Source organism: Myotis daubentonii, chromosome 3 (assembly GCF_963259705.1).
Source record: "Myotis daubentonii chromosome 3, mMyoDau2.1, whole genome shotgun sequence".
Lineage (NCBI taxonomy): Eukaryota > Metazoa > Chordata > Mammalia > Chiroptera > Vespertilionidae > Myotis > Myotis daubentonii.
Window position 1 is genome coordinate 48,487,872 of NC_081842.1, and position 288,358 is coordinate 48,776,229.

Sequence of the window (288,358 nt, forward strand, 5' to 3'; positions counted from 1 at the left end):
TTTAGTTTTTCATAATAATTCAGAAGTTTTCATCTTTTCCTGATAATGGAAAAGAGATTAACATTGACAGTGGAAGATTTTCCAAAATTGTTAAATCCAAAGATAAATATAAAGAGACAGTACTACTTTGGACTCTAATGATGATGGTGAAATGGATTGTCTAAGTTAAATCTCAGACTGAGTCTTCATGTGATGATATTCTAGATTAATCTTCTCAAAAAAAACCCAAAAACTCAATGAGCAATATAGCTCTCAAAATGAAAAGGATATATTGTTCTGTTTAATAGTTAATTATTCAACAAGTAGAATTCTGCCATATAAATTTTTGGGACCAGAATCTGACCACCCTATTTTTATAAAAGAACATGTTACAGTATTATTTAACGAATTTAGGCACATTGAAAGGAAATTAATTAGAAGGTAGCCGGTGGGGCAGGACTGGGTGAGACGGGCCGGACACACCCTAGAGCCAACCTCCGGCAGTCCCTCTCTAGCCAGCCATACCTGGGATAGTGCTTGGGCTCAAAGGGCATCTGCAGAGTGAGCAGGGTCCCTCCAGCAGGTGGAGTCCCTCAGCCTGGCCTGCAGGGATGGGGCCAAAACTGGCAGCCCAACATCCCCCAAGGGGTCCTGGAGTGCGAGTGTGCACTCTGAAAAGTTGCTGCTGCTCGGTAGCTCCTGCGTTGAGCGTCTGCCCCCTGGTAGTCAGTGCACATAATAGCTACTGGTCGGACAGTCGAACCGTCAGGCAGTCGCTTCAGCTTTTATATAGGGTGTCCCAAAATTCATGCAAGATTTGAATTTTGCATGACCATTAACAACAACAAAAAACAAAAGCCTAATTTTACTTGGTTTATTGAATCAGATTCTAATATCTGTTGCCCTTTGATTTCAATCCCTTCAATTTGATAAGCATTACCAAGTACCAATTATGGCCCAGGAGCAGGGACAATGAAGACCAATGAAGACCACGGCTTTGCATATGTGCCAGCAAAGCCCTGGAGGCCATTTACCCGATGTGCTATTTCATACATAACCCTATACTATATACTTTATATACTTTATGAATCAATAAAAAGTTTATAATTTTTAATTATAAACCTGTGTTTTCTATCAAAATTACTTCTTGCGTGAATTTTGGGACTATATATATATATAATTAGAGGCCTGGTGCACAACATTAATGCACTCTGGGGGGATGTTTCCTGAGCCCTACCTGTGTCCTTTAGCAGTCCGAAAGCCCTCAGGGAATGTCCGACTGACAGGTTAGGCCCATTCCTTGCAGGGAGCGTATCTAAGCCACAGTGGGACATCTTTAGCACTGCTGTGGAGGCAGAAGAGACTCCCGCCACCACCACTACACTCGCCAGCCAGCCGTCAGCCCAACTTGTGACTGAGCAACACTCCCCCATTGTGGGAGCACACTGACCACCAGGGGGCAGACAGTTGACTGCTTGACCAGTCGCTATGACATGCACTAACCACCAGAGGGCAGACACTCTGACCAGTAGGTTTGCTTGCTGCTGGGGTCAGGCTGATTAGGACTGAGCAAGACAGACCCGACATGCTCTGGAGCCCTCCTGAGGTCCCTCCCCAGCTGGCCAACCTCCTGAATTCCTCCCTAGTTCCGATCATGCACCCGTAGGGTCCCTAGGCCTGGCCCGCATCCTCTCACAATCCGGGACCACTCAGGGGATGTCAGAGAGCCAGTCTCGACCCGATCCCTCAGGCCAGGTTGAGGGACCCCATTGGTGCACTATTTTGTGCACTGGGTCTCTAGTGCATATATAAATACAAGTACTTTGGTTGATCTCTTCCCACCCATCCTCGCCTTCCCTCTGAGATTCCACAGTCTGTTCCATACTTCTATGTCTCTGGGTCTATTTTGTACATCCATTTATTTTGTTCATTAGAGTCCACATATGAGTGAGATCATGTGATACTTGTCTTTCTCTGACTGGCTTGTTTCACTTAGCATAATACTTTCTAAGTCCCTCCATGCTGTCTCAAAGGGTAAGAGATCCTTCTTTTTTACTGCTATATAGTATTCCATGGTGTAAATATAGCACAGCATTTTTGAATCTTGTGCACCAAAATATGTTTTTCAAGTGAAAAAATGCTGGAGGTAGGTGTGTATCAGAGATACTAGAAAGAAAATTGATTATGTAGAAATTTAACTCATTGAATTGGTCATTGTAATTGGTGCTTAATAAATGTAAAAATATTTTTTTTTGAAGAAAAGAATATGGTAATATTTTCAACAAAATTATGAGCCATTAAATGTTCCAAAATGTTTTCAAGTATTGCATTTTGATAATGCAAATGCAAGAGAAATATTGAAATCAATATTTACAAGATGGTTGTATCTCAGATTGCATGACAACCCATGAGCAGTTAATTGCATTCAGAGGCTAGTTCCCATTGTGTGTGTGTGTGTGTATATATATATATATATATGAAAACAAAAAGCAAAATTTTAGATTTATTATACTTAAGTTCTTATAAAAATTTCTGAAGCTGTTTTTCACTATCTTTGTATTACTTGTTTATTTCATTCACAAAATTAACACAATTTTTCAAAGATTAATTACATGCTGATTATAATGGGTAATGACTTATTCCTGTTCACTGTTAGTTATTAGAATAATTTACCCAATATTAATAGTTACAGAACACTAAAGACAATGTCAATTATATGTGCCTGGATTATCTAAAATCTGCATAGGACTTCTGAGATCTAGGAATCATATTTCTATACCTTCTTGATTATTTAGGAAGGCAATCAAAGAATTCTAATGGTTTACAAGCCATTCCTTTAGCAAAATAAAATAATGGAATAAAGGGCTGTGCATGAGTGGTGGGTACACATTGGAGCCTTCCTGACCCAGAGAAGATGCATGTGATCTTGAGTCAGGGCACCCACAGACCACAGGAGATGGCGGTCATTCTCCCTTCAATGATTCTTTTTATATATACTTTTTTTTAAAAATTGATTTCAGAGAGGAAGGGAGAGGGAGAGAGAGATAGAAACATCAATGATGAGAGAGAATCATTGACTGGCTGCCTCCCGCACACCCAATGCCCACACAGGGGATCAAGCCATAACCCAGGCACATGCCCCAAATGGAATCCAACCTTAACCTCCTGGTTCATTGGTCAACACTCAACCACATAGCCACGCCAGTCTGGCTAATGATTCTTTCTCTTTCTTATTTATAGTTATCTTACTATATTTATAATTATCTTATTTATAGTTATCTTATTTATAGTTTTCTTACTATAAGTAAACTAGAGCAAAGGACACTTCCAGCCTGCAGTATAGATTTTTCCAGCATCCTCTTTGCACCCACAAAAGCCTTGCTGTGTCCATTATTTTTTTTTTAACTTCATCAAACTGTGTTTTGCGTGGTGCTTCAAACTCATTCCAAAACTTGTTATGCGGTTTTATAAATGTTCATGGAAATATCAAGAGGCAGAGTGAAAAAAACACTGGCTTGAACAAAGTGTGCTGACTAGGGCCAGGTTAATTCCCTGCACCTCTGAAAATGAGTGTGTGAACTCTTAACTTGTTACTATTACAGTAGTGTTTTAAGAGAGACCTGACCTGAAGGATGGCATAAAACAGCACTGCCAAAATGTATATGGGGTTATAGCTTTAAGACAAATTATAGTCCCAAAGCTCAAGTATACATATTTTTTTTTCAGATAATTATAGTTCAAACTGGTAGTTTAAACTGGTGCTTTTAGAGTCAATGTTGGGTGTGTGCTTAAAATTTATGAGATTTGTAACTCCTCACACTAATCCTGAATCTATGTGCCAAGTGGGTGGCAAGTACTGGCAGGTAAATTTCTCTTTTGTGATTCTGATCAGAATGTTAGGCCTAGGATCTTGAAGGTACAGCATTTTGTAATTTGAGTAAAAGTTAGGTACACAGGGCCAAGAAAGGGAAAATCATTTCTAGCTAAGAGAGTTTAGCTTAGGGAACAATAGTTAGTAAATTTTGAATTTTATGGCACTTTCACTCATCTGACAGTTGCACTATAATTTGGAGAATGCCACAATTTATCTGTAAAAAAAAATTATGATGACTTGGCATACTAGTTTATATTCTTAAACTCTAGGTACTACCATCTCTAAGTGGATCATTCTGCCCTACCGTTTTGTAGCTAACCTCACATCAGCCTGTCCAATTTTTTCTCCAACTTACCAATACCTCCCTAACACTACTCAGCTCCATTAATGAGTAAAAGTTGGAGAAAGCACTTGAAAGCATTTATAACACCTAGGGTACAGAAAAGTTGAAATTTTAAATGAGAGTGAAAGGAGAAAGAATAAGAAGATCAACCCCTTGTCAGATTCTGGGCTGTAAAATGAAATTTTGTTGTGTCATTCCACTGGGCCTCCTGCCAACTGTATGTTGGCTATGTTCTCAAGAATTCTGGAAAAATGGTGGCATCAAGGTGCCAACATGTTTAATATATTAGAACAAATCCTGATACCTAAATATCCAACATAGAGATTGTAAATGAATGTTCTAGGAAATTACTTTATGGAACATCACATGGGAAGGAGAAGCCCTAGAGAAAGCATCAAACATGCAGTGTTCAAAGTGATTTTTAGGCCACTGAGACATGTGTATGTATACGCATTGATATTTTTTCTTCTATTACTACTTTTGGGAAAGGGACATCTCAACATCCTTTTCTTTTTCAGGAAACCTAAGGTGTTTCGTCCTAACTGATTCACTCATAAGCAGCACAGGCTCTCAGCAAAATGACGTAATAATTTTCTTTAGACACTTCCCTGCTTATTTCCCTCCCTTCCTCTCTATGAAAGACATCCACATCCTATTCCATTCTCCACCCAAACCTGATATTTCTGAGCAAGTGGTAATTCCCTCTATAGTGAATAGGGTATTGGGCTTATTTCTACTTTACCAGGAGTTTCAGGCCATTTCTTGGAGGTAGTTGCCTGCCTCCTCATTCTTATTGACCCCCACTCTCAAACCCGTGATACCTTCCATTGTCACATGCAGCACAGGAACTCATGTCTAAGTGCTGTCTCACCAAGGCTCAGCAGTAGGCATGGTATTGTCCCATGGCTGGCTCGTGTTCAACCAGCATTTGGCACTCACTGGAAGTTCTGTCTTCTCAGATGCTGCCTTTCTCCTTCCCTCATATAATATCTTACACATGAGACATTGCTTGGCTGCCTCTCCCCTCCATCTTTCATCTCCATAGCCTCATTACTTCTTGTCCTGGGGTACAATACCACAGTCTTTGCTCATCACCACAGCCTCTATAACACTTTGACCTCCCTTGGTGAAGAAGGCAGCAGTGGGGAATGTCTGCCTCTCCCATGTCTGTAATGCATTCTTTCCTTCCCTGAGGAAGGGCTCTCCTGTCTCTTGGCTGACAGGCTATGTTCTTATGAACTCCACTCCAATTATTTCTGTGATACTCTTGTGTAATACCAGGCTCTCCTCCTCATGTTGAATGAGGTGGGTGCATTCATGGTGAGGAAACCAGAGGTGGTAGACTTTGGCAAGGTGTGAGAATCTGATGGGGCAGGCTGAGCTCAACAGAGGTCTGCACAGACATGGCCTGTGGGCTTTGGTGCTATTAGGGTTTCCTGTATGCCTCCTGTCCAAAGGGTTCCTCAGTTTCCCTTGATACTCTCTGGTATGTATAAGACACTGTGGGAAATTCCAGGTTGAGAAAGACACTGCACTACAATCTTAGAAGCACAGACAAAAAGGAACTAATGCAGAAATCATCTAGCTAAGTTTCTCATTTTAATGAGTAGAAAACAAGGTCCAGGCAGGAAATAAGACTGGCCAGCATCTCACAGCAGAGCTGCATCCAACCAACCAATAGCAAGGAAGAACCAGCTGGTCTTGACCTTCCTTTGCCACTTTTAGTTAAACCAAACCAAACCTCCACTTAGAAGAAGCTTCTTTTTTGTGCCACTGCAAGGCCCTATTCTGTTGCTTGTTCTTGTTACTCTATCTCAGTGGAACTTGACAATAAATATCATTGGGTGCTACTTACAAGTGGGTCCTTCTCTTACTTTCTATTTGCTTTACTCTTTACTACTCCCTTGCTTTTTTCAGCCACAAATACTCTCGGCCGGAAACATTCTCTGTAATCCACACAATAGGGGTATTGGAACCAATTATGGCTTTTAGGCTTTTAGTGCTATACAGATCATCTCCTGATGCCTCTGCCACTTTATATTTATATATTAATGCCAAAAAAAAGTTCATTGTGGTGCCTGGATTAAGGATTAACAACATTTTTGCCTAAACAGATTTTTTTTTAATGAAGAAAAAAAAAGGCTAGATAGACAGTTCCATTGCCTAGCAAAAATTCCTTTTGGAAAACCTATTGCTCCTTGACCCAAGAAAGACAAAATTCTTGCTCTAAGCCTAGCACCCCTCAGAGGAACAGGTCAAGTGTCCTTCTCAGTTGGACAATCTCCTGTAAGAAAAATGTTTAGGTCTAATTATTTCATATCACATCTCCCACACTACAGTGTTTTGCTTTGAAGAGTTTGTAGAGGAAATGCATGCTGAATAAAAGAGTGAGCAAGAGCTTAACTTCTACAGCTGACCCCCTATGTTCTCATCTAGGCTTCAGCTGGTGACTATGGAAAAGTTACTTAATTTCTCTTTGCCTAGTTTGCCACATGTATAAATGGGGATAGTTGTGGTACCTCATTACTCTTCATTATGAGAACTTGATAAGTTAATACCTGCAAAACATTTTTTTAAAGCCTAAATCATACTCAGTCTCTAAGTGTCGATTTTATTTTATTTTTTCAATGAGAAGACTTCTATACCTCTATCATAGGTGAATCCTGGGAGCTTATCACGTTAAAGCTCCAAGTCCAAGTCTCAAAGTTTTGCAGAAGAACTTTCTCTAAGAAAAACGGGTCCACACTTTGGAAGGAAGACATTAGGCTTACTTTTTCTACTTCATGTTCAGAAGCATGTGGGAATTCAAATCCAGAATAATGGGAAGATAACAGGGAGAGAAATGAAAGGGTCTATACTATAAGGCATGGGAACAACCCAGACGGGAGAGTCCAGAGCCTGGATCCTAATATTCCCTCTGCTATGAATTTATTAATGCTTGGACAAGACATGTCGGTCTCAATCTTTCTCATCTCTAAGAGAACAGAAGTTTTTCTCCACCATTAATATTCTAGAAACATATAGTTCTATATGAGGTAGCCCACCACTTGAGAAAAACAACAAGGACTTGACTACATACTGACATTACATAGTTAAAATTAAGAGGCCATAAGAATTAATAGCATTTAGAGGAAAGCTGTGGGAGGTGCTAATGGAAATCCCTGGGATAAAAGCAAAGATTTGTGCAACAGCTATAGGTATTTTCCATGACATTATTCCTTCATACCACACCTTTCCCAGCTGAGGCATCCTCTCCTAATCTCTTGGTAAATAGAAGAGACAATGTCAACACAAGGGAAAATTAAGTGGCCATTTTCTAGATCATTCATATTAAATAAATAAATAACCTACCAAGAAAAATAAAGTTATAGAAAATCTGGTAAAAGGACTTATGACTTAGATTGATTGCATAAGTATTAAATATGTCTATTCTTTATATATACTGATTTATAATTTAATAAGAACTTGTATGTAAATTATCTTCTTTGATTTCCACAACCCTATAAAATAGGCAGAGCAAATATTATCAGCTATACTTTACAGTTGAGACAGATGATTCTCTGAAGGGTTACATATAGGTCCCAGTTAAAAAAGCTAGTTAGTGGAAGAATCAGGGATCACATCAAGTCTTTGCATTCTCCTTCAGAGCTCTTTTCCATGGTACCACTAACTCCAAATTATCAAGTACATTTTTAGTGGATCACTCCCCTTGAACCACACAATACACATTTAGGAAGTAGAAGTCTGTAGTCTTGTACTGGACAGTTCCAGAATCTGTCAGCCTCAGATTACATCCATTGCTCCCTGCACCTCATTGGGGGAATATTCTTTCAAAGGCCACTGGCAACAGGCTAAATCCCATCTACAGCCTGCCATTGGTTTACTCTTTAAGTTTAATGTCATCCAACCAATTTTGACTACTCAACATTCTGTGCTAGAGTGTAATCTTCACTAGGCAAGGTTCTTTAGGTTGTGCACTGATGAATCCCAAAGTAGTAGTCACACAAGAACTACTTGTGGAATGAACAAACAGTTCTTGAATTGCCATACTTCTGTGCATTTTTCATGCTGTTCTCTCCAATACAGTGCCTTGACACTACCTTCACTCACCTCAGTAAACATCTTTCAGGGCTACCATCTTTTAAGAATTAACTCGAACATCACCTCTACAACATTTCATTGGTTATCCACCTTGAGAATGATTTTATAGAACTTATTTGTATTCCTATTTCCATGATACAGTAAAAATGATCTACACAACTGTTTGATTTTTTTAATTTTTTTTTTGTTTCTGAATGAAAAAAAAATTTTTAATTGTGCTGTAGAATATAAAAAACATTTTCTTTACCCTCTGGGAGAAAAAATAAATTTTATATATATATATATATATATATATATATATATATATATATATATAGCCAGATTATTATGACCACCTGACATTTGTAGGCAAATTAGCTATAATTTTGCACTGAAGTTGCTCGAGGGCCAGACCATTATAAATAGGGAAGCAGGTTGTTTATCACGACAGTAAAAGTGATTTTTTTCTGAAGATATGGGTAAACAATGCAATTTAACAGCTTTTGAATGTGGGATATATTTGAACTTGAGTGGCCAGATCATTAGGACCACCCACCCCATCAGTACTTCGTTGGGCCACCTTTTGCCTTCAATACTGAGGTGATTCTTCTTGGTATTGACTCCACAAGATGTTGAAAGGTGATGTGAGGAATCTGACACCATGCCTGATGAATAGCATTGTCCAGTTCTGTGAGATTTGATGGTTGTGGAACCAGCTGCCTGATGGCTTCTTTTAACTTCATCCCACAAATGCTCAATTGCATTGAGATCTGGTGATTGTGGGGGCCACCTAAGCAAGGTAAAGTCTTCCTCATGTTCTTGAAACCACTCCTGCACAATATGAGCACCGTGGCATGGCGCATTGTCTTGTTGGAAGAAGCCATCTCCATTGGGATATGCCATCAACATGATAGGATGAACTTGATCAGCAACGATACTTAGGTATGTTGTGCTATTCAGACGTTGTTCCACATGAACTAAAGGGCCCAAATCATGCCAGGAAAACATGCCCCAAACCATAACACTGCCCCCACCAGCTTGAAGGGTTGTACTCATGCATGTGGGGTGCCTGCTTTCATGCCATTTCTGCCAAATTCTCACTCTGCCATCTGCATGATGCAACTGGAAACGTGATTCATCGGACCACATGACTTTTTTCCAATGCTAGACTATCCAATCCTTGTGTTCATGTGCGAATTGGAGACATTTTATCTTGGTAACTGCAGACAGCAAAGGTGTTCAAACAGGCCTTTGGTTTCCATATCCCATATGATGCAGTGTACAGCTAATTTGGCTACAAAGTCAGGTGGTCATAATAACCTGGCCATTAATAATAATATATATCCCACTTTCAAAGGCTGTTAAATCACATTGTTTACTCATATCTTCACTTCTACTGTCATGGTAAACAACCTGCTTCCCTATTTATAATGGTCTGGCCCTCTAGCAACTTCAGCGTGGAATTATAGCTAATTTGCCTACAAACATCAGGTGGTCATAATAATCTGGCCACTTAGTGTGTATTTATATATATATAAATATAAATATATATATATATATATTTATATATATATATATATATATATATATATAATTTTTTGACCATCATCTTACCAGAGACATGCTTCCTCTTGCATAGAAAAGATAGAAAAGATTCAATGTCAACAAAGAATATCTTAAGCTCTATGATGTGATATGAAGGTAGTAGAAGATACAGAAGTATAAGCAAATACTTATAAGGCCTTTTGGTGAGATTGTGATATAAACTACTTAGAAAAGACTAGAGAAAGAAAAGGTGCTGTTGTTTGCAGCGGTTCTCAACCTGTGGGTCGCGACCCCTTTGGGGGTCCAATGACCCTTTCACAGGGGTTGCCTAAGACCATCGGAAAACACATATATAATTACATATTTTTTTGTGATTAATCACTATGCTTTAATTATGTTCAATTTGTAACAATGAAACTGGGGGTCACCACAGCATGAGGAACTATATTAAAGGGTCATAGCATTAGGAAGGTTGAGAACCACTGGCTTAGAGATCTGAGGCAATGTCAGAGAAGCAGCAGCATTTGGACATTTTGTGTAATAAACATCACATGCAAAGCCAAAATTTGTGTGACAATGTAGGGAGCTAGTCAATATGTGGCTTAATTAAACGAGGGAGATGAGTGGGAACCAGCAGTATCACATTTGTATATAACTAAAGGCCAGGAAGGAGAGACCACTGCATCACCTTTAGGGATTTTGCCTTTGAAAGAATTACAGAATTTTGGGAACATCTGTTTTCCTAATGCTCTACAACTCAGTTGAGCATTCAAAAATTGCTAGTGGGACCAGCCACCTTCCAGAATATTCAGGCAATTGTTCTGTTACCCCTGGAGTAACTTGCAGTTTCTATACTTCCCAAGATATGGAGGGAAGATCTGTAAAGGTCTTAGGCCTTGGGGTAAATTCCATATTAGGAGTTGTCCAGTTTTCTCTGCTGAGACTAGCTCATAGAAGAACCATTCAATGATCAGAGAAACACTGGATACTACTGAGAGAATGACTAAATCATAGAATACTTGCAGTGGTGACTTCAAAGGTACCACTTCATTCAATAGATAGGGACATTATTGCCCAGGTAATTTGAGTCAAGTCAACTAGAGTCACACAGCAAGTCAGTGATTGTTCTGGAATGACTTCCAGGTATCTTCTTTGCATACACTGCAATATTCTTTCTATCACTCCATGGGAACAATATCCCTAAATGTTTATCTGATTTTATTGGGCAAAGCATAACCTTGTTTAGCTTGAGCCAAACAACAGTATGCTAATAAGATCCTGACAGTGAAAATTACTCCCTAGAATATTAAGTGAGGCCTGCAACCTGCCTTCACTGTTGGTCATACGCGGTAAAGAAACAATTCTGTGCTTCCCTAAATCTCCTGAGTGTTTGGAAGCCCACTTGGGCGTCAGGGGAGAGGACCTGTTCCAGTCATCTGATGCATAACTTGTGCCATGGCATCCATACACTGCTGTTCTTAGATTTCTACTGCAGGCTCAGTAGATGACACAGGGGAAGGTGGCATCTGTGGGCCTAGTTTGAGAGACAGTCCCATCAAAACCACATGCATATCTTTATTCTTTAAAGGCCTTAAGTATTAATACTGTTCCAATACAGCCAAGGGCCTACTTTGAAAAGAGATCTAGCATGCTTTTTTTTTACAGCAAAGCTAATCCCACTGAAAGCTTCTACAATTAAAGCAAGCTCTAGGGGCCAAGAAACAGACAAATGAATTAAGCCCTAGTGACTCAGCCTCTCCTTCCTCCCTGCCCTTGTCTACCAGCCAGGTATGTGGGGAGGAAATGAGTTAGGTCAAATCTATGCTTGAGCCACCTGAAGCAAAGAACTAGAATCTATACAAGCCCAAGGTGTTCTTGCTGCAAAAATGCTATTCCTTTGAAGTAAGTCTTCTCTGGCACTTAGCTCCAGTGAATAAGAATTTCATATTTACAAGTCTGGGAAGAATGTAAATGGAGAGAAAGGCATAGATGACTATCAACAAGTAAATAAAGTGTGACCAATGTATTCACATTTGCACAAACAGAAAACTAGGTGATTCACTATCTTATGTTAGATTTGCCACTATCAAACTCAGAAACAAAAATTCATAAGGCACAACTGATTTATTGACTAAGTACTCCAAGGAGAAATAGTAAAAGAGTGGGTAAAATGGGAAGGGATAGGAGAGAATGCCAAGGAAGCAAGGGTAGACAAAGGCTGAAGGAAGCAGCAGCAGCTTGAACTTGAAGGTGCACTCTGGAATGTCAAGCTGCCTCAAAAGGTCTCAACCTGAGGCCAAAGTGTTCATTATCCTGTACCTATCAGTCATTAGTAAAAGGCTCTCTAAGAGTATATAAACTCCCAGGCGCTTCTAAGCTACCCATGTTTTCCAATAAAGGGCTGCCGTAACCCAGGAGCAGTCCTCCAAACATAGCCACAATTACAGGCTATTGGAAGTAAAATATACCAAAGCTAGGGATACATATTTAAGAAAAAATATTACTTAATCTGCAAACAAACAATAAACCAAAATACATTGTTCTGAGGCATCTATAACCTACTAGCTTTCCTTCTGACTTGGAGATTTGTGTTCCCTGGGAAGAACAATTAAGCAGAGACCTGAATGAGGGGTGAGCCACAAAAACATCTGAATAGTGTTCTTGGGAGAGTTCAGAATAAGAGCTAAGGTCCTGGATGAGAATATACTTGACATATTACAGAAACGTGAAGAAACCAGTGGGGCTACAATGGAGTGAAGCAAGCCACGAGTACTAGGGATAAATTCAGACAGTGGCCAGGACTAGACCAAAATCACATAGAGACAAGTAATCCATGGTAAGCAGTGTGACTTTTATTTAATCCGAGTATAATAAGAAATCAGTGGAAAGTTTTGAACAGACAGCGACAAACCTGAGTTACATTTTGAAAACACTAGTCTTTTTTTCCCTGTGCCCCAAAGGACACAAGAACATCTATGAGAATCACTTTCAAGAAACAACTCTGGATCTCACACAACCCCCAAGCTCAATGAGCAAACTGCATGTTAATGGTAAACATCGATTACTCATTCATTCACGTTGTTATGTTGTCCTTCAGACAGTCACAGTAATGATCCCTAACATTTGCAAAGCTAATCTACATATGCAATCTCTAATGTAAAGATAAGGTTGCAGATGCACCAGCAGAGTATCTTTAATCTACAGTTCCTCTACTTTGCTGGTTTTCGGTTTGTCTTAAGTTTTTCTGCCATTTTGGCATATAGTCTCCCTCACCAAACTAACTAACTGCTCTAGTATGATCTTATGTAACAAGCCTGCCTTGTTTGCTAGAAGCAAAATTACACACTGTTGGAAATTAATATTTTCTCTTTTTTAAAAAAAATATGTTTTATTGATTTTTTACAGAGAGAAAGGGAGAGGGATAGAGAGTTAGAAACATCGATGAGAGAGAAACATCAACCAGCCACCTCCTGCACACTCCCCACTGGGGATGTGCCCGCAACCAAGGATGTGCCCTTGACCGGAATCGAACCTGGGACCCTTCAGTCCGCAGGCCGATGCTCTATTCACTGAGCCAAACCGGTTTGGCTGGAAATTAATATTTTCGATGTATCCCATTTCACAGAAAGTTCCTCCATTCATACACCTCTGATGACTCCTCACTGACTATGAAGTTCAATCCTTAGCTGAGTGTTCATACCTCCTCTTCCTTGGACCAGGCAGACCTCTTCAATGTGTCTTACCTATGCTCTAACACAATGGAATTATCTGCTATAATGCAGCTAGTCTTCACTGACTCTCAAACACCAGGCACTATTTTACTGCCAAGTCATTACTTATTTATTTTATTTGCCTAAGTGTTATGCACCCTCAAGGCCAAGTTCAAGCCCCACCTCTGTTGTGGGACCTTCCCTGACAACAAAGCCTTCACTGATCTTTTCTTCATCTGAATTTCTTCTGCAGTTGTTACACTTAGCATATGATCCTTTGAATTATCACTGAACTTTTAAAGAATACTAGTACATTTATCAATCTAGGCCACCTGTGATTCTCTTGAAGGTCAGGATCACATCATACATGTCTTTGTATTCTAGGCACTCTGCATATATCACTTAACTTTCCCACCAAACTCCTCAATGATCAGTCATGCTGAGTTAACACTTCTGTTCATTCCCAGCAAACGTACATTATGTTCTCCTCCTTTTGTAGCATATATGCATCTCAGTCCACAAACTTAAATATGAAAGAAAGTTATCTCTTATTTTTATTAAACCTTGACCATTTCTATTTAAAACTCTCCTTTTGTCAATATGGAAACAATCCCAATCAATTCAGGCTTTCTCCTTCCTTTTCCTGAGGTTTATTCTAAGTTCTGTTGGAGGGTTTAGGTTCATTTGGTCCCTTGTCCATTTAGATATTTGCTAAGAATTCCATGATCCAAACTGGTCCTTACTCAGTAATCTATTTCTTAGAGATTTATTTCTCTAGTGTAAATGTCTATCCCAGCTCTCTCCATGGCAAACTTAGAAACTTGAAAATCTCTCTGACACTGTTTAGACTCCACCTGCCTAGATTCACGCAAAACTATGTCCACGTTGAAGCCTTACAACTTTCCCAGGATTCTGTCCTTAGAACAGGAAGCCTGGCTCTTCTCTTTAGTGTCTATCAATGCCTATGTTCTCATCACTTTCCCATCATGGCTCTTTCTCTCCAATTGAAAACAAAACTTCTATGGACTAACAGTGGTTCTCAACCTTCTGGCCCTTTAAATACAGTTCCTCATGTTGTGACCCAACCATAAAATTATTTTCGTTGCTATTTCATAACTGTAATGTTGCTACTGTTATGAATCGTAATGTAAATATCTGACATGCAGGATAGTCTTAGGCGACCCCTGTGAAAGGGTCGTTCGACCCTCAAAGTGGTTGCGACCCACAGGTTGAGAACTATTGGACTAGAGGAAGCCAAATCCATCTTCTTTCAAATATTTTTGGCTCTGTCTAAATTCTGTAATTTCCCTTTAGAAATTTATAACCCAAATCCAGGAAAACACCAGCAAATCATTTTCTCATTCTATCATGAATTATCTCTCTCCTAAGACAATAAAGGTAGAACAACTACTGATTTGAATAGGCAGATAAAAGATAATGGTGATGGGCATAAAATGTTATTCTATCATAATTATTTTAGTAAATAGCATGAATTTCTCCTTCTCTTCTGCCTAATTCATTAACTTGGGAGTTAATTTAGGCTCTTCTACTTACCTACCTCCATGGGTTCGTTTTGCATGAAACCAATACCAAAAATAAACCCTTGGTCTAAAATTGGGCCCAGTCATAACACTGAGCCCCAGAAGATTCTGCTTAAAAAAATAGAATAAATAAACTAATTTGAAAATTCAAAGTAGGTGGGAAGAAAGAAGAGGTAATGTGTTCTAAACATTCAGATGCAGAGAAACCAATTCCACCTTAGGGTCTCTTATCTTCTCCAAGGCTCACACAACTGCCTACATATTCTAGATATTTAGTAGGCATTTGTCGTTGATGGTAATAATGTTCATGGTGTCTATTTGAAGATCAACTTGTATTTTTTTGTTATAGGGAGTAGATTATCTTTCCAAAAACTCACTTAATATAGTAAATGCAGGTTGATCACTACATCCAAACTGTGACCTTTACTATAGATATTATATATTTTTATATTTGTGACAAGAACTATGGATAGCTTAAAAAAAAGTGTTCTGTTCTAACAAAATCAGCCTATAATGTTAATTTTCCAATAAATAGAAGTAAAGGTCTTGAGAATATAGCACTATTTTATCATTTATGCAGTTACCATATAGGTTTAGGATTTTTGGCCCTAAGTATCAAAGAACACCCTAATTTGGCTCTAAAGGTTTTGCTTTTAATAACCATCAAGCTTTAGAAATATATGAAAGGTCATCATTTAATTTCAAATAAATAAGACACACATCAGAGACCCTGAGGCCTCTTCTTTCCTTCCACAGCTGTGCATTAATGTGTGCAAAGCATGGTATTAAGTATCCACCTGGAAGGAGCTAAAGTAAGATTATAGAAGACCTAGTCTTCACCCTCAGAGAAGTTCATAATCTAATTTATGAAATAAAACAAAATTAAATAGTTACAGTACAATGTGATGAGAGGTGTAACTATTACAAAGTGTTAAGGAATCACCAAGAAAACAAAACAAAACAAAACAAAAAAAACTAACTCACTCTTATGGAGTAAGAGAAAGCTTTGGTGAGAAAGTCACAGTTGATCTTGTGATTTTTGAATGAGTGGGGAGTTTCCAGCTAAAGAAGGTGGGGAATGCTTCCCAGAAAAAAAATGAAATAGCACATACCTGTTTTAGGGAAGCGAATGATTCTGCTATAAAATATTACCTGAGCCTAGAACTTAGGCTGCTTGGGTGTGGAGAAGTATGATGAAAGGCAAATCTGGTAAGGCTGGTTTAAGCCTGGGAAGATCACGGAGGTCCAGTCTGCCACGGAGCAAAGAAACCCAACCCCATAAAGGAGAAATTTCAGAAGTTGTTGGGGAAGAGTGAGGCACTGTAGGAAGTGAGTTTTAGAATTGTCTTTCTGGCAGCACCATGGGTATGGATTGGAGGAAAGCAAAGAACTAGTGAAGGTGCTAGTTGAGGTAAGAGAAGAGTAAACCTAACTTGAGGAACCTCTTAGGAACCTTTGGCTTTGCAGGACATGATGCAAAAGCCCTACCTGTCTTATCAACAACAACCTATCTCTAATACTCCTTTTCTGTCCACAGAAGAGCAGCTCAAAGTGCCAATTTCCTGAGTGCCAACCACTCTTGAGGCCCACAAAGAATAGAGATATTTGCAATGTCTTTATTATTGGCTCTCATATAATTGCACTTCATTTTTTCAGAGTATTTTGCTCATATTTGGAATGATCTTTTTTCATATGTGTGATTATTTAACACCTGTTTGATGTTCCTCACTAGACACTAGTCTCTGAAAGATCAGGGATTTTGCATATACTTTTGTGTTCATTACTATCTCTGGAAGCTTGCAGAGAACCTGGCACATAGTAGATGCTTGGTAAATGTTTTGTGTTTTTTTTTTCTTTTTGAAAATGCTGACTGAAATGTTGAAAAACAGTTGAAGTGATGACATTCTGCTCTAGAAAAGGTTTGATCTTTAAAATGATAAACAAAATATTCAATATTTGATTTAAGTATTGTTTAGTAGATATTTTTTGCTGTTTATATCCAAATTTCCTAACACTGCATGTGACACACTAGCTCTGTACATTAAATTCTGTATCTAAAGTTCACTTAAAATAGAAAGTAAAGCCCTAACCAGTTTGACTCAGTGGATAGAGTGTCGACCTGTGGACCGAAGGGTCACAGGTTCGATTTTGGTCAAGGGCACATGCCTGGATTGTGGGCTCGGTCCAACGTGCAGAGGAGGCAGCCAATCAATGATTCCCTCTCATCACTGATGTTTCTGTCTCTCTCTTCCTCTCCCTTCCCTCTGAAATCAATAAAAAAAAAATTAAAAATTAAATAAATAAAAAAAGTAAATTTGACCAAATTATTTTATTTTATGTACTTTAAATTCCCAAAATAAAATAATATCAACTGCTTAACCAGGCTTTAATTATTGCTCTTTCCTTTTCTTTCTTTTTTTTATTTTCTTCTATAACTAAATAGGACTTTTTAACCTAAGGCAAACAATTTTTTAATCATGACTTTAAATTTGATGAGGTTCCATTAAGAAACTCCATGCAAGTCCTACTTCTAACAGGCATACACATAGAGAGTCAAAGCACTTCATTAAAGGCAGAAAGATTAAGGCAAAAGATTACACAACAAAACCACCCACATTCAGTTTTGCAAGTTTAACAGCCAGCCTGAATCACCACCCTAGAGCGGCCTACATTCCATTCCAACCTGAAGCTTCAGCTTATTATTCAAAACCAAAGAAAGTAAAATATTAGTATTGGTGACCAAAAAGGCAGGTGCGTTTCTCTTTCCTTGGTTCCTCTTAGCCCTGGAGGCATCAATTGTTTCTTGATTTTTACTTAGTAAACATATCTCTTGGGAGGTAATTACAGAACCGACACACATCTTAAGATCACCGAAGAATAACAATTAGTCCTATTTCTTGCAACAGAATCACTGGCTTAAGGATTTCAGAAACGAGTTTTTAAATCAGCCTTTCCCATGCCCAGCTCACTCCTACAACAATATCCTCCACATTATTTATCCCATTTTTTACCACACTGTCCTATTGAATGTTCTATTTTTCTCCTTATTCATGTTCTTTGTTTAGCCTGAAATAATGGCCCTCTTCTGGTAATCCTGCTCGTTCTTCAAATGTCCACTCAAATGCCACCCTCAGGTTCTCCTTCATCATTCTTGGCAAACAATTATATTCCTTTGTCTGCATCCCTACAGCCTGTGGTTTATGCAGTTACATAGTTTACTATTCCAATCATTAATTTTTTGTCTCTTATTCTCCTGATATTTGATTCCAGTACCCTTTAAACCAAGAATGTGGAGTTTGTATCCATAGGTCTCCTTAGAGCCTAATTTGTGCCTCAAAGAGTATAGGCAGGTGATAAGTGATGAGTAAACAAATTCTAAAGAACAGATAAGAATCTGTACAATAATAAATATAGCTACAAGACAAATTACAAGTAAATGAATATTTGTTATAAGAACAAATTAAAAAGACTCTATATATCTCAGGTAGATTAAATACAAAGTAACCATCCTTAGACAAATCAGTGGAAAACTACCAAAAAAAGGGGGGGGCAGGGGACAGGAAGAAAATTTTTAAAGCACTCAGAAAGTCAGACATATTCCTTGACATATCCTTTCAAAGAAGTAAAAGACTGATAAGATAGCTCTTCAAAGGAAATGAGGAAATCCAGAAGATAAGAAAAGGACATCCTATATAATGAAAGGCTAATATGCAAATTGTCCCCTCAGGAGTTCCACCGACTGGGAGCTCGACTACTGGCTATGATGTGTGCTGACCACCAGGGGATGGCGTGGAATGAAGGAAGGTCTTGATCAGCCCTGATTGCTGGCCAGGCCTAGAGATCCTACCTATGCATGAATTTTATGCACCGGGCCTCTAGTTGAGAAATAAAACTCACAATCTAAAATTATATGTCAAGTGAAAATAGCTTTTAAAAATAAATATGAAATTAAAAATTTTCAAATAAATAGTGAGAAAATTCATTAGCAGTAAAGGCACACTAAAAGATATACAGAAGTTGTCCTTTGGGAAGAAGGAAATTGTAAACAAAAATGCAAGAAAATTATTTTAGGCAAATGTAAATAGGAAAAAAATTACTGGTAAGGGTAACTTTGTAGGAATAGAAATACTGTACCAATAGTATAAAATAGCAACAGTACAAAATACAAAAAGTGATAATTCAAAAGAATAATGGTAATATAATGTGAGGTTATATAATATATATATATGTACATATATATATATATATAAATAAAATAGGTAATATGCAAATTGACCATCACACCCTCACACAGGTGGTCGCCCCCATGTGGTCATAAGATGGTTGCCCCCATCAGGTCACAAGATGGCTGCCACAAGATGGCCAGCAGGGAAGGGCAGCTGTGGGTGATCAGGCCAGCAGGGGAGGGCAGTTAGGGGTGACCAGGCCTGCAGGGGAGGGCAGTTGTGGGGGGAACCAGGCCTGCAGGGAAGGGCAGTTGGGGGTAACCAGGCTGCCAAGGGAGAGCAGTTAGAGGTGACCAGGCCAGCAGCGGAGGGCAGTTAGGGGTGACCGGACCAGCAGAGGAGGGAAGTTGGGGGCAACAAGGCCTATAGGGGAGGGCAGTTAGGGGTGACCAGGCCTGCAGGGGAGGGCAGTTGTGGGGGGAACCAGGCCTGCAGGGAAGGGCAGTTGTGGGTGACCAGGCTGCCAAGGGCGAGCAGTTAGAGGTGATCAGGCCAGCAGCAGAGGGCAGTTAGGGGTGACCGGACCAGCAGAGGAGGGAAGTTGGGGGCAACCAGGCCTATAGGGGAGGGCAGTTAGGGGTGACCAAGCCTACAGGGGAGGGCAGTTACGGGCGACCAGGCCTGCAGGGGAGGGCAGTTGGGAGCGACCAGGCCTGCAGGGGAGGGCAGTTGGGGGCAATCGGGCTGGCAGGGAAGCTGTTAGGTGTCAATCAGGCTGGCAGGGGAGTGGTTAGGGGGTGATCAGGATGGTAGGCAGAAGTGGTTAGGGGCAATCAGGCAGGCAGGCAGGTGAGCGGTTGGGAGCCAGCAGTCTCGGATTATGAGAAAGATGTCTGACTGTCAGTTTAGACCCCCCGCAAGGAGTCCCAGATTGGAGAGGGTGCAGGCTGGGCTTAGGGACACCTCTCTCCAGTGCACAAATTTTATGCACCACGCCTCTAGTGTATATATATAAATATATATATAATTAAAATATCTGATAATACCAAAAAAGGCTGACCTCAGAGAAATATGGAATTTAAGTGTCCTCAAGTACTCACATTATCTGAGAAATGGTCAAAATGCTGATTAAAAGTCAACACTAATTTAAAAAAAAAATTAGCACTAATAATTTAAGGATTCATGCTGAGATCCCTACGGTAAGTACTAAAAGAAAAGAAAAGTAATTTATAACTAATAACCTAATAGGTGAGGAGAAATTATCAATTAAAAAGAAAACAACAGCTCAGCCTGTGTGGCTCAGTTGTTGAGCATCAACCTATCAACCAGGATGTCACAATTCCTGGTCAGGGCCCATGCCCGGGTTGAGGGCTTGATCCCCAACTGATCAAGAATTCTCTCTCATCATTGATGTTTCTATCTCACTCTCACTCTCCCTTCCTCTCTGAAATCAATAAAAATATATTTTTTTAAAAGAAGACAACAAAAGAAGAAACAGAATGGGGCAAACATAAAACAATATGGCAGATTTAAACTTAAAAATATGTGATAATTATCCATAAATTGACTACATATTTCATATTTGATAAAAATAATGAGTCACTCCTTAAGCATAAGTATATAGAGATGTTAAAAACTTTTCAAAAATTGGGAAATAATATAATAACCAAATAGTCACCAAAATTTACCTAATATTACTTTATTAATATTAGGCAAAGTAGGCCCTAAGACAAAAAGCATTATTAGAAATAATGAGATTAAAAATTACAAATCTGTACCTAATAACACAATCTTGATATATAGAGTAAGATGTGACACAACTATAGTCAAGGTGAGAGATTTAAAACTTTCTTTAAATAACTGCTAGAATGAGCAGACAAAAGTCAGTGCAATTAGAGTTTTAAGCTACATAATTAACAAACTTGATCTTAATGTTTCACAATATTAAAAATAATACAGAATAAGTTTACTAAAAGGATATATTACATAGTATACTTATAAAAATAATGAAAGAATTCCAAATGTTTGCACATTAACCAAAAATAACTCATGGGTAAATTAATAAATTACAGTGTAATTTACAAAGTAATTTGAATGGCATACAAAAAATGTGGCATATTAAACTTGTAGTACACAGTTTTTACTGACATAAAAGAAAAACTTTTGGCTTTACAGGCCTGTACCAGAAAGAATATATATCATGATTCAAGTTTTCATCTTAGAACAATAGGAAAATGACATTAAACACAAAGAAAACATGAGGAAGAAAGTTAAGAATGTAAATTAATGAACTAAAAAACAAAAGTATAATAGAGAATATTAAAAAGCCAAGAGTTGGTTACTGAAAAAATAATTAATGAAATGGACAAAACTTTTTTAAAAATTGATCAGAGAAATAAAAAAGTACAATGTACCAATATTAGGAAGAAAAGGGGGATATCATTCTTGATAAAGGAATATTAAGAAAAAATGTTTGACTAATAATTTTATAAATTAAATGAACAAATTTACAAGATCATAATTTACGAAAATAAACACAGGAAAGAAGAGAAAATCTAAATAGTGTAATATTTGATTTTTAAAATTAGTTTGTCATTTTAAAACAGCTCACAAAACACTTTCTGGGCACAGATGGCTTCAAAAATAAATTTCCCCAAACATTCCTGAAAGGAAGAACAGCACAGAAGAAGCAAATAAAGGTAAAATAAAAAATTTTGTTTTTACCTTTCTTAATTGATCTAAAAGATAACTATTTTTAATATGATAAGAACATATTGGATAATCATAGCATATAGCTAAGTGAAATGGATAACAAAAATGTCATCAGAAACAGAAGGGAGGAATTGAGAATCCTTTGTTATAAGTTACCTGCATTACATGTGAACTGCTCTAGTGTTATTTAGAAGGTGGACTTTGATTAACTTGAAATGAATATTATAAAAACCAGGGCAACAACCATTGAATAATTCAAAATAAGTGGAACAGATTTGCTAATAGAAGAGATAAATGCAATAATATAAAATAATAAATTAACCAGAGAGTGGAAAAAAGAGGGGGGAAAGAAACAATTGCAACCAATAGGAAACAATTAAAAATATGTTAGATTTCAATCCAACTATACCAATCCACTAATCACTTTAAATGGGAGAGATCTATATAGACTTAAGAAGGTAGAATGTCAAAATGAATAAAAATAAAGACCATACAACATGTTGTCTACAAAAAAATTTTTAAATATAAAGACTCTGATTAAAATAATGATATAGTCTGCTAACTCTAATCAAAAGAAACATTACAAAAAAAAAAAAAAGACCAATATTCTTCAGGAACACAGATGCAAAAATTCTTACTAGCAATTTGAACTAAACAATACCTAAAAATGATAACAAACCATGCTATATGTTTTTTCCCAGGAATGCAAGATTGGTTGGTGATCAGACATATAATCAGTTTTTTTTTATAACATAAACAGAATAAATGAGAAAATATTATCATTTAAGTAGATACACAAAATTCAGCACCCATTTATGATAAAAATTCTCCTCAAATGAGGAATTGAAGACAATTTATTTAATTTGATGAAGGGTATCCAATGGAAGTAGAATGTAACTTTATACTTAATGGTAAAAGATAAAGTGATACAAACGTATTGGTAATGAAAGGTTTGAAAAAACTCCATTTTTGATTCCTGCTTATGAATTTTCAATAATTAACTTCAAGTAAGGTCAAGTGAGTACTTTACTCACTTCAGTAGGAATATAAACAGGCCTAATCTTTCAGAAAATCAACTAGGCAACATGTTCAAGGAGCTTTAAAATGACTATACCCTTCGACCTAGAATTTCACTTTCCAGAATCCACTAGAGAATCTTATCAAAGATATAGGTAAATATTTATGTATAAGAAAGTTCACTGAGTGATTTGTTTGTATTCATAGAACTATATATTGAACTTGAACTTTACAACTGTGGTAATTAAGATTACTTAACTTTCCTTTTAGACCTAGCAATTTAGCTCCAAAACTACTTAGGGACTCAGTTGTTCCTTCCTTCCACAAAGAGAAAGAAAGGTCATTCATTCAACATTCTGCTACCAGTCTCTAAACTGACAATGAAAGAAACTCCTGATGACTGGCAAGGCTCATCTAGGGAGGCTCACAGCTCATAGTCAGAAAAAACAAAAGACACACACACACAAAAAAAAATTATGCTCCTCAAAGAGTTTCAAGGAGGACAATCTTTCATGAAACTGCCCCATCTTGGAGTAGCTTGACAAAAGTTTTTAGTTTAGGTCAGTAGAGCATTGATGTGACAAGTGCTAACCAGAAGGTAATCAGACTTTTCTCTTAAAATTTGGGTCATTTCTTCTCTATAAGCTGTTGGGATCATTCTACCCCCACTCTTTAGATTCTAGGCACTATCTCAACAGAGTGTCTTACATGCTTACCCATTGCTATTATTCACCCACCATCTTAGGTTGTTTACAGAGCTACATAGTCTATTAACTAAAAATAATTATAATTTATAATACCAACCAATATACACTAAGTGTCCAGATTATTATGACCACCTGACTTTTGTAGGCAAATTAGCTATAATTTCACACTGAAGTTGCTAGAGGGCCAGACCATTATAAATAGGGAAGCAGGTTGTTTACCACGACAGTAAAAGTGATTTTTTTCTGAAGATATGGGTAAACAATGCAATTTAACAGCTTTTGAATGTGGGATATATTTGAACGTGAGTGGCCAGATTATTATGACCACCCCATCAGTACTTCGTTGGGCCACCTTTTGCCTTCAATACTGCGGTGATTCTTCTTGGCATTGACTCCACAAGATGTTGAAAGGTGATGTGAGGAATCTGACACCATGCCTGATGAATAGCACTGTCCAGTTCTGTGAGATTTGATCGTTGTGGAACCAGCTGGCTGATGGCTCTTTTAACTTCGTCCCACAAGTGCTCAATTACATTGAGATCTGGTGATTGTGGGGGCCACCTAAGCAAGGTAAAGTCTTCCTCATGTTCTTGAAACCACTCCTGCACAATATGAGCACCATGGCATGGCGCATTGTCTTGTTGGAAGAAGCCCTCTCCATTGGGATACTCCATCAACATGACAGGATGAACTTCATCAGCAACGATACTTAGGTATGTTGTGCTATTCAGACATTGATCCACATGAATTAAAGGGCCCAAATTATGCCAGGAAACATGCCCCAAACCATAACACTGCCCCCACCAGCTTGAAGGGTTGTACTCATGCATGTGGGGTGCCTGCTTTCATGCCGTTTCTGCCAAATTCTCACTCTGCCATCTGCATGATGCAACTGGAAACATTATTCATTGGACCACATGATTTTTTTCCAATGCTCAACTGTCCAATCCTTGTGTTCATGTGCAAATTGGAGACATTTTATCTTGGTAACTGCAGACAGCAAAGGTGTTCGAACAGGCCTTTGGCTTCCATATCCCATATGATGCAGTGTACGGCTAATTTGCCTACAAACGTCAGGTGGTCATAATAATCTGGTCACTCATTATATATATATATATATATATATATATATATATATATATATATATATATCACACACACACACACACACACACATTTTATAGCATTGCTTATTACCTAATGTGAGGTACAGGCTCAAATGGTCTTCCAATAAGTTAAGATTTTTGTTGTGATCTCACCCTACAATAACAACAACAAATGCTAGCAATCAAAATTTCCATCAAGGAGAGATTAGTCAAACAAATTGTGGTATGATCACACAATGGAATATTTTTTTTCCAACAGTTGTCTTTATGACCAGACTGTGAGAAAATTTCGCCATTATGTATAGCAGGTGCTCAAAAATTTGTTGAATTAATTTGTACTTTATACATGTTATAATATCAGCATAATACTATATATACAATGTATATGCTGTTTTTCCCCAATTATCACAATTAAAATGTCTATAAACATTCTTTGAAAACGTGACTCTTAAGCACCTACATAAAATTGTATTATGTGTCAGAAAACAAATTAGGACTTGCTGTAACAAACTAGATCACGTTGGTCCCAAGAAATAAATGTAGATAGTATTTTACAACTATTTTTTTATTGTACTATATTTATAAATATTATCAAGAAATTTTCTCTTAAGATTTATATATCTGTATCAAAAAAAAAAAAAAAACAACCACAACAAACAAACAAAAAACAGAGTACTCTTCTAAGAAGCAAATTTCTAATTGTCCCAGGCTACCAAAAAAGACTCCACTGTCTTCCATGGAATGATTATATTTGTATAGGATTTATTAGTTTTTAATTGGTATGTTTAATTATATATCCTATCTAATAAAGAGGGACTATGCTAATTGATCCTCATGCTGTCGCAAAGATGGCACTGCCCACAGCCAATAAAGAGAGAATATGCTAATTGACTATTCCACCCTCAAAGATGGTGGTGCCTACAGCCAATAAGGAGGGAATATGCTAATTGACTGCCATGCCCTCAAAGATGGCGGTGCCCACAGCCACAAGATGGTGGCGCCCAGTCCCCTCAGCCCCCCAGCTTCCCAAGGCTGGCCCGAGGCACAGGCAAGCCTCAAATGGCAGCTCCCCAGACACCCAGGGCCGCCTGAGGCTCAGGTAACCAGGGCCGGCTGAGGTTTGCCCTGCTGGCAGTGGCAGCAGCAGAGGTGTGATGGGGCATTGCCTTCTCCTGATCACCAGATTGCCTCCCGCCCCTGAGGGCTCTTGGACTGTGAGAGGCAGTTGGCTGGGCTAAAAGAACCCCCCTCTCCAGTGCATGAATTTTCATGCATCAGGCCTCTAATATTAATATAATTTAATTGATTAATTTTAATTACTTAGATTATAATTATATTTAGACTTATAATAAGCTTATTACACTTGTATGTCAGGCATTAATCCATTTTTTAAAATGAAATATGGAGATCGGAGAAGTGAAGTAACTTATCTAAAAACACATGAATAATTAGTAATAGAACCATGGCTCAATTTCTCTGACAATATATTCAATTAATGAATTTATTACATCTTGTGGCCTCCCATGAACTGTTCTGCAATAAATAAGAAACATCAATAATGATTTTAAATAAAAATCATGGGACATTTCTTGACTACAAAACCAGAACCTTTATACCAATCTAAAGACTTACTATGATATTGCTACTGTTGTGGTTTTTACTAGGTTTGTCTGTCTGACACTCAGAAATACTGAAATTCTAGGAGGAATACCTGTAATGTCTCAACTACCAGATTTTGAGGATTGTTCTAGGTTCTTGTTTTGCAGAACTGGAGGAAGGTTGATAAATCTTATTCTAAATCCCAGAATAAGGATTCACTAAATTGACAGTTGAAAATGGGCAACACTCTGAAAACAGCATTGCAAAAACCTATATCTAGCTTCAGGGACTTAAGAACCACCTTAGAGCCCTGCCATGATGGTTCAGTTGGTTGGAGTGTCGACCCATACACCAAAAGGTGGCAGGTTCTATTCCCAGTCATATACCCAGGTTGTGGGTTTCGATCCCTGGTCAGGGAGCATATGGGAGGCAACCAATAGATGTTTCTCTCTCATATCAATGTTTCTCTCTCTCTCTCTCTCTCTCTCTCTCTCTCTCTCTCTCTCTCTCTCTCTCTCTTCTCAATCCCCCTTTCTCTCTCTAAAATCAATTTAAAAATGTATCCTTGGGTGAGGATTAAAAAAACAAACAAGAACCACCTTAGAGAGGGCTAAAATGCAGATTAGTATCTCTGATTGACCCTAACAGATCCACTTAATTTTGGGTTTAGAATCTACATATTAACAAGATTCTTCAGGTGGATTTAATGCAAATACTAATTGGAAACAATTATCTACAGTGATGTAATTTTTTTTAACATAAGCTGTTTGACAAAACAGTGAAAAGAATTCCGAGTCTAAGTATCCCTCCACCAAGATTAGCTTTTGTACAATTCTGTTCTTTTAAGCATGAATACCTCTGCCTAACAGTTGTGTATCATTCACTTTAAGGAGAACCTTAGTTATTAAATAGAAGAAGTTGTGAACTTAGAATTTGGACATCGGCTGCTGACTAGCTGTGTGGCCATGATACCTTCAGTAAAATGGAAAGAAAAATTCACCTGGACCAATGCACACAATGGTTACTACAATGAAATGGGATAATAGAAGTGAGACATCATTGAAAACCAATTTCCATAATAAAAGTGTATTAGATTTGTTCTCAAACCCTGCTTTATATTAGAATATGAGCAATCTTTAAAAATTTCTGAAGCCCAAGCATGAATAACTTATAAAACTCCCCAGGTGATTTCAATGTGCAGCCAAAGTTCAAGAACAGCAGAGTAGACCAATCCTTGCATTTTTACCATCTTGCATGGTTTAATCTCATTAGAAACTACCAGGTATTTATAAATCCCTGCTGTAAAGTCAGTTCATTCAATGCTCTGGGATCAACTCCACTTTCACCATAAGTCAGCACTGTTTTATGATGGGCATGAGCAGAGCTTGTCAAATGGCTGTTTTCTTACTGTCTTTCAACATAGCTTCCCTTAAGTACTAACTGGCTTGGATCAAGGAAATTGGCAGCCAAGTCAGGGGATCTCAGGAAAACAGCTGCCATACTGTACCTTGCCACAGGGGAAAGGATCAACCCTTCATTTCTGGGAACACTTAGTCACCAACCACATGTCATCAGCCTTACAACTACTTAGTTCCATTTCCCTTCGGGTGAGACTGAGTCACATATCTAGAGCGATGACGGCAAGAGAAGATGGTGGAAAGAAGAAATGTGTTACCAACATGGGGATAAGGATGGCTTATCTCAATTTATTCAATGTACATGCCTCTGGGTACAATTAGTTCAAAAAAACATTAAATTATTCAGGCTCCAGTCTAGATAAGGTCCTTTACCTCATAAAATATTTATTTAGGTTTAAAGGAGGCAATGGTTTGCATCTGATAGAGATCAGCACCTAATCCCCAACCCTATCTTGAAATTAAGAAGCATAGTGTGATTGAGGAGCGTGTTGAACCAAAATGACCTGGCAGAGACTTTATTTATCATGTTCAGCCTTCCGATAGTTTCAAAGACATTTGGACATGCAACATTGCTCCAGTTTCCCTCACATTTACCTGCACCAGAGCATCAACCTTGCAATTCACTCCTTTCACTACCTGGCAGTTTGAAGTCATCTCCAACCCCAACCCACCAGTACCACCACCATTAATTCTCATTGCAACATCACAAAATGGCAGCTTTCTTTTTCATAGTTTCTTAACATTTAATTCTATATCAGGAATCAGAGTAGCTTCAACCTAACTATATAACTGTTAGCAGTTTACATATTGTTTCTGAGTCTCATTTTCCTCATCTGTAAAATAGAGCTAGTAATTCTGATTCACTAATGTGCTGGGAGTTTTCAATGTCATGTTAAAGTGGAGAAGACACTTTCTAAATTATAGAACTGTTAGAATTAAGATGATGACGATGATTCAGAAAACCTGAATAGGTCACAGTATGTCAGTGTCTGGAACAAAATGCCCCCTTGAATTTGGAACTCTATAGCCCCCTTTTGTGCAAGGAGAGGGTAGTGTAATGTAGTACACTACTGTGGACTAAAAGAGGTTCTATGAAAAGTAGCCTCCACACAGGTGATCTGGTCATAAATTCCTAACTGGGCAGGTCAAGGTGAGTGGTCACACCCCAAGAATATAACTTCTTTACTAAAAGGTTTATCGTTGCTTTAAGCAAGCCTTGTCCATTGTTCTTGTGCATCAAGGTTAACACACCTTTGAAATAAGTGTAACCACCCTCAAAAAAACACATAATCTTGTCATCTATCTTCACTTCCTTTTTTTTTTATGGGAACTTTTTATTTCAAGAAAAATGATTTGAAATATAATAATGTTAAATGCAATAAACTAATATTTTAAGAAAAACAATCTTAAATATAATAATGCATGCAATAAACATTAATATCTCAGGAAAAATGATTTTAAATATAATAATGTTACATGCAGTAAACACCAATTATTCAAGAAAAACAATCTCCAATATAATAATATTATATGCAATAAACATTAATATTTCAAGAAAAGAATTTTAAGCCTAATGATATTACCAAAACTGTACTAATATGGTATGATATCACAAAAGTTGTAGGAAATATTAAAAATCTACAAATAATAGGATTACTTCTATCCTATCTAATAAAAGAGAAACATGGTAATTGGCATATGACCGCTACCCTTCCCATTGGCTAATCAGGGTGATATGCAAATTAACTGCCAGCCAAGATGGCGGCCGGCAGCCAGGCAGCTTGAAACTAACATGAGGCTTGCTTGCTTCAGTGACGGAGGACTCCAACGTTCCCCACCTGCCGCTGCAGGCCTCTGAGCTGGCAGTTTGAAACATAGTTACAAAAATAGAAGCTAAACAAAACCCCAGAAACCAGCTTTCAGCTAGCTGGGATCTCAGACCTGGAGTTGATACAGAGTTTCGATTGTAGAACCTAAACAAACCAGATACCTGCTTTCAGGAGTGGAGGCCTAAGAGCTGGAGCCTCAGAGCTAAAGCTGGCTCAGAATAAAAAAAAAAAAAAAGAAAAAAGAAAAAAAGGAGCAGTTGGGAGCTTCAGTCCCAGCCTGAAAACAGCCCTCAGCCCCTCACCCAGACTGGCCAGGCACCCCAGAGGGGACCCCCCTGCCGATCCAGGACACCCTTCAGGGCAAACCAGCCAGCCCCCACCCATGCGCCAGGCCTCTATTCTATATAGTAAAAAGGTAATATGCCTCCCAGCACCGGAATCAGCAGAGCCATGAGGTCTCCTGGCACCGGGATCAGCATGACAGGGGGCAGCGCCCAAATCCCCTGATCGCCCTGTGGCTCTGTGTGTGACAGGGGGCGGGGCCACAATCTCCCTATCAGCCCTGCTCTGTTCCTGACAGGGGAAGGTGCCCAAACCCCCTGATCAGCCCTGCTCTGTGCCTGATAGGGAGGAGCTCCCCAACCTCCTGATCCGCCCTGCTCTGTGTGTGACAGGGGGGAGCTCCCCAAACCCCTGATCAGCCCTGCTCTGTGCGTGACAGGGGGTGGCGCCACAACCTCCCCATTGACCCTGCCTTGAGTGTGACAGGTGGCAGTGCCCCAACCCCCCAATTGGCCCTACCCTGAGCATGACTGAGGGTGGCATCGCAACCTCCCAATCCGCCCTGCTCTGTGCATGACAGGGGGCGGCGCCCCAATTCCCCAATCGGCCCTGCTCTGAGCCCGACCAGGGGCTGCACCTAGGATATTAGGCCTGCCCTCTGCCACCCGGGAGCAGGCCTACGCCAGCAGGTCGTTATATCCCGAGGGGTCCCAGACTGCAAGAGGGCACAGGCCGGGCTGAGGGACCTCGCCCCCCCCCCCGAGTGCACAAATTTTTGTGCACCAGGCCTCTAGTTATATTATAAAATACTAGGGGCTGCTACTAAAACTGAGAATAAAAGTAAGAATAAATATTTCTTGCAAAAAAAAAAACATACTAGGGGCCCCGTGCACAAAATTCGTGCATGGGGGGAGGGGGAGGGTGTCCCTCTCACATACGTCCTACTGACGGCTTAGGCCCATTCCCTGCTCCCCTTGGGGATAAGGCCTAAGCCGAAGTCTGGCCTCCCTTTGTGGGAGGTGACCCAGCTGATCAGGGGAAGGCACCAGCCCCATCACCCTGCTGCTGCAGCCACTGCCAGTCACCACAGCCAACAAGGTGTTTTCATCAACACAGACTCCCGTCCCTTCACCATGAAAATATGACAACACTCTTTAGGCATTTTCAAGATGTGTCTTTCATATAATAATAATTTCTTTATTGGTTTTTTTTTTTTATCCTCACCTGAGGATATGTTTCCATTGATTTTTAGAGAATGTGGAAGAGAATGGGAAAGACAGAGAGAAACATCAAAGTGAGAGGAACACTTTTATTTGTTGCCTCCTGCGTGAGCCCTGACTTGGGCCCTGGCCAGGGAGGAGCCTGCAACCTAGGTACATGCCCTTGGTCAGAATTGAACTCACACCCTGCCATCGGCAGGCAAAAGGCATTATCCACTGAGCCAAACTGGCTAGGGCAGAACATGACATTTCTTAGCCCTCCAGCAGTGGACCTTATTTTTTTTCGCCAGGAGTGTGGTGAAAAACCCCAGATCACCTTTTTACATTCTTATTACCCAAGTTACTAAGAATATTACCAGTGGCATACAGGGAGCATAACCAATGAGCGGTCAGAAAAGGTGTTTCCTCTGTAGTTCACACCAATAGAGGGCTTGTCCTCCCCTACTGCCCCCTCCGCCCCAGGCCTGACACCTATGGCCCAGGCTTCAGGCCTGGGCAGGGGACCCCCATATCTCTCCCATCTCTGGCTCTGCCCTCGCCCAGGCTTGAGACCTCAGCCAGAGGCGTCGACCCCCATCACACTTCGATCTCCGGATCGGCCCTTTGCCTAGGCCTGATGCCTCAGCCAGAGGTGTCAGGCCTGGGCAGGGGACCCCCATCTCCCCATGATCACCGGCTTCTGGGCATCTTCTGGGGCTTCTGTGGCCGGCCTGTGGCCTGGGATGGTGGCTTGTGTTGGCGACTGTGCTGTCCTGCCCTGCCTGCAGTATGCAAATTATCCGCCATCTTTGTTGGCAGTTAATTTGCATATTGTGCTGATTAGCCAATGGGAGGCATAACGAAGGTAGGGTCAATTACCACGTTTGTCTATTATTGGATAGTTTATATTTTTCCCTCTGGCTCTATTTTTGTTCATCAGTTTTATGTTGTTCATTATATTCCACAAAAGAGTGATATCATGTGATATTTATCTTTCTATGACTGGCTTATTTCACTTATCCTGATGCTCTCCAGATCCACCCATGCTGTTTCAAATGCTGAGTTCCTTCTTTTTTACAGCAGCATAGTATTCCATTAAATAGATGTATCACTGTTTTCTAATCTACTCATCTACTGGTGGGCACTTAGGCTGTTTCCAAATCTTAGCTATTGTAAATTGTCCTGCTATGAACATAGGGGTGCATATATCCTTTCTGATTGGTGTTTCTGATTTCTTTGGATGTATTCCTAGAAGTGGTATTATTGAGTCAAATGGCAGTTCCATTTTTAATTTTTTGAGGAAACTCCATACTGTTTTCCACAATGGTTGCACCAGTCTGCATTCTCCACCAGCAGTGCAAGAGGGTTCCTTTTTCTCCACATCTTCACCAGCACTTGTCATTTGTTGATTTGTTGATGATAACCTTTCTGACAGGTGTGAAATGGTACCTCATTGTCATTTGTATTTCCATCTCTCAGATGATTAGTGACTTTGAGCATGTTTTCATATATATCTTGGACTTCTTTATGTCCTCTTTCGAAAGTGTCTATTTAGGTCCTTTGCCCATTTTTTTTATTGGATTGTTTAACTTCCTTTTGTTAAGTTGTATGAGTTCCCTATACATTTTGGAGATTGAACCCTTATCAGATGTAACATTTGCAAATATATTCTCCCATGCAGTGGGCTTTCTTGTTTTGTTGATGGTTTCTTTTGCTGTGCAGAAGCTTTTAATTTTGATGTAGTCCATTTGTTTATTTTCTCTTTAGTTTCCATTGCCCTAGGAACTGTATAGGTGAAGATGTTGCTTTGGCATATGTCTGAGATTTTGCTGCCTATATATTCTTCTAAGATTTTTACAGTTTCCCATCTTACGTTTAAGTTCTTTGTCCATTTTGAGTTTATTTTTGTGTATGGTGTAAGTTGGTGATCTAATTTCATTTTTTTTGCATGTATCTGTCCAATTTTCCCAACACCATTTATTGAAGAGACTATCTTGACTCCATTATATGCTCTTGCCTCATTTGTCAAATATTAATTGAGCATAACAGCTTGGGTCCATTTCTGGGTTCTCTGTTTGGTTCCATTGGTCTATATGTCTGTTCTTGTGCCAATGGCAGGCAGTTTTGAGAGCAGTGGCTTTATAATATAGCTTGATATCTGGTAATGTGATCCCTCCAACTTTGTTCTTCTTCCTTAGGATTGCTGCAGCAATTTGGGGTCTTTTTTATTCCAGATGAATTTTTGGAGAGTTTGTTCTAGGTCTGTGAAATATTCTGTTGGTCTCTTAATTGGGATTGCATTGAATCTGCAGATTGCTTTGGGTAGCATGGACATTTAGTGATGTTGATTCTACCAATCCATGAACATAGTATATTCTTCCATTTGTTTATGTCTTCCTCTATCTCTTTTTTCAACGTCTGGTAGTTTTCTGAGTATAGGTCTTCTACGTCCTTACTTAAGCTTATTCCTAGGTATCTTAATTTTTTGTTGCAATGGTAAAGGAGACTGTTTAGTTTCTCTTTCTGTGAGTTCATTATTGGTGTATAAAAAAGCCATACATTTCTGGGTGTTAATTTTGTATCCTGCTACATTGCAAAATTCCTTTATTAAGTCTAGTAGTTTTTTGATGGAGTCTTTGAGGTTTTGTATATACAATATCATGTCATCTGCAAATAAGGACCGTTTTACTTTTTCTTTTCCAATTTGGATGCCTCTTATTTCTTCTTCTTGTCTTATCACTATGTCTAGCACTTCCAGTACTATGTTGAATAGGAGTGGTGAAACTGGGCATCCCTGTTTTATTCCTTTTCTTAGGGTTTTAGTTTTTGCCCATTGAGTATGATGTTGGCTGTAGGTTTGTTTATATGGCCTTTATCATGTTGAGATATGCTCCCTTTATTCCAACTTTGCTGAGAGTTTTTATCAAAAATAAGTGTTGGATTTTGTTGAATACTTTTTCTGTGTCTATTGATATGATCATGTGATTTTTGTCTTTCAATTTGTTTATGTGATGTATCACATTTATTGATTTGCAAATATTGTACCAGCCTTGCATCCCTGGAATAAATCCCACTTGATCATGGTGTATGATCTTTTTAATATATTGCTGGATCTGATTTGCTAATATTTTGTTTAGGATTTTATCATCTATGTTCATCAGGAATATTGGCCTGTAATTCTCTTTCTTTGTAGTGTCTTTATCTGATTTTGGAATTAGGATAATGCTAGCCTCATAAAAAGAGTTTGGAAGTGCTCCTTCCTCTTGGATTTTCTGAAATAGTTTGAGGAGTATAGTGTTAGTTCTTTGAATGTTTGGAAAAACTCCCCTGTGAAGCAGTACGAACCTGGGTTTTTGGTTGGGGGAGAGTTTTTTGATTACTGCTTTTTATTTCACCAATTGTTATTGGCCTATTCCGGTTTTTTGATTCTTCCTGATTCAGTTTTGGGAGATTGTATTTTTCTAGGAATTTGTCTGTTTCATCCACATTGTCCAGCTTGTTGGCATATACAGTGGGGCCTTGTCTTACGAGTGTCCCGATTAATGAGTTTTTCCTGATACGAGCCATCTCTCTGCCAATATTTTGCTTTGAGTTGCGAACTAAAATTCGGGTTACGAGCCAGCTTCAGATACCCCACCGCTAGTTGGCGCAGCGAACGTCACAGTGAACACCACAACATCAGCCCAGCATCACGTGTCTCACTCATTCACTGTTGATTTGACATATGAGTAATTTGAGTTATGAGCTCGGTCACAGAACGAATTAAACTCGTAAGTCAAGGCCCCACTGTAGTTGTTCATATTATTTTCTTACAATTCTTTGTATTTCTGTGGTGTCTGTGGTTACTTCTCCATTTTCATTTCTGATTTTATTTATTTGGATCCTCTCTCATTTTGTCTTGATGAGTCTGGCTAATGGTTTATCAATTTTGTTTATCCTTTCAAAGAACCAGCTCTTGGTTTCATTGATTTTGTTTTGTTTTGTTTTGTTTTTTAGTGTCTATGTTATTTATTTCTGCTCTAATCTTTATTATTTCCATCCTTCTGCTTACTCTGGGCTTTTCTTGTAATTCTCTTTCTAGGTCTTTAAGTTGTAGGGTTAAATAGTTTATTGCTGATTTTTCTTGTTTTTTGAGGTATGCCTGTAATGCTATGAACTTCTCTTCAGGATTGTTTTTGCTGTGTCCCAGAGATTTTGGGTTGTTGTGTATTCATTTTCATTTGTTTCCAGGAAGTTTTTATTTCTTTCTTGATCTCATTGGTAACCCATTCATTAATAACATGCTATTTAACCTCCATGTGTTTGAATGTTTTGGGGTGTTTTTACTGTAATTGATTTCTAATTTCATTCCACTGTGATCTGAGAAGATTCTTGATATGATTTCAATCTTCTTGGACTTGTAGTGACTTGTTTTGTGTCCTAACATGTGGTCTATCTTTGTGAATAATCTATGTGCATTTGATAAGAATGTATATTCTGCTGCCTTTGAGTGAACTATTCTATAAATGTATATTAAATCCATCTGATCCAATATGTCCTTTAGAGTCTCTGTTTCCTTGTTAAGTTTTTGTCTGGAAGATCTGTCCAGTGAAGTCAGAGGGGTGTTAAAGTCCCCTATTATGACTGTATTGTTTTCAATCTCTCCGATAAAGTTTTCTAGAAAATTTTTATATATTTAGTTGTACCTTTATTGGGTGCATAAATGTTTATCAGGGTTATATCTCTTGTTGGATCAATCCCTTTAGTATTATGTAGTGACCTTTGTTGTCTCTTGTGATGGCCTTCATTTTAAAGTCTATTGTGTTGGATATGAGTATTGCTATTTCAGTTTTTTTTTTCTTTTCCATTTGCATGGAACATTTTTTTCCCATCTCTTCATTTTCATCCTGTGTGTGTCTTTTGTTTTGAAGTGAGTCTCTTTTAGACAACATATAGCAGGGTCATGTTTTTGTATCCATTTAGCTATCCTACGCCTTTTGATTGGAGCATTTAATCCATTTACATTCAGAGTTATTATTTTTTTAAATATATTTATTGATTTTTTACAGAGAGGAAGGGAGAGAGACAGAGAGTTAGAAACATCAATGAGAGAGAAACATCGATCAGCTGCCTCCTGCATACCCTCTGCTGGGGATGTGCCTGCAACCAAGGTACATGCCCTTGACCAGAATCGAACCCGGGACCCTTCAGTCCGCAGGCTGATGCTCTATCCACTGAGCCAAACCGGCTAGGGCCAGAGTTATTATTGAGAGGTACTTATTTATAGCCATTTAAATTCCGTATGGCTAGGTTTCTCTCTCTGTTTCTTCTTCTCAACAATCCTTTACAGCAATCACTTTAGCATTTCTCTTAATGCTGGCTTGGTGGTGACGAACTTCTTTAGCCTTTTTTTTCTGTCTCTTTATTTGACCATCTATTTTGAATGATAGCCTTGCTGGATATAATAATCTTGGTCTCAGATCCTTGTTTTCCATTACCTTGAGTACTTCATGCCATTCTCTTCTGGCCTGTAGAGTTTCTGCTGAGAAATCAAGTGTCAGCCTTATGGGAACTCCTTTGTAGGTAACAGCTTTTGTGGGTTTTGTGGGTTTTTTTCCTCTTGCCGCCTTTAAGATTCTCTCCTTGTCTTTAATTTTTGGTATTTTAATTATGATGTGTCTGGTCATGGGTCTGTTTTGGTTCTTCTTGTTTTGGGTTCTCTGTGCCTCCTAAACTTGTGTGACTTCTTCCTTTACCAGGTTAGGGAAGTTTCCTGCCATCATTTCTTCAAACACGTTCTCTATTTCTTTCTGCCTCTTCTGGCACACCTGCCATTCTAATATTGTTACATTTCACATTGACCCACAGCTCCCTTAAGCTGTCCTCCTGTTATTTAATTGTTTTTTTTTTCTTTTTGATTCTCTGAGTGATATTTTCAACTCTGTCTTCTAATTCACTGATTCAATCCTCAGCTTCCCCTAATCTGTTATGTATTCCTTCCAATGTGTTCTTTATTTGTGTTATGTCATTCTTTATCTTAGACTGTTCTTTTTTCATAGTTACTATATATTTTTTATACTGTTGTGCATTTTTACCATCATTACTCTGAATTCTGTTTCAGATAAATTCCTTATCTCTGCTTCATTTACTGGTATCTCATCTTCTGAAGAATTCTCTAGTTCTTTCATTTGGGGATTGTTTCTTTGTCTCCTCATTTTGGTTGTCTTTTTGGGTTTGTGACTATGTTTTAGGTAGATCCTCTACACCTCTCAATCTCTAGTGCAGGACAGTATTAAAGGCTGTTTCTGACAAATTGGATCAGGCAAAGACTCAAAGCCTCCAGAGACCGCCTCTGTCTACAGACTAATAGGATTGTGACTTGAATTGCCCCCAGGTAATCATCCTCAGGTGTAGAGAGTTTTTTTCAACAGGGAGGGGTGTTTGCTTCTGCCTGGAGGCTAATTGTTACTTTTAATCTCTTAAGTGGCCTCAGGGCAAGGTGTTTTCCAATTGGGTATGTCAACTGTTTTCCTCCCAGGCAAGGCAGATATCTATGTGAGAAAGATGTCCTCCACTGTGTGAGGGAATGACTCACCCCAGGAAACTTGGGGTGTCTGCCTTCTGAGCTTTATCCCCCAAGTCCCAAGTCCTGCATTCTGCTCTCACAGCTCCAGTCCTTTTCACCCTCCTTCTGTCAGAGCACAAGGTGGGTGGTTCCACAGGTAATTTTTGTGCATTAGCCCTTCAAGAGGGTGCCCGAACTTTCAGCTGTCACTCCCTGGAAAACAGCACCCTGGTGCTTTTCACAGCTAGATGTTATGTGGGTACCCTCCTCAGATTTGATGCTCTTTGCTGGGGAGCCCAGCTTGGGGATTACATTCCAGAGCTCTAAATGGCACCTCCCCCAACTTACCCCTCCCACCCCCCGCCACAGCTGAGATATCTTTCTGGGACTTCAGTTGCTGTCTATGGGTGTCCAGCCAGCCCTTTTGCACCTCTGTCCCTTCTATGATTCTCAATGTGGTCTCCACCTTTGGTCCTCAGGTACCAAGATTCTCTCCTGTGAGTTTCCCATTGATTATTCAGGAAGCCTTTCCATATTTCAGTTGTAATTCTATCATGTTCCTGGGAGCATGTCCGCACAGCCACCATTTTTAATTGCCTCTTCCTTAATTTTAAATTCATAAAATAAATTGCAAAACTGTCATTCTCCAGAGCATTTGAGATCTTACATCTCAGAAACTGTCATTAGTTTTAGCTCAGATAAATTTATAAAAATTCTTTACAGGTTTGGACATTTCTTACAAATAAGTCAACATTTCTTTGGTCGAGCTGGCATAATTACAAAGAAACCCACCCCAAACCACCCTAACAACCTGGACCTGGGAGGTGCCAACAAAGGCCCATTGTGCTTCACCTTGCATTGGATGAACTTAAGCAAGTTTTCTCTTAGAACCCCAGACCTCCTTAATTTAAGTAGCAGATTCTGACTTAATTTGAGCTGTTCTTACAAAATCTTTAAGGTGGGTAAGGTCTGAGATAGTCCAGGAAGAGGAGAAGAAAAATGAATGGTTGCTTTTAATTGGGTTTCTTACTAAGAGTCTGAAAAAAACTTTGCTGGTTAAATGAGAAATTGAGCTCTTTTTAGTTCCAAAGGAGAAAGGACATTTGCTTCCCCAACCCAAATAGCCAACAGACAATAGTTGTTGCAGATCCTGGAATCTGGAAGTGGCAAATATGGATGCAGCAAGGTTTCCAAGGAGGCAATGCAACCAATCCTGGAGAAGCATGAGGGAGCCCCAGGGACTAGGTGCTCCAAAATGGGTTCATCCCAAAAGAGGAGCCTATGACTTGGAAAGTGTCGTGGTTCTTGCGGCAGCTGGGAAGCTTTTGTGGCCCCTTGCTCAGGTGCTCTTATATGACTAAGAATCTCTGTGAGGTTGCCTGAGGAAAATTCTCCTCTAGGGTATGAAATGGTCCTACGGGAATAACCACTGCATTTAAGTCCTCTGGTGAAGTGCACCAAAGGTTTTTCTTACAAGTTTGTTCAGACTCTACAGACCTCAAAGGAAATGCTTAAAGAACATGGGAAATCATGCCTCTGAGCTTGACAAGCCCCAGGACAGTCATCCTCTCATTAATACTAAGGTGGTGGAGATGAAGGTCCTTTGATACTTCTAAATAACATTTTTGCATGTGCAATTAGAAAAAGCCAGCAATAAAAGTATGCGGAATGAATGGAAAGAATATTTAATTGGCCTCTTGGAGCTTCAAAAAGAGGATTTAGATAAATGGATTAATCTATGATGTCATTCAGATGTCAAGCCAATTCACTGTGGTATTGAAAATGGCTGTCCTTGTTTTAAAAGGAGGAAGGTTATTTAGAACTTGACTTGTCACAGTCAGATATAAATTGTAAATGCTTCCAAAACAAAATTTAGGTCCAACTGTTTTTTTATATCACTAATTACTGAACATAGATTTGCTTACTTTTGGCTTATGAAGAGTACTTGTCAATAAAAGAGCCTATGTTTATAGAGGTTATAAAATGTCTTCATAAATCTTTCAAGTTAAAGAATGCTAATAGCTTACTTCTTAAGCTTCATTGACAATTGAAGTTTTAAGGGTTAAAATTTCAGTATAACTAAGAATAACTTGTGGTGTCCCACAAGAGCCCTTGTAACACCTCAAAAAGATTTATCTTTTATGTTAATTTGCTTGGGAAGCATTGTAAAATAAGGGATAAAAAACAAATAGGGTATATAACATGGGTAAACAAATAGCCAAGGCTATGGGAAACACAAAACAGCCACTAGGTTTTATCAGGTTCCGTGGCAAAACCCATATTTTTCCATTTTCACATTTCTTCATGTGTCATAGTGTATTTAAGCTGGATTTAGGTTAGATAAAGACATTTATGAGCTGACATTATTGGAAAAAGACATCTTATGCTTTTGCGAAGGTTTGATAAAGTCACCTCAAGAAAATGCCAAATTGGTAATACTTTCTTTCACATCGAGCTCCCAAGAGACAAAGACTTTAAAGATTATTACTGCAATCTGGAGATTTTGTTTATTGGAAATGACATCAAATAAAAGACAATTTCTAACCTTGTTGGAAGTGACCTTATCTGGCACCCAACTATGAATGCACATCTCCCTGTCCTTGACACTTGCCTCCACCTAAAACAGACATCAAAGTCTTCTCTAGGATGAGAAGCCACTGCATCAGAGGCAGCCAGCTATCCCAGGACATCCATGAGGCCTGGGTACCTACAAATTGATGTTGAACTCAGAAACCGTTTGTTTGATTGCCTCTACCTGTCTGCTAATGACATTAGTCATAATAATAGTTATGCTTTTTTTCTATATAGTCCCGCTAGCAGCTGAAAAATGGCTCCAGGTGCTAGCAGTGAGTTGGGCTGGACCTCAGTTCAGCAACCTAGGTACTTGAAAGAATTCAGAGCCAAGGAACTCAAACTGTAAGGAAAAGTTTATGTAGAAAGTTACAAGGGTCCTAGTAGAAGGACCCTTGAGGTTTAGGAGAAAGCAGGAGAAAGATATGCACCTTGAGGGACGAAACGGGATAAGGCTCGGGTGTGTTACAGAAAACAGAGAGAGAGAAAGCGCTGGGTCCTCAGTCCTGAGAGCTTTTATGTGGAGTCTCAGGGAAGGATCTCAGTAAAATATTCCTGTTTTTCAGGTGTGCACCTCATGGTCTGTCTCCACTGATTGGTTCCTGGGGGTCATTAGTCAATACAGCTGGTCCTGATGTCAACCATGGCATCACCTTCTGATTTTGCTGCCTCTCTGGGCCTGGGGCTGAAACAAAGCTGACACCTAGATGTCATCTTTCAGGAGTTAATTCTTAAGGGAGTGGTTGTGCAAGGGCTTATAGTTTTCCTGTTGCTAGGTACCCAGGGCCCCCTGCTCTGGTAACCCTCTGTACCCAGCCAATTGTTCTTACTACAATCCAACTACTTTTAATTACTAAGCATATATAAGATAACTTTTAGTATTCTTTTAATAACATATAAATGTTATATTACATGAAAAATATAGAAAAATGATGATAAAATGAATCATGATAGTTCACAGAATAGAAATGATCCAGAGGATGTTTGCAATAAAAGTCTGAGATGTGATTGCCTTCCATTTACCTTCCCTTCCTTATTTGGGAAAATAGGGTCTCAACTCATATCCATGGTTATGGTATGGCCCCATCCCCAGTAGCCCACCATTTCAACAAGATGGAGTTGATACTGAGCCTTCCTGGAAATGAGCCTTCTTAGCACAGTGAGACCATACTATCTGACCAAAAGGTTCATCATCAGTGCATCCCTCTCATTGATTTATGGCCAAAAGTGGGAATTGTGGATGAAAAGGGGGTTCTACAGAAACTAACCTTAGGGTTATCTGATCATAAATTCCTAACTGGCTAGGTAATGTTGGATATGCATGCCCCAGACATAAAACCTTTTTAGTAAACGGTTTTATCTTTAGCTTAAGCAAGTTCTATCCATTGTTTTTATGCATCTATGTTAGCATATCTTTGAAATAAAGTATAACCACTCTCAAGAGAACACATAATCTTAACTACCCTGTAATCCAGGGGTCCTCAAACTACAGCTTGCGGGCCACATGCGGCCCGCCGGGTGTTTTTGCCGCAGCTGCCTGTCCTGCTTAGCAGCCGACTTGTCCGGGGCCCGCAGTGCGCATGTGTGGAATGTCTGAGGGACAGTGAACTGGCCCCCTGTTTAAAAAGTTTGAGGACCTCTGCGTGTAATCCAATTCCTGCCTTGTTTTCTCTCACCTTAATGTAACTTTCCTTATGTTCCCTCCTTAATTTTAAATGTATAAAAGAAACTGCAAAAGTGTCATTCTCCAGAGCATTTGAGATCTTGCTTCCTGGCCATTGTCATCAGTTTTTACTCAAATCTATAATGATAAAAGTATAATATGCTAATTAGACCAGACAGTCAAACGACCTTCCAGATGTCCTCCCGGACATCCTTCTGGACCAAGCTGGGGCTGCAAGGGCCGAACCCGTTGCATGAATTTTGTGCATTGGGCCTCTAGTAAGTTTATAAAAATTCTATATAGGTTTGAACATTTCTTACATTGACACAACAATCATAGAAGGGCATTGATTATTTGCAGAAGATCTGTAATTTATTCTCATCATTGTTATTAATAATTTAAGTTCCCTGAAGTCCTATTTTCTCACCTGTGAAAATGGTTGTTGAAAGCTCTATCTCATGGCTTGAGAAGAATATGACTTTAATGTCCCCAGAATCTGCTGAATAATAAGTGGCAATGGTCCATGCTCATTGAGTCACACTCTACCTCTCTGCTGATACCTGCCTACAAGAAAAGAAAATGCATTTTGGTCTCCCAGGTATCTACCTCTTTTAATCTCAGCTGTTATCCATGCACCTTATTTCCTTATTTTTTTTAACCTAAAAGTAAATGCATGAATAAATAAATAAATAAGAGGGAAGCAAGAAAAATGATCAAAAAATATCACAGCTTTGCTCATGATGGCTGTTCGCAGAAGAAGAGAAAGAGAAACGGTAAACATCAATGGACTGGAGGCAGTACAGACAAGGTACATAACTGTCTCCTAAAGATGCCAAACAGGAAAATTTCCAGCTCCTTCCACACCCACAGCCAGGGTAAGTTGGGAAATAAGAAAAATAAAAACAAAACAAAAGATAAAACACAAGGGATAACAACATTAAAAAAACACATATACACACAGATGGCTGTTGGGTGGTTCCCAGTCATCCTGCTGTAAAACTATATCAAGTAATTAAGATGACAGATGGAGTGGAAGAATCACCCAGAGCCAGCTAAGGCGGGGCTTCTGACTGACTCTAAGATAAAGCATCCTGGAGCCTTGAGTGAAAGGATGTGAGTTGTTTTTGGTGGGGTTTTTTTTGATGCCTTAAATTGATCAACTCCTACATTACCCCCCCACCACCCACCCCCTATTGATTTCCTGGACTACTTTGGGAAAACAAATCTTCCTATTAGGTTTTTTTAAATATATTTTTATTGATTTCAGAGAGGAAAGCAAAGGGAGAGAGAATCATTGATTGGCTGCCTCCTGCATGCCCCCTACAGGGGATTGAGCTCGCAATCCAGGCACATGCCCTTGACTGGAATTGAACCCGGGACTCTTCAGTCTGCAGGCCTATGCTCTCTATCCATTGAGCCAAACCGGCTAGGGCTATTCCTGTAGGTTTTAAGTAGCGGTGAAACTTTCTTTATAATTTTAGAGAATGACATGGCTGGGGGGAGCTATGGAATAATGTTTAAAAAATAAAATAAAATTTTAAAAAAGCTGAATCATCTACTTTGCCTTAGTTGCCCCTATTTACTTACACACATTTGTCCCTCTAACTGGTATACTTTGTACTGTGTGGCAAACTCCTAGTCATTTTTCCAGACCCAACTCAGGTCTAACTTCCATGTGAAGCTTTTACTTTTTCTCTCAGCCTGAAGTTACTCCTGGCTTTGTGTTTCCATGGCTTTTTGTATATATTTTCATTTGTAGAAATTATAAGGCATTTAATATTTTATGGTTTATCTTTCCCTCTAACTAGAACTGTTTGAGTATCTTTATTTTCCCCATAGCAAGTCGCACAACTCTTAATTCATTAGGGGCAGACAATGTACACTAATAGAATAAACAAAGGAGCCCTAACCAGTTTGACTCAGTGGATAGAGCGTCAGCCTGTGGACTCAAGGGTCCCAGGTTCGATTCCGGTCAAGGACATGTACCTTGGTTGCAGGTACATCCCCAGTAGGGAGTGTGCAGGAGGCAGCTGATTGATGTTTCTCTCTCACCAATGTTTCTAACTCTCTATCCCTCTCCCTTTCTCTCTGTAAAAAATCAATAAAATATACTTAAAAAAACACAAAAAACAAAAGAGTAGATGAGTTGGTTGGCCTTTTCCCTTCTCTTCCTGACAATACAGGCATAACTAGTGCTTTCTGGAGCACTTTGAGGACCTGCCACTGCCATGTGCTATTCTTGTGGCTTTCCTCATGTGAATTTCCCTGGCCTCTGTCATGTAGGTCATCCCTTTTGTAAGCTGGCGGGTGATCAAACATGGGTGTTGGAAGTCAGCCCCACCACTGAGTCACAGTGCCTCTGGGTGCTGTGGTTTCACTCCCTATGATAGGTCTCCCTGCAGCATTCTTGTAAGGTGAGTTTTCTTTCTCATTATCTTTCCCTTATAAGGTGCCAGAGGGAATGATTGATCAGCACTGAGGGCCACAGATGGAGAAACAGTACCTAGGAGACTTTGCCTAAGGCTATGGAGTGGTCTGAAATCTTATAGTTAACATTTGGTGAGAATGTCATGACTCAGTGCCCTATTTATTCTCCACCCCAGGTTTCTTTACCCATCAGCTCTTTTCATTCTGCCAGGCCTGGACTTCAAGACCATGAGATAGAGTGATATGATTCTATGACTGAGCCATTGGCTACATTCTGGGTTGGTTCAGGAATGCACAGTCTTAAGTGAATTTGCCTTTAAATGACTAGAAGAGGACATGATCCTTCACTGAGTACCCTTTGAAACTAGGGCACTTTTGGGGGGCTAGTTGTCAGGTAAAGTGTGACATAGAATGGTCCAGGGACTACATAATAACCAAATGTCAATAACACTCACATGGGATGTCTTTTTGACTAATTAAAAGACTTGTATTCCACTGTAAACTGCCTTCTATAATATGTAATTTAAAATATCTACTTAGGATAAAATTAATAAATTGTTCTGTGTTTAACATTAGAAAATATGGAAAGAAAAACACACACACGCACACACACACATTTATCCCACCATTTAAAAATCACTACTGTTGGTTTTAGATATTTCTCCATTTTTTTAACATAGTTTCTCATTCTATATAATAAAAGGGTAATATGCAAATTGACCAAATGGTGGCATGACTGGTTGCTATGACACACACCAACCACCAGGGGGCAGGCGCTCAATGCAGGAGCTGCCCCCTGGTGGTCAGTGTGCTCCCACAGGGGGAGTGATGCTCAGCCAGAAGCTGGGGATCAAGGCTGATGAGCACAGCTGCAGTGGTGGGAGCTCCCTGTGGGAAGTGGCCTAAGCCATCAGTGGGACATCCCCTGAGGGCCCCCAGACTGCAAGAGAGTGCAGGCCGGACTAAGGGACTTTCCGCCACCCCCCCCCCCCCAAGTGCAAAAATTTCATGCACCAGGCCTCTAGTACTTTAATAAGGGAATAATTATTATCTTATTTAATGAACAAAGGATTATAAGGTGCTGAGATCATAAGACGCCTGGAAGAATAGTTTAGGAACTGGAAGATTCAGGCATCTGATCATTTCCTACATGATCTTGGCTACATCTTATTATTTTTTTGATGCATAATTCCCCTCTCCCCCCAAAGCAGGTGAGAAAATTCAGAGCCAATGTCAATGCTAGCTCAAAGCCCTGAGAAAAAGGTTGATCTTTAAATTCTAAGTATTAGTGTGATTAAAAGTTCATGTACATTTAATTGGTAAAGATACCAAGTAAATTAACCTTTAACTTTAGGCACACTGCTGGGATTTGTATAAATTAAGGGACTGTCTTATGAGTTAATTATTTACCTGAACTATAACCTTTTTCACTTGCCCCAAAATTTTGAAATATAAGAAGGGAAGGGAATAAGGTAGCTCAAAAGACAGTGATATGAGAGATTGGCTACCATTCTGATTCAAGAAATAGCCAAAGGGTGAATCATGCCATCAATCAGTCCTACACTAGTAGTGAACTATAGTGTGAAAGGTAGTTTTCTGCATCCAAATGACCACATATCTTATGATTTTAGCATACATATTCTGTGGGCCTCATACCCCCTCCTCTGATGCCCAGACACCATCACAAAGGAATTCCTATGAAATAGGCAAAGACTGAGGGAGATGGGAAAATTCCCAGTCTTGGTCAGAGGAATGGCACCCATCTTCAGTACCTACACCATTAGACTGTAGGAGCTATTGGGCAAGAAAACAAAAAGGTTTAGGTTTTTCATTATTGCATTGCTGGTCTGTGATCTCTTGAGACTTTTTTCCACCATATTTTTATTTTAGTGAAAAATTGCTTTCTGTGTAGGAAGAAACTTTGATTCTGGGGACCAAAGGGACCAAGGTAGGATGTAGAAGAAAAGGTCAGAGCTGGAGTTTTGGCTTAGCCCTGGGCTCTGGGCTCTAGGCTCTGGGTTGTATAACCAAGTTTAAGGTGGAAGACAAGAGGCTTTCAGGGCAGAAGTTCCATTCAGGAATAAAGACGGGGTATTAGCAGGAGCATTCCATGTGTCCTATTGTGGATTGGCAGCAAAAGGCAGAGAACTCTTTAGGCATATAATTTACAAAAATACCCAAACATCGTTTAAACTAAACTGTGTTGAGTAATGGTGATAACAGTGATGGGGATGATCATAATTACTGCTCTTGAGTGTGTTCTGTATGCCACTTGGCATGCATTATTCTCTTGACAATCCCATAAGATAGGTATTATTTATTTCATTGCACAGATGAGAAGATAATGTTTATATAGAAGGTAAACAACTCTTTCAAGATCACCCAGCTAGTTAATAACTGTACCAGAAAGTGGGGGTTTTCACAGCCTGTGAACTTTTTATCACTACTTGCTATCCCCATTTTGGGGTAAAAGCTTTGGATTTGGCCCATGATCACGGCTACAGCCCCTGAGCAGAGAATGCAGGATGCAAAGGCTGGGTTCTCTGAAGACTCCAAAATGTCAGCACTACTGATCCAAAAAGCCCTCACAAGCAGATCCAACTTCACTGGGTGGTAGAGCTGGATGGCATTTTGCAGCAAAGGCTGCCACCAGAAGGGTAAGATTAGTCTTCATGAATTGCAAATTATTTCCTAAGGTGTTCTCTAATGGAAGAAAGACTGATGGGTGGGGTCCCAGACAGATGGGAGAAGGTGCAGTGGTGCCTGGAATAGATGCAGGCAGGACACTGATAGCTATTTCCTGCATCTGTCAGGGCAGATCACAGCTCACTTATCTTCCTTCAGCTCCAAATAACTACTTTTTTTTAGAAAAAAATTATCTTTAAACAAATGTGGCACCCGTATCCTGCCACCTTGATTAAAAGGAGGATGAAGCTAAAATGATTCCTGGCCTTGGAAGCCAGCGTCTCCCAGGGAAGTGGCCCTCTCCCAGTGGCAGCCTAGCTCTCCACTTTTGAATCTACCTCTAAACCTGTTTGCTCTCAGAACCCCATTAAGATCTGTGCTCGCTGCCACAGGCTGGCCCAGCGAGGCCGCTCATGCTGAGACCATGGCTGGCTTCCCAGGTGAACAACAATGACATCAACCCAATTAGCAGCAGCACCCACCTTGTGCAAGCAAGGCTTCCCTGCTGTCTTACCCATGTCTGGCAAAGGGCTCCCGGGCCTTGGTGGGGAAGCTGATGCATTGAGAGGCTAAATGTTTAGCAGTGACCTTCTCTCAGAACCCTCTTGTCTTAGAGATAAGTGAAAGAACTGGAAAAAGACCAATCTCTTACACCATAGTTTGCCAAGCAGCCAGCAGATCATAGTAGTTTTCAGATAGTTCCATTGGGAAGGAACACAGTCTTCCCTCAGCACCTAGTGAATGATCAGAGGTGCAGCTTTATCAGATTTTGCCTTCAGTAATGAGGCTATGTTTGCCTGCCTCTCACAGAACACTGACTAAGGACAGGGCCCTCTGCAGAAGGTGGGAGGTGGGTAAGGAAATGAAGCAACTGTTTTCTTTGGACTCACACGCCTGCTTTCCAACTTTACCGAGAAGCAGAAGTCTGGGTTCAAAGGCAAAATCTAACCATGCGTTGGTTGCTGACCTTGAGCAAGTTGCTTAAACTTTCTGAGCTCTGGGTTTTATTTGTTAAAAATGTGATTATACAAACCATAGGGATGAAGAACAAACCAGTGATTGCCCAAAAGTCGGGTTGGGAATGAATGATGGCCAAAGGCAGCATACGGGTGATGGAACAGTGATTGTAATTGTGACCACAGGACTCTGCACTTGTCAAAACTAATATAACTGTACACTAAAAGGGGTGTGTGCATTTTAAAAATAAATTTAAAAAATAGAATTAAAATAATTTTTAAAGGTCAGTTATAAGGATCTATAATAATAAAAGCATAATATGCTAATTAGACCGGAGAGCAGAGCGACCTTCTGGATGTCATTCCAGACGTCCTTCCCAATGAAGTCACGGCAGCAGAGGCAAGGCAGAGTGGTTAGGGGTGATCAGGCAGGCAGGCAGGCAGGCAAGCAATTAGGAGCCAGCAGTCCTGGATTGTGAGAGGGATGTCTGACTGCCAATTTAGGTCCTATCCTGCAGGGATCCCTGTGGGAATGAGCCTAACCTGGCAGTCAGACATCCCCCAAGGGGTTCCGGGTTCCGGATTGCAAGAGGGTGCAGGCCAGGCTGAGGAAGCCCCCTACCCCCCATGCATGAATTTCATGCACCAGGCTTCTAGTAAATATGATCAAAGGTTTGAATGTACCTGGCAAAATGAATGGTCCATCTGTGTCCTAAGTATATGTCAAGATTTTGTCGTTGTCGCTTTGTTTTTCCTTTCTTTCCACATTTGTTTTTCTCACCCATAAAATGGGAAATGAAATATTACTCCTCAAAAGCATAAAAAGTTTTACTGTCTTCATAAACGTGGTGCAATGATAATATGAGATTATGAACATAAAAACTTTATTAGTAGTCAAGATGTAGCAATTCATTCACTCATTCATTCATCTGCATTTTTGAATTGTTGTGTTAGATCCTGTGGTAGGCCCTCTATGAGGCCTGCTGGATAAGCATAACAGAGCCAGTTTCTCCACTAGTGCACCTCATAGCCCAGGGAGGAAAGCAGCTGAAAACCTGTTATCTGTGTAAAGTTGTGGTGGCTATAGAAATGTTCTAAGAGACAGCTAATGCAGCCCTTCAAATAGTTTCTGAAATCAGACTTGGCAAGCAAGTAGGACATGAGCCCGAAGGGCAGTAGGGAAAGTGGAAGGGTACTGCAAGCTGAAGAACTATATGTGGAAAGATCTGAAATTGAGGGAAACCAAGGCTCAGTCCAGAACAGAGCACTTTTTATTTCCAGTTGGGGTTAGAGATGGCTCATTTTGAAGATGCTAGCCTTCAACTGGATACTGGACCAAGTGACCATTAGGGAGTCTTCTAATCTCATGGGCATATAATCCTATGACCAACCTTGTCTCCCTCTTTGTACCCACTCAGCTATGGCCTTGGTTTTTTTCTCCTCCTTCAGTACCTGGATCAGAACCTAGAAGAAAGTTTCCGCCCTTGGGAGAGACTTTTAGTTTGCTTGCATTTGCTTTTACATAATCACCCAGCTTCTAACCTCGGGTTTTCACTAACAGACAGGAGGTGACAGGAGTCATGGAAGGGGTTCAAATCCTCTGAGGCTGCTAGATGATGTCAACCGCATTACCAGAGTCAGCACTGTCTTCCTGGCAATGCCCCTCAGGTATCTGCCCCTGTGTGGAATTCTTTCATGTGACATTTGGCTGGCAGAAATTTTTCTTCTTCTTGCCTCTTTTATCCCCTGCTGAAAAAGGAAGCAGAATCAACAGTGGGGCAAAGTCCCAGTTCTGCTGAATAAACACTTAAAGGCTAGGACTGATCATCTACTATTGTGCACCAGGATGGTCATTAAATAATCCCAGACTATTTATACATAGCCATTTCCCTCACCTCAGCTCCTGGACCATCCCAACTCTTGCTGCCATAGCCACCTCAATCCCTCCTCTAGGACCTCTGGGACATTCTCACAGTCTAGCTACTGATAGGGTAAAGCTTGCCATGAAGGGCCTCCCCTGGACACTGGACACCAAGTGCTTTATTTGTCCTGTTTGGTTAGAATAAACCAGTTGTTGTATATTGTAAATATCACCTCTCTAGTAGAAGGAGGACAATTTATGAACTTACTTTTCCTGAGCAAATCATTTCTTTATGGGCTTCTATTAGTCAACAAAAATTAAAATTATTATCATTGGTACATGGAGTTTTGGGACTTGTTGACTTCTCAGGTCTCTTTCACCTTTAACAGTCTATGACTCTGTACACTATGATAATATTCAGATTCCTGTATCTGAGGCCAGACTAGTTCCAGTGCTCATCCAGAGGGAAGAGTTGATAGTCTGTATCTAATATGAGTAGGAACTTCTCAGAATCATAGATCCATAGCATTTTAGAGCTGAGAGCAACTTAGAGTTCACCCAGCAGGCTTTTAGAAATGTTTCACAGAGTTCCTGGGAATCCACAGAGGTAGATGAAGAGGGCCAAGTGGACAGGGCTTCAAAATCCTGACTCTGCTTCTATCCAAACATCCCTGATATTTCCTGTTTTAGACAGTGCTATTATTCCTAAGAATTTATTCAAGACTAGTTCTGTGTTTGGGGAACAAATCTTAAAATCCTGTCTTGGCAATCTGCTCTTACTAGGTCCCTAATGAGATTACTTAACCTCTTTGAGCCACCGTGTCCATATCTGTAAAATGGAACCAATGAAACCAGCTCCCAAGGTGTTAGAGCACAACAAAAGCTTTCACCTGCCATGAACTAGGGGTGTGGTATCTACTGGCTGGCTCTAAATCCAATGCTTGGTTACTTCCTTGAGGTGGAACATAAGTTCCCAGAACCTTTCTGTAAAGACTGAGGGGGATGAAATACACACACACACACACACACACACACACACACACACCTGGAACTGCCAAAAGGATATTTCAACAGCAACAATTGCACTTGCAACACTTGCTATTGCTGTGTTACCAAACAAGGTGACAATAGCAAATTCCATTCAACCACAACAGCAGGGGAAGATCACCCTGATAATCACTGCAACACCAGGGATTTGGTTACTGCAAGTAACTCGCTGACCTTATTGGGCTCAAGTCTGTATCTACACAGTAGCTACACAGAAGTTGAATAACCGGTCTTGTTCCTGGCACTTAGGGTGTGGCAGCTATAGCGCTTCTAACGTCTTCTTTAAATTGACTAATTCAGCTTCTCCACCATCTCCCCACGTACCCTCTCCAAGATGGTGTCTTCTATCCCAGATAGCATGAAATGAACAAAAAGAGGTGTACATCTTGAATTACTTTCCTTTTCTAAAGGGATGATACTTTTCTGATGGAACAGCCTAGAACTTCCTAGAATCTCTGCTCCAGGAAACCTCTGTTTTCATATGACTAATTAGAGAATCCACCTACTCTGGAGGCCATTAAGCGGGTGTGAGGAAAGATTCCAAGCAGTGTTCTAATCACAAATTGTATCAGTCACGGCTCTGTAATCAGATGGGGGTTGGCCCGCCCTTGGTGTCATTTTCCAGGCTGTTGGGGCAACGGATCCTTGGTTTGCGTTCAATCCCAGCCCTAAAATGAACTGTCGAGTCAGCTGGGCCAGTCATCTGCTTTCTTTGCATTTCCTCATAAATGGAAATTTTATGTTTCTTAAACATATTTTTTTCCTCAATTGGAACTTAAGCTATGTTTCTCTTTCCCTTATTAATGTTTTCTTGCTTCTGAGCCCTGTTTAATGACAAATTTAGATTCTGGTTCTTATCTGTCATTGACTGGCAAACTTTGAAAACACCACTGTCTGTGACTCCTAAAAGGTCACTGAGCCCAACGCTTCAATTTACAGTTGGAGAAAATAAGAAATAGAGGGGGAAAATCGTTTTATCAAAATCACCCAAATCCTGAGTGGCTGAGCTAAAACTTGTGACTCAGTCAACTGTCTCTTCTACTGTGTTTGTTCACTCATTTATTTAATCACTTAGACATGCATTCAATCTATCTATCTATATATATATATTTTCTTTCATTGATTTCAGAGAGAAAGGGAAAGGGAGAGAGAGATAGAAACATCAATGATGAGAGAATCATTGATCAGCTGCCTCCTGCATGCCCCCTACTGGGTAGTGAGCCTGCAACCCAGGCTTGTGCCCTGATCAGAATCCAACAGTGACCTCCAGATTCATAGGTCAATGCTCAACCACTGAGCCATACCAGCTGGGCAATAACTATTTTTAATTTCTATTCCATACCATGTACTATTCTAAACTCCAGAAATAAAGTGATGAATAAAATTCCTACCCTAGAAACTGTATTCTGAGTAGAAGGGGACAGACAATAGACTAAGTAAATTAGATGAACTGTACATAGGAAGTTAGATGGTGATAAGTGTTATGAAAATAAATAAAGCAGAAATGGAGAGTGGGAATGTCAGGTAGAAGAGCTCAAGTATAAAGCAAGGTCTTAGAAGACCTCCCTAAGAAGGTAAGCTTGGATCTCGACTTGATGGACTTGATAGATGAGCCATGTGGACACCTGAGGGAAGAATAGTTCAGGCATAAACAACAGTAAATGGAAAGGCCCTGAGGCAGAAGCATGGTGGGTGTGTTGTAGGAACAATGAGGAGGCCAGTGCCACTGGAGCTGACAGGAGCTTATAGGAGGTAAGAACTGAGAGGTAACTGGCTAGATCTGTGGGCCACTGGAATGACTTAGCTAGTGAGATGGAAAACCAGGGGAGGATTTTGAGCAGAGGAGTCACATGATCTGGAGGTGGCACAAAGACAGTTACTGTGAATCACAGGGAAGATGGACATAAAAACTCAGTAATGAGGAGAGTGAGAAGGGTCATGGAAGGGAATGAAGGGCGGAGCTGACTGCTCAGCAGAGACATGGAACTTAGCCTGGAGCTTTATCGCTGTATCAGGTCTGGAAGGCTTCCTAGAGGAAGAAGTTTGCAAGAAAAAAACAGCCACCAGATGTAGGGTGACCACCTCTCCAGATCTGCTGGAGATAATCCTGGTTTGAACACTCCTCAGTCCCCGGAAAACCAAGACAGTTGGCCACTGTACTATGAGAGTTTCCTGGTAAAGTTGGAGAGGTGGTGGGAGGTATGAAGGGGTTCTAGAGCAGAGAGAACAGGTTGTAAACATCTGAGAGGCAGGAGAGGGTGATGTTGGGTGATCTCTCCTTAGTACTTAACTCATGTCCCATCACTGCGAACCTGGTCAGGCTGTCCTCACCTGTGCCTGGCAGTGGTGGGCTGGCTAAGGGTCTGTGTGTCGGGGCAGAGGGAGGGAGGAGTGGGATTAGATCTCCCTGGGTGCAGGCGATAAGGGGGCGTGTTGTCTGAAGATAATTTAAAAACAACCAATTTAAAGTCAGTTTGCTTTGTATTATTTCTTTTTAAAAAATATATTTTTATTGATTTCAAAGAGTAAAGGAGAGGGAGAGAGGAAGAGAAATAGCAATGATGAGAGAGAATCATTGACCGGCTGCCTCTTGCACGTGTCCCCACACTGGGGATCAAGCCCGAAACCCAAGCATGTGCCCTGACCAGGAATTGAACCGTGACCTCCTGGTTCATAGGTCATAGCTCAACCACTGAGCCACGCCAGCGGGGCTGCTTTGCATTATTTCTATGAACCAGCCGTTAATGGCCAGGATAAAATCTCCCACCTCAACCTCTAATCCTGTTGTTTCCTTCATTGGTCTTCCTGAATCCTGTTCTTTTTCTCCCAATCCTCATATGCCAACTTTGCTATGCAACTATAGTGAATAACCACACATCCCTAGCTGCCTGAAACCTCAGAAGTCTTCCTGAGGTTTACAAGATCAAGCCCCAATACCACAGTTTAGCTCTCAGTCAAGCCCTCAGAAACCCAAAGCCAGCCCAACAGCTGAAGCTTATCCTGTTACTCTGCATCCCAGACCCTGTTTGCTAGGAGATTCTGTGCCACAAAAGCCGTGGTTTCCTGCTGCATTTGCTGGGAGGAAACTAGTTTTCAACCCCAGCACACCAGATACCACTTCTGTGCCCTTAAGCAAGTCACTTTCCCTCTAAGAAACTCGATATTCTCATTAGCCAAATTAGGTGAATACATCTCTAGACTGAAGCCACAGGATTGCAGGAAGGGCCAAATGAGACCGTGGTTAGGAAATCATCTTCTCACGTGAGCCAGGATGATGATTGTAAGTGGTGGAGATAATTATTGTCAGAGTAGCGGCTGTCACCGTTCTCGTGTTGTTCATGGCAATACATGACTGTTTTTGCTGTCCATTTTTCCTTTACTCCTCCCATCTTTGCCATTCCATACCCCACTCATCATCTAGAGTAGACCAACTTCCTCAAAAATCCTTCCCTTGCTATTCAATATTTAAGCCTACCCTGAACTCTGCTCTTTTGAAAACCTTGCTTGCTCCCTGTGCTTGCTAGTTCTCTCTCCGTAGCCATGTGGCCCTAGCAGCCTTGTGGTGGATAGCCACAGGAACTCTAAAGGCAGGCTCCACGTGGGAGCCTGGATACCACAGCACAGCAAGGGATTGCAGCCTGGAACACAAGCTAATCTAGCCAGGGATGGTGAAAAGGCTGAACTGGACTAAGCTTTACTATGGCACAGGACCTCTGGACATTGGCCCTATTTCTGGCCCTGATTTTCCATGGGGGGGACAGGACAGACAGAGATGGGACACTGGAAATCCAGGAGCTGCCTTCTATTTTCACCCAAATAAATCTTACCTCCTGACCTCATCCTCCCTTGTGGGCCCTCGAAAATGCTTTTTCTCACAACACCAAGGACCCTACTTCCACCGGCAACAGAGGCACCTATTTTTTACCCCTGAAAGCAAAATACGCTGACAGTGCCCTCTGCTGCTTAGTAATGATGCTCTTTTCTACACAGTAGAAAAGCAAGTGAGAGAATGCTTAGTAAAATAAATAGATAGGAATTGTGTCTTTCCCCTAGCCAGCGTGGCTCAGTGGTTGAAGAGGTCACGGTTCAATTCTTGGTCAGGGCACATGCCTGGGTTGTGGGCTTGATCCCCAGTGTGGGGAATGCAGAAGGCAGCTGATCAATGATACTCTCTCATCACTGATGTTTCTCTCTTCCTCTCGGAAATCAATAAAAAGATTTTTCTTTTTTTAATTGTGTCTTTCAGGGTGCTGGGATAAAGAGGACTGGGAATAGCTGCTGAAAGGCCCCAGTACAGGCGAGGCCAAAGAGTCAGATGGCCAGAGACGGTGGGTGCAGGGAAGCCAGACATCTCTTTACACTGGTGATTGACAACCTGTTTGGAATCAAAACATCCTCTTGATTTTGTATAACAAGTTTCTCTTCTTCTGTGCCCTTACCCCAGAAAAACATGTTACTTATGACCAGAGATGCTTTTTAAATCCAATTGTATGAAAGTTAACTTTGAAGGTTTCAAGATGCTTCGTGGGAGAACGCATTTTTTAAAAAAATGTCATGAGAGCTGGAAAAGGATTGCTAGAGAAATCTCAGCCTTGTTTATTTTCCTTCTTGTTAGATGCGCTGATATGTAGTAAAAATAACAATAGACTTTTAATAATTGCCTGTTGTGTGTTGGCATTTTTGTTCCATTATCTCAGTTAAATCTCATGATAACTCATCAGATAGGTATTCCTAGCCCTTTACAGATGAAGACATTGAAAATAAGGGCAAGAAATATGTCCATTATTCCTGAGTTAATAAGAGGCAGCAAGGGGGCCTAAGTGTAGGTGCCACAATCCTGCCTTCTTCCCTATTCTACCCTGACTCCTCTCATGATGGAGCTCTGGAATAGCAGCCAAGCTGCCTGGGTATAAATCCAGATTCTACCAGTAACTTGTAGTAAAGCCCAGTAAATAAATTTCCTTTCTGGGCCTCAGTTTCCCCAACTCTAAATGAGAGGTGTTGGACCAAATCCTCTCTAAGGCCCCTTTCACCTTGCAGTCTGTTACTGGTAGTGGCAGTCATTTACTGAAGTCTAAATACAAAGCCTTGTGAAGATGATTGGTTCTTGAGGGTCCACCCCAGGCTTGATCTTCCCAGTTTAATCAGCTCTGAACAGTTCAATGTTGGTTTCAGATAAGCAATGACCAAAAGCACTCTATGCTGAGCTTTGCAGGCCATTTGAATAGTTTTCTATTTAATTTGTACATCATTTTGCATGTAAATGATGCACCCCCCCAACACACACACACACACACACAGGGTCCAAACCATGATGCTGATTCTGAGGACAGGGCAGGGTGAAATTTTCAGCATGCCAGCTTGTCCCATGTGACAATAACTAGGCGTTAGTTGGTGAGTGCCCTGGTGGGCAGTGTGCCCCAGGTTGATGGGCCCATCTTGATAGGGCAGTGTCCCCAGGAAAAGCCTCTCTGAGTGCTGCTGAGCCTTTGAAGTGGCTCACCGGTGCTTCAACGCCAAGTTCATGGTACAAGGAGCAACATCTGATGTACTTTTATTACTTTTAGGGACAAAAACATTACTCAGAAGCCAAACGTCTGGAAGGAAAAGCTGTGCCCTGTGCTCAGCCCTATGGCCTGGAAGTTCAGAGAAGGCTCCCTCCGAGTGCTCCCGCGAGGAAGCCCGAGCTGCCTGAGCAGAGCTGCAATCAGACCTGGCACATCTGAGCAGGCGCAGCAACCATCTTGCTGAAGACTGTAGCCTCCTTCTGAATCTCCATGGGGTGTGGAGGAGTGTTGAGGCTTGGGGTCATATAAGTCTATGATAATTCCTCCTGCCTCCTAGCTCTACATAAAAAGTGGTCAGTATTGCAAAGTATCTTTAGAGAGTACAATCACTTGGGTTTTTTTGTTTTGTTTTGTTTGTTTGTTTTACTTAGGAAACACATCTACTGTGACTTTGACTTTGGTCAAATTATTCATCTAGTCTGGGTTTCGTTTTCCCTATGCGTGGCTAATGGTCCAGTCTACCCGGCTGCTGTCAAATGCTTAGTGACCACAGTGGTGGCCAGTGAAGGGAAGGGGGACATTCCTCCAGGAATCTTGACTGTCTCTAGTCAATGCCTTCATGCCTGTTCTTCACTGGGGGCTAAGGAGCTAACAGTGTAATGAATTGAAAATGAAGACTACTCAGTGCAATTCTGCTAAAAACACACTTCTACCTTAGATCTGGAGGGGAGAAAACGACTGAACAATTTTTATTTAGTTATCAATATTAACTTCAAGGAAGCATAATTCGAATTCATATTATTTGTGAGAAAAGCATGTCCTGAAACTCTGAACTTCAAGTGCAATAGAAATACTGGGGTCTGTTCAGTAAACATTGCTACACACTGGAAATATCATGAGAGCCCAGAATATTACTCTGGTGACCAAAGCCTTGAAGTTGGCTTCTAAGCCTCGGGAACTCTATAATTTATTCTAAATGTAAGCAGTATGATTGCCTAAGTCTTAGGCCCTAAGACCTTCAAAGGCTTTTGCAAAGTTTAGCAAACCAAAAGCAGGTACAGAGAACACACATGGTAAGTGTGTTGGACACTTATTGCATGGTGTCTCATCCAGTTCTCTGGTGTTAAATGAGGCAAATGGACCCCATTAATGCCTGTGGGGGATGATTTGCATCTAAACATTCCCAAAGCTTCTGACACCTGTTCCATTTGACACTGGAAGCGATGTCCTTACTAAAGTATTACAGTTTTCTGGTTTTACTAAAAGCTTGACTAATTTTACCAGATGCTTTAGCTTTTCAGACAACACACCTGAGCATTGTCAGCTGGCAGGAATCTCTTAATTATTTCCATTTCTGGGATGAATGCGTAAGGATTTGAGTGAGCAGACTGGGCCCAGGGCACGTGAAGCTTCTCTGACTCGCAGGCAGAAGAAAATGCCGCTGGGAGAGCTTGCAGACTTCAGTCTGAGTGATGGGGTTCCCTTCAGCTCATTTGCTCTCCGTAAGAAGCACGGTCCAGGTGGCTACACCCCAGCCACTTACATATACTTGCTCACAAGGGAACACAATAAAACTGTATTTTAAACTGGTATTTATTTGGGTTTTCACAGGATTCACGAGAGGGCTCTTCCCAGGACAATCTATAGAAAAGATCCCAATCCACCCACCTCCGAAGAACAGTTTAATATGAACTTTCCCAACTTTCTGAAATCTTAATATTTTTGAACCCAAGAAATCATCCAGTTCAAATTCCACACTCTTTCAGTTGAGGACACTGTGGTGAAAGGAGAGGTCATCTGGCTCATCTGCTTTTGGGTGGTGGAACAGGCACTCGACACCCAGCTTAACTGTCACCTTCTCTGTAAGCCTTCCCTGTCCCCAGCTGCTCCCCTCTCTGAACTAACATGACCTTTTGTGTACTTGCCTCTGCCCCAACTTTTCTATCACAGCACGTGCCTCACTTTATAGTTTTCATTTGTTTACATCTATGTTTTTCCACTTTACTTTGAATTCCATAAAAAAGGGTTAAGGTCTTACTCATGTTTTGACTACCTCCCTAAAACCACTACTGAGTAGCCATTCAAAACTGCCTGAAGAATTAATTCATGAATGACCAGACCTTTGCTTTACCACCTTCCCTGCAACGGTTCCTTTTCTCTGTGTACAAAATGAAGATTGCACTGATGTGTCTCGAGATAATTGTCCACTTACGTATGGCAAGTGTTTCAAGGCCCTAAAAGAGCTCTATAAATGCCAACCATGATTACAACCCTTTGAAACAATGGGATATATGATTTACAAGTGGAAAAAGATGAGACACAGCAGGTAATGTTTCTTGCCTGGTTCACATTTCTATCCCCACCCATCATCAGATAGTGATTCAGAGGTAAAAACATCAACTTGGGAAGAGTGAGGAGGGTGTAAGTAGGGTCTAGGTAGAATTTCCAGGACCCATGCCATCACATCTGATGGGGCCAAGGGCAATGGCTCTCTGGTGGAACGATAATATTCAATTCCCTTCTGAAGTGGAGACTCAGATGATCAGCCCTACCACAGCAGAAGACAACTTGGGACAAGGACCAGAAATTTGTCCAACCCTATGGTACCCTCGACCTTCTCTGTGGTGACCTACCAAGAACAGGGAGGGCAAGGCTTGTCTTGCTCACCTTTTCTTCCCTCTCCCCAAAGGCATATCACATCAAGTGGCCAGAAAAGGTGACTGTCTATTGACTGAAGGGAGCATTCAGATTTCCTCCCTAATAATGTGTCAGGAAAAGAGGGGGCAGAAACGTTTTGTTTGGTTATTTTTCTGTCGGCCCTTAACAAGATCGCTGAAGGAAGAGGTGACTCACTGAGCCAACTTCTCATACGGCTGAGGTCATCATCCATTGTAGAGCGGAGCCAGAATCAATGATCAGATTGTTCCAGATGACATCGTCTGGCCTCAGAGGTCAGCAGCGGGCACAGAGAACACTGTGATTTCCCAGGGGGAGGAGGACTAGGGGAGGCTCTGACAGTGTGAATCCGCAGCTCAGCCCAGCAGTGAGCTCAGAAGTGGTTGATGTTACTTGTCTCTCTGCATTTGAGGAAATCAACCAGGTCCAAAACAAAATGAGCCCTGATGTCTCCTGTTGGAAACATCGAGTTACCTGGGACTAGAGGATTTGTGGGTGGGCTGTGGGATTCTGTGGGAGGTCACTTCACAACACAGGCTTCTTGGCAGGAGCTGGAGGGGGAATCATAAACATGGGCCCAGTCTAACTGACGCATTAGGGTTTTCTGCCACATGGCTCCTGTTTCCCCCGAATTCTGGATGTGGCAACAGTTCAAATTGTTTTCCCACTTCTCAGCCGAACCATTGTCAGTCACCTCAGAATGGTAATCCTTCGGCATAGGGAACTGGTGAGGTGGCCCCCATTACCTCCTTTCTTGACGTCAGTGAGGGGTTGTTTGCTGTGGCTCTTCTGTGAAATATTCAGCATTTGGACTGCAATTAAAATTCATAGCTATGTATTATTAAATGGTACTGACTCATTCCATGACTTCTCCTCCACTGAATAAGTGCCAAAAAGTGCCGTATCCACCGGCTGCATGAAACTAAAAGTTCCTTGTCAAACAATTTACATTCAGGGCTCCGAAGACAGCACGTTACACATCCAAGAATATCACTCAGTGTTTTCTCAAGGGGAAATTGAAGTTCTGGATTCTTTCTGCTAGAGGGAGAGGAAGATGGCTCCTGAGAAGAACCTTCTTCCCTTTTGGGAGTTACACGAAAGCAGTGCCTGGCTCACAGAATTTACTCAAAAATGGGCTGGTCTGATTGAATTGTGTACCCCATATGCACTATATCTCAGAGGAGAAGGGCAAATGTGCCTTTACACATAATTCAGCAGGAAAATAAAGGAGAAAAAGTTTAGATTCTATAAAACCAACCAATTTTTCTTTCCTGTCATGTATTATTTAGTATTGGATATGTTTGGAAGCATGGCCGAGAGAGAAAACCACCCTAGTCCTTTTCTCCCCTCCTGTTAAAAACAACAACAACTGTGCTTCTGCCTCAGACAAGGACACTCCAAGCTCACCAATCACAGGCTCGCATCTCACTGTCCCCCACCTCCTCCTCTGCAAAATGGTCACGTGAACAAGCTGTGTGTTACAAGCAATGAAATCACGTAGGTGAAAATAAAGCTTTGTAAAACTTCAGGCTTTTTATACACATGGTAATTCCCCAAGAGATAGAGACTAAGAGTCCTTGACATGAAGTGATAAGTTGGGTTTTATAGCCTGGCCTGCCTCAAGCACATAGAATACTGTTGAGTGAAACTAGAGAAAGGCACCCCTTCTAGACAGGCCCAGGTCTGCGGGTCCACAGAGTGGGGAGCGAGCATAATTTTTGACAACTACAAAAGGCAGCCCTTCTTCTTGTGGATGTTGCCCTTTGCCAGGATTCCTGTGCCCACAAGCCTCCTGGGCCAGGCATTCTCCCATCACTCCAATTCTGTCACCAGATCTTTCCGATCTCTGAGCCTCGGTTTCCTCCCAGGCATGGAATTGAACTGTGACTTCTAAGACCTCCTTCACACCTCCACTTTGCAGTTCTAAAAGCTACTAAAACTCAAACGGGCTCTTCTAGCACATGGACTGTCATTTTTGAGTTCAATTTTTAAAAGTCATCCGATGACACTCCCTAACTATTTGAATGAAATCATGTATGGTTTGATGTGGAGCAGATTAAAAATATAAATGCTTTCCAGTATATATGATGTCCCAGGTGTAAAACAATATCGGTAACCTACAAAACAAGAAAAACTCCTCCGTTGTCAGCAAAGGGTGGGAGATATGGATCTACCACAAAGTAGATTTATGGAGGCCTTCACCTACTTTCTGTGGGGCTGAATGTCAGAATCCCTGCTGAAGCCCCTTGCTTGCTCAGAGCACCCAGAGCACCCAGGAAATGGGACTGCAAGGAGCCAAGGGCTGTTTTCTTTGTTGATGCCTTGTTGCCAAAAAACAGAAATCAGATCCTTGCCCGGATCTTCCTATCAGCAGATCTGAGTGCCAGCAAATACTTCCCAGAGATAGCAAACAAATAGCAATCTACCTTTCCAGAGCTCAGAAACTTTTATGGCCTTAAAATTGGGTTTAAAGTTTTAAAATCACATTCTATATAATAAAGAGCTATTATGCTAATTAGTCTGAACAGCAGAACGATGATCCAGGCAACTTTCTGGACGAAGCCAGGGCTGTGAGGGCCAAGCCCCTTGCATGAATTTCATGCATGGGGCCTCTAGTATATATATAATGAACCTAGTCACACAAGTCTCAAAATGTTAGTAGAAATAAATGCGGGTGAATTTGTGAATATTTCCAAAACCAGTTCTTGTTGTTGTTTGTTTGCTTGTTTGTTTAGAGCCAGGCTTTTGGAAACAAGTACAGCCAATTATATCACTTATAGAGAAGAAAACTGGAGCCCAGAAAGGGAAAGAGAGTAGCTCCAAGTCACACAGCAGGGCATGTGTGATCGCGCTGCGATTATAATCTAATGTTCTTTCCACTCTCCCATGATGGAAATGCAACTAGAAGGTTGGGTGGAAAACAGCACGTAAATCACAATGACTCATTTGTTCAGTCTCAAGGATGAATGTTCTTATCACTCACTCAGATCATAAATGGCGGAAAGTCAATGTGAGTTTTAGGGGAAAAAAATTATTTGCTGCTTTTCTAAAAGGCTACAGCCTCTAGCACTGTCCATCAAAGAGGCAGATGACCTCCCACTGTCTAGGGCAGCAGGTTCCCCTTGGCTAGAACCACCCCAGCCCCATCCTAAATAATGTCTCAAAATTGGCACCAAGGACCAGACGTTGTCTGGATGAACACCCATTTCTATTTCTTCAAAAGCAGTGCTCCCAGCTCTTGCAGCCACAGAGCATCTGCCAGCAAAACTAATCATTGCCCAACGTTGCCTCTGGGTCATCTCCAAAGTTCCTGTGGGGCCACAAAACCATTACCTGAAGATAAACCAAATATTTGGGAGAAGAAAAACAAATGCCAGATATTAAAATAAGGCTCCCTTTATTAAACCGACCAGTCCCAAGAACAAGCCCACATGCTGGACAAGAGCAAAGAGGAGGAACCACCAAGCTATGCAGATGAAGACTAGAATCAATTAGAAATCCATTTTTCTCAAGATCAACATGCTCCTTCTCACCCGTGGACTCCACTCTCAGGCGACATGCTCAGAATCAGATGGGATTCAAGATTTTCTTCTAAAAGTCACTGGGGTGAAGATCCATTCTATTTCAAACCCCTAAGCAACCTCCAGAAGAACACGACTCCCAGGGTGTCCTTTCAGGAGCACTGTGGAGGACGGATCGAAGCTTCCAGTGTAAGTTTGTCTTCGGTGGAAATACCACCAAGGCCTTGGAACGGTTGGGCCCCTCCATCTCATGCAGTACTTATCAGAGTGGTTCTTTCTCAGAGCCTGGGGACCCTCGGCCAGTGATAGGTGAGGCAGTGCAGATGCCACCACCACCGGGCACCTCAGGCTCAAACTCATGGCCATCAGCACCATGAGAGGAGGTGGCTGAGAGGCTCAGAGCCAGAAAGGCCTTCTGAAATGACAACACATGCTAGCTTTAGAACTACATCACACATAGTGTACCCCAAAAGGACTTACTCTTTCTGCTTTAGCTCTTGTATCTGCAGCCAATGAAGTGCACGTGTGTGTGTGTGTGGGGGGGGGGGGGGGCGGGGTGGAGATGACTGGGCTTTGAGAGATGAACTGATGAAAAAACCAAGACAGACAGACAGACTGAGTGAGGCTAAGCAAACATCCTTAGGAACAGAAGGGAGATCTGATGACTCGTATTAACCTGTTAATTTATACCATGGCTTTGTACAAAAATAAAAAGGTTCTCATAAGATTATTAACAATTTAAATAAATATCTGATAGAACACTCTTTCTCATTTTTATAGCTCATCTTTTGGGTTGATGTTCAGTTCGTGTTTCCCTTGTTGTTCTTGATCCAGGATTGCGATCACTTCGTCGGCTTTTATCCGCTCCTGCAAAAAAGACAATTTGCACATTTTTGTTAGAAGCATCATAGTCAGTCCTGGTGGCAGATGCTTTCCCAACACTTCCAGGCATCCATCTGTCCATGGAATAGAAGCTAAATCCAGTTAAGGATTGAGCCTCATCTCATCCCTGCAATGGTGCCTTCTCCTGATCTCCCTGTGTCCTAGTCAATCTACTTTCCAAAATTTCTCTCTTGCCAAGAAGTCTTCTATATTCAACTGCTGACTCCCTTTTCTATGTTGTGGTCCTATAGACATCTCCAGGTCAGCTTTACAGTTCAGTATTTCAAGCTGAATTCACTGTTTTCTTCTGCACAGACCTACTCTATTCCTCCTCACAAATCCCCTCTCTCAGTGAGCCTGCTCCTGCTCACCCATGTGCCCTAAAAGCCTGACCATGGATCCTTGGATCTCATCTACCTCCTGTGCCCACCCCTTTCTTTTCAGTGCACATTACTGTTGCCTTAGCTTAGGCCAGGTTTCTCAACCTCAGCTCTACTGACATTTTGGAACAGATCATTTTTTCCTGTGAGGCTGTCCCCTGTGTTGTGGGGTGTTTAGCAGCATCCCTGGCCAGTAGCAGCTCTCCTCAAGTCATGACAACCAAAATTGCTTCTGGACATTGTCAAATGTGCCTTAGGAGGCAAATCAGCTCCCGTTTATGCTTTCATGATCTCTCAACTCAATTGCTATAGCAGCCTCCAAATTATCTGTTCCACACCCCACACCTGCATGCTTCTAACAGAACCCATGCACTTGACTCATGACCATGTCATCTTCCTGTTCACTGCGCGCAGCCCTGGCATGGCCTCTCAGTGCCTAAAGTTCCAGGTCCAATCTCCCTGCTGTGCTTATAAGGAGTTGTTTGATTTACATCATTCTTTCTTTTCCAGCTCACCTGTCCTCTCTCACTTCACCTTACACTCCAACCTCCTAACTCACCTCAAGGTCTCTGAACCATCACTCTCAGAAGAATTCCCCAGTTCAAGTGTCAGCTAAATGCCCCACTCCGCCCCCACCCCCCCCCACCCCGGCTCCCAGATGCTTCCATCATATCCTGTGCTTTTTCTTACCGTCCACATCAATCAAGTAGCCCACCCAGTTGGTCTATCTTCAAATGGCATCTCAAGCCTTCCACATTTTTTCACCTTCTCTCTAACTACCTTCGTCTACAACATGCTGGCTGGACACGCGGAGCAGCAAATGGATGTTTCTCTCAAATCAATAAATAAAAATTAAAAAAAAATAAAGCTATTCTGTAACCCTTTCATACCCTTTAATTCACCAGGACTAGGGGAGGCAGGGTAGGTAGGGCACATTGCTTCTCTCCCACACCCCCAGTTAGAATACAATTCATCTTCCTTAACCAGTTGTTGAGTCTGACCCCTGCCTCCTCTGTGGCCTCTTTTCACACCACTCTCCATCTTGCTCAGCACATTCCAGTCACTGGGTTTCTTGTTTCTTGACCACTTTAAGCTCCTTCTTGTCCCTGGGCCTTTGTAACCTGTTCTCTGCATAGAATTCTCTTCCCAAGGCCATTATCAGAGTTGACTTCCTGTCATGCAGGTGGCAACTCACCTCTCATCAGTCCCAGTGGCCCTCAGGGTGCCACCCCTTCCCCATCACTCTCAAATCAGTGACCTTGTTCTCTTTTCCACACATTTCTCACTATTTGAAAATCTCTCAAATATTTATTCTTTTACAGATCTGTTGTCTTTTTCCACTAGAACGGAAGCTCCATGAAAGCAGGGAATCCTGTCATTTTGCTCACCGCTGCATTTCCAGTGACCAAAAAAGCTACTGTCACTTTGCAAGGCCTCCATTCTATCTGGTACATTGATGTAAAAGTCCTATAAAAATATCTCTTCCTAAAGAAACTGTGCTCATCCTCTGAGACTCATGTCAAATGTCATCTCCTCAATAAAGCCATCCCTGGTTTTCTGTTTATATCCCTTAATAACTATGATCGAACTGCTTCTTGTGTTTTAATTACTCAGGCACCTGTATTCACTGTCCACTTTGACTTGAAGCTCCTTGAAAAAAGGAGTTTTGTCTGTCTTACCTATTCCGTATCCCCTGTAGATAGTCCCTAGCACAATGCCTTATACTGTATGTCATGAAAGTAACTATTTTGCAACTTGAAAACAAAGCCCCATTCATTCAAGAACTTGTAATTGAAAATGACGTCGGATATAAAACTAAAAGGCCCAACTATGCTAAATAACATAAATCTAAATTGTTGTCATGATGCCTAAGTAAAATGCCTGGATGCCACTTTGTGAACATGGGAAGAACAACCTGCTTCTTAACAACAGATGTACACACCAAACTCTCTCCCAGACTGCCCGGGAGACTGCTGCATCCTCTCTCTCCTGAAAGGAAAGACGTTCCACAGCGGGGACGCTACACACAGGAACTGAAGCCTCTGATACTGGGCGTCTTTAAGAGTTTATGATGTGAGATACTCCGTAAGAACTAAGTACCTTTAAAATAACCTGTAACGAGCATGGGAGTTGCCAGCTCCGGTCATTTATTCACAGGCAGACTTCGTCTGCTCAGGGATTCAATCTGAGAAGAGGCGCCTAATTCAGGGACTTTCAAACTTTGCTGCACATTAGAATTACCTGAGCAGCTTTGAAAACTTCCGATACCCAGGTCACACCCCATGTCAATTAAATCAGAATGTCTGAGGAGGGCAGCCTGATGTCAGGAGTTCGTAAAGTTCCCCAGTTGATTCCAATGTAGAACATTGCTTGAGGCTCTGGTCATTTTTTTCTGTGGCCACTAGATGTCGCTATTGTCCAGCGACTGGAAATATTTCCCAGTACTTGCCCTCCAGAGGAGCACCCGTGTTACTGGTTAGGAAGGAGCAAAGGGAACTATTTTCTGTTAAAACTTTTATTTTGATAGAAAATACCTTGGAAGAGAGAGTTGAGATACTTAATAATAAAACAGATGAACTGTTTGCTGAATTGAACACTAAGGAGAGGAAACAGTAAGGCAATTTTTCAACAAGCTATCTTCACTGTCGGCTCACTTATCTAGGCTCCCTAGTACAGAGTGCTGTGGCGGCGTGCTGGCATTTGGAGGTGGAGAAGCACAGGAAAGAAAGGAATTAATCACAGATGAAGGAGATTGCTCAGTGTCCCTTGAAGTTTTCAGAACTCTCTGTGCTCCTTTCCCTCAGTTGGGACCATTTCTTTTTCTCTTTCTGAACTTTTAACATGCTTTTCTTTTTCTTTAAAAAATATTTTAAAAAATGTTTTATTGAATTTTAGAGAGAGAGAAGGGAGAAGGAGAGAGAGAAACATTGATATGAGAGCGGAACATCAATAGGCGGCCTCCTGTACTTCCCCCTCTCCCCCACCAAGGGGCATTGAGCCTACAACCTACCCAGGCATGTGCACTGACAGGAAATCAAATCAGCAACCTCTAGGTGCATGGGACAACACCCAACCAACTGAGCCACACCAGCTAAGGCTATATATGCCTTTCTTGATTCCCATACAACTCATACTGCTGTCTTCTCACTTTCTACTTCCTTGTCGACCTCCCCAAGCTCCTCCTGGTCAGGTACTATGTTTTGTTCCCCTTTGTCCCCACACCTCCACCCCTCCCCAGGGCCTACCTAGCAGAGTTTCTCAGGCACAGTAGTAGCTCTTCTGTAAACATTTGTTAAATATATGAATGAATGCTTAAAATATGGGTGAGTTAGGTTTGATGGCAAAAAAGTATATGAGAAACCCTGTTAATTTTAAACAGTTTCTGATTAAATTGGATTCAATTTAGGGATCTAAAGAGGAAAATTGGATGGAATGTCATTTTATTTATTTTTTAATTAATTTTTAAATATAGTTTTGATTTCAGAGAGGAAGGGAGAGGGAAAGAGAGAAACATCAATGACAAGAAAGAACCATTGATCGGCCATCTCCTGCATGCCCCCTACTGGGGGTTGAGCCGGAATCAAACCTGGGACCTTTCAGTCCACAGGCCAATGCTCTATCCACTGAGCCAAACCAGCTAGGACAGGTGGAATGTCATTTTAAAGAATAGAATTCATCTACAGTTGGGGCCAGAGAAGACTTGGAAGCTGTCCAGTTGAAATTTCCATTTCAATTTCAGCATTCCATGCCAAGCAGCTGCTAAGGCTTTGATTGGAGCCATCCTGTGATGAGGAACTCACTACTTCCAAAGCAGACAATTTCAACAAACAGTGGTGATGATTTATAAGTTATTTCTAATATGTTAAATCCAACTTTTTTTCTAGGGAATTCGACCCATTGGTCTTCATTTATTCCTCTGCAACTTCACAGATAGACCCTATCTCCTCTGCCTAAGGGCTTCCACAGGATAAGATCCTGGTCTCTTAACCAGGCTAAGTGTCCTCAGCTGCTTCCCATATAATAAGAACAATATTTTAATATTTATTTACATCATGGAATATTAAGCAGCTGTAAAGAAAGGATCTCTTACCCTTTCAGACAGCATGGAGGGACCTGGAGAGTATTATGCTAAGTGAAAAAAGCTAGTCAGAGGAAGAAAAGTATCACATATCTCACTCACATGTAGAATGCAGTAAACAAAATAAACTGATGAACAAAATAGATCCAGAGACATCGAAACATAGAACAATCTGATGAATCTCAGAGGGAAGGCAGGGGTGGGTGGGTAGGTAGGAAGAGATTAACCAAATAATATATATGCATATATGCATAACCCATGGACACAGACAATAGTGTGGTGAAAGCCTGGGGCAGGGGAGGGCTAGAAGGGGCCAATGGGGAGGAAGATGGGCATCTGTAATACTTTCAACAATAACGATAATTTAAAAAAAAAAACCAAAAAGAATTGCCTTCATCCTCTCTCTCCTTTCCCCCTCACCCACACCACAAATATTAGATGATCAGAAAAATTTGCTCTTGCATAAAAGACGGTCTGTGTTAGAAACACAGAGAAAGGATTCTATAACAGCTATAAAAGGATTTTTGTTTGTTTCCCATGTTCTCTAAGGTTTTTGAGGGGTTATTCAAGAACTTAAAGGACTTTTCAGATAAATCAGTTTATGAAGCAGGTCTATGAGGCATCTAACTGGCTTTCTGGGTGGGACACTCACCAATTCTCTATAAATTGGGTCCAAGGTAAACCACAGAGCCACAGCACACCTCTGGCCCTTGGTGACTGCCTTCACCCCATGCGGGTTCTCCCCTCCAGATGAGAAGCTGATCATCCGTCCACACTTCGGTTTGATAGAAGCCTGGGGGGAAAAAAGTAAAACTCAGACTCTCAATTCCTTTGTCACAAACATCTCTACAACCCCTGTTCTTTATCCTTCTATGAGAGTATTTGGGTCAAGTGTTAAGTCAAAGAATAATGGAACCCTGAAGTTGAAGAAGACACAGATTATTTCAATTGCCTCATCTGTAAAACAAAGGTAGGTCAAAATAATACTAACTCAGAAAATAAAAGTATTCAGGTGAAGGCCTCAGGTGGGGGGCAGGGGTTGGGTAGAGGAGGACAAAGGGGGACACCCGTAATACTGTCAAAAATTCTTAAAAATGTCTGAGACCGAGGGGAGTGTGTGTGTGTGTGTGTGTGTGTGTGTGTGTGTGTTAAAGGAAAGAGCAGAGAAAAGGAGTCAGTTTCCAGTCTTCTTTTTTAAAAAGTTTTAAATATATTTTTATTGATTTCAGAGAGGAAGGGAGAGGGAGAGAGAGATAGAAACATCAATGATGAGACTCATTGATCAACTGCCTCCTGCACACAGGTACTGCCCACAACCTAGGTACTGGCCCTTGACCCCAATCAAACCCAGCACCCTTTGGTCCACAGGCTGATGCTCTATCCCAGTGATGGCGAACCTATGACATGCATGTCAGAGGTCACACGCGAACTCATTTTTTTGGTTGATTTTTCTTTCTTAAATGGCATTTAAATATATAAAATAAATATCAAAAATACAAATCTTTGTTTTACTATGGTTGCAAATATCAAAACATTTCTCTATGTGACACGGCACCAGAGTTAAGTTAGGGTTTTTCAAAATGCTGCCACGCCGAGCTCAAAAGGTTCGCATCACTGCTCTATCCACTGAGGCAAATCAGGTAGGGCCCAGTTATTCTTCTTAATAATGAGGGGTGATTTGTCTTTGCTAGGGGAAGTTGCTTATGTTAAATAGCTTTACCAAGATAACTTTTCTGATGGCAATCTAGAGAGTTTAGCAGTTACTGGTACCCTCAGTATCTATCTGATTTCATTTTTCTGAAGAAGAAATTTATTGTACATCTCCACATAAAACCAGAAAAATAAATACTACCCAATGCACATTGCATAGGATGGTGTTAAGACCTGGTTTCAAGTTTTCTGGCTGCTCATTCCCTGGCACTGGTCAGGACTCACTCAACACACAAAGTTGCCGTCACTTCTGTGTGATTCCTGAATCTCAGCATCAACTTCTTAAAATACTTCTTACAAGAAAGGGCATGAGGACAATGGTGTGCTTTCACTCTGATGTAAGAGGGAGGATGGAAAGCATTTTCACACATGAAGAACTTTGGGAAAGTTTTACAGTGGTTCTCAACCTTGGCTGCATATTAGAATCACCGGGGAATCTTTTTAAAATCCTGATTTGTGGGCCTCATCCTCCGGAAATTCTGTTGCTTTGTTACTAATGTTGTGGCCCCACCCCATAACAAAGAAACAGAATTTCAGGAGCATGAGGCCCAGAAATCAGGATTTTAAAAAGATTCCCAGGTGATTCTAATGTGCAGCCAAGGTTGAGAACCACTGGTTTAGGAAAAGAAGCTATCAACTGCCTGAAGCAGTTGGAATTGACTACAGGTGTGTGGACTCACAGAGTCTCTGGGACTAACGTTACCATACAGACAGCCTCACATGTTACATATCAGGTTCTTGGAGGAATGGACAAGCCCGATTGATGACTCTGCTTCTGTAGGAAAATATGTTCTGAAGCACAGATAAGTGATTGTAAACATACTATAGAACACAGCTCCAGAGTGATTTTAATTTTTTATGAAGCAAATGAAACTCATTAAATTTTATCTTTTGGAAACTTGCACAGAGAAACCCAAATCCCTAAATACCCATGTTTCACAGATAAATGCTGCTTTTGAAATAATCCATGTATCTTCCCAGTATAATAAAAGCAAGCGTCTTTTGCTTTTCATCTAACGGCTGATGACATGTCAGAGAAGCCTTTGACTGGAGTAAACATAAACCTTAGCCATCATTCAGTTAATTATATTATTTTCAAATTTTTCAAAAATAAAGACATTAACCCCTTGGTGTAGTCCCAAACTGGGTTATTTCCCTAGTTTGTCTGTCCCTCCAGGGGCAAAGAAGGGGAAGCTGAAAAGGAAAACTACCCATTTCTCTTTGTTATTGGGACCAGTTACCTAGGAATTTTGATTACCTACAAAATGAGAACTCTACCATATAAATTCATCTGAAGTAGAAATAATTTGGGAAATAAATCTCCCAACTTGGAGATTTTGAATAAAAACTTTCTTTAAATCAGGTTTGTCTTTTACTTTTGAGGGGAAAGAATGGTTATAGTCAGTAATTTTAAAAATAGCTAAGTTCTTAAAGGGATAGAACCATTAAAGTGGAGTGTTATCTACTTTCACATAATTAAAAAACAGGATAACGATTAATTCACTTACCAAAATGAATTAACAAACAAAGCAGACTCATAGATACAAAGAACAGACTGACAGCTATCAGAGGGAAGAAGGTTGGGGGGTTGGGTGTAAAAGGTAAAGGGATTAAAAAAAAACACCCAGCACCCTCCCCCATAGGCTCAGACAACAGTATGGTGATTACTAGAGGGAAAAGGGGATGGGGGAGGTAGAAGAGGGTAAAGGAGGGATAAATGGTGATGGAAGGAGATTTAACTTTGGGTGGTGAACACACAATACAATATACAGATGATGTATGGTATACCTGAAACCTATATAATTTTATTAACCAATGTCATCCCAATAAATTAAATGAAAATTAAAAGTATATATAAAATAAAAAATAAAATAAAAGCTCTGAATACAAAAAAAAAATAAAAATATCCAGTTAATTTGCATTCAACAATGAATGAATTACTGATTTGGACACTTTCAAACACTGAGCATTTCCAAATCTGGCCACAAGGTGGAGTAGAAGCAAAGAAATCTTTTCAACCACCAGTCTGATTTTCTTTCCACCTGGGCAAGATGCATTTTTCAACCTCAGTTTCAGTGTTAGCAGAGCTCAACAATCAAATCCTTCTGCACAGAGGCTCTTCAAAATATGAGAATTTTGTATAGTAACTTTAAAATCCAACCCAGACCACCCATCTTGATTTAATTTCCCAGATAATGAAGCATCACACTACTCCCATGTTAGTATTTAGCCTTTTTACCAAAAAGTATAGGAACGATAGCCTTTTAAATATACATTATTATATTAAATTGTATTAAATATTATTTCTTAATAATAACAATGATCCTGGACAATTTTAACCAGATCCTTATATTTCCTCTTTTACAGTAACATACAGTTTTTGAATACCATCGAGTCTAGCAGTATTTCATTAATGATAAATGACTGTTTCACTATTTTTAAAAAATATGTTGTTATTGATTTTAGGGAGAGAGGAAGAGAGAAAGAGAGAGAGAGGAACATCAATGTGAGAGAGAAACATCAATTGGTTGCCTCCCGCATACCCCCTGACCAGGGACTGTACCCTCCTGCACACACCCTGACCAGAGCATGTGCCCTGACTAGGAATCAACCAGCAAGTTTTCAGTGGTGCTTGAGATGACACTCAACCTAATGAGTCACATTGGCCAATGCATGGCTGTTTCACTATTAAGAAAAATATGTAAAATTTGAGGAGAAAATCATAAAACTAAGAAAATGTTGCAGAAATAGCATATATAATGCAAAATCCTTGAAGTTTGTCACATGCATGCCTCAACTATTTATATTTTGTATAGAGAAAAGAGATCTCTCATGGTCTATTTATAATTCAAGGCCCAGTGCACGAAATTTGTGTATGGGTAGGGTCCCTGGGTCTGGCCGGCGATCAAGGCCGACTGGGGCCTTCCAATTGCCAGCCAGGACCTCCCTTCCCTGACTGCCAGCTGCCAGACAGGACATCCCTTCATTCTGTGCTGCCTGCTGGTGGTCAGCGCATGTTATAGCAAGTGATTGATCTCCCAGTCTAACTCCCATGGGGACAATTCGCATATTACGTTTTTATATATATAGATTATCTCCTCAATTGGAAAACCTGTTTTTCTACATAAGTATCCTCTTTGCTGAAAGACCAGAGCATACTTCCCAAGTGGTCTGTAAGTGCTCTGCAGTCTGCTTTTCCAAAGGCATCAGTTGGCTTAGAAAGATGACAGTTAAATTTAACTTTTGATTTTCACCTATGAAGGTATGTTTGGAATCTCATCCAAAACATGTCATGTGACCACACACACAAATGTGTGCATATGTGAATGTATATATCAATGTTCAGGTATAGGTTTATTTGCAATCATAATCATACATACACATTCACACATTCACACCAATATATATACATACACACACATAAATGTGCACATGCATAATAGCTCTGATAACTCGGGTCTGATGGCCAATAATCAATCCAAGTATGTACAACACCAGATTACTTGAAAGTCACTCTGTGGAATCCTTGGACTTGCCCTAAACTTGGGTGACTTAGGAATTAGTATATTTATGCTTCCACCAGATTATAATCGGAAGACTGAGGTTCTACTTCCAAGTCTAACTTAACTTATATGAGGATCAGGAAATCCTTAATATTTCTATTCTTTAACTTACTTATCTTTAAAATGGACAGGAAGATTTCTATTTTGAAGGTTACATTTCTAACATTTTATGATGCATAAATCGACTGGGATTCTTTGCACCTCTTGAATTCTTGATCTCAGATATATTTAAAACCCAACTGTCTCAGTCCTTGTAAAATGGCAAAACTGACATAAAAATACTGAATAAATATACTGAAAAAACTAGAGAATAAGTTTACTTACCATGGACACAGATAATAGTATGGGGAAGGTTTGGGGAGGGGCAGGGGTTGGGTGGAGGGGGGGAGGCAGAAAAATGGGAGACATCTGTAATATTTAAACAACAACAAAAAATAAAGAATAGGTTTACTTACAGTCACAGTCTTGGCATCCATTTCAGTGAATATGAATTCTCCTCCTTCAAAGTCGTCATTCATGTATAGCAGAGCACTATACGAAGAAAGGGGAATCATTTGTACTATTAATATGCTTACAACATCATTACCACAGAATACTGAAGATTGCTGATGAATTGACCATTCTGATTGGTAAGTTTCCTTTGAACTAGACATTGAAATAATTGACCCTCCTAACCTCAAGAGTAAAATCAAATGTAGTTTGGATCATACCCTTGAAGTATTTATTCCACTTAGTTAATTTTTAATTATAGTTTAAAGCTCATCTCACATTTCACTTCCTTCAGAGAAAACCTAACTGGATTTAATCTAGCTCTTTGAACCTGCTCATACTACTTACAACTCTCTTCTTCCCTGTCATACTAGTAACTCTACAGAATGTATTTTTTCCCTAACTGGAGAGCTCCAAGAGGTGTAGCTTAGCTTTGCAGATAGAGGGCGCTCAATAAATGTTTCTGTATAGAGCACAGAGTAATAATAATTAACACACTATTACCTATATGGTGACTACAAATCCTGACTCTTCTCTTTACACATGAAAATATCTTTCAATAAGAGAAAACATTTTTCCCTCTTGAGTGTCCAGTTTCGTATTGATAAAATGCAGACATAGATAAGTGATGTGATAAGATCCCTCTGCATAAAGAATATGTTTCAGTGAATGCTAAGGGAATCATATATACTTTATTTTTATATTAAAACAAAATGGACATTTTGTGGAATAGAATAAGAAAAATATGCATGCATTTTTAAGATTAAAATATGAGATGAAGTCACTTCTCAATTGTGACAGCTGCTTCAAAAGATTATTTGAGGCACTCTGCTTCCTAGCGATGAATGTGATGACAAGCAAAAAAGATCAGCTTTCTAGTTTCCATGGGCTTTTGATAACTGTTGGACAAAAGCTTGGCTTTGCAGCAGGTGATGGCTCTACCTATAATCCCGGAATGTGTAAGCAGGAGGCTCCTTCCAACATTCATTGGCCTCTGGATCCAACAAGCAGTTGTCAGCATGGATGGGATGACTGAGGTCATTTCTTCTATCCTGTTGACCTGCCAGAAGAGGGAACAGGGAAGAATGAAAGGAGGGTGTTAACCTCCTACAGCAAAAGTGACCATCAGACTGCCTTCTCCCATTGCTGGTGCCCTTGTAAATCTGAAGATACAGAAAGCTGAACACGACAGATGAAGGAACACTGCGCGAGCAGTCAAGAGACTCTACTTTGGCCCTGCTTTGATATGAGCCTGATGTAAAACTGTGAGCAAGTCACACCTGCTGCTACAGCTATAGAAGCTATCTGCTATAAATAGACATTCCATGCATTTCACAGGTTGTACTTAATAGGGAGCAGTAATAGGAGGAGGATGAAATGAAAAAAAAAAAAAAAAAGATTTGATTCAATTGAACTGTCCCAAGTGTAAAAGTCTTGCCCTGTGACATTATCCATTCCCTCCTACTCTGAAGGGGTGTAAGGGAAAGTCTAGAGAAGAAATAATGACAGCAGGTTGTGAGGGGGTCTCTGACTTTTTAAGAATATTTATTTCAACAATCCCTTCATCTTCTACACTACCACTCAATGCTTATGGATGTAATAGGAGACTAATTTCTAGGTTCCTAGTTCCCTGAAAAGTAAAACCGAGAACAGAAATGCATTTTTTCTGTGCAACAAGAAACTAGGAGAAGTTGATTTAAATGGGGGGAAAGGTACAGTTATAGTCTGCTGGTACTTTAGGGGATTAAAAAGGAGAAAAAGAGGGAAGAGAAAATAAGAGGTATCAAGTTTCTTTTGTTTTTGGAAATTTAGAACTCTGCTAAACCATTTGTAATGGATTTTTTTTTTTTTTTTTTTGAGCATTGCTTTCTTTCTCAGCTCTCTGTGGGTAGAAGGAACAAATTCAGACTCTGAAATCTCACCAGACAGGGCTGTTCGGCAGACCATGTGCGTATAAGAAAAATACAGGGTTGAGTTCAGCATGAAATAGGATTCTACAATCTTTCGAGCCTTCTCGCTGATGTCATAAAACAGGCGTGCACTCTTCAGTGGGACTCGGCCTTCATAACCAAACTGAGGAAAAAGGAGAACATTAGATACCATGGAGTTGATTGGAGAGCTGGAGAAAAACAGATGCTCGGTTTCAGTCAGCCAAGGTACAATGGTCATCTCTGCATTGGTTAGTGGGAATACTACTACACGCTTGTGGATTTGGGTTAGGAAAATGAACCATTGAAATGAGCCTTCCTAATCACAGAGAGAACATGAAGAGCTAATCACTCTCTTTTCTCTCCTAACACTCTCCTCATTCCTCTCTAACAACATTTCTTGAAATATGGAACGATTACTTATTTGGGTATGTTTTCACCATTAGACCATGAGCTCCTTGAGAAAGGGGTGGCAAGGGGGGATGGGAGCTGTATGTTATTAGTCAGATACAAATTTAGAAAAGATTAAGTTTGACAAATAGATGATAAATAGATAAATGAAGAAGGATTTAATGCGATGCAGGTGCCATTTCATACTTGCTCCCTTCAAATGTCCTGATAAAACTGTATTCTAAGCTCTTTTCTTTCCTGTGTCTGCCATTCACAGAAGGTCCTGGATTAACACTTAGGAACCCACACCCCAAACAAGTTAAGACTTTACTTTGAGTGCTTTCAGGACAGTTGCGCCTTCAAACTTTTCATTGGGTGTATGAGGTGAAGTTTTCCCTCTGTATCCATCGCCAACAATCATGATTCCCTAGAAGTACAATACAAGAAGATGTTTTCTTAATGATAACTCTGAATGCATCAGGTCTTCCTTTCTGCCTTGATTTCCAGGAAGCTAAGAACCAAAGTCATCCCCATTTTGTTCCAGGATCCTGGTATCATTCATTTTTCCAAGCAAAAGGGATATGCTAGTATTTATTTTACTTTTACACTCAATTTTTATTATAAAACACCACTTTTTGTAAAGATATGTAGACTAGAAATAATTAAATGTTGGTTATTATTGATTAAAATAAAGGGATTTCTCGGTGACTTTATATGGTAGACAGAGCCCATGCTGGATGATGTCTGTCCTGGGAATTTAGCGGCTAACTATTCCAGATCCACTAGCCATATTCAGATCTGGACAAAACTAACGTCATCTCAATCCAAAGGCTATGAAAGTGCCTCTACAACCAATGTCCTTCTCCCAGAGAAAGTGACATTGCAGGCCTGGTTCTCTGGCTCCAGGTGAGACCAGACCCAAAGGACTTGCAGGCTCACAGCAGGCCAGCATAGTCAGGTCCCGCCCTCCCAGGGGTCCTCACACTGGCCACGCTGTGCAGCTCCCGGCACTGATCTTCCGACAGGACGTTATCCAGGAGGACCCGCTGAGTCCCGTTCAGCTGCTCTGAGTTGTAGACGAAGGTGATGTTCTCGTAGATCAGAGGGCCACCTGAAGGGACAGAGCACATTGTCTTCTCTGTTACCTCCGTCACCAAGGGGAAGCACAGAACACCCACCAGCTAGCAATGTGCAGCTGAGGAGAGCCAGTATCCTCATGAATATTTAGGACTGCTATGACAAATGACAAATTCAGAATCTGATAAACACAATGTGGATTCAAGAAAAGGGCAGCTGTGTGACTACCAGGCCTTTCCAAAATGACAGGATGATATATTATATTTGCATAGTATCTTGTATTTGATAAAATATCTTTTTATTTGTTTCCAGTGACAATCCAGCAAAGCAGACTGGGCATCTCACAGGATTCTCCTCTAGGAAGACTTTCCAGGATTCTCTCCACAACTGGAACCACCCTGCTCCACAGCCTTTGGTTCCTACCATTGTTATAACATCATATGCAATTACTCCATGACATGCCTCGTCCCCAGGCATGACATAAACATCAGTTTCATGGGTATGTAGAGCAATGCCTTCACCAGGAAATCCAGGTAAGGATCCAGTAAATACACCACCAGTAAGTACAGTCACACCCAAGTCACCCGACTCCTTCCAAGTCTTCTTTCCACCACTACCTGACTCTATATCAGTGGTTCTCAACCTTCCTAATGCTGCAACACTTTAATGCAGTTCCTCATGTTGTGACCCCCAATTTCATTGTTACAAATTGAACATAATTAAAGCATAGTGATTAATCACAAAAATAATATGTAGTTATATATGTGTTTTTCGATGGTCTTAGGTGACCCCTGTGAAAGGGTGGTTCAACCCCAAAGGGGTCACGATCCACAGGTTGAGAACCGCTGCTCTATATGGTCTTGCTTTTGGAATATTTATTGTACTCTGCTCTATGGACATATCATTATATCACTGCCTTTGCATCGGATGGTTTCCTGCAGGCACCTCTCTCTCCCTGGATGGGGTCCACAACTTTATGAAATTAGCCCCACACAAGCTCTTCAGAGAATGATGCATTTGGGCCATGTTTAGGTGGTGAAATGATAAAATCTAGATCTGACAAGATCTTTTCCTCACAGAAAGTAGGATTAAAGGACAAAACCTCTGACAGTGAGGAAATCTTCAAATGTAACCACGTGTAACCATCTGGATTTGAACCAGAAAAGTGAACAGAAAAGAAAAACACTGTTTTTCTACTCTTTACAGTACTCCTAAGGGACCTGACATGTACCTGTCAATAACGCTAACTCGCCCCAGAGGGAGTGGGGCGGGGGGGCACAACTCCTCCCTTCCTCCCGAGGTGACCAAGCAATGGTCTTGAGCATGCAGGTCTAAAACGTGTCAGTTGAGGGGAGAAGAGACAATTGATGTCCACTGTATCACTTTAAAATAGAGTAGTCAAATTAGGGAGCAGCACTAAGTGTTCATTAATCTACTTAGGATAAAATAATCACTATAGCCTACAATTAAAGGAATTGTCTGCCATTCACAGAAGATCCTGGATTGACACTTAGGAAACCAACTAAACCCAAAACAAATCAAGACTTTACTTTAAAATAATGAGGTAGTATTTCTTAATCTTGAGTAATATATGGTTATCTGCTAAAACAAAAAGTTCCCTAAGTAATATGGTGCTGACAAATTATTTATACTATAATTTCATTTCCATATTTGCAATTATAAAATGATGAAAACAGTATTTATTTCCATGGTTTTATAATACAGAAAACCAATTTACAAGATTAAGTAAAAGCAAGACCATAAACCAAATATATTAAAATGAGCTATATTACTGAAATGATCAATGTTATTTTACAGAAACAAAAAAAGCTACATTCCTCATGAATATACTACTAACTGATCTGGTCAAGGTTCTTTGAGGCAACGTTCTTCTAGTACTTTTGGTGTGTAATAACTCATTTATTCTACCACAACTTTTCTCTATTGAAATTACGACAAAATCTTAGTGTACCATGATAAATTTTGGTCTTCAACTGGTCCTCATACATTATTTATAAATTTTTACTATTTTATTGCTTGTTAGTCTTCAATCATTGAATATTATTAACTGCTGCCAATGTGATGGTAACTGCACCCAGACCATGGAGGTGTGAAATCTCATGGGAGTACTTGGCTATAAGGTGGTTATTCAGATGTCCCACTAGTTGTCCCTCTTAATATTTTTAAATTGTCATCCAACTTTATTATTATAGAATTTCTTGGATTTCAGGAATATATGCACAAGCTCCCAGTTTCAGTACAAATCTTTTGGGTGAATAGAAAAAAATAAAAATATATTTTTTTCTACAGTTCAATGTTTCTCAAACTTTTTTCTACAGAAAAGCTTTTGATGAAAAAATAGTTTCTTTTTGTTTGTTTGTTTTTAATATGAAACGCTTCACAAATTTGTGTGTCATCCTTGTGCAGGGACCACACTAATCTTCTCTGTATCATTTCAATTTTAATATATGTGTGCCGAAGCGAGCACGAAAAGTAGTTTCTTGATCAAATGTGTTTGGGAAGTACTGAGCTAAACCAAATTTAAGAGGACTTTTTAGAGCATGCATTATGAATATCCTAAGTATTAATACAATATGTAGTAGTGCTCACCCTTAATTGAGCACAATATCCTTCCTTCCTTCCTTCCTTCCTTCCTTCCTTCCTTCCTTCCTTCCTTCCTTCCTTCCTTCCTTCCTTCCTTCCTATTGCAGAGAGACTGCAAGATGAACCCTAATGATCACTGCCTCCTGGTGTTCATAGGCCTGTGTAATTTGTTTCCCTCAAGTGTGGGCAGGGCTTGGATCTTGCTTGTAACCAATAGAATATGGAAAAAAGTGATGAGATGTCATTTCTGTGATTGCATAACATAAGATTACAGCTTCTATCTTGCTAGCTGACTCAGTTTATTACCTTCTCAGCTTGCAATCTGATGCAGCAAGTGACTGTATTGGACAGGCTCATATGGTAAAAAAATTGATGGGTCCTCTAGCCAAAAATCAACTAGGGCCCTAACTGGTTTGGCTGAGTGGATAGAGCGTTGGCCTGCAGACTGAAGAGTCCCAGGTTCGATTTTGGTCAAGGGCATATGCCCGGGTTGTGGGCTCAATCCCCAGTGGGGAGGGGGGGGGGGGCGTGCAGGAGACAGCCAATCAATGATTCTTTCTTATCATTGATGTTTCTATCTCCCCCTCCCTTCCTCTCTGAAATCAATAAAAATATATTTAAACAAAACAAACAAACAACTAAAAAATACAACTAGGAACTGAGAACCACAGTCAAATAAACTTTTAAGTTCCAAATTCTGTCATCTGAACTTGGGAGAAAATAGTTCCTCAGTCAAGCCTTAGAAAAGATGCCAGCTTATAAAGGACTTCAAGCAATAGACCCTAGCTAAGTTATCCCCAGACTCCTGACCCCAAGAAACTGAGGAATAGTAAATGTATGTTATTGGAAGCTGCTATATTTGAGCTAATATTTTTCATAGTAATAAAAATCAACAACAGTAGACTTTGTCTCTCATCATGGAACTTCTTAAAATAAAACACAGTTTGCTTGGGGAAGGTTACTCTAGTCTATACAGTTGAGTGAGATTCATAGCCAAATTGAGGCTATCCCTCAAATATTTGGAAAAGTCAACTGCATATTCCACTCCCATTTAGAAATATAAAAACATTTTCTTGCAACAAGAAAGACAAGATACTCAAAGGTTCACTAAAAGCATTTTCTAATTAGGAATGGGAGACAGACCAAGAGTTGAGTGAATTAGGTTGGTCTGTACTTTGCCATGTTTATCTTGTTTTCTATATTGAGAGTGTATTACTTTAAATATAATTTGACTTATTTTAAAAGTATAACTTTAAAAGTTACTAAAACTAAATAAAACATTAAGAAAAATGCCTACTATTTTTAAACTCCATATAAGTATTTACTATTACTATGATGATTATTACTGAATTAGTAATATATGACTAGCATATTGTATTAATTCTGACTGAGTCATCTTAATAAGCATAATGGAGTATATTTAGAATAGAGCTACTGAGCCCTGGCTGGGTGGCTCAGTTGCTCAGTGTATTGTCCCATGCACCAAAAGGTTGTGGGTTCGATTCCTGGTCAGGACTCATACAGGAGGCAACTGATAGATGTTTCTCTCTCACATAGATGTTTTTCTCTTTCTTCTTCTCTCTCTAAAAACCAATAAAAATGTGTAAGGATTAATAAATAGATAGATAAAAGAAAGCTACTGAGATCTTGACAATTCCCCCAACAATGCTATAAGTAACAACATAGATCAAGTGAAGGAGCAGAATGCAAATGGAGTCTTAAATGTCTAAAGTCCAGTGATGGCGAATCTTTTGAGCTCGGCGTGTCAGCATTTTGAAAAACCAACTTAACTCTGGTGCCATGTCACATACAGAAATGTTTTGATATTTGCAACCATAGTGAAACAAAGATTTATATTTTTGATATTTATTTTATATATTTAAATGCCATTTAACAAAGAAAAATCAACCCAAAAAATGAGTTCGCGTGTGACCTCTGACACGCGTGTCATAGGTTCGCCATCACTGGTAAACCCTACAGGTTCAGACAGAATCTGTACTAGAAAACTGCCTTATATGCAGCTGACACTGTCACCACAATGCAGTTTTATTCAGATGTTTCTCACACATACATTTAACCAAAAAACAACTAACTACCACTCACTAACCAAAAGGGAAAAAAATAAAATAAAAAAAAGAAATCCTGCCATTCAAAAATGCAAGCCGACCAGCCTACAAATGACTAGTAGCACATCAGACAGAGGAAAACATTAAAATAAAATAAAAATGTAGTCCAGTAAGTTGTGGTTCCTGGGGCCTGATTTGATAGCTTCAGCCAACTCTTAACCACAGCCCAAAGGGATTTCAACAACTGAATTCTTCTCTCATTCATAAAGTATGTGCCTGGCTCCAACTCTCCATTTGCAATAAGGAGGTATCATCCAGGAAAACACCCCTCATGCTCAATGTCTGTGGCTCATAGCAAGAAGACTCATTTTGCCGTAAATATCTCAATGGCATAAAGGCATGACAGGGATATGCTGACTAACAAGCCCTTATATGAGCACAACCCTTTAAATTTTACAAAAACTCTTCACATTCATCCTCTCCAACAGTGGCTATCCTTGTTGTACAGATGGGGAGCATAGGGCCCTGGGAGATTGAGTCTCTAGTTATCCATCATTTCAGAGCACATAAGACTGAGGCAATCCAGGAAACCTGGTCTCCTGATTCCAAGTCCAAAATTAGTCCTACTATACCCCACTGGCTCTGGGATTATTATCAAGCAGGACCTTTGGAAAACTGATGGCTGAAAGGAGAATAGATAAGTGACAGATGTTTTTTAGAAGTTGACATGTATGTTCCATGGACTAGAGTCACCCTGGGTCACTCCCATCTTAATACTTGGGATCTGTCCAATATGAATATGACTAACTACTGTTAGGTAACCAGAGTAGATGACAATGTCTTTGTGGAAAACGAGATAAGCTGAAATACATTCTACTCTGTAAAGCACGCATCCTTTCTTTTCTCCCTGACACCTGCTTTCAGCCAGGCTACGATAGGAAAGTATTTTCTGGTTGGGAACTTTGCCTCTGTCTACCACTGTTCTTAATTTAGACACTATTTAGGTCTCTAGTGACTGCACCCAAAGCTTTCAGTGGATTCCCAGAGAACATTGTAAGGTCCGTTGGCCTAATTCAACTAAGAAAATTAAGCAGAAATGATAGAATTTGGTAACCCAGCCAATCATGATCTTTCTCCATCCTGTGTTGTCTTCTATTCAACTCTTCCCATTAATCCTCCTCATCAGTTGCTGGACATCAGATTCCTGGGTAGGCAGAAAAATAATGCTTTGAAATCTGGCAACTCTTCTGGAGTTTCCCAAACCTTTACAGCAAAGTTCTGCCTTATTGTCATGTACTTCCTGGGCGACTTCTTGGCTTAAATAGCAGCATGAACTCTGGCTGACCATGAAGCACTTATGAAACAGCTTGGGCTTTGTGGCTACAAATTAAGGTCCAGGTCAGATTAGATGATCATATTATCCTGTTTACTACCTCAAACTGACTTGGAAACTAAGGAAGGAAAGGGCTGGGAAATATGAGCTGTAGAGAGCCAGTAGTTTTCAAATCAGCTAGAACCGTGGTCAGCAAACTGCGGCTCGCGAGCCACATGTGGCTCTTTGGCCCCTTGAGTGTGGCTCTTCCTAAGCCTTAGGAGTACCCTAATTAATAACAATGTACCTACCAATATAGTTTAAGTTTAAAAAATTTGGCTCTCAAAAGAAATTTCAATCATTGTACTGTTGATATTTGGCTCTGTTGACTAATGAGTTTGCCAACCACTGACTGCTAGAAGAATGTGCTGACAAGCTTCTTTCTGGGAAAGTAGTACTGTACTTCCTCTCCATGAGAGTTTCTGCAAAATTATTTAATTTGGATTATTTTTGATATCTAGACACTTCTATGTTCCATCCTCAGGTGAAGAAGAGAGAATGGGGTTTTGATTCAAAAGCCTGGGCTTAAATGCCTGGAACCTATTCTGAGCCGTGAGACTTTGGAGAAATCACCAAATGTCTATGAGTCTGGTTTTTCTTGTCTATGAAGTAGGGATACTTTTCTCACATGAGATTCTGCCATTATTAAAAGGAATTGTGGCCCTAACCGGTTTGGCTCACTGGATAGAGCGTCGGCCTCCGGACTGAAGGGTCCCAGGTTCGATTCCGGTCAAGGGCATGTACCTTGGTTGTGGGCACATCCCCAGTAGGGGGTGTGCAGGAGGCAGCTGATCGATGTTTCTAACTATCCCTCTCCTTCCCTCTTTGTAAAAAAATCAATAAAATTTATTAAAAAAATAAAAATAAAAAAATAAAAATAAATAAAAGGAATTGTGGGTATTATAGGGTGTGTGATCGTCTAACCTCTATGCTGTACACCTGAAACTAATACAAAATAATATCGCTTATAAACATTTTTAAATAAATACAATAAAATGCTTTGTGCATGAATTTGCTTGAGAAATTGCTTTCTTCTTCTCTGTGCCTTTGTTCCATTTGTTTTATCCACTAGAATGGCTCTCTCAACATCTCTGTCAATTCAACCTAAATTCTACTTCTCTCACATGGCCTTGATCTCAGATATATGTGCCTCAAACATCTTAGATGAACTAATCTAACATCCCACGAAGCTGTCTCTTCAAGTTCTTCTGATACATAGTCTATTCTATATTATCCAGCACTACTCACACTGTATGACAAAAGTGAGCCGTGTGACCTCTCTAAGCCTCAGGTACCGAACTGAGAATGGCAATGATCACACAGCCCCTACCTGTCTCACAAGATTCTTGTAGGAAACAGAAGTCCTTTTGCTGGAAACTAAAGGTAATGATATACAAATCTGAAACATTCTTGTTTTTAAGCCTTGCTTTCAGAATTTCATGAATTGTAGTAGCTTAGTCCTTTTCTTCATGTTCCAGAGAAAGCACGTTTTGCCTTGATCTGAATAACAACTGGTCAAGTCCCATTCTACCTCTACCCTCCTTCTAAGACTAAAAGTGCACAGATACTTACCCTCTCTTAGGTCTCGGTCTATCTTGGGTGATGGTTTTTTCCCTGCTGACAATCCATGAACTTCTGCTCCTTCCACGTTCACTCCTGAAGGGACCCTGCTTATTTAAAAGTGGAAATGGCAATTTCTCATTGAATAAAGATATTCAAAAGCAAAGATACTTTACCCAGGTACTCTATGACTCCATATTTTATATGCTCATTGTACAGAAGTCTACCTATCTTTCAAGAGAAAATAAAATGTCACTACCTTCATGCAGTTCTTTTTTTTTAATATATTGATTGTAGGGAGAGAGAGAGAGAGAGAGAGAGAGAGAGAGAGAGAGAGAGAGAGACCACCCTGTGTATCTGGACAACACTCCAAACAACTGAGCTACTGGAAGTTCATTTCTATTCCTTCATGAGTGTGTTCTATTTCACGTCTCTAAATTTTCTTAGCAATCTTTACTACAGTTAATTGTATCCATAACTTAGCCCTCCTAATTTAAGACTGAATCACAACCAATCTGGAAAAAATTATCATATGCATCTATATAATGCTCAGAGTGTCACATTATATGTCTTGAACGTAGAGTGTTCATCACTGAACAATAATTGAACTAAAATAAATCACGTCCTAATGTAGTGCTTCTAAACTATTTCAAGAAGGAAGACACAAATTTGTGTCAAACTTTGCAAACACACAAATAATAGCATGATGGTCTTTCAATATGTGCACACATATTGAACACAACCAAATGTGCATATGCATTCTTGGATCTCTTGCAATAATTCCAGGGTAGCCTGAGGCTGAGTCTTTGAAGTCTAGGAAAAGACCACAAGATTTTGAATAAGAAGATCTGGATGTGCAGTCCCTGGTGGTGTACGACTCTAAAGGAGTCCTTTGCCTTGTCAGGCCCTCAGCTTTAAAATTTGAAAATGAATAGGCTTGTCCATGTGATCTCAGACATGTAACACCAACATTCTTTTGACTTTTGACTTCTATCATTTCAAAAAATGAGTTACATAAATTGACTTTTGACTTCTATCATTTCAAAAAATGAGTTATCTTCCAATTGAGTTAGCAACACCTAGTATTTTAGCTTGCAGTAAAGCTTTCAAGCTTTATTATACTAATAAATTTTTAAAAATCCAATTTGCTCTGCTATAGAATTACAGAATGTTTAACCCTCAGAGATCACCTGTTTCAATTCCTTAATTTGAATAAAAACATGAGACCCAGAGAGGAAAATAAATTACTCCAGGTTACACAGAAGTGACAGGAACAGTTGAGACCAGTTCCCAGTTTGGAATTCTTTTAATTACATCTTTTTGCCTATTCATAGAACTCAATTTCTTATAATAGGTCTGACTCTATGTATTTCTTTTAATTAAAAATAAACAGTTAATAAACAATAGTATATTGGTTTTAGGTGTACAACATAGTGATTAGACATTTATATAACTTACGATGTTATCCTTCCGGATAAGTCCAATCTGATACCATAAATAGTTACTACGATATTATTGACTATATCCCTATGCTGTACTTTACATCCCTGTGACTGTTTTCATAACTAGCAATTTTATACATCTTAATCCCTTCCCCCTTTCACCCATTCCCCCAAGCCTCATCCCATCTGGCAACCATAATTGAATTTTTTTTTAAAGGAAAAGGAATTCTATACCTTTGAAAAATATTTTAAAATTAAACAGTTGGTGTTCTGAATAGAGAACTCACCGATTCTCATCCTGTCGTCCTCCATATCGAATCCAATAGTTCTGTTTTAAATTAAACATGGTTTTTAATTAGCTTTGTCACTAAAACATGACTTACAGAAATAGAATACCTATAAAACACTCCAAAGGCCTAAAATGTTATGAAACATTCATGTTATATATGATACTTTATATTTTTATTTAAAAGTAATAGAAAGAAGGGCTAAGGTTAATACAATTTTGACAAAGACAAAATAGTGCACAGATTTTTAAAAAATATCATGGAATTGCCCTAGCTGGCTTGGCTCAGTTGAGAGAGCGTCAGCCTGCAGACTGAATGGTCCCAGGTTCGATTCCAGTCAAGGGCACATGCCTGGGTTGTGGGCTCAATCCCCAGTGTGGGGCATGTAGGAGGCAGCCGATCAATGATTCTCTCTCAGCATTGATGTTTTTATCTCTCTCTCCCTCTCCCTTCCTCTCTGTAAAAAATTAATAAAATATATTTTTTTTAAAAAATCATCCAGTCTAATTCTCTTATGTTTTATGAATAAAACAAACACAAAGTCCAGCTCAATCATCTCTACAGGACTATAAAAGTGACCAAGTGGCTTTTTCTGGGGTCTCAGAATTATGCAGTTTGAAAAAAAAAAAAAATCCTTTGTAGGACTAGATAAAACTATTGGAAATGTTAAATTAGAATTGGTAAATTAAAATTAACCTAATTTTTTAAATGTGCCAATAAAACATGATATAACTAAGACAGAAATGAAAAGAATATGTTACAAATAGCATATTTTCAAATAGTGTTTTTTATAAACATACTAGAGGCCGGGTGCACAAAAATTTGTGCACTGGGGGGAGGGAGGGGGGATCCCTCAGCCCGGCCTGTGCCCTCTCGCAGTCTGGGACCCCTCGGGAGATAACGACCTGCTGGCTTAGGCCTGCTCCCGGGTGGCAGAGGGCAGGCCCAATCCCTAGGTGCAGCCCCTGGTCAGGATCAGAGCAGGGCTGATTGGGGAGTTGGGGCACCGCCCCCTGTCATGCACAGAGCTGCAGGGCGATCAGGGGTTTGGTGGCTGCCCCCTGCCAGGCTGATCCCGGGGTCGGGAGGCCTCTAGGTTCTGCTGATCCCGGGGTCCTGATGCCTCGCGGCTCCGCTGATCCCGGGCCGGGATGCCTCTCGGCTCCGCTGATCCCCAGGCCAGGACGCCTCTCGGCTCTGCTGATCCCGGGGTCCTGAGGCCTCTCAGCTCCGCTGATCCCCGGGCCAGGACGCCTCTCGGCTCTGCTGATCCCGGGGTCCTGAGGACTCCCGGCTCCGCTGATCCCGGGGCCGGGAGGCCTCTCGGCTCCGCTGATAACCGGGGCCAGGACGCCTCTAGGCTCTGCTGATCCCCGGGTCCTGAGGCCTCGCGGCTTCGCTGATCCCGGGCCAGGAGGCCTGTCTGCTCCACTGTTCCCGAGGCCCTGAGGCCTCTCTGCCCTGCCGCTTCAGGGCTGTTTGGCTTCGCTCAGCTTGGAGCCTGAGTATGCAAATTAACCACCATCTTTTAGCTTCTATAACTGAAACATTGTATCTTTTGGAGTTGTTGCTTCAGGAGCTCAGAGCCCCACAGCTGCAGACGGGGAACCTTGGCTTCCTCATGCTGGGGCAACCAAGCCTCCCTGTTCGCATCAGCTGCCTGGCTGCCGGCCGCCATCTTGGCTGCCAGTTAATTTGCATATCTCGCTGATTAGCCAATGGGAAGGGTAGCGGTCGTTTGCCAATTACCATGTTTCTCTTTTATTAGTGTAGATAACATGCAAACTGTATAAAGAACACATATAACAGCTAACAGGTAAATGAACAAAAAGTATGTCCAGACAATTCAAATTAGAGGAAAAATAATAATTAATAATAATATGTGAAAAGTTTGTTTTTACTGGCCATCAAAGGAATACAAATTAATGCAACAATGATGTACCATTTTGTATATAATATATGATTAATACACATTATTTTAAAATGTTATTCCTCATTGCTGAGATGTTTGCAGTAAACTGGTATTTTTATACATTGCTAGGAGCATTAAAGGTCAGAAAACACTCTTAGAAAAGCAATTTCAAGAACTTTAAAACTTTGCATATCCCCGAATGGCAGAGTAATCCCACTCCAGGGAATTGATTCAAATGGTCTAGTTCAACAGAAAAATGCTTAATGCATTAAGTATAAGAGAAAACAAATCAAATGTTCAGTATCATGAGAAGAGTTTATTTATTGGATGTCAACTGTATATATGTAGCTAAAATGATTTTAGAAACTGTAAAAATATAGAAATTGCTTATTGTTCCTGAAATAAAAATCAAAACAGAAACATATCTATATGCCACAGTACTAGTTCTGCCAAAGATATGTCTTCATATGAAGAACGATTAAACAAGTGAAGAAAAGTCAGCATGTTGGGTATTATAATCATGAGTGATTTGTCCTTTTTGAAGTTTTTAAAATGTTTAAAACATTTAAGAGAAAATACAAATACATTCATAATTCAGGAAATAAAACAAACCTGAGGCAAATGTATCATGTACAAAGTACTTCACTTCCATTCTAATACATTTGCTTTTGACTTGGGATCTCAGTGGTATGGAAATCTATAAAAATCTTTTAAAGTTTGTTTATTACTTATCCTATATAATAAAAGCATAGTATGCAAATTGTCCCCTCAACCAGGAGTTCGTCCGGGAATTTGACCAGGAGTCGAGGCTGGCCAAGGGAAGGGAGGGAGGCCCTGGCCAGTGGTGGCAGGAAGCCAGGGGAAGTGAGGGAGTATCCAGCTGGCAGCTGGCAGCTGCTAGGGACCCTACCGTTACATGAATTTTGTGCACTGAGCCTCTAGTCTATCTTCTATATATAAAAAAGGCTAATATGCTAAGTGTCCATCCAATTGGTAGCTATGACACACACTGACCACCAGGGGGCAGACACTCAATGCAGGAGCTGCCGAGCTGCAGTGACTGGGCAGCTGCGGTTCTTGGGTGACGCATCCCGAAAGCAAAGAGGAGGGAGCCCGATTCCTCTTGGGGCCACATGATTCTACCGTCGGGCATGGGTTATGTTGTTGCTGGGGCACTGTCGGTCCTGAATCTGGTTTAGTGCACACTTGTGTTTGTGTTCCACACCCTGTAAGACAGTAACTTTGCAGAGTGCCCTCTCACACTCCGGGACCCCTCAAGAGATGTTGGACTGCTGGTTTCAGCCCAATCTAAGGCCAGGCCAAGGGACCCCACCTGCTGGAGGGACCCCACTCACTCCAAGACGCCCATCGAGCCATGGCGCCACCCCAGTTGTGGCTGGCCAGGGAGGGACCAGAGGGACTGAGGGAGGCTGGCTCCAGGGTGTGTCCAGCCTGTCTTGCCCAGTCCCACCCCGCCAGCCACCTTCTAATTAATTTCCTTTCAATGTGCATGAATCCATGCACTGGGTCACTAGTATATAATAAAAGAAAAACATGCAAATGAATGTCCCTCCTCTACTCTCAAGCCACACCCACAAGCCACACCTACCAGTCAATCAGGAGCAAGTATGCAAATTAACCCAACTAAGGTGGTGGTGGCAGCCACAGAGCTAGAGTGAGGAGGAGGCTTGGGTTGCCCCTGGAGATGGAGGAAGCCAAGCTTCCCGCCTGCCCTGGCTCAAGGTTACAAAGTTTCAATTATAGAAGATAAATAAATCCCAGGAAAAAAAAGAAAAGAAAAGAAAAAAAGGAGAGGCTGGGAGCTTGGGTTGCCAGGGGGTGTGGCCAGCCTGAAAACAGCCCTCAGCCCCTCACCCAGGCTGGCTAAACCCTCATGGGGTGAGGGTCCCCGCTGGGGGGGTTGGCCAGCCTGTAAAGAGCCATGAGCCCCTCACCCAGGCTGGCCAGGCACCCCAGTGGGGACCCCCACCCTGAAGGAGGTGTGGCCAACCTGAAAACAGACCCTCACCCAGGCTGGCCAGGCATCCCAGCGGGACCCCCACCCCGATCTGGGACACCCTTCAGGGCAAACCAGCCCCCAACCCATGCAGCAGGTCTCTATCCTATATAATAAAGGGTAATATGCAAATTGACCCTAACAGCAGAACGACTGGGAATGACTGGTTACTATTACACACATTGGCCACCAGGGGGCAGATATTCAATGCAGGAGCTGTCCCCTGGAGGTCAGTGTGCTCCCACAGGGGGAGCTCTGCTCAGCCACAAGCCATGCTGATGGCTGCCAGCACAGTGGTGGTGGCAGAAGTCTCTCCCGCCTTCTCAGCAGCACTAAGGATGTCCGACCGCAGCTTAGGCCTGCTCCCCACTGGCAAGTGGACATCCCTCAAGGGTTCCTGGGCTGCCAGAGGGATGTCTGACTTCCTGCTTAGGCCCAATTCCCCAGGGAGCAGGCCTAAGCCAGCAGGTGGACATCCCCCAAGGGGTTTCAGACTGGAAGAGGGCACAGGCCGGGCTGAGGGATTCCCCCTGAGTGCACAAATTTTTGTGCACCAGGCCTCTAGTATATATATACATACATATATATATATATATATATATATATATATATATATATATATGCCTAATATGCTAAGTGTCCAATCATTTGATCATTCAACCAGTTGCTATGATGTGCACTGACCACCAGGGGCCAGACACTCTGGTTGGGTAGCTTGCTGCTGGAGTCCGGCCAATTGGGACTAGGTGAGACAGCCAGACACACCCTGGAACCCTCCAGCAGGCCCTCCCCAGCCCTGATCATGCACCAGTGGGGTCCCTCAGACTGACCTGTGCCTTCTCACAATCCAGGACCTCTTGGGGGATGTCGGAGAGCCAGTTTTGGCCTGATCCCCACAGGCCAGGCCAAGGGACACCACTGGTGTACGAATCCGTGCACCGGGCCTCTAGTATTGAATCATTCACACATATCCTCTTTTTGTTCAGGCAGGGGATTAGAATCTTTGACAAACAAGACTGGGTAATAAAAGTATAAAGAAAATGCCCACTGAACAGTTCTTTTAAAAAACACTCCCCTTTTCCTTTTTGCTCTTACCGGTTCAGTGTATGAAAACCCCAGGCCCTCTGCAGCCGATTTTATTAGTTCTGATTCCAGTTTATGACGCTTCACAAACACAGCTAAATCCTAGAGGAGAAAAATATGAAAGAAAAATTTAAATTTAAATAACAGTTAAGAGATATAATAAGCATTTAAGTGGAAATAGGTTTTATTAGACAGTGACAGTAGGCAAAAAAAAAAAAAAAAAAAAGAAGAAACAAAAACAGCTGCAAAAATGTCACCATCTCAACAGGTTTTTTCAAGCTAGTACATATGAAAAAACATGCTTCTGGAATTAACAAAGTTCAAAAGAACCAAGTTCTAGAACCGTTACTAAATTTTCAGGTATATTTAAGTGCAGTATTATATTTTTTACTAACTCTCCCTGGAGCACCTAGTAGAATGCAGAATTCCTTCTGATAACATTGATCTCACCTCTCGGGCCTCGATGGATGCCAGGTCCATGCTGTCATCCAGCAGGCTCTCATAGTAATCCACATTGTCTAGGACATCCTGGTCATCCGGATGGAGAAGAAGGTAGGCCTTGGCACACTCTAGGGCTTTCACATATTCACCAACTGAAAGATCAAGGAGTTGAAGCATTAGAGTCAGCTGAGAACTGTCTAAAGGAGGTTGAAGGATACTTCAACATGTATGTGAAAAGTCAGTATTATATGTCAATAAGGGAAGATAACAATCAGAAATAGTTACAGGTAGAAGAAACACGATTTCAGGTATTCCAAATGTACTACTTTGGTTATCTTTGGTGCTAGTTGTTTTACATAAATTATCAGAAGTTTCCATCTGAAGATGTATGCTGACAACTTATATTATTTAATATAGATACACAGAATGGAATTTTAGTTGTTAATTCTGATTTTTGTACTGAGTTTGACAACATGGTACCTAAGACTAATTTCAGCAATCAAAATTATATTCAGTGCTCTTAAATATAAGAAAAGATGCTCAGTCTCTTTCTTAGATAAATGGAAATTAAACTATATTGAGATATTATTTTTCACCTAATAGATTGGGACAATTTGATATCTGACAATTTGATAATATATTCTGTTGATGAGCAATAAAAAATGTACTCAATGGAGAAAAAATTGGCAACATCTATTAAAATTACAAACAAATAAACCATTTAATCATAGAATTCCATCTTATAGGTATTATGTGCAAATGTAAAATAAGATATGTAAAATGTTATTCATTTTATCATTGATTATCATAAAAATTATAAACAATACAATACCCATCAGTAAAGAATCACATGAAATAAATTATATGATATGCAGATGTAAAAAAAAAATTAATGTATGTATTGATACAATTAGGTTGAATCATATAAAATTACCCAAATTTGACCTAAGCAAATGGTAATTTCATAGGCCAAACCTACTAAAAAAGTCTGATATGTATTTTTAGGTAAAAAAATCAATGTAGAGAACAGTGTAAATAATATGCTATCTTCATTGTGTAAGATGCAGAAATAAGTCAGGGTGTGTGTGTGTGTGTGTGGTGTTGTATATGTGTGTATTGTTTCCATATAAACTTTTTAGAGGGATAAATAAGAAACTATGTTGCAGGACATAACATCTGGCTGTGAGGAAAAGGAAGTGAGGGGGGCTCTTATGATAGTTGGTCTCTGAACCTGTGACTATATTACCTTTTATAATTAAATCGAAAAAAAAAATTTTGAAAATCACATAAAATGTCAGTCTAGTATCATTTCCGGGACATTATCACAGCATTCCCCATTTACAGTTTCACCTCCTGCTCCTCTTGCCCTGAGCTATGGTGATGTGAGAGGAGAGAGCAATTCTGTAATAAGGAGTACCACCCCTGGCCTGCAAAGGTCTTCACGGATAACCCACGCTTTACCTCGATAGTAGGCAAACTGTAGGTAGTCATAATGCAGGGGAAGAAAGTTCTCAATCGGGGAGAGGCGGCCAGGGCGGGTGGCAAGTTCCCTCACGCACTCATGCTGACAAACAAGCACCTGCACGTAGTGATCTGGAAGACAAGAGCCCACAGTGGGTCCCCCGAGTCAGCTCAATGTCCAGACCTCAGTTAGAGCCACAGTAACAACAGGGCATTCCTCACCTCACCACACCTGGGAACCGTATCATTATTATCCTCACTCCATGACCAGAAATCCTTTTCACCAAGGGAGTTAAGTGATTTGCCAAGGCCTCCTAGCCAATGATCACTATAGTAATTAACAGTAGAGTCAAGCTCTAGCCAGTTTGCTCAGTGGATAGAGCGTCAGCCTGTGGACTGAAGAGTCCTGTGTTCGATTCCAGTCAAGAGCATAGGGCCTACAGGAAGGGGTGTGCAAGAGGCAGCCAATCAATGATTCTCTCTCATCATTGATGTTTCCCTCCTTTTCTCTCTTAAATCAATAAAAATATATATTTTTTAAAAATAGTAGATTCCAAATCTTCTGTCTGCTGGTCTTGTGTCTATACTGCCCTCTTCCCTTCCCTGTACCCTGAACATCTCCTAAAAGTGACATAGGCCATCTCACCCCACTCACACCCAGCTGAATAGCTGACTCTCCTATTATAACAACTTCAGAGCCTCTTTTTGGATATGTTAATAGGCTGAAATAGGCCAGAGTCAAAATATGAAGTTTGGGTCCCGGTTTTATTAAGGACTAGTTGAGAGAAAGGAACTGTCCTGTAGGTGAGGCGTTCCCTGCAGAGAAGTAAAGGAGAATGCTCTTTCTGTATATTAACATCTTCAGGCAACTTCTCCTAAAGGGGAAATAAAAACAATATTCCTTTACAGCTATAGCGTAGGAACCCATTTGGCCCAACTACAAATTAGTCCAACAACTGGACAAAATTTAGCTATACCAAATCCTAATACTGTAGGGAATAGTAAAATAAGAGAAGGATGAAAGCTAAATAACTTAAATAAGCACTTTGCCTCTATGTGTTCCCATTTTTTTGTTCCCATTCTCCTTGCCTGCAAACAGACCAAGATCCTGAAGTATAAGGGTTTTCATGCTTCCTTTAGATGTGGGCTCTGGCTTATCTAAACATGAGCTGAGGAAACACAAGTGGCTAATGAACCAGAGGATAAAAAAACAACACACTTGCTATATTTTGCCCCAATTTTTATTTTTACAATGAAGATGAAGGTAGTCTTTGCCAGCAAGAGAATAAATAGTTCATTCATGCTCGTGCTGAGTGAGTGGGTTCTCTTGAGAATGATGACTGTACGATTTAATTTACCACAACTGCCTTCTTTCAAAAGCTACTCAGTTAGGCAGAGTTCAAATTATATCTCTATGACGTTGAAGAAGAACCCCAAACCACAACAGGAAGGAAAGGTACATTTTCTGGTACATTAAAAAAAAGAGTGTGCCATCCGGCCATGGTGGCTCAGTGGTTGAGTGTCGACCCATGAACCAGGAGGTTATGGTTCGATTCCTGGTCAGAGCACATGCCTGGGCATGCAGAAGGCAGTCTATCGATGATTCTCTCTCATCATTGATGTTTCTATCTCTCTCTCTCCCTCTCCCTTCCTCTCTGAGATCAATAAAAAATAAAAAAAAATTTTAAAAAAAGTGTGCTATTTTTTACATAAGTTGGCCAACTCAAGCCAATGTAGCATAGCTAACAGAATCGGTGCTGTCCATTGATTCTTATCTCCAGGTGGGGGAATGTGAGGGAAAGAATGAGTTCTGTTTATTTGATTAGAATAGTAGAAACAAATAGCTAGCTATTTTATTTCTTAATAAAATAACAACAAACAACCCTCAACTGTTTTCTCTTAGTTAGCTGGTCATTTACCTTAGCTGGTCACACTCCTCCTAATTCCAAATGACAAGCAAAAGGAAAAGGTGGGAAACACATCCACCAAGAACTCAAAATTTGAATAAAAGTATTTTTCAAAGCAAGAAGTAAATAGCAGCAAAGTAAGAGTGACACAATAATATCCTTTAGGGCTTCAACAAGCATCACTAGTAATAAATAACTGTATTCAGAAACCATTTGTATATTTCTCCAATTTTTAATGGTCTTCTAACTCTAAAAATCCAAATATTCTGGCTTTCTAAATACATTTATGTTTTAAAAGCCAGTTTTACTCCACATTTAGGACAGTTTTGAACCAAACAAGAATTTACATAGAGTTATAATGTCACTTTTTATTAGTTGTATTCCTTGCTTCTTTTACCAAACATTATTGTGCAATTAATATGTTTCTAATAAGTTTAGATCCAAGACACTGTGTGGTAATACTTTTTAAAATTTCTTTCTCATAAAAAAATTGAATGGGGGGAGGTTGGGGGTTAATGTGGGGGATGAGGACACATTTGTAATACCTTAACTAATTAAAAAACAAGAAAAAAAATTGAATATGTTTCAAATTCCCAAGACTTACCATATTACTATAATATATAATATTTGGCTTGAACTTAAAGGACTATGACCTTTTCTTAAATCAATTTTCTTTACTGGAAGTGGGCGTCATGGTGTTGGAAGTCATGTTAAGTGTTAAGAGCCTGAGTTAGGAGATCTCTCTTCTTTTCCAGATAACAACATGCTGTGGTGACCTTGAGGAAATTACTAAATGTTAAGCTGTGGGGAATTGTTAGTCAATTTTCCTAAACCAGATCTAGGACATTTGCCAAGGCTGTTTAGTCACCATTGGTAGAGGCAGGCACGTGTAGAGGCAAATGTGGAAGTGGAGGGAGGACACACATCCCCACAAAGCCACAAGATAGTAAACTATAATAAAGGAAAAGTATTTCTCTGTAGAGAAACACACAGCACTTAAAATGTAAAACACATGCAACTAGCATTCAAATGAGCAGTGCTCACAAAAATGCAGGCAAATGGTTCTGGCAGAAGCCCCTATGAAACACAACTCTGGGGGGAAATTCCTCAATAATTCAAATATTGGTATTGATTTTAAGTGAATTTAGTTGATTTAGGGTAACTGAGTGTGTGGCAAATTGGTCATTTGACAAATCGATTTTCAGTCTAACTTCCTTGTCTAATGTAAAAGATATTTCCCCAAGTGCCCCACTAAAGGACCTCAACAATGTATGACCTACATTTTCACAAATACAGGGCATTATTAACACTTTTAATCTTTGTAGTATAACTGATGGATATGTCCTCTCCTTTGGTTATTCAACCCATTCATGTAACACATATTTACTAGGAACCTACTATTTGCCAGACTCTGTACTTAGGTACTGAGGACTTGGCACTGAACAAGATCGGACATTAGCCAGTGATAGAGGAAAAGGATATTTGGAAGGTCTCTAAGTGGAAATGAGCTTGGCATATGCAAAGAATTAAAAGAACTACAGTAGGAATGTGTCACTAAGAGGGGAGGGGGACAAGAGGATGAAAATGTAGACAAGTATGTCCTCCTTGAGAAACCAAGATGGCAGCATAGGTTAACGCTGGAGATTGCTGCCTCGAACAACCAATCAAAAATACAACTAAAAGACGGAACGGACATCATCCAGAACCACAGGAAGGCTGGCTGAGTGGAAATTCTACAACTAGGAGGAAAGAGAATATCATACCCAGACTCAGAGGAGGCGTAGTGCTGAAGTGAAATACTAAGGTGCGGAGTGCACATGGAGCAGGCTGGTGGCGGAGGGCGCAGTTGTTGTTTTCAATCGGGAGGGAGTTTCAGACTCTGAGCTCCAGACCCGGGCGAGTCTCTAGGGACCCAGACTCAAACGGGAGAAGCAGGACTGTCTGGCTTTGGTAGGAAATCGAAGGCAGCTTTCTCTCCGAGGTTTGCAGTGGTTGCTGGGACTCTGAGGAACTGAGAGCAGCCATAACTACTCACTCCGGCCACCCTGTAGATCCCCGGGCACCCGCCTCGCCCAAGCCCTGCACAGAGCCATTTGCCGGATAGCCTCAGGCAAACGCTAGATTAGCACCGCCCTAGAGATCCAGCACAGAAGTTCTCCCACTGCAGACACAGCTGACTCTCATAGCCAGTTGGCCTGGAGGTCAAATCACCCCCAGTATTGCCGACTACAATCAAGGCTTAACTACAACAAGACTGCGCACAAAGACCACAAGGGGGTGCACCAAGAAAGCATAAAAAATGCGGAGACAAAGAAACATGACAGAAATGGAGGATATAGAGCTAAAAACCGCACTTTTAAGGTCTTTCAATAATTTTCTAGAAACTGCCGATAAATGTAGTGAGATCCTCAAGAAATCTAATGAGACCCTCGATATTGTGATAAAGAACCAACTAGAAATTAAGCATACACTGACTGAAATAAAGAATATTATACAGACACCCAACAGTAGACCAGAGGAGCGCAAGAATCAAGTCAAAGATTCGAAATGCGAAGAAGCAAAAAACACCCAACCAGAAAAGCAAAATGAAAAAAGAATACGAAAATATGAAGATAGTGTAAGGAGCCTCTGGGACAGCTTCAAGCGTACCAACATCAGAATTATAGGGGTGCCAGAAGATGAGAGAGAGCAAGATATTGAAAACCTATTTGAAGAAATAATGACAGAAAACTTCCCCCACCTGGTGAAAGAAATAGACTTACAGGTCCAGGAATTGCAGAGAACCCCATACAAAAGGAATCCAAAGAGGACCACACCAAGACACATCATAATTAAAATGCCAAGAGCAAAAGACAAAGAGAGAATCTTAAAAGCAGCAAGAGAAAGAAACTGAGTTACCTACAAGGAAATACCCATACGACTGTCAGCTGATTTCTCAACAGAAACTTTGCAGGCCAGAAGGGAATGGCAAGAAATATTCAAAGTGATGAATGCCAAGAATCTACAACCAAGATTACTTTATCCAGCAAAGCTATCATTCAGAACGGAAGGTCAGATAAAGAGCTTCACAGATAAGGAAAAGCTAAAGGAGTTCATCACCACCAAACCAGTATTATATGACATACTGAAAGGTATCCTTTAAGAAGAGGAAGAAGAAGAAAAAGGTAAAGATACAAATTATGAACAACAAACATGCATCTATCAACAAGTGAATCTAAGAATCAAGTGAACAAATAATCTGGTGATCATAATAGAATCAGGGACATAGAAAGGGAATGGACTGACTATTCTTGGGGGGGAAAGGGGTGTGGGAGATGCGGGAAGAGACTGGACAAAAATCGTGCACCTATGGATGAGGACAGTGGGTGGGGAGTGAGGGCGGAGGGTGGGGCGGGAACTGGGAGGAGGGGAGTTATGGGGGGGGGAGAGGAACAAATGTAATAATCTGAACAATAAAGCTTTAATTAAAAAAAAAAAAAAAGTATGTCCTCCTTGTTAAAGGTTTTGGGTTTTATTCCAAGTGCAATGGAAGCCACAAGGGTTTTCAGCATGTCTGTGAGTACACTTTCCCTTTTTTTAGAAGACTGCTCTGTCGGCCTACACGCAGTGGTTCTCAACTTTCCTAATGCCGCGACCCTTTAATACAGTTCCTCATGTTGTGGTGACCCCCCAACCATAAAATTATTTTCGTTGCTACTTCATAACTATAATTTTGCTACTGTTATGAATCGTAATGTAAATATCTGATATGCAGGATGTATTTAAAGGGGTCGCGACCCACAGGTTGAGAACCGCTGGGCCCTACAGAGTAAAACCCGAAGAGGACGTAAGGACCAGCAAAGAGGCTATCACAGTGGCTTAGTGAAAATATACTGTTGATTTAAAGCAGGGTGGTAGTGAAAGAGGTGAAGAGAACCAGGGAATCTTAAGTACTATTAGAAAGGGACATCTATCAAAGTTTGGTAACAAATTAGAGGGGTACAGGAATTGAGGGAAATTTTGGATTGAAAGATAACTTCTTGAGGTTTGGTTTAAGCTACTAGGTGAGTGGCATTTTCTATGGAGAGAGAAAACACTGGAAGTTTGGGAGAGCATACTGACTTCATGAATTTATGTTTCTATGGGTATATGTGAAGTTGAACACTATTTTTCATCTATAATAATAAAAGCGTAATATGCAATGCCGGGAGCCGGTCCATCCTTGCTGTTTCAAGGGACCTGGCATATATGGCATACTGTTCTTAATATGTTTGCTCACCTTCTTGGCACTATGTGTTTTAACCAAGGTCACATCTCTGAGAAAGGTTGTTTCCCCAGGTAGGGATTTCCCCCTGAAGTTAGGGAGGGAATAAAACCCCTTAACTAAGTGCCAGGCGGGTAATTAATCACTTTAACTACGAACAATCATGCTTAAGCTACATAATCTTTACTCCCTGGAATGGAGATAAGAAACGCCCTAACCTTTGGAATAGAGATTGATAGGATTGGAATCAACTGGTATAAATACAGATGTAACAAGACAACAGGACACAGAACCTAGACACAGAACCTACACAGAACTTAGAGACAGAAGAACTTCACTGGAGAGAACATGGCAAAACATCCTGGACAGAACCTGGTTACAGAACTTGGCTAGAGAACCTAGACAGAACATGGCAAAAGAACCTGGACAGAAACTGGACACAGAACCTAGAGACAGAACCTAGCGAGAGAACCTGGCTGAAGAACCTAGAGACAGAACCTGGCTACAGAACCTGGATAGAACATGGCAAGAGAACCTGACTAGAACCTGGTGACTGAACCTGGCAGGAGAAGCTGGACAGAACCTGGCTGGAGAACCTAGCGAGGGAACATGGCTACAGAACCTGGCTGGAGAACATAGCAAGAGAACGTGGACACAGAACCTGGCTGGAGATCCTAACCAGAACTTCACTGGAGATCCTGACCAGAACTTGGCTAGAGATGCTGGCTAGGCTGCTGATCAACTGAACGCTGTCTCCGTGTCATTCCTTCTTCGACGACTCCGTCCACACCTTTGGGGACTCCTGGACCTGCTGGGGTTGGACCCCAGCAATGCAAATCGACCAAACGACTGAACAGCAGAACTACCATCCAGACGACCTTCTAGAGGACCACACTATGACACACACTGGCATGGGGCAGCCAAGGAAGGTGCAATGTGATTGATCAGGGGGCCCGAATATCACTCCACAATCGCCTCACAGAGGGAGGCTCAGGCCACCAGGCTGGCTGTGCTGCGGAATGTGGGCAGGGCCTCCCTCTGCAGAGTGATTGATCTGGGGGCCCCAGGACCAATCGCCCCGCAGAGGGAGGCCAGGCCAGTCAAGCAATCCCACCTCATGCCTGTGCCTGTGGCCTGCAGAGGGAGACAACTGGTGGTGGAGGACAGGGGAGCTGCACTGCACAGATGGCAAGCAGTGGCAGCAGCAGGGGAGAGGTCGGCTGCTGGCAGTAGGGGAAAGGAAAGCCCCAATAGGCCTGATCGCCAGCCAGGCCTATGGACCCTATTGGAGGGATCCCGGATTGCAAAATGGCACAGGCCGGGCTGAGGGACACTCCACTCCCTGTGCATGAATTTCGTGCACCAGGCCTCTACCATTTTTATAACTTGGAACATACTACACACTCAACAATTATTTGTAAAACATCTGTTATTGAATAAATCACCCTTTGCTCATTTTTCAATTGTGTAAACTTTTAAAAAATTGGGCCCCAGAGTGAGAAATGTCTAGTCTGGATTCCAAGTTTTACTTTAATCACATTACTTAGTCTTTCTGAGGTACAAATTCCTCATTTTTTAAAAAAGAAGAGAGTGAATAACAATAGTATCTACACAAGAAGTTGTTTAGAGAATTAAAAGAGAGATAAAGAAGTGCTTTGTATATTGTAACTGCAAAGTGACTATTTGTTATTATTATTACTACTAGTAAATAACAAATAAATTACTACTCATAATAATTTACATGCTCCATTTAAATATTAAGGATACTAACACTTTGCCTGTAATATTTTTTTTTCAATTTTTCCCACTTGTCCTTTGTAAATCAGCTTGACTTACTGTATCTTTTGTGTTTGCCTTACTAAGGTCTACCTTTTTCTTCATATTTCTTGTTTTTGCCATACAAAGAAGAGCTTTTCCTTCCTACTATTACACAAATGTTCTTCTGCATTTTCTTCTAACAGTTTTATTTTTACACCTAAATTATTAATATAAATAGAATGCATTTTTGTGTATATTTTTATATACACCAAAAAACTCACTTCCCACCACAAATGGTTAACTAGCTAATCTCCTCAATTAATGTAGAATGTATATTACCTACTATTTTAAATACTACTTTGTAACACATTAAATTCTCACATATAATAGAATAACCTTTTAAATAACTAAAGAATACTATATAAAAGTATTCACTACTACATTGTTTATAGGAATAATAAATTGCAACTTCCTTAATATTCATCAGTAAAAAACTGGTCGAATAAATTGTGCTGTCACCATATGATGGAACATTGTGTAACCATTAAATACAATAAGGTAGATCTCCATGTACTTACACGAGAAGAAGTCCACAGTACATTGTTAAGCATAAAATAAAACAAAAAATATGCTGGTAATTAGTATTTGTAGTATTGTCCTATTTTTATAAAAAATAGAATTATCTTACATAAATATTTAGATATGCATCTGAAAATGTTTGGGAGCACAGTCACCAAAATTTAAACTACATAAATGTATCTATAGCAGATAGGAGTGTTTAGATATATGAGAATCTTTCACTTCTTACTATATATATATATATATATATATATATATATATATATACACTTCTATGTTGTTGAAATATTTTTAGAGATTGCATGCAGTATTTCTATAATCATAAAATAAATTAAAAAATTATAAATTTATAAATTTAAAATCATAAAAGAAAAAAAGTAAGTTTTACCTGCAATAGCTTCATAGAGACCAGCTTTATACCTTAAATAATCATACTCTTCAAATCTCTGAGGCCCCTCACACAGGGCTCGACACTCTGTATCTTCATTGAAATATTCTCTCAAAGCTTGTTCAAAGTACTTGATAGCTTGGTCAAAGTCATCGGCCTCGTAATGTTTGACTCCTGCACTGTAACTCTCCTGCAAAGACACAGAAAAACTTTTTTTCAAATAGCACCCACCCACAGGGCACTTGGATGGCAGGGTTCATGCAGACTCGGGACCACTCAGGCAGGTGGGATATTGGACTCCTGCGCTGTAACGGGGTAAAAAAGGATGGCACTGGGAGGTGAAGTATAACTTCCCCAGTTTCAACTAATTGTAGATAAGAAAGGACTTAACTGGGCAACTAGTGTGGTGTCGGTCAATTTCATTTTCTTCCTGAACACACTCAAGACTATACTGTCTGCACCTGAAACCTCTATAATTCTTACAAGGAGAAGCCCACAGTAGGATTGGCAGGAGGAGCACTGCAGGCTTACGAGAGGCAAAAGAGCAGTTAAATAGGTGCAGGTGCTTGGTATCTATGATCTAGCCCAGTGATGGCGAACCTTTTGAGCTCAGCGTGTCAGCAATTTGAAAAACCCTAACTTAACTCTGGTGCCGTGCCACATATAGACATTTTTTGATATTTGCAACCATAGTAAAACAAAGATTCATATTTTTGATATTTATTTTATATATTTAAATGCCATTTAACAAAGAAAAATCAACCAAAAAAAAATGAGTTCGAGTGTCACCTCTGACACGCATGTCATAGGTTCGCCATCACTGATCTAGCCCTACCTGGGCAATTAAACATACATGTAACCCAGGAGGGGATGTCATGGGGGTCTCTGGCAACCACAGGGGAGACTCCAAATCCCAAAAGGGTTTTGGTCCCAGATATGGAAAGGGGCTGAAAATAGGACCTTGTTGGGGAGTGGAGAATAACCTGTTGTTGCCAGCACCCCGGGTTAATACCCTAGAGCTAGTGTATTAACCTGGCCCTGGGAAACTCAAACTGGTACCTGCTGGTGCGCTCCCCCAGCCCCATCGGGGGAGGAGGGTCTTGCCCCGGGCTTGCTCTTATAACCTACCATAACTGTTAAGTGCCAACTACTATTCCATCTGGAACAGGGGTCCTCAAACTATGGCCCGCGGGCCACATGCGGCCCGCCGAAAACATTTTTCCGGCCCGCCGGGTGTTTTAGCCGCCGCTGCCTGTCCTGCTTAGCAGCCGACTCATCCCGGGCCCACAGTGCACATATGTGGGATGTCTGAGGGACAGTGAACTGGCCCCCTGTTTTAAAAGTTTGAGGACCTCTGATCTGGAAGATTTGTATTCCTCCTCTCACAACTAGTATTCTGCGCTGGAGGGGATGTCACTTGTCAAAAGGTATGGTATAGAAGACCAGAAAGACCACATGAACAAGCCATTATTTTTACACAGGATAGAGCAATGGCCTGTATACTACCCACTGGTGCTCATTTGCCTCTCTTGGTACCTACTAAACATTTGTCTTATTCTCCTTAGTTCAGTGCAGGCTCACAGCTCTGCAAGATGGGCTAATGAAGTGGCTCTCAGGTCCAATGTTTCAGACTGTTAGGTTTGTTAATAAAATGTCCCTCTCTGCGACTGCTGGGCTGCTTTGGAGAACAAATCCGGTCAACCTGACAGAATGGTCCAATCTTAACATAATTTAAAAATGTTCTTGGGACTGACAATCAACTTTATGTACTTTGATACTAATATGTATAAATCTATATCTTTATTATTCCTTTACTATATGCTATACGACTGCTGTAAAAAAAAAACAAATGTAATGTCTCACCCATCCTCCTCCCTCTCCAGGATATATGTGGAAAATATATGGGCATATTGTATGGGAATGGAAAGGAAAGCATCCATGTTGGGGTGGAATGTGTGGTAAATGGGAACATGGGCCCTATCGCATGCTTCAACTCCCCCTGGAAAATATAGTGACAGCCTGTGTAGATGGACTGTTATACATTGGGATAGGCAGGACTCCACCCTCCCCTCTCCTTCAGCAGTAAGATGCTTTCCATAAAAAACTAATCTCATAGATATAAGACTTAAAATAATGGGGAATGACAGGGAAGGGGCACTAAATAGAAATAGAATCACAGTTGTTTGATAGCTACTCACTATAAAGAAGAGATTTTCTTACAAATCCTGGGGAACTAAAGGACATGTTATAACAAGGAGAACAGCTATAGCCGGTTTGCCAGTGGATATCGGCCTGCGGACTGAAGAGTCCCAGGTTCGATTCCAGTCAAGGGCACATGCCCAGGTTGTGGGCTCAATCCCCAGTGTGAGGCGTGCAGGAGGCAGCCAATCAATGATTATCTCTCATCATTGATGTTTCCATCTCTCTCTCCCTCTCCCTTCCTCTCTGAAATCAATAAAGCAATATTTTAAAAAGGGGAAAAAAAAAAATAAGGAAGGAGAACAGGCCCTGGAGATAACGCAGTCCAGAGCCCAGATCAAGGACAGAACCTATCTGAAGGGAGATAGCGTTTGGGGCTAATCTTTGAAGCACTTGTGGCTAATCTTTACAAATACAATGAAAGAGACACACCCTGGGAACTCACTAACTTTAAAATTTTTCCCAACCACTAACCCTATATAAGAGCTTGTTTAAAATGAACTGTTAGAACCATCTTTTCAGCGTGTTACACTTCTGCTCCTCCCTCAGATTGCTGGCTTTCTGATTAATAAATAAATGCACCACAAAGATTCAACCTCGTCTCTACTTATTTGTAGGTAGCAGCAGACAGCTCAGACCCTTTCATGTCCTCTTTCATATTGACTGATGGAATTGTGACATACGGGGCTGAAAGATAGATAGAGGAACTGCACAATTATGAGAAAATTATGAGATCTTGAAGTTATTAGCTAGACCTTAGTATGCCAGGTCATATATTGGCAGAGAAGGTTACCAAGCTCCTTTAGTTTTATATTATCACAAATGTGCTGTAGTTATAATGTGTATTGACATATTTCTCTTCATCTTACTTAAAGAGCAGTGTGATTTTGTGCTGGCTACAGTACTAAATCCTGGGCTTTTTCTGGCTGCATGGGACCTAGTCCTTCCCCCCACCCCCAAAAAAGAGGATACTTTCTAATCCTTTTGAATGTAGGTAGGGCCATGCAACAAAAGGCAGGAAGATTGATGGGGGTGGACATGACAACCATTTCCTGGCCTGGCCCAGTTGAAAAAATAAGGGGGGAGGGGAGGCTTCCATTTAAAATCTTCCTCTCTTATCATTTTATTTAATCATCATGGAGTCCACATGTTGAGAATAGAAATGTCTCTAATTGTAAAAGAAGCCCTTTCAACATATTATCATCTTAAGTAAACAAATAATTATATAGCTTGAAACCAAAACCCCAGAATTTGAAAGTACAGGTACAACAGAAAAACCACGGGGACTTGGAGCTAGGAAACTATAGTGTGACCTGAGAAGTTCACATTGGCTCAAGTCCCAGGTGGAAAATAATGCTGGCGGGGGAGCTGAAGCTCAGAAAGGGTTACAGATATTTATATAATATTCTACTTTTCACCATGTCAAACTGATTTTCTAAAATAATTTTCATTGTCTCTCAATTTTTTAACCATGATAATTATAACATTTTATGTAATAACTCTAGAAGCATAAAAATGTCACTGTTTTGGAAATCAGGAACCATTTTGAGATATCCATTCACAGGAATCTGCTTTGAGGCAAATGAAACTTAGGAGCATTTAGCTCCACATGGTTGGCAGGGGTCCCCAGAGCTCACCAGGTGTGGTCTGGCTTCTCGATCTACCAATTGGGATTCTTCGACACCGGCCATTGTTCTGTAATTCTCAATGTTCTGCTGCATTTCCATGTGTTCAGGATTGGCCATGAAAAATGTGTGCCCTGCTTCCACTGCTTTTTCCAACTGGTTAAGCTGTGGAGAAGAAGAAGGAAAAAAAGGATCAAATAAAGGTAAATATTTCTAAACCAGGCTCAGTACTAGGCTTGAAAGTGACAGTTCACATTCACGATATTAAACCTCCATCCCAAAGGGCAGGAGGTTAATAAATAGTACTACTAAAATGACATGTGGATGATTTGGGTTTAGTGAGAATGGATACATGTACTTTGTTACAAGTTCATTCTCTTCCCCTCTTTTCTAAGTCATCTGTGTTTTCTGGAAATTGAATTTTCAATTTGTTTTATAATTAATCAAAATAAAAAGCTGCCAGTGCTGTGCCACTTCTAATTCATATTTTCAAATCTTTGTCTTATATTTTTCTCTTCATTTCTTTTTGTCCCTTTTGCATTAGTCCTAACAATGGGAGTATAAACACACCTCTGATTTTCCAAAGCATGGGATTGGGTATATCATCTACTACACCAAATGTGTTACCAGGTTGTAGAATATGAAGAATACAAAGTTGTAAGATTAAATTATTCTAATAAGAGATGTGAAATACAGCACATACAATGTTCTACCACGCTCCTTTTATTGAGGTATTTGATTTCAAATTTACAAGTTTGATTCTCATTAATTCGAAAGGAAGAACTTTTAATAACTGCTATATAGACACTATAAATCTTCTCCTAACCCACTTAATATACTGCTTTCCATGTAACATACAGTGATAAATTTTTAACAAAATGCAATTAAATTTACTCAATTTAAGACATGTTTCCTTATGCTTTAGTCATGAAGAATATCTGTAGATAGATCTATTTGCCCCATATCAGAAAACTGAATATTAGTAGCCTTTTCCATGGTAAATCCAAATAATGTTTGATCTATTTTAAAGTATAAAGAATTAAAAACTAATTGTTCCTGAACAAGTAAATGTAAAATCATGGAATAGCATAGAAGATTCAACTTAGTATACTTTTAACAGTTTGGCCACTTAACTATGAGTAACATAAAGTCCCCAGTAATTGGATCTCATGATATATAAAGAATCTTAACCCTTACCTCAGAAAAGATAAACTGGCTTATTTCAAGACCTGACATCCTTAAAGTTGTCTAATAATAGTAAAATGTTCCCCATTCCCCTTTAATTTTCATATTACTACCTACTGGCATTCCTTCTATTAAATCTTATCTGAAATCAACTTTCCCTACCACTTTGATTTTGTTCTCAATTGTATGCTCCCAGAATTACTTTGACTGTCAAAATCACTAATTTTGGACCTCGTTTCTTTCTCAATATCTCACACGCTAACTCAATATCTCACACGCTAAATTTCCTCAATATCTCACACACTAACACAAATAAATATGAATTTTGTGGACATCTACATAGAAGCAAGTATATAGATATAGAGGAAAAAGACTAGGTTATAAATTGGGTGATGGTGTGAACCTGGAAAATGTCATCTAAGCATTTGTGCCTCAGTTCTCCTTTAAGAAAAATGCCCATAAAACACACATACCATCTACTACATAGGATTTTGGAAGAAATTAATTGTGCAATATATATGAATGTGCTTCAGAAATCATTAAAACTCAAATAAAATAAACAACATAATACAACTTATACATGATCTATCAGTTGCAGGGATGTAAATATGCTCTCCTTAATGATGGATATCCTATATAATAAAGAGCTAATATGCTAATTAGACAAGATGGCAGAATGACCTTCAAGAATGACCTTCCAGGATTACCTTCTAGAACAACCAGTGGGTGGGAGGTGGGGCCACAAGGCAGCTGGGGCTGCTGGGAGGGCGGAATCCCTTAGACAAATTTTGTGCATGGGGCCTCTAGTCCTATCTAATAAAAGACAAACATGGTAATTGGCGTACGATCGCTACACTTCCCATTGGCTAATCAGGGCGATATGCAAATTAACTGCCAGCCAAGATGGTGGCCGGCAGCCAGGCAGCTTAAACTGAACATGAGGCTTGCTTGCTTCAGTGATGGAGGACTGCAACGTTCCCCGCCTGCCTTGCCGGCCTCTGAGCTTGCAGTTTAAAAAACATTGTAACAAATATAGAAGCTAAACAAAACCCCAGAAACCAGCTTTCAGCCGGCCAGGACTCAGAGCTGGAGTTGATACAGAGTTTTGATTATAGAACCGAAACAAACCAGATACCTGTTTTCAGCAGCTGAGGCCTCAGAGCTGGAGCCAAGCCTCAGAGCTAAAGCTGGCCCAGAATAAAAAAAGAAAAGAAAAAAAGGAGCAGTTGGGAGCTTCAGTCCCAGTCTGAAAACAGCCCTCAGCCCCTCACCCAGACTGGCCAGGCACCCTAGTGGGGACCCCACCCTGAAAGGTGTGTGACCAGCTGCAAACAGCCATCATCCCCTCATCCAGGCTGGCCAGGCACCCCAGTGGGGACCCCCACCCTGATCCAGGACACCCTTCAGGGCAAACCAGCTGGCCCCCACCCATGCACCAGGCCTTTATTCTATATAGTAAAAGGGTAATATGCCTCCCAGCACCCGGATCAGCGGAGCTGAGAGGCCTCACGGCACCGGGATTGGCATGACAGGGGGCAGTGCCCAAACCCCATGATCTGCCTGAGGCTCTGTGTGTGACAGGGGGCGGGGCCACAACCTCCCTATCGGCTCTGCTCTGTTTGTGATAGGGGAAGGCACCCCAACCCCCTGATCTGCCCTGCTCTGTGCCTGATAGGGGGGAGCTCCCCAACCCCCTGATCACCCTGCTGCTCTGTGTGTGACATGGTGCGGCACCCCAACCCCCCCACCCCACGGGCCCTGCTCTGTGTGTGACGGGGTAGAGCCATAACCTCCCCATCGGCCCTGCCCTGAGTGTGAGAGTGGCGGCGCCCCAACCCCCTGATCCGCCCTGCTCTGTGTGTGACAGGGGGCAGTGCGCCAACTCCCCTATCGGCCCTGCTCTGTGCGTGACGGGGGGAGCTCCCCAACCCCCTGATGGGCCCTGTTCTGTGCGTGATAGGGGTGAGCTCCCCAACCCCCTGACTGACCCTGCTCTGTGCGTGACAGGGTTGAGCTCCCCAACCCCCTGATCGGCCCTGCTCTGTGCATGACAGGGGGGAGCTCCCCAACCCCCTGATTGGCCCTGCTCTGTGCGTGACAGGGGGTGGTGCCACAACCTCCCCATCAACCCTGCCTTGAGTGTGACAGGGGGCGGTGCCCCAACCCCCCAATCAGCCCTACCCTGAGCGTGGCTGAGGGTGGCATCGCAACTTCCCAATCCGCCCTGCTCTGTGCCCGACCAGGGGCTGCACCTAGGGATTGGGCCTGCCCTCTGCCACTGGAGAGCAGGCCTAAGCCAGCAGGTCGTTATCTCCCGAGGGATTCCAGACTGCGAGAGGGCACAGGCCGGGCTGAGGTACCCCTCCTCCCCCCCGAGTGCACAAATTTTTGTGCACCGGGCCTCTAGTAGTATATAATGCTCATGGATACATAATTTGTAAGTATTGTTAAGGTTCTTGTGGTTGTGAAAACTGCCTCCAGTTAAGAGTCAAACTATAAGTCATGAACCAAACATACTTGCACTGGCATACTCAAGTTCTATAGCACCATTATAAGTGATAGAACATAAATCAATATTTGTTTTACATTTTCCTACCTTCATGTTTTGCTCAATTTGTTCCATTGACCTAGAGACCCTTTGTCCCTTGGTCTTTTCTGGATGAAATCTAACATCTCCTATGAAGCCTAACTTCAACTCTGCTTTCTCTAATAGATTCTTTCCCCATTCTGTAGCTGTAGCCAAGCATTGCAATGTGATCCCTTTTCCTCTACTGTCACTTATATGCTGCCATACATTGTGTCTACCTAAGTATGTTTGTTTCTCTGACTAGAACTCTGAGGAAAGGGACCATATGACTTATTTATCTTTTTGTTTCCCACCTACTTCACATACAGATGTCTATGAAATGTCTACGAAAAGAGAAAAGAAACTTCTGGCAGGTAAATATTTTACACACAAATCAGAAGGTATATTAGTATACTATATGGGAGTGTGCTTCATTAGCTACCATGTACTGAAACGATATAAGTTTAATAACATCTCAGAAGTCATTATTCCCACTGAGAGCTCCCAATACTGTTGACCACTGATGACTGTGATCCAGTAGCTCCTAAAAACTGTCAGACAATGTTGATACACTGGTTCCTTTTCTTAAATTTGACCACATTGGTTTTTTGCTTATTTGGTGCTTTCTCCATTTATAACCCAGTATTGAACATAATACCATCATCCTTAAGTATAAAAAGATTCTATGACTTAAACCATAAAACTTACTCATGAACTGGCCAAGGCTTTTAAATCATTGTGAACCAGTTCAGGAAACTAGAATTAGCTGCCAGAGTCTATAAAACAGGCCATTATTTTAACTGGAAGCTTAATATTTTTGTACTTTATTTTAGAAATTAGATACACATATCTGAAGTGGTAGGGAAAGTCCAGGTGAACTTTTTTAGGTTGTAAATTGGGTGTATACTTTATATAATGCCATATTATTGGCTGGGGATTATTACAATGCCTTGTAGGTACAAGGTTTCAGCTAAGGAAAGATCTACCCACTATTCTATTAAAACAAACAGAAAGCCAACTACATTAAAGGCTCCAAACTGGGTTTCCTTTAAGACTAAAATAAAACAAACCACAGGAGAGGATAGTTCTAATGTGAGGGTAACTCTATGCATCAGAAAAATAAATTGCAAATAAAGAACAACTGAGGAAAGGGAAATGATTTGACAGCAAGATGGTATCACTTTTAAGGAAGCCCACTGTTGCACTGAGATATGAGAGACAGGGGTCAGGCATGCCTTCAAGAAGCACTGGCTCATTTCCCCTAGGACTCTGAAGAACTAAGCAACATTTTTTTCCTGCCAGCCCAGAAGCACACTGTACGTGGTTGTCATGCTACGTGGAAAAGAAATGAACACTGATTAAGTCAACACCCTGTTTGCATTCAGAAGTCCCTCTGTCCACTGCTGAGGGAATGAGGCTCTTCTGAGACACACCTGATTTTCCAGGGCTAATCATAAAGGAGCATTTCATACACACTGACTACTTCAAAATCTTCAGCACCTATCCAATGACCACAAAGAGATTCCAGAAACTATGTGCCATGACATTCAAGAACCCCCATGATTTGGCCCTCACCCTATCTTTCTAGCATAACTTCTTCCTATCTGTCATTATGCAAACTTTCCCCAAAAATGTTCTAGAAGAACTTCTAGAAGTTTTCTAATTTACCACCCTCCTGTTCAAGAAAACACACACGGGCCCAATACTCCAGTCATACCAAAATTATTTATTTAATGCATTCACTTATTTAGCTAAAATTTATTTTGCACAGAGCCTGTGCTAGACATTGTGGTAGTCAATGAGAATAGAATACCCACATGACCCAAGTGGATAAAGAACCTGCTCTTTCCAGGTGTTCACAGTCTCATCCAGGGGGACAAGTCTCAGGTAAACAAATCATTAATGAAAATTATTTCAGTTTGTGCTAAGTGCTACAAAGAAACCATTGAACAAATAATACTATAAGAGGCTGCTGTTGGAATGAAAACAGGACTTATTTAGGTAAATTAGTGAAGGAAGGTCTCTCTGCAAAGGAATTTTGAGGTGAGACCTAAATTTTTGGGAAGTCAGTCATGATCAAAATGGGAGGAAGAGTGTTCCAGGCAAAAGAATGTCAAGTGAAATAGATGGACCTGAAGTGGAAAAGTCTGGACATTTTTAAAAAGCAGAGCAGAGACTAGGGTAAGAGATTTGAGGAGTTGGAGGACAGATCACTTGTAGGCTACAATAAAGAGTTTGAATGTCATTCTAAGTGTAGGAGAAAACTATTAAAGAATTTGGAACATTATCTGACATGCATTTTAAAAGAATTCAGTCTGCTATGTGGAGAGTAGGTCTTTGGTAGCAGGCAGGAGAAGACCAGTAATCCAGGTCAGAGATAATATGTTTACTTTGCAGAATAAGAATATCACAGGATAGCTCAGTCCCCCTCCTTTTTTCCCTTCTAACTTCCATTCCTTTCTCTTTCTTTCCATGTTGTCCATCCTTGCTATAGCAGTGTTTCTCAATTCAGAAGACAAACACATAGCACAAAAGAGAAGAATTCTAAAATTTCCAAGCATATTTTAGGGAAAACATACAAGTTCCCTCTTTCTGAATTAGAAGAAATATGAAGCTCACATATTTTGAATAGGAAATTTAAAACAGCTTGTAAGACACGCGCAAGGAAGGAAAAAGACATTCTGAAGCACATAAAAACATGTAAAGAACAGTGTGTACTTGTGAAATAGAATATTTAGGATCACTTTCTATCTCCTGGAGCCTTTTTTATACAATCAGGGTAAAAGGTCAAGTGTGAGGTAATTTCCATTCTTCTACTCAAACATCAACATTTTCAGTAAAAAAGGGAGTTCTTTCTCTACTTGTACTTCCATCACCTTAACTTTTGGAATTCACCCAGCATCATGCATTACATTTTGATAAAGTGCCATCATTTTTGCCTTGGCTCTTTACTTAAATTTCACATATTAGCAATTTTAGAGAATTTTTAACCCTATTTGAGGTTTCTTACCAACTGACACGACATTCTGTTTCTAAGTCACAGCAGAATCTTTAAGTTCTACTTAGCAGCGGAAACACACTGGCTGAAGAGAAAAAAAGTCACCAGATTACAGGATGTACATTATGCTAAACACTAAAAATTTATGGGCTAACAACTTTAGTCTTCCTTTTATGGATCAGTAAGAATTTTTTCTTAGTAAGGATAACACCAGGCATTTTTGTAGATATTTTAACACATGCTAGTATCTCCAAATTTACTTTAAATTCTTGCCAGCCCAAAGTTAATTTCCTTCACAAAACCAAGTTAATTAATTAATTTAAATTAAATTAATATATCAAAAGAATACTCTAACAATGAAGACCCAGCAAATTTTAAAACAAAAATTTGAAGTAATTTGAACTACTAGATTAAACTAAGTTCTGTAAGTCAGAGTGTTTCAAATGTAAACTTTGGGGCTGGTTAATCATATTGAATGACACCTGTAATTGAAAAAGAAAAAATTGGCCATATGGAAAACAACGTTGCATTCTTATTTCACAGTTTCTGGTGATGGTACTATTCTTTGTGCTGTTAATGTAACTTGCAAAAACACCTATGTATTGGATTATTTTTAATAATTCAGTTATGCAAAATAACTGTTTCTTTTGACAATTTGTAAAATAACATGAGGCCTGCATAATATGTTGTGTTGTCCTTTTTGCCTTGACCACTAGAAAGCTCAGAACTCAGTTGTATTTTTTTGAAGCTCATATATTTCCCCTTTTTAAATTTGTTGTTGTTTTTGTTTCCATTTCAAAAATCTAATTATACAAATAATTGTTTTAGAAGGGTAACTCAAAGTCCTTTGGGACAAGAAAAGATACAACTTATTCAAAAAATAAACCCCTATAGTAAGGGACACTTCTAGTAATTAAATTCTTTCCTATATTTTAACGTTGAAAATTTAGAAATTTCTAGCTTTAAAGATTACACGTTAATTACATGTGATCTTTAGTTTTTCATGCTAAATGCAGAAAGTAATCTTATCTTTGCATTTATTGAATGTTAGTCTGAAATGTAGTCATGGTTATAAGTAAATATTTACAGTTTTCAAAGTATTATTTGGTAAGAATTAGATGGGAAGTGACATTTCTAAAGAGTAACATTTTCTCTGTGGAATAAGTTGGAAAGGAAGAGTGTCTTTTAAAAGACACTTTCTTTTGCCAAACTGCTCATAGTCTTTCCTTCAATTCCTTATAGTCCTAAGCCTGATTAATATCTTCCTGCTCTTTCTAAATACTCTAGTGAAGCTTTAATCTGATGTTTACAACTTAATGTTAAACACTGATGGTGAATAGCCACTGTCAAATGAGGTTACCCTTATAAGCACAGTAGAACAACAGGTTCTATCAGCTTTGTTAGAAGGTTTCTTATCAATGAAAACCATCTTTCAGGGTAAGGTAAAACTAAAGTGAAGAGGCAGAACTTTTAGTCATTAAAGTCTAATTTGTGATTAATATGTGATCTCAGGTTAGAGACTATTTAAAACAAAAAGTCCCTGAAGTTATTTAAAGAAAAAATACCCTCAATGTATCTGCCAAAAAATAACTGCGTGCTTAATTGGACAAAATCCCTCAAGCCATCTGTGTATTGTCTAATTTCCTAACAAGAGAATAGCCAAGACTTGAATGCCTGCTGGATAAGGAGGAGAGAATACTATCTTTGGGATGGAATGTGGGCAAGTCATCTCTGCCAGGGAGCAAATTAAATTAGTGTGTATGTTGTGTTGATATATTTCTATTGCTTTTGGTTCTAAACATTGGGACAGAGTAATATGGAAGAACTGGGCTGGCATCTTAACCTCTGTGGTGTTGTCCAGAAGTCTCCCTTGAGGTGTCGAAGGATGACTAATGGTTACTGAAAAGTAGGTTTGCGCCAAGACCTGTCTGACATTTGCTTCCTGCTACTGTTTTTGGAACCACAGCTTTAATCCTCTTTAAAATTTCTTTGGAAGGTAGATGCCACTCAATTCATACTCTAGTTTTGCCAACGTCCCATGACTACTGCAGTAGTCATCACTTTAACGTGTAAAAAATCTTATTCGTGTCTGAGTTTAGTAAATAAATAAATAGAATTCCAGTGTCCCTCTTTGTGAGCTCAGAACTGTAGTCCCCTCCTTTGGGACCCTCATATTGGTGACAATGATCCCGTACATGAGGTTAATAAGAACTTACCCTTGTATGTTGTTGTATAGTTTTCAAAGAACTTTACAATACTGATAACCCAAAAATTGTCATTTATTGTCTACTCAACTCTATTGGAAAATTTTTCAAAAAGCTGAAAAATGAACTTCTACATCACATTGGGCCCAGGTGATCATTATGTACAAGGGCATATGATGATACAAACAATAAGCAATAGCACCATGTAGAAGCTAGTGCTGGGACAGACTGAGCTGCCCCTAATGAACTCCATGGTTCAAAACCAAGTTTGTTGTTCTAACCATTCACTCATGCTTTGCTGCTTCCGCCTGGTTTTCATTATGATAAATGGGGATGAATGTTGTCTTTCCCTAGTGACCCATTTAAAAACATCTATCTGGACATCACATCTCTAGAGCCAACAGCCAGCTTCCTAATTGCTCGCTACTGGAATTATGTCTCTGTAGCCATCAGCAGCCAGACCACATCCTCCCTCCCTCACCACCCCCCACACTCTACAAACCTGCAAATACTTGGATTGAATTGTCAAATATGATTGCAAAATGGCAATTAACTGTGGATTTGGGTTTTCTGCTTCTAAGGTAGTCTTTAAAAATTGATAGCAAAATAGCTTAATATACATCTAGCACTGATTTTTATGCTCTTGAGAAGATGAAAATTTCAAAACTTTTTTGTGTGCCTCTAGCTTTGTTTTGTGAAATAAAGCTACAGGCCCAAAATGCTTATCATATACAAGAAGGAATAGGCAGCCAGACAATCGAGAATCAAAGCTTAGGTTTCTTTCCTGTTAATCTCACGGGCACCCATCTTTCCTGCATGGTTCGCAGGTGGAGGCATGTGGACCAAGGAAAATAAAAAAATAAATTGGGCCTTGCCTTGTTAAAAATGGTAAAGCTAACACTGGAGACAGTCTGGCCAAACTGATGATTGGGGGTGGGGGTGGGGGGGCTTCAGGGTCTAGTGAGCATATAGAAAAATGTCATTACTACTTCTAACATCTCCCATTTTGTGCTTATAAAGCAAATTTAACATTCCACCAAATCACTCCTCTGTGAGAAATATAAGAAAAGCAAACAAGCAAATCTAAAGCCTTTCCACTTGTACCTTTTTGGTATAAATATGCCACATTCCCCTGTGAAATACAAACTCTCTCTTGCTCTTGTAAGGGTGGGGAGATTACGTCATAAAGTATTTCCAAACATTTGCTGGAGCTCATGTAAAGGAAGGCACCATGGCTAGAAGCCAAGGGGAGTTTCACTCTAAAGACCCCTCATGCAGGGGCTTCAAGAAGGACTAAGGTCCCTTTAGGTATAACCCATCACACTGACTAATGGGTGCTCTTAACCTGACAGGTCACATGGTCTTATTAAAGAGGTAGTTTTGATGGCAACATTCTTTCAGTTTCATAAGTTCCTCTCCATCACATCTGCTCTTTATAAGCATTCATCCACAGCAATAACCTTCAGGCTGTACTATAAATTAAATATCCCTGCCTATACACAGGTTAAATATAAATCCAAACATTCTCCTGTACCTTAGCCAACAGACTGTATTGGAAAGAAGTTCCAGGCTAGGTGAATTTGTGAAGAGTTAAAGCTTGGACAAAATCCATTTATTGAACATATCAGGTAGCATTAATGCTTATGTTATTTTTGTAGTACTTGCATTGGTCTTATGAATACTAACTTTCATTAACCATAAGTGACCAGGGCTAGAAATTCTATTTAAATCATCTAGTATCACTGCTTCATTTACAGGTGGAAGAAGGATTTGCTCAGAAAATTAGTGGCAAGACAATGGTTACAATCTGCATCTTTTATTAAAACATTCACAAACATACATTTGGGACTTTAATTTACTATTTCTAAGTAGAGGTGAGTCTGTGCATATCTGGTCCATAAAAGAATGGTTTGCCATCTGAATATAAAAACTATTTTCAACATGGTTCTTGACCTTTTATTAAATATAGTCCAGTAGGGCAAGTACATATTCACAAACTACTAATATCAAGGACTAAGGTTCTGTCTCTTCCTCTGCGCTGCCTACAGAGGTGGCAGCCATTTCCTACTCGGCACCATGGCTGCCCTGAGACCCCTTGTGAAACCCAAGATTGTCAAAAAGAGGACCAAGAAGTTCATCTGGCACCAGTCAGACCAATATGTCAAAATTAAGCAGAACTGGCGGAAGCCCAGAGGCATTGACAATAGGGTGCACAGAAGACTCAAGGGCCAGATCTTGATGCCCAACATTGGTTATCAGAACAACAAGAAAACAAAGCACATGATGCCCAGTGGCTTTCGGAAGTTCCTGGCCCATAAGGACAAGGAGCTTGAAGTGCTGCTGATGTGCAATAAATCTTACTGTGCTGAGATTGCTCACAACGTCTCCTCAAAGAACCGCAAAGCTATTGTGGAAAGAGCAGCCCAGCCATCAGAGTCACCAATCCCAATGCCAGGCTGCGCAGTGAAGAAAATGAATAGACAGATTGTGTACACATTGTATTTGTGTTAATAAAATCATAAAATTCTGCCATCTGGCAAAAAAAAATAACTAAAGTTCTGCAGAATTAGAGGGCAGCATGAGTGGTTAACAGGCAACACAGTGCTATAAAAATTGAGATAAATTTAAAATCACAGTAACCTGTGTAGAAAAAAGACATCTACTAAGAAGGTATCCTGGTGGCTAACTGGGCTCAAATTTAAATAGCAACAAAAGAAAGAAAACAAACCAAAAAAAAAAAAAAAAACCAGAGCCTAGCAGCCATTTCTACACAAGGGCCTCTCACTCTCATGCTCACTCCAACCACACTTCATGGAGAAGTATGCACTGAACACTGGCCTCTGTACTGAACTGCCTGCCTGCATTGTTTCTGCCATCTGAGCCAGCTCTTTTATTTATTTACTTTTATTTATTTTTTATTGATTTCAGAGAGGAAGACAGAGAGAGAGAGAAATCTCAATGATGAGAGAGAAACATTGATTGGCTGCCTCCTGCATGGCCCCACACTGGGGGTCAAGCCCTCAATCCAGGCATGTGCCCTGACTGGAAATTGAACCATGATCTTCTGTTTCATAGGTTGATGCTCAACCACTGAGCCATGCCAGCTGGGCTGAGTCAGCCCTTTTAAAGGAGTTCTTGGAATCCAATTTTAACCAATAGGATTGTGCCATATCCCCATGAACAACTTCACTAATCAGAGCAGTTCCATTCTAACCAATCAGGTGAGTGCATTTTAGAACAACCAATCTGCAAGGATTTGGAATCCTCATTTGCATGAGGACAGACCAATCAGAGACCAGGGCAGGGACTTGTCTATATGAGCCAGCTCCCTCTGGGAGCTCACTTTCCCTTTCCACTGAAGACCAAAAACTGTGTTTTCCTGGTTGAGTTGAAACACCAACTATGTCTCATTGGAGCAGAGTGGAGCAGACCAGTGCAGAGCGGACCAGCAAGGAGCAGAGCAGAGCTGAGCTGTCTAGTTGGAGAGGGGCCTGGCCCCAGGGCTGCCTCACAGCCGTGCTATATCACAATAGAGCTGTTCCACAGCTGTGTTGTTTTCACAGATGTGCCTTGTCACAACTGAGCTGTTTCTGCACTGAATAAAGGTTTCTTCTTCACCACACGCCAAATTAAGGATTCCTGTTGGCATTGAATTGGCACCAACAAACATTGGTTGACACCGGGAAGGTTCAGAGAAAGTGGGACTGAGGCTGGGTCTTAATAACAGAAAACATGTGGATATCTCTGATGCAGAATAGCGGGGAGAAGGGGAAAATAGGAATGACTCAGATGTTTTCACAGCATAGTAATTTGACTAACCTGGCTTCAGTTGGAAGGTCTTGATTGCAGAGTAATGGAAAACAAGGTTGAACAGGGCTGGATCATGGAGATCTATGAACACTAAACTGAGGTGTTTTGATTTTTGTTCTTGGGAAAAGAGAAACAGATGTATCTACGTGTTCATGTAAGAGAGTGTGGTCATGAAAATCTCCACTGTCTCACTCCAAAAAGTATTCAAAAAATAAAACTAAAATATTTGGTGTAGCTATGAAAAACCTTTTAAGACTTTTTTTTTTTTTTTTTTTTTTTGTTAGCAACTTTAGGTTCCCAGCAAAATTGAAAGGAAAGAACGGAGATTCCCAATATGCCCACTATCCACAGGCATAAGATTCTCCCATTCTCAACATTCCCAACCAGAATGGTACATTTGTTACAATTAAGGAACTACACTGCACATCATAATCACCCAAAGTCCATAGATTTCACTCTTGCTATTGTACATTCTTGGGTGTGTAGAAATTTATAATGACAGGTATATATCATTGTAGTGTCATATAGAGCTTTTTCATGCTCTAAAAATCCTGTTCTCCAATCATTTCATTCCTTCATACCTCAACCCCTGATCTTTTTACTCTCTCCATAAATTTGCCTTTCTCAGAATACCATATATTTGAAATTGAACAATATTGTGCCTTTTCGGGTTGTCTTCTTTCACTTTGTATATGCACTTAAGGTTCTTCCATGTCTTTTCATGGTTTGATAGCTCATTAATTTTTAACATTAAGTGATATTCCATTGTCTGGAATATACCACAATTTATCCATTCAACTACTGAAGGACGTCTTCATTGCTTCCAAGTTTGGCATTGCAAATAAAGCTTTTATAAACATTCATGTGCAGGTTATTGTGTGAACATAAGTTTTCAACTCTTTTGGGTAAATACCAAGGAGTGAGATTCCTAAATAGTAAGGTAAGAGCAGTTTAATTTGTAAGGAACTACCACACTATTTTCTGGAGAAGCTTCATCATTTTGTATTCCCACCAGCAATGAATGAGAATTCTTGTTGCTCCATGTCCTTGTCAGCATTTGATGCTGTCAGTATTCTGGATTTTGGCCATCCTAACAGTGTGTAGTGGTATCTCATTGCTTTAATTTGCATTCCTTGATGATATGTGATATGGAGAATTTTTATATGCTTATTTACCAACTGTATATCTTCTTTGGTGAGGTATTTGTTAAGGTCTTTGATAAACTTTTTAGTTGGGTTGTTACCTTATTTTTGAGGTTTAAAAACTCTTTGTATGTTTTGGATAACAATTCCTTATCTCAAATGTGTCTTTTGCAAATACTTTTTCCTAGTCTGTTGTTTGTCATCTAATTCTCTTGACATTGTTGTCTACAGAAGGTTTTTTTTTTCTTTTGTTTTAAATACAGTGTCCTCACTTTTAGTACACACTAGAAAAGTTATTGGTTTTTCAGTCTGTTCAGCTTTTTACTGGTACCTGTTGTTAGGATGGAATGGCAACACCAAGCTTCTTATATGCAGAACCAGGAATCAGGAGTCTGAAATACTTCTCATTTCTCAGCAGGCAAAATGGTATGAGAATGAAGATGTATTATCGACTTGATAATCCTCTCTCATGGAAAGGTTAGCCTGGTTATTGTAGGATAAACTGGAAGCAAGATCTTGGGTGTCTCTTCTTATGAGGCATTGGTCCTATCACGAGGCCCCACCCTCATGTACTCCTCTAAACCTAATTACCTCCTAAAGGCCCATGTGCAAATACCATCACACTGAGAGTTAAGAATTCAACATATAAACTTGAGGGGGGAGAGGGACAATTCAGCCCATAGCATTAGCCAAAAGACATGTAAAAGTTAAAGATATCCTTAAAATTCCAAAAACAATCAATTAGGAACATGATAGAAACAGCAATGTAAATCAGTACTTTTTTTAGGTGACTCCAAAATTTGATTGTGGATTGGAGAAAATAATTATTTCATTTGACCCAGTTTATATTTGATATAATAAAAAGGCATACAAAGGAATACATCTTCTTACTAGTAAAGAATATTGATTTGAGAATTGACTGGTTAAGTGTTGGGCAAGGTTTTCACTTGATGTACATCTGGGATCTTTGGCTCAGAAAAAGTAAGGGAAGACTGTCCAGAATGAGGGCATGATCATTTATATAGTAACCCTACCAGACCGCTGTATCGATTTTTCTGTAATTTCAACACAAAGGTGGAATACTGGTGCTAGATGAAAGGTAGATGAAAGGTAGACCTATTTTCTACAATGTCTCCAAGTTCCATCTGATTCTAACCACTTGTTTGCATGTAACTAACATTTTTCTATATCATGTTGGTTTTTTCTCTTTAATGCTCAGGAGCCCAGGTATAGGGGACAGTTAGGTTCAGGGCCTCAGGTCTGGTAGGATTAATACAAACGACTCAGCGCAATCTAGAAGGACAGGAAAAAATGTCTTTGGGTTTGTAATTAGCTGTTATCTTGCTAAAATGTTTATTTCTCTGGGTGGTCATAAGACATATAAAAAAAGTTTTTATAGTTAAGTGTAACATAAAGCATATTAAATGTTAAGCATATTTACAATAATATTTTAGAATCTTTAATATGTTACTCTGATAGCTAACTTCCATGAATGGGTTACTGTGTTCTACATTTTTCAATTTATTTATTTATTTTTACCAAAGAATTATCCTTTCTGCTTCAGAGTGATTCAAAGACTAATTAGCTTTCTGAGACTCTACATTATTGGTATATATGTGGCAACCTGCACTTTGGGTAAACTTCATTAATTTTGATAAAAGAATGGTTTTACTTGTTAATTCATCATCTAAGTGATCCAAAAGTGCAAAGACTGATATGTGCTGGGGTCCAACCCCAGCAGGTCCATGGGTCCCCAAAGGTGTGGACAGAGTTGGAGAAGAAGGAATGACACGGAGACAGCGTTCAGTTGATCAGCAGCCTAGCTAGGATCTCCAGCCATGTTCTGGTGTTCATTGTCTTGTTAATCTGTATTTATACCAATTGATTTTAATCCTGTCAATTTCTATTACAAAGGTTAGGGCGTTTCTTATTTCCATTCCAGGGAGTAAAGATTATGTAGCTTAAGTGTGATTGTTTGTAGTTAAAGTGATTAACTACCCATCTGGCACTTAGTTAAGGGGTTTTATCCCCTCCCTAACTTCAGGGAAAAATCCTTACCTGGGGAAACAATCTTTCTCGGAGAGGTGACCTTGGTTAAAACACATAGCGCTAAGGGGAGCAAACATATTAAGAACAGTATGCTATATACGCCAGGTCCCTTGAAACATATGCTGTGCAGATGTTTCTTTCCTGCAGCAACTGTGTCAAGCACCAAGGATGGACCGGCTTCTGGCAGATATGGTCCTTAGACATCATTTGGTGTAAGATACCTCCTCTTACTATACTTAGATGGACAAGTAAGAAATTGTTCTCAGGGCCACATGGGTCCTAATAGAAAAGCTGAATCCTACATCCTGGTCTTCTAATTCCAAAGTTAATTATTTTTCTGGTAAAATGCAATGTGTCTAAGACTAAGTAACCAATCTTCTGTATTCAGCAGGAAAATGAAGACTAGACCATTTTGGACAAGTGTCTATCAAACAGTTACACCCAAATATATCTCTCCAAAAGTCATAAAGGAATACTTTTCTCCATGCCACCCAGAATAAGCCAAATTAAAGTTGCAAAGTGGCTGCTAATGAGTACAGAAGAGAATTAGGATTGTGTTCGATTGAAGAGCCTTGTTTGAACTGAACCACAGCCTAGAAAAATCATATCAAATAGACTATAAAATTATATTTAGTGGTTATAAAACTCTGGGTTTCTGATTTTGACTTTGCACATACTGTGGTTTACATTGGCTTCCTTCTCCTTGAAATGTTATATTGTGGCAGAGTTTAGTAGCTGCATGTTTGGGTGGTTTGTACTAAGAAAAGATTGCCACTATGATCCTCCATGGAATCCAATATTCCCACCTTGTCTGCATATGTACTATAAGCTTTGTCTTTCTAGGGTCCCTGAGGCTCAGGTTACTCTACTTTGTCTTTCAATTCAACATTTAATGAAGGTCGTGTGCTAAGTATTGGATGAGTGAGATAAGTCCTGTTTTTCAGTAGCTACTCTGGGAACGGGATGAGAAATCAGACAAATAACTATAATTCAGGATTAAGTAAGGGACTATAAGAAAAGAAAAAAAAAGATTACTATAAGATTCAAAGTAGCAAAAATCACTTCTAACGAGGTGGATTTGGATCCCGAGAGTCGTCCTGGAGATCTTATTTGAATATGGCATTTGTAATGAACACTGAAGGATGGATGGGATTTCAATAGGCAGAGGTGCCAGGGAGAGCATTTCATCATGGGTAAGACACTGGGGACATACTATGCATGAGAATTAGTTTGTTGGGAGTACAAATATTGAGAGTGGGGTTTAGAGTAGCTGAAAATACTTAAGAAGTAGACTGGTGCCAAAGTATTGTGGATTTGAAGCTAAGCAAATATGGTGTCATATTTGGAAGGGCACTTGAAAATTTCAGAGTAATGGAGTGACTTGAATCTTTTGAAGCTCTCTTCCAGAAACATCTCCATCTCATTGGAAAGGAGTAAGTCTAAATTACTAGGTTATACTAGCAATGTAGAATGATCTATAGTGACACAGGCAGATTAGATGAATCCCACTGAGCTCCAGGTGCCAGTACACCCTAAACCTCCAATCAGTTCTCCACCTGGCCTTGAAGCCTGAGCACTATGGAACCAGGCCACACACTTACACTCCAAAAGTACAGTATGTCATGCAGGCCAATAAAGTGCTAAAATGCCACAGTTCCCATTTCTGGAAGACTCACCTTCTGTCAATCTAAAACCTTGTATATTTTAAAGACTCCATAGCAAGTCCAATTTCAACCAGAGAGAAATCCCAGCCAAGTCATTAAAATGAACATAGCCTTCCATCTGGAAGTCGCCACCTCTACTCTTTCTACCCAGATGAACATGTGGTCTTATTACAAAATAATATAAGCAGTGCTCATGCTTTTCATTTGAAAACACTCCCATGGGGCACTGGAGGAATTCTCACCTGCCTCTACTTGGAGAGATTCTGTTACACTTTCATTAATTATTGCCTCATGTCCCATATGAGCAGAGTCTCTATGGGAAAGGCTTTATGAATTGGTAATTATTAACATTTGCTTTCCTATGCAGGAAGTGAGAATTCTGAGACCTATAAGAATAAAAGGGAGATAAATGAGAGCCTAGATCCTACTCTTGGAAATCCCAGCTCTAATGGAAAAGAGGCTAAGAGCAAATGCCTGGGTAAAATGTGCATATTCTCAAAGGGAAGGGAATAAATATGTATGTACACATCTAAAATTAACAACAAACTCCTACTACTTATTTTATAAATAAATTTAACAAATTATCTCAAATCATCATCATATGCAGGCTGGGTGGATATTAATTAATTAGTTAATTAATATCTAATTTTACACTGAGAAAAATGAAGCTCAGAGAGGCTAAATAATAATAGTTGCTACTATTATTGAGTGCATACTATGTCAGAAAACTGAAATAAATATTTTAGTTATATTACCAAATGTTATGGGCTAAACTTTATCCCCTAAAATGCATATGCTGAGGCCCTAACTCCCAGTGCCTCAGAATGTGACTGTATTTGGAGATAGGGACTTTTAGAGGTAATTAAGTTAAAATGAGGCCTTGAAGGTAGGCCCTAATCCCATCTGACTGGTGTCTTTATAAGAAAAGATTAGGACACAGGAAGGCCAGGGACTCTTGGCACACAGAGGAAAAGACCAGATGAGGACACAGTGAGAAGGTGACCATCTGCAAGCCAAGAAGTTGACCTCAGAATATTATAGACACTGTGATCTTGAACCTCAGGCCTCAAGAACTGTGAGAAAATAAAGGTCTGTTGTTTAAGCCACCTGTCTGAAATACTATGTTATGGAAGCCGTAGCAAGCTAACATACTACATTTTTAAAAATAATAGTGAAGTAGGAATCAATAACTTCATTTACAATTAAGAGAATTAAAAACCATGAGTAATTGAATCTGACTTTGAACCCAATGATGTCTTACACCAGATCTCAGACCCTTAATCTCTCAGCGATATTCTCAAGTAATAAACTGATCAATGACAATGCTAGCAACCAAATGAGAAAATTCTAACTTTTATTCAATATTCTTTGTACAAAAAGTATCATGCAATTACCTTGGTAGACCCATTTAACATTAAAACAGGATGGAAAACATGTATATGAAAAAAGAGAGTTCCTAATGAAAATTTAAATACCTGGTTTCACTGAAGAGCATTATGCTAAGTGAAATAAGCCAGTCAATGAAAGAAAAATACCACATGATCTCACTCATTTATAGATAATTAAGACCATTATAAACTGATGAGCAAAAATAGATACAGACACAGAGCAACATTGAACAGACTGTCAAACTACAGCGGGAAGGCCTGGGAGAGTTGGGGGTTGGGTAAGAGATCAACCAAAGGACTTGTATGCATGCATATGAGCATAACCAATGGACACAAGACACTGGGGGGTATGGGAGGCTAGGGAAGGGTCAAGGGGAGAAAAAAAAAGGAGACATATATAATACTCTTTGTAATACTTTAAGCAATAAAACAATTAAAAAATAAATAAATAAATAAATAAATAAATAAATAAATAAAATACCTGGTTTCCTTTATAATATCTTAGGATAAGGCTAAAAAATTCAAGGCAAATGATTCTTCACCTATAGGCATTTTGGAGTGGTAAGTCTGTTTTTACTTATGGTACATAAACCTCCCACTTTGATTTATTCTAAAAAGGAGTTTGATCAAGAATATTCCGCTGAGCATCTCCTTTCATTTTATTGTAAGTAAAAGGTTTTCCTAATGTAGAAAACTCCCAATGGGATGATACTTTCCAGGTATTATTTTAATTAGTGGTAAAGTTCCCCCCAAATGCTAAAAACCATAATACCACATAATCAGACAGAAACGTCTGCCTGGGAAATGTCATCTTAATTTTGTGGAAGAAGAATTTCTGAAACTCACATGGACTCCGGTCTGATCAAATGAAAAGTCAAGTTTCTAACAACAGGGATGGACTAAATTACAGTACAATCATATGGTAGAATATTTTGTGTCCACTGAGACTAATGAGGCATGCAGAGATGCTTATGATATGCTCTTGAGAACAAAACAGACTGTATATGTATAGTATGAATCCAGTTATGTAATATAAACTCATAAGAAAAGTTTTATATGCCAAATAATAGTAGCTGTGGTCAAGTGGAATCAGGGGACTTAATTTAGGACTTAATAATTACTATTTTTATCTTATCCCCTCATTTTCATAAGTAAACATATGGCATATGTGTGTCATGAAGAAACACATGGAAGTAGAGTGAGAAGTTTAGTGTGGTAGGCTATAAGTAAATATCTGGTTCAATCCTATTTTTTTTAAATGGAAAAAATTGTGTGCTATCTAACCTTGATTCCCAGAGGAAAAATTAAGGTTTATCATGATTTCCTGAAAAAAATTATTTTTCAGGTAAGGAAGAGCTTAATCTTTGAAAATGGTCTATTAATGCCACCAGTGAATTTGATTTATGTAATTTAAATAAGACAAGTGAAATTCTGAAAAGCTGTGCGTATGTGTTCATGTGTACATGTATGCACACACATGTGTATGAAGGGCATCATATTCAAGCACACATTCTTGTGAACTCGTGCTCCCCTTAATCTATTTACCACACAGAAGCCAGAATAATCTTTCTAAAATGTATATCTGATCTTATCCCTCCCTGATTTAAACTTTCAAAGGCTCTCCCCTAATCTGAGGCTAAAGTTCAAATTCCTTAAGTGACTCAGAAGCTCCTACCTGGCTGGTCTGGGTGTACCTGCCAGACTCAACTGCTCTTTATTGCTTTCTAAACTGTGGTCCTGTAGAATTCTGTCTCAGTTCCATTCTCCCTCCCCGCTGAGAGTCCTTTCCCTGGAAAATTCTCCTTCCCACTCTTTGCCTCATTAGTTCTTATTCATCGTTAGTAGTTTGCTTAGACATCATTTCCTCTGCTGTGTCTGCCATGAACCACCAAATCCCACATGCCTGGTTAAACTCCTGAGCTACCCCGCATAGTGCCTCCTTCAGAGTATCACAACCATCCACAGACAGGTCCTCTGGGGGCAGAGTTCTAAAGATATCGTTTACTAGTATACAGAAGAAGATTGAGATTTTGCAAGCTAAAAATAAATAACTCATTTGTAGAAAAACAAAACAGGACTATCTTATCTTTTTAAATTTGAAATTATACTCAATTCACAAAAAGCTGTGTTTCTACGTCTCTCTGATTGGCTGTTGTATTACCCTCTTTGGTATAATTTGGGTCTCAATATGAACTTGATGAAAGCCTGTTCATGTACTTGTCCACTCATCAAACACTTATTGAGAATCCTTGATGTTTCTGTGGGTTAGTCACTGATCATACATGATAGGCAGCCAGGGCATGAGTGTGTCTCTCAATACATATGGTTATCCATATAATAAGAGATTATAGCATTGTGAGGGATACTGCAAGTAAACAGATAATAAATAGTGAGTTAAGTGCAAAAGGGAGTGGTGTGGGAACATGCAGAAAGAACACTTAACTCAAGATAGATGCCATTTATCACCTCATCAAGTTTAAAAATTATGGTAGCTAATTAACAATTATAGCACTCTCCTGATAGCTACTTCTCAAAAGGAGTTTGGTTAAACTGGAACTATTAAGTCATTCTTAAGCATTTTAAAAAATTAAAATAAACTAATGATAATTTTAGCCAACTTTGATGAACTGAAACACATTTCACTTAAACAGGCAGAGACTTCACCAACTACTGGATGGTGGATCCATCCATGGAAAGACAACTGGATCTCTCTTCTTGCCACGTGGGATGACGCAAGGGTGAGGCATGTAAGAAGAGAAAAATAGACAAATAAAATCTGTAAATTCCAAAGAGAAAACAGATTTTCCTTGTAAATATTTCCCCTTAGGATTTCTGACATCCTTTAGGAAAATGATGATTTTAACAACCCTAGCTTTGAATGTTGCAAGGTTTTCAAATATCTTTTCCAGAACTAGAGGGTAAATGGAATAGTCCTGGCTGCCAAATACTGATGACTTGAAAATCCCCTATGAGAGAGAAAAAGGGGGAAAAAAAGTCAATTAAATCATCACCTCATCATTTTTGCATATTGCACGGAAACCAAAAATTTAGTGTGCTGGCTATCAGTAAATATCTGATTCAATCCTATTTAAAAAATAAAATTGGAAAAAAAATTGTGCATTATCTTTCGTTGGTATTTTCCCCCCAAGAAAAATAGCACTGATCTAGGAGTCTGATATGCACTCCTTTTTTGTGTCGTGCTCATCCCTTTTGGACCAACCTTGAAATACTCCTCAAGATGAGAATGGGTCCAACATTTCTGAGCTTTCCCAAGCTGCTATCATTAGGGTCTGGTTTACTTCAGAATCATTGTACTCGCCTCTGAGAATTTATTGTCTACTAGAGGAAAAAAAATGTTTGGTTGAAAAATACAGACAATAAATAACTGATTTATGGGAAGCATTTATTACTTACAGGTGAGGAATTAGGAAGAGATTTATGAAGAACATATTTATGCTGGCCTTTGAGGAAAAGATGTGACTTGGATATGAGAAGTAGGTGCTCAGCAAAAGTTTGTTAAACTAAAAGATTAAATGAATGAATGATTGATTGAATGAATGAATGTGTACCTACATAAGGTCTTCATGAAGTCAGAGAATTTCTTGTATTTTCTTGTCACTGAAATTATTTTCTCCAAATATTTTTTATTCTTTCTGAGAGAAAAGTAGACAGATGACCAACAGGTATGGCTATGTGAGAACGCATATTATTGGGAGAGAGAAGTAAGACTCCATAAAGGAGTGACACTTGGGATCAACCATGATACATGAACAGGGTTGAACAGCTGAAGATAGATAGAGAAAGGTATTCTGGGTGAAATAAGTGTAACTGACAAAAGTACAGTGCCTGGAAAGTATAGGTTATGTACTGAGAAAGACATTCCAATTGTCTGAGGCTGATTGGCAAGAGTGGGAAATTAGGCTGGATGAGTAATTTACATTGTGAATGTATTCTACTCAAATGAACGTGGACACCAACCCTAAGCCCACACCTGTGGCTTGAGTCGAAATGAGGAGTTCAGTCTTGTCTGCCATTCCTGGGCCTGATGTCTTTTCCACTTGGGTAATGAGGAAATGTGAGACCAGGATGCAGAAGACATAGATTCTAGTTCTGGCTCTGCTGGCAACTTGGTGAGTAACTTAAGCAAGCCAATCAATATCTCTGAATCTACTACTTCATTTTTAAAGTGAAAGGATTAGGCCAGAGGATCTTTAAGATGACTTCAAACTTGTTATTTTTATGTATTTATATCACATACATTCCAAGAATGAAAGTCTTAAGTAGTATATTCAGCTTAATCCATATAAAAACCTACAGTGTGAAAAGTTTGAAAGGGTGCTTCATAAATAACAAGCCTTACTCAGAGACCCTTTGGCTCTCCCTACCTGGCTCACTCACTGAAGAATAAATCATTCCCATCCCAGGACCTTCATTTCTTGCCAATATGAGACTATTCTACAGAAGAAACAGCACTGATCTAGGAGTCTGACATGCAACTTGCTCATCTTCTTTTGGCCAACCCTGAACTACTCCTCAAGAAGAAATATCTACTTGAGAATGGGTTCAGCATATCTGATCTTTCCCAAGCGGCTATCATTAGTATCTGATTTAGTTCAGCATCATTGCACTCGCCCAGGGCTCATGTTACAGAATGCAGATGGGGCCCCTTAACACTTTAACCTTTTGGGTATTCCTGGAATGAACTAGGGTTCAGCCAGTACCTTTGGAGAACTGCTTTTAACAAGATCCTAAGTGTTACATTCTTGCCTGGCCTGAAACTTTTCCCAAAGGAAAGGGCTGGAGATAAATAGAGGTTGAAGAAGTTTGTGTGCAAGCATGTGTAGTGTCTGCATCTTGCTTCTTGACTGATATTTTCCCCTAGAACTAAGGAATGATGTTATGTCTCTCAATTCTCTGCCTCAATCATCAGCAATGTATCTATGGTTTGCTTATCCTGAAGGGAGAAGAAATCCACAATATAAATCATTGAGAGAATTTTCTATTCTTTTGTTGCTAAGAATATGTGATAAGTCCTAATTTATCTTATTTCATGTATATAATGAGAATAATAATAATACTTAATTCTTATTTTATTTTTCACTTATAGCTTACATTCAATATTATCTTGTATTAGTTTTACTTGATTTTTCAATCTGGATGTGATTTGTGGGAAGAATGACAAATTTTTAAATTAAAAATTGAACAGAAGTTTACCATATTCCCACTACTTTATCCATTGAATCTCGGAGATAAAAAAAGACCTTGAGAATACAAGCTTGGCCAAACCTCCATCCTCTCTTTTGGTACTTGAATCTTCTGAAAAGTTCTATCAATGGTCATGTTACTTCTTGAAGTAACCCCCAGTGACAGGAAATTCACCATCTTCCAAAGCAGCCCATTATAGTTTTATACAGCTTTGGCCATTCTAACATCCTATTTTATGATAACTAGAACCTGTGTTACATTTTCACCAGATGATTTCCAATCCACTCATCACATAGGTCTAAAGTAGCCCTTCAAATATAGGTACACTAAACTAATGAGTCCTTTCAGTAGAAAATGTTGTTCCTTTAAAAATATTTTTATCATGGGCTATCAATATCTTAGATCTCAACTCTCTGTCATGAAACCTACCCCATCTTCTTTCTCTGTGTTCCCTTACATTTGTTCTTTAGTCCCTTTCCAGCTGTTCTGTCAGTCACATACCCTAAAGAATTTTGTTCAAGGAAGCAGTGTATCATATGGCAATGTCATTTCTTTTTCCTTCATAAATCAGGCAGCCATAACTCAAGCAGTGAAATTCTACTTAGTAGTTTAAATTTAAGCCACCTCAGCTGCTCTCTCAGGAAAAAAAAAAAAAAAAAAAAAAAAGCACACAACCAAAAAAAAAAAAAACTATTTTACTGTTGGTTCTCCAGTTACAGAAGTTTGGGAATCATCCCAAAAAATATTTCAAAAAGAGGTATTATTTCCAGAGGCTAAATAGCACACACATGGGGTACAAAAGATTTGTTAACTGCATGGAGCCAGCAACAGCATGGTAAATATATCTGATTCCTGACAATAACCAAAACAAGTCCAAAGACAGCTTGGATAATGGGAAATGGATTTAAAAAGAAGTTCTCTTCTGGATTTCTCCTTACCACAGTCACTGCCAGCAGTACACAGTTATGTGTTTGCCATTGAGCCACACCTCTAAGCCACAATGCATTATGCATATGGTAAGAGATGCTGTATGCTGCTGATGCTATGGCCCTTGGATCAGGAGGCAAGCTTTGTGTGTGGATCTGCAAGCAAACAGATGAACATTATATCTCTCTACAATCTATTTCCTGAAAAATTTCTCTAATTTCAATGATCTTGTCTTTGTAATTAAAGCCAAATTCCTTTGAACATTGGAATGGTAACCATTGGTCCCAAGAGAGTAGAAAAATGCTTTAATGCCAGAGAATACTTGCTAATGCCATAGACACATACATCCTGGATATACATATTAACCTTAAGTATAACAGATTTGAACAAGTCGGTGAAAATAAATGTGCTTAACTTTTCTTTCTCACAAATTGTCATGTGAGTGGACAATTCTATAGTCCTTTAGGAACCCATCCTCTCATAATGAAAGCTTTTACATGCTGCCACTCATGAAGTACATTAACCTTTATGAAGAAGTGCTGTACTACTCAGTAAGAATAATTTCTAAGAAGAGGATGCCTACTTTAAGTTATTTTCTCAGTCATTATGGTCTATTTGGTAAACTCATTATTCATATTTCCTCACCAATTAATCATCTTGCATACAGATGCACATTTATACAAATTAATAATAATAATAATAATAATAATAATAATGGTTAACACATATTCTACTATTGTGCAAAGCACTTTAAATTAATTACCATTAATTTAATCTTCTTAGTAACACTATAAGGTGGGTGCTAATAGTCCTATTTTACTGGTGAGAAAACGGCAGCTTAACTAAGTTAAATATTTCAGGTCTTTCTAACTCCACTACTTCATGCTGTTAGTTTATTTTTATATGGGCATAAGGAGGGAATGAACTAAAAGTGGTTGTAGATATATTTCTGCATGTACTACTTGAGAATGCTGTTTACTATTTTAAGACAGGATAACTATTTCTATATTTCCCTCTAATACAGATGTCTGCAAACTCCTTACATGGTAATGTACTAACTATTATGGAAATACACGCAGAGACCTTAGTGCCACTGTGACTGATGTAAGGAAAAAACTATTGGATTGTATACCATTCAGTCTTGTCCAAAACACACATGGAAGACTTGAAACACAGTCTGACCAAGGCCTCCCTTGAGAAAGCCAAGAAAATTGCTATTCATTTCAATAAATGAAGAGAAAAACCCAAAGAGGACTGGTCCGCCTAGTGTCTGTGAACACAGACTCCTCTCAGATAATTTTCATTAATGATACTGATGTTACATTTAAGTGTGTATTCTCTTAGAATAAATGCCTATCTTACATCCAAATACAAGATATTTCTTTCTAATCCAGAAGCACAATGCGAGAGCTCCATATTCAGAATATGGTACTGGACAGGGTGAGCTCAGTTTCCAGAGCTGAGAAATGCTATTGACTCAGTGACTTATTTATTTATTCTTACATGAAAATGTCCCTCTATTCCTACATCAGTCCTAAATCCGTACCTGTCAGAATGCTCATGGTTATTTCCACTACCGTTAACTGTACTTTGTAATAGTAAGCAGACAGGTGACCCTGGGTCTGTCTTCCATTTGTGGAACCTCAGTCAAGTCACTGCACTGCCCTCCTAGTTTTAATAACCTCATGAATAAAATAGTAATGACAATCTTGTTTGGTTTGCCTCAAGTGGTTGCTGCTAGAAGCAAATGGAAAAATCTATGTGACATTGCTTAAAACATACACACACAAATACATACACCCACAAACCCACAGTTAATGTTGGTGTGATTATTTCTGTTTAAGTATGTCTTCTTTTCATTGTGACAAGAACGTGTCATGTTTCTTGCTGTCTTGAGACTTTAGGAAGGGTAGACTTTCAGTGGATGTTAATGATATTGATGAGAATGAATCTTAGCAAGCCTTGCCCAGTAGACACAATTCAGTCAGTAGCCATGATCAGTGTCAGCAGGAGGTGGCACAAGCCCAACGGCTGTGATTAGAAAGGATCACAGTTGGTTTACTTCTGTAATAAAGTAAGAAGCTATCAAATTAGCTTCAAAGTCTCTTCCATTAGCTGTGGTGGCTGCCACCTCCAGAAAGTCTAAGGCATTCAACACCAGGTGTCCGGTAAAAACAAAGGTAGTGATTCAAGAAATGAGCATCAGATATCATGAAATCAGGGATAACTTTTAGCACACATATATTTTTCCTTAATAATGTAAAAGTCCAAGAGACTTAGGAAAAAGTAAAATCAATTAAAAGATGCTTTTGGGGGAAGAGTGGGAAAACTTTCCTAATAGCCAGGTTTGCCTCTTCTTTTCCATCTCAATCCAACATTTTTTCCTTCCTTTCTACTTAAGCAGTTTACTGGATCCCCAAATATAGCATCAGCAGTAACTTCAAAGAAGCCACGATGAGTCCTTCAAGGACTTTCCCTCATAAGCATCCTTTTTATGGCTGAACAGGCCTGACCTCCAGGTCTCATTTTAAAAGTCAGAACTTTCCCAGTTCATGAAAGCCTCCTATGTCTGATCAGTTCCAGATACATAGCAAAATTAAATAGGGTCACAGTTAAGTGTGGGCATTTAGTGTGAAGTCCATCCAGGGGTTGGGGGATTTCTCCTGTGCGTGGTCTGGCTGGGTGGCTGCCACAGACACATGTTGATTATTTTAATTCTGCTGAAGTGCCTGGAGCCTAATTTGACCTAAAGCTTCGTATGGCGTCATTCTCCAAGGTGGAGAGGACTCTGTCAAAAATGTGAAACAAAAGGAAGCAATGTCTACAAAATCCCACTTAAAATGATGCTGGAGTAAAGGCTGGCAGTTATGGAGCTGCAGTGAGTTTTAGGCATACTTTAGTCCCATCTCTCAATTTTATGAAAGAGAGACTGAGATCCAGAATGGGTAAATGATGTTCCCAAATTCACTTGGGAAACCTCAGTCCCCAGGACCCAAGCTAACCATCTTTGCCTTACACCAGGCTAGAGTCTTCCAGATGTAAAGAATGCCAAATTACAAACATCTGGAAACACCCAGCATGGGATGTTTCCAAATAATCAGAAATTTGGATTGAAAAGAAATACAAAAGTGATTCCCTTTCTTATGCATCATTGTAGCTCATTAAAATCATGATGCTTTGCCTCTGTGTTTATTTTTTTGGCATTCCTTAAGCCTGGAAAAGTAAAATTCAATTGGCTTGTTTCACTTTGTTTTTAAAGTCTTCCTTTTTTGATTTTTTGGTTTTATAGCGATTAGATTTTCAACACTGTTAGAATGCATCAATCCAAACCAAACACATTTTTCTTTCATAATTTCCTTTTTCCAAAGAGTAACTTTTTCTTCTCTGAAAATATTTTATTCCTAGATTATGTAAAGTCTTTCTCATCCAGTTTTTTGAAAATTAAGTCCAGACTTAAAACTTACTTACATTAACCAAATCCGTAATATTCATACCACCAGATGCTTATCCACCAGGCCGCCCATTTGCCAATTCATCCACCCATCCATCCACCCATTGACTTCCTTTCTCCTAGCCTATTTACTTAAAAATGACTTTCTTGAGAATTCATACATGCCTTTCTCATAGTATTGTAACAATTAAACTGAAATGAGGAGAGCTTTGTAAACTGAACATATCAAACAAATGATATTTGTTCCAATGTCTGGGTCTGATTTTTCAATGGAAATTTTCTGGGGTATAAAGCCAAAACATTTAAAAGTTTAGGCTAGGAGAGAATATCTAAATTTTATTTCCAACATCAGTATTTTTAACAAGCCAAAAACTGATATTAGATGAGCTACAAACTTTAACTCATTAAATCTACATAACAATCTTATAAAGTAGGTATTATTGTCATGCTCATTTACATATGGGGAAACTGAGGCACTAAGAAGTACCTGTAGAAGGAACTTGCCCAAGCCAAAGGGGTTAGAAATAACAAAGAACATAATTCAAACCAGGCAGTTGGTTCTGAGGCATATGATTATAAGCTATGATGCCTAAGTCCTTACCACTTAGCTCTGGAGAGAGAAACTCCCAAACACATAACTTACTATGAAGTAGAAGTGATATAAACTTACCTCAGTGTTCTATCCATAAGGGCAATCAAACTAGGATATTACAGCAAGCTAATTCCCCACTATTTAAAATACAGTAAATCCATCCTTAACTGAGAAGAGAGAGAATGGTGGGGTACATGAGAAGACTTAGAATAAAAGAATTCACTCTGAGGAATTATGACCTCATACGGAAACATCAGATTATAGGGAAGGAGGTTATTAGTTAATCTATAAATCATTGTAAATATTAGTGATATCATCACTAATATAAAATTAATATCTCAATAAAGTAGATATAAAATGCTGTTAATATTTAGTGAATTTTAAATGCATAATAGACTTATATACTCTTAATTTCCATTCATCATTCCCTGCTCAGGATTTTACTTTGCTATTCTCCCCTCTCACCTCCATGTTGGTACCTGAGGTTTGCACTCAGGAGGTCCTCTATGTTGGTTCTGAGCATCCTCCCTCCTCTCTACCTTTACAGAATAGAGTTCAACTAGGCTCATATTGTTCCCTGAGGCCTCTGAAGTCTACACTTTGCTCTTTCATTTGAGTGGCTTTTTCTATTCCTCACAAAAAATCTTCCTCTATTTTCTAATATTCCCCAAAGTAAAAACATGATTAGTATTCCCTTTGATTCTTATTCTGGTAGAGTGCAAAGTCAGGGTGAAAGGCCTAAAAAGCCAAGTAAGGATTTGTGAGAACAGGAAAACTCATTTTTGAGAGCTATTCCAGCCAAGCTCTGGAGTCTAGAACTCCTCTATTCCTCTTTCCAGTTGACACACTTGAAGGGAGATATTTCTGGGCTTAACCTTTACAGTAGCCCTTCATAGAGATTGATACTCAGTAAATGCTACTGGAATTAATTGAAACTCTTCATTCTAAATTCTTCTTCTATTTGATTTTATTGTTATTTTAATTTTGTCTGGTTTCTTAGTTTGTTTACAAGGTCTATTCTTTAAAAGTCCAAACAGATCTCTGCTAAATATAAGAGAAGAAAATGATGATAGGTCTGGACCTAGGCTAAACAAGTCTAAAGAGAGGAGAGTGAGAAAAGCCAAGAGAGAAATTCCCAGAAGCCAAGATAAAGGTAGAAAGCCTGAATTACAACCAACTCACAAAATCATTCACAGGCCTTTTTTATTTCTTAGGCTCTTGCCTACATTTCTTGAGTAAATATTATATTATCTCTTAAAAGCTGGAGTGGGAATGGTTAATGTTCACTGAGTATCTATTGTGAATTTGATAGCTTGCTGGCAGCTCATGGACATTATCTGATTTAATGGAACTTCCAGTATCTGCATAGAAGCTGGTAATCTCAGCAACTAAAACCATTAATTCTGCTTACCATGAAATTCCTTATATCAGAGGTAGACCTCTCATTTAATCTCTTGTGGATAATTACAAAGAAGATTTAGGAGGTCACAGGCAACCAGAAAATATTAAAAACTTCATACTGTTAACCGTATTAAATCTTAAATAGCCTCAACTTAATAATTTCATTTGGTGAAAACTACATATTTACATGTCAAGCTGTGGTCAGACTCTCACAACTGGTAACTCTCTAGAAATGCCCATAAGCAAAAGAAAATCAGTGACTTTCCATATTTTTTTTCTCTTTTCATTAAAGCATCTGATCTGTGCCCTACATTCAACATAATTTCTGACTCAAAATCATACTTAATGACAAAATATTAGAGAAATCCTTATACACAGTGTTTTTTAACCCTGTTTTAGAAAGTCAATCAATCTAACTATGACAAAAAGTATAAGAAAAGGAAGAGATAAATTTATCATTTTTTAAGAACTCAAGAAAACATTGAATTATTATACTTATTTAGAGCTCAATTAAGTAGCTTTACAAAAAGATAATTATATAAGAATATTTAGCTTTCTTGTATTTCTTTATTAAGCAATCTTATATAATAAAGAGGTAATATGCAAATTAACCCTCATGCCCTCACAAGATGGCTGCCCATGACAAGGCTGGCAGGGTGGTTAGTGAGGGACGACCAAATGACTGAACAGCAGGCTGTGTGGGGCAACCAGGCCAGTGGGGGGGCCATGAGGGGTGACCAGGCCAGCAGAGAGGGCAGTTGGGGGTGACCAGGCCAATAAGGGGGGCAGTTGGGGGCAACCAGGCCAGCAGTGGGACAGTTGGGGGTGACCAGGCCAGCGGGGGTGCGGGCAGTTGGGAGTGACCAGACCGGCAGGGGGGTCAGTTAGGGGCAACCAGGCCAGTTGGGGGTGACCTGGCTGACAGCAGGGGGCAGTTAGGGGCGACCAGGTTGGCGGTGGGGGGGCAGTTAAGGGTAATCAGGCCGGCATGCAGAGGCAGTGAGGTGTGATCAGGCAAGCAGGCAGGGAGCAGTTAGGGGTGACCAGACAGGCAGGCAGGTGAGCAATTAGGAGCCAGCAGTCTAGGATTGTGAGAGGGATGTCCAACTGCTGGTTTAGGCCCTATCCCCCGGATTATGCCTAAACCAGCAGTCAGACATCCCCTGAGGGGTCCCAGATTGGAGAGGGTGGAGGCTGGGCTGAGGGAACCTACCCCCCCCATGCACTAATTTTGTGCACTGGGCCTCTAGTTTAAGTATATAATTTTAAAAGATACATCTACAGATTAAATAGACAAAACTTTAAAACAATGACTTTTATAAGTTATGTGTTATAGCTACATGAAGGAAACTATAAAATTTCACTAAAAGATCTAAATATTAGAAAAATAATGAGAATCTCTTAGAACTATACCAAATGATTCTGATATTCACATGGAAAAATGAGAAGGCAAAAGAGATAACATTTTGAAAAATCAAAAGTAATGGGTTAAAATTTGTTAGAATAAAACAACAGTAATTAACATAGTCAATTCGTGAGAGAAAATTGGACATAAAATCAATTGGACAAACCAAATAAACCATAAACAGATCGTAGGATACAAAGAGACAATACCACTATATATGAAATCAATAAATGTTAGAGAATATTGGTTAATTATTTAGAAAACATCACATAGATCTTAGCCTGATATCATAAATAATAAAGTACGGGTAGATTAAAACATTATATGCACTAATATGTTTCTTTAAATTATATACATTTTAAAAAGTAGAATAAAATACATGTGAATATTTCTGATACTACCTGCCTAAGGATAATTTCTTATGCTTAGAAGTAATAAAAGTAAATTATAAATCAATTAAATTGCCCTAAGATGATCAAACTATAAAACAACTGGAATAAAATATATGTGAATATTTCTGATTACTAGGTAAGAGAGAAGCTCTTATGTTTAAAATTATAGAAGACTTCACAAGGAAAAAGTTTATCAATGTAAACACACATAAACTAAGAAAAACGAAACAAAATAAACCACCACATACTTCAAATGGTGTACTCATGATGGAAAAATATTTTAAGCAAATGTAATTTATGTCAATAGTTTAATATATAAGAAACTCTTGTAACTTTTAAGCAAAATCACTAAAACTCTAATAAACACAACACAATCCAATAAGCCACAAAGGAACAAATACATACTGGTAATAAGCATTTAAAATTTCAGCTAAGATTTGTGTCAAACATATTTCAATTACCAGTACTCACTAAAGTGCCAAGGTCATGAAAGACAAGTTTTGACCAAGAAACTATCACAGACTTGAGGAGACTAAGGGGACACAACAACTAAATGCAGTGTGAGATCCTGGACTGGATCTTGGAACAGAAAATGGTCAAGAATGGAAATATTGGTGCAATTAAAATAAGTCCTGCAGTTTTGACCATTGTACCATGGATATATAAGTTGATATAAGGGAAACTGGGTAAAGGACATCTTATTTTTGTTATATTTGGGAAATTCTAATATTTTTTCAAAATAAAATTTAATTGTCTTGTGACTAAAGGGAGGAGGAAAGTATAACAAAGTTGTTGCATATTATCAAAATATTTCTTAGAAAAAAGCTAGTTCAGTTATATAAGAATCAAAGAATCACAAACTATGCATGAATGCCTCAGAAGTAAAATAAAAGTAAATCTACCGCAAAAGTGATAAACAAGGGTTATCTGTCTTCTCACTTTTTTAAAACAGAAAGCCAATATTATTTCCACAGTTAAGGAAGAAAGTTAAATATATATTTTAAGAGGAGGAGGGAGAAATTGCAAAATATTGGGAGAAACATTTTGTAATTTTTCAAGGTATAAAGGACAGATGCTAATTTTCAAAGCCCAAGAAGTGCTAATGCAAGCTTATACGTTTCTAATACAATGTAGGAAACTTCTGTCAATAGTGTGCCTCATTGTTGTGGTCAAGAAGAGGACACTACTTAATTGAACAGAGGAAATGCATTTAATTGAAAGATCAAATATTTAAATGAAAGGTGACTGGTTATAAGAAAAATTTAACAAAATATAAAAAATCTCTTTTTTTTAAGACTCTACTTTTTCAGATAAGAAAGCTCAGGAATTCAGTGACTATATATTCAATCTCATGGAGTTAGTGTGATCCTATAGGAACTTAAGTATCTTATGTTGGCAGACTGTTATACATCATCATAAGTTCCCCTTTCCATCTCCTGTACTTTTTCTTTGCTGTCTTTTTCCACACTTATGCTTTTTCTTTGCCGTCTTTCTTCAGTTTGTTCAAAACACTTACTGGGTGCCTATTAAATGCCAAGCCTACTTCTACACCTGGGGATATAAGAATGGTTAGGACAAATCCCCTGTCCTTGAAGAAATAACAGTGTTTAATTGACGTTAGCTGATGTCCCAGAAACCTGTCTAATGATGGAGGATGTACTTCTTTCCCACATTTTATTCTGAAGCAGATATTTATACATTACTTATCTCTTCAATTCCAGAAATGTTTATGGTAGAACTCCCTGGTCCACATTACTCATTCTCAAAGATAAAATAATTCTTTCAAGTCACTATACTCCTGTAGTGTGGTATCAAAATGCTGGTTCATCTGCTCATGCACTTAATTTAACACATGGATTGCCCTGGGATTCTGGTGAGATTCTAAATTCTTTGTCCTAAAGAAACATTTGGAGACTTCAGTTCCATAATTTCTGTGATTTGGCCTCAAGAAATTTAGAACAAAAAATCAATGTTAAGGTTTTAATAACAACAAGGAGAGGAGGAAGAGAATGGAGGAGGCAGGAAAGAAGGAAGGAGAGGAAGGATCAAACATACAAAAGTAAATGTTGGCCACTGACTCAGAAACCATGAGAAAAGAGTAGCATAACATTAGCGTTTACATGGTACATTTGGAGCTTTGGCTTTGCCAGATCAAAATTTGAGGCTTATTTCCTTCTAGAAACATTGCCTACAATAAGAAGAATTGTCATTAGATTACAGAGGGCACCTAATCACCAAGGTGGGGTATTAAATTTTGGCTTTCTTAGTACCTTTGCCTTAATTTACACTAAAAGACAGCAGGGTGAGGGTATTGCACTATTGATAACACAAAATTATTCCCATTTAAAGAAAAGGCAAATTGCCAAGCACCATCTGTTGAACTTTAGGGGACTTGGGACTTGAAACAAACCCAGATTGCATGTTAGAATGTTTCACTGGATTTTCCTAAACATATGCTGTTAATTAGCAGTGAGGTTTGGAGTGGGAGCAAGAACCACGAGGTACATCAGAAATGTGCCCAGTTGGTAAGTAGTTTAGTTTAAAGCATACACAGTAAACTGTAGTGAAGAGTTCATGGGAAGTATCTATCAGCTGAATGAGTATTTCCTACTAATCATTTATTGTATTGCAATTACTATCGGTACTGTTCTAGTTCTGAATCATTTGGCTTCCCATTTTCCACACTCAGAATAAAATTTACTTCTGAAAATCCTAGTTTCCACTACCAGTTCCTTCCTACCTCTCTTGTTCTCTAATATTAAGTGGTAGTTTCTGCCTTGTGTATCAGTGACTAATAACATTTAAAGTGGCATATCACTTTACAGTTGACAAACTGCATCCCACAGATATGATTATTTCAGGCTTAACAGAACCTTATGATATCGTTCTTTTTTATCTCCATTTTAAAAACAGTAACACAGCATCTCAGAAAGAATATGACTTAATGATTGCATGAAAATAAGGCAGGGAGTTCAACTCAGAATTGTCAAATCACATTCATTTCTCTTTGATTTCTTCCTCAGTCTCACTCACTCAACCTATCTTTGATCTTTATTGAAAGAAAAGAAAATTCGTTTTCCCCAGTTCCTTTGTAGAATCTGACTCAGGCCAGGAACAACATGGGATCTACTACAGCTTGTTGGGCACCCTGCCCTGCCTCCACTGTGATGTTGACCAGGCACTGGCCATGGTATATTAAATACTTACACTGACTCGTTTAAAAATAAAGGCCTCAGAGGGAGGACAGCGGAGAGTAAGAGGGTGGGAAGAGATCAACCACTGACCTTATATTCATATAAGCATAACCCATGGACACAGACAATAGGATGGTGAAGGTCTGGGGTGGGGGGTGGAGGTGGGCTAGAAGGGGTCAATGGGGGGAAAGGAGGGAACATATGCAATACTTTAACAATAAGGATTTTTTTTTAATAAATAAAAGAATGAAGGCCTCCAAAGACATGGAAAGTCTATGAACTGAATTATCAATCTTTGAAAAACTTAACTGACAGCATTGGCAGGATAGAAAGGACATAGTTACTTGGTAATGGGATAAAATTTTCAACTAGCAAAGGAAAATATCTTGGATTGGCAGTTGCAGAAGCCCAAACAATTTAAGACAATAGTAATAATCCCTACATGTGCATATCTTTTATTGTTTATGTTGACCAGTCACATAGATCATGTCATTTGACTCTCAAGAGGAAAGGGAGTATGGATCATTGTAAAGTGAAAGATATTATAGTTGAATAACTTCTCTGAGGGTGCACAGGTAAAAGGAAAAAATTAAAGACTATAATTTATGCCTTGCCATCTCAATTTTAAGATATTAGCACCAAGCAGAGTGTCTTCCCTAAAAGTAGAAGCAAATTATAAGTCAAAATCTGCATTAGTAATACTTAATATTACTGGATTATTATTTTAGAATAATAACCCAGTCTTAGATTTCTCCCCAGAAAGATACTCCTATATACACAATTTTATATGCAATTTTATAGACTTCACAGATCCCCAAGCCCCAACAAAAATATGGACTTCAAGGGAGAATTAGTACTCTGGATAGAGTATGCAGAAATGATAAGATACAGTGATCTCAGATTTTATTTTTATTTTATTTTTTATTTTCTTCATTGATTAAGGTATTACATATGTGCCCTTATCCCCTCCCCCAGACCCCCACTCATGCTCTCATCCCCCTGGTGCCTGTGTCCATTGGTTGGGCTTATATGCATGCATACAAGTCCTTGGGTTGATCTCTCTCCCTTACCCCAACCTTCCCTTACCTTCCCTCTGAGGTTTGACGGTCTGATCGATGCTTCTCTGTCTCTGAATCTGTTTTTGTTCATCAATTTATGTTGTTCATTATATTCCACAAATGAGTGAGATCATGTGATATTTATCTTTCTCCAACTGACTTATTTCGCTTAGCATAATGCTCTCCAGTTCCATCCATGCTGTTGTAAATGGTAGGAGTTCCTTCCTTTTTATAGCAGTGTAATATTCCATTGTGTAGATGTACCACAGTTTTTTAATCCACTCATCTGCTGATGGGCACTTAGGCTATTTCCAAATCTTAGCTATGGTAAATTGTGCTGCTATGAATATAGGAGTGCATATATCCTTTCTGATTGGTGTTTCTAGTTTCTTGGGATATATTCCTAAAAGTGGGATCACTGGGTCAAATGGGAGTTCCATTTTTAGTTTTTTGAGGAAACTCCATACTGTTCTCCACAGTGGCTGCACCAGTCTGCATTCCCACCAGCAGTGCACGAGGGTTCCTTTTTCCCCCATCCTCTCCAGCACTTGTTTGTTGATTTGTTGATGATAGCCATTCTGACAGGTGTGAGATGGTACCTCATTATAGTTTTGATTTGCATCTCTCGGATGGTGATCTCAGATTTTAACAAAAAGGCTTTTTTACTCTCTATCAATCCTCTTCCCTAGGTCTCAATACCTTGGTCTCCTAGGCCTATCTTTCCTATTTGTATGGTACTGCTTTCTTCATGTAATTCTAAATCAGCATGCTTTTAATGGTTATTTAAAATTACTAATGTACATTTATCATTGGAAATGCACGTTCTATGGTATGGCATTTTGATAAAATCAAATTATAAGCAATTTAATTATAGATACTGTTTCTAAATTTTTTGCATCTTCTTCAGTGTCATATATTGCAGACATTAAATATTTGGTCAATGAAATCATGATTTTTCATAATTAAAACAATAGATTATTTCCACAGCAAGGTAAACCTCAAAATCTGGGTTCAGATAATATTATCTATGTTATAATCAACATTTATTTTCAAAACAAAGTCATTTTCCAGGCTCTGCTAAAGTTATATTTCTTCACTGATCTCAAAGACTCCTAAAATGTAAGAACACACCTGACAATAGCTCACACTGATGATAGAAACTATCCTCTCAGGAAATAACAAGAAGAAAATTGAATTAGGGTTGGTACTGAGATATATTTAAATCTGGAAACAAATTAAAGCAAACCTTTGTTGACACCAACTCTGTATTATGAATTTTAAAACTTCATATTTTTTGCTGTTTCAACATCCCCACAAAGAGGCTACGAAACCCCTGCCAGGTGGCCAGGTGCAGTTGCATGACACAGTTCACCTTCTTGCCCTCCTCTGATTGTAATCTAGATAGTCAAACACACCAATGAAATCCTCTCATGGCTTTTGCTTACGTACTCTACCCTGACCCCCAATAAATTTACTTGCTCATGGGTCCTCACACTTTCTTGACTCCCCGATGCTTCTCCTTGGTTGAGCAGGTTCCCTTGGTACTCCCCTCACATGGCTCTCTCATTGCCTGTGTGATGGGTCTGAGTTTTTCTGCCAGGGACTGGACCTCCTTGGATGCCAGGCATTAGAAGATGGAGAAGACATGAGAAGTCATCTATACTAATAAAAGCCTAGGTGGCCCTCGCGCCTCACATCATCACAAGATGGCCGCCCCCATGTCATCACAAGATGGCCACCCCCATGTTGTCACAAGATGGCTGGCAGGGGAGGGCAGTTGGGAGTGACCAGGTCTGTAAGGAAGGGCAGTTAGGGGCAACCAGGCCGGCAGGGGGGGGCAGTTGGGGGTGACCCAACCTGCAGGGGAGGGCAGTTGGGGGTGATCAGGCCAGCAGGGGAGTAGTTAGATGTCAATTAGGCCAGCAGGGGAGTGGTTAGGGGGCATCAGGCTGGCAGGTAGAAGCAATTAGGGGCAACCAGGCAGACAGGCAGGCAAGTGGTTAGGAGCTAGCAGTCCCACAGGGATCAGGCCTAAACTGGCAGTCAGACATCCCCAAAGGGTCCCAGATTTGAGAGAGTGTAGGCCGTGCTGAGGGACACCCCTGCAGTGCACAAATTCCATGCACTGGGCCTCTAGTGGGTATATAAAAAAGTCTTTATTGTAGTCCAAGTAGCCATTGCTACCAAGTAGCTATAAGACAAAGCAGCCTAGCAAAGCAGTCCTTGCTAATACAGGAGCCGTCCTAGTAAAAATAGCCAGCACCAGGTGATTAGTACTACATCTTCCCTACAATGCAGCCCCCAACATAGGAGCCATATAGGGGCCAGACACACTGGCTGGTCAGTAACATACTTTATACTAACTTAGACAAAAGAGGCTTCTTGCCAAATAGTGACATCAATCTTTTGGGTTATAGAAGGGCATATTTATACAGTGAAACTGCTGTGTCTTTGCACTTGCCTATGGCAACCTGGCCTTGAACATCCTAAATAGGATTCCCGCGCTCAGAGTGGCCTTGAACATCCGGCACACTCTAGACAGGGCCCCCACAGTGTGTGTTGTAACTCTCTCTCTCTCTAGGACCTGTGAATATAACAAATTTTGTTTTTCGGTGTCTCCCCTTGTGGCTGCACCTGGCTAACCATATCATGAAAAAAATACAAAACATACTCAATGGTTTCACAAGACACTCATATCCTGCACTTAAGAACCCAACAGATCAAGATCTGGAATGAACAGGGAATCCTGATTGGTCCTGAGCCTCCTGCAGGCTGTGAGTGAGTGTATGGTAAGAGGCACATAACCTGCTAACACTAGAGCCCTGGGCACAGCCCTGCATTATCTCAATCATATTGGATCTCCTTCTAGATAAAAGCCCACATATAAACAAAAGGAAGAGTTCATTCCAGAATGAAAAAAGAAAACTGGGAAAGACATCAGCAGGAGTAGAAAAAAAAAAGTCCCCCGAAATAAAAGCTAATTTTTTTTTCCAGTTCACATTCCATCTAAAACTCCAAGGATGAAATAAGGATAGAAACTGGCATTGTATCTTAAAGGAAATTGTTCCTCTAGGATGTGTTAATCACTGAAACCAAAAATAGAAATGACTGAACAGGCCATTTATTTCTTCCTCATGACAAGCCAGAAACATACCTTATAGTTTCCTTCCCAAAGTACATACAGCATTTATCGTACCCTGAATAGAACCATATGCTATGATAATTCACATTTTATGAACAAGACAGAGGTTAACAGTTTTTAAGAATAAACTAGACCTAGTATGCTTCATTAGAACATACTTCTGAATTTTTTTAACAGTTGCGCATTGTAAGAAAGAAAAGTTTTATGGGACATATGATTGAGTTCTCCTCCAACAGTAAGGTCTCTCCGATACCTTCACACATCATCACCGGATGTGGTTAAATGGCAACTCATGGTTCAATGACAGCACATATTCAGTTTTAACAGGTCTGCTTCACAGTTTGCAAAATTTAATGAATCTAATTCTGAGGTCATGACTTTATAAGATGTAACATCCCTACTTCCTCACTTACAGATGAAGAAAAAGGACCCCGAGGTACTAGATTACTAGCTAAATGTCTCATAGATTGCTAGTGGCAAAACCGTCAGATCATGCATTCATTTGAAAAACATGTTAAGCTCATAGCATGTCTTAAGAGCTATATTGGGATCTCTTTTCATTTTGTTGATTTTTTTTTTCCTGTGCAGAAGCTTTTTATTTTGATGTAGTCCCAATTGTTTCTTTTTTTCCTTTGTTGTCCTTGCTCTGGGAGATGTATCCGCAAACAAATTGTTATGAGAGATGTCTGAGATTTTGCTGTCGATGGTTTCTTCGGGGATTTTTATGGTTTCACAGCTTACATTTAAGTCTTTTATCCATTTTGAGTTTATTCTTGTGTATCACATTATCTCACTAATATATGGGATCTAATGAACAAAATACTGACAAAATAAATCCAAAGCCATGGAAGCATGGAACAGACTGATGAATCTCAGAGGGAAGGTAGGAGGGGGGCAGGAAGAGATTAATTAAATAACTTAAAGGCATATATGCATAATCCATGGACACAGACAACAGTGCGGTAGACCTGGAGGGTGCAGTGCAGGGTGGAGGGGATTAACAGGGGAAAAAGGGAACATCTATAATACTTTCAACACTAAAGATAATTTTTTTTTAAAAGAACTATATTGGGAACCAGGGATACAAAGATGTGAAATACTTAACCTTTGCCTTATAGGGCTTCCAAGTCTACCAAGGAGCATTTAAAAAGTCTCTAAAGTAAGAGAGGCTATGGTAAATCTCTCTAAATGCTTCCAGAATGGCATGGGGCTCACAGGAGGGAGAAATCAATATAAGAAATTACTTGAGTTTATTTTCTACTGATAGTGAACTTGTCAAGGGTGAAAAATAGGCCTTATTCATTGTTTCCTCATAGAGCCTAAAACATTCTATAGGTTGGTTGGAAGGAATAAACAAAGTGAATGCATTAAGTTGTCCAGCCCCTGTATTCCCTTTACATGATATAGCTAAAACAAGCACTATTTACTCTAGAAATAAGGAACAGAACAAAAACCTACTGCACTACAAAGAAATGAGAACATTGACTACAGCTATATTAGATATTTCTTAAAGGGATATTCAGCCTTTTAATCCTTTTCCATGTGATGATTCAGCATGTAGAGGGGTGGGCGAAAGTAGGTTTACAGTTGTGAGTACATGAATTGTAATTATTATTTATTACTTGTGGCCTGGTGCACGAAATTTGTGCACAGGGGGAGGGTGGTTCCCTCAGCCTGGCCTGCACCCTTTCCAATCTTGGACCCCTCAGGGGATGTCTGACTTCTGGTTTAGGCCGGATCCCACAGGGCACTCAGAGATCCCTCTCACAATCCGGGACAGCTGGCTCCTAACCACTCACCTGCCTGCCTGCCTGATCACCCTCAACCACTCTGCCTGCTGGCCTGATTGCCCCCAACTACCCCCCTGCTGGCCAGCTCGCCCCAACTGCCCCCCCTGCTGGCCTGATCACCCCCAACTGCCCCCCTGCCGCCGGTCTAATTGCCCCTAACCACCTCTGCCTTGGCCCCACCACCATGGCTCTGTCCAGAAGGTCTCCCAGTCTAATTAGCATGTTACCCTTTTATTAGTATAGATTGTGTTATTCATCTGTATTATAACTGTAAACCTACTTTTGCTCACCTTATACTTTATCAGAGGGCATGCAGGAGACCAGCAACTATAAGACAACTACATATTTAGCAGCATAGATTCCAGGGAAGATTTGAAATGTCTGGGATGGGAATGTTTGCAGAGCACTGTCAGAACACCGAAACACTTTTTATTGGGCCTATAAATGATTGTGTTGCTCATGTAGACCACAAACCTGTGTGCAAAAACAGGTTACTTTAGGCTCATAAAAGAGAATGCCAACTAATGGTTACTGAACCTGCCACTTACAGATTAACTTTGGAACATCATTCTATTCTGCTGAGACCCAGAGAAATGAGCTGAATTGTCTAAGGTTTACAGTGAGTTAGTGATGACACCAGTTTTCTGACTTCTAAACAGGATTCTTTTTGCTCTTTCACTATATATATATATGTAAGCTAGTTATGTGTTGGTGCAATGTTTAACAACAGGCTCTCTAGAGGGGAAAATGTCTTGATTTGTAGCATTTATTGGTTTCTACAGTATAAATACTTTTACCTCGGTGAATTTCAAGACATCTATATGAAGTCACTGAACCAAGTCATGAAGAGTTGGTTCAAACAGGCCCCAAATTCCATGCTTGCTACTACCTTAAAGGTTCGTAGTGCTTGGAAGTCAGTCATTCAAAAAGTGGTTGTTGTCAGAACATGCTAATTTCTGGCTATGAAATCATGCAAAGAGCTATAAATAAAAATAATAGCTCCAAAAGAATAACCTGTTGAAAATATGACCAGACGACCATGTAAATAGCAAGTGCAGTTCATTGTCATGTGTTGGAACCAAAAGCCACTGATAACTTCTGCAAAGATATGTTGATGTATCAGAAATACAAGTCCCCAAAGCGGGGCCACCTCATCTCTGTAGTTTTTTGATTTATCTCAGGGAGAAATAATTCCTCTTTTTTAGTAGTTCCCATATATTTATATTCAGCTACTTTTTTAATTTTTAGAATTGCCTACAGAACATATCCAAACTTCCTAGCTTGGCAGAGAGGTCTTCTACCAAATGAGTTTCCAAAGAAGGTGGGTGGAGACATTGGGAATTCAGGCTTTGGAGCTTGATCAGCTCTGGGTGCAACTCCTGCCCTGCTGCTTAATGCTATGAAGTCTCAGGCTGGTGTCCTGACCACTTGACTTCAGTTTTTTCATTCTTAGATTCCTGCCTTGTGAGATTAACACAAGGATGTAACAACATAAGACATCTCAGGTGCCTAACATGTCACCTGGCACATGCTAAGGATCTAAGAAATACCTATTCCCCCCTTATACAGAAAAACATACCCTGCCTGTTTAAATCACCTTTTAAAGACCTTGTTTGCCAATGAATGACCTTGTTTGCCAATGAATTCATTTACTCAGTCTCCTAACAAATATTTAGAGACAGGATAATGCCTCTGTGGAGTGAATCTCTGATTCCAATTTCTTTATTTTTTATTTTAATCTTTATTGTTGAAAGTATTGCATAAGTCCTCTCTTTTCCCCCATTCACCTCTTCTAGCCCACTTCGCCCCTCACTCCAGGCCAACCTATTGTCTGTCTCTATGGGTTATGCATATATGCATACAAGTTTACTGTTTGATCTCTTCTCACCCACCCTCCCCTGCTTTCCCTCTGAGTTTCAACAGTCTGTTCCTTGCTTCTATGTCTCTGGATCTATTTTTGTTCATCAGTTTACTTTGTTCATTAGATTCCACATATAGTGAGGTCATGTGATACTTATCTTTCTCTGTCTTATTTTGCTCCATGTCCATCCATGCTGTTACAAATGATAATTCTTACTTTTTTATAGCTGTGCAGTATTCCATTGTGTAAATGTACCACAGTTTATTGTCTTTAATATCTTTAATGTCTTTCAGAACTAGTACATGGGTAAGTTCTTGGGCTCAGGGGTTAGGTAGGCAAGGTAAGATCCCATGAAGGTTGTTCTTAAATGTGGACCAAAGTGCTAAAAGGAGGTAATGAGGGGCCTATTCATGATTAAGCCTCACCAAATGAAGGCTATAATAGTGAGTGACACTAGTACCCCCATTAAAGGCTGGGCATTTAACCCACAGTCTTAAACTTACTCCTTTAATTCTCACATTAACTTTATGAGAATAATATTATCCCCTTTTGCTGATGAAAAATAGATATTCAGAGAAGTCTATGCTCTATAGTGTTCCCTGTACACTTACCATGTGACAGGCACTGTTCTAGGCATTAGAGATTGAGCATGGACAGCTGCCCTCATGGAGCTGACATTTGAGGAAAGAGTACAGGGGAAAAAAATGGACACTATAGTGAAGCTGAGAAAAAATCAGAGTAGACTAAAACATAAGGAAAATGATTTTATTTTACTTTAGCTTGGAAACTTAGTCTTCTGAACTTTTCAGTTGTGTGTCAATGCCTGGAGATCTATAAATTCTGTAGATAACTTTCTGAAACACTTAGGAAAGAATGTTCATGTGTCTAGACCATGGGACATTTGGAAGATCACCATCTCAGACCAAAACAGAAGCTAAGAATGCAGGACTGATTCTTATGAAAAATGTGCTTTTTACTATAAAAACTTCCAACTCTTTTCTTCAGAACACTCTGGGTATTATCTAATAGTGTTTCCTGAGTTGCAAGTCACTTGTTTAAGAACCTTGCCCTAACAGGTTTGGCTCAGTGGATAGAGCATCGGCCTGCGGACACAAGGGTCCCAGGTTCGATTCCAGTCAAGGGCATGTACCTTGGTTGCGGGCACATCCCCAGTGGGGAGTGTGCAGGAGGCAGCTGATCGGTGTTTCTCTCTCATCAATGTTTCTAACTCTCTATCCCTCTCCCTTCCTCTCTGTAAAAAATCAATAATATATATATATATATATATATATATATATATATATATATATATATATATATATATATATTAAAAAAAACCTTGAAAAAAACCTGTCATTTAATTCTAAAAGGAAAAAGAAAAATCAGCCTGTTCCACTAGAGCCAGACACAATGGGGACTATCTTTTCATAAGACATGGCAATAATTCTAATTTCAATTCCAATGAGTGTTTGGTGGGGAAGGTGGGGGCCAACAAGTAATGCCCGACATCAGCTGGGTGTCCTATGATTCAACTTAATTCTGACACTACCTCCCTGGAGATCCAATCAGATCCCACAGGTTAAGTCTTCAGTCCCACCAAACTCCCTTCCTGATCTCCCCTCCCTCACTGCCCACTTCCAGACACTGATCAAAATTCCAGATTGTTACCTGTGTTTCTGATCTACTGGCTAAGGATCAGGGGTTCCAATAGCCCCCTCCTCAAGTTTGATTAATGTACTAGAGCAGTTCGCAGAACTCAGAAAAAAAACATTTTATTTATTAGATCACCAGCCTATTTTAAAAGAATGTAACTCAGGAACCAGCAGATGGAAGAGATGTGTAGGGTAAGGAATGGAGAAGGGGCATGAAGCATTCATGCTCTCTCTGAGCTCACCAAAACTTTTAGGGTGTCTAAAAGTTCCAATATTCTATTCATTTTTGGTTTCCCTGGAAACCAGCCCTCATCTTTAGGTGCTTTCCAGAAATCATCTTCAGCAACATAAACCCAGTTTTAGTGGAAAGGGGCTTGTTATGAAAAACAAGACAGGACATTCATTTCAGCTTTATGGCTCTGAAGCGATTTCAGGAACTAAGACCAAATCTATATATATAAAAGCCTAATATGCAAAGTGTCCCCTCGGGAGTTTGACCAACTGAGAGTGTGATCACTCGCCAAGACCTGCGCTGACCACCAAGGGGTGGCGCAGAATAAAGGAAGGCCCCGGCCAGCAGCCAGCAGCCAGCAGCCACTAGAGACCCTACCTGGGCAAGAATTTAATGTACTGCACCTCTAGTTTTATAATAAAAGATGCTCCCATTGCTCTTATTAATCAGGAAATTCCAAAAGTTTGGGGGACTATGAGCCAGGAACCCTCAATGAAGACAAAATATATGAGAAATATATATTTGAATAATCTGAATGACCAAATACATATTTCTTATAAATCAAAATCTCGCACATGAAATCTAATCTATATGGTCATCTAAGGACACCATGTAAATGGGCTAAAAAAAAAAATTCATAGCCATAGCCAAAAAAGGCAATGTTTTCATCTTTATGATCATGAACATGCAAAGTAGCACTTTTTTAGGAGTGGTGATGCTTTTGACTTAAGTCATTGACATTATTTCACTTTGTTGACCTCATATAAGTGGCCCTCACTTAGGACAAACTAAATTAATATCTGTGGGAAACTACTTGCCTTGCAGATAAGATTGTATACATTCTTATTACTCACAAAAACTGAGCTAACCAACATGATCCATGCAACAACTATTTATTGAGCATCTACTACTAAGCTAGTATGTAATAGTCATAAATTAAGTTCCATATGGTGAGTTGTATGACCTTTAGGTTAGCACTAAAATCTGTGTTCAACACAAGTTCTTCATTTATTTTTTTTTTATATCCTATTTCCTTTAATTTATTAAGAGTGTGTTTTCACAAAGAGGGTGGGAGTGAAGAGAAAACAACTTTACTGCCTAATCAGCAAAATGTTTAAAATCCTCAGTTCAATAAGAGGGTCTTGGGAGGCTCACAGCTGGCTTCTACTTAGTGCAATTATGAATGAAATCCAGCACTTTTGTCGGAGCTTGCTTAAAAGTTTCCATGCCTGACTTGCAAACGCTTAGAGAGAATAATAGCTATTCTGCAGCCTGAAAGGCCCCATAGACCTCGGTCAATAAGTTGAACATCTGGTCTGGTCATTGTTTGCCCTCTATTAAAATTTTAAAACTTAAATTAAATAATTTCTCCAAATTGTTTTTTTATGGTTTTATATGTCCCCAAGTACAGAGAAAGAGACAATCTGCCTTTATTGGCCACACTGATGATATTTAATTGTTAATAGGAAATACTGTAAACAGAACTTTAAAATTCATGGTCACAAGAAGTCCAACTTCTTTGAAATTTCTCAACATACAAGAAAGCAATTACTTCATTTTTCATACTAGTTTTTCACAGTTTAGAATCACATGTAGTCCCCAAAGGAAAATATCTTAATGATTAAAGTCTGTAATTGGCTCACTGTCAACTGGCAATTAGCTGCTTTAAATTTCCTAAACTGGCCCCCATTGTCTGAATGCAATGGTAGAGGATGGGATAGGGAGGAAGAAAGTGATTTACTCTGTTGACCACCTTTCTGCAGTAGGATCCTAACAGACATGAATAGGAATCTCAGATTCTGAACTGTGTTGGAGTTTAGGGTGACTGGAATATTTGGCGCTTTTTTTTTTTTTTAAACTCACCCAGCCCATAAAGTTAGTTGCAAATGTCCATGAAACTGCACTGTAAACAGCAGGAAGAATCCAGTGTTAGGAATTAGATGGCATAATTACAAAATGTTTTACTTGTTTACTCTGTGTGTCTTTAGTCAGAAAATACTACAAATTTCATATAGAGGTAGGTAGATATAGATATAGATATGGATACACCCTGGCCAAATTTCATATAGTGATAGAGAAGATATGGATACACTCATAGGAGTATTGTGGGATATATCAAAGTAGACTCTAAGCTTTAAGCACTCTTAGCAATGTCAGAGTATATTACATTTGTGAGAAAAGATTTTAAAAAATTAATGTAGCATTGCCCTAGCCGGTTTGGCTCAGTGGATAGGGCACTGGCCTGCAGAACAAAGGGTCCTGGGTTGGATTCTGGTCAAGGGCATGTACCTTGGTTGCAGGCTCCTTCCTGACCAAGGCCCTGGTCAGGGTTCATGCAGGAGGCAACCAATCGATGTGGTTCTCTCACATTGATGTTTCTCTCTGTCTTTCCCTCTCTCTTCCACTCTCCCTAAAAATCCATGGAAAATATCCTCGGTTCAGGGTTAACAAAAAATTTAATGTAGCATCTTCTTCAGAAAAACAGTGTGAATAAAACTGTTGTATTTTCTATTTTATGTTATTTCTAGTCCTTATATTAAACTTTTTGGCCTGAAATCAGAGGAATGGTTCCTATTTTATATTGGCATAGTTACTGTTCTTTGTTAAGGATAAGTGGGATTCCAGCATGCTGACTATTCTTAGTAACAAGAAGCAGTGAAAATTTGTCCCTAGAGCTCCACATTCCGGAGAAATCTGGTGAACCCTGATGTTTATTTTTCATTCAAATAAAAGAATACTTTGGGAGGAAGCCAGAATAGGAAAGAAGGCCAACTGCATGTAATGCGAAAATAAAGGCAGACAGGTATTTTCATTAGAAATGTAACCATTAGAGATGGTCTTTATATATATTTTTCCAAAAATACTCTCCAATAGAACAGAGCCAGATACTTGTGTGTGTGTGTGTGTGTATCTGTGTGTGTGTGTTTTAATGAAGCACTGCATTTATCACATTTTTAGTCAATTATAGTAAGATCTCATATGAGGCTTATTATACACGTTCATAAAAATGCAGGCAGTTTTCATCCTCTAGGAACCAAAGCAACAGATCAAAATTAGGGAATCAGTGCCTATAACATCCCTGGGTCACCCTGATGAATGGAGATGATGAGGCCACAGAGCAATGAGTGGAAAGAGTTCTGATTTGCTGAGGCTGATTCACAGCTCTCAGCATTTTCTTATTTTTCTTGAACTGGTACTTTATGCTGGTGAAAGGGAGTATGGCAGAATGCAAGTAGACTTGAAGAGCTTGGTACAATTTCATTATATAGAAATGTATCGTTATTAGGAAAATATTATACCTCTATCAAGCTCTAATATCACTTTTGATATCAAGCAAGAGTTTATATATCATGATTGAAACACTGATTAGAATAATGGTAACCAACCTTGAGAGCCAACATGTTCCACAAGTCCTGACTCATCTCCCAGCATTAAATGGAGATGCCTGGGGTTGCAGAGTGATACTGTCTGGGCTGAAAGGAAGCACAGAGGCCATCCAGTTTGACCTTCTGGGGAGACACTCTGGGGTAGAGGTGAGACGGGTGGGAGGTGTGTTCAAGGTTCTTGAGGGTCAGTAGCAGAATCAGAGCCAGAACTCAGCTTTTCTGACCCATTCTTTCCATGGTACTCATACTGTCTCTCTTAGTTCTCCAACAACTACAGGAAGAGGAAGTCATAGATAAGGAAATCCAATTAACTGGACTACTAAGTCAGCAAGTTCATTCTGACAGAAGAGGAAAAAACAAAAATTGAAACCAACAAAATATGCTTTCAAGCCAACAAGGCCTCCCTGTGAGTCCCAGTTTTATCAACTACTGGCAGAATACTAAGCCTCTGTGATCCTTACTTGCTTATCTGAAATTTAACTAGGAGATAGTGCATGCATACATTCTGCTCCTCGTTGCTAGGACAATATTTCGCATTTAGTAAACATTCAGTAAATGGCAGTGCTAAGGGAGGTGTGAAACCTTTAAACAAATCTGGGGCCTTATAAATACTCAAGTCATTTTTCTCACTTCTGTTTGCATCTGCCACTGAACAATCCAAGCTCTCTGTGAACTCCTTCAGAAGGAGGAGCTCATTTTAGATTTGACTGTGTTGGGCTCTAACCCTGTAAAATCCTCCCATTTGTACTGGTTCGCACTTTTCTAGCCATTTCTAAGAAATCTCATCTAACTCACTCCAGAACTTGAAGACAGCACTCAAATCCCCATGTCATCTTTCCTCCAAGATAAACTTCCCCGTTTCTTAGAGCTAAATGAATTCCTTGACTTTATTTTTCATTGGCAACTCTGATGACTATGTTTGGTTCTCGGTGCAGGACTAGGACATGCCATTGCTGACACAAAGCCAATTCAAAATTCCATGTAACCACTGAGCCAGGACACTTGAAGGGAAGGCAGATGACAAATTTGTATCATGTCCAAAAATGATCCAAAAATTTGTGTAAGTAACAACAGCAATTTGAATCTCCATTTGCAGTATTCCTCTTATTTACCATTTTAGTTTTATAACTACTAAACCAACTTCAGCTAGATAAGACATTCCTTTTACAATTTATAAACATTGACAAAGCTACTGACTATGGGTCAAGGTCAATTACATAAACAGTAAGCGGATGTAAATAAATGAATACTTTTTTTTCCCAACATATTTATCTGTCTTTATCTGTCTTTATGCTGGTAAAATTTTCCAGAAAGAAACCAAATCCAGTCAATGGAATCATTTCATAATTCAAATAATCCCCACAGTATAGCCGGGCTTGACAGACAGAAAATTATATTCTTGCAAGAGCGTCTTCATAAAAGCAAATGGCATTTGAGGAAACTTCTTTGAAACTAGAACACTCACACCTGCAGAACAACAATCATAAATCACATCATTATCTCTTCAGAATTCTATTACACTTGGTATCCATTGCTTTTCCAGTACACACTTTTTATGACCATCAGAGTAGGAGGTGGTGAAGTTCTAGGCAGCACATGTCCAATTCAGAAATGCTTACAGAGAACATAATCACTAATTCATTACCAAAAGGGCCCTAATGACACCCTAATAATCAACATACGTTCATGTCGCTTCAACAGGAGGACAGTATAGGTGATAGAGAAAATAGAGTGCAACTCTTTTCTTTTTTTTTAAAATATATTTTATTGATTTTTCACAGAGAGGAAGGGAGAGAGAGAGAGAGAGAGTTAGAAACATCGATGAGAGAGAAACATCGATCAGCTGCCTCCTGCACATCTCCCACTGGGGATGTGCCCGCAACCCAGGTACATGCCCTTGACCTGAATCGAACCTGGGACCCCTCAGTCCGCAGGCCGACGCTCTATCCACTGAGCCAAACTGGTTTCGGCGTAACTCTTTTCATTGAACATCTGCTAGACATAAGATTCAAACTTTGAAATTATAATCTGCCCATAAAATGGTTCCATTATTTGAAAAAACACATCTTTTTAAAACAAACAAATAGATTTTTCTAACAATCTGCCTTAAAAGCAGATCTTTGTTATTAAAATAAGAGTTTGGAATGTTATCTGTATGAATTCTGGGAGAAAATCAAATCAAAACAAACAACAAAATATATTGCTTTTCTGGACTTCCCAGATAATAATAAACACTTTGCAAATAAGTGTAAAAGTAAAAATGACAATTGTTTATATTTTATTTCTACTTAGCATATTACACATCTGTTAAAATACATGCAGGGTCAAACAAGTGTGTTTAAATAAAAACAAAACAAAAGCACAAACAAGGGAGTGACCAAGTGCCCAACGCCACTCCTGAGATATTTTGAAAGCCATCAGCTAATGCTTATTCAGAACTAGTTAGAAGTGGAAGTCATTCCCCAGATACTCACTGCTTTCTCACCACACTTCATAATTCTAACACATTAGTTTTGGCTGAACCAGATGCCAAATGGTTGCACAGTACAGAGCAGTCAGCGTGGTGGAATGATACAAAATATTTTAGCCAAGGCACATCCCCTGGGCTCTCAGTTCCCTCTCAGCTGTCACACCTCTTCCTAGGACGAATCACACACCAAATACTGACTTTTGCCTCCCTTGTGGTCCAAATAAGAATCCTAAGACATAGATATATTATATTCCATTCAGGACTTGAGCATGACACACCACACCAGGGACACTTGATGAATTCTGCATAAGCATAAAGTATATACAGTACATACAACTTCCAAAAATAATATTGTAAGGTCAATTATAATAAAAATGTATATAACAGGAATACAGTGTTAGAAGGAAGGACAAGATATAATATAAAGTCATATATAAAGCTATATATATAAAAGCCGAGCAACCAAAGAGCAGAATGACCAGTAGCTATGATGTGCACTGTGGCAGCCAACTGGCCAGATCCAGGCACCAATCACCTCCCCAACCACCCGTGGCCCCTCCCCACAGCCAACCATGCCCCTGATCAAGCCCCCCACCCCAATCAGGGGCAGGGCCAGCCAGCCAACCACCCACGGCCCCTCCCCCTGGCTGGCCAACCTCCCAGGATCCTTCCCCCTGGGCCAGCCCCTCAATAGGCCTCGATCACCAGCTAGACCAAGGGACCCTACAAGTGCACAAATTCAGGCACCAGGCCTCTAGTACATATGTGTGTGTGTGTGTGTGTGTGTGTGTGTGTGTGTATATATATATATATATATATATATATATATATATATATATATATATATAAATTAATTGTACCCAGAAAGTAAATTGTGATCTATCCTTTCATTCCACAAATAGGGAGTAAAGCCTTACTAGATGTCAGGTAAGCAACTTGTCACTGTGATTTAGTGGAGAACAAAAGGAGATTAACCGAAGAACTTATATGCATATATGCATAGCCCATGAACACAGACAACAGTGTAGGGAAAGCCTGGTGTAGAGGATGATTGCTGGCTAAAAGGGACCACTGGGGGAAAAGGAGACATCTGTAATGCTTTCAACAATAAAGATAAATTTTTAAAAAGAGAGAGAATCTTCATCTCAAAGGTGCAGATAAATTGGGGATGTATGATAACTACAAAAACTGTTAAATCACTAAGGCTATTATAGATATTTATTTTCACTACAAAAATTAAAATTGGAGCATGGATATAATAATTTGGGAGGAGGGAACTCTTAAATAGAGTAGCCAGGAAGGCCTCTCTAAGGAGGTAGTATTTGAACTGAGACCTCAGTAATAAGGCCAGGAGAGAGAAGACTTGGAGGAAGGTATTCAAGGCAAAGAAAAAAGTGCAAAGTTTTTTGGCATCTTTGAGAAAAAGAAAAATATGCTAGATTATCTGGAACCTAATAATATAAGGTAAGACTGAATAAGCAAGCAAGGCCTAGATCATCTAAGGCATTTTAGGCCAAGGTAAGAAACTTAGATTTATTTCTAAATGATGAAAACATTAATGCAATTGAGCTTTACACTTATATCTGAACCTTCTAGCAGCTAAGATCTCTAAATTTGCTTCTCCTTCAACAAGGAAAAATTGGGCAGTCATTGTTATAAAGGCATCTAAAAAAAATCAACTCGAATTTTCTTCCCATTAACTTGCTTTCCTGTTTACTGAATTTTATTCTTGCCTCCCACCCCCAAATTCCTTCATAAATACTAGTTCCAATTATGGCAGAGAGAAAGAGAGAGAGATAGAAAGATAGAGAGGCAGAGAGAGAGAACTAACTACAGAATGCGATGGTCATTTTATGTGTCAGCTTAGGTACACTACAGCGCCTAAGCAAGCATTAACCTAGACATGGCTGTGAAGATATTTTGTAGATATGATTATAATCAGTTTAAGTAAAGGAGATTATTCTAGATAATCTGAGTGGGTCTGATTCAATCAGCTGAAAGATCTTAAAACAAGAATTTCTTCTTCTCAAAGAAAAAATAAATTCCTTCTACAGACAACAACTTCAGCTTATGACCAAGAGTTTAATTATGCCCTTCCTTAATGGCCTGCCCTATGGATTTCAGGCTTGCTTAGTCAGCCCCCACCCCCCCACACACACACCCTAAATGTAAGCCATTTCCTTGTAATAAATCTCTTAAAATGTATCTGGTTCTATTTTTTCTGCTTGACCTGACTGATACAAGATGTTACACTTTATAGTCATGCTTTAAAGATAACCTGTGCCAAACACTTCAGGGGTAAATATAAACAGAATTCCTTCACTTCTGCAATAGCACAATATTGATTTAATTATATGGAAGAAGAGTTAACTCAGATATCATGTGACCAAATTCCATTACTCAGGCCAAATGCACTCATGGTAGATGTAGACAAAGACAGTGTCAAAGCTCCAGAACCCTCAGCAGGCTGAATGTGTGGGCTACTCCAGTCCTGGATGCTGCTGCTGGAGTAGCTCATCATAGTGACCAATAATAACAAATAATTAAAATCAAACTTTCCAACATGATAACCTTACACAAGAGAATTTTCTTTACAAAAATAATTAAAATACGGATGCAAAAATTGATATAAAGGGATTTCCTCAATCTTAAACAAATTTGGGTTAATTTATTTCATAAAATCCTAGGAAGTCATTCTAATCAGTGCTGCAGAAGAACACTTAAGAATATTGGAAGAATTTATGATATACTTCAGGTAGAAAATATAGGTTACAAACAGTATTAGTAAAGTGATAACCAGTTTTGAACCAAATATTCATAAGCATGGGGGGGGGGAAGACTGGAAATATACTTCATCATGTTATCAATGATTATTCTTGGGCATTGAGATTATCTAATGATTTTTATTTTCCTCTTTTTACTTATCACTATCCTCTAATTTTTATCCTTGACAAAGAATGCATATTATTCCTTAGAAGAGTAAAAGCCATTCAAATTATTTTAAGAATATAATAGTCAAAAAATATCTTAAAACAAACACTAAGCATTGTTTGAAGTTAAAAATCATTGTGGGAAAGAGTAAGTATTTATGTCCCTATTCTATCACCCAGTCATGTTCTGACACATCAGAACCATCAGACTAAGCCTGTGCCTAGCATACACTGTTACACCCACCATGTCTTCAGTATTCCTAACCTGCCACAGTTTCACCAGCTCAGTGTCAATTAAGGATCCTCATCCCAAATGCATCTATTCTTCATATTATCAGACTCTTTAAACATGAATACACATCTTCCTCCCATGATGTCTACCATGGCCACATCCCATTTATGCTCCTTATTTATCAGTATACTCTGATTTCCAAGTGCACATTTCCTCCATAATGGAATTTCTGCCTGAGAACTTCAAGAATAACCCAAACCTGACTGAGGTCATCCATAAAAAAAGTCTTTTCTGATTCTTCTCTGACAAGGAGCTCCATCTTCCTACTCATCGGCCCCCTAACATGAATTTCCATATGTCATACTCCTTAGGTTTCCTCTATACCTATCCCCTTTGCCATGGCACAGAAATCTATTCATATTCCAAGGAAGAACTCAATGATCACATATTCCAGGTCCCTTTAATCATGGTCATCCCCATCAAGCTCTCAGAGAATTGTGTTTTCACCCTACTATGGTACTTAAGACAGCATGTTTTAATTCTAGATCAAGTATGTCAAACTCAAAGGCTAACACGGGCCAAATAAATAAGGTATGCAGCCCACAGGCGGTGAGTTTGACATGCTTGTTCTAGATGGTTGAATTCATCTTCTTATTTAGAGCTAGATTTCCCCATACTTGTTTTTTAATCCCATACGTATTTTTCTTGTAGTAGACACTCAATATATTGACTTGAACTGAAATAATCAAGAATGTGAAAGAAAAAAATCATAGACATTAAGAATAAAATAAGAGACTAGGCCTTCCATCTTCATTATCAGCATCACGCTGGCAATCGAAAGTATTGACTGTATTGGAAATAAAGATCCAGTGCCTGTAAGATTCTATTTCTTTGTGGGGTGGAAAACAAGTAACCTAGAGCAGTAATTCCTAAACCTACAGGCAAAAAAGACTTTTGTGAAGTATTATTAATTATTTTAATTTTTTGGATTTAAATGCTGGAGCACAACAGAAGACCTACCAACTCTGAGCCTCCAGGCTTGTGAAGCAGAACTCTGTATTTTCAAAAGCTCTAGGTGATCTTGATGTCCAGTACTGCTTGGAAAATCTGACCTAAGAATATGTTTGTATTTTTCACTGGTTTGAGATGCAATGATGTAAGAAAAACAAAATATGTACTAGGTCATATTATTCAAAACAAGATAATTTGTGTGGTTCTTGATCTAGATTTGCCTTCTATTTTATCACAGAAAATTCATTTCATCCTTTCTAATGCATACAAGTCTCTTGACTGCCAGTGTTCCAGAGCAGTGGTTGTCACACTGAATTCTTGGAAGGACCTCAGAGGTGCCTCAAAGACGGAAGAACACAGAAAAGGCACAGGCTCACCAACACAACTCTCTTCATTTATTGCTATCTTTTTCTTTTTAAAAAAAAAAAATCACAATTATTCTAGGCTTTAATTTGAAAAAATGGCTTCTGCTAACTTAAGAAAACTGGTTTGAAAATAATGACATTAGATTTTGCTTCACTTTATTAGATATCCTTTTTCCTAGTAGGTTATTGATACTTATGGACTCTGACATTAATAAGGGGAGCCCTCGCTGGTTTGGCTCAGTGGATAGAGCGTTGGCCTACAGACTGAAGGGTCCTGGGTTCGATTCCAGTCAAGGGCACATGCCCGGGTTGCAGTCTCAATCCCCAGTAGGGGGCGTGCAGGAGGCAGCCGAGCAATGATTCCCTCTTATCATTGATGTTTCTATCTCTCTCTCCCTCTCCCTGCCTCTCTGAAATCAATAAAAATATAAATAAATAAATAAATAAATAAATAAATAAATAAATAAATAAATAAAAGGGGAGCCCTACCAGTGTGGCTTAGTGGTTGAGCATTGACCTATGAACCAGGAGATCACGGTTCAATTCCAGATCAGGGCACATGCCCTGGTTGCTGTCTTGATCCCAAGTTGGGGCTATGCAGGAGTCAGCCAATCAATGATTCTCTTTCATGTTTCTATCTCTCTCTCCCTTCCTCTCTGAAATCAATATAAATATTTCTTTTAAAAAAAATAAGTAAGTGTGTGTGGGGGAGAGATTGATGTAAGCTTAATGTCATGTCTTTGGCTTATTTCAAAGCTATTATTTTCCATCTCTTTGGTTAACTGTACTGAGGTATGTAATATATATATAAAGCATTCCCACAAACATTTTCTTGGAGTAGCTTATCAGATTTGAAGACTTTTTGTGTCTGATTGGACTATAGGAACAACAGCTGGAGATCAGCTGCAACATATTCTGGAAGCAGTGTTTCTTCTCATCAGTATTATATCATTCACAAGTTTAAAAAAGTCCTGTAAGAGACAGGAAGGGGATTTTCCCTGCTGTCTCCTATCTACATATCCTCTCAGCCCCAGATCCTTCCAAAGGAACAAGAAAAATAGCTTTGCAGGTGTGTGCATATGTGTGTGGATAGCATTTCAAGAGCTAAACAGCTGCCTGTCACTTATTGCAATCTGCCTCAGATTCTGGCTTCCGGTTTCAGAAGATGTGAGTGAGGGCACGTCCATGACTCAGTCCTCAACTCTTGCTAAAGTAGTAGTTTTCTAGGAAAAAAAAAAAAAAAAAAAAAACTAGAGAAAAAGAAAACAAAGTCAGAAAGAGAAGAGGAAAAGAAACTGCTATACACATTCATAATTCCTGCTCATGACTAAGTCCTGACAATGTGATAAGGAGCACAGGGTCAGTGTGTTTAGCAAAGAGAAATACACATAATAAGGCCTACCTAACATTTCAATAGACACACGGTTATTTTCAGCCACATTAATTAAGCTCTGTGCACGGTGCTTGCACATAAATAAAACCAGATGTTTAAGATGTGGTTCAGACCTGTATTCTCTCATATCTTCCTGCCCTCCCTCACCGCTTTCAAGAAATTGGCTTTTGGCCTAAATGGCAGGGGAGGAAAGGGGAGAATAAAAAATAGTTGTGGGGTTACAGTCTTACTGCTGTGTTGATGAGCAGTTGATGATGTGTGATGACTGCATTTGGCTTTCACGACCTCTCTGAGGGAAAGCTAAGAATTGTCATTTTCTTGAGGCAGTTGATATGCTGAAAGGTTTGTTTAATCGTTAAAACTAAGTTACACACAAACACACAAAATAACATGTGAATATGTTAATAAATGCGGAGAGAGTGGTCTCATGGAACCAAAATCATCAGGTCTCCCTCCCTGAATTGCATTTCTTTTTCTTTTTTTAAAAAACTGATTTCAGAGAGGAAGGGAGAGGGAAAGATAGAAACATCAATGATGAGAGAGAATCTGATCATCGGCCTCCTGCATGCCCCCCACTGGGGGTCAAGCCTGCAACCCAGTTCATAGGTCGACACTCAAACACTGAGCCACACAGACGGGGCTGAATTGCATTTCTAAGCACACTTGCTCCACCAATACGTGGAAAATTTTTAGAATTTAAATGAATCTGAGAAATGCTGGGTCACACCAAGTTAAACATGTTTCCTTATTGTGGGATTGTCAGAGCCAATAATGTGCTGGTGCACATTGTGAATATTCATGTGAGCAGTGTACTACTCAAAGCTGGCTCACTCAGACATTTGGGGATATTTTCTGAGGGTAGTGATCTGCAAGACATGCTGTGAGAAATGCTACTCTAAATCAACCCATGGTGTTTGTCTAGTCTCTGGCTGAATTTTCCCTGTGTGAGGAAAAGAGCCACTTTCCAAAAAAAGTCCATTCTGTCCTATACAAAATCTAAGTTGAATATAATTTTCCTAATATAAACCATAACCAACTTCCTTCTAACTTCCACTTATATTTAGAAAAACAAAAACAAGAATAATGTAGTCCCTTTTTCCTATGATAACTCTTCAGATATTTGAAGACAACAATTATATTCCCACACAGTCTTCTATTTTGCAGAAAAACTCCAGTTCTTAAATAAATGTGTCAAATTACAAGGTCTAATCCTCTATATCTGAATGTCTTTTTTAAGCGAAGGCACCCCAAAGTGAACACAGAAATGCAGATATCCTTGTGTAAATGTAGTCCTAGATCTCACTAGCTTCTGTCTGGCACATGTTTCTTATTATTGATTCCCATTAATTTACTAAAACTTTTGAGTGCTTCTCACAAGTTTTGTGGCGAAGCGTGTGTGTGTATACAGGAGTGTTTTGGGGGATGTTAGGAGCACATACGTCCATTAGATTCCATTTTTCTCCATCATAGAGCGTGTTCTGGTTCTCTTTTCTCAGTTATCTTATAAAGTCATCTCAGTTTCATGCAAATTTTATTACTTTAAGAGCATGGGCTGATCGACCCTGAAGCTTATTACAGGCACTAGAGTCCTCCTTCCATCTTAAAACTGACTCATTATGTGATACCATATAAATCCTTTCAAGCAGTTACAAATGCACATAATACTAACTGGAAATTTCTCTAGCTGGTCATGAATTCAGAATATAATGAAAGATACCGTAAAATGCCTTCTGATATTAAACTGTAGTGATTTCCTGATCTGCAAGTCTAAGTGGCTAGTCTCATTGGTGTAGATAATGCAGTTCTTATTAATTCACCATCTATGGCATCAGTAATTGGACCATCATGTAGTGTGACACAAGTGCTGTGGGAATAGGATGGTGTTAATCACAACTGATGTAGACGCAGGTTGGAATCTGAAGGAAGTAGGCTGTCAATAGCTGAGATCACTTCAAATTACAGGAGAGGAAGCAGCTAAAGAAAAAAAATCACCATAGTCATGTTAATAGGCCACCAGTACACAGCAAGCCTTTTGTTTTTATTTTTTCTCTATTAAAAAAATGGAAATGGGAAAAGAGGTGGCATCAAGTTTTATGGCATTAAAATAAACAATGTCATTTCAGTCTTTGTTCAAAGAATGATTTAATTTGAAAAAGGTTAATTTGCTCAACCTTCTGTACCACTGGACTCCTCAGTTTAAAAAAACAAAAACAAAAAACAAACACAAATCCTGAGTATTTAATAGCTGCAATAATAAGATTTTACTAAAAGAAGAGCTGATTTTGAAAAGTTAGAGCTTAGTCTGCTTTCTTTAAAAATAAAAAAATAAGAGAAGCAAAAGAAATCTTCCATTTGACAAATGCAAGTGTCTTATTGTCACTGATCTGGAAAATCCCCAAGAATTTAATTGAAACACAGATAATAATGAAAATCTGTAATACTTGTTTGTCATTTTAATGACAGATATTACTTTCAAATCACTTTCCCTTCCCAAGATTTAATCTGCCAGGTTTCTGCCCACGGTGAATTCTTGCAGCTAAGAAAGGGCATTCAAGAGAGAAACGCTGAGGGAGGCACTTCAGCTGTGGAGGAGGATGGAAATTTTCTGAGCACTAGGTTTTCCTCTATCAAGCCTGGGAATGCCATTTGAAAGCCTTCTTCACCCATGTGTTCAATGCATGCTGCCACAACAGTCAGATCTTGCAACCAAAAAAGAAAAAGTTATGGAGGGAATGCAATATTGTTCCTGGTAACAGACACTCTCAAAAATAAAGAAAAAACAGAGAGGCAAAGTAAACAAACCGATAAGGTATAACATGATTAGCACAGGGTAAAAATTGTAGCTAACAGTTTGAAGATCTTGCTCTGTGCTCAGCATGTTGTTCTGAGGGAATATTATATCAACATTTTACAAAAATATAAAGTGAGGCAGAGAGGTCATTAACTTGACTAAGAACATTTGGCTGTGTGTGTGTAAGTGTATGTAAAGCATACATATTTGTATGTATATATGTGTATATGTGTGTGTGTGTGTGTGTGTGTGCGCGCGCGCGCACGCGCGTGCGCGCGCGTATACATGCATATAGATGGCCTTTACTAAAGTCTAAGTGAAGACCAATAAACTTCACAGATTAAAGAATACAATTTGAGTTGTTCTGACATGTATTTGCCCACAAAATAATACCATGATCAAGATCATGAATACTCCCATCACCCCTAGAAGTTTCCTTGTACCCCTTTGCAATCCATCTCTTTGCCTTTGTTCATGCTGAAGCAACCATGCATCAGTTTCTTTTAAAAAATATATTGTATTGATTTTTTAAAGAGAGGAAAGGAAACACTGATGAGAGAGAAACATCGATCGGCTGCCTCCTACACACCTCCTACTGGGGAAGTGCCCGCAACCAAGGTACATGCCCTTGACCGGAATCGAACCTGGGACCCTTCAGTCCACAGGCCGACGCTCTATCCACTGAGCCAAACCAGGTAGGGCAATCAGTTTTCTTTCTATAGATTACTGTGCATTTTTTAAAGAATTTTATATAAAAGGAATTTATACAGCATATACTTTTTTATCTGGCTTTTTGCACTCAGCCCCCATTTCTCTAAGGACACTCCTAACAGCTTTAAAGCTCTTCTTCACGTTGTGCAAGTCTATGATCCTGAAACATTCACCTATTAATCCAAGTTAATCAGGCATATGAAGACACTCTCAAGTATTCCCCTAATCTTCCTTCCCGCCCAGAATTATGGGTGGGAACTAAAGGATAATATTCCGCCTTCTTCACATTATACAGTTCCATGTTCCTTCCATCTCATTCTTCATCTTGAGTAGCTCTACTTTTTCAATATTCTTTTTAAATGGTTAGCCCAAAACGAAACACAACTCTCCAAGAAGGGTATCACAAGAAGTACAGTGGGGCCCCGTTGGTGTGGCTCAGTGGTTGAGCATTGACCCATAAACCAGGAAATGACGATTCGATTCCCAGTCAGAGCACATGCCTGGGTTGTGGGCTCGATCCCCAATAGGGAGCGTGCAGGAGGCAGTTGATCAGTGATTCTCTCTCATCATTGATGTTTCTATATCTCTCTCCCTCTCCTTCCTCTCAGAAATCAATAAAAAAATATATATATATTTTTTTAGAAAAGAAGTACAGTGGGAAAGTCATCTGTCGCATTCTTCAGGCCTCTCTAAGCCCTTTGCATTCTGCAGCAGTCAGAGAAGGATATCTTTCTTGCTCTGTGAAGGAGAGGCCTCAGTCAATCAGAGGACTTCTGCATGTTCCCCGCATGTGTAACAAGGGCATCACATGGTAAGCCTGGAACACTGACCCCTGTGCTCATAAACAAGCTTTAATAGTGCTTTTTAGAGTTAGGAATAATAACCAGGAGCACATAATATATTGCCTCATGATCAGTAGTCTCCTTATTTATCCAAGTTTGTTTTGGTTTGGATAAAAATGAAAAAATTTTCAAGTTGATTTTTCCTCTGCCAAAGAGTGACGTTATATTTGATTTTTGTAAAACTAAGTTTAAAAGTTGGAATTCACATCAATGTGTTTTTTATTACATCCCTTTTACTTGAATACTAATCACAATAACAAAAAGGTTTTCGATTCATGTAACAAGGACCTTTAAATGCTAAACAAAATGTAAGCAAATTCTGGGACAGGAACTTCTGCCAGATACAAAATGTTATGTTTCCCTTTCTTGGGTTTCACTAAATACCAAAAGGCCCACTGCTTAGATATGAAAGGCATCTACTAATTACATTTCAAGAGTCAGGCAACGGTCATAGTTATATTTCACAAAACGATCATATTCTCTTGAAGGAAGTCAAAGATTACTATGTAGGCATTGAAGCAAGTATGAATAAAATAGACTCTGGTTTTCACAAAGGGAATACAGAATACAATATCATTCTCAATTTTATCCTCCTGGCTTTACTGATTTGTATTTTTGGTGGATAATAAAACTAATTTTAAAAAGCAATTCCATTAAATAGAGCTCTAAAAAGAGCCTCCAGCCTTTTTTTTTTCATTTTAGCATGTACTATACTTTGAAATTAGGTATCATTTGTGTGTTTGTTTTGTAGATTGAATGTTTGTGCCCTTCCCCCAAAATTCATATGTTGAAGCCCAAGCTGTATTTGGAGACAGGGTCTCTGAGAAAGGTTAAATTACATGCTAAGTGGGGGGCCCTGATCCATATGATTAGTGTCCTTATAAGAGAAGACATCAGAGAGTTCTCTCTCTCTCTCTCTCTCTCTCTCTCTCTCTCTCTCTCTCTCTTTCTCTCTCTCTCTCTCTATGCACTAAGGAAAGACCATATGAGAGCAGTTAGAAGGCAGCTGTTCTCACCAGAAAATCAATCAGAAGGAAACTTGATCTTGGACTTCTAGCCTCCAGAACTGTGAGAAAACAAATGTCTGTTATTAAAGCCAACCAGTCTGTGGCAGCCCCTCCTGTCCCCCCAGTGGACTAAAACACTTTGTTAAGTGTCTGTTTTCTCCAGCTAGACTATAGGCATTCCCATGTGGGCAGCTACCACCTCCATTTGGTTCACAACTGTATTCCCAAGTACTCAACACAGAGACTCCATATAGTGTTATTGGTGGGGTATCCTCTGTGTCCCCACTGGTTGCTGGTGGAAGTGGGCTTGAGAATAAGAATGCTCAGAGGCCTCCATGGGAGGGTGCAATATCATGAAAACTTTTATTTCTGTGGAATTAAACCCCTTCTGGGCCACCAAGAAAAGGGTCCTATTTTGTCTTTAGCAGGAGTAGGATTAAAGCCATTGTTCAGTTTCTACTCCATATATGCACAGTCCATTCCAGCATCAGACTAGCTTAGCTTGTGTTCCCAGCAGCAGTCCACTGTGTCTAGGGCCACATGGCTATGAAAGGGACATGGGTGAGTGCAAGGAAGCAGGAGCAAATCCAGAGAAACAGAGAGAGAATCCCTTTGCGGATTTTAACCTTCTAATATTTTGCATGCATGCAGTGGCTTCACCCCCTCTAAACAATTAATCTTCTTCCCATGTTAGACTAACAGGCAAGTATTTTCCCTACATCACCCCAACTTCACTGTATATGAATCAATCTTCCCCTTTGTTGGTCTCCTTCCCCCAGTGATTGGCAGGGAATGGACCTGTGGTTCTCTGGGGAGTGTGAAATTGCAGCTTCCTGGTGAAGCTGCCCAGATGACCATGCTTATAATGTCTGGCCTTCCCTTTGCTCCTTTCCTATTATTAATATTAGTAACTGGCTAATTACAATGGTAACAATAGCAGGCACTCAATAAATGTCTAGAAAAAATATGTAATTTTAACTAGAATTTTTTCAAATGAACTATGGGAAACCTTTATATATTCTCTTTTTATTCAGATTAGTTGATATCGGGACTCTATAATTGATTCTGAGACAAATTCTGATGTGTGTGTAGTGGGCTGGTGGTGGTTTCCTCACATCAACAAGCAATTTGTTGGACATCAAATTGGGTCCTACAATTTTTTTTTTAATATATTTTTTATTGATGTTTTACAGAGAGGAAGGGAGAGAGATAGAGAGTTAGAAACATCGATGAGAGAGAAACATCGATCAGCTGCCTCCTGCACATCTCCTATTGGGGATGTGCCCGCAACCCAGGTACATGCCCTTGATCGGAATCGAACCTGGGACCTTTCAGTCCGCAGGCCGACGCTCTATCCACTGAGCCAAACCGGTTTCGGCGGGTCCTACAATTTAAACCAGTTCTGACACTATCTACCTGAATATGGCATCAGATCCCACAGGTTAAGGGCTCAGTCTTACCAATGCTAGTCAGAGGCCCAGGTTGTTACCTGTACTTCTTCTGACTGACCAACTATAAATCAAAGGTTCTCAAGACATCCTCCTTGGGTTTGATTAATTTGCTAGAGCAGCTCAAACAAACTGGGAAAACCTGTTCACTCACTATAGTGCCGAGCAGCCCAATAGAAGAGAGGCAGAGGGCGAGGTATCTGGAAGGGCACAGAGCGTCCTTGCCTTCTTCAGGTGTGCCTCTCTTCGCATCTCCACAAGTTGACCCACCGAAAAGCTTTCAAAAAATGTTTGGGTTTAGTGGAGGCTTCATTACATAAGCATGATTGATTAAATAACCGAACACTGACAACTGAGTTCCATATCCAGCCACTTTCCCCTCCCCAGGGGAGAATGGGGGCTGGGACTGAAAGTTCTAACCTTTTAATCATAAGGTGGTTCCCAGGGCAACCAGCCCCCATCTTTAGGTTACCCAAGGGCTTTCCAAGAGTCACCTCATTATAAAGACACCTTTATCACTCTATCATAGGAAATTCTGAGGGTTTTTAGCAGCTGTAAGCCAGGAACCATGGACAAAAATAAAATATAGGGTGTACTCCCAAAAATGTATATACACACTTGAAATAATTATAAAGGCAGTGTTATTAAAATACATTTCATTTTCAAAAATGAGCTATCAGCTCTTAAAGTGTGTATACATTTTTGAGACACCCTATTTTTTTTTTTAATAAAGCACAGTATCGCACTTGAAAATCCATATTGATAGGGAACATAATTTCAAGGTGTGGATGATAATCTGAGTTAATGTATTCCTCTTAAGAGTTGTCCACTCTAATGAAGCTTCTATGTATGAAGAGAAATAACAGAGACTTTTTCTGAGGTGCAGGTCACTGAGATGTCTTAAACATGCCAGGCCAGAATCTACTTCCATAAATCCATGAGACTGGATTAGAAACGCAGAGGCAGCTTCTCAGACCTCCCCACATCCTCTGCCTGGGGAATGTCCTCCAATCCACGCTCTGCCCACACTCTGCTCTGTCTTACACAGGCTACATACTCTTCCAGGCTTAACTCTCAGACGGACCCTCCCCCTTCACCACAGACTAGAAACATGTCTTTTGGAAAATGTGACCTCATCCCAGGATAACTTGGGTTCATTTATAGCAGAGAGGACTGATGAAGCTGCTGCCAACCTTCAGCCAACGAGGGGTGGGAGGAGGGGAACTGGAGCAGAAAGAGGTGGAACTTGCAGTACCTATAAATCAATTTTGAAAAGTTTGGAAGGTTTGACTTTAAATCTTTAAATAGCTTCTTATCCTTTTACATAGTGATGGGTAGTTAAGAGTTTTGCTATTCAACCCTAACTGGTTTGGCTCAGCGAATAGAGTGTCAGCCTACGGACTCAAGGGTCCCAGGTTCGATTCCGGTCAAGGGCATGTACCTTGGTTGCGGGCACATACCCACTGGGTGTGTTCAGGAGGCAGCTGATCAATGTTTCCAACTCTCTATCCCTCTCCCTTCCTCTCTGTAAAAACTCAATAAAATATATATATATATTTTAAAAAGAGTCTTGCTATATAGAGTGTGATCCTCAGACTAGAAGCAGAGGCATCAGCTGGGAACTTGTCAGAAATGCTCATCTCTGGCTCCATCCCAGACCTACTGAATAGAAGCCACATTTTAACTAAAGCACAAGGGGATTTATATGCACAGGAAAGTTTGAGGAGCAGTGCTTTTAAGGGGTAAGAGTAAGATCTGGAGAAAGCTAAGTCCTGGGGGATATAGCTGAAATCTCCAGTTCTGATCCCTACTCAGGCCCTGGATGAACTCTTGGATCCCTCTCACAGCTCTCTCCTAAGGCCCCTCTTTCTCCAGGGCTATTCCCTTCTCTTGTCCCCTGGGAACAGAATCCGCATCTCTCTTCTACATGAAGCAAGCATTTGGTCCCTCTGGGGGTTTCCTAGAGGTTAATGATGTGGATGCTCAGAAGGAAGAAAGAGGCTGCCACACTTGACCTCACAGGATCTTCCTGTAGGAAAGAAATTTCAATAGTTGCTAAAGGGTGGGGCAAAAAGGGATGGTGTGGTGTGAGGTCTCTGTTTGGGGATAATTTTAAATTCATCTCTCTTTCAGTAAAAAGACAAACTTTGCCTACGAAGAGCATCTTTCCATAGAAACATGGGAGTGAAGAGAAAGATGAAGGAATAAGAAAATATCCAGTGCTAGAAACCTACTTTCAACTCTGAAGGTAAGGAAGAGGGGTAGCAGAGATGGAGGAGCTGGGGCAGATCAAAAGTAGGATGAATGGCTCTCATTAATTCCCCATCCCACCTGCAAAAAATAAAAAGAATACAAGGGAGAACATGGAAATTCCCAAGATCACCTTAGCAGTTCCAGATTTAATATACTTTAGTAACGTGCATACTCTTCTACACATAGCCTTAAGGTGTCAGCACAGTGCCTTGTATGTAGAAGACTTCAATCCAGGTCTGGTAATCGCCTTGTTGAAGGCCTACTCTTTTTCCATTAAGATGGTGATAAGTTATACTCTCCTGTGTAAAGGAAGGAGCATTTATCAAATTCATAGGGGTTCATTTTTTTTTAACTTTGTGGTGAAGTTAATGGGGGTACTGGTGACTTCCCAGGAGGTAAAAGCTTTTCTTAAACAGAGGCAAAGATTGCTGGGACCCAAGGGAACTGTAAGAGACACACTCTTGGAGTTTGAGTCAAGGGTTCTGACATTGAATGGGAAGTAATGATCTCAGGAATGTGAGAAACAACTTAGTAACAGAGTGGGAGTGAGAGGAAGAGGGGAGTGGACCTGGAATGGAAACAATGACATGTTTATATCAACTTAAAAGAGCAAGGGAGATTCAATTGCTTTGACTTGTTCAACAATGTGGGAGAAGCTGCGGGGAGAAGGGCCCCGTGCTGTTCTGATGCAGAGAGCAAGTTATAGAGGAAATGCAAAAAGGTCAGCAAAATTCAACCTTCACTTGAGCAACAGCTGTTATTTTAACCCTGTGCAAAGGGTCACAGTGTCCTGTCCCTGATAACAAAAGGATGTTGGGAAAAGAGAGAATGTACCACACTTCCGATTTCCCCAAAGGCCAGATTTCATTTCAGGGAAGCAAACTGGCTTTTGCAGAGGGTCTCTAGGGGCATACTGTGTGGTTTCCTTCTTCTCCTGCTGTCCTGTTAGCTTAATGGATTGGGGAAGGAGGCCATTCTTACAGAAGTTCTGCTTTCATAGCCACCTGTGGACAAAAAGGGGCCACTTACTAAACCTGACAAGCTCAGGGGAGGCCTGCATGGCCAGCCTTATAAACTCAGAGGCCAAAAGTAACCACATAAAAAGCAAGTCAGGGGTCATGGCCAATAGTCGCATCCTAGGCCTTCGCTTCTTTGACAAAGGTCAATCTTTACCTTAACTGAGCCTGTCTATTTATTATTATTATTATTATTATTATTATTATTATTATTATTATTGCATCTAAGATAACATCCCTTTAAAATGTCAGAGAAGTAAAAAATAAATGTCAGAGTAACCTCCTTTTCCAGACCCCTCAGGGTACAACTTGCCACCAGAACATGAAACTCCAGAACCCCTTGCTGTTATCTTGCTCCCCCAAATACCGTCTCTATGTGCTGTAAATGTTCATTACTAGCTATCCTGTACCCACCAATGTAAAAGAAGCATGTGTCTCACTCTTTTACTTTTTTTATCCAATACCAGAGATTTCCCCACTTTTCTTTCTCCCACCCCCTTAATCAACCACAAATGGATTTCATGTAACCCTCTTACATCTTTTGATTCTCATGTATAAAATAAGCTGCAAGCCAAAACCGGTTTGGCTCAGTGGATAGAGCGTCGGCCTGTAGACTAAAAGGTCCCAGGTTCGATTCCGGTCAAGGGCATGTACCTGGGCTGCGGGCATATCCCCAGTAGGAGATGTGCAGGAGGCAGCTGATCGATGTTTCTCTCTCATCGATGTTTCTAACTCTCTATCTCTCTCCCTTCCTCTCTGTAAAAAATCAATAAAATATATTTTAAAAAAATATATTTAAAAAAATAAATAAATAAGCTGCAAAACTGCCATTCTTTGGGGAATGTTGTCAATCTGTTGAGATTTTGTTTCCAGACAACTGTCATCAGTTTGGCTCAAATAAACTCTTATAAGGCTCTTACGCTGGACATTCTTTCATTGACACATCTTTCTGGATTGCCTCCTGATACCCAAACCTTCTCTCAAACAAAGGCTGGGCCAGAGAGGAAGCTGGGCCAGACAGGCAGTGCCTGCTTCTTGGCAGCTGGTGAGTGCCCTGTGCTTCTGCAGCCCTGCGGGCATGCCTCTGTTATCCATCCCCCCACCTGTGCCACATAGCATCATTATCTGCCTCATGCCTGTCTTCCCCCATTGACTGTGTGTCCCTTGAACAGCAGGTCTGTGTACTCCATACTTTCAAAAAGCTGGCGTACATAGTGCATGATTGGAAAATGTATCACAGAAAGACAGTCTCTGTGAGTAAGGGACTCCCAGCACAGCCGTGCTGGGCAGGGATACTCCCAGTGCTTGTTGCATCAGGCAACATCAAAAGCACATCCTTGTTAACCCACACTGGAGAATGGAAAATTGGAAAGGTCACTGGTTTCAGTCATGAAGGCCCTTTCCCTCCCTTGCATCTCCAGCCATAGTGTCATCTTAAAAGAAGCAAATACCAAGGGAACGAGAAAGCATGAACTGCCAGAATTGGAAAAAGTGACATTTTCCTGTGCATCATTACATCCTCACTTTGTTGCTCTACTCCATCTCCAGGGTCACTCACCGCCACTGTATCTGCCACCCACACCCTTCAGAAGCTCTTGCCACTTATTTCCAATAATACTGGCCTCTTCATTCTGGTAGTAGCTTTCTAGGCTGGGAAAGAAAACCTGAATGCCAAATAACGACCCAGGACAAATACGTTCTCGAACTTTCTTTAGGAAACTTGCAAGAACCCTAACCATGCTCTTTTCATAGCGGACTCTTGTTCACTGACTCCTTTTTCATACTGTGGAAGTGAGATCTCTGCTGATAACCTGAGGTTGTGTGAAGTCAAGGAGTGCCATCATGAGTCTATATAAATTGCACTGGCAAATCCTAACAGGTATGGTTTCATTTTTAAGAGAAAAGATAAGAAATTTTTATCACGTATGACAGGCTAATACCAGTAAATGGAAAAATTCAAAGGACTTTTGGACTGCTGAGATATTGTAAGGCTTTGGCCAAAATCAACAATATTCTTGTAAAATCTGGCTTTATCTATGTCACTTATTAGTAAATTTAAGAATTTCGAGCATTTTGCTTAAAGGCTAATCTACTGCCTGATAAATACCTGGGTTTTGTAACAAATAGCTGGGATTGTTTGCCCTGAAGCAGCTTTTGGAAGAAACAACTTTACTGAAATTCCCTAAAATGTCCTAAAGTTAATGGAAAGACGTAGCCATTAGAAAAATACAGTATGGACTACTATTAATGATGCACAAGGCTAAATCCTAATCTAGGACATCTATTTTTAAATCAGGTTTATGATTTATAAGGAAGTTCATTATCTAACTTGTAACTCAGTCAGCAGCCATAGCTTCCAAGTTTCTGAAAGTTACAAGTGACCACAAAATCTTTTCAAGTTCACATATTAATTTTGTGGGAATTAGAGAGACTATGAATGCCAAATCAGACTTAGAATAATTTCTGGATATTTTTAACAGTCAGTGACTCATGGTAGTAGTTCCCTCTCACTTGCTCTAATTCCTACTGACATTTTTTTTTAATAGTTGTTCATGCATTTGGTCTAGTCATCCCTTCTCTCTCTCTCTCTCTCTCTCTCTCTCTCTCTCTCTCTCTCTCTCTCGTAACTGAATATGAATGATATACTGTATCTTAGTCATAATGGCCTAATTTAAACTATGATCTCTACTTCTTGAGATGAAGTGTATCCCAAGGAACAAAGCAGAGAATTCACATCAAACTCTACTTTGGTGCTATTTTGTTCCACTGTCTCATAAATGGGTGAATCTAATTATGAAGACGTCACAGAAATAAGAGTGATGGTACACCATGACTCATCGATTAACATGCTAGAAAGGTAGGGACGAGGAGTACAGTAATGGCAGGGATGCTCACCCTAATGGAGCACGAGGAGCCTGCTTCATCCTGAACTCAGGGCTCTCAGTACCGCCAATGACGCTGTTTCTGACCAAGGGGCATTTATGAAGTGAGACTGAGCTGGAATCCAAAACAAAACTAAAACATCTTTCCTGCTCTCTTTTCTCCTTACTTCCCCCACAATTTCTTAAGAATCCCTGCTCCAGTTTCTTTCCCCTGGGCCTCAGAACAGCAGTCACACAGTGTGATGTATGGGAATTTACTGTGTACTCATCACAACTAAGGGAGAACTGATGTCCCTTAAGAACATACATCCCATTGCAAGGTTGATGCCAGGAGCTTATGGTTGGATTTTATTTAGTGCAATTGGGTCTATGTTTTTACTTTGATAAAATTCTGGTGCTCAGGTGAAAATGAGGACAACGGCGCAAGGAAAAATCAGGAATTACAAAGACCAGCAGCAAGATGATGGGAATGAATATACGTATAACCACAAAATTCAAAGACAGAGTTAGGGACAGAAATCGAATAGTGGGGACCAGCTATAATTGTAAGGAATAGTCATCATGTTCTGTTAACCATGATGGTTTTGTTCTGATTAAAGAAAGCACATTCTAACCTGGCTGGGAGTTGCACACGGACCTGGGCGCTCACCTGGAAATGTGGACCATCCTCCCCATCTGGGAGCTGCCTATTATCAAGGAAAGATTAACAACCTGTTGTAGAAACCAGAGCCAAGCCCAGCCCTTTGCATACTCACAGGCCTTTGCAAATCTCCAGCCCCCATTACCTGTAAACTGCCCATTTGGCATTCCCTTTTGCCTGCTTCCCCATGTAATCTCTGTTCTTCTACCCAATATAAGCAGCTGGCTTATGGTGGGGGCAGAACAGATTTTTGTGGACGACCTGCTGCTCTCTAATACTGTTGGTAGTATTGGAATAAACATCCATATAGGATTCAACCTTGTCTCTGCTGAACTGGCTCAAGTAGTGCCAGGCAGCCTGGACCCTTTGATTGTCTGGTTACAACATAACTAGGTCATCGAGTTTGTGTAACTCCTCCTTCTATACTGCTGCACAGTCTAAACAATACTAAGCCTTACAGAGTTTAATTCTGTAATGTCCTGTCAACCATTTCTTATTTTCCATTCCCCTGCCAATGCCATGTTTAAGACTACCAGTATCTTTTAGTCTTACTTTCTCTCTACTCATTAAGCAAACTAGTGCCAGTTACCATGTATTCTTCCCCCCCAAAAAATGTAAGGGTTCTTCATTAACTTCAGAAGAAACATAATATGATGGAAAGGAAAGAACACATGTTAGGATCCATGCAAGCCTGGATTAGGATCCTAGTACATTGCCAATAGGCCTCAGGCAAGTTCCTTAGTCTGTCTAGGCTTCAGTTTTTCCTTTAGTGAAATAGAGAAAACAACAACTATTTGTGAGAATCACATGAGAAAAAACATATCAAACGCCTGGCATATGATGAGGTACTCAATAAATAATGACAGATGGGCTTTCTTTCTCCTTAAGGTCTGTCATGATATGCCAGTTTACCTTTCCAATCTCAGCATTCCTCTACTCTTCAATGTGCACCAATATCACCCCAATGCATTTAATAAAAAAAGGAGGAAAAAAGAGAGGGTGGAGCTGACAGGTTCAAACAGGGAGATGCTTCGTAACTTGATATAAATGCAAGTAATGCCAGCCTTTGTGCATCCACATATGTATTTATTTATTTAACCTATTGTTATTAAGACACAGGTTGTGCCAGGCACTCTGACAGGCAGACGGTGCAGAGCAAAACCTGACACAGCCTCAAGCTTCATTGAGGTGACCATTTGAATGTGTATAGTATTTACAAAAAAAAGATGCCCACATTTTATTTTTTTTAATATTTTTATTGATTTTTAGAAAGTGAGAAAGGGGAAGAGAAAATAAAACAAAACATATATACGAGACAAAAATGTCAATTTGCTGCCTCCTGCATGCCCCCTGGTGGGGATCAAGCCCACAACCAGGCATGTGCCCTGACCTGGAATCAAACCAGCAACCTCTTGGTGCACGGGACAATGACCAACCAACAGAGCCACACCAGCTAGGGCATGTGCCCACGTTTTAAAAAGATAAAATTTGACTCATTCTGTATAGTTTTGTGAATACCCCACCACCACCACCCCAAATTAACACAGTATCTTGAGCATGTTCCTGGCTGGGGAAAGTAACAGGATGACCTGTCAGAGGACCTAAGATAAGCCTTCCCGATCTATGCTGGCCAGGCTTCAGATACAGAGCAAATTCCAATGTAATGAAGGCTCATTAGGCACAAACAGAAGACTGAGCTGTTCAGCAAATTCCATCTTCATCTGTGCTCTTGGTTTCTGGTAGACTGGCTCCCTGGGATTGTAGGAGTACATGCCTGAAAACCCCTTATGATAGAATGCAGAATGCCCATGGACCCCACTAAGAAATCAAGTATCTCCCAGAATCAGTGCAGGCAATGTCAGTATTTCAGAGACTGCCTGGTTGTCCACTAAATCTGCTTTCACCCTGGGAACAACGCTAGAGCATATTTTCCAGCCCCTTTGCATTAACTCAGGCTGCAAGACTGAGTTAAATAATACAATATGAGTGCAGGTGATATGCCATTTCTAGGCCTGGCCCATAACAACCTCTCCTGTAATCCTGCTCTCTCTCTTTCAATCTCTCCCCTCTCCCCGTCCTCTCTCTCTCTCTCTCTCTCTCTCTCTCTCTCTCTCTCTCTCTCTCTCTCTCTCCTTGTCTACCAATCACACTGTCAATGCCAAGGATGACTTTGGAAGCCATTTATTAAAGATGCCAGAGGAGCAGTACTCCCCACCACCACTTAGGCTTTATACAAAAAATAAAATTTTATTGTTTCAAGCCACTGAGATTTAGGAATTTCTCTTTTATAACAGCCAGAGTTATATTAGTTAGTAGAGAACAAATATGTTTATTTTATTTTATTTTTATCTGTTCCTATGGAATTCTAACTGAAGGCTCGCTCTCACCAGCCAAATCCTTGGTCAACATAGGATTCAAAAAGAAACATTACATTTTGTTTATTTTGCCATTTCCTTAATCTATCTATCTATCTATCTATCTATCTATCTATCTATCTATCCCTAATATGCAAATAGACCAAATGGTGGAACAACTGAACAACTGAACAACCAGTCATTATGATGTGCACTGACCACCAGGGGGTGCACACAGAACATGGCAGGCGTCAGCAGCAGGTGCCAGAACGTGGAACATGGTGGGTGCCGGTCGGCGGGATGGCAGAGCAGGTGAGTGGGCGTGCCAGACCAAGGCTGGGCACCAGTCACTGTCATCGGGGCGAACCTCTGGTTTTACTGAAAATTCTTTGCTCCTGCACACCACCGTCCCGCCTGGCACTCACACCCACTGGCCCCGATTGCCCCTCAGGGCTTCTCCACCTCCCCCTGCCCCTGAGGGGTGATCAGGGCAGAAGCCACTGCTCACACCGGCTGATGGCACCAGCCCCACTTGCACCCGCTGCTGGCACCAGCCCCAATTGCCCTGTGCCATCAGTGGGTGCAAGTTGGGCCAGTACTGTCAGCGTGTAGTAGTGGTGGCGGTGGAAGCGGGGCTTCTGCCAGAGAGGGGACTGTAGGCAGCAGTGGGAGGGGCCAGGCGGGGGTGTAGAGACCCTGTGCCCACCTCAGCCTTGTGGCCCACAGTTCCTTTCAAGGTGCACAAATTCTTGCACTAGACCCCTTATCTACACTAATAAAAGAGAAAAATGGTAATTGGCGTATGACGATACCCTTTTCATTGGCTAATCAGGGCTATATGCAAATTAACTGCCAACTATGATTGGCAGTTAAGTGCCAACTAAGATTGGCAGTTAACTGCCAACTAAGATTGGCAGTTAACTGCCAACAAGATGGCGGTTAATTTGCATATGTAGGCACAATGCAGGGAGGCGAAAGGGAAAGCAGGAAGAAGCCCCCTGCCACTGACAATGATCGGAAACCCAGGGGGGAGCTAAGAGCTGGGGGGCAGGGCAAAGGCGGCCCTGGGGCCGCCTTTGCCCTGCCCCCCAGCCATGATCAGAGAATCAGGCGCCTTTGCCGCCCTGGCCAGTGATAGCAAGAAGTAGGGGTGGAGCCAGCGATGGGAGCTGGACACGGTCGAAGCTGGCAGTCCCGGGAGCTAGGGGTCCCTTGCCTGGGCCTAAAGTGGAGCCCACGATCGCGGGGCCGCTGCAGCTGCGGGTCCCCGCTGCCTGAGCCGGACGCCTCAGCCAGAGGCATTAGGCCTGGGCAGGGGCGGAGCCTGCAACCACAGGGAGCTGGGGGTCCCCTGCCCAGGCCTGACACCTCTGCCAGAGGCCTCAGGCCTGGTCAAGGGGCCGATCCGGTGATTGGTGATCGGAGGGTGATGAGGGTCAACTCCTCTGGCCGAGGCATCAGGCCTGGGCGGGGGGCGGAGGCGGGGATTGGGGGGATATGATGGTCCCCTTGCCCAGGCCTGAAGCCTGGGTCAGAGGCGTCAGGCTTGGGCGGGGGGGTGGAACAAGCGATCAGAGGGAGATGGGGGTCCCCTGCCCAGGCATGATTCCTGGGCCAGAGGCCTCAGGCCTGGGCGGTGGCCAGAGCCAGTGATCGGGGGGAGATGGGGGTCCCCTGTCCAAGCCTGACACCTCTGGCAGAGGCGTCAGGCCTGGGCAAGGGGCCGATCAGGTGATCGGAGGGTGATGGGAATCTATGCCTCTGGCTGAGGCATCAGGCCTGGGCAAGGGGCCGATCAGGTGATCAGAGGGTGATGGGGGTCTACACCTCTGGCTGAGGCATCAGGCCTGGGCAAGGGGCCGATCAGGTGATCAGAGGGTGATGGGGGTCTACGCCTCTGGCCGAGGCATCAGGCCTGGGCTGGGGGCAGAACCAGTGATGGGAGGAAATGAGGGTCCCCTGCCCACCCCTGACACCTCTGTCAGAGGCATCAGGCCTGGGCAAGGGGCCGATCCTGCTATTGGAGGGTGATGGGGGTCAACGCCTGAGGGCTCCCAGTATGTGAGAGGGGGCAGGCTGGGCTGAGGGACACTCCCCCCCACACACACCCAGTGCACGAATTTCGTGCACCAGGCCCTAGTTTTATATAAAATGCCCCAATAATATTTGGTCATCATATCTGCCTTTGTCACCAAGATCTGAGAAAGCCTTTCTGGGCTACTGCATAGCATCCTATGTGGTATTCCATCAATATGTTCTACAATCTATAATCTATACAACTATATGAAACAAATCTAGTAGTGAAATTCCGCTGCTCAAAATCATTCAAGACATCGTCTACAGCACAAATTTCTATTGTTCCATTTGAGCTCATGCTGGATCAGACTCCAACCTACATCTCTAGCCTTGTCTATTCAGAACCCTTCCCTGTGGTTTGTTTTGCTTACGCTGTTCCTCCTATCTAAACGTCTTCTGACTGCCTTCCCCTCCTACCATTCAAGATCCAGTTCAAAGATCACTGGCTAAACAGTAATTCTCTCCACGTGTAGTTTACCTTTCCATTTAACTATCATTTGTATATTTTTGTAGATGTCTCCACTACCAGATTCTTAGCTTTTTGTAGACATGATTTGAATTGAATCTATCTTCTTATCCAGAGGAATTCTTGACATATGGCATTTAAGAATTACTTATTGAATAAAAAAAAATGAGGTGGTTGGGGGAGGAGGAGGAGGAATGTAAATTACTGTGAAATCCCCTTCTAGGATCTACACTGTAGGACCTTGAGATCGATATTTCTTGTATAGAAGCAAAGAGACAAATCCTTAGTGTTCTTCTCTAGAGGCTTTCTTTTGGATAAGTTATAATTTTGTGTTATTCTCTAATATTTAATATGATTTTACATAGGATGCTGACACGTTTACTTTCTAAACATCTTGCCTATGATTCTTCCCGCCCATAAGGACCTGGTAAAAAGTTTTTTTAATTATTTACAAAAGCTGTCTAAGATAAATTTTATGAATCACTTATAAAATATTTTCTTAGTATTTTAAAGAGAATATATTGTCACCAAATATTTTGAAAGGACCTTAAGATGAATATTAACCTGACTGGATTTCAACAAACAAAACTAAAAGTAACAGCTAAATAAAAAGAACTGGAATGAAAGTTGGAATGCTAAGCTTGCCCCATCCTCTGAAATATTACAAGACTCCACATAGCTTCACCTCAATGGTCTCTCGGTAGGTTCCTAGTGATCTGGCCATGCAGGAGTGTGCTCAGATCCCAGGACACACATAGATAATGGTGAAAAGTTATTCCCTCTCTTTTTCTCTCAAAAAAATGCTGTTGGGTCTTAAAATGCCAGATTTGGTAAACTGGGCTCACTCCAAGTCCTAACTGATGTCAAAACTGAACAGTTTCCTATTTTTAACATTTCTAAGGTCCTGGCAAAACATATAGAATTATTCCATGTAGGAAACTAGTTTTCTTTGTAAAATCACTGCTTGTTCAATTTACCAATGCAGTAATCCTGGATGAAGATGCAGACAGACAAGGCAGTTTTATAAAAATCAGTTGCAATTTCTTGAGTGAGAAGGCTTATCAATTTAAAGGATCACCTATTTTTCTCAATGGAAAGATTGGTATATGTTGATCTACATGATACATATTTTCTTCTTTGGCAATAATTTTAAGTTCTCCTACATATTGAGGCTTTTGTATCCAAAAAGTTGAAAATAAAGTATAATTTCTAAGACTATTTTTAAAGTTGCAAACTTTTTTTTAAAAGACCAGATTTAAACCTCTATTATGACTCTATAAACTATTGCTATGTAGACCATCCCATGCCCAGTGGTGTCCTCAGAAACCATGAAAAAATGTTTCATATTAATGAGGTCAGTATTTTCATAGGTGGCACTTTAAATAGTTCCAACAGAAAATCCATTCTCTCGTATATTTATCCAAGACAGCCTCACCCATCAGTGCCTTCCACATAGTAGCAGCTCAACAAATATTTGGGGAATTAAGGAATGAATGTCAGCTTCCATGTGGTTTGGCCCCAGAACCTAGAGTACCTTTTGGAGAAAGTATACCAAGAAGAACAAGAAAGTCTATGATGACACACTTCTGGGACATTCCTAAGACTTTGGTTCCCAATAAAAGGTCATTGTTACCTTCAACATAGGGCCTAATTAGCTCACCAACCTCACTGAGTTGGCATCCTTTGACTTTTCACCGATTTCGGGACTAGAAAAAATTGTGAAATCACAATCCCTGGAAAACTTTCCTAGTTTCAAGGTAGATATTATGTTTTATGAGGCATCTCAAGCTCCTTCTATAAGTAAATTTCCTCTTCAACTAAACACCAACCACACAGTACTTTTCTGTAAAATTTATGTGTTCACCTTCCTCCTTTTCCAGTCCCTCTCTCTTCAGCCACTGAAGTATTCCAACATTCCAGGGTCTAGTAGAAGTACAGCCAATAAAGGAGGTAGTTAAAAACGGCCAGCTAAATAAAAGGAAATCTAGCAAGAGTGAGGGAAAAGAAAACTAGAGAAGGAAAGACTCCAAGGTATAATGTCATGAGAGGGAAATACTGCTGGGAGCTCAAGAAAGCTGAAGGCAGATAACTAACCATTGGCCCTAGCAGAAAGTAGACCACTGGGACATTTATGAGCAGCTGTTCAGTGAGTGATATAGGTGGAAATCCAATTAACATGAGTTGTGGAGAAAATGTGGGAGAAAATGGGTAGAGACAGCAAGTACAGATAAGTTTTTAAAGTTGTGATAATGGAGGAAAGTGAAGTCAAAGGTGGTTTATTTGTTTTAAAATGGATGCATTAAGGTAGGTTTGTGAGCTACTGGCAATCATCCAGTAGCTACAGAGAAATGGATGATTTAGGAGAAATAAATAAGATAATTGCAAACATGAAATCTTTTGGAAGACTAGGAGAGATAGGCTACATCCAGGGTATGAGTCAAAAATCTTGACATCATATTGATTTCACATAGATTTTTTAATTTCATATTATCATTATTATTATCATTGAGATAGGAGGAAGAACAGCAGTATCTATCTACCTACAGAAGCTAATGAGTTGGTGGAATTGATGACCAGATGAGATTTTTCTCATTTGATGACAATCTCATTTTTGTAAGTCATGCATGGGTCATTAAAAGATACTGGAGGGGTCCAGCCAGTGTGGCTCAGTGGTTGAGCATCGACCTATGAACCAGGAGGTCGGGGTTCAATTCCCGACCAGGGCATAAGCCTGAGTTGCGGGATCCATTCCCAGTGTGGGGTGTGCAGGAGGCAGCCAACCAATGATTCTCTCATCATTGATGTTTCTATCTCTCCCTCTCCCTGCCTCTCTGAAATCAACTATATATATATATATATATATATATATATATATATATATATATATATTTTAATTTTGTTTTATTTCTTAAAAAGTATTACATAGAGTATTACATGTTTCCTGTTTTTCCCCCCTTGACCTTTCCCCGGCATCCCCTAACCGCCAGTGTCTTGTGTCCATTGGTTATGCTTATATACATGCATATAAGTCCTTCAGTTGATCTCTTACCCCACCCCCAATCCTCCTTGACCTTCCCGCTGTAGTTTGACAGTCTGTTCAATCCTGCTCTGCCTCTGTATCTATTTTTGTCCATCAGTTTATAATGGTCTTTATTATCCATAAATGAGTGAGATCATACAGTATTTTTCTTTCATTGACTGGCTTATTTCACTTAGCATAATGCTCTCCAGTTCCATCCATGCTGTTGCAAATGGTAAGAATTTTTTAAAAAGATACAGAAGGGGTTCCAGAAAGTCTTTGTTTGACTTTCTTGTCTTGCATTCAGGGTGACAGTTCTAGGAATGTGTTTCTGCAGTTAAAAAAATCCAGTGTGTCCTCTGAAAGACTATCCTGCGACTTCTCTTATCCAGGCTGCCTCTCCTTTTCTTCTCCTGCAAAATCAAGAGCTGTAATCAGGAGTACCCCATCCAAGGAGGGAGTGCCCCACAGTTACAGCAAAGAAAGCTTATAAGACAATAAATCTGGACTGTCTATATAACTATTTCCACTTCCAACATGAAACACTCGTGTTTCTCACAAGCCATGTTAACAGCTAGTCTTCTCAAAAAGTTATCTTTAGTAAAAACACATTGTGTGCCTGAAGCAGAAATTTCCATTACCTCAAACTTGCCTCAAATTCCCACCTCCTGCTGCAGCCTCATGTTTCACGCTTACGTGAGGCCCTCACTTCATTAACTGCTGCTAATTGAGTCCAAAATGTCCTTTTCTAAGCTGACCAGAGCAGAGCAACATAATCCTATAACACATAGACTGCTCGAGGTCTTTTTAAATGATTTAAAGGCACAATAAATTAAATCAAGGAAAATAATTATTAGAGAAATTTCAGAAAGCAAGACAGTCTTGGCTCTAATTCTGGACTCTAGCACATTTTCACTAGCTTCCAAGAGATCCATCACATCTGAAGTACCTAATTTCCCCAATAAATACCAACATATTCCATGATGATGTTCGTACGAAAACTGATGAACTAAAGCAAAGTCTTATGAGATTGGCTTTAGCTATCATGGTTTGTTTTAGACATTCAGATAGTATCCAAAAGTTTACTAGGTAAATGCTGAAATAAAGCTCCTTCAAAAGGCTTACATCATCTTTGTAATCTTCTATTGCAAACCACAATAAATAGTTTTTTTTCATGCCAGTCCCTAAAAGGAATATAACACCTAAAATAAACATTAAATTAAAGTTAAAATACTCAGTATGTCTTTTCCTGGAAAATTAGTTAATTAAGTCTGTTTGCCATTTTAGGAACACAGATATTTAGTCTACTTCTGTAATTAATAACTAACCCCTCATGACATTAATCAGTGAGCAAATATTGGTTGATACCTACTATAAATTTTTAATATAAAATTTAAAAAAATAATTTTATTTATTCCAAATAATTTCAGTGAGAATTTTAAAAACACTATTGGGCTCATGCACTACTTTCCATTCCAGGAAAGATCATAGTCACTGTCTTGTATTATTCATGGGTTTTTATAGGCATATATAAAAAGAAATCATATATAGCAATAAAAAATAACACCTCATTAAAATGGACAAAATACATGAACAATTAATAACACTTTAAAAGGTTTTCATATTGATAACCAAAAATGCATATTAAGATGTGTTTTTTGATCCATCAAATTGTCATAGCTTCCTTTTTTTAAAATATATTTTTACTGGAGGCCCAGTGCATGAAAATCCATGCACTTAGGTTGGGGTGGGCAGGTCCCTCAGCCCAGGCTGTGCCCTCTCACAGACTAGGAGCCTTCAGGGGATGTTTTACAGACGGCCTTTGCAAGAGACGACCCTCAGGCCAATCTGGGGACGGTGCCGGCCAGTGAGCAGCCGGCCCCAACTCCCAATTGCCCCTCTGCCACCACTGGTTGCTGCCATCCCCCACCCCCAGATCACCAGCCCCTCCCTTTGCCAGCTGTCACTTGTCTTGGCTGGCTTGGCGCTACCCACTTGCTGGCCCCGCCCCCCACTGACAGGTCATTCAGCCGTTTGGTCAATTTGCATATTAGACTTTTATTATATAGGACTGATTTCAGACAGAAAGGGGGGGGAGAGAGAGAGAGAGAGAGAGAGAGAGAGAGAGAGAGAGAAACATCAATGATGAGAGAGAATCATTGACTGACTGCCTTCTGCAAGCCCCACAACCAGGGCATGTGCCCTGACCAGGAATCGAACTGTGACCTCCAGGTTCATAGGTCAATGCTCAACTACTGAGCCATGACAACTGGGCTGTCATAGCTTCCTTGATTTAAGTAAAATCTAGAATCTGGCCATGCTTCTAGGAAACAGATTCTCAGCTACTGCTATTTAGTGGAGTAAGTGGTACTGACTTTCTAAAGGACAATTTGGCAATATATACCAAATATCTTAAAGTGCACATACCATTTGATCCAACAATTCTCTGCTAGGAATGTACTTTACAGAAATGATAAGCAATGATTATTTAAATATAATAATGAGCCCCAAGCAATATTTATGAGACTGTAAGACTTTACAAAGGTCAAATAACTAGAGCAGGTATTTATTAAATAGATTATATATATTCATATACAGGCATACCTCAGAGATACTGCAAGTTTCATTCCAGACCACGACAATAAAAGTGATGATCACATTAAAGTAGCCACAGGAATTTTTTGGATTCCCAGTGATTATTAAAGTTATGTTACACTATAATGTAGTCTATTATGTGTGTAATAGTATTATGTCTGAAAAAAAATGTACATGTCTTAATTTAAAAATACCTTATTGCTAAAAATACTAACCATCATCTGAGCCTTCAGCAAGTTGTAAACTTTTTGCTAGTGGACGGTCTTACCTTTAATTTTTTGTTTTGTTTTGTTTTGTTAATCCTCACCCAAGGATATTTTTTCCATTGATTTTTAGAGAGAGTGGAAGGGAGGGGCACACACAGAGGGAAAGAAACATTGATGTGAAAGAGACACATATTGGTTGCCTCCCACAAGTGCCCCGACCTAGGCGGGGGATGGAGCCTGCAACCCAGGTATGTGCTCTTGACCAAGAATTGAACCTGTGACCCTTTAGTCTGTGGGCAGACACTCCAAACATTGAACCAAACCAGCTAGGGCCTTACCTTTAATTTGTAAAAAATGTAATATCTGTGAAGCAAAAGGGATGCCTTTAATAATTACACTATAGCCATTTAAAAATAAAGGTGTCATTTTATATTTCTTAATTAATAAAAGCCATAAGAAAATGTGTATAATATGATTCAAATATTGCATATATATATATATATATATATATATATATATACACACACATATGAGATATATGAGTATTTGAAATGGTTTATATTAAAGTGTTTTGAATGGTTAGGTCAGGGTGATGATGTTGAGTATTAATTACTTATTTGTCTCCTTTGTACTCTGTATTTTGTAAATTATCTACATTGAACATATATTAGTCCATAAAAAGTAAATATTATCCTTAAATCATTATTGTAACATCACATATCAGAGTTACTATCTTTTTGTATTATTTTCAAACTTCATTTATGTCACTGTGAAAATAGCAAAAACAAAATTATTTGACATACACAGAGACACTGCAAATAGTAACACTGTGAAAACACTATCAGGATTTGGCACTAATGAACAGACTGATCTAAGTTGGAGCTGTGAAAAGATTGCAGTTGATGGTAAACAGTTTTTGTCAAATGAGTGCAAACTGTTACTTATAAACTTGCACTATTTTTTGTGTATATTATACTTCAATCAAGATTAAAAATAGCTTTGGCCATTTACCCCTGACTTGCTTTTTACAGACTGAAGGCAGAGCTAGAAGGAAACCCAATAGGTCATTAACTCCAGTGGCTCATCTCACTCCTTCAGTGCTACCGATAAGAAATTCCACAGTGGCTGGAATGTCCTTCCTGCTGGACAGCCCTGATAAAACCCTATTTCTCACAGTGAACCACAGTCTGCCTCTTTTCAACTTCTGGGCAAGTCTGAGCTAATCAGCTACAGGCACACATGAGCATCAATGGTAAGAAGGTCATCAATCAGTAAGGCCTAGAATGCATTCTGTCATTTGACCTGGAAACAGTGGTTGCCCCAACAGCCCTGGTGAGCATGACTGAAGGATGATGACAGCAGTGTGTCCAGAAACTGCAGTGCGGTCTACGAAAGTAGGACAAATGCAAAAAGTAGGGCCAGGATTTCTAAGGCTCAGATGATGGCAAACTGAATTTCTTTTTCAGAGCTGGTGGTAAAGTGGTGTATGGATGTCCAATACATGTGGGCTGAAAGAAGAGATGCTGGCAATAATGGAAGCAGACAGTTCAAGGGTAGCCAGAGTTTGGCTCTTTTTGACCTAAGGCCATACCGCAAATGAACTACAAGTAAGACTGGTGAAATCATGTCTGCAGCTGTATGACTTTGCCTGAATTTTTAAAATTATAAACAAGACTTACAAACAATACTTTTAAGGGCAGTTCACTTTATGCAGGTCAACTATTGAAGCAGCTCATACAGTGAATGATTTATTATTAAATTAAGAAATATTACTGCACAAACAAAAGACAAGACACTTAACCTATAAGTTAGGACACTTGGAATTTAAACTTCAGTCTTCATAACTAAATCATTCAATCTTACACTGTTGCAATTTATTCATTAGTAATGTGTAATTGGATCACTTATTTTTTTCACATTATAATTTTTTTGTTTTTTTAACTAGTTTACATTGAATATTACTTTGCGTTAGTTTCAGGTGTACGGTATAGTGGTTAGAGACAATCATATACTTTATATAAAGTATTCCCCATGCTATTTCCAATACCCAATAGGACCACTTAATCTTTTTTTTTAAAATCCTCACCCAAGGATATGTTTTTATTTTATTTTTTTTTTAGAGAAAGCAAGAGAGAAAACTCTAGATGTAAAAGAGAAACATTAACCAGTTGCCTCCCATATGAGCCCAACTAGGGATTAAACACGCAACCTAGGTATGTGCCCTGACCAGGGATCGAACCTGCAACTTTTTTGTGTACCGGATGGTGCTCAAAGCAATTGAGCCACCCAGCCATGGCTGGACCACTTAATCTTAAACTCGCATTAATTCCAATGAGTCTGAATCCAAATCCAAAACATTGTGATTCTAAATTTATAGTCTCACCTGAAAAACTACTTTGTAATGAAAAATATGTCTCCTAACTTTTTAAAGCAGCGTGTAATTCCAATATTTACAAAAGCTGTATTTGCATGAAATTATAGAACCAATCCTACCTCATTACAGCCACAAGAGGAAAGTAAAAAGGGTATGTGCACAATGAACATAGCTTGTTGTCTCCAAAACCAAATAGATTTTTTGATTTTTAACCATTGATTTCATGTCTCTGTATCTCACTTCCTTATGCATCCTCTTAGACCCCTCTCATGCATTATAAAAATAAAATTAACAATGGAAAGATTTGAAGGCATTCTTCCAAGCTGCAGGGCTCAGGGAAAGCTTCCTGAAAGATACAGCACTGGAAAAGGCATTGAAAAGGGGGTAGGATTGGACATGAGGAGATGAGGGGAAAGGTACACAGGGTATCTGAAAAGGATGATTGGAAGACCTTGCTGAAAGATAGGATGGGTCACAGAGTCGGAACCTGAAAGCCTTGAATTCCAGGCTAAAGCAGTCAGAATCTTTATACTACACAAAAATCATTACAGATTTTATAGTAGAGGAACAGCATGACTGGATCTGTACTTTAGAATGACATAAATTTCCTAAAACTTAAGTATTTCTTCTGAAGATGTATCAACTACCTTTCAGAGAAAATCCTCCAGGGAAATACAACATAGCTTTGTCCTGTACTGCTCATGGTAACATAAACTGTGACTCCACAAGGCATTAGATACAAATTGAGAAGATTTTATTTCATCTATTCAGTTAATATTGCTTGGACAACTTCAGGTTTGTTTACTCTTGGCTCAATCAACTTTCTCTGTCAACAGTATTGGCTTCCAGCCATTTTAAGTTTTAAGATGATAAAAAGGGATATATATGTTAAAACTGAAGCAGTTAAGAACAAATGTCCTTAATTTTGAGATATTTATGTGCTTTGGCAGGAGTACACTGGATCTCAAGAGCCAAGTGCTCCCTGCTTCCTGGAATCTTGACAAGAAAGAGAAAGTGTTCGACCATAAGCTCTGAAAAGCCAAAACACTCCCTGAAGTAGCTTTCTGGCTCTAGGAAATGGAATGCTGGGAAATTCTTAAAGAGAGTCAATTGGTACCCTAATCACACGAAGCCCCAGCAAAAGGGAGAGCACCTATCTATGGTCCTAGAATCATATAAAGCCAAATATTCTATAAGGCCTGATAATCCACATTTCTGGTCTTATTTATATGAGAAAAAGGCAATTCATGGAGGAAGCATGACCTGTGCAAGGCTGCACTGGCTATTGGGTGCAAGCACAGATGTCAGTCAGGAAGGAGGTCTGTTGAGTGGAGGTAAGAATAAACCTTTGTTATTAACAGTGCAAAGAGTTTTGACATTAACTCAGTAATGCTTCATTTGATAAACAATTTAGACTACCTCAAAGGAACGTGGAAGACAAGCAAGTTAAACTCTCCTTGGGCTTACTTACTTATTTTTGGAGAAAGGATTTCTCATTCTGGATAGTGGCTTAAAATACATCACCATGTGCCTCAGAGTGGCACTAAAAATTTCTATGCATCCCATGTCTACTGTTGGATCATTAATTAAGAATTTATATCTGAAATAAATAATAAAAAGAGGAGAAACAAATAAGGGGTAGGAAAACTTTCTTGACTGTTTTTAGCTCTGGTTGATTCTGACTCAACCCACTGGCATGCATGATTCAACAATTTTTGTCAGACATGAATTCCAGCCCAGTGCCCTCCATTGGGCATGTTCTCATTCCTCAGCCTGACAGCAGAACTGGTCTCCTAGCAACAGTGAGAATTTTCTCTGCCTACTCATCTGTAGCAACTGGCTCTTTTTCAGGGTTGTCTTTCTCTTATCTTCTGTCCACACAAACCCATGTTGTCTATCACAGAAAACATTGACTGTCACTCACCTAGTGTGTGGATCAGTAAGTAGGCACTCTCCCATTGCAGGTCACCTCTTATGACCTCATCATGTGAAAGGGGGATGATACATATTCTGCTCACAGTGTTCTTGTAAGGCACAAAAGAAATAGGCTGACCAGCGTGGTTCAGTGGTTGAGCATCAACCTATGAACCAAGGGGTCACAGTTCGATTCCTGGTCAGGTCACATGCCCTGATTTAGGGCTCAATCCCCAATGTGCATTTGCATGCACAGTGGTTGGAGGTGTGGGCCTTGGTGCCCAAATGCCCACCATGATCCTGTTGTACCTTAGTCATGCACTAGCTACGTGACCATGAACATGAACTGAACCTCTCTGTGTCTCAATAATCCACATTTGTAAAGTAAGGACATAATAGTGCCTACAACAAAAAAGTATTGTGAGAACTGAGTTAATGCATATAAGCACAAATGAACAACAAATAAATTTAATTTTTATTTTTAAAATAATATAATTTGGCAGCATCCCTTTGGATATATATCCACAGCATATAACACCTTATTTCCTTAATAACTGATCTTCTTGAGATTGAGAGCCCACTGCGTCCCCAAAACACAAAAAGACTGCCCAGTTTGCATCATGATTTCCACCTTCTTAACTGAGCCTCCACCAACACCATACATGGGGCTAGGAACTGGTCTACAAAAATGAATAACATTGAACCTCCTCTTTCTTAATTCACTCACTTCAGGTAGCATGTTCTAATGTTAAAAAGCCTTGGCTTTAAAGCAGATAAATCTGAATTGAAAATACTTTCTATCACTTACTAGCAACATGGCCTAGTGCCCAGTTTTCTCATCTACAGTGGGGAAGGAGGATAGTAATAGCAATTTCAGGGATTTACGGCAGACCATTCATTTAAATTATATATGAAAAGTACTTAGGATAGTGCTTAAACTATAAAAGTATTAAATAAATAACTTTACTGTTATTATAATGCAGTCAAGAAAGGCAGATTATACATTACATTTATATTTAAGGCAGAAAAAACGAATAGTAAGATAATTCACTGGCAATGATAAGTTTGGAAAGTGGCTGTGCAATCTGTCAGTTAAGAGGGTGGTGTTGAAGCCTACTGGACAAAAAGAAGAGTATGGATAAAACCACAGATCCATAAGTGAGCATGGAAAATTCAAGTGAGACCAATCCTATTTTGATTAGAGCTACAGAATAAGACTTGGGCATAAGCAGCAAGCAATGAAGCTGCAATGTAAACAAGGCTACATTTGTGTGAAGGACCTGGGTGTCATGGTTAAGAGTTTTAATTTTTACCTCATTGTCCTCAGATGATCTTTTTGACAAACCTGGAAAATAATAAGTGAAATTTGATCAATTTTCTACCCCCACTATAAATGGTCTCTACAAAACTTGAAGGGAAAATGATTAAAAAAAAAACAAAAAAAAAAAAACACTTATCCAGACCGTGTCTGTGATGAGAAAATAAGGGAGCATGAAATGAAAATAATGGCCTTCCCCTCTGTTGGATTTACATACATTTTCTAGAACCTCTTAATTAAATAAAAAGCAACATGCTGATGTTTCATTCCTACAAAGATAATAATTTACTTCAAAAGAAGTTCAGGGTTTAAATTACAGTGACATTTACACACAATTACACAAATGCTTACAAGTCAATCCAAGCAAACAACGGGATGTCTGTGCCTCAGTTTCTTGAGTTTCCTCCATAACAGGAAAAGCATATACGTTCCTGTCTTTTTCATAGAGCTATGGAAATTATCAAATAGTCTAATAAATATAAATCAAACTGTAAACTATAAAGCATTTATATGTGTGTGACATCTCTTATTATTAAGTTCATGAATGTAAATCACTTTGACACATGAAAGACTAGAAATAGAGATTACTGTAAGTATTGTACATTCAAATAAAAGTCTAAGATTTTATTATCTGATTTTTCTTACTTTGGATTATAACAATATATAAAAACATAGCTTCATATTACCACTGGCTCCACAATAAATGGCTTCCTACATTTAGTTGTATGTTACATGTTTAAAAACCTGACATTGAATATAAATGGAAAGAAAAAGAATTATTTGAAAAAGAAAAAAGGGCCTTCAAATTTTTTCAGGGGAATGACTCTGATTCCTAAAGTGAACTACCATCCAGTTTAACTTTTCTCTTCAGTCCTGAGAGAACCAGGGACTTTGGAATCCCATCATTCTAGTCTAGAGGAGAGGCACTCAGGTACACCCACTAACACTGTTTCTATGCCTGCCCTGGGTACTACCACACTGCATTGCATTATGTTTACTCTAAACCAACTCTACATTAGAATTTAAACAAATTATAATATGAACTGCAAAAAAATCAAAGTGATTCAGAGTTAATGATAGGACCAGAATTATAGGAAAGACAATATTGCAATACCTGGCTACTCATTCCAATAAAATGTTAATTCATGGGGTACAATATGTTCTGAATTGCTAAAGGGTTTGAGACATGAGACTCAAAGCATTCAGCTTGAAGAGGCTATACAACATAGATGGTGTTTTGGGACAAACCTGGATGCAAGTCCTGAAATTACCTTCTCCTGATCATATGAATATGTGAAAGGTAGTCTTGGTTTCCTCCTCTATAAAGAAAGAATAGCCCTAGCCAGTGTGGCACCCTTGCTGGTTTGCTCAGTGAATAGAGAGTTGGCCGCAGACTGAAGGATCCCAGATTTGATTCCAGTCAAAGAGCACTTACCTAGGTTGCAGGCTTGATCCCCCACCCAGAACCTCTTGTGGGAAGCAACCAATCAATATGTCTTTCACATCAATCTTTCTCTCTGTGTGTCTATCCCCCTCCCTTCCACTTTCTCTAAAAATCAATGGAAAAAGATCCTCAGAATTCTTATGAGGAATAAATGAGTGTATGAAGCATATGGCCTTAGCAGGGTGTTTTGCATAGAATAAATGCTCAAGAAGGAGTAATTACCACTACTAATATAAATAATAAGTGGAAAGGGAGAATCCCTCTCAGGAAGAGATTACCCATACACATTTTTTAAAACAAAAATTGTAATTTTATTGTTTGTGTGTGTATGGGATTCATGCATTATATCTCATAATGCATGAATCCCATAATGCAGAGAATCATGGAACATACATGTATTCACCTAAAATCATCAAAACCAAGAAACTAACCAAGGTGTCTGGGTCTTTCCCGTATTATAAAATTGATTTTCTTAAAATCTTGAAAACCCAATTATAAAAAGAATTCACAATCTTCCTTCTTTAAGCTAATTGATCCAAGATCACATTTGGCCTGAGAAATGAAAAACATCTTATGTATTTTAAGGTACAGACAGGGAATGGGATGCTCACAGGAAGGGGCAAACAAACAGCAGGAAACACTAAAGTCCTGAGAAGTGCTGGGGAGGAGGTGTGCCTCCCCCACATCAAAGGAGCAAAACCCACCCCTTTCTATTTGGGGTGAGGAAAGGCCCCGACCCGTGAGGTGTTCTTTTCCACTAAAAACTACAGTCTGCATAAATCCCCCGGAGACTGAAAAAAAAAAAAATCTGCATGTGCAAAAAGGATCAAACCATTTTCAAAGGATTTTTAAATGGTAATCTTTTAAAGAGAAAATGAGGGGGTAGAAATTACATCTGTCATCAAAGAATCCTCCCTCCTAAAAATGTGTAATTGCAGCATGGCCTGCCCCATCCAGGCATAAAAGCAGCTCTAAATAAAAGTCCTCTCTAAAATTAACTGAGTATAAAAATTCCCCAGGGACCCATAGAAGTCCACTCCATTTTCAAATCATGTACTGTTTCGCCTTCCAGAAACACTTCAGATTAACATCAAACCTTTTTACCCCTTTGCCAATTGCACCCAAGAGCAATGTTGGGCTCCATATAAGAGAATCTTGTTTTGTGACTCCCACTGGGCCTGTAATATGTTCAGACAAAGTAACTAACTAGCTTGTTTAAAAAGTGAACAAATAACCACAAACTTGGCCAGATTTTTAAAATGAGAATTTGAATGTTTTCATTAGAGTAACAAGTAATAGGTTAAGAGCCTATGCCATATGCTCTGTGCTCACTATGGGGTGGGGTGGGGAGGGGGGAATTGTCACAAATCCAAAAGGTGTTTGTCTAAACAACTTGTATGATCCATGAGAGGGCAATTTGAAAAGCAGTGACTTCCCTCAGTGATTTAACCCAAGTCAAACAGCGAGTAAAGGGCAGAGTCAGGATTTGTTTGAATCAACCTATGAGGTAAGGACTCCAACAAGTGGACTGGGTACACTGTATGTATTGTGGATACTGTGGCTACAGCAACCGTTCATGAATAATTCCTCACAACTTGCTTTCTTTATCTTACACCAAAACCTCTTCAATGTGTTTACAACTAACAAATTTCATCTTCAAACTAACTTCATCAGAATAGGAAGATGACAAAAATAAGAGGTCTCTGCTACGAGGAAAATGAATGGCAATTAACCTAATGATTTTTTAAACCAACTTTTGCCATCATTTCAAACAGCAGTTAAATAGCATTTAACATCATTTAAAACATAAATAGCCTTGTCTAACTTATTCCGAAAATCTGTCTTCATTTTTTTCCATCTCTTGGACAGAAGACTTACCTTTTTTTTAGTCTTAGTCCTAAAGACGTATCGAAAAGGGAGGGGAACCCAAAGGTAAAACCTCTATAAAAGCCAAATGTCAACTGAGTAAATGAATAATTATTATTCTGACCAATGGTCTTGAGGTTTTAAAAGCTCAATAAATGTTTTAAAATTAATATATAATAATATGCCAAATTTATGAAATGCCATTACTCGATTTCTTTTTCCATTAACGATCCTATATAATAAAAGGGTCATATGCAAATTGAGCAAACAGCAGAATGACCGGTTGCTATGACACGCACTGACTACCAGGGGCAGACGCTCAATGCAGGAGCTGCCCCCAGCCTTCAGACCCTGATGGATAGTGAACAGGGAACTGGCAGCAGGGGGAATGGGGTGGCTGCTGGCAGCCGGGGAAGATGGCCCTGATCACAGGTCAGGCCTAGGGGCCATACTGTGCACAAATTTTGTGCTCCGGGACTCTAGAACAATATAAAATAATGCAAAATATATAAGCTGTGGGGACAAGCCTCAGTACTAATCTTTTGAATTTTTTGAGCTGCAGTCTCCTCAGTCTTGAATGGGTTTAATCTCTCTCACAACTTTTATTGAGATTAAAAAAAAATAAAGCACTATGCAGTTTTTGAAGAAAAAATTAGGATTATGTTAATCCCAAATGTTAGCGAGCATATGCAGGCTCTTTTTTTTGAGGTTGTTCTTTTAAATATATTTTATTGATTTTTTAGAGAGGAAGGGAGAGGGATAGAGAGTTAGAAGCATCAATGAGAGAGAAACATCGATCAGCTGCCTCCTGCACACCCCCTACCCCCCATTGGGGATGTGCCCGCAACCAAGGTGCATGCCTTTGACCGGAATGGAGCCCGGGACCCTTGAGTCTGCAGGCCGATGCTCTATCCACTGAGCAAAACCGGCCAGGGCATGCAGGCTTTGTTTAAGGACCTTTGGAAGATAGACTTTAGATTATTCTCTCTTTTTTTTTTTAATCTTTATTGTTCAAAGGATTATATATGCCCTCCTCTCCTTTATTTTAAATGCTTGTGGTGAAACTCTCTTTTCACAGCTATAACAACTGAGGCCCCGGGAAGAACCATGACTTTTCTGGGGTCACAGAATGTCCCAGGGAGGAGAGGAAGCTAGAACCCAGAGCTCTTTCTGCTGCACAGGAATTACTCAGGAATCACAGCTGTGTTATCTAATGATGCAATCATTTGTGATGTCTGCTCTTTTCATTGAGAGTTTTTAGTGTAAGCATGATGTTAACCATGAAGGCCAAAATGATGACATGCAATGTTTGTTAATAAAGGCATACTTAAGGATAGCTAACCCCTGAGATTCTATAAATCTCTGGCTATATTATGGTTAAACATGCAAGCTTTTAAGTGAGGAACAGTGTTGTCAGCAGAAAAATTACTGATTTCCCAATTGCTTGACAAGTTCAGGCACAAGTTATCTAACCATTTACAGCTCCACACAGTCTAATAGATTAAGCACACTCCTTGTAAACAAATGGCTCTTTAGAATTATTACTCTTAGGGGAACTGGCTACATTTTCCCCTGTGGTAGCACATTTTTCACTGTTCAATAACAATTACTTTTAACCCTTTGTTTGAAACAGATCAGAAAACCTAAAGGGAGAAAATACTAATGTTTACGACCAAAATTGACTTTTGAATTATTGTTATATTTAATGTTTGCAAAAGCCCCCTTCCATTCATTAACACAGATCATAAGAATCTGATGTACCTTTATTTTGTTAATAAGTTCCTCCTTAATTTAGGTCTCAAATCTAAAAATCCACAGTTTTATATACTACCAGTAATTTTACAAGATTAATATTATGTGTAGTTTGGTTTGTAAATTTTCAGGGTAATACTTTTTAATGGACAAGCAAAGAGAGATAGGAATGTTCTATTGAGTAAAGTATACTAGAAAGATTTAGATACAATTCATTCTTCATTACTGTGAAAGACTGAATATTTGTGTCCCCTCAAAATTCCTATGTTGAAACCTAATCTCCAATGTGGCAGTATTTGGAGGAGTGACCTTTAGAAGGTGATTAGGTCATGTGGGTGGACCCTCCTGGAATGGAATTAATCCTCTTATAAAAGAGACCCCAGAGAGCTCTCTTCACCTTCTACTAGGTGCGTACACGGCAAAAGACGGGCATCCAAGATCCAGGACATGGGTTCTCACCAGGCTCAGTTTCTGTCAGTGCCTTGTTTGACCTTGGACTTCCAGTTTCCAGAACTATGAGAAATAAGTTTGTTTTTGTTTATAGGCCAGTCTATGGTATTCTGTTATAGCAGCCTGAACAGACAAAGACAATTACCAAAGCTGGCCTCACTAAATTCAACCCCAAACCTGTTACTCTATAACTGTATATTTTTATCAATGGCATCACCCAAGTAACAAATGTTGAGGTCATCTTCAACTAGTCATTCCCCAATTTCAAACTAAATCTGTTTGACTCTTAACTTTTCTAACGTGTCTTGGACCCAACTGCCTCCTATTACTCCTCAAACCCAATGTCCTATTTTAGTACCGTATTATCTCTCCATACCCAACTTCTGACCCCACTATCCAGTAGCATGGCCGCTTGTGGGAAAGGTTGGATAAGTTAAGGAGCATAAGTTTTAACTTGAGTAGCTGTTAGAAATTAGTAGTAGTAAGTAAACTGCCATCCCAAATGATAATCTGTGCACTTACTCCATCCTGCAAATTCTCACTCATCTATCCAGACCCAGTTAGGTTCACCTCCTCTTATCAAGTCACATCCTTACAAGGGCCAGCAGGTAGAGTAAATTCCTTCCTACACATATTTTTCAGCCCTCTAATTTACCTCTATAAAAATACTTTTTAAAATTCTATCCCTGCTTTTTACACATTTGCATCATTGGTTTTAATATAAAATTATTCAGGAAAAGGTCAATGCCACCAATCTACATTACTCTTCATTTGATGAGGAATTGATTTATAATTCCAAATTCAGTTCTATAAAATTTCATAATGATGCCAGTTTTTGTTGGTTTTTGTTAGTTTTGATGTTGATGATCCTTGGGTAGGAAATGAGTTCAGGAAAATAGTGCAAGGGAGTAAAGAAAGAAGACAAAGACAAAAATTATCTTAATTACTATAAATTAAAGGCAGAGGTGACCACCCCACAGTTTCACAGATACCTAATCTGTAAGATGCCTTATGATATTTCACATATTAACAAATATTAGAAATAAAAGCACCTGTCCGAGTTTTTAAAAAGCTTGTAAAAGTAATTGCCTTCTGACTCCTCAACACATGGATTGCACTGTGAAAATTTTTCTTTTCCAAAACGTATGTACTAGATTTTCAATTTGACTTAGTTCAAGGTAAATGTAACAGCGATCAAATATAAAATTCCATATGGAACACATGGAAATAATCTTTATTTCAATAGATCTAAAGTCTCGCCTGATGATAAGCATAAAAGTTAAAGCCATTTTAGAAAAGGTCTTTAAAATGAATATCCCCTTTACTTTTTTTTGAATCACAAAAAATGTTATTTCCTCAGAAAATTAATACCTCTAATATTACATCTGGATAATCCTGTTGTTGGGTAAAATCTCTTGGCAACACTGAGTGAAATATCTGTACAGGACCACATGAGAAACTTCTGAGATGTCTTGGGAAAAAGGGAAAGAAAGCCAATTATTCATTAAGTTCTCAAAATTTCCATATTTCTTTGCTGACCTGAAAAGTGATACGTGCGAACTAAGTGTGTGCTTCTTTCTACACGACTGATGTGTAAGAAAAACATGTGGGTCTCCCTTGTGACTGGACTGATTATAAACAAAATGAGTCAGAGTCGGAGACGGAAAGATAAGAACTGTGTCTACTTGAGAACTGAAGTACTGGGGTGAAAATTAAGACAACATATGAAGCCAATCAGAAGACTGAAAAGAAAGATCCCTGTGCTTGGAGATTTTCTTACTTTTTAAAAAATAAGAAACTGGGGGGGAAAAAGAAAGTTTATTAATGAAATTCATTTTTATTAATATGAAAAATTATAGGTAGCATTTTTGCATATATACTGCCAGGAAAACAGTCTCTGGAGTAGGTTTATTCAGGAATGAACCTGGAACATGCAGGGCTTGATCCTCACCTGTATAATCCTTCAATTTGCTACAGTTACACCATCCTGAATACTCAGAGGGTATGAGTGGTGGGGTGGGAGGTAAAGAATGAGACCTGGATTTGTTAAAAGTCTTCCCCAGGGTCCCCGGGGCTCCACAAACCATGTGCTCTAATCTAACTCTTTGTCTCCTAGGATTTCTGCCACCATCATTCAGACAAAACTACCAAAGAAGGTTCCAACCGAGTGAATCAGATGTTGAAGCTAATGAAAATTACCAAAGGAGTCTTTTGAAACAAGAGCAACACAGGATGAACCCCAAGCTCCCAGGCCAATCTTTTTCCATGGGATCTTGTGCTTCTGCTTTCCAAATCAGAGACAGGACCAGTGGATGGTCTGTCCTGACTCTAAAAGGTGCTTACATTATGCTACATCAGTAGTTCTCAACCTTCCTAATGCCGCGACCCTTTAATACAGTTCCTCATGTTGTGGTGACGCCCAACCATAAGATTATTTTTGTTGCTATTTCATAACTGTAATTTTGCTACTGTTATGAATCGTAATGTAAATATCTGATATGCAGGCTGTATTTTCATTGTTACGAATTGAACATAAATAAAGCATAGTGATTAATCACAAAAAACAATATGTAATTATATATGTGTTTTCCGATGGTCTTAGGCAACCCCTGTGAAAGGGTCGTTTGACCTCCAAAGGGGTTGTGACCCACGGGTTGAGAACCGCTGTGCTACATTATGCCCCATGCCCTCCCTCCCCTCTTCCTGTCTCTTGTCAGTGCAGGGCTAGAGAATTTATAGGAATAAGCCATAGAGACCTTTGAGACATGTGAGGGGAAGCACGTCAGAAGCTGGGAGACAAGTGCTGGCTGTCAGGCTGGGGTTTCCCAACCCCATGGAGTTGTAAGAATCTGGGCAGGACAAGATGGGTGTCCAATTTGTGAGGTCTGTTAAAAAAGACTCAGCTACCACAAAGCTACCACCCTAGTGCAATTGGGGTTTTCGATCCCATATTTAGCTCTAGTGTTGCCCGCTACCTCATCACATTTCAGTCACAGAGTGAAGAAATGATGAATGGGGGCCTGTGTGGGGAAGCTTTCTGGGCCTGGCAAAGTCTCAGTGGTGGGTGCAGGAAAAGGCTTGTGGTCTGGTGTCTGTGCCATGAAGTGGAAAGAATATGAAGTCAATGAGTCCTCTCTGTAGGTAGGTATATCTAAGGCTTGTGGGTAAGTCTTCAGAACGGCTCCCTCCTTTGTGCCCCAACAGCATCTTTTTATTTCTGTTTGCATCAGGCCAAACGTGTGTCTTACCTTAATAAATATCACTATGACCTCAAATAGTTGGAAATTTCTTTAGAAGATGCTATTTGTTTCCTTTCCATTCATTTTTCCTGTGGGGGGTTGTCAGATAATAGGCACTGAAAGAACATGTTAAGTAAAATACTTACTGAGCCCTGGCCCAGTCACTGAATGGTCTTGGGTTCGATTCCTGATCAAGGGCAAGTACCTGGGTTGCAGATTCACGCCTGCCCCAAGTCAGGGAGCGTGCAGGAGGCAACCAATTGATGTGCCTCTCTCATATTGATTTTTTTCTCTCTCTCTCCCCCTCCCTCCCTCCCTTGCACTCTCTCTAAAAATCAATGGAAAAGGTATCCTCAGGTGAAGATTAACAACAACAAAAAAGTACTTATTAAAAACAAAATATTATTCAGGTAAATAGACTAACATTTTATGGATATAACTTTTGCAGTTCTCACTGAGCATATTATAGATTCAAAAACACTGTACCACCTATTACCTTAGAAAATGGACTATACACTCAGAAGAATTCCTCATCAAGCTCTTAAACACCTCTGAGTCTTTACACAGGTTACTCCTCTTCTGGGGAGGGCCCGGACCTGTGTCTTCTGTCTGGGGACCTCTCACTCATTTGAAAGGCATAACTTCAATGTCAGCTGTCCAGAGAGGTCTTCCTTGGCTCACCCACAGTAATCTGCTACTGATCAGTACTCTCATAGTCTTTCTCACATACTATTTTTAATACTAAAATACGTGTCTGCCTGTCCCCTCTCAAAGCTATGAACCTTCAAGATATGGATTCTGTTATGTTTACTATACTAGTATGATGCTAGTTCTATAAATGAATTACATATTAAAGCTAGTTTTCTTTTTTTAATTGAGCAAATGGAGATAAATATCAGCCACAAATAAATTAAAAGGCAGTAGGTAATTTCAAAATTAGGTGTATTGGTTTTAGTATTATTAATTCTGATTTGAGAAAACAAATCTGCCTTCTAGAAAATGCTTGCCAAGAGACAGCATGAAGCTCGCATATGCTGACTGCCCTCTTGTCTGGCGTAAAGCATTCTGATTGACGGAGGTGGTTCTCAGAGTCACACTTGCCAGGTGGAAACACAAAGTGAGCACATTTGTTACCTTAACAGGAACTACTCAAGGAACCCATACTCTCAATGTCATGCTTCCCCCAAATTCATAGTTAATGAAATAATATAGCAGTCCACCCCAGGCTACTTCCCAGCCTGACGAAGAAAATGAAGAAAGCACTGTTACAACAGGTGCGGAGCAAGTGACCATTTAGCTTAGGGAAAGATGCATCTCAGTGCTTATAAAGGTTTAGCACTAGCCTATAAACCTATCCCAGAATGGTGTTTTGTTTTTTTTTAAATACTAACCTACAAAAGTTCAAAAGGAAATGTCACAGGAGCCAGACCTTTGACAAACAGGCTACTTGGATCACTGTGGAAAGAATGACGCTGCAGGATGTTTGCAAAGAGTGCACAGTCGGGCAGAGATTCTGACAGAATGCGAGCAAAAGGATGCTGGAAAATCATCTGTTTCTTAGGTTCTGGCATTTCTGTGACGTGGGGAAGGTGGGATACAAAGAAGCTGAGATACTAAAGAAAACACCATGGAAAAGGGAAGAGAGCATGGAACCTGAGCTTTGTCTTAGGAACCTCCTGGAATCCAGTTTATACTAACGTGTCATTTAGGATGTGCAGCCAGGTGTGGAACTAAAAATATTTTTCCAGTACGTCTTAGCCACGCTGTATTTCTATCAAAGAGGAAATGTCTCAGCTGAGAATGTGTATGAGGGATATTCGGGGCAAGTTGCTACTAAAATAACACCCATGTTTTATGTCACTTCCTAACCATCTCTGTCAGTCTTTGACTAGCAAAACTCTTGGAGGAGACAGTGGGCTTAGCAAAATAGCTGGTGCTTAAGGCAATACATAAAACCTAGAAAATTTTCCCATTAAGCCCTGCTGCATCTTGCCTCCATGGTTATTTTTAAAAATAAGAGGAAGGGCAAAGGATTGATGGCATTTTTCCAAAGGCAGAATGCTGTTCTAGTTATCTAACACTAGAGCCCTTCAACCTAACTTATTAAGAGGATTATTCTTTCTAGAAGCCAGGACCTAAACTCTTTAATCTTTTTGGTATGTGCCCTTTTATTATTATTGTTATTATTAATTTTATTATATTTTTAGTTTTTCTGGTATGTGCTCATTCATTTCAAGCAATAACATTTTCTCTTTTATTTAAGGTAATTAAGTACAAATAATTAGACTTTTACAAAGGGCAAAGAGGACCAGAAGTAGCCAAGGAAAATCACATCTTTGATCTCTACTGCCTTTCTCGTATTTCTTGTTTTTATTCATACTAGTAGAATCACAATCCATCGGTTCCCCAGGCTCTAAGTCTGTGGGTCAGTTCTGATCCCCCTCTTTTACCTTACTTTCCCCTCCATAAAACGATACAAATGCCTGCTAATTTCACTATCTTAGTGTCTCATACATGCACTTGTCTTCTTTTTTCCCAGCATGCCCCTCTAAATATTTTTCCTTATTAAAACTTGCCTTACGAGTGTAGGGGGGTAAGTCATGCAGAGAATGAAGGATTACAGATTTGAGGACTATAAATGATTCTCAACATCAACTTTGAGAAAAAATATTGAGCCACAACAGCAGAAAACTGCTAAAGAATACTAACAATACACACTAAGATACTATGAGCACACAGTGAAAATAAGTAGAAGACCTCAAAGGCATGGTTGGATGGCCTTTGTTTGCAGTGTTCATAGAACAAGGCTTGAGCACTGCAAAGCTTGACAAGATGGAAAGTTACCGAATAGAGTGATTGCAACCTTTAGTGCAATGCAAATGCCCATTGCCTCTATATAAGTAGATGGCTAAACACAGGCTATGGGGTTGGTCTGGATAGAAAAGTAAATAAAGATGGGTGGAAGGACATCATGGAAGTTCAGAACCACAAGGTAGCTAGTAAGGGCAAAATCAGATCAAGAAATTTGAGAAGATTAGAGAAAAACTATCAAAGCAGTGTTTTTCCATACTCTCAATGCCATGCTTATAAAATTCACTGAGGTTGGTAGCTGGACAAAATCAAGGACTATGATAAAACCACAAACCAGAAGCTGAAGTCATCCAGGAAGGTGTACAGAAGAGCAAGAAGATCAGTAAATGGCTCTGGTGAGAAGGTAATAGGGCTTGGGAATTAATATAAGTGACTGAAGAACAAGGAACATTTGTCTGCTTTGTTTTGTTTTGGTTTAATGTCATTATCATTAGGATTAACAGTAGATACCTTGGCAATACATGAAAAGCTGGTGGGCTTTTTTGTAAAGTTTTGCAAAATTCATCACATGAATCTTCAATTAAAATGGGAGATTAAATGCTATAAGGTAACATTGTTCACTAAAAGATTCCAGAGAAGTTATTTAGGTTTCCTTTTATATGGTTAAAAAATAAAATTACACCAAGAAGAAAAATGGTGTAGCAAAAACCAAGTAATTTAGATTAATTTTTTGAATTTCAGAAGCATTGGTACAGAACAATGGCAACAACCTGAGATATATATAATCTGGAAAGTTAATCTCTATTCTACTGTCTGTAACTGTGGAGCTACATACATTTCATTGCAGAAAATGCTAATGAGCAATCTAATACTGATGCTATTCCTTCTACCCCAGAAAGCAAAATCATGGACCATAGCCTCATGTATGGTCCATGATTCTCAACATCAACTTTGAGAAAAAAAATATTGAGCCACAACAGCAGAAAACTGCTAAAGAATACTAACATTACACACTAAGATACTATGAGCACGCAGTGAAAATAAGTAGAAGACCTCAAAGGCATGGTTGTATGTCCACATCAATATCCAAATCTGTTATCAGTTGCAAGCAGGAAATCTCAAGCCTAGAGCTTCCCATTTAGTTATCTTCAGCCCTGAAACTAGCCTTGGGATTCTTGCAAAAGGAATTACTTTGGGAAGTTATTTTCCATTTATCTTGCCTATCTGATGCCCTTCAATTCTGTGACCCTGGTTGCTGGTGGCAACAAGAACCATTCTAGACAGATCCTAATTTATGAAACAGTGAACCAAATTTAGCAGCCAAGTAAACCAGCACACTGATTCACATTTTCCCTATAATTTCCACAGTATCCAGGCACAGTTTCATAAGCACTGGGACAATGGTGGCCTTGGAAAGGCTGACTCAAGGTCAATAGCCCTGATATAACAGTTTAGTTGGGCCTCAGTACAATATACCAACAACAGTAGGGTGCTGAGTTCCTCTGATATTCTGTCCAACCCCAAATAGTAATTTTTTAAAGCTAGAAGCCACATGTATGCAATCCTTTGCAATTTGCAAAGTATTTACACAACCAATATAAAGAAATATCCTTCAGATAATCCTGTAAAGTAAGGAGCCCACGTATAAGTATGCCACTTTTCTTCACCATAAGAACATCAGATTTAAAGATGTAAAATGATTTGTCCAAAGTCATGCACCCAGAAAGGGAATGAGCAGGACAATTATCTGGAATGCCTGACTGATCATCTACAATCATTTGCTTATATGAAGACAATGCTGCCACAGCCAAGCCAACCCTAACGACTATCACAATTTTGAAAACTTACTAAAAAAAAATAGAACCAGGATTTCCCAAAGTGTGATCCATTAGCTTTTAATAGGAAAGTTAATGAGTGCTTTGTGCTTATGACTTGCTAGACTACCTAAGCACTTTATATGAATTAGCTCATTTAATCCTCATCATACTTCTAGAAGTTGCTCATTTATCAAACAGGAAAACTGAGACTTATTATACTCATTTTCCAGATGACAAAACTGATTCTTAAAGACATGAAATAACTTGCCCAAAGTTACAAAGCTATACATAAGGACTTGATATTGAACTGTGTATCAAAACCAAACTCTCTCAAAGTCCATAAAACATAAAGATTTCCCCCTCAAAATGATATAGTTCTTAACATTTTGCTTATAATTTTCCAGTGTGAAAGAACAACATGTCCCATCCAAAAGTTTAATAGCACAGATTTGGTTGAAATCTCCCTTGGGCCACATAATGAACCACAATAAGAGAGAGCACCAAGTCCATGAAAATATGTCAACTTAGGAGAAAATTAAAAAACAATTATGATTTATGACAACTCAAGGGAAAGACATGTAAATAGTGCATAGAGAAGGCCAAAACAAAAACGAACCAATGCCAACAAAAAACATGGGTAATTGTGAACCATTTCTTTCAATGTGCTATCTTAGATTCTGAAAATCATGTAGTCCTTTATTGGATCAGAGAATGAAATCCAGCAATGTCCTTCAATGTTTACACCAAGCACAAATAGAATGTTTAGAAAAGGAACACTAACATACATCGAGAACTGGACAAATAATCTAGGTCTATACAACTCTCATTTCCTTTATGTGACAGGGACAATCAGGAGTATTATGTTACCCAGGGGGCTCAAGAAAGAAAGAGGGGGTGTGCAGTCCACTTCAGACGGGACAAGCTTTTGGGTGACCCCACATTGACCTGTGCCACTGTGCTACTGCTTACTGAAAATGCTATCCTCCCACTCAGCCTTTCCCATGCTATCAGAGTCCAATGAGAACAGACACACAGCGGGGCCAAAAGCTCCTGTCTCTTAAAGAAAGGGGAAAACGACTGGATTATAATCTGTAGCTTGAAAATACCACATGTCAGAAAAGATAAAGACATAAAACAGGCCCTCACCGGTTTGGCTTAGTGGATAGAGTGTCGGCCTGTGGACTGAAGGGCCCGGGTTCAATTCTAGTCAAGGGCACATGCTTGGGTTGCAGGCTGGGTCCCTGGTGGGGGGCATGCAGGAGGCAGCCGATCAATGACTCTCATCATTGATGTTTCTATCTCTCTTTCCCTCTCCCTTCTTCTCTGAAAGCAATAAAAATATCTTTAAAAAAAAGACATGAACAGTGGCATGATGAGAGCCTTAAAATGGAAACTTAGAATTTATAGTTTTGTGGCTACAAAGAACTCTTCAAATCTAAACAGACAGCAGCTGTGACATGTAGGCAAGAACATTGGCCTTAGAGCCAGAAAATTCTACTGCTCTGCCATTCTCTCAGTGTCTGAGTGGACAAACCATGAAACCTCAACTTTCCCATAGGGCTCTCACAAGGAAGTGAGGATGTGTGTGTGAACGTACTGCACACATTTCCAAGCATGACACAAACATGAGAAGTGATTATCTGCATGCCCATTGTAATTCTCACCACTCAAATGCAAAGAGAACCAGTTCAGGAAGCAGAGTGCTGAGACATATTATGTATGTCCTTGATGTGCTGCATGACTTAAAGTGTTGGGAGCTATCGGAGAAACTGGCCTAGTCAAAGTCATCTTAAGAACAATAAGTTTCTGGTAGTAACTCCTAGTTACCAGAGACCACGGCAAAGCCATCTTAAGAACAATAAGTTTCTGGTAGTAACTCCTAGTTACCAGAAACCACGTACATCCTGCGGTTTGGTCAGCAATTAAGAATAACCGTCACACACCACTTGTCACACACCACAAGCAAATAGCTGCCACTTGCTGATAGGCTATTACTATAAGCTTTGCTACCCACCCCTGCTACCCACCCCCGTCCCTGGAACAATATATATTCTGCCGCTGTAAAAATAAAAATTTGAGGCTTGATCAGACTCCTGTCTTGCCTCCATTTCTTCGCGTCTCCTATCCTCTCATTCCCTTACAGGCACCTTCACGGCACCCACATTGCATGCCCCGTGGGTCGGGGCATTAAAGGAAGATATTGATCTGATTTTAATAACACAATTCTTTCCATACATTTAAATATCAGAAGTAATGGTGCTGGCTTCTCATGTACAGTTCAATAAAGAAGTCAATAGAGTCTGACTCATAAAACAAATAGCTATTGATTTAAAAAAAGAAAGAAAAAAGCACCGCTAAGAAGGAATAGCACTGACATAACTTCAGCCCTATGATCCATGCCTTTTATGACTTAACAAGTAACAAGACCACCCTGCTGATATGGCTTAGTGGCTGAGCATCGATCTATGAACCAGGAGGTCACAGTTGATTCCTGTTCAAGGCACATGCCTGGGTTGCAGGATCAATCCCCAGTAGGAGGTATGCAGGAGGCAGCCAATCAATGATTCTCTCTCAACAATGATATTTATATCTCTCTTTCCCTCTCCCTTCTTCTCTGACATCAATAAAAATATATTTAAAAAAAAAACACTTACTATACTATGGGGCCAACTCAGACCTTCCACATTCACATTCTTTCATTTCTTACTACCTCATGTGCCATCTCAAGAAAATCTCTCTTGATTGTCCAATTTTTATTGCTGCTAGATTTCCCACAAATTGCCAGATAATCTTTGGAAGCTGATGTTACCATAGGAATTCAAAACAAGAAGTTGCAAATATTCTAACCATTGGCCTTATCAAACAATTCCTGTTCCAAGTGTTGTTTTAAGCAACAGCTTCCACTCCCCACTCCCTACCCCCAGGGATAAAGGTATACATGGGTCTGGAACTTATTAAAGGAAGCCAGAGATCTTAAAATTGTCAAGGGAAAAAAGAAACCTCGACATATGCTCTCTTGTGTCTGCATAACCCATATTTGATTTCTGTAAGCTTGAAAAGATTTGGAAAACACTTTCAGGTCATATTAATGAACTTCATGACAATATGCAATTGTCATTGTTCAGATAAAAATGAGCAATTTAATGTGGTATAAAAAGAAAAGAAAAATGTTATTAATATAGAATAAAAGTAACCTCATCAGGTACAAACTATACATATTCTTTATAAACTATACATATTCTTGTATAAATAAAAATCACTTTGCTCTTACATTACCTTTGTATAGAACTTGAACATTTTCAAAATGCTTTCTTCAATCTTATAGTAAACTTGTTCTATAGACAGAGTAAATATCACTAGTATTCCCATTTTACAGAAAGGAAAACTAAATTTCAAACAAGTTAAAGACTTTTTTAAAGATCTTTGGGATCAGTCTATTGTTTTTTAATCAGACTATGTTCCATTTTTGTTTTATATAACACTAGCGTAGAGTTAATCTCATGCTAAAAATTTAAAATTAAGAGATGAGGCCTGAAAAGAACAATTGTCACAATTCTTCTTAGTTCATATAAGCAAGATGTGAGATGGATTAATAGATAGTCCATTAGAAAAATAGTAATGACAATAGCAGCAACAATTACTCTTCACTGAGTGCTTATGCTATAAGCCAGGTGCTTTCCTAGGCCCCTGACATATTGAACTCCTCATAATACCCTTACGGCTTAACCCTGCTTCACAGAAACGTTAATTTGCTGAGGGGAATAAAATCCCATCTCATTTACTTTCCAGATCATTGTTTCTGAAAAGATGTCAATCATTCATGGCTCATTATATGGAATGACAATAGTTTCAGACTTAAAAGTGATTTGATTCAGGTATATTATATTATTTTGAAATGTAGACTTAATCATGATTTTTGTAGAAATCCCATTTATGCTCTTAATAATCATGACATTCTTAAGGTCATAGAACCCTTTGCTGAACTTCACTCGGTGTTTCCTGTCCACCACCATTCAGTTATCAAGGTGCATTTAATCCTGCTTACTTTGTATCATTCACATGTTGTTTGCTATTATTAAGTTTATGATTTTACTATCATTGTTATGTTTTGTTATAAGTCCATTTACAAAAAAAAAAAAATGCATGGTTCCTTAGTGATTCACTGAAGCCCATTAGTAGAGACAAAAATAGTAACAAACACTACAACTAAAAATAATTGGTTTTTTAAAAAAAAGGGCATTTTTCAAAGTTACACTCCTTATAGCAAAAATAATCACATTAAATACTATTGGCTAGAAGTTTACAAAAGTAGTCTCAAAATGAATATCACATATTATGATTGGAAAGAAAGAATGAACTTCTGGCAAAATTCTATTTTCAAATGACTCTGCAGGATATCACATAATAAATTACAACAGGGAAGAATAATTACTATTACATAATTAGATATAATGATATTTTGATTTATAGCTGGATACACCATGAAAGAACAATATCTGGACAATCAGAGCATATGCAAGGGAGAAGTAGAGAATCACTTCTTGTTTATTTCCCACCAAAAGTCCATGCAGACTTCAGTGTTCTGGCTTAATGCACGATATTGTGTGAATCAGAACATAGATGTGTCAGAACAAGATGTGTTGAAATCAAAATTGGTAACAGACCACTGTTTTTTGGTTTTGGTTTTGGTTTTGCAGAAGAAGAAAAAAGTGCATTTCAAATAAGAAGTCACAACTTTGCCAATACATGAAGTGCTTTTTATTCATTGAGAACAGCCGGTGTTAATAACTTACATCTTGACCTTGATTTAGCATCACAGAAAATAATGAATATTTTGAATAAAATTGAATCTAAGCCATTAGCTTACATCATTTTAGAGGGGAGACTGCAGAACTGTGTAGTAAGTTGGGTTTTTTTGTTTTTTGGTTTTTTTTTAACACTGAAGTCAGAGAAGAGAGATACAGTTTTTGAATTAAGTGATGAGATCAACATATTTCTTCAGGCCACTGACTCTGCTACAAAAATCTATTTCTACGATTGCAAAGGGCTTACCCATTTGGCTTTCTTCTCCAATATATTCAATATTTTATATTGCCCAAGCCTATCATTCTAGCATCTCTATTTCAAATATGTTGTAGGTAGAGATTTATTAAGACTAAATTGAGGTGCAAACAATTCAATTGCTGAGAGTTTCATACTTTAGTAAAATTTAACAACTTTGTTTATCAAAAGAAATATTATGTCAAACATGAAAATATATGAAAGCCAGTAGAGACTTTCAAGGTTATATATTCTAATTACCTCATGTTATAAATGAAGATACTGAGACCAAGAAAGGGTCATCCATCATCGTAAAGCCAGAGTGAGTGGCATAGTTAGAATCTGAGCCACAGTTGCCCTGGCCAGTGTGGCTCAGTTGGTTGGAGCATTGGCCCATACACCGAAGCTGTGGGTTTGATTCCCAGTCAGGACACATACCCAGGGTGCAGGTTCATCCCCAGTCAGGATGTGTAAGGGAGGCAGTCAATTGATGTTTCTCTCTCTCTCCCTCCTTCCATCCCTCCCTCTCTCTAGAAATCAACAGAAAACATGTCCTCAGGTAAGGATTAAAAATAAGAAAGAATTATGGCCACAGTTTCCTAATTTCTTACCTAAATACTGTTTTCAATATATCCCACACAACTTAATGTTAGTATTCTTACATCTCTCTATGTAAAAGGCTAAGTGACCGACCATACGTCCATCTGACCATCCGACTGATGCACTGGCAATTTAAAAATAAATGTTGACTCGCACATGTGCAATATTGGTCCCTGTCTGACAATGGCCTCCCATTTAAATTAATTCAAAGGCCGTTTCCCGTGATGCCAGCATTTGCAATGACTATTAATAAATTACAAAGACAGACAGAGTAGGAATACCTGAACCCGTTTTCAGACATGGTCAGTTATATGTTGCTTTCTCTGGAGTTCGAAGAGTGTGTGATGGTAAAGTTAAATACTTCATCACAAGGGAAATTAGTCAAGCACTCTGAAAGTGTTTTTACTCTTAATGTGATATACAGGAAGATATTAGAGTAAGTTTAATCAATTTATCAGTCATTGTTTTTATCAATGTTGTTTTTATATCATTTTTATATCATGTCTTTGTTGTTGTTATATCATGTTATTTATTAATCAATTTATATATTATTTTCATATACATTTTATTGATTTTCTTTCATCCCTGACACCTCTTTTATAGAGAAAGGGTGAATAGTGATATTAAAATATTTCTTCTGATTAATTTCCTTTCAATGTGCACGAATTCATGCACGGGGCCACTGGTTGACTTATAAACCTGGTAATCCCATGAAAGAACTCTCTTAAAAAAATGGGGGTGGAGGGGTCAATGGGGGGATGGGAGGGCATTTGCAATACTTTCAACAATAAAGAACAATTTTTTTAAATGCATGAAAAAAACAAAGCCAATTTACTGCTATGGACTTGTAGGGTCCAGAACTGTTTTTGGAATCACCCATGAATAGAGTTTTATAGGGCTACTGATTCAGAAAGCAAACATCTAAGGGTCTGTAGAATTTAAAGGGCCTTGTGTTATGAATGGTCAGTGACAGGGTAGGGTAGACAATGAAGAAGAAATAAACAAAGCTGTCATTCCAGTCCTCCTAAAAAATATATGATCAAGTACACAGAACAGCATTTTAAATACCTAATTATGAGGAGTGTCATAGGTACAAACTTATGCTCTAGGAGCAATGACAATTCAAATTCAATTAACCTATTGAGTTAGTACCAAAAGTAGACTCAAACAGTGAAGTCAGTCAAGAATGAAGTTTAGGTCAAAGACTCACACATAATGACCTGGGACATAGGAGGTATTGATTATGGGAATGTTATATTTGTTCTTGGACAATGGGAAAAGGAGAAGGGAATCATTAATTAGGAGCATTTTTTTTTCTTATTCTAAATCCTACCTTAATTGGTTTCCCATCTATAACATAGTAGGTAAAACTGTATTAAGTATCCTATTGGGAAAATGGAACAGGATGAACAACTACTCATTTATGTGTGGCGTTAAATCATGGTGTTCCAGAAGGAACTCCTCTGTGGACCTATAAACAAGTGAAAGGGCAACTGGTGGCAGCTCAGCAGAAGTGCTGGGACATTTGAACCTCTGAAGCAGGAGTAGGAAAGAATACTCTTAACAGCTTGACATGCATCGTGGCACAGTCCAGGTGATCTACTTAGGTTTGCATTAACGGTAGTGAAAGTTGACTAGAGATTTTTATTAGAGGTCAGAAAGGTTTTTCTGTAGCTTTGGGCAATTAAGCATTGGTATCAAAGTTAATCCAGAGCCTTGAGATCAAGTCCACTCAACTTGTATGCACCATCGTCATTATAATTTAAAGATGATTTGAAGAATCTGCATGAAGACTTCTGGATGTGAACAAGATGGTAAACTCATTTCTCCGCTACCTCCCCTTAGGTACACCTAAAAACACTGGACACACTATCACAGGCAAACACAGGAAGACTGAAAGGTGGCAAGAAGACAGCCTGGCCAGGGACCCGGCACTTGAACATAGTGCTAAATTTCCTTCTTTTTGTCTCTTCTATATATACCAGCTTGGACTCTGGAGAAGCCTGCCACCTGGAAATGCCAATGGGAGCCAACAAAAGCATGCTTCTCTAGTTAAAGGACCAGGAAAGTTGGGCATAACAGAACAGAAATGGTTGTGATAACACGTGCCCTACCCCAGTCAAACACCAGGGAATAAAAACATGTGCTCCCTCCACCCCAACCTTGGTCAGCCTGTACGGATTTCCACTCCTCTCCTTCCCAGGAGTAGCAGCCACTCCTACCTCTCCCAAATAGAGAGCAAAGGAGGGATTTCAGAAAGGAGGGGCCAAATAAAATGACCCCTTAAATATTCTTTAGCAATATTTAATGTTAAATATCCTTAAACATGAAGTCCTGGGAAGACTCCCTAGCAACCCAATGTGCAAATGAACACACGCAAAAGGTTTCAGAACTGAACTATAGTGTGGAATATGGTAGTCAGGTTTTCACACTGGCCTCTGAATAGCACACAATTAATTGAAGCTAATTAGAATCGCCCTGCAAACACTCTGTAAATGAAATTGGGTTTTCTGAGTATATTGTGATGTACTTGATAAAAGAAGTACACCCACTTTCAATTCTTAAGCATGGATGTTCTGATAACTTATTTTACGTTTAATTTAAAACTCTCATTGGTACTCTGTAACCACAAGTAAATTCTTTTTAGATATTATCTCAGAGATGCTTGAGTCAGAAATCAGAAGACTGATGCAGATCATACATGTGGATATTGTTACTGCTAAATATTCTATTCCTGTGTGTTCCTGTGTGTGTTTTAAGGCCTTGGTATTTTTTTTCCCTCTTTCCTTTTTTGCATTATGTGAGTTACTTATAGAGAGTGTGCTGGGAACCCTGGTCTAAGATTACATTAGCCAGAATTAAGAAGCAGGACAGAGAGAGAACTGTATGTTTGTTTTTTCCAATGAAAAAGTCTTTAATGATCTACCATCTGTGAACATAAGACAAATTTTCATTTTATAAGACCATGGAGTCTTATTAAGCCTGAATTGGAAAATATGTTAAATGTTATCTATTTCAACATCGCTTTAATGCTTGAACACTAAATGCAACCTCCCTGTTAAGTAAGCATTTGTCTGACTCATGCTCAAAGACTTTCTTCTGGGGTTCCTTATTGTATCTGAACAGATGTCAGGGTTAGGGAAGTCTTTGGGTTTGAACCCATATCTTGTTCTCTGTAACTTCTGTTACTTGGTCTTAGCTCTTCAATTGCTTCGTGCCATTAAGATCAAGAATAACTGTCTCACCCTTGCTAGTTTGTTCAGTGGTTAGAGCATCAGGCCGCAGACTAAAGGGTTGTGGGTTCAATTCTGGTCAACGGCATGTACCTCGGTTGCAGGCTCGATCCCCAGCCCCAGTTGGGGCATGTATAGGAGGTAACTAATCGATGTATCTCTCTCACACATCATTGTTTCTTTCTCTCTGTCTCTCTATCTGTCCCCTCTCTTTCATTCTCTCTAAAAATCAATGGAAAAAATATCCTTTTGAGGATTAACAAAACAAACAAAAAAAGAATAACTGTCTCACTGCTGGTGGGAATGCAGACTGGTGTAGCCACTATGGAAAACAGTGTGGGTTTTCCTCAAAAAGTTAAAAATGGAACTCCCATTTGACCCAGTGACCCCAATTCTAGGAATATATCTTAAGAATCTTGAAACACCCATTAAAAAGAATTTACATATGTACCCTTATGTTCATAGCAACACAATTTACAATAGCTAAGATCTGGAAACAGCCCAAGTGCCCATCAGTAGATGAATGGATAAAAAAAACAAAACTGTAGTACATCTACTCACTGGAATACTATGCAGCTGTAAAAGAGAAGGAGCAATTACCCTTTGAGACAGCATGGAAGGACCTGGAGATGATTATACTAAGCAAAATAAGCTAGTCAGAGAAAGACAAATATCATATGATCTCACTTATATCTGGAATCTAATGAACACGATATACTGATGAATAAAATAGAACCAGAGGCATGGAAACATGCAACAGACTGAGGAATCTCAGAGGGAAGGGCTGGGGGGAGGGGAAGAGATTAACCAAAGAACTTATATGCATACTAGAGGCCCGGTGCACAAAATTTGTGCATGGGGGGAGGGTCCCTCAGCCCGGCCTACGTCCTCTCGCAATCCAGGACCCCTCAGGGAATGTCGGGCCTAAACCAGAAATTGGACATCCCTTTTGCAATCCAGGACGCTGCATGTACCAGTGACCATCCTTTTCATACAGGTGAAAGGCAGCTACATTTTTTTGTATGGGCAGCTACATTTTTTTGCCCTGATTATAAAAAGTAGTACATAACATGATCCTTCTGAGGTAGTAATACCATTTTCCCCCATCTTATGGGTGGAAAAACTGAAGCAGAGAGAAGTTAAGTAACTGGTTTTGTCACACAGTTGTAAGTGTCAGAATCAGAGCTGACCACAAAATGTGCAAGCCAGAATCCATGCATGTCATCACTGCATCATCCTGTTTTTTCAGTGTTAGAGTAACTTTGCCAGGTTTTAATTTTTAAATCTAAGAGACTGTTCCCAATATATAGGGTAGGGCCCCTAGGCCTGGCTGGCAATCAGGGCCATTTGTGGGAGGACCGGCAGGTGGGATGATCAGGGAGCCTCCACTGGCACCCACCTTGGCTGGTGGCCTGATGCCACCCATTGGCCAGCCACCCCCACCCCCAATTGCCTCCGCCACTGGTTGCCGGGGCAGCTCCTGTGTTGAGCATCTGCCCCGTGGTGGTCAGTGCGCACCATGGCGACCAGTCGTTCTGCTGTTTGGTTGATTTGCATATTAGGGTTTTATTATATAAGATATGCATTGCCCACGAACATAGACAATAGGGTGCTGAAGGCCTGGGGCAGGGTGGGAACCGAATTTGGGAGGGGAAGGGTGGAAAAGGGGGAGATATTTGTAATACTTTCAACAATAACAATTAAAAAATGTAATAAAAATAAATAAATAAATAAATAAATACCTACTTCTGATGGAATTCCAAAATGGAAAAAAAAGAATGTCTCCGATGATGCATTTTTTAAAAACCTCTTTTTTTTTGTTTAGTCTATTCATCCCTATTTCAACTGTTTCTCATCATAGTTATGAGTCTTCTATCTATCTGTTTGTCCTTCCTGAACATGCCCTAGTTTATCTTGTACCTCTCAAAGAACCACCAAATTAGATACCAGTGTGACCATCTCGAAAGTTTTAAAGTGATTGACTGTTCAAAGATGAAAACTAGCATCAGGCACACTGGAAGCACTTGTTTTATTATCTCCTTTTAAACTCTTTTTATCTTCATTCTATTTTGTATTCCATTATCTCATCCTTTTTTCTTTTCCATAGGTAGATTGTTGGCTCTCTGTACCAGCCCACTAAAGTATTTTAGAATCTCCGGCTGGCAGAGATAAAAAGAACTCTCATAAGCCATATGGCCCAATGTTGCCCTTTGTCCAATGCAAATGGAGACCTCCAGGCCTGAAGAGAAAAGTTAGTGACAGACTGGAGACAGAGTCTAAATTGCTTGATTCCCAGACTCATAACCCTCTACAATTTATTTTTATTTTTATTTTTTAGCTTCTCTCCCATTTGCCTGTTATACAGGAAGCAGACTCAGTTTTGGTGTTTGTGATGATGAGATGTTTGTTGATTTCCAAACCTAGACCATCTCTGATGGGTACTCAAGATCGGGGTGGGGGAAAAAGCTTACAGGGATTTAAAATTCCCAAGACGTGTTAGTCTGTGGGGAGAGATTTTATCTATTAATATGAAACAGAGAAGGTTTGGAATGTGTTTGAACAGAGTCCCATTTTTAAAAAAAGACAAAGAAGAGGCCACAATCTCATGGAAATTGTGAATTCAGAGTGTTGAGAAATGTAGTGGAGAAGAGAACAGAAGGACTTTTCTCAACACAACAAAAAAAGCAGTCCCCACTTCTCATTAAGAGGAGGATTTCTGCTTTAGCCTGAAGGTGAAAGGAGGCTGGTCAGCATGTGCTCCAAGGTCTAGAGAACTGAAGGTGAAGTCCGTGACTCAAACTGACCAGGTCAAATTCTTGTTTTGTGTGTTCCCAAGTTTTCTGTACCTACTGTATGTGTTAATATCTTCTAAGTTTATCATGATGTATTGGCCTATTCTTTTGCCTTTCATCTTCCCTCACAAGTTTGCCCTCTGCCTAGAAACCATGAGGCAACAAACAAGTTCTTCTGTGTCAGTGCTGACCTACATGAACCCACAATCCTTTTTTAAATTCTTACCAGAACCCTGTGAAATAGGTCTGACTATCATTCTTATTTTCCAGATAAAAAAACTCAGGTCCATGTGGGTGAGCTCTTTATACGACTAATAAAAGGCAGGACTTTTATGAATATAGAACTGGGTTTTGATGTTAAAACCCAAAAGTTGCCCAAACCTGTTTGGCTCAGTGGATAGAGCGTCAGCCTGCAGACTGAAGGGTCCCAGGTTCTATTCCGGTCAAGGGCATGTACCTTGGTTGCAGGCACATCCCCAGTGGGGAGTGTGCAGGAGACAGCTGATCGATGTTTCTCTCTCATTGATGTTTCTAACTCTCTATCCCTCTCCCTTCCTTCTCCCTTCTTCTCTGTAAAATAATCAATAAAATATATTTAAAAAAAACAAAAAACCCCAAAAGTTATTCTAATAAAGTCAGAAAATTGTTTAACACATTGTAGCTGCATGAAGTGATGAATGTTGTATACATGACTTACTAGTAGTCTTCTCTGAGGATTTTAACGCCTCCTCTTCCTCATTTCTCATCTTATCTGTTTGCTCATTCCTCACACATGACTGAAAAATATTTTCCCCTTTTATCTTTACATCAACCCTGTGAGTTAGGTGGTTTTAGTATTATTATTTTATTATTATCTATCTTTTCCCAGAGACAGAGATTGAGTCAGAAAGACGGTAGGGAACTTGGCACACAGTAAAAGGGCAGGTCAAACCACACCTAGGGTTTCAATAAAACCTGAAATGGCATATGATGGCATTTCCCTTAGCAAGTATAAAAAGTCACTAAAACAACAATTCACTCGGACTTAGCTTTGTTTTGAAATGGTATGTTTTATAACTATAATTAAAGTAAAATTCCTTGAAGATGTCATTTCATATAGTACCATATATCAATTTTTCAAGCCTCAGAATAGTATATATTATTTTTAAAAATATGATCAATTAGATCCATCCTGAAAACATCCTATACTCCAGATTAAATTAATTCTCCAAATTCTCCATTATGTCTACTTCAATGTTTTTTTTTTCTTTTTTAGTCCTTTTTTTCCTATCTAAAAGTTAAAAATTACCAGTTTTTTTTCTAAATGGAGTTTCTCATATACCTTAAATCTTATGTCCTTCCCATACCTAACTCCATTGCTTTGAAACAAAACATCCCTGAACTGCCACCACATAATCTGTTACAGTCTGCATGTTTGCATCCCTGCAAAAATTCGTATGTTGAAACCTAGCCTCCAAGCTGATGTTATTAGGAGACAGGGCCTTCAGGAGGACATTAGGTCATGGAGGCAGAGCCCTCATGAATTCAATTAGTGCCCTTATAAAAGAGGACCCAGAAAGCTTCTGGCCCCTCCCATCATGTGTGGTTAAAGGGAAAAGATGGCTATCTTGGAAGCAGGGCTCTCAGCAGTTGGCCTTCCTGCCACTAGAAATATGAGAAATAAATGTTTGGTGTTTAAAAGCTACCCAGTCTATGAGTATTCTGTCTTAGAAGCCTCAACAGACCGAGACTTCCTCTGACTCTCTCTCTCTCCATCTCTATGTCATTCTCCTTTCCTCTGGCCTCTCTTACTTCCTCCACTGTCCAGACTTCTACAGGTTGGCATTTCGGGTTTCAGTCAAGCTGCTTTCCCTGGATATAAGTGATACATTGCTAACCCCAAGAAAACTAAGAGTTGCCATAGATTACTTTTAAATGTTGGTTCTGGGTACTTCCCAAGTAGAATGAGAAATACATTAACTCTGGAGTTTGAAGTTCACGACTGAAGGTGCTAGCTTGTGTTGCTGAAGCAATCTGTCCTGTCCTGTTCAGACAGTAAGTAGAGGGAAGCCAGAGCCTCTGGTCTTTCCCAAAAGCTGGATGAGTGCAGCCACAGGGGAGCACCAGCTATGGGCTATGAGCCCAGTGATTTGCATCTTGGGGAAAGCGGCTCTATTTCCAATGGATTTCCCCTCATGAAAAATCTCAAGTTGTAGCCAAACTTTCTCATAAATATCATGATTCACCAGTGGGCACCTTGCCATCCAGCAAAAAAAAAATGATTATGTACTTGTCTAACCTTAATGTCCAGTTAGCTTCAGTGTGGCTAAATGTCTCAATCAGTGGCTCTCTATGTAAATTGATTTTCACCCCCCAGAGACATTTGCAATGTATATGAAGACATCTTTTTTTGTTGCCACAGCTTGGAGTAGGGTGGAGTATGCTGATACTGCTGTCCTGTAGGTAATGGCCAGAGATGCAAACCATCCTAAAATTCTCAGAACAGTCCACCACAACAAAGAGTTATTCATCCCAAATGTCAGTAAGCCAAGCTTGAGAAACTCCAGCTTAAATGCCTACTGACCTGAGATCTGTAGACACCACTGTGTAACAGCCCGTAGTCATCCTATAGAAATAATTGACTGACTATGAAAGTCTCTGTCCCTGGTGGTTGTGTGAGAATCAAATGCTGATTGTTGATACTGGATTCAATCTGAAAAATGTTATTAAGAAATAGCTCTTGCTTCAGTGGGGGAAATTATTAGCATGGTGTTCTGGATTACTCTTTGATACTATAATTTGAGATCATTTTCAAAAACAGCCAAATTTGGTTTTAAGGTAATTTCACTGTTTCTGTAGTCCTAATTATGTGTTGATTTCTTCATGCAAGCCTATTGATATTGGCAGAGTGCAAGCTAAAAAAAATCTAACATTCACGCAAGAATAAATCAAAATTGGCTCAATTAACTTTCTTATGATTCAGGGTTTGTTAACAGCTTCTCTGTTTTGTTTTGGATTTATTTATTTGATTATATCTTTTGCCTTCTTACATTGCCAACCAGGGTTCCAGTATAATTACACTGCAATCTTCAGCAGGGTCCCATTACTTGCACAAAAGTTGAATCCATTATCTGCAGATAATGAATTCCAGCAGGATCATTACGATAGCCCTGAACTTTTGGAAAACCTGCCATCTTGGACCTCCCTCTCTCTGATTCTTATTCCTTCATTTCCCTTCCAAAGGAGATTCTTTTCCTCATTCATTTTCATTAGGTTTATTAGGGAACAGTACTGACCAGGTTCCCATTTCTGAGTTTTTTCCAGAAGTGGGCAGAAGAGTACTGCAAGGAATAACCTCACATAAGGAGATGGTAGCTTTTGTTTTCTAGATCTATTCCAATTAGCAAATAATGTCAGGGACAGGCTCTGTGTTTTAATTTTGTTGCGTTTATGTGTTCAGTGTGGGTCTTTCAATAGTGGTCATCAGCAGTGTTACAGAGGTGGGACTCAGGGTTCTTGAATTCTAATCTTGGTTCTTGCATTAAATGGCTGGATAAATATGGACAACTTGATTCATTTGGGGGCTTTATTATTCCATCTGTAAAATGGGGTGGTTGGAACACTAATGTTCCATGAATGTGGCAGAGAGCAGTTGCAGAAATATGGGGAGCTGTGAGGGAAGGGTAACAACTTCTCCAACAAATGCCTAAGTTTTACACAAGGCATATGAGGAAAAGGGACACGAAAAGTTTCAGAGAAGTAGATGCCTATGTCTGTGTATCAAATTAAATAAGAAGCTCTATGCCCTTCATTGTATTATATTCAGAAACCTGACATTGCCTCTACCACTACCTGCAAGTCTCTTCCCTCTATTTGTTCCCCTCAACTCTCTCTCGCGCCATGTAGGTCACCAAAAGGATAAGGGATGAGGAAGGAAAGGGAGGAAATCAGAAAGAAACATAGAAAACTAAGCAGAAAGGAGTGTAGTCAAGTGAAATTGGCTTCTTCCAACAATAGTCTGTTGCCCTCAGAAGTTCTAAAAACTGTAAATCATACATAAGCACTAACTCATGCCACTCAGAAGTTTGAATCCGAAGCATTTTTTTTTTTTTTTAATATGTGTCTGGGCCATTTGGCAAAGGAGGGCCAGGTCTCATGAAAATTACATAGCTAGAAAGTCAGAGAACAGGAAAAGAGGGATAAATGAAAGGAAAGAAAATGAATTATAGAATAAGAGCTGAATGGAAAAAAAAGACAGGAGAAATTATTTTTCCCAGTGAGAAATGCAAAATTTTCCACCAGACAACGGTGACTCTTGGCTGAGTGGTCGATGCATCATGTGAATGAAAATGTAGGGTGGGCGGGGCAGTGCAGGAAGATCTGTCTTGTGTCTGCCCGGTCTCCGAAGCAAAAGGTTCACTGCAGTCCCAGCTGCACCACTGGTTCACCACACTGCCCCTTTACAGAGTCTGCCGGGGCCATTTACATAGAGGCAGCCATGACCATGACATAGAGTACGGAAAGAGCACTGGACCTTACGTTAGAATATCTGCATTCCGGACGCAGCTCTCCTTGCTGACCCGCCTTGATTTGTCATGGAACCTCTGAAGCCAGTGTTATTAGTTATTAAGTGACAGAGACAGCATTCTTCATGATCTCTGAGAGTCTTTCAAGCTGTAGCATTTTTTTATAGTTACAAAAATAACTACTCCAAACCCTTGCTAGACCACATTTCTTGAGCAAATATGGTACTTATCCCTCTCTCTCACCCCTCTTTCACTGCCCAAAAGTAATTCTTTTACCTGCAGAGAGAGAGAATGTTGAACAAGATGGTCTCTTGGAGTCCCTTCCAGTCCCAAGATCTGTGATTCTAAGAAATCCACAGTTTACTGAATGCCTTAGCAATACAAAAGAACCATTATTATACCAAATCGGAGGAGTTTTCATTTTAAGTGAACCCACCCACCTTTCAGAATTTCTCAAGTCCCACCCATAAAACTGACATTTTATCAAACATCCCCAAAAGAATTCCACTGGCTATCCTTTTGGAGTTTATCAGTGAACAAATTATATTAGTGACAGAATATACCTGATTCTCAAAGATGGGATCTGTAAAGAGAGACAAGCTATTACTTTCTGTTATTAAAACCTGTAAAGGAATCCCTGATTCACCAGGCTGAGATAGGAGAAAACTAATAAGCAGTTGCTACCGTCATTTAATTGAATTTCAGACCTCTGTGGCACTATTTGTAATTGCAATGAAGAGCTGACTGGGCCTTCAAATGGACAACCCCCATGAGGGGACAACTGGGACTCTAACTCCTTAGCACACAGGACCTAAGAACTGGCTAGACAGAAAAAAAAAAAAAAAAATCACCTAGGCTTCCTTCCTAAGGAGCGGGACAGAGGATGGTGACTCGGGAATTTTGATGATTTAAGCTCCAAATAAAGCTCAATTGTGAGAAGAAGAAGAAGAAGAAAAAAAAGCCTCATTCACTGAGGAAATCACCAGTAGGAAGATTTTAGAACAGGTATTTTTAAGACATAAAATTAACCTCCAATTTGAAATAATTGGGGGAATAAAAGGCACAAAGTCTACATGTAGGTAAAAAGAAATTTAACTACGGGGTTTGGGAAAGGTTTTTATTCTAAACCAACAGTATGTATATCATGCAGGTGTGGCCTAGGGTTTCCAACTTTGTTGTTGTTAAGGCATTCATCTAGAAAGAGAAAGAAGTTCATAAAGCAGAATAAAAGTGAGAAAATTCCTTGAGCTTACTTTTTTTCCTTTTTCTAGCAACCACTCATAAGATAGATGACGGTCAATAAAAGGGGGGTTTAGAGAGATGACTCTAGGAGGGAGATAACATTGCCTAAGTTAATTACATTTTCTTTCTGTGCCCCTTTAATTCTGAGGAAAACACAAAGGTCAAATAGCACAAAGCACCAACTCAGAAACAATGTATGCAGAAGCAGGCTTGTTTTAAGTAAAAAAATAAAAAGCACTAGGTTTGCTTGTTTTTTTTCTTAAATGGCTGAAATAGCAGGAGAAAAAGAGATACCATGCAAGTTTCCAGATTATAAAGCACACAGATGAGAAATAAATACATAAATAAATGAAAGGCTCTCTCTGCATTTGTTTAAATTCAACAAATGTACATAAAGCAAGCAGAATGTGTCAAGGATTTGCTGAAGTACAGTCTTAGGTAATAAGAATTAAATGAGTGGTGGGGGTGGGAGGTGGGATGGAGAGGGAAAGAAAGGAGATTTGCAACACTAGCCAGAACCTGCAAGCAGAAGAGTGTCAAGTCAAATAATCTATAGTCCTTCTGTAACTTTCTCCCCCAACCAGCCAGCCAGGAAACCAAGTAACTTGTTTGGGCAACCTGGGCCACCACACTGCAATCCTTCTCAACAATATTTCATGCAGGAGGAATCAAGCTACTATTTATTAAGCAATTATATACTGAGCATTAACTGCTTTTGTCCCTGGATTAGGTATCTGGGGGGAGACAGATTCTGAGGACCCAACGCCAACCTATTGGCTCCAAATCTCTCTTTTTAAATCACGTTTAATTCCCAGATGATTAAGAATAATCATCAGCCGAAACCGGTTTGGCTCAGTGGATAGAGCGTCAGCCTGCGGACTGAAAGGTCCCAGGTTCGATTCAGGTCAAGGGCATATACCTGGGTTGCGGGCACAACCCCAGTAGGAGATGTGCAGGAGGCAGCTGATCGGTGTTTCTCTCTCATTGATGTTTCTAACTCTCTATATCTCTCCCTTCCTCTCTGTAAAAAATCAATAAAATATATTTTTTAAAAAAGAATAATCATCTATCTACTAATCACGCGGATCTGAAAACTCCAATTTTAGGAGATATAACAATGACTAAGAGAATTCTTAATCTCAAGGAACTCACGAAGTGATAGGCAAATATATGAATTTCCCAAAACATGGTTGAAAGTGAAACATGATATGCGAGGAACAAATTCTTCGCTGTGGCTGGACATTTAGAGGAGGGAGGAATGATGGATTGTTGGGAGTTGCAGAGAGAGTGAAACAGGACCTCAACCAAATAGGTACATTTGTGGTAGTCGAGTTACCATTTCAACACGTAGAGAAGGAAACATCTACTATTAGAATTAATAATAAGCAGAACATGGCTCCAGTGTTCAGCGAGAAAGAGACCTTGTTCTGGGTGCTTTACATAAGCCTCCTCTGAAACACAATCCAAATAGTCAGGTACATCCTATTGTTTCCCCATTTTGCAGACGGGACAACTGAAGCTCAGAAATATTATAAAATTTGCTCACTGTCACACAGCTAGAGATTGAGGAGCTGAAGTTCAATCTCAGGACTATCCCATTCCAGAGCCTACATGCCTCCCAAAGAAGAATAAACAAAGCCCAGATGTGCAAAAGTGTGAGACACATAAGACCAGGCATCTATTGTTCCCTCTGGCTGAAGGGTGGCAGAGTGGGGGAGACAGGGCTGGTAGAGTTAAGGGGGAGCCAGACTATAGACGCTGTATTAAACGAGGTGGGCTATAAACGGTAGTAAGGGGAAACCACTGAAGGTTTCCCACAGAATACTGTGATAAAGCTTTATTTTAGGGTTTAGGCTCTGAATCATGAGTTATATCATACAATCAGAAATAATAAAAATCAAAAGTTTGAATAGTCTTTCCCTGGCTAAGAACCAGGTGGAACTGTTGTCTAATAGCTGTTTAGATGAACATGCCAGGTCTTAAGGAAGATTCTACAGAGCAGGCCTTCAGATAAATGCACTGCGTGTCTGGTATCCTGCAGGACAAGGATCAGCTCATCCCTGGAGCTGTCCAAATCTGGCAGAAGGATAGCCCTGGAGACTACAGCATTCCCTGGGACCTGAAGCGGCCCCAAGGGGCAGTGGGCACAGCACAAGCATGGGCATCAGTTATTGTCAGAGCTCAGACTCCTGAATTCTAGTCCTATGCTCATTTCATCAAATCAAATCAGGTAACACTGGGCAAGCCCCTTTCACTCTCTGAATCTCCCTCTCCTTGTCAGGGAAATGTGAAATTGATCTGGACGGGTCTCAGATTTCACAAAATTCAATTCTTCCCTTCCAACATCCCAGCATAAAAGATCTGCTTCCATCTATGCCTCACTTTGGGGGTGGGAGAAGCAGCATCTCCCAAGAGCTTCCACAGTTTGTAAAGCCCTAGAGAGAGTAACTGTACTTCCTTATCCCTAGGAAGCCCACTAGTTCTGACTCTATTATAGATTTTCCATTCTCAAATCCTGGCTGCAGTGTCCTCACTGAAATCAATCTGGCCCAAGATTATCTTTTTTCAAGTGCAAACTGGATCACTGATCAAAAGTAATCCAACAACAACATGACCATATCCAAGCACATGCAGGGATCTCCTCATTGTATCATCAGGGAACGAACTTTAGGATCCATGCCTGTCAGGATATTCCATTCCTATTTGAGATTTTTGTTTTGCTCTCAAAAGATTGTGTGTGTGTGTGTGTGTGTGTGTGTATGTGTGTGTGAAATTCCAAATTCCTTGGAAGCCAAGCAAAGGCTTAAAACTGTGGAGGGAGGGGAGAGAACCGTGATGCATCTTATTCGACGTTCACACAAAACATTCTTGCAAATTCCAACCATCAAAAATAAATTTCCAAAGAGATGATCAATTACATGGATCCAAGAAGACTTGCCTATAGGAGAAGGGGTGAATATGGAGAAGACACAAGATTTGTTCTGCTCTCAGAAACATTGCTGATAATTTTTTTTTTGCGTTGCTTCACATATTTTTAAAAGAACTTTTAAACATCATGGGTTCATCAGACCACACCTAGTAGTTCATCCATGGAGGTGCCCATGAATGACTAACTCCTGTAATCAATTCACTGCAACAATGTGACACATGTTAAAGCTATTGGTGTCACCTTTTTTGACCTTCAGCCATGGGACAGGAGCAGGAGAATGACATAAATGCTAAAGTTTACAGTGGAGCAAGCTTAATAATAGGACCGAAGAAACACACATTTTGTTACCTCATGGTTATTTATTTTTATAGGACCTGAGAAAAGAAAATCTGCCCAAGATGTGTGACAGAGCTCTCAGCAGGTCTGCCAAGCTCACATCTGTGACTCCTGGGAAGAGCATATTACAGGGGACCACCCACGCTCTGCCCTGGGAACTAGCTTATATATCTTCAGCTGTCAGGCACTCAAGGTCCCCTCTCTGCTTACCACTGACTGATTTTTGTAAGACCACCAAAACTGTTCACTTATTCAAAAGAAATCAGATTTGCAGGCCTTTGCAAATCTATCAGGAGGCACAAGTAAATAGAAGACAAATCCTGGAAAGGATTCAGGCTCTCTCCTTATTTCTTGTCCAAGATCATATAGGAAAGTCCAGCATCTTAGCCACAACACTGGGAGTTAAGAGTTTGTCCTGACCCGTTTGGCTCAGTGGATAGAGTGTTGGCCTGCGGACTGAGGGGTCCAGGGTTCGATTCCAGTCAAGGGCATGTACCTTGGTTGCAGGCACATCCCCAGTAGGGGGTGTGCAGGAAGCAACTGATCGATGTTTCTCTCTCATCGATGCTTCTAACTCTCTATCCCTCTCCCTTCCTCTCTGTAAAAAATCAATAAAATAGATTTTAAAAAAAGTTTGCCCATGTTGTGATTTCCTAAACTCCACCCATATCTGCAAATCTCCTGAAAGCTTGAGGGGAGAGACCTTGGGGGAAGAGCTGTTAAATGCACCCGGATATCTGCACATGATGTGTATTTCACCACCCCAGAAATGTAGCCTGGTACACTGGCGGGCATGAACTGCCACTTCAACAGCTGTAGAAGAGACATTGATATATTGACATAGAAAGGCGGAAAGTTAAGAGCAACATGAGTGAGAGTGGGAGTGAGGTTGAGGACCACAAGCTAAGTGCTCTCTGCTGAAGCATCCAGATAGATCTTCAACACTGTGGATATGGAGGAAATGTTAATACTAGTATATATCACATATACCTCCTGACACTAAGTTCAGGCATGTTGAATACACAAAAATGAAAACAGAATGAGAGCACTGGGCATGTGGTGATGTATCACCCAGTCTAACACTTACCTCCAGAAATTGGAAGCCTTAGTGAGATTGCCTCACAAAGATCTCACCTCTCCCAGCATTCCTTCTCTTTAACCTTTGAACTTAACTTTTGTAGAAGCAGGGGATAAGAGAGAGAAATTTATTTCAGAGCAAACCTACTTTTATCTCTACTGTTTTCAGAATGCTTTCTTTGAAACTTCAGAGAAAAGTTACAGACTAGCGTGTAGGAGGGACGAAGGAGTGGAACCAGCAGAGAAATGGGTGTGGAGCTACACCAAGAAATGAAGTGAGAGAAACCTTATGCTAGACCCAGCTCTGACAACGTCTCAAGGATTAGTGCTTAGTGGGGACTTTAAACATCGTCGTATCAGCACAGTCCTTTTGGAGAGAGAGAGGCTGATGCAGCAGAGCTAATGACTTGCCCAGCTTCATTTAGGGTTGGTTACAGAGCTCATGCCACCAGGTACCTGAATCCGCAAACACATGACAGGAACATTGAAGGATGACTATGGCCTTGCAGTACAGTTTGATATCAGGTAGTGTGATTTCTCCAACTTTGTTCTTCTTTCTCAAGATTGCTGTGGCTTTTTGGGGTCCTTTGTGGTTCCATATAAAATTTTGGAATATTTGTTCTAATTCTGTGAAATATTCCATTTGGTATCTTCATAAGAATTGTGTTGAATCTATTGACTGCTTTGGGCAGTATGGACATTTTAATAATTTTAATTCTTCCTATCCATGAGCATGGTATATGTTTCCACTTATTTGTATCTTCTTGAATTTCTTTCTCTAGTGTCTTATAATTTTCTGAGTACATACATCGTTGTTTAAATTTATTCCAAGGTATTTTTTATGCAATTGTAAGTGGAATCTTTTGTTTGTTTCCCTTTCTGATAGTTGATTATTGGCATATATAAAAAATGCAACTGATTTCTGGGTATGTATTTTGTTTCCTGCCACTCTTCTGAATTCATTTATCAGTTCTAGTCGTTTTTTGGTGGAATCTTTAGGGTTCTCTATATAAGGCTCTGGTACATTTACACAATGGAATACTGCTCAGCCATAAAAAAGAAGGAAATCTTACCTTTTGCAACATGAATAGACATGAAGGGTATTATGATAAGTGAAATAAGCCAGTCAGAAAAAAGACAAGTACCATATGATTTCACTTATATGTGGAATGTAATGAACAAAATAGCTAACAAACAAAACAGAAACTGGCTCACAGATAGAGAACAAATTGACAGCTGTCGGAAGGGAGGGGGGTTGGGAAGCTAGGTGAAAAAGGTGATGGGATTAAGCAAAAACAACAAAAAACCTCATAGACACAGACAACAGTATAGTGATTACCAGAAGGAAAAGGAGGTGGGGGTGGTGGAAGAGGGTAAAAGGGGATAAATGGTGGCCAAAAGAGATCTGACTTTGGATGGTGAACACACACACACACACACAGACGATGCATTATAGAATTGTACACCTGCACCTATATAACCTTATTAACCAACGTCACCCCAATAAATTCAATAATTTTTTTTAAAAAAAGACGAAACTTTAAAAGACACCCAATCTGGCAAGGAAACAACAGTGGGGAAGACTCAGGAGAGCACCTGGAGCCACAGGGAGCTCAGGTGTGCGGCTGGGTACCTTAATGTAGGCTCGCTGCAGGTAGTTGTAGGGCACTCGGCGCTGGAAGTCGCTGCGCACATCCTCGCTGACCTGGTGGCGGGACGCGGGGCCACCGAGGCGCTGGGTCTCGCAGCGGCTGTAGCAGTGCGCCCGCTCCAGCACCGCGCGGAAGAAGGGCAGCTCTGCCCCCGGCCCGGCGCCGGGGGGCGCGAGCGGGCGGCGCGCGGCGCAGTGGCGGGCACAACGCGCGCGGATCTGCCGCAGGCGCCGGTGGCTGCGCAGCGCCGCTTCCAAGTCGCGCACGGCCAGCTCATAGTCCCCGCTGTAGTAGGCGGCCACGCCGCTGGCATAGAGCAGGTCGTAGGGCTGCAGAGGCCCTGGCTCGGGCTCCAGCTCCGGGCGCGGGCTCTCCGGGGGGCCGCCCCACAGCGGCGGCGGTAGCAGCGGTAGCAGCAGCAGCGGCGGCAGCAGCGGCCAGATGCGCTCCCGCATCCTCCGCCTCGGAGAGACGCGGGACCGCCGCGCTCTCCAGTCCGCTCCCGCACCTGGCGTCGGTGCCCCTTCTCCCACCGCCGAGGGCGAGAGCACCGGCCCCGCCGCGATCTGACTGCCCTGTGAGCCCCAGGTGACCGGTGACCGCCGGCACTCGGAGGACTGAGAGGCGGAGGCCGGTCGGCCGGCAGCTCTTAAAGGGACGCCCACAGCTCACACGCTCCTCCTGCTGCCCGAGCCTCCACGAGCCTCCCGCCGGAGCTCAGCGCGCGCCCTGCCGGCTCCGGGAGGGCTGCAGCCACAGGGATGCCAAGGGTTGCACACCCAAGTGCCAGCCAGAGAGCAGAGCCAGTGCCGCTTGAGGGCAACCTGGGCGGGTGAAGCTCTACACGTGGTTCCCCTTCTAGACTGTAGAATGGCTAGGATCACTCCTTTTATGGAGAGGAAGAAATCCGGCTGAGGGAGGTGAAGGTTCTAATCATTTTCTGGAGTTTATACCTGACTTCACAGTTTACAGAGGCCTTCACCTTCAGAGGAAGCGCGGATGCTCCCTCGCAGGCTGTGTGGGAAGCACTGGAGGGCCATCTGGCCCAGCTGTGGGGGCTTGACAAGAGCGATCGGCCCTCGTTTATAGACCTGTGAAAGGGCAAAGGAAAACTTCACCCCTGGGTCTTGGGATTCAAAGCTTAGAGTTCCTTCCCTGAGGGAGGGTCCCTCCCTTGCTTCTCACCCCACTGTGTGTGGGTCTGTGTGTTGGAGCAGGAGGAGGGGCAATCAAGAGTCTGCCTTTCTATGCAGAAGGTGGTATTACAGGACACAGAGAACTCGAGGAAGGAGCAGCTGCCTTCAATTCTGCCTCTGTTTACCCACCATGTGACCTTGTGCAGCTGAACCTCAGTTCCCCCATCCCGACAGCAGACAAATGTCCCAACACGTCATAGTTTTCAGATATAAATTCTTCTAAGAGTTGAACAAAGAGGCAATTTAATAAATCCAGTACCCGTAGGACTTAAGCAATGAGTATCAATCTAGGAATGGGAAAGCTGACAGAAATGGCTGCCAGATTCCAAAGGACTAGCTGAAGGCTTTCCTGTTCCTCTGCTTCTCCTCTCTCATAAATCCCTCCTGCAGCAAGCCGTTCCCCTCGTTCCTGTGCCTTGGCTCCACACTCACAAGGATTCCTGAGAGCTGATCCCCTGGACCCTTGACTCCAGCCTGCCTCCTGAAGGCATTCCTCTGGTCTCCTAGTGCCATAGCAATTTCACCAAAGTCTTCTTGGCTACCAGATAGTGAGTAAGAGGGAAGGGCAATGGTAAAGAACCTCATATATCATGCAGTTGATATGAATTTCCTAAAGAAGGCTTTTGTGAGGAATTGTCACTATGCCCCGGAGGTTGCCAGAGTTTCATGCTCATTCCTTCATTGATTTTGTTGAGTTTAACCGCTCTGATCACGATCAGCCTTGGTTCTGTTACTCCAAAGGATTCCCCCAAATCATGTTCTTATTAATTTTTACCTATCAAACCTCACTCATTTGGCTCATCCCACTGATGGAAAAACTCCAGTTTGGAGCTGAGTGTGTACTGAATGCTTTGGATATTCAATTTTCCAGAATTTGCATTTGACTAATCTGCCTAGACATTTTCTCTAGGGATTGTCTCTCTTTTCAGATAAAGATTTTGGAGTCCAGTGTTATCAGTCAACTTGTGGGACATTTTGAAGTATACTAGACTAGGGATTCCTGCTGTGAGGGGATGATTAACCACAGATTACCTTTACATCCTGTGACATTTACACATTATTTAATATTTGTCGATTAAATTCATATCTTTGGATGCCTACTCTCAAAGTAGGTGTTCTAGTGGAGAGAAGAGACAAATAAGCCAGGGCCCTTATCCCTGAATCTAACAATGTTGTATAGGAGACAAACATGAAGTACAGGGCTATGATATAAGGTAGAGTGTGGTACATGTTAGATTAGAGTCAAAGTGCTATAGAGATTCAGAGCCTGCAAAGATTTCTGGTGGAAGGATCTAGGAAAACTTAGGGAAGAGTTGACATTGGCAGAGAGTAAAAAAACTTATAGGCTGTAGCCATACCAAACTTTCTGCTGACCCCAAACAGGCCATGTGCTTTCAAGACATGTGCTACATGTCTTACTACTTTATCTACCTCTGTACAAATCCTACCTGACTTTATAGAAAGTGTTAAATTAACATCTCAAATTTTCTTGAACATTGGAATCACCCAAGAAGGCAAAAATAGTGATATCTGCCTCTCACTCTGAGATACTGTGATTTGATTAATTTGGGGTATGGCCTGAGCATTGAAATTTTTAAATAGTTCCCTAGGTCAGTGGTCGGCAAACTCATTAGTCAACAGAGCCAAATATCAACAGTACAACAATTGAAATTTCTTTTGAGAGCCAAATGTTTTAAACTTAAACTATATAGGTAGGTACATTGTTATTAATTAGGGTACTCCTAAGGCTTAGGAAGAGCCACACTCAAGGGGCCAAAGAGCCACATGTGGCTCTCGAGCCGCAGTTTGCCGACCACTGCCCTAGGTGATTCTAATATGAAGCAAAAATTGAGAACCACTGATCTAGAGTCAATGTCTTAGTTCAGAAAATAACTCAGGGCTCCAGGTGCTGTGGAGGATTCATGAATCTGAGATGTAACATCTCTCCATCTGCCTTTCCCAAGGACAATCTGATCTGCCTTTGAAGCCTAGATTAGGACCAAAGTTCATGGCAATATGGTGATAAGAGTCATACAGGGCCAAGAAGTTGATTTTAAGGGATGCTCTGCCCAGTGGAATCAACTCTGTGTTGAGAAAGACAATCCTCCCTGGATCTCTCGAACTCCTGCATGTCTTGCTGGGTGTGCCAAGATGGCACTTCTTTACCAGGGCCATTTCCTAGTCAACTGACTTCCCTTTCAGAGTTTCTGACTCACTAAGTTTGGGATGGAGCCTCAAAATGTTCATTTCTAACAAGTTCCTTGGTGATGCTCCTCAAAATGTTCATTTCTAACAAGTTTCTCTTGGTGCAAGAATCATACATTGAACTCCGTCGTTACAATTCCTTATGAACAATGGTTGCCAAACTTTGTTGTGTACAAAAAAGGTCCCACTTCTAGGAATATATCCCAAGAAACCAGAAACACCAATCAGAAAGGATATATGCACCCCTATGTTCATAGCAGCACAATTCACCATTGCTAAGATCTGGAAACAGCCTAAGTGCCCATCAGTAGATGAATGGATTAGAAAACTGTGGTACATCTACACGATGGAATACTATGCTGCTGTAAAAAGGAAGGAACTCTTATCATTTGCAACGGCATGGATGGAACTGGAGAGCATTATGCTAAGTGAAATAAGCCAGTCAGTGAAGGAAAAATACCACATGATCTCACTCATTCATGGATAATAGAGACCATTATAAACTTTTGAACAATAATAGATACAGAGGCAGAGCTGCCTCAAACAGATTGTCAAACTGCAGCGGGAAGGCCAGGGAGGGTTGGGGGGCAGGAGGGGGGGGGGTAAGAGATCAACCAAAGGACTTGTATGCATGCATATAAGCATAACCAATGGACATAAGACACTGGGGGATAGGGGAGGCTAGGGGACTGTCAAGGGCGGGGGGAAAAAAAGGACACATATGTAATACCCTTTGTAATACTTTAAGCAATAATAATAAAAAATAAACTAATAAAATACATAGAGGCCCTGGCTTTTGAAATAGAAGTAAATCTGGGTCTTTATGTTTTCACCTAAGTTCCCCAGGGGTTCTGATAGCCACCAGTGTTTGAGAATCAGTGTTTTAGTGCTTTTTCTCCCCTGAAGACATTGTTGGTTGTCACTAGGACAAGGGAGTACAGTTGTACTACTGGCATCTAATGTGCTAATCATCCCTAGATGCAGAGGACAGCCTCCCATGACAAGGAATTGTCCAGCCTAAAGTATCAACAATGTACAAGTTGAAGAACCCTCGGATAGAATATAATTTGAGCTCTGCAAGTCTTATTCAATTGCTTTTTTTTTTTTTTTGTACAAATGAGGACATTTAGGCCCCTCTGGTCACATAGTTAGATAGTAACAGGAGCAGTGTATTTGATTTTATATACCAAAATTTAAAACGTGTGTTGAATGTCATGGAGCATTGGATGATATAGCCTTGTGAATTTTTTTTTTTTTTTAAGAGAAAGAAAGCATGAAAAGTAAGAAAGACAGAAATGATGGTTTGAGAAAAGGAGACATTGGAAGCATCAGATGTTGAAATTCCTGCTAAGATAGGTATGAATTGGAAACTTGTGATTTCTCTATTGTTTCCCATTTTTTATAAGATCAGAGAACAGCCGAAACCCAAGAAAATCCATTCAAAAATGTTAAAAGGGATTCAAGTACTTCCTTTTTTATTTTATTTGGAATGAAACTTGACAGAAGCTTGAATTTCCTTTTAACTTCTGTTTACAAGTCAATAGCATCATGGCACCAGCTTGCTTTAGGGAACCTCCAGCAGGAAGGAATTCAGAAAAGAGCTCTTCAAATTCTTACTGTTTTCCCCAAATCAGCTTTGCTTTTCAAAGATGACTCCTCTGTTTCCTGCAAAATCCTTATGGAACAATAAAAAAAATGTACTCAAACTCCAGCAGGAGACTCCATTGATAGTGGACTCTTTCAATAAGCAAATCTAATATTAGGTTATTTTGATCATGTGTAACCACGGCTCTTGCTTGCCCCAAACAGCTCTGATTCCTTTGAAATGAAAGGAATAATTCTCAATACACAACAACCCAACCCTGTTCAGCTGCTGTTGATGCTGGCGACAAGGGAGCTGTTTTGAAGACTTGTTTTTTTCCCCTTATACAAATAGGATCATCTGAAGACTTTTTTTTTCTCCAAGTAAGTTAGTGTGAAAGGCAAGCCACTAACAGTCTGTCAGCATAAGAGAGGGAGAGAGAGAGAGGAAAAAAAGGCCTCCCTAGAAGAAGAGTGTTTTTTTAGAAAAAATTAATATTTAACTTACATTTAAAATCAAACAGGAGCTGCCACATTCCAGGACTGTCTGTTCCTTTCCAGTTTCCTTAATAGCCCTGTCGCTGTACATACCTTAATTCCTGATTGGGCTTTAAAATTCCAAATCAAACAAAACACCGCAAGCACTCTGTGCCCACCCTGTCGTGGAGGCATTCTAGTAGTATTCCTTGGGAGACTCACATTTTAGTTGAATAAGAAACAAGTGAAATAAAGAATACTAGTTATTCCCAAAATAATTGAAGCTAAAAACACAATTCAGATGTAAACCCAGAGAATTGGGCAGATCCTATGTGCTGGGTAGCAGGCCAGTTCTTTTCACAGACATGCAGTCATTTAACTTTTAAGGGTCTCTTTGAATAAGGTATTAGTGTTATAATTATACCATTGAGAAAGTTGAGTCTCATAAAAGAGAAATGACTTGCCAAAGCCCAGTTTGAAAATTACAAGGCCAGGACCTAGTTAGTGCTTTTCCCACTCCACTATGCTGCCTCTTTCCAAGCCTAAACTGTCTTCATAGCTGCCGTCAACATTCTGCTTTGGTTAAACTTGGACCACATGTTTTCTTTCGTCACCAACTTTGCTGTATGTTTCTCATTCAGCTAGAGTCACAGACTGATAAAATTGTTCTTCAGGATAAATATAAACAAGGTGTGTGTGTGTGTGTGTGTGTGTGTGTGTGTGTGTGTGTGTGTATGTGTGTGAGAGAGAGAGAGAGAGAGAGAGAGAGAGAGAGAGAGAGAGAGGGAGGGAGAGGGACCATATGTATTAGACAGAGGCTGACTATGACTGTGAACTCAACTTGATAGGTGACGTAATGCGGATAGAAACAGTCATGACCACTAGAGAACGTAAACAGGTCTTCAATCATATCTACATAAGAGATGCCAGATTGCTTCAGATGGATGCAAGGAAAAACCTTACTTATTAGAAATTCTGGGAGAGAAGATTATTCTGTATGTGTATGTAATCCATCATTCTGAGATTACCCCTGCGCCCTGCCGATCTTTGAGACCCCCTTCCCATCTCCATCCCTGAATTCTTCATAGCAGAATTGGTGCTGAATTCATGTTCTGAGTCCACGTTCTGAACTCGTTCTGCATTCTCTCTTACCAGTCTGCTCTGCCTTTAAACTCTAGTTTAGAAACTAAATCCTTGTCTTAGAAACTAACCCTTTGTCCTCTCTTGTTTGGGTATATTAAGGTTTATAACTAATCATTTATCTTTTTTTTCAACTTCAATTTTGGAACCACTTGGGTAGACCCAGAAATGGAAGTAATAAATACCCAAATATTACCATTATTGCTGAAAAGCAGGTTTGGAGGGTATGGGTTTTAATATGCAGTAAATGGCCTGTTTATTCCTTCTGCTGCCCACATCCTCAAATCAAACTTGGCCACTCTCAGGCAAGCTAGGAAACTTCTGAAATATTACTCTAGAATTTCCCTCATGAACACAGATAAGGAAAATAGGAGCTCCTCTCTGCCGGGAGCCGGTCCATCCTTGCTGTTTCAAGGGACCTGGCATATATGGCATACTTTTCTTAATATGTTTGCTCACCTTCTTGGCGCTGTGTTTTAACCAAAGTCACCTCTCCGAGAAAGGTTGAATCCCCAGGTAGGGATTTTCCCCTGAAGTTAGGGAGGGAATAAAACCCCTCAACTAAGTGCCAGGCGGGTAATTAATCCCTTTAACTACCAACAATCATGCTTAAACTACATAATCTTTTCTCCCTGGAATGGAGATAAGAAACGCCCTAACCTTTGTAATAGAGATTGATAGGATTGAATCAACTGGTATAAATACAGTTGTAACAAGACAGAAACACTCAGAACTCAGAACACAGAATTCAGAAGACAGAACCTACACGGAGCCTAGAGACAGAAGAACTTCGCTGGCGAGAGCATGCCAGAGGATCCTGGACCGGGACTGGCCTCGGAGCCTAGAGACAGAGCCTAGCGGGAGAACATGGCAAGGGATCCTGGACTGAACCTGACTACAGAGATTGGCAGGAGAACCTGACTGGAACCTGGACACTGAACCTGACTGGAGAGCCTGGACAGAACCTGGCTGGAGAACCTAGCGAGGGAACATGGCTACAGAACCTCGCTGGAGATCCGAAGCAGAACCTCTCTGGAGATCCAGACCAGAACTTGGCTGGAGATCCGGGCTAGAGATCCTGGCTAGGCTGCTGATCAACTGAACGCTGTCTCCGTGTCCTTCCTTCTTCGCCGACTCCGTCCACACCTTTGGGGACCCCTGGACCTGCTGGGGTTGGACCCCGGCACCTCTCAAACATTCTGTTTATCTAATTAGAATAATCACCCCCACAGCCTCTGAAGTGGCTCTCCTGCTATTCCTTGCTTGCTCAAAGACCATTTCTAAACCCAGCCCCTGTTTCCATCTGTAAGGCATCACTAAGCCAGTAAGCTGCCTGGACCAGCACCTAGTTCTTGCTGACAGAATGCTTGGGATTAGCTTCATCTCTCTGCTGTTAGACCCTTTGTCTCATCTTAGAGCCAGCCTTGATGCTGACTGCTTTGCTCTTGGACACCTGGCTGAATTTCAGCCTGCTGCTTGCTGATTCTGTAACCCTAAATCTGACCCACCAAAGTATTTCAGATCAGTCGTCAGGAACTTCCTTCCGGAAGGTCTGCTCTGCTTCTGACTGGTCTGCAAGCCGACTCTGGTGCCTATCTTCACTGCAGCAGAGCTATAAGTGTCTCACCTCTCTGGCCTCAGCTTCCTGAATTGTATCATGTACCCATTTCCAGGAAAACATAGGCTGCTGCAGTTTCCACATTGTAATGGGGACCTAGATAGAAGGCCAAATACAAAAAGCACAGGAAAAATATAAAGCTATTATTTGAGTGGTAGAGAATCTGTGTTGAATTCCTTCATAGCATTAAACTTTCATCTTTGTTCAGATTTAAGTAACATTAATTGAGATTTTTGAGCTGGGAACATTTTGTGATTTTATTTGATCTTTGGGGTTGGAGGATGGGGAGAAATTAAGGATATATTATTATGCAGACTTTACAAATAAAGAAATTTTGGTAGAAAATGTTTAAATGTTCACAGTGCAAATGAGTTGGGGAGTCAGGACTTGAATCTGAGTCCAGAGCCCACTTACTGAAAAAGGCATACTTCTCTTAGGGTCTCCAGACAGGAATTCGTTTTAGCACCTGTCCAAAGAGGATTTGTTCTAGCAAACCTCTCCAGCCTTCTTCTAGTAGCTATCAGACTCATCTTCTGCTGGGATCACAGGGAAAAACACAGATGCAAATATTAAAGCAATAAAGTTTCAGCTACCGTAAGCCCCTAAATTCTAGTGCTGGTTGCCTGCCTCTCTCATTATTCTAGTCTGCTTTGCCTGCACTTAACACCATTTCCCTCTTTTGGGACTATCTCCAACAGCATTCTCATCAGGAATGGTCTGACCTGTGGTACCCTGCACACTGGCATCCCCACTTCTCTGGATAGCATCTAAATGTGCCTCTGCTGGCGCTGTTGAGACTCTTCTTCTGTTTTAAGAAATTCATTCAAATGAAAACATTGGCAGAACCCATAAAATTCACCAATGTGGCTCTGCTGGAGAACTTGTCACTCATACCTAAATACTTCACATTCTGACTTCACCATTTATTTGGCTCCTGGAAATGGATTCCAGCCTCCTGATTACCTGACCACCTGTTCCTTGCCAACCTGGCAGGGGGTCCGCCTGTGGTTTCTTTCAACATCTGCCTCCCACACCATGCTGCTCCTGCTGTGTTCACATCTAAATTACTTTTTTCTAAAACATTTTAAAAATATATTTTTATTGATTTCAGAGAGGAAGGGAGAGGCATAAAGTGATAGAAACATCAATGATGAGAGGAGATCAAGGCCACAACCTGGGTATGTGCCCTGACTAGGAATCAAACAAACTGTGACCTCCTGGTTCATAGGTCCTTGCTCAATCACTAACCCACATCAACTGAGCTCTAAATTACTTTTTATTAGCAGCACCTGACAATGTGCAGATTGCCCAATAAATGAAAACTCAATTCAAAAAGATACCTGATGATCATCATCTGCTTAACCTCTTGTGAAGAAAGAGATTTAGTAGATCTAAACATTGTGCCTATGTTACAGAAAATGCTATTTAAATGAGTGAACCAAATTAAGTTATAGAATAACCTTGAACATTAAATCAGGATGTCCTAGATCTGGTGCTGGCTCTGCCATGGGCTAATTGTGATACCTTAGGTCAAGAAATTTATTTTTGGGTCCTCTTTTACCCCCATCAATAAAGAAAGGTCTGGAACTAGACTTTTGAGAGTCCTTCCAGCAATAAGTATTCTCTGATTCTTTCATTTTAAAAATACTGTTATCACATTCCTATTGGTCCCCCCAAAGAATTACTCCTCCTCTCCCTACATCTATCTCTGGGATAAAGTTAAATTCCAGTTCCCAAACACATTTCCAAGCTCCCTCAGGGGTCATTAAAGGTCTCAGCTTACTCAGAGCTTGTTGGTTTTGCCTAGAAATGTCAGCCAGCCTCAGCCAGTAGAGCAGGAGACCGGCCTTGTTGTTTTCGGGCATCTTGCAGCATAATAACAATTCCAGGCACAGAAGAGTTGATCCACATGCCCCAGCTCCCGAGGGAACTTCCTGCTTTAGTCTGTCCAGCATATGTCTTCTCTTTCTGCATTTACCCAAAGGAACGAATCATGAAGAAAATCCAGGATTTTTAAAAAAATAGTGAGTAGAAGGATACTGCCCAACTTTCCCAACCCATTTGATAAATGGAGAAAGTAAGACCAAATGCAGTGATGAAGTGATTCGCCTGAAAAGAGAGAGAGAGAGAGAGAGAGAGAGAGAGAGAGAGAGAGCGCGCAATTAGCCAAACCAATATCTTAATTCCTTTATTCTATTAAATCTGATCCTCTTACCACCTTAGTCTTTGAAAACATTTAGGATCTAAGTAATAAACTTATCTGGGCCAATTTACATTTGGGGGATAGGACAATTTATATTTAAAATTAGCTTAATCTCCAAACCACTTTTGAACTTTAAATTATTACTTTTAAGGTACTGTAAAAGTATACAAATGTATGTTTAAAAATTCTATAGACAACTCCTTCCTCTTACTTTCAAGAGAAAGTAGGTTGTAAGTTGTATAAATAAAATCTTGCGTAAGTTGTAGAAATAAAATCTCCATTTTCCCCCCACTCCAGTCCCAATGTACCCACAAGAAAACAAGGGTCACTAACTTGACATTCTGCTTCTGAAAGACTGCCAGGCTTCAGATTCTACCACACAACATGTAATCAGAGGTTGATTTGTTAAAATAAACACAGAATAAACCATAAAGTCAATTTCCTTCAAAGTCAACATCATGGGAAGCCATATGCTGATCCCATTTAAAATAGCAATGCTTTGGGAGGGACTTGCAGATAAATTGTGCATATTATTTTATAATCAACACTGATTTTTTACCAAAAAAGAGTTTTTCTTTCCTTATTTTCCAGAATGAACTTCAGGTGACATCGAGATTCAAAAATAACCATTCCATATGTAATAATAATCTCTATTTTAAAAAAAAAACTAATGTCACTTTAACATTTGTAGTACTTTATCATTTTCAAAACCCTTCATATATAAAATGATAGATGCTGTCTCTCCACCTCTGGGGTCTCCTAGGCATTCCCTACACAAAGGCTTTGTATTACAATGCAAAACGGGAGAAATTCAAAAGCTCACTGCACTCCTAGGATTGCTTTTAGCAAACAAAGACAATCTGCTCACTCATACCCAGAGACTAGATCAGCCGTGGGCAAACTACGGCCCGTGGGCCGGATCCGGCCTGTTTGAAATGAATAAAACTATTGAAAAGAAAGACCATACCCTTTTATGTAATGATGTTACTTTGAATTTATATTAGTTCACACAAACACTCCATCCATGCTTTTGTTCCGGCCCTCCGGTCCAGTTTAAGAACCCATTGTGGCCCTCGAGTCAAAAAGTTTGCCCACTCCTGGACTAGATACTCTAAATTAATCGGCCCCCTCCTCTTTTAAGCAACTCCACTGGATCTTTCTCATTACTGAAAACTTTCTAGGATGAAAAAACTTTTAATAAAACTATATACATAAGTTTCTGGAGATGTTGCAGCACTTTAAAAGTTAAATTTAAACAAAAATGATTTTCAAACTTTGAGATATATGAAAAAATGACTGTTGAGTGTCCCTTTCCTCTACCCACCTGCCCCTGCCCCCCTCCCATTTCATTCTTGATATACCCACAAGGAAACAAGGCTAACTTCCACATTCTGCATCTGAAAGACTGCCAGACCTCAGATTGTATCACACAAAATTTGAAATTCTCTAGGGATCTGTTTCTGTATTATTCCCGGATAACAGAAAAGAACAGATGAGAACAGGAGCTTATACTTGTATTACATTTGCTGCCTCATTTTAATTGGCAAAACTTATAACTTTTTTCTAGGAAGATTATGTCATAATTGACTAAGGCTTTCTGACAAGCTTTAATGACATTAAAATGAGATGATTTTTTTCCATTTATTCTTTTTTCTTCAGAGATATTCATCTTAAAAGAGTCTCTCATCTGACATTTTAAGAACAGAACAGTGAGACTATGTTATGTATTTATTCATGATCTCTGCTCTTTTTCCCATAAGCATAGATCAAAACTTCTCACATTCTCCTAATAATGAAATAGATCAGGACCCAAGAACTTGCCTTCTCCCCAGTCTCACAGTGAGCCCAGAACTAAGTCACTGAATGAAGTTCCCATAATCAGCTTTCTGATGGTGGTGAACCAAGTCACACAGCCTCCTATTAGCATTCTTTTTTTTTTAATATATTTTATTGATTTTTTACAGAGAGGAATGGAGAGGGATAGAGAGTTAGAAACATCGATGAGAGAGAAACATTGATCAGCTGCCTCCTGCACACCTCCTACTGGGGATGTGCCCGCAGCCAAGATACATGCCCTTGACCGGAATCGAACCTGGTACCCCTCAGTCCACAGGCCAATGCTCTATCCACTGAGCCAAACCGGTTAAGCCTATTAGCATTTTTATCCAAACGTTCTAGTACCTTCCCTTTCCCTACAATTACACACTACCTATCATTCAAAAGAAAAGTTAAAGCGGCTATATGTGCATATATCTCCTCAATACAGACAAGCTTATGAATAGTTAAACTCACAGGACGTTCCAGGATGAAAGAAACTTTTAACATTAACTAGCATAAATTGCTGACTCAGCTGAAGACCTCTACACCTAGATTGGTAAGTGACTTGTTAACACTCGAACATACAGTGATTTGGTAGCTAAACTAGCATGAAAATCACACTTTTGTGGACAAAGCTTATCAAGATTGACTTTTGAACTGTTTCTTGCTGATTTCCTGAAAGTCACTGTTAGACTGTGAACTGAGATGCTAAGGAGTTCCTGAAGCCTTTTAGAAGCCCTGCTCCCACTTCAGCCAGAGCTTTTGGATTTTATTTGCATACTAAAAGCCTGGTGCACAAAATTTGTGCACTGGGAGGGATGTCCCTCAGCCCAGCCTGCACCCTCCCTAATCTGGAACCCTGCAAGGGATGTCCGACTGCCGGTTTAGGCCCGATCCCTGTGGAACCTGCCTAAACCGGCAGTTGGACATCCCTCTCACAATCTGGGACTGCTGGCTCCCAACCACTTGCTTGCCTGACTGCCTGATTTCCCCTAACTGCTTCTGCCTGCCAACCTGATCACCCCATAACCACTCCCCTGCCAGCCTGATCAACACCTAACTGCTCCCCTGTTGGCCCGATTGCCCCCAACTGCCCTCCCGTGCTGGCCTGGTTGTCCCCAGCTGCCCTCCCCTGCTGGCCATCTTGTGGTGTCCATCTTGTGACCACATGAGGGCAGCCATCTTTGACCACATGGGGGTGGCCATCTTGTGAAAGGGCATGATGGTCAATTTGCATATCACCTATTTATTATATAGGATAATGCATGTAAAGAAAAAACGATACTGCTGCTTTGAAACTTTGAAAAACACACTCTCATTTCAAATATGCCTTACTTCCAGCCAACACAGGTTCATAAAAGTTCAGGTAGGATCTGGGGAAAAAACATTCCTAAGAACAACTATAAGAACAAAAATACACAAAATTTCTTAAGGATCCAAAGTTAAAAATATCTGCATTGTTCAATTGCACATGACATTATAAGTTGCTTTTGCTTTTACTTTCCATTGCATTTGTGGTATGCTCAGATTTCCATGGAAGATGTTAACGTAAAAGCATTCAAACCTGTAAAGAATTTTGTTAGGGTTGCCGAAGGAGGAACACATGAGGCCAAAGTGGTAAGGGATTATAAATTTATCAGGTCATCTGGATACCAGATGGGCTGAGCCCCAAAATGGCACTAGCACCTAAAGACGAGGGAGTCAGAGTTTTTAAAGGACTCTATGTGGGCTTTTTCTGGGTGGAGAATTCTCTGTGCAGGTATGGATTATGGGAAAGTTTGGAGGGCAGAGATAATGGTCTAAGCAAGTGGAATGTCCATTGTGAAGTGGCCTAAAGGTTAATTCCCAGGGGAGGGGGTATCGATTCAATTATTTAATCAGACCTTACATTCCAGCCTTTTTTTATTTTATGGACTAGGGACAAAGGCCATGTCTCCCATAGTTACTTCCCGCTGAGAGGGGGTGTTGAGATCATAGGGTGTTGGACTTTGATTGTAGTCAGCTAGAACACTGTATAGATTCCTCATGGTTGGAGCAAGGGGTTCGGCAGCATGATTTCCCCAAGAGACTGGTTGGTTAAGGCTCGAAAGCTGTCCTATTGAGTGACTTGGGAGGTAAAAGCTGGTCCTGAGGCTGCCACAGCATCACTTGTCTGGCTTTGCTGCTTTTCTGGGCTTAGAGCTGAAATACAAATGAGGCCTAGATGTTATATTTAGGGAGGAAAAGATCAGGGGTCTAAGTTGCCTGACTAGTGATATGAAAGAGGAGGATAGGTTACCTTGAGGTTCTTGTTTTCCCAGTTTTACCCCTTGTTAAGCATCCAGAGCTGTCTTATAGGTCCTGCCACCACAAACATTACCCAAGGCTCTGTCCTGGTGCTGTAAGTCGGTGGGGCCCTGTCAGGGCCTGAGCAGTTTCAGTCTTCAGTGGCCAGTCCCAGGAGGTCTGGGAGCTCCAAACAGGATCCAGAGGGCAGCCTTGCTGGACTGGTTGAGGTCCGACCTGGAGGGGCCAGACTACAGTCTGATCTCCAGTGGCCTTCCCCTCCGCACCTTGGGCAGGACCCAGGTGAGGGTCTTGGGTTTGGGCAGGTCTGAGTCTATTGTCCTTCCTTGTTGCATTTGAAGCATGGGTCAGAGGAGGCTTAACCCCTGACTTACCCTTGTTTAGAGGATCAGTACTTATTTGGGGTTTCTGGGAGTGGTGGCCAGGAGCTGAAAGGCTGCTTTCTAGGCCTCAGCCTTGGCCTGATCTCTCCTTTGCTTTTGGATTTGGGTCTCTTCATCTCTATTATTAAAGACATTAAAAGCCAGGATAATGAGGTCTTTTTGAGGGGTTTGTGGACCTGTGTCTATTTTTTGAAGTTTGTGGCATATGTCAGGGGCTGATTGGGATATAAAATGTGTGTTCAGAAGAAGGGTTTCCTCTGGGGAGGTGGGGTCCAAGGTGGTAAATTTCTGTAAGGCCTCCCTGAGGTGGAAGAGGAAGAGAGCTGGGTTTTTGTCAGGGCCCTGAGTGATTTTATAAAGTTTGTCATAGTTGACTGCCTTATGGACAACTTTTTTAAATTTGGCAATGAGACAGATGATTTTATGGCTACAGAGCTGGAGCCCTGGAGAATTAACCTGATAGTCACATATCATGTCAGTTTGGAGGATCACTTCAGTGCCAACCTGGTGGCCACCTCATCCTGTCTATGGAGGGCATCAGCATGGTCCTGAGCTACTAGTTAGATGTGTCCTTTCTCCTCTGGTGTGAGAAAGGAAGACAGAATGACATAGATGTCGCGCCAGTCAGGTCATAGGGCTGGGTCAGCCACTCAAATTCCTTAGTAAAAGTGGTTGGATCGCCGAAACTGGTTTGGCTCAGTTGGTAGAGCATCGGCCTGCGGACTGAAGGGTCCCGGGTTCGATTCCAGTCAAGGGCATGTACCTGGGTTGCGGGCACATGCCCAGTGGGAGATGTGCAGGAGGCAGCTGATCAATGTTTCTCTCTCATCGATGTTTCTAGCTCTCTATCTCTCTCCCTTCCTCTCTGTAAAAAATCAATAAAATATATTTAAAAAAAAAGTGGTTGGATCAGTAAAAAAAGACCCAACATGCCTCCCAATCTGTGCAAGGTCGGACATGAAAAATGAGATGTGTACCCAGATAATACCCTCAGTTCCTGATACCTCTATCAGGGGTAGAATGAGCATGGGAATAGAAAAGGCTGTGAGAAAGGCAGTCTTTGGGTGGCCCCAGAGCAAGTGTTAGGAGGAAAAAGGCTGTATTGGAACTCCTGTTCTTGGAATTTGGGCTCTCAGGGGCTGGGGAGAAGGTAGTTTCTGGTCAGGAGGGTCTGGGTTTTGGGAATCTACTGCAAGTGAGGGAGGGGATGTGTAAGGGAGTGGAGGTCAGTGGTCTGTTGGGTCAATAGTAGATTCAGAGTCAGAAGTGTTAGGGGTATGATGTGTGAAGGAGAAAGATCTAATGGGTAGAGTAGAACTGACAGAGAGGTCAGGACCGAAGGATGAAAAAGGCCTAGATGTAGGGAATCTCTGGCCATTTTCCATTGTGGTGACAGCAAGTATCTAAATTGTGCAATGTGTTAAAATGGAAAGTGCCATTTTCAGGACATTGAGACTTATTATCTAGTTTATATTGTGGCCAAACAGTGTTACAAAATAAAATGAGGTGCTTGAGCATGATCTCCCCCATGAGTGTGCAGAAGGAGTATAGCATGGCCCATGAGAGAGGAAGGGTGAGTGACAGATCACAAATCCAAAGGTGACTGTTTAGGGCAGGTGTCCCCACTACTAAACAAATCACCATGAGAAATGAGGGGGTGATCCTCCAGACTGGGCGTTCCCAATCCAGAAGGGCCCAAAGCTGAATGACTGAAGAGTCTTCTGGCTTAGCACTAGGACTTTTGAGATGAGATACTTTTGAGAAGTCAGTGAGAGATAGTGGGCAGAAGACTCAAGATCAGGGAAATTGTGAAAAGTCACTCATCGAAAGATTTGCCAGAAGCCAGTCCATCCTTGCTGCTTGACACAGTTGCTGCAGGGAAGAAACATCTGCACAGCATGTTTCAAGGGACCTGGCGTATATGGCATAATGTTCTTAATATGTTTGCTCCCCTTCTTGGCGCTATGTGTTTTAACCAAGGTCACCTCTCCGAGAAAGGTTGTTTCCCCAGGTAGGGATTTTTCCCTGAAGTTAGAGAGGGAATAAAACCCCTTAACTAAGTGCCAGGCGGGTAGTTAATCACTTTAACTACGAACAATCACGCTTAAGCTACATAATCTTTCCTCCCTGAAATGGAGGTAAGAAACGCCCTAAGCTTTGGAATAGAAATTGATAGGATTAAAATCAACTGGTATAAATACAGATGTAACAAGACAACAGAACATAGAACCTGGCAAGAGAACCTGGCTGGAGAACTTGGCTAGAACCTGGCTAGAGAACCTCGTTATGCTGATCAACTGAATGCTGTCTCCATGTCCTTCCTTCTTCGATGTCTCTGTCCACACCTTTGAGAACCCCTGGACCTGCTGGGGCTGGACCCCAACAAAGATTAGCCTGTGTGGATGGAGGGTCAGCAATGGAGAAGGAGAGACTCCCCATCTGGCATCCTCCTTGGCTGATTCAGGAGGTTCCATAAGGGAGGGAAGCCTAATCAAAGCCAGTGATAGAGTAACCAGAGTAAGATTTGGAGGTAAGTCCAGGACGAACTGCTGCTACCTATGAAGTATAGATCATCTTGTTCCAGTAATCTCTATGTTGTAAAAACTACTGTTTGAAATTTTCTACAAAAATGGTCCTTTGTTCTGTGAATTAACTTTGCTGTTCTTGGCTTCTGTAAACACACTTGCTGGAATAATAGGGAAAATGAGCTCACTTATCTGGCCCTGCAAGACCTGTTTACTTAAACATTGCTCCCATTTGGGAAAGGCCATAAACCATACAACCCCCAGATGGAGTTATCAATATTGGCACAAGGCCAGGCCTTGAGATATAGTCTCACTGTCCCATCCCAGCACATAGGTTTTTGTTTGCAAAGCCTGTAAAAAGTCCAGAAGCCCCATTCCATATTTGGGAGACAAAGAAGCTAGGAAGGTATAAAGGGAAATTTCCTCCATGCTATTTTTCTCAGACTTTGAGAGGCAACTCCTCTGAGACCTCTAGCGTAATAAAAGACTCCAAATTAATTCAGTTTACTAATTTATTGATTAAGGCATCTTCTGTTTAGCTCACTGATTTACAATATAACACCTACTACTCTCCCAGTAGCAAACTCGGGGTGACTGAAGATGACTTCCCTTCCCTGTGGAATACCCTTAGGTTTCAGCACCAAATGTTAGAGTCCCCAAAGGAGGAATGCATGAGGCAAAGTGGTAAGGGATTATAAATTTATTAGGTCATCTGGATGCCAGATGGGCTGAAACCCAAATTGGTGTCAGCACCCAAAGACAGGGAGGCAGAGGTTTTAAAGGACTCTAGGTGGGCTTTATCTGGGTGGGGAATTAATTCTCTGTGCAGGTCCAGATTCTAAGAAAGTCCAGAGGGGAGAGATAATTGTCTTAGCAAGTGTAATATGATCTAAACAAGTGGAATGTTCATTGTGAAATGGCCTAAAGGCATTGATTAAATTAATTGATCAGAACCAACAAAATTTTTGTAAGTTTATTTAAACCAAACTGTCGACAATTGCTGGGAAGCAGAATCTCAATGTATTCGGATAATGCCCCAGAGAATGGCAGTTTTTCACCTTGTTTTATACATTACAATCAAAGGAGGAGACATAAGTGGGTAACATGAAATCCATTGGTGATGCCCTAGCCAATCTGGGTCAGTGGATAAAGCATCAGCTTGGGGACTGAAGGGTCCTGGGTTTAATTCTGGTCAAGGGCACATGCCCAGTTTGGGGCTTGATCCCCAGTGGAGAGCATGTAGGAGGCAGCCAATCAATGATTCTCTCTCATCACTGATATTTCTCTCTCTCTCTCTCTCACCCTTCCTCTCTGAAATCAATAAAGATATTTTTTTTTTAAAAAAGAAATCCATTGGTAATAGATTAGAGAAGTGGGAAGAAAGCAAAGTGGGGAAACCTCTGCCATAGGATAAGAAGTAAAATGATAGATGCATACTTCTTTTACTTAGGTGGGTACAGGATAATTAATAGTCAACAATTAACATGATAACAATAACAATGAAGAAATTTATGGTCTCAAATTTGATTGTGCCCTGAGGAGTCTGGAAAAAGGGAAGTTATAAGTTACCCTGACATTTCACAGGTATGTTATCTTAGATGCAAAAAGACAATAGGCTCTGTTAAGGTAAATATTGACCTTTGTCAGGGAAAATATTGGCCTATGACATGACTACCCACTATAAACTGCTTTTAATTAAAGTTTTAATTTCAGACCATCCTTTGTGGTTACTTTAAGTCACTGAATTTTGCAAGACTGACTTGCAGGCATTCCATGAGCTTGTTAGGTTAGCATGTGGCCCTCTTTTTCGTCCACAAAGATATTATTTAGTTCTAGGCTGCAGGTCAAGATGACCCAGGAAACAATTAGAGCTATTGTAATCAGTAGATCTGAATCTGAATCTAGCAGATCTATAGAATCTGACGATGAATCTAAATGCAATGAAAATTCAATCAGAGATCAATTCTTGTGAACAAGAATTTTACATCAAACGGCACATTGAAGAATCCTGGGCAAACAAAGACAGACATGAGGTAAATCCAACCAAGTTGTTTTTGGAACACCAGAGATATGAGGAAGTGTCTCTGTCTCAAGCCTTTCCCCTCAATCTAATTTGTCCTTTTCTAATCTTTTCCATATAATTAAGTCCACCAACCACCACCTAGTGAAGGGGGCAGAAATAGAATATTGGGAGACAACTATAATAGTAGGAAATATTAATCATGCTGTGTTAACTGTGATTGGTTTGTTCTGACTAAAGAAAGCATGTGGGACCTGGAAGCTCACCTGGAGATGCAGTATAGGATAGTTAACAGTCAATAATTAACAAAATTACAATAATAATGAGGGTCCAGAAAAAAGGGAAGTTACTCTGACATTCCACAGGTATGTTATCTTATATGCAAAAAGACAATAGACTCAGTAAAGATAGAAGTTGATTGTTGTCAGGGAAGATACTGCCCTTGGACATGACTGCCCACTATAAACTGCTTTTTAATTAAACAGCTTTTTAAAAAAAAATTTTTAATTTCAAACCATTCTTTGTGATTATTTTAATGTTGTTGTTTTTTTAATATATTTTATTGATTTTTTACAGAGAGGATGGGAGAGGGATAGAGAGCCAGAAACATCAATGAGAGAGAAACATCGATCAGCCACCTCCTGCACACTCCCCACTGGGTATGTGCCTGCGACCAAGGCACACGCCCATGACCAGAATTGAACCTGGGACCCCTGAGTCCACAAGCCGATGCTCCATCCACTGAGCCAAACTGGCCAGGGCTGTGATTATTTTAGATATCTGAGTTTGCAATGCTGCCTCACAGGCCTTCCCTGAGTTAGGTTAGCATGTGGCTCCTTTTCTTCCACAGATTGGTTGGGGTCAAATGATTAGAAACACAGCTGTTGCTGTCTGCTATCTGTGGGGAAGGGAGATGGATTTATTTCCTTCTCAATACACCAACAGTTGACAACTAGGACTTCATGACAAAGCAGCAAAAATAAGTAAATATATAAAAGCCCAAAACACAAGCAGAGTTTCCCTGCCCTGTCACAACACCACAGGCATTTGAGCAGATTTCCAAGAGAGGAAATTGTTAGGTTAGGTGGCTTAGGAGGCGGCGCAAGAAATAGAGTCCAGTGAATCAGAAAAGAAAGGAAAGGAAAAGGTTTATTCTGCGTCCCCGGGAGACCCACGTACCCCCAGGACAGGGCACGTGGATTCACACCAACAGGGAGGGGGGCACTTTTTTTATACTGCAGTTGGGTGAGGGGTGGGGACATGAGCTGAGGAATTCTCTGCCGCAGGGGATGGGCGGGGGTATTCAGAAAGAAGTCAGTATCTGTGTGGGGGTATGTGGATTCAGGGAGAAGAAGCCGGTATCTGTGCCTGGCACGTTGATCTGTGAGAAATCCCAGGGGAAGTCCATTGTCTCATCACATGTCTGCATGTATCTGATCCTGGGCTCTCTCCGACCTAACAGAAATAAAGAATTATACTGAGGCATAACATACGAGAGAGCTAGAATGCCAGGTACCGAGGAGACTATCAGAGACCATGCTTTTTCCCACTGTCCCCTCTCTATGCATATTTTTGCTCCATTCCCCTTTTGTCATCCAATTTTCCAATGGCATATTCATTCTGCACATAATGAGTATGACTGTGATCCCTGGTTATACGTCATGATGTCTTAAGTCTGATCACTACCTTCAACTGCAGCAGTCTCCAGGTTTCTTAGATCACAGAGACAATTAGATTGGCTCCAATTAGTGGTTCTATCCACTATCAGCTCTCTGAAAATACCACCAAGATAAAATATTGACCACTAAAGTAACCTCTTGATAAAAGAAAGCAGAGTTTATTACTTAACACAATAAGGGGGATTGTTACCGGACTAAAGGGGTATGTTTGCCTGTGCACTCCAAAGCCCAATTAAACACAAGCAGGCCAAGAAAGTAAGGGTTTATTAGTTGAGGAAATGGTGTTGTGGGCAAAAAAAGGGCCACAGGCTAACCTGACTAACTCAGGGAAAGCCTGCATGGCAGCCTTGAAAACTCAAGAGACCTAAAGTAAACACAAAGGATGGTCTGAAGTTAAAAACCTTTAATTAAAAATCAGTTTATAGTCATGTCCTAGGCCAGTATCTTCCTTGACAACGATCAACTTCTATCTTTACTGAGCCTATTGTCTTTTTGTATCTAAGATAATATACTGGTGGAATGTCAGGGTAACTTGTAACTTCCCTTTTTCTGGACTCCTCAAGGTACAACCAAATGTACTTGGGCCCTGGGACAGAGACCACAAATTCCTTCATTGTTATTGTTATCATGTTAATTGTTGACTGTTAACTATCCTGTACCTACCTAAGTAAAAGAAATACGTGTCTATCATTTTACTATTTATCCAATCCCAGAGCCCCCCCCATGCTCCCACCCTGTCTTTCCTCTGCTTTGCTTTCTCTTGCCTCCCTAATCTATCACCAATGGAGTTCATGTAACCCATTTACATCTCCTCCTTTGATTGTAATGGATAAAACAGAGTGAAAAACTGCCATTCTCCAGAGCATTATCCCAATAGGTTGAGATTTTGCTTCCTGGCAATTGCCAACAGTTTGGCTCAAACTCACAAAAATTCTGTACAGGTTTAAATTTTTTTTTTTTTTTTTACATTAACAGTGCTAAGTCTGAGTCTCAGGTAAGCCTGTGTTTGAAGACCTGATTTCCCAGTGGCTTCTACGGAATAGATTATATAGGGGAAAAAACCATTAATCATGGTTGTTAGAGGAGTTGGGGTCATGGGTTCTATTGATTGGTTGGGGTCAGGGTATCAGGTCCTGATGTCAGTCATGGCTTTGTTCTGTCTGGTTTCATGAGGGTGTGGTCCATAGGGTCATTCTGCTTTCATGGGCCTGGGGCTGAAACACAACTGAAATCAATATGTTATCCTTAGCTTGGCAGAATCTCTGTTTCTCACTCAGGTCAACACATCTGAGGCTTTGTTCTTAAGTTTGATACTGACCAGAACCTAATGACTTAAGGGTTTAATGATTAAGGGAAGGAGTATACCAGTGGTTCTCAACCTTGGCTGCACATTAGAATCACCTGGGAATCTTTTAAAAATCCTGATTTCTGGCCCTCATCCTCCGGAAACTCTGTTTCTTTGTTATGGGGTGGGGCCACAACATTAGTAACAAAGAAACAGAATTTATAGAGGATGAGGCCCAGAAATCGGGATTTTAAAAAGATTCCCAGGTGATTCTAATGTGCAGCCAAGGTTGAGAACCACTAGAGTGGAGGGACAGAAAGGAGAAAACGTCATGTGAAGGAAATGGAGTTTGATCAGGTATCCATCTGTGCTGGTTGGGGATGAGGGAAGGTGGTCACTGGGGCATGTAAAATATGTTTGTTCCTTCCAGGGACTATGGGTGTGGCAGGTAGCTGGAAACTTGTCTACGAAACCTATTTATCATTCCTAGGGAGTGCCTGGTCTGAGGTGATGAGCACTCCACCCACATTTTTTATCCAGTTGTTAAAAGGCCAACACCCCTGCAAGTCATAGAGGTTTAAACTGTCAGGACATGAGTGTGTCAGGAGCCTGTGTAGGCTGGATACACCAGGTGCCATGGTTGTTGTTGATGACTAGAAGTGGGTGGAAGCAGCAGAGAGAATATTGTTATTCCTGGGCCATAGCCCAGAGGCTCCAAAAAATAGACACTGAAAAGATGATGAATCAGCTAATCAGTGTGGGAATGCCAGACTATGGTCAGGAAAAGGCTGTGGGAAACAGCAGGGGAATAGAGAAGTGGGAGAATGACTAGAGGCCTGTTAGGGTATGATGTGCTTTAGCAAAATTTAGATCAGTATCCCAAGGTACTCTTGGTGGGAAAGGGAAGCTGAGTAGGAACTGGTGCTAAGGCACTCGGGAGAGCATCAGAAAGAATCTGATCACATGTGAGCAGAGAAGAGAAAGGAGCCAGGGAGAGCTGCTGGTGGTGCTTTGATCTCTCACTAATTGCAAAGGTAGAACTGTAAGGACTGTGTGTAACAACCACCCACAGTCAGCAGGAAGTAGAGCAGAGGTTCTCAACCTGTGGGTCGCGATCACTTTGGGGGTCAAACAACCCTTTCACAGGGGTCGCCTTAGAGACCATCAGAAAACACATATATAATTACATATTATTTTTGTGATTGATCACTATGCTTTAATTATATTCAATTTGTAACAATGAAATTGGGGGTCACCACAACATGAGGAACTGTATTAAAGGGTCAAAGGGTCGCGGTATTAGGAAGGTTGAGAACCACTGAAGTAGACGGTTAGGAGCAGAAAATGGGAAGGGATCCTTTAATGCAGTGGTTCTCAACCTTCCTAATGCCGCGACCCTTTAATACAGTTCCTCATGTTGTGGTGACCCCCAATTTCATTGTTACAAATTGAACATAATTAAAGCATAGTGATTAATCACAAAAACAATATGTAATTATATATGTGTTTTCCGGTGGTCTTAGGCGACCCCTGTGAAAGGGTCGTTCAACCCCCAAAGGGGTCGCGACCCACAGGTTGAGAACCGCTGCTTTAATGTTTTGTTTTGTTTTCCCCATGCTACTAAGACAAAATCCAAAAACAAAACTTGCTCAGGCCATATGAATAAAGAGTACTGCAGAGAGTCATTACTCTCAGGAAAGAATCGGATGGCATCTGTTTATGGGCCAGGAAAATTAGAAGGGAAAATAATCAGTCATAATATTGACTAATAATAATAATAACAACAACAAGGAAAATGCAAAAAAAATAAGGTGTGGCAAGATTTTAGAGACACAACTATATGCTGCTAGTTTATAAAATCCTCTTAAAGAGAAATCTGGCCTCAGAAAATATCCTAATAATTCCACTTCTAGGTAAAACTCCTAGAAAAATTCATACACATGTATGTAAGAAAACATTTATAAGAATGCTCATTAAAATGTTAATTGTGAAGCAAAAATTAGAAATAGTTTTAATAGTTAAAAAATGAATAAATTGTTATATTTTTGTGAGAGAATACTATATATAAATTAAAATAAATAACAAAGTATAAGAATTCACATTTATAGATAAGTAAAAAGGAAAGTCAAAAAATACATTTAGTTAAAAATGGAACTCCCATTTGACCCAGTAATCCCACTTCTAGGAATATATCCCAAGAAACCAGAAACACCAATCAGAAAGGATATATGCACCCCTATGTTCATAGCAGCACAATTTACAACAACTAAGATTTAGAAATAGCGTAAGTGTCCATCAGCAGATGAGTGGCTTAAAAAACAGTGGTAGCTTTGCACAGTGGCAGTATCATAGCCAGTGAGGTTTATCAGAGGCACGATTATTGCCAATTTAAAAACAAACAAACAAAACACAGTGGTACATTTGCACAATGGAATACTACACTGATATAAAAAAGAAGGAACTATTACCATTTGCAACAGCATGGATGGACCTGGAGAGCATTATGCTAAACGAAATAAGCCAGTCAGAGAAAGATAAATATCACATGATCTCACTCATTTGTGGAATATAATAAACAACATAAACTGATGAACAAAAATAGATCCAGAGACAGAGAAACATCGAACAGACCATCAAACCTCAGAGGAAAGTCGGGGGGTGGGGGGAGAGTGAGGGTCAGAGGGAGGGTAAGAGATCAACCAAAGGAATTGTATGCATGCATATAAGCATAACTAATGAACGCAGACACTAGGGGGGTGAGGGCATGTTCTGGGGGGTGGGAGTGGCCTGGGAGAGGTCAGTGGCTGGGTAGAGGTCAATGGGGGGAAAAGGAGACATATGTAATACTTTAAACAATAAAGAATTTAAAAAATAAATAAATAAAGGTGTTTGTTTCAGACAAAAAAAGTCTATAAAAATACATTTAGTATGGTAGTATGTATATATATTTTAAAAAATAAAAAGATAAAAACAAAAATGAAATACCACTCCACACTTGTTAGAAAAGCCAAAATAAAAAGCTGAAAACACCATAAGCTGACAAGGATGTAGAGCAACAAAAACCTTCATTCATTTGCTGGTGGAAATGCAAAATAGTATAGTCACTTTGGAAGACAGGTTGACAGTTACTCACAAAATTAAATATATTCTTTCTATACAATCAAGCAATCACACCCCTTGGTATTTTTACCCAAATGAACTAAAAACTTATGTTCACACAAAAACTTGCACATGGATATTTTTATCAGCTTCATTCATAATAGCCAAAACTTGGAAACAACTAAGATGTCCTTTAGGAGCTGAATGGAGAAATAAACTGGCACATTCAGAAAGTGGAATATTATTCAGCACTGAAAAGAAGTGATCTATCAAGCTATGAAAAGAGGAACTGTAAATGCACATTACTGGGTAAAAGAAACCAATCTGAAAAGACTACAGGTTTTAGCTATTTATGCACTTGACAATTTCTCTTCCAGAAGCAGCTGTTTTGAGACAGGGAAGTCTAAGGGCTTACTAGGGCCAAAGTTAAGCTGTCATTTATGACATAAATCTATCTGTCGTATAGCTAGAATGCATGGGACATGTTGCAGGGCTTTGAAATTGCTTTCTGTTCCTAAATTTCCTTTGATCTGGTCACTTAAAAGTCTGTTAAGAACAAAAAAAATAAAAAAAATTAATAAAAACACATCGAAGAGTAATATATTTCATTTATTTATATGCATGAGTATTTAGAAAAGATATGAAAATATAGATTGCATATGCACTAAATACAGGGAAACATCTGCATTGGGAGAGAGAATTGAAGTTTAGAACGTTACCATAACTTGATGTGTAAAACTTTGTTTTTAAATCTAAAGAATATATAATATATTATTATTAGTTAGGTTGGCCCATGGGCATTGTCTATATTTTCTGTTGAGTTTAATGATATTAAATCAAACCAATAAAAAAATATATGAACAGCTGAAAGCTCAATCACCAGGTGCTTGTCACAATATTTGGTAAATTGTATTTGGTAAATGTTTTAATTAAATTTATCAAATAAAATATAGGGCATTGAGGAAGCCAAGGACAACAAGATTTAGTCTATGCTTCCAAGAAACTCACATCTATAACATATACACACACGCGCGCGCGCGCACACACACACACACACACACACACACACTTCTAAAGAAAACAATCACATACACATAATTATAAAAGTAAATATAAACTTTTTTGAAAACACATATGAAGGAGATATTAATTTTGGTTAAGGGAGGGGAGTAAAAAAATAAATAACCCACTACAATATGAACAGAACATTTTAGATTGGCCACTTGTAAAAGTAGCTTTTGTAACAGGCAGACGAAGAGATGGTGTTTGGAAGGTGGCACAGTATGAAGGAAAAGATATAAAACATGAAGATATTTTTTAATAACACTTAGTATTGTGTCATTAGAAGTATTATGTGATTAGGTCATATGACTTGTAGAGATACATGGCAGAAGGTAGACCTAGAAATTGTGGTTACTTAGTAAGGACCCTTGAATGCTATACTAAGAAGCTTGACAAGGGTGCATTTCAGTAAAATAATGCCATTGGGAATACAGATGATGTATTGAATTGGTGTGTAGCTGAAGGAAGAATTGCAAGAATGTAATAGACATTCATCATACATTACTAGATGATGAGCATCCTATATAATAAAAGCCTAATATGCAAACTGTCCCCTCAAATGGGAGTTTGACCAGCGGCCAACCTCCCGCATCCCCTTCTCCCCCTTCTCCCCTGAGCCCCATCCCCCTTGCACCGGGCATTTACTTATTTATTTATTTTTTAATATATTTTATTGATTTTTTACAGAGAGGAAGGGAGAGGGATAGAGAGTTAGAAAGATCAATAAGAGAGAAACATTGATCAGCTGCCTCCTGCACACTCCCTTCTGGGGATGTGCCTGCAACCAAGGTACATGCCCTTGACTGGAATCGAACCTGGGACCTTTGAGTCCGCAGGCTGACACTCTACCCACTGAGCCAAACCGGTTAGGGTGCCTTTAGTTATTTAGATAAAGTCACTTCCTCATCAGCCACTACCAATAGAGACTCCAAACTTCAGAGGTAAACTGAAGGTCAAAACTGGAAGGATTAACCTGCTCATGGCAATTCCAGAGTGAAGCCAATACTGAGGCTCAAAATAACCAGAAATGTGGAGCACAGAGTTGCTCTTTACCCAGCTGAGAAAATTTTCTGTTGAATATTTCTCATTATGAAGAATATATAAATATATAATCAACACTCTAGGCAAAAGGGTTTTATTTATTTGTGAAGCAAAACCAGCTTTCTTGAATGGTTCTACTGTAAACAGGGGCCCTTTGTAACTGCACCATTAAAATTCTGGTGAACCTGCCAAAGGGTGGGTCATCTTGGTTGAAGTGGTAACACAGACTGGCTTCTCTACAGGAAAACTGAGGAGTTTCAATAAACCACCAAGCACTTGTTTGAGTGATATTGGTACTTGTTTGAATGATATTCTGGCTGAAGACAGAATTTTTTCTTTGGCCCCCACCCTACTCTCCTCACACTGTAGCAAGAACACTACTCTGGGTGTCAGAAGCTTTAGTTACATCCTTTCATCCCATGAGTCATTTATGATTTACCTCATTGGGTTCCAGGGTCCTCATCTGAAAGTAAACTTTATTTCTCTCAACTAAATGCTGGGAGCATGGAATATGGTAACTAGGCAAGGATGGGCAAAAGTAGAGTCACAGTTGTTCATATGGGGGAAAAACAACAACAGGCAGGTTATGTTTATTACAGTAGCTTTATTAATGCAAAAGAATGTCACAATATAACTGCAAGCCTACTTTTGCCTTGCCCTGTATCACTCAGGAGCTTGGTTCATCTTGCTGATTCAGTTTTCTTCAAATCCCTTCCATTAATTCAAGAGAAGGGAGTGAAATGTTTTTAAGGGGTCTCAGAAACTTTCCTGTGTGCCATCTAGCCTTTGAGGGGACTGATGATACAAATGCGGTCCTGATCTATAGATGATTTGGCACAGAGCAGTAGTTCAAGGCCTAAACAGATAAATATGGGCATAATTCAACTGATCCCAATGGATCTGAGAGCTTGGCACTAAGTAACTCTCCCATCAGTGTGGGGGTGGACGTTAGCATTTTCAGTCTTCCTGGAGACTTCTTCAGGGACAAATTATGTGCTTGACTGCTATCTTGGACTTTTTTTGGTACTCGTTTCTGTTTCTAACACCTGATCCATTCAGTCTTTCTCTCTCTTATGATGCGGTTGATATTCTAACCCATCTTCAAAGCTCAGAGTTTTGTGAGTGAAGTCTGTGCTTCTTTCTAAAGAAGGAATTTGGAACAGACAATCTAAAGGCCCTTTCAAAAACATTATTCTTACTCTTGCCAAGAGCTTTCAGCTCTGGACTTGGACGAATGGTGGGGGGTGTGCACAGAGTAGAAAAAGCTTTAATAAAGTTCTTTTATTGCTACCTGTGAAACGCTGGGCAAATTATTTACCTTCTAAGATATTCAATTTATTTTAATTAAAGTCAATGACAAAATGCCCTCTTGTAAAAATTATTATGATGATCATTTGGAGGAGAAGTTTCATGTAAGAGATATGGGCGCAAAGAAGATATTCAGTGCATCAGTTCATGCTACTATAGGTACTACTCAGTTTTAAGCAACCAAGAAAAAACCGCAATTACTTCCCAGTAGCAAGCTCAAATTTCAAAATTGCATTTTTGCAAGTCATATTTTCAGGTTCATTTTGCAGATTAGTAATACTGTTTTATGAATAGGTTACAGTAAGTTGAGAATGTGATAGAGGTGGGAAGTGAGATGGTAATTTTGCTTTGTTATTTACTGATCCTCTCCTCAACTGGCACCTCTGTTAACTTTTGTCATTCCTCAAAAATTGAAGCATTCCTCTGGAACTTCTTTACGGTATACCTCTCTCCTTTGATCTTTCTGGGTAAAAGTCACCTTCCTGATTGCTCCATGTTGGCACCTGCGTAATCAAACATGGCTGGAGATAATAGATAAGATACCATCAACTCACTTTAGATTTACAATCTAAACCTCAGATATGACATCAATGCAACTGAGCAAGCCCAACTATATCCCAGGAGTCAATATACTTTTCTCTTGTCTTTAGACACCTATTTTACACCTTTTCCCATTTCCTTAGTGATGCATATGACTTTGATTTTCATAGTCACCTGAAAAAAAAGCCATTAAAATAGAGTTTGGCCATCCTTCCTCAAACAAACTATAGCTGAGATGCATTACAATTTATATTCTGTGCCATCATTTTTGTTAAAATGATGAACTATCCATGTTCTTCTTTAAAGTCAGAATTTTCACTTGTGCATTGAATTCCATTTCCTCTCAACTTTTCAATGACTATATTCCTACATCATAAATTTCACATTTTTAACAAATTAATTAACTGGGTGACATGTGAAAAGTTAATTATTTCATGACTTCTGAAACATCATTGTGCCTTAGTTTCCTCACAGGTAAAGGGAGAAATAACAATAATAATGCCCCCACCTCATGAGGGTTATTGTGAAGATTCATGGAGTTAATACAGGTAAAGACCTTAAAAAACTACCTGGGATATAGCAAATACTATATATTCATCAGTTCTAATTATTAGTGGAAAGAGCACTAGTCTTCTGATCATAGCTATGTAAGTGATTATGCAGTATTCTCTGATTATGTATAATGTTGAGCAATATATATTAATCTCTCTGAGCCAGCCTCCATTTTCTCTTTTGTAAAATGTGGATATTTCTTTATGATGTTTTAGTAAAACAATGGATACAAAAGCAGTATTTAAAAAACGCTAAATTTTACATCATTTATTTAAAAAATTATTGTTTAGGGTAGAAAGAATGGGTAAAAATTATGAAGAAGACAAAACAAAACAAAAAGGTAGGGCAAACCCTAATACACAAAGAGTAGTGCAAATTTAAGGGTACAGTCTGGTTTGAGATAGTTTTATTTTCCTTCCTTCCTTCCTTCCTTCCTTCCTTCCTTCCTTCCTTCCTTCCTTCCTTCCTTCCTTCTTTCTTCCTTTCTTTCCTTCCTTCTTTTATATATACAGTCATTTATCACACATTTGTTGAGTATTTATTTCCTAGCATGCCCAAAGCATTTTCTATCCTTGGAGTTATTTAAGCAGAGATAAGGCCCACTTCCTACTGAGCATCCATTGGTGGATTCAACCTTCAGATGAGTGGTTGAACTAGATTAGAGATTTCATAAACTAATGATCTAGCACAATTTGGCTAGATTTTTAAAAATACAGATCCAGTTCTTAGACCTACTAAATAGGAGTCTTAAGAACAAGAGAAGGAAATTGCAATTAGAAGGAATCTATAATTTCTAAAAATTTCATCAAGGAATTCTGCTGCAGACAGTCCACAAGCATTGACCAACTTGCAAATGTATTAGAAGACCTTAGTCACCCTATAGAATAAAGAGGTAATATGCAAATTGACCATCACTCCAACCCACAAGATGGCCACCCCCGTGTGGTCAAAGATGGCCTCCACAAGATGGCCTGCAGGGGAGGGCAGTTGTGGGTGATCAGGCCAGCAGGGGAGGGCAGTTGGAAGGGACCAGGCCTGCAGGGGAAGGTAGTTGGGGGGGACCAGGCCTGCAAGGGAGGACAGTTGGGGGCAATCGGCCTGCAGGGGAGGGCAGTTGGGGGGGGACCAGGCCTGCATGGGAGGGCAGTTGGGGGTGACCAGGCCATCAGGGGAAGGCAGTTAGGGGGAGACCAGTTAGTTTGGGGTGACCAGGCTGGCAGGGGAGTGGTTAGGGGCAATCAGACAGGCAGGTAGGCAAGCGGTTAGGAGCCAGCAGTCTTAGATTGTGAGAGGGATGTCCCAGATTGGAGAGGGTTCAGGCTGGGCTGAGGGACACCCCTCCCCCACCCCCCATGGATGAATTTTATGCATTGGGCCTCTAGTTCCAATATAAAAGGATAATAAACAATTTGAAAAGGACAATTAGATTTTATTATCTTGGGTTTCAAAGTTTAGAAATGATTAAAAGCAGAGTGATTAAACTATTTTTTTTGCTATTGTGTTAAACAATTGCTTGTTTCTAATGGCTGTTTATGCCTAATAAAAATGAGGATAAAATTTTTACTTTTGGAAGCAGAAAATAAGATTACTTTGGAACACATATCATTAGAAACGGAGGCATTTTTTATTTATCTGTTTAATTCCCTCATTTAACATATTGAGAGGAGTTTTTAGAGGTTAAATAGCAGGTTTAGGGAGTTTTAGAAATAAAGAGGGCCCATGGGGGAGAATTGCAAAGCTGGGGGGCTGGAGCTGCCAAAAGGCATACATTCACAGAGAGAGAAAAGAGATGCCATAGGATAAAGGGGAAAGGAAGACACCCATTTACAGAAAGAAGACAGGGGAAAGCCACAGGGAGTAGAAAAACAAAAGGGAGAAAGAAGAAAACAGATTTTCACAGGAAATGGAGGAGTCTACCACAGGAGGGGGAGAAATAGAGGAGAACCCCACATGGGGTTTGAGCTCTGAAGCTGCTATAGTGACCAATCAGAGGGGATATCAGGACACAAAGAACTGCAACCTATATAAACCTTAGGAAAGAGGGACTTAGTGGGCTACCCCTTTGAAACCCCCTCACCATGCGGGAGTCTGTGCTTGTTTCCCAATAAATTTCCACCTTTTCCTATACCACCTTTTGTCCGTGGCTTCATTCTTCAAATCCACCTGGACAAGGACCTGGGAAAGAAATCACCTTTACATCCTGCCCAGAGGAAAACCACGCATTTCCATTTGATTTCTGCATGTCAATGTTTCCTCTGTGTCCTGAAGAAGTGAGTGATCAAGTATCACTGGCAGAAATGGAGCTCAAATTTGTTTTCCACAATAATAGATACAGAGGCAGAGCTGCCTCAAACAGATTGTCAAACTGCAGGGGGAAGGCCGGGGAGGGTTGGGGGGCAGGAGGGAGGGGGGTAAGAGATCAACCAAAGGACTTGTATGCATGCATATAAGCATAACCAATGGACATAAGACACGGGGTGATAGGGGAGGCTAGGGGACTGTCTAGGGCGGGGGGGGGGGGAATGGACACATATGTAATACCCTTTGTATTACTTTAAGCAATAAAAATAAATAAATAAATAAATAAATAAATAAATAAATAAATAAATAAATACAAGAAAAAAAAATTTGTTTTCCAGCCCAGTCAGTGAGGCTCAGTGGTTGAACATTGGTCGATCTATGAACCAGGAGATCATGGTTCCATTCCCAGTCAGGGCACATGCCCAGGTTACAGGCTTGATCCCACTGGGCTAGATCCCCAGTAGGGGACATGTAGAAAGCAGCCAATCAATGATTCTCTCTCAACATTGATGTTTCTATCTCTTTCTCCCTCTCCCTTCCTCTTTGAAATCAATAAAATATATATATTTTTAAAAATTTGTTTTCTAAATACCAGCCTGGTGATTTTTCTGTTAAATAATAACTATGGCAACTAGAAATCCATATACTAGTTCTGGTTGTAAGATTGTTTTATATGGGTTTTAGAGCAGGCACATAAATGCATAAATATCTTTATGTTTATTTTAATTTCTTGAATGCTAAAGCATGTAAGCATCTTGATCTCTTAATATGTAGTCAGGAATATCTTTTCACTTTCTGCATTAAACATTAATGAGTAGATTTCTGTGGAAATTTTGCATTGCTTCCTAAACTAGAATTAAAGAAAGTTTCTCTGAAACAACTGGAAACATAGCACGTGTTCTATTCATTGCTTCGACTAAAGCCAGCGTCATAAATCTTTTTCTGATTTTGTCGGGACAAGTCCAAATTAGCTACTACATGACTAGCCCAGACAGCATTTCGTAATCAAAATTGCTTGGTAAATGGCAAGAATTTTGGCAAAAGCTGTGTTTTCCTGTGCTCTTATAAATTGCTTAGTCCAGAGGGAGGTGAGAGTTGGACAATTGCTGCTTTTCTAATGAACCCTCTTGGAATCATAAAGTGGTAAAATAGAACCAAAAAAAGACTCTTTGATGATCATTTGATCCTGTGTTTCTGTCAAAAACAACAGGATTTTTGCTTCATCCTAAACACCCACGTGTTAAATATTAACACTTTTAGAAAAACAAAATTGAACTAAATTACTAAGAAAAAAGATATACAAAATATAGGCCTGATGTTTTATCAGTTCTTCACAAGAAATAAAATTACTTTGTCAAAATGTTGTGAAATGTTTTTAAACATTTGCTCTTAAACTCTGTACTCATCTCACACCAGTAACAAACATTTTAAGAATTAGCACTAGTCTAAGGGCTACACATCTAGTGACACTAATGCAGTTCCCTCCTGAGACTCTTGGAGAAATGACTTACTCGATCACAGAGACAGTTGGTACCAGAGACAGGCTCTGATCCCCTGCCCTTTGATCCATAAGGCAGTGCTCATGGTAACAGAGTGTTCTGCCTCCATTCATAACTCTTAACGAGGATATAAGGAGATTCTAGAAGACACCTGTACAATTTAGCACCTGGGCATCTCTCCATTAGACTTCAAACTGATTATAAACATGTTTCACTTTTATACATATTTCAAAGCACTTAGAAGTTGAGTTCTTTTTTTTTTTTTTAATATATTTTATTGATTTTTTTACAGAGAGGAAGGGAGAGAGACAGATAGTTAGAAACATCGATGAGAGAGAAACATCGATCAGCTGCCTCCTGCACATCTCCTACTGGGGATGTGCCCGCAACCCAGGTACATGCCCCTGACTGGAATCGAACCCGGGACCCTTCGGTCCGCAGGCCGACGCTCTATCCACTGAGCCAAACCGGTTTCGGCAGGAGTTGAGTTCTTTGACTCTCTTCAAAAACCTGTTCTGAAAGTTTAAAAATGCTATGAAAACTTTTAATGTAGCCTTTATATTTTAAAAAGTAAGAGCGTTAGTTTTGTTAAATAATTGCATTGAATAAAATCACTTTAATATGACTTTACCTAGGAGTTCAAAACATAGCAAGTCCATATGATTTGTGCATTTCTTTTTTCTTTTTCTTTTGTCTGGATTCAGACTGATAGTCAAACTGAGAACTTACTTTTGCTTTCTTACCTAAATCCTCCCTGGGGAATTGACTACTTAACTGACCTTAATAATTTTTATGTATCACAATGTACCCACAGATTATTTAAAAAAAAAAAAAAAAAGCCAACTCAACTCTACAGATAAGTCTGCACATTGAAAATGTTTAAACTCTTAGGTTATCCAGGTAAACTTTCTAATTCTTAAGTTTTATCTTTGTCTATATACTATTGATTATTAGATGAGAAAAATTAAGGAGCTAATATTGAACATATTTTAGCATAGTTCATAAAATTATACATGGTATAAATATTCAGTTAGTTTCTAACTTGTCAATGGGTTGATACTTTAATGATCCAAATGTTAATTTCTAGATAAAATATTTCTACCTTGTTTTGTAATTTCCCATAGGAAAAAATTTATAATTGATTTCAGTGTCCAAGTTAGTAAATAGACTTATTTCATATACAACATACATAGATTATAATATTTTCCTAAGAGAATATTAGAAACTTATAGTAATAGTAGAAATTGTTAATTTTTTAAATGTGCACAGAATTCCCAGAAACCAAGGATAAGCCTAACTCATCTCTAATTAAACTAGGGACCACTTTACTCCAAAGGCCACTTTACTTCCTGTTAAAGAAGAATGGATTCTCTCTTAGTTCCATAAAAATGACAAAACCTATCACTTGAAGGCTGCAGGGGGCAAAGAGATGGACATTTTAACCAGAAACCCTAGGCCTTGCACTTAATTTCAATTAGCTGTAGTTATTCAACTATTGTTCAAAGGCCTGTTTGGTCCCAAAGCCTGTGTTCTTGTCACCAGAAACATCATAAAAGCATGTTTTTACATAGTGGGGTTGATACAAAATAATCTAAAATCATCTCTCTTGTCTTAATAATATTGACCACACAATGGGAAATAAGAAGCTGGGGTGAAATGTGACCCATTGGGAAGGGTTCAGATGGTGGAGAACAAGAGCTAATGATAAAGATCTTAAACACACACACACACACACACACCATAAATGGGGGATATAAAACATTAATGAAATTTCAGTTAAATAATATATTTTTGTTGATTCTTACAAGGGCTTCTTGTTAATGACCCATCCTCTCTATATAATTAGGGATGAAATCAACTTTTTAACAGGTCAAGGCAGATTTACCATTGAGCTAATGAAGGTAAACTTTCCATAGGCCCTTCCTGAAGCCTTGAAGGAGCCTTTGCATCATACCCCTATAGTCTTATATTGTTGTAAAGTTTACAAACTTTGCTCTGGCCAGTGTGGCTCAGTTGGATGGGTGTTGTCTTGTGCACAGAAAGGTTGATGGTTTGATTCCCAATCAGGATACATACCCTGGTTGCAGGCTCAATTCTTGGGAGGGTGCATGCAGGAGATAGCCAATTTATATTTCACCCTCACATTGATGTTTTTCTCCCTCTCACTCTCTCTAAAGATAAATAATTATAACTAAAACCTTTATAATTTATAAACTTTACACTCCAACATTCCTTCTGTTACACATTTATTCATTAAGTGTGGCCTTGGAATGGCCATAGGGAAGTAGAGTTGGGGATACGTTTAGTGTGGGTGCAGCAGAATATATTTAATGTGACCTCAATTACTTAACAGTATTTTAATGCTACACACCAGTAGCAATGAGCACCTCTAGCACACAGATCTTGGTTTCTAATACCATCTCCATGAGGAGGAACTTGTGCTCCTGGAGTTATGAATGGTGCCAGTGCCAGTGTTAGAGGAGGTCCAGGTGAGCCTGCTGAAGAATTTATTAGTCCAGAAAGTAAAGTTCCCAAAAAGTATAGAGGCATGCACAAGAACACAGGAGTCAGCTTGAAGGGACTCCTAATGACCACCTATGGGACAATATAATGACCAAAATAATTGAATACAGTAATTAATTCTAAAACATGGGTAATAATTAGGAAATAATTGGGAAAAATAGAAAGCATGAAAAACAATAGAGTAAATAGAGTAAAATATCAACAATAGGGTAATCTTGGGAATGTACATACAATTGTTCTTTTGTCCTTTGTATTTTTTAAACTTTTCTAGTTTTCAAACTTTAAAATTATTTGCGAAGCAAAAGCTTTTAAAAAACTACAATAATGCTAACCTCCCCTAGAAATAATCTTCAGGAATACTTCCACTGTCACCTAGCAATGTGGCATGAAGATGCAGAGTCAGAGGGCATTTGTGCTAAAAATGGGTCCTGTGACAGGCAGCACATGAAATATAGGAGAGTGGAAGACAAAACAAGGTTTTAAATGCATTGATTGATCCAGAAAACAGTGAGTAGGACATTATTTCAAACATCAGGTGTGAAAACTATAAATAGATATTATAATTTTGAACATCTGATCAGAAGGAAATCTCTCCTGATAGAAAGGTATGTAATATCACAGGAAATGCAATTATAAACATTGTCCTTCTTTAAAAATTTGGTTAGGAACTGTACAAAGTAGAAGGTATCATAATATCTGTGTTTGGTGAAATAAATCTTTAGCAATACCATAACAGCGAGTAAACCTGTGAGTGAATATTCAAGTCATATAAATCCCAACAGGATCATGTCTTAGCATATCTGCTCCCCCTTGCCCTGACACGTCTGGATCATCCAGATGAAACAGCATGCAAAATTGCCTTTGAGGCAGTGAAATGGCCTGAAGAAAAAAAGTGTTCTAGTAACAAACCTCCCACACTTCCCATCAATAAGTCTGTATATGTAATACAGTAATTATTTGATCAATTATGTAACTAAATATCAAAATTTCAAAAGCATTTTAATTATTTTTGTGTATGACATATTCAATACTGAGTTGTAAAACTGAAAGCTTTTAAAACTTAATAATGAAAACAAACTTTGCTGAGCTCACTTGGATGAGTGTTGAGCCATGAACCAAGAAGCCATTGGTTTGATTCCCGGTCAGGGCACGTGCCTAAGTTGCAGGCTTGATTTCTAGTAGGAGGTGTGCAGGAGGCAGCCGACCAATGATGTTTCTCTCCTCATTGATGTTTTGTTATTTTTTTTAATATATTTTATTGATTTTTTACAGAGAGGAAGGGAGAGGGATAGAGAGTTAGAAACATCGATGAGAGAGAAACATCGATCAGCTGCTTCCTGCACACCCCCTACTGGGGATGTGCCCGCAACCAACGTACATGCCCTTGACCAGAATTGAACCTGGGACCCTTCAGTCCGCAGGCTGACGCTCTATCCAGTGAGCCAAACCAGCTAGGGCCTCATTGATGTTTTTATCTCTCTCCCTCTCCCTTCATCCTTCTCTAAAAAATCAATAAAAACATTAAAAATTTTTTAAAAGAAAAAAAAATAGAAAACAAACTTTGATCAATCACGCTAGAGTAAAGATTGAATTCTGCTTCTGGCCAGTGGATTTGCAGTGTCTGAATTTACTTTTCCTCTCTATACCACACACATCTGAAATAACAAAAAATCTGGAAAAAGTGGCAAACATGTGAAACAATGGTTTTCAGCACTAGACATCAGGCAACCAAGAGTAGCAGTCACTACAAACGGAGAAACACATGATCTCTACAATTGCCCCAGCTTACTGCCTTGAGAGTTTCCAGGCTGTGACACAGGAGGAGCCCACACACCCAATGAACGAGCAGATCAAACTGAAAGTCTGTGAGGACATAGGCAGCTAGTATTCATGTGGCAGCATGCCCGGTAGCACAGCTGTACACAGATCACTCCAGAGGTCTGCAAAGTCTCCCTTAAGCATTCAGCAGATTACTGATAAATGCATGACTGCAAGAAAACTACCTGAGGACAGGGACGGAACCACCCGAAAGGACTAGCAATGAAGTACTTGAAGTTTACAAAAGGTCAAGAAGAGTGACTCCTCCCACAGAGTCAGACTACAATAAGTCTTAATTTATGGAGCATTGACTGGAGTGCTCAAAAAAAGGGTCTTGTCTCAGTAGTAGAGTAAAATTAGCTCTAGAATAAATACTGCTCTACTCTCTCCTATAAAAGCTTAAAAGCAAGACTCAAAAAGATAAAACTTTCCAAGTAATTTAGCAGCATCCCAGAACAAAGCCTAAGACTCTTTATATGAATACAAAAGTAACCAGTACTGTATTCATTTCTTAAAGCTGCCATATACAGCACCCAAAACTGTATGGCTTAAAACGACACAAATTTATACAACTCAATAGAAAAAACACCCACAGTCTGATTTAAAAATGGGCAGAGGACCTAAATAAACATGTTTCCAAAGAAGACATATAGATGGCCAACAGGTACATAAAAGGATGTTCAACTTCACTAATCATCAGAGAAATGCAAATCAAAACTACCATGAGATATCAGCTCACACCTATTAGAATGACCATTATAAAAAAGACAAGCAATAACAAATGTTGGTGAGGATGTGGAGAAAGGGAAACACATGCACTGGTGGTGGGAATGTAAATTTTTGCAGCAACTATGGAAAACTGTATGGAGAGTTCTCACAAGATTAAAAATAGAACTACCATATAACCCAGCAATTCCATTTCTGGGTATATATCTGAAGAAAATGAAAACACCAATCTGAAAATATATATAAACTCCCATGTTCACTGCATCATTATTTACCTAAGTGTCCACCAACAGATGAATTATCAGAAGCTAATTCCAGCATGTCAGCAGGACTGAATCATCTGAAATGGCTGAGGGCATTTCCCCAAACCTGGAAAAGATGCATAAATGATGGCTTGCTGCCAGACAGCTGTGGGCATTTCAATCTACATGTTATTGCCTCCTGCTGGCCAAACACCTAAACAGCCGTAGGCAGTTCCCCCAATCTGTCAATGGATTCTGTATACTAAACCTTGGTCTTTGATATGTATATCTACTTTGCTTTAGGACAATTTGTGTTAATAAAAAGCAAGGAGTCCAGAGAGACAGGAGAACTTGGTTCCTTTGGCTAAGTCTTCTCTGGCTCCACAAAATGCCTTCCAAGATTATGTTTCGTCTCTGGACTCTTTAATCATTTACAGCAGCCCTTCTCCAGATTCCTGAACCCTTCAAGATGCTGGATTAAGACTCCCGGCATTAATGAATGGATAAAGAAAATGTGATAGAATTGACATATAACATTATTTATTAGTTTTCAAGTATTAGTTTTAGGTGAACAATGTCATGATTTAATATTGCATATACAGGGTTGGGCAAAAGTAGGTTTACAACTGTTCATATAGAAAATAATACAATAATTAATAAGTACTAATATGCCGGGGGTCCTCACATGGGGCACCATCTTGCCAAGGCTGACCAGCAGCCCCTGAACAACAGATGAACAGATTACTCTGACACAGTTTCACTGTGGGGGAGAGGGCTAAGGCACAGCCAGCTGGAGAAGTCAGGCAGCCTTGATTGCCTGCTTTGTTAGGCTTTTATTGGAATTTTTATCTTTAGATACAATCAGTATTTATTGGGAGGACACATGTGTTTACATTGTCCTCTAGGCAAGATCATCCAGGTATTAGGCATAAGAATCCCAGTAAACACATGGGGGTATACATATGCACAGACTTGTTTGGAAAGGTCAAGGAATAATTAGGGGCACCACCTTCAACACTCCGCTAAGCTCCCTTAAGTCGGAAACACAATAAAAAGGGCAGGTGGCCTTCCACACACTTCTCTTTTACCAGAATGTCCTCCTTACAAACTTTCCAACCAAGTCTCATGTGCTCCCCAACACTAATACAAGAATAAAGTCTGTGTTTTGTGAACTCACAACTGTAAACCTACTTTTGCCCAACCCTGAATTGCAAAATGATCACCAAAATAATTCTAGGTAACATTATCACCATTCATAATTATAATTGCTTCATATTGATATCTCAAATTAAAATTTAGGACTACATAATTTTTACTTACTCTATTCTGCCTTACATCTTTCTTTTTTTTTTTTTTTTTTTAACAACATACATCTTTTTTTTTTTTTTTTTTTTAATATATTTTATTGATTTTTACAGAGAGGAAGGGAGAGGGATAGAGAGTTAGAAACATCGATGAGAGAGAAACATCGATCAGCCGCCTCCTGCACATCCCCCACTGGGGATGTGCCCGCAACCCAGGTACATGCCCTTGACCGGAATCGAACCTGGGACCTTTCAGTCCTCAGGCCGATGCTCTATCCACTGAGCCAAACTGGTTTCGGCCATCTTTCTTTAACATATTAGAAATCTTGGCTTTTAAGAACATCAACAATGATACAATTATAATACACATCCATTATCATTTGATTTATTTATAAAATACATTCTATTGTCTCAGAAAACCAAAACAACACTATCACCAATATTATGATCACTGAAAATATTTAAACATGTTAATATGTTATTCCTTTTATCTCATAGATAACTCAGTAAATGGATTATTTTTGAAAAATTAAAAACACCCAAATTTGTCTGATCTTAAATGAAATGTAGTGTTTAGGTTAGCCTTCATGTGGTATAAGAAAGCTAATCCTATATAATAAAAGAGAAACATGTAAATTGACCATCCCTCCTCTATGCTCACCAGCCAACCAGGAGAGTATGCAAATTAACCCTCCATCTTTGTCAGGTTAATTTGCATATGCAGGCATCACCAAGTGGCCTGGGTCCTGGGAACATCCTCAGGACCCAGGCCTCTCCTAGCCTGTAGGCCTGCTCATAGGCCCTGAGCAGCCAGGGTCCAAGAACACCCCAGTCACTCTGGGCCCATGGGCACAGGCGCCAAGCAGATGTTCCCGCCCCATGGCCACTTGCATGTGCACAGGTGCCAAGCGGCAGCCCAGGTCCATGCCCCCCAGCCCAGCACCCATCAGGGGGCAAACAGGCCAGGCTTCCCGCAGTCGCTCATGGGGCGAACAGAACAGTCCTCCCCATGATCGATTGATCATGAAGTGAAGAGAACAGGCCTCCCTGTGATCGCTCGTGGGGGCAAACAGAACAGGCCACGCCTCCCCGTGATCCCACCTGAAGAAGCCATTTTGCTGACCAGCCTGCACTATGGACCTGTTCGGGTGGGTGGCGCAGAGTCCGGGGCCTCTAGCCTGCAGCCAGGGGAAGTCTCCCTCTCCCCAGAGTTAGGAGCACCAGCCCAGGTCCACCCAGCACCAGGTCCTGACTGTGGGGTGAGTTCCTGCAGGCTGGGGTTTGATCCCTAGGCATTAGCAGAAGGAGACCAGTGCTTTTGTTATTGCTGTGTGTCCAGGTTTTAATTGGACAAATGCCCTGTGGTTCCAGGCACCAGCTTAGCAAAATCTTTTAGGAGGATAATTCTGTCTGGGTTTCCTCAAATTCCCTCAGCCACTACTCACCCCTTTGTAAAGGCGCAGAACAAGTGAGGCCCCTGAAATAAAAATCAGAGGTCTCCAGCAATGGTGGGCCTCTCTCATCACAGTCACTTGGACTGGATGGCATTTGAGAATTTATCTAGGCACCATGACAGGAAACACACAAGCTCAAGTCATGATCTCTGCCCTTAAGTAATTCATAATCTTATTAGAACAAGTGGATGATAAAAGCACAGTAATGACATCAGAATGTAAGGCAACAATACAGAGAGAAACAGAGGCCATTGCTAGGATGATTTTCCAACAATTAATACAAAGAGTATGTGCTGTGAATTAAATTAAAAAAAATGTGTGGAAGTAGCTGCTTCGTGTGTATGGGATCCCTTCATATTTTAAAGGAAACTGAGTTCCATGTGAACTGTGTAATAGGCTATGATATCTGAGGCACAGGACAAGGGAGGCCCTAAGTGTACTATGCTTTGATAGTTGAGTCACTCTTTATTGTTCAATGTGATTTATTTCTGCACACCTCAGTTTTGTAATAGTTAAATTACTAGAATAATACATCTTGCTATAAAATATTACTAGAAGAGCAAATGATCAGGTGACATTTATTGTTATTGTCTATAAATGAACATAATCTCTGGTATGTTAAAGTGATAGGTATTTTAGAAATATTCAGATAGGGAGACCTACAGGCTTGATTACAAGTGAGGCTTACTATCACAACACAAATTTATTGTTTAAAAAAAAAAAAAAAAAAGCAGGGAGTCAACTAGAAACTAAACCAAATATAAGCCCTTGAAGGGAAAATGTAAATTGGATAAGCTTTGCCATTACAAGAGCAAGAAGAAAAAATTCAGGTGCAAGAATGAGAAGCACATTGCATCCACTCTAAGTTGCTATTAAAGAAAAAGAATGATATACTATGAAAATACTTAATACAGATTGTAAAGAGATTCGTTCAAAGAGGATTTCCTAGAGTAGGTGGTATTTCAGTTAATTTTTTTAAATGTGAAGAGGTTAGCTAGATAAGAAAAAGTTGTAGGGGTCAAATTGCAGAGGGTGCAGGTGGGGCTGAGGGACTCCCCCACCCCCGTGCACGAATTTCATGCACTGAGCCTCTAGTGGATTTTATAATAAGACACATTGAACTTTAATTTCTGCACTAGCACTTCTAAATTTTTGCCTTTGAGTTAGGTGATTTGCCTCTTGGAGCTCTGCTTTCCTCAACTGTGAAACAGAGATAGTGAACACATTTTATCATTGTTGTAAGTGTTAACATCCATACACTGAAGTGCCTACCATATGGTAAACTCTCAATAAATAAAGGGCATTGCTATATTTAAAGGAAACTTAAATGTATGAGTTGGTGATGCTAGGAAGCCTTTGACATGTTACTAACAAAGTTGGTCCACTTTTATACTCTACAATATGATTACAATACCATATAGAAATGATCTAAGGAACATGGATTTTTCTGGGTAAATGTTTAAACCCATGCCTGTGTCAGACTTTCCAAGTACTTTTATATACATTTTGTCCTTAAATTCTCTTAATGCATCAGTAAGATATTACTGTTTCCTTTAACATAAGGAAATTAACTCAGCGAGTTAAAGTGCACTTGAGGCCACATACCCTGGGAGTCAAGCGGTGCCTTTGGAATTATATAACTCAGTGGTTTTCTTGCCCTAGACACAAAAAGCTCTATATTACTGTGGAGCATATATCACACCAGGGCATTGTTCAGATGGGGAATTGCAGATGGTAGAAACCTGGCCAGTTTCCCTCTGGGAGTTCTAGTACTACTGTTGTCTTTCTCTTTATTCTCCCCAGAGCACACATACTGCAGCCAAGATGATGCATTTATTGACGGACTTTATTGGGGACAAGGCCAGGAACATTCACAACAGAGACATTTTATAAACTTTAGCCAAGGCACGCTGGTGCATTTTCCATGTGCTACATTTTATAACTGAAGATGTGGTTTGAGGATTTAATACCTCTCAGCAGTTACTGCTTGTTAAATCACTTTATTTTCTCTATTTGAATGACATATAAAATGAAGTTGCCATCCATTTGTAGTGAAATACCAGAAAAACAAAACACTTGAAGTGGAATACAGATTGGAGAAAACACATTTTATTGTCTTAGCCGAGGATGCCATTGGCTGGAAGATGACTTGAATGAGTTACTGTCTGCCAGACCACAGCATGTGGCAGACAAACAGAAAACAATGAGGTCATGCAGAAGTAGCTCATTATCCCTAGCACAGTATCATTTTAATAGAAGCTTGATTGGTGGTTGGTACAATGTTAAAAAAAAACAAAAACAAAAACACAACTGGACTATAATTCAAGACATGTGGGTTCTAGTCCTAGTTTTACTAGTAACCAGATATATGACTTTGGTCAATCCCCACCCCCTTTTTTTCTGGCCCCAGTTTCACTGTTTATCAACAAATGAAAAAGAAATAAGTTTAGATGATACCCAGGGCCTTTTTCAGCTTGGCAATCAATCAATCAATATATATTTATTTAGCACCTACTATGTGCCAGAAACTTTATTATGTGTTGGAAACAGATTAATAAACAAAATAGACTTGATTCCTCCTTTTATTTCAACATAAAAAACAGCCAAGAAGTTTGTTTATAAGCCTTCATAGGGCCTTAGATACTCCTGAGGAGTTAGAAAGTCCCAGGCGTTCCACTGCTGTGCCTGAAGGCCACTGCATATTTGTACTAATAATGTAACTTTACTGCCACTTCCCATTTTATTCACTCATTGCTTATTGCCTGCCGGAACAATAGTAATCACCTCAGCAACAGCCTCCTTGTCTTTATCTCAGTCCATTAGTCATGCAAATTACCATCAGTGATCCAAGAAATTATTAATATCTTTTCCTTTTAAAAAATCTTCTTTTCCCCATGGCAAACAAAAGCATGTACACATTCCTTAAAAGGAGATTCAAAGCTCTTCGCGACCTGGTCTGAAGCTCCCTTTTCTCTCTTTGCCCATCACATTCATTAATCTATGCTCCAGTAGAGCTGAACTGCTTATCTCAACAACCACCGTCTGCCTCACAATCTGAGTTATCAGAGTCAGTTTCTGTCACTACACTGGGAGCTCCCAGAGAGCAGAGGTGGCTTCTTACTTATGTCTGAATCCCCTTGTGTAAGCCAGCACTTGGAGGCACATTAGGCATTCCATAGTGTTTGCAGAATTGATTGGGTACCCTTGGGCAAGATCTTTCTCTGTTGTATTTTTCACACTAAAAACTCTCAGTAAGTAACTGTTGATTGTTTTGTGTGTTTTTTTGTTTTTTTTTTTTAGTAATTCTTTATTGTTGAAAGTATTACATATACTCCCCTTTGACCCCCACTCCAGCCCATCTCCCCGCCTCCCACCCCCGACCCGCCTGGCCTTCAGCACTCTATTGACTGTGTCCATGGGTTATGCATATATGCGTTCAAGGTCTTTAGTTGATTATTTCCCACCCACCCATCCTCCCCTACCTTCCTTATGAGATTCTGCACTCAGTTCCATAGTTTCATGTCTCTGGATCCACTCCATTCATCAGTTTATTTTGAGTAACTGTTGATTGTTACCTAACCAGTGACCTGTGATGGTTTGCGAACTGCTAGCATCTGCTTTACCTGGGAGATGTTAGAAAAGCAAATTCTTAAAAAAAAATTTTATTGAATTTATTGGGATAACATTGTTTAATAAAATTATACATTTTGCAAGTGTACAATTCATACATCATCTATATATTGCATTGTGTGTTCATCACCCAAAGTCAAGTGTCCTTATGTTATTATCCCCCTTTACCCTGTTCTACCTGCCCCCACTCCCTTCCCCTCTGGTAATCACCGTACTGTTGTCTCTGTCCATGAGTTTTTGTTGTTTGTTTGTTTTTTTTTTTGCTTAATCCTTCATCTTTTTCACCCAGCTTCCCAACCAACCTCCCTCTGACAGATGTCAGTCAGTTCTCTGTATCTAAGAGTCTGTTTCTATTTTGTTCATTAATTTGTTTATTAGATTACACATATAAGTGAAATCATGTGGTATTTGTTGTTCTCTGATTGGCTATTTCTCTTAGAATAATACTCTTCAAGTCCATCCATGCTTTTGTAAAAGGTAAGAGCTCCTTCCTTTTATACTGTCCAGTAGTATTCCATTGTATACATGTAGCACAGCTTTTTTATCTGCTCATCTACTGATGGGCACTTCAGCTGCTTCCAAATCTTGGCTATTGTAAATAGCTCTGCCATGAACATAGGGGTGCATATATTCTTTCTAATTAGTATTTCAAGTTTCTTCAGATATTATTCCCAGAAGTGGAATCACTGGGTCCAAAGGCAGTCTCATTTTTAGGTTTTTTTTTTTTTTTTTTTGAGGAAGCTCCATACGGTTTTTCACAGTGGCTGCACCAATCTGCATTCCTGCCAACAAGGCTCAAGGGCTTTCTTTTCTGCACATCCTCACCTGTTTTTTGATTTTTTGATGATAGCCATTCTGATAGATGTGAGGTGATATCTCAGTGTGGTTTTAATTTGCATTTCTCTGATGATTAGTGATGTTGAACATTGTTGAACTTCTTTTCATATGTCTATTGGTCATCTGTATGTATGTCTTCTTTGGAAAAATGTCTATTCAGGTCCTTTGTCTATTTTTAATTGGATTGCTTGGTGTGTTTTTTGGTGTTGAATTTTATAAGCTCTTTATAAATTTTGGATATTAACCCCTTATCAGATATATCATTGGCAAGTGTGTTCTCCCATTCAGTGGGTTGTCTTTTCATTTTGTTGATGGTTTCCTTTGCTGTGAAAAACCAATATAGTTTGATGTAGTCCCATTTGCTTATCTTTTCTGTCCAAGGAGATATATCGGAAAAAATATTGCTGCAAGAAATATCCAAGATTTTATTGCCTGTTTTCTTCTAGGATTTTTATGGTTTCAAGTCTAACATTTAAGTCTTTAATCCATTTTCAGTTTATTCCTGTATGTAGTGTAAGAAAGTGGTCTAGTTTCATTTTTTTTTCAAGCATCTGTCCAATTTCCCAAACACCATTTATTGAAGAGAATGTCTTTTTATTTTTAAAATATATTTTTATTGATTTTTTTATAGAACGGAAGGGAGAGGGATAGAGTGTTAGAAACATCGATGAGAGAAAAACATCGATCAGCTGCCTCCTGCACACCCCCTACTGGGTATGTGCTCACAATCAAGGTGCATGCCCTTGACCGGAATCGAACCTGGGACCTTTCAGTTCGCAGGCCAAAGCTCCACCCACTGAGCCAAACCAGTCAGGGCTGAAGAGAATGTCTTTACCCCATTGTATGTCCTTGCCTCCTTTGTCAATATTAATTGACCATAAAGGCATGGACTTATTTCCAAAGACATGCCCCAAGTATCTTTGAGGGTGGGGATTAAGGAATCTACAGGCTTCTCCAAATTCTTATGCATGCTAAAGTTGAGAAGCACATCTCTAAACCATTGCCAGAAACTCATCTATAGACTCTGACTCATTTTTCATTTAATAAAAATGTGGTTATTTAATTAGTGCCCAAACACTTTGGCTTAGATTTCACTGACTGATAAAATTTAGAGACAAAGTTAGAATAAAGCCTGTGTATTGGTGAAACTGAGACAAATGTCAAGAATTTTTTAAATCTGCTTTGCTTATCACAGTTTCATTGTAGTCTTTAGCCCTGCTTCCAATAAAAACACAGCCAAAATAAACATATGCAAATGTTACATAATGTAAGCAAACTCCCCTATGCTATATTATTAATGTGTATTAGGCAAGGGCTAGGGAGGTATTAATTATCCTAAGTAATACAACTTTAATTTACAGAGACATTCATGATATCATTCTTTATTTACTAATTAGATCATTTATTCTTTCAACTAACATTTATTGAAGGCCTACTATTTGTAATCATTATGCTAACTATTATAGAGTTACACAAATAATTAAAAAGTATAATCTTTGCACTCAAGTTGTTGATAATATGAGAGGAAACACAACAAATGTGCAATTTTAAAGCAATGCCATTTGTATTAGCTATGAGTTAACACCAGCTGTCAAACACCCCAGCACACGAGTCTTAATCCAGCTTAAAAGGCTCAGGGAAGCTTCCTAAAGGAATTGGTATGTTGGCTGAGGCTGGAAACACAAGTCGAAGTATCCAGGCTAAGAGTGCAAGGAGAAGGAATGGAGTTGGTAATAGTGTAAAAGGGTGTTCCAAGTAGAGGAAATTGTACTTAGAAGGGCTAGAAAACAGGGAGGATACAACAGCAAGGTGCCTTCATGGGACTGTAAGTTGTTCAGTCTGAGTGGGGCATAGAGTACAGGAAGGGAAAGATGAGGGTAATGAGATGCAGGGATAAATCATGAAGCCCTCCTAAGTCATATTACGGTGATTGAACTTTATCTTAGAGAAGGGGTGAAAGAGACTAAGGTAAGTGGTGCAGGTGAGAAGAGAAAGGTCAGTCAAAAAGAAGTCAAGTGGTTTGAAGCATCCAGATAGCCACAGTCTAATGTCTATTTTAGAAGAATAGTCTGGTTTAACTATGTATAACTGACTAGAATGGGGCAAGACTGGAAGCAGGCAGACCCACTGGAAATATTGTCACAATGAGGAAGAAGAAAGGATAGCTTGAAGAAGTGAAGTGGTAAGAAACAAGAGGCCTGATGTAATATTGGATGTGGGATTGAAAATCAAATCTAAGACTACCTAAATTGGATCTTGAGACAACCAGTGGGTATAGGTTCACTGAGATAGAGAATTTAAGAGTTGCATTGGGATGGGGGAGACTCAGGGGTGAGGGTTGGGGAGAGGGAGACTGCAGTGGGTGAGAGGATGTTTTCTGCAAGCTGGAAGTCTGTTGCTCTTTAAAGGCATACTGTGAGACCACCAGATTTGCTGCGAATGTTCCACAGATATTTGTGAATAAATAAACTTCACTCCCCAGGACAGAGTCTGTGGGCACTCTGGATGGAAGAGGAGTCTTAGTTATAAAACTGCTCTTTGCCATCTTATCTGGTTCAGTGAGCCAAGAAAATGATGCATGCCCAAGACTGCTCCTGAATAGCTCTATAACCTCTGTATTTTGAATTTTTGATGTGTAAAGTGGGATAAATATTATATAAACCTACTTTGAACACCTGCTCTAAGGAATTTCCACTTAAAATATGCATAAAACAATGTACAAATTGAACATGACCATAAACGCATAGCAACAGACTGACAAAATGTAAAAAAGTGTGAGCCTTTTTACCAGTCAGGAACTTCTTTGATGCCACAAGTTTTATATACTGATTGTTCACTACCTCACCCCTCAGTAGAAGCTCAGGGAGAATATAATGTTTTCTCTTATGTAATTAAACACAAGTAAAATACTAACCTTAGAAACATTTGTTTTGAGCATACAAACACAGAACACTTCATACACTGATGCTATGTGTCTAAGGTTTTGGCCACTAGTTCTCTATGACTATTCTTTAACTGTTCTATCATCCCATTTAGATTTGAAGACAATATTCTGAAGGGAAAGAATCCTATGATTAATTTCAGAGGATTTGAACTCGAGTCCCAGCTTTGATGTTGCCTGCTAGGTGACCCCTGGGCAGGCCTCTTCGTCTCCTATACCTCATACTTCACTATTCTAAGGAATGAAGGTGACATTTCTTGCTTTGCTTTCCTCATTGGCTACACTAAACAGTTACTTAGGAAGGGTTTACTTAGGACTTGCTGTATGCAGAGCAGTTCCCCTGGTTTGGCAAAGCAGAGGGAATTCATAGCATGGCAGTAGGGATGAATATTGAATTGAAAACATTACAAAACAACATGGCATTTGCTGGTCTTTGCTTCAACCACAGAGAGGCAGAGAACAGAGCAACTAGCAAGCAGCCTGGGTGAATCAAGGCAGGCACAGTAAAAGAGGTGATATTCAAGCTATATCTTAAAGGAGCGAATTGAGTAGATGGGTGGTTTAGGCCTTTGCATTTAGAATTGCACGTAATAAAGACAAAGAATCATGCTTGGGAGTGATGACAGATAATTATAATTATTAAGAGTCATTGCTGTCTATATATACAAGTACTACTGGGAAAACGATGCGAAGCTCAAGAATTCACATAACTTTACTCATCATTACCCCTTTTATACAAACTATCCAAATACGTCCTCACAACACCCATGTGAGTGTTGCACATCAACCTTGCGGTGTGAAATAAGGGCAAGGTTCAGCCCAAAAGGTATTACCCAAGGGATCCAAGAGCAATGAATTGGAAAAGCGAGTATGAGTCAAAGTCTTCAGTGTACAAAAAAGTTCAAAGCCAAGGAATCCAGGTGCCCATGCCAAGTCCAAAGGGCAGAAGGGAGGCCAGGCCACAAAATGGAAATAAAATCTAGGTTTAAGTGCAAGATAGAAAGTGGCATGGAACTATTATACTTTTCTTTTATTGGTCATTGGGCCCATAAAATGAGTTGTGTATGGCCAGTTTTATTTTTTTCCTAATTCTGTTTTTGCATTTCCTTAATTCCTCTTCTTGTATTATTAAATGATCTGTATCTTGGTTTAAAAAGTGCTCTGGTTTTTAAATCCCGTTTGAACTTCCCATCTATTTTTAGCTTTACCTTATCCACCCCAGACATTAATTCATTCTTCAGATAGTTTAATTCTCTTCCTTGTTGTTTCTTGTCAGTTAATTTTCATAACTATTTATCCAATTTTTTCAAATATTTACTAATGAAATAAATTAAATTATTTTTTTCTTATAAGATTTTTTCAAAGATTTGAGGTGAATGTTGAAAAATATAATACTCAGACTGCATGAAAACAGACACTTTTGAATCACTTGCAAGGGGGTTAAGAAAGATTTGTAAATATCTTATACATGAAGATGTACATACCTACTGAATAAATTCTTTTATTCATGACATTGAGCAAAATTCTTAAGACAAAAAACATCCATTTATCTATTTTCATAGAAATACAAAATACAATACTGAGATACTATTTATAATTTAGTGAAAGTGGTGCCGCAATGAATGTAGGTCCCTGGACAGGAAAGGTCCTTAAAGTTAATTTTAAATACTTCCTGAACTCTAGGCTCTTCTTTCCTTCTCAGGTTAGGAAGAGAATCCTAAATTCTAAAAAACACGTTGTGCAAGAACTACCTACATGCTGGACATCTCTAACTCTGTTTTTTGGCTCAGCCAGTAGTGTAATGCCATCAATTCATCCTCCCCCTTTTAAAACAATGATTAAATTTTGCTTTTATTTGAGATTTATCTGACTTCAAAATCATAATTTTCTTTTAATTTTATTGGAAAAAAGTATAAGTATTTATTTATTTAAATATATTTTATTGATTTTTTACAGAGAGGAAGGGAGAGGGTAGAGATTTAGAAACATCGATGAGAGAGAAACATCGATCAGCTGCCTCCTGCACACCCCCTACTGGGGATGAGCCTGCAACCAAGGTACATGCCCTTGACCGGAATCAAACCTGGGACCCTTCAATCTGCAGGCTGACGCTCTATCCACTGATCCAAACCGGTTAGGGCAGGTATAAGTATTTAAAATAAAATTTGGCTAGCTTAGAGACTAAAAGACCAAAGTGCTTCAAATAATATATACATATGTATGTATCCTATCTAATAAAAGAGAAACATGGTAATTAGCCGTACATCTGCTACCCTTCCCATTGGCTAATCAGGGCGATATGCAAATTAACTGCCAGCCAAGATGGCGGCCAGCAGCCAGGCAGCTTGAAGCGAACATGAGGCTTGCTTGCTTCAGGGATGGAGGACTCCAACGTTCCCTGCCAGCTGCTGCCGGCCTCTGAGCTTGCAGTTTGAAACATTGTTACAAATATAGAAGCCAAACAAAACCGCAGAAGCCTGCTTTCACCAGCCAGGATCGCAGAGCTGGAGTTGAAACAGTGTTTCGATTATAGAAGCCAAACAAACCAGATATCTGCTTTCAGCAGCGGAGGCCTAAGAGCTGGAGACAAGCCTCAGAGCTAAAGCTGGCCCAAAATAAAAAAGAAAAGAAAGAAAGGAGTGGTTGGGAGCTTCAGTCACCTGCCAGCCTGAAAACAGCCCTCAGCCCCTAACCCAGACTGGCCAGGAACCGCAGTGGGGACCCCCACCCTGAAGGGTGTGTGACCAGCTGCAAACAGCCATCATCCCCTCATCCAGGCTGGCCAGGCACCACAGTGGGGACCCCCACCCTCATCCAGGACACCCTTCAGGGCAAACCAGCCAGCCCCCACCCGTGCACCAGGCCTCTATCCTATATAGTAAAAGGGTAATATGCCTCCCAGCACCGGGATCAGCAGAGCCGCGAGGCCTCCCAGCACTGGGATCAGTGTGACAGGGGGCAGCGCCCAAACCTCCTGATTGCCCTGTGGCTCTGTGTGTGACAGGGGGTGGGGCCACAACCTCCCTATCTGCCCTGCTCTGTTCGTGACAGGGGAAGGCGCCCCAACCCTCTGATCAGCCCTGCTCTGTGCCTGATAGGGGGGAGCTCCCCAACCCCCTGATCGCCCTGCAGCTCTGTGTGTGACAGGGTGTGGTGCCCCAACCCCCTGATCGGCCCTGCTCTGTGTGTGACGGGGTAGAGCCATAACCTCCCGTATTGGCCCTACTCTGTGAGTGACCGGAGGGAGCTCCTCAACCCCCTGATTGGCCCTGCTCTGTGGGTGATAGAGGATGGCGCCCCAACAGCCCCCCCCCATGGGACCTGCTCTGTGTGTGACAAAGTAGAGCCATAACCTCTCCATCAGCCCTGCCCTGAGTGTGACAGGGGGCAGTGCCCCAACTCCCCTATTGTCTCTACTCTGTGAGTGACAGGGGGGAGCTCCTCAACCCCCTGATCGGCTCTGCTCTGTGCATGGCAGGGGGGAGCTCCCCAACCCCCCTTATGGGCCCTGCTCTGTGCGTGACAGGGGGGAGTTCCTCAACCCCCTGATCAGCCCTGCTCTGTGCCTGATAGGGGGGAGCTCCCCAAACCCCTGATCACCCTGTGGCTCTGTGTGTGACAGGGTGCGGTGCCCCAACCCCCTGATCGGCCCTGCTCTGTGTGTGACAGGGTGCGGCGCCCCAACCCTCCCCTCCCACAGGCCCTGCTCTGTGTGTGACGGGGTAGAGCCATAACCTCTCCATCAGCCCTGCCCTGAGTGTGACAGGGGGCGGTGCCCCAACTCCCCTATCGGCCCTACTCTGTGAGTGACAGGGGTGAGCTCCTCAACCCCCTGATCAGCCCTGCTCTGTGCGTGGCAGGGGGGAGCCCTCCAACCTCCCTTATGGGCCCTGCTCTGTGCGTGACAGGGGGTGGCACCGCAAGCTCCCCATTGACCCTGCCTTGAGTGTGACAGGGGGCTGTGCCCCACCCCCCCAATTGGCCCTACCCTGAGCATGACTGAGGGTGGCATCACAACCTCCCAATCCGCCCTGCTCTGTGCATGACAGGGGGCGGCACCACAACTCCCCAATCAGCCCTGCTCTGAGCCCGACCAGGGGCTGCACCTAGGGATTGGGCCTGCCCTCTGCCACCCGGGAGCGGGCCTAAGCCAGCAGGTCGTTATCTCCCAAGGGGTCCCAGACTGTGAGAGGGCACAGGCCGGGCTGAGGGACCCCCCACCCTCCCAAGTGCACAAATTTTTGTGCACCAGGCCTCTAGTATATATATATATCCTATATAATAAAAGAGTAATATGCAAATTAGTCATTACACCATCACTCCGTCACAAAGATGGCAGTGCCCATAGCTACAAGAAGGCGATGCTCAGTCCCCTCAGCCCCGCCGCTGAAGTGTCCAGGCTTGGTGGCCAGGCAGGTGGTGGGGGAGGCAGGGGGGCCGAGGGGTGGAGCAGGCGATCGTAGGGGGCAGGGATGGAGCCGGCGATTGAAGGGCCCTGGGCAGGGGTGGAACTGGAGATGGCAGGGGCCTGGGCAGGGACAGAGCTGGCAATTGCAGGGGTCTGGGGGTCTCCTGCCCAGGCCTGCAGCCTTAGCCAGAGGCTGCAGTGGGGCAGGGGCGGAGCCAGCGATCAGAGTAAACTACAGAGGAAACACCTTTTCTGACCGCTCATTGGCTAAGCTCCCTATATGCCATTGGTAATATTCTTAGTAACTTGGGTAAGAAGAATCCAAAAAGGTGATCTAGGGTTTTCACCACACTCCTGGAGAAAAAAATGAAGGTCCGCTGCTGGAGGGCTAAGAAATGTCATATCCTGCCCTAGCTGGTTTTGTTCAGTGGATAATGCCTAGGCCTGCCGACCGCAGGGTCTGGGTTCAATTCTGACCAAGGGCGTGTACCTATGTTGCAGGCTCCTCCCTGGCCAGGGCCCAGGTCAGGGCTCATGCAGGAGGCAACCAATCAAAGTGTTCCTCTCACTTTGATGTTTCTCTCTGTCTTTCCCTCTCTCTTCCACATTCTCTAAAAATCAATGGAAACATATCCTCAGGTGAGGATAAAAAAAATAATAAAGACATGTCAAATCCTATGAAAGACACATCTTGAAAATGCCTAAAAGAAAGTTTTCATTTTTTCATGGTCAAGGGACTGGAGTTTGTGTTGATGAAAACACCTTGGTGGCTGTGGTGACTGGCAGTGGCTGCAGCAGCAGGGTGATGGGGCTGGTGCCTTCCCCTGATCAGCCTGGTCGCCTCCCACAGAGGGAGGCCAGACTGCAGCTTAGGCCCACTTCCCAAGGGGAGCAGGGAGCGGGCCTAAGCTGTCAGTAGGACAACCTCTGAGGGCTCCCAGTATGTGAGAGGGGGTAGGCTGGGCTGAGGGACCCCCCACCCCGTGCACGAATTCCGTGCACCGGGCCCTTAGTGTGTGTGTGTGTGTGTGTGTGTGTGTGTGTGTGTGTGTGTGTGTATTTATATGCAAAAGTGGGTTAAATTACCAGCCATCATTGTCTAAAGGAAAAATTATAAGTAAGGTTATGAAATAATAACAATGATATAATAACAAGACAAATAATACAAATAAATCATACAATAATTAGTAAATAATAACACAAGAATAAGCTCTGTGTTTCAGGTACTTACAACTGTGAACCTGCTTTTTTCCACCCCTGTGTATATACTGTCAAAAAATCAAAACAAAATTAAACATTTCCTGTTTTTAATAACATTTTTGAGTTTTCTGGTCTGTGATTTCTATTAAGCATATTATATTTTATATAATACCTTAAAGAAATGGAAATATTTTTTAAAAATATATTTTTATTGATTTCAGAGAGGAAGGGAGAGGGAGAGGGAGATAGAAAGAACAATGATGAGAGAGAATCATTGATTGGCTTCCTCCTGCATCCCCCTACTGGGGATCAAGCCCACCACCTTAGGCATGTGCCCTGACCTGGAATCAAACCATGACCTCCTGGTTCATAGGTTGATGCTCAACCACTGAGCAACATGGGCCTGGCTAAATTTCTATTTAAGGTATAACATTATTTGTTTTTCAGAACAATAACTTTATGAATAAGGCTCTAAGTTTATTCAGTTTGACAGATGATATAAATGAGACTCAGAGTGGTGAAGTGACTTGTAGAAGGTTCGATCTAATAGTTGCTTATTGGGCCTCAGAAGCATGTCTTCTGCCTCCAGGACCCATTTTCTTTATATAATACTAGATGATTGTCTGTTCTTTTCAAGAAGAACTCTCAGGCCCTGCCACTGTGGCTCAGATGGTTGGAGTGTCACCCTGTGCACCATAATGTACCAGGTTTGATTCCTGGTCAGGGCACATGTTTAAGTTGTGGGTTCAATCCCCTAGGGTGCTTTTGGGAGGCAACCAATCATGCGATGTTTCTCCCTCTCTCTCTCCCTTCCTTCCTCTCTAAAACTGATGATGAAGAAGGAGAAGAAGGAGAAGGAGTCAAGTGGTCTTCTAGGTGGGATCCTCTGTATGTGTCTGAGACCAGAGCACTCAGGGCTTCTAGGAGTCCTATTCCCAGACACTTGATTCACAGTTGCTTTCTCACGGTCATTTACAGTGTTCAACTCAGGGTCTTGAGGCCCATCAGTGCAAATTCACCAAGGCCACATTCCTGGTCCTCGAATCTTTCTAGTTATTGTGACCCTCTCCTCCCACAAGCACACACAAGCTTCTTGGCTGAACAACTACATACCATATCTGGAAAATCCTAAGATATTTATATTTCTAAATTTGGGCTAATATTTATATTTCTCTTTCTGTGTCCCAGAAATGTTATTCTAATTGTAAACAGCTTTCTGGAGCCAAACTTCAAACCAGGCATACTTGGAAATTAAGGAAATATTTAAACTGCTTCTGAATCAGTTGTGAAAATGATAGCATATATACTGTTATTTATAAAGCTTCACAGACATTGCCAGATGCTATAAAGATCCCCAGAAAATACTGGCTCTTGCTCTAGTATCAAGCAATAGAAAGTGACAATCTACATGGGATAAATTGCCTATTAAATTCAGTAAGCTCCTCTCTATGGTACTTAAGACCCACCACCATATGGCTTAAACTTGTTTTTCAGTCCCTTCTTGCAATAAAATATCAAGGCTCCAGCTAAAATGGATTATTTGCTTTTTCTTGAATACACCTTTTGTGTTCACATTTTATGCTGATCCTTTGACCTGGTATAATAATAATAACCCAGTTATTAGTAAGAGTGTAGCACCTCCATATATGTGAATTTATGTAATATTTATAATTGCCATTTTACAAATGAAAAAAAAAATTGGGATGGAAATGCTTTACTGAATGTCTCTCTCCTGGAAAGTTACAGATCTGGTATTTCAATCCAGGCTTCAAAGCTCTGCCATGCCATAAGTGCCTCTTTGCGACCATTTAATTGAAATGCAGAGAGAGGTACTTTCAATGAATACAACCACATAGTTATATAGTGTAATAAAATTAACAAACTGATATAAATATCACTGGTTTTAAAGATTAAAGAAAATAAAGGAATTTAGACTTAAGCAAGAAATTGAGAGAGGCATCCTTCACACATAATATTCCCTCAGATTAAAACATACTTTTCCTTCCTCTTTTTTATACTTCTTACTCATCAGTATGATCATGGTTTAAATGCCACTTTCTGGTGGGAGCCTTCCTGATCTTCCCTTTCGAGATAAGACTGGGATAAAGGGTCTTCTCACCCTGTGGCCCTGTGATTGTTTTGATAATGACAACTAACCGTTTTATTAGTCCTTGTTAATTTTCTAGCTTTGCTGTTAGATTAAAAGCTCCATAATGGAAAAGACTATATCTATTCCTTACTTCAATGTATAGGCAGCACATGGTAGTCATTTATAGTTGATAATGAAAAAGAAAGAAGGGGGGAGGAGACAGGGGAAAAAAGAATGCAAAGGGTTACAAAAAGCCTTTAGACTCTAGAGTCAGACCAAACTTAGCCACTTAGGAGTTTTGTTTTTGACTTGGAACAGTTACTCAACTTCCCTCATCTAGTGTCTCATCAGTAAAAGGGTCATGCTAGCAGAATGACAACTATTTATAAGAGATCTTCTGAAGTGCCTGGAACAGAATAAACAAACTAAAAGAATTTCTTTCTGACATCCAATTCCGTGACATTCTCTCAGAGTTATAGTGTGATTCCAGCGAGTCTCTGCTTTTAGTCTTTTGGTGACAGTTCTTCTGATAACTCTACCCATGTCCTAACCATTCAGAGAGAGCCCTTGAATATTTGAAAGTCAACACCACAAACTTGAATTCATTGTCTTTTCCTCTTAAGATTACACTTCCCCTTTATTTTCTATTTCAGTTCAAGGTACTGCCATCCATACAAATGACCAAGTCAGAGCCAAAAACCTTGTCTCCTACCTTCACCATTCTCATTGATTTCCTGAGTCTTTATCAGTGCTTCTCATTCAGGTAAAATTTTGCTTTGCAGGGGACATTTGGTGATGTCTGGAGACATCTGTGTCACAATGGAGAAGCGGGGTTGGCCTCTAGTGGATAGAGGCCAAGATGCTGAAAAATATTCTACAATGCATAGGACAACTCCTAGAACAAAGAATGATTTAACTCAAGATATCAATAGTGCTGAGGTTGAGAAAGCTTGATCTATAGTGAGGTGTAAGTAAACTTTCAAAACTGGCTCTCTGATCCTTGGTCTTTGAAACTGCTGTCAATACGGTGTAGTTTACTAGTGGGAAAAAGGGCTGACTTTCTGCAGAAAGTGCTGTAATTTCCCCAAGTTTCTTTGTTTTTTTCTTTATTGATTAAGATATTACATATGTGTCATTATCTCCCCATTGCCCCCCCCAACCCCCCCACTCATGCCCTCACACGCCTGGTGTCTGTGTCCATTGGTTAGGCTTATGTGCATGCATACAAGTCCTTTGGTTGATCGCTTCCTCTTACCCCCACCCTCACCTACCTTCCCCCTGAGTTTTGAGGGTCTGATCAATGCTTCTCTGTCTCCGGATCTGTTTTTGTTCATCAGTTTATCTTGTTCAATATATTCCAAAAATGAGTGGATCATGTGATATTTATCTTTTTCTGACTGGCTTATTTCACTTAGCATAATGCTTTCCACTTCCAACCATGCTGTTGCAAATGGTAAGAATTCCTTCTTTTTTACTGCAGTGTAGTATTTCGTTGTGTAGATGTACCACTGTTTTTTAATCTACTCATCTGCTGATGGGCACTTAGGCTATTTCCAAATCGTAGCTATGG

The 288,358-nt window shown here is 40.0% G+C and overlaps 1 protein-coding gene, 1 long non-coding RNA gene, 1 other non-coding gene and 2 pseudogenes across 5 annotated transcripts; 2 read left to right on the plus strand and 3 right to left on the minus strand.

Moving 5' to 3' along the window:
* Positions 1-62,424: 62,424 nt before the first annotated feature.
* Positions 62,425-230,582, minus strand: P3H2 (prolyl 3-hydroxylase 2). 3 transcript variants are annotated; one of them, XM_059687375.1, is made up of 15 exons: positions 229,780-230,577; positions 106,019-106,171; positions 102,183-102,372; positions 93,308-93,439; positions 91,856-91,998; positions 91,418-91,507; positions 86,394-86,434; positions 84,677-84,774; positions 76,969-77,096; positions 76,317-76,412; positions 75,590-75,740; positions 74,610-74,727; positions 73,634-73,709; positions 68,558-68,698; positions 62,425-63,432 (listed from the first exon to the last, which is right to left on the minus strand). In XM_059687375.1, the coding sequence occupies exons 1-15, from the start codon at positions 230,251-230,253 to the stop codon at positions 63,340-63,342; spliced, it is 2,124 nt and encodes a 707-aa protein (XP_059543358.1). In that variant the 5' UTR covers positions 230,254-230,577; the 3' UTR covers positions 62,425-63,339. The 3 variants fall into 3 exon arrangements, with proteins under 3 accessions (XP_059543358.1, XP_059543359.1, XP_059543360.1); XM_059687376.1 differs by having other exon boundaries at positions 84,677-84,771; positions 229,780-230,575; XM_059687377.1 differs by lacking the exon at positions 93,308-93,439 and having other exon boundaries at positions 229,780-230,582.
* LOC132232051 (U6 spliceosomal RNA) lies at positions 79,445-79,550 on the minus strand. Its single transcript, XR_009452214.1, has one exon. It is a non-coding gene; the product is annotated as a U6 spliceosomal RNA (small nuclear RNA).
* Positions 116,990-117,487, plus strand: LOC132230232 (large ribosomal subunit protein eL32-like; annotated as a pseudogene).
* On the minus strand, positions 190,940-199,988 carry LOC132230233 (uncharacterized). Its single transcript, XR_009451830.1, has 3 exons — positions 199,897-199,988; positions 193,009-193,040; positions 190,940-192,808 (listed from the first exon to the last, which is right to left on the minus strand). It is a non-coding gene; the product is annotated as an uncharacterized LOC132230233 (long non-coding RNA).
* A 23,958-nt stretch (positions 230,583-254,540) lies between the features above and the next one.
* On the plus strand, positions 254,541-254,722 carry LOC132231990 (U4 spliceosomal RNA; annotated as a pseudogene).
* The last annotated feature ends 33,636 nt before the right edge of the window (positions 254,723-288,358 follow it).

Excerpts from the sequence above, each read along its gene's own strand:
- P3H2 (XM_059687375.1), bottom strand. The coding sequence starts at position 230,253 with ATGCGGGAGCGCATCTGGCCGCTGCTGCCGCCGCTGCTGCTGCTACCG. Across the intron at positions 73,710-74,609 it reads TACACATTCCGGGATTATAG|TGCTCTGCTATACATGAATG; the intron begins GTAGAGCCATCA and ends TTCTTCGTATAG. Across the intron at positions 68,699-73,633 it reads TGGATGCCAAGACTGTGACT|GCTTCTATCAAACCGAAGTG; the intron begins GTAAGTAAACCT and ends TTTTCCCCCCAG.